The sequence below is a fragment of the Cydia strobilella genome, chromosome 25 (assembly GCF_947568885.1).
Source record: "Cydia strobilella chromosome 25, ilCydStro3.1, whole genome shotgun sequence".
Taxonomy (NCBI): domain Eukaryota; kingdom Metazoa; phylum Arthropoda; class Insecta; order Lepidoptera; family Tortricidae; genus Cydia; species Cydia strobilella.
Genome location: NC_086065.1, coordinates 4,129,825 through 4,408,597, shown reverse-complemented (window position 1 = coordinate 4,408,597; position 278,773 = coordinate 4,129,825). Strand labels below are relative to the sequence as shown.

Here is a 278,773-nt window from a genome sequence, read left to right as displayed (position 1 = left end):
TCTAGGTCTGTAATTAGTTTATGTAGCTTCAGATACAATAGTAATAAAAATACAGCGAATTTAAGTTTTTCATACAAAACTTGTTTTTGCTCTATTTCGTTTGTTTTATATACTGGAGCTATATAAACTAATTACAGAACCTAGATATAGGTACCTCATGTCATTGTATGTGAAGAGTTTCATTATAATCCAACACGTAGTTCTAAACACACGTAGTTCGTATTTTAAGCAAATAAAGAATATTTATTATTATTTACTGTTATTATTAAAATAAAAACGAAACTCGGTATGTATGGAAAGGTGAAATTCGGCCGAGCTTGCCGGGGACTTGAGAATATATCTCAACACCGATGATACTTATATATAATATATTGTGAACGTGAGGTATTCTAATTTAACAATTTGTTATAGTTTTGAGCTGATTTTGATACGACCTCGGTGATTGTCTTGGTGATTGCTGACTTTTGTGAAGTAGTGAATTTTCTGTACGGTAGTACTATTAGTTATTCTGTGGTGATTGGCGTGCATCTCACGCACTTCATTTTGGATACACCAATCAGCGTGAGCTGTCTTCAAGGTCGTATTAAAACCAGTTCAAGACCAAAACAAATTGTTGAATCTGAATCGGGTTCCTGTTAATTGTACATTGTCTAATTTGTAGGATATTTCGCTATCTCACTAAGCACGTTTATCGCTAAATAAGTAGTTTTATATAATATAATTATTATTAATGAGACAGGTTTAATGTCACAAATAAAAATATTTCAAGTATGTAACCACACTAGCTAATAAATTAATTGGCAACATGTAATTAACATATCATTAAGAATGAACCGGAGTTTTGAAGAAATGTAACTACCTTTAAAGCTTTTTAATCTTGCATATCGTCAGGTGACAATCAAAAGTCCCAAATTATAAAAAAATAACCTTGTTTTAGTTACTACTACGATTCACTATGATTCTGAACCAGTGTTAGTAATTAATGAGTTTTGGTTTGTCATTTGGCGATTTTAGTACCTATAAATAGTGTTAGGACTAAATAGAACATCAGTCTCGCATCAGTTGTTGAGAAGATAACCAAAAATTTTCACTAAAGTGGTGAGATCTATTTACCTTTCATATGTGTGTGGAACTCAAAAATGGGTTCAAATTTTGGTTGTGCTGTATAGAGCAGAAACTAATATGACATGACGGCTTCCTAGCCTAGTCGCTAGTGAACCTCCTCCGAAGCAAGACTTTCCGGGTTCGAATCCTGCTATGGGCATTTATTTGTGTTTATCACAAATAATTGTTCCTGAGATATGGATATTTATAATAAATTTAACTATATTTCAAACATATCGCCATCTAGTACCCTTAACACAAACCTTATTGAGGTTACTGTGGGACTAGGCGGACCTGTGTAAAATTGTCCTATAATATTCAATATCTGGGATACCGAGCTTTGCTCGTAAAACATATAAAAACTCAAAAATGCGCGTTTTCCCAGAGATTAGACCTAGCTAGATCGATTTTTCGCACCCGAAAACTCCCATATAGCAAATTTCTTTCATTATAGTTGCTGGTCTGCGCCGTCGCCGCCTTAGCTGCAGGCATCGAGTACCCACCGGGAATCAACCCGATCGTCTGCCCGAACTACCCAAACTGCGACATGGAGCTCCTCGCGCGCTACGCCCCGCAACCTATCACCATCCCTGAGTATTACGAGTTCCCGTACGCTCGGATGGTGTATGCTGTCCCTTATTCTATTCCTGCCCCTGTCGCTGCTCCTATTACTGAAGAGTAAGTAAAAAATATAAATCTTTAAACAAAAACCAACAACTTTTCTTTGCTAATTCGCGAAATAATAACGAGCAAATTAATAATCAATCGCGTTAATCAGTGCTAATCCGTTATACTTACTTGCGTATATTTTGCTAGCGAGTAGTTTAATGATTGAAAATGTTTTCTACGGTAAATACCTACATATATGGTTTAAGAATTTTATTATCTTATTAAGAATTTACAAAATTCACTTACACTTATATAACAACACTTTTACTAGGCTAGTGTGCACTAATTAATTTATATATAAAGATATAAAAACACATATAAAACACATTTACCGATTATCACCAACATTTTACTTTATTTGCAGACTTGCCGCCGCGAGATAAAATATATATATTTTCTATCTATTTAACTAGATTTTAATATAAAATTTAGTGTCATTATCCATATTGCAGAGCCCCCCGGTACCCCGCCGACGTCGACCCCGCTTCGTGCCCCAACTACCCGTACTGCGTGTAATTCTACTGTGACATATTCAGCGCTAACATAACCCGATCGCTGACAATACGTTGCAAGGGTAATTGTAGGCTCAATCAGTCCGCCGGACGATATCGGCCTGTCAGTTGTTCGGAACTGTCAAATTTTTGTTCTAACTGACAGGCCGATATCGTCCGGTGTCAATAAGTGTTACTTTTTTTTGTTAGTTTTTTTTCGTGGTTTTGTCTTCTTCTTCTTCTTTGTCCGTCCCTGCTCCCGTTATCTGGGGTCGGGTCTCCTCACATTTCTGCGCCAGGCCCGTCGGTCCTGGATTGTCGGTTTTGGCAATTGGGTTATCAGGTCTCTCTCGATGTTAATAGACCACCAGGTCAACGGCGGCCGGCCAATACCTTTCTTACGTGCTGGTGTCATGATTTTGTAGTAATTATATCAAAAAGTGCAAGCAAATATGAATTTTACTTGGCAACATTCTTAAAATATCTGAATTTAATATTAGGGTGATGGGTAATGTTTAATGACTTACCTGGCAACTAAGCGGGAGTTAAAGAGACGGTGGTTCAGACCCGTCCACTTGGATTGGGGAAGTCAAGGAGACAACATCTTGATGGTAACGGGTGAGCAAAGTTAAAGAGGTACCTCCATTTTATAACACGAGCAATCAAAGAGATATGTATTATAATACTGGTAAGTTTAGAGCGATTTATACCACATTTTTTTTGTGGTTTTGTATTTACAAAAATGTCATATTGCAGTCGTAGATAAAAAAATGTCTCAACAAATAGGTACTCATATATTAGCTGTTTAGAATGGGAGGTTGATAAGTAACTTGTGTCATTCTATAGAAAAATTATGAAACCACATGAAACTTAAAGGTAATTTGCAGTAAGATACAGAGAAAAAATATTAAACCAAAAAGTCATTTAAAAAGTTGCGGAATGTTGTAATGAAGAAATAAATTGATATAAAATCTATTTTTGTTTCCAATTTATTTACTGTGGTATGGTTCAAGTGGTCATTTTTTTTTTGTAGATTTGCCTCTTTCACATTCAGGAAATGTTTATATACCCACGTCACGTTTTCCCTTATGCACACTGAGTCGAATATCGTTCGAGAAAAGGGTCCCTAGCGTTTGTGGTCAAATCACACATATATATATATATATATATATATATATATATATATATATATATATATATATATATATATATATTTAGAATAACGCTTATCCGCAACATAACGCGAGACTTGACGTATTTACTGGTCAGGCTTTAATTTTAATATGCCTTTTCAGCAAGCTAGAGTTATTTCATGTAGTTATTATAGGATTTTTTGTTGTAATTATTTATAGTGTTTTAACAAACGCGACCGACTGAGATACTCTTAAATCTTAGGTACCTATTCAATGACCTACCTAGAGTAAAGTAATGATTACTTCAGTTAGTTTGAGAGCGATCCTGTTCTTACCGATACGATCAGAACACTAAGAAACAAAACAAAAACAAAAGTAAAAATAAACTTTTTATTTACATTTTTTACACATTTTCTATAAAAACCAAATTCTCTGCTATTTACATTTTTACATCAAAATATGGCAGTGTATTTTCAGTACAATTTTAAAAAACAATCCGAACTGGCTGGTAAGAAAATTAAAAAGTCACTTTAAGAAAAAGTTGACAGTTACGTTCAGGAATGTTTAAGTTTATCTATGGTCCGATTTGGCGCCAAACGTCACAGTAGAATCACCAGCAGTAGGGGTAGTTGGGACAGAGAGCCGGGTTGAAGCTGGCGGGGTAACGGGCACCTCCTTGCCTAAAGGATAAATAAACATATTAATAATAAAATTAACCTTTATATATATGTGTGTGGTGGTCAAAACCGTGGGTTCATACTTCGAGTGTGCGTGTAGAGCAGAAAAAATCGTTCTCGAAAAGAAAAATGCAAAAAGGTGACTAATAAGGAGGTTTTCTTTAAACAAACCTTTTAAGATATTTCATCGTTTTCTTTAATTTATAGTCTAGCAAACCAATTTTGTCAGTAGAAAAAGCCGACAGAATTGAAAAATGTAGACACGAAAGGTTGATAGGGATAGAGAGAGATATGTGTATTTACTGAGCAACTGGCGCCCGAGGAGCAACACGGCAGTGTAAGGGTAGCTCCACTGGGAGATGGGCATGCCTTCCGGGGTGTCCCTGGCTAGCGCATCAGGGCTACTTTTGAGAGAGATACTTACTCAGCAACTGGTGCAGCAGGAGCCACAGGGGGACAGCGTAAGGGTAGCTCCACTGGGGGATGGGAATGTCATACGGGGTGTGCCTGGCTAGCGGGTTATGAGCGCAGTAGGGGTAGTTGGCAGATACTTACTCAGCTACTGGCGCGGCAGGAGCCACAGGGGCGGCAGCGTAAGGGTAACTCCACTGGGGAATGGGCATGCCGTCCGGGGTGTGCCTGGCTAGCGCGTCAGGGGCGCAATAGGGGTAGTTGGGGCAGACTGCTGGGTGGAGGCCGGCCGGGTACTCTCTCGCCTGGGCGAGAGCTGCCGCGACTACAGCGCAGATGATCATCTGGAATGAAATTAGTTAGTGAACATTAATATAAATAAATAAATATTTTGGGACAATTAAACACAGATTGACACACACACACACACACACACACAGTAAGCTCAGTAAGACTTGTGCTGTAGGAACTAGACGATGGTATATTTTTATTAACACCTACATTTACTTTGAAATTAAAAAAAGAATACAAATTGAAAATTCTCTCAAATTAAACAGCTAAAAAAAATTAACTCTATGGTGGCATTTATTCCAGTTGACCTTAGATGGTAAAACAACATTGCTATTTTAGCCAGCGCTTTGTATGCATTCATCAATGTGTACTTATCATTTATATATTTACATAGAAAATATTAATAACTCAAGAATAAATGTTTGTTCCCAATTCCCAACACACAAATAACTGCCCTTTCCAGGATTCTAACCCGGGACATACTGCTTTGTAGGCAGGGTCACTATCGATTGCACGACGAGTTAAAATAATTAAAACAATGTAATCCTTAATACAAAACTACGAAACACTTTTTTACGCAGCTCCATACCCACGTGCAATCTAAACCCATTAAGGATTTCAGCGCTTACCATATTGCGCGCGAGAAATGGTGCGTGAGCTGTTGGGAAACGCCATTTAGGCAGTCGGCGTGTGTCAGTTACAATCGATATGATATTGTGACAGTCTCGTGTCAATCATTGATAACAGCTGCGATTTTGCACTATTGTTTTTATTGTATTGTGTCTGAGTCTAGTACCTATTAAAAGAAGACTGACAACCCCAATGTTGTATATGAGATTAAACATGTAAACTGTAACCCTATTGCTATTTACTTTTAACCCTTAATTGGGCATTAGGAGTATATTTCCCATCCTATTTTGAACTTTATCTTTCTTTGACAGGTTTCAAAATTTACAAAATTGTGATATCCTCATGCCAAATTAAGGGATAAATTTCATTTTATTTGAACGTTTACATTATTAAATAAAACATGCCCACTTACAAATAATTTATTAAATAATTTCATTTACAATTTCTATATTCATTAAAATACCTATAATCACAATATAAAATAAAAATGTATAATTAAAATCCATAGAACACAAAATAATACAATATGTCCAAAATAAATAGCCAATAGTCAATCATGGTTAAAAGTCAAATAATAAAAGTAATTTTTTTCCAACAGGAATAGTTTAAGTTTCGCTTTGAATTTCTTGTGACATGTCATAGATTTAAACTCGATATGCAACTTGTTGAACAACTTCACTGCTTGAACTCTAGCAGTGTGCGACACCACCGCTAATCGCGACGCTGCAGTAAGAGCGAAATTTTTCGTTCTCGACTGTAGTCTTAATTCCATATCAGCCAAATTCCATAGTTGCAAATCGTTTTGACAGTTCGAAAAAAGAAACTGATTTGACTAGTAGTCAAACGGTTTACTAATGTATTGCCAAAATCGTTTCCCAAAGTATTACTTCCCAAACTATTTTACGCAAATTATCATTTGGCAAAATTTCATTTCGCAAATTTTCATAATCCAACCTAACCTAACCCAACCTAGTATGTCATTTTCATTTCGCAATATGGGGTTGGGAAATGAAATGGTTGCGAAGTAAAAAACTTGCTAAAATTTCATTTGGGAAATGAAACTGATGCCATAAGTTTGTTGGGAAGTGAAATTTGGCGAAAAATATTTTGGCTAAACGGCGGTATCCCAGTCAAACACCCTATTTTAATAGGATTTGATAGGTAGGATGTATGTAACTGCGACACTAAAGGGTCACCGGCAAGCTCGGTTCTCCATACAAACGTAGTTCCGCTCTCATTTTAAAACAACTAGTTACATTGCTTTGAAACTTTGTACTTACAATATGAGATAAGGAATATCTATGTCTGTAATTAGTTTATATAGCTTCAAAAACGATAGTAAAATAAATACAGCGAATTTAAGTTATTCATACAAAACTTGTTTTTGCTCTATTTCGTTTGTTTTATAAACTATAGCTATATAAATAAATTTCAGACCTAGATATACCTCATGTCATTGTATGTGCAAAGTTTCATTACAATCCAATACGTAGTTTTAAAATAAGAGCGGAACTCCTTTTGTATGGGAAGGTGCAATTCGGCCGAGCTTGCCGGGGACTCTTAAAGCACTTAACCATTGTGTTACCAAGGATCCACACAATTTATTCATAGTGGGTGCAAGGTTTGACATTGTCAGGTCTGTTATTCTAATCAAATAATCAAATTGAGCATCGCTTAAGTCCACTTGACCTCCAGTCACTCATATTGTTATGGAGCTCAGGGTTAGAGTTAAACTGGTGATAACCGAATGCTTGGTATGCTATTGTGATAGCATGTAGGTGTGACATGAATTGTAATGAGCGTTACATCTTAATTATTAGTGGCGAGGTTTGGTTGCTTTATTTATTGATGCACTTATTGATTTATTATTGATGTGCTGTGGTTTTATTGAAACCTTTTTGTTTGTTTTAGTTAGATTTCGATAAAATTTGGTGGATAGATAGAGTTCCCAATAGGGGATATTACTGCAATGTTCTGCCACCAGAGTGCAGCACTAGCCTTTTTGGTAAACCATAGAGTAACTTATACATACTATATACCTTAAACAGGTTTTTGACAATGTTTTCAGTGATAATAAGATATGACATTGATGCATCAAGGCGGTTTGTTTACAGAGGACCTACCGGGAAACGCGAATCCGAAATTTCGCTATCAGCCAATTTATCTGTATTTGCTATTTCTTTATCGCTCGAATATGCAAGAGTGACTGAGATGTTAGATAACGAAACTTCAATTTTCTTGTTTCGACTTTCGCGATAGACCCTCAGACTGTGGTAGTGGCGCACCCTGCGCAGAGTTTCGCGTAATATTCCCTATTCTGCACAATATAAGTGTAATATTATTGTACGTAGTGTAAGTAAGTACCTAAGGCTTGAATAAACCAGGAACAAACATGTTCCTAGGTAAACCCGAGGGGCTACAGCATTGGGTTCTTCAAAAAAGGAGTGTACAGGTTTTTGAAGGGTCGGCAACGCGCGTGTAATATCTCTTGAGTTGCAGGCGTCCATAGGCTACGGCCACTGCTTACTATCAGGCGGGCCGTATGCTTGTCTACCACAGACGTGGTATAAAAAACAATGATAAACACACAAATACTTAAACCTGTTCACTACCAACTAGGCTAAGAGGCTGAAAACAAATACATTATTAATTATGGGCCCTGGAGGGAAAGTACCTTAAAACCTTAAGTTAGCACATTTTACTTAAGGGAAACATTCATTTATTTTTAAAAAGAAACAAATCTGCATTCAAAGATTTTTATAAATTCGCTTGTCTCGCCCGGGAATCGAACTGACTAAAAATTCCAAAAAATAAACACCATCCATTTTATTCCACTGTATCAAAGATAGATATAACTCTCTATGACTGTATCGACTGATACAGTTAATGTTAATGACAACAAGAAACATAACACCTTACACCCTCCATAAAATCGAATATTTAGTACTCAAGAATATTTTTAGACAAGCAAAATTAAAAAAAAATCCGGACAAGTGCGAGTCGGACTCGCCCACCGAGGGTTTCGTACTTTTTAGTATTTGTTGTTGTAGCGGCAACAGAAATACATCACTGTGAAAATTTCAACTGTCTAGTCTATCACGGTTCATGAGATACAGCCTTGGTGACAGACAGACGGAGAGACTGACAGACGGACGGCGGAGTCTTAGTAATAGGGTCCCGTTTTTACCCTTTGGGTACGGAACCCTAAAAATAATGAAAAATCTGTGAATGCAGTTATGTTTCTTTTTAAAAATAAAAGAATGTTTCCTTTAAGTAAAATGAGCCAACTTAAGGTTTTAAGGCACTTTCCCTCCAGGGCCCATTATTTTTTTCTACCCTGTATATGGTTTTTTTTATCATAGAGATGAATCAAGTCTATGTCAGGTTCTAGATTATAGGTTATAAATGTAGTACTCACAAGTTTGGCGAACATGGTGCTAGCCTCTCGACGGTACTCGTGAGACTGATAGCGCATCCAGTTGCGCGCGCGCATTTATACGCTCCCGCGCATGCGGAAATAGGTCAGCGTGGAACGTTAAACCTGCTGGAATAAGGGCTGAGAATGAGATATTTGTAGATATTTTATTCTATCTACCTGTGTGTTTGTAAGTTATGTGTCTTCGCGGAATTAGGTCAACGCGGAACGTTAAGTCCCCGGCAAGCTCGGCCGAATTTCACCTTCCCATACAAACGGAGTTTATCATTTTAAAACTACGGGTTGGATTGTAATGAATCTTTGCACATACAAAGACATGGGGTATATCTAGTCCTGTAATTAATTTATATGTTCCAGTTTATAAAACAAACGAAATAGAGCAAAAACAAGTTTTGTATGAAAAACTTAAATTCGCTGTATTTTTTTAGCTATATGGTATCTGAAACTACATAAACTAATTACAGACATAGATATACCTTATCCTATTGTAAGTACAAAGTTTCAGAGCAAACTAGCTACTCGTTTTAAAATAAGAGCGTAACTACGTTTGTATGTAGAACCGAGCTTGCCGGAGACCCTTAACCTCGAATAAGGGCTGAGATGGTGTCCGCTTAATTCTTTCACAGAAAATTGTGTCATAGAATGTAATGTTTCGCAGAATTTTCATTTCATAGAAACTTTTTTTCTTCAAAAACCGTTAACTTTTTAGGTACAGCTAAAAGGTCATTAGGCCCATTAGGTCAAACAGAAAAGTAGGTTAGGTTAGGTTGGAACTGCGACCCTTTGTGAAAAAATATATGTATTCTAATGAAATGAAAATTCTGCTAAACATTACATTCTATCAAGCAATTGTCTGCAAAGCAAGGTACAACCGGCTGAGATACATATGAGGCAATCCACAAAAAATATAAGTATGTATTCTAATGAAATGAAAATTCTGCTAAACATAACATTTTATGGAACAATTGTCTGCAAAACAAGGTACAACCGGCTGAGATACATATGGGGCAATCCACAAAAAAAATGTATTCTAATGAAATGAAAATTCTGCTAAACATTACATTTTATGAAACAATTGTCTGCAAAACAAGGTACAACCGGCTGAGATACATATGGGGCAATCCACAAAAAAAAATGTATTCTAATGAAATGAAAATTCTGCTAAACATTACATTCTATGAAACAATTGTCTGCAATCAATGTACAACCGTCTGAGATACATATGGGGCAATCCACAAAAAAATATGTATTCTAATGAAATGAAAATTCTGCTAAACATTACATTTTATGAAACAATTGTCTGCAAAACAAGGTACAACCGGCTGAGATATATATGGGGCAATCCACAAAAAGGTCTACTATGTGGGGGACGTGACGCGTATAGCAGCTTATAGCAGTTGCTTTAATAACCTGCAGGAATCTGTATTACTAAATAAAAATATATATCGTTGAACTTAAAGGGGCCCACTGACTATCAGTCCGCCGGACGATATAGGGGAGTTAGAACAAAAATTTGACAGTTCCGAACAACTGAGGCCGATATCGTCCGGCGGACTGATAGTCAGTGGTCTCCTTAAAGCTAAGTGTCGGGGTCTAAGCTTTATATAAGAAGCGAATGAGCTCGTGATTCTGAGTAGAAATATCATAAAATGTCCAAATTAAGCCGACAATAACGTACATAGTGTCGCGACATATCGCGAATCACCTACTATAAAAAACCTTCCTTCCGTTTCACACTGTCTATGGTAAGACTTCCTTCTGTTATATTATCTATGATAAAGGACGCTTTTTCCTGTTGCGACTGGTGTACAACTACTTGCTGTTATGAAAAAGTATTTCTTTGAGTGTGTCAATAAATATATAGTAAAGTACAAGACGCTACACTGCAAATTGAGAGCTAAGTATAATTAGTAAAAAAGATAATAATATAAGTCACAAGGGAAATAAAACAAATATGATTCCCTATGAAAGATTTGACGTTGATATACAAGTACATTATAGTTTCAATAAAATCGAATGATAAAGCCATGTACTAGCATAAGACGCCTTGTCTGCGGGAAGGCTGTCATGATAATCTTGCTTATATCAAATAAAGGAGTCTGGTTGTGGACAGACTCAAGTCAATATTTTACTGATTTCCTCTGGGTCGGGCGCTGTTGCGGTCGGAGGAAAAGCATGCCGGCCATAAGAACGCTCGACCAGAGATGCTGTTGCTAGCGCTGTCGGGGTCGAAGACATAAAGATTCGGTCGGTCTTGACAGCGTTAGATCAGAGATGCCTTGCGAGGTTTTGTCGGGTAAGGGGCATAGAAGTCCGCCGACTATAAGAAAGTTAATTCAATGGTGGTAACCTGCTCTGAGGAGAGGTTAATGATAATAGTTTCTGTTAGGAGCTAGCGCTACTCCTCATGGCTGACGAGCTATGAACAGACGATGTGTGGAGTCCAGCACAATAAATGGGACATTGTAACAAACAAGTTACTGTGTATATTACAATAATCAAATACATGAATGGGTCACGCACTACTAAGGTGCCTGATTGAGTCATGTACATACATAAACTGTTAATACATGTGCTTTGGTATAATAATAAATTCTGAGACATCTATAAATATAAAATCGTGATGTACTTAGTGACTATTGAGGAGTCAATGTGTACCTTTTACAATACAGGCCCAGCTGTTCTACTAATATGGTCATCACAAAGTACAAAGAGGAGCGCACATGGAGATTGCAGCCGTGGAAGTAAAATTATCAGGTATGAGTCATGTCCTTTTGCTACTGAACTGACACATATCGGAATAATAATAGAAGTAAATAGATTCATTATTAGTGATGTTAAGATAGTTGAGTTACATCAGATGAATCTAGGCAAGATATACATTTTGTGGCTATCGTACTTTCCCCAGCGATGGGCACAAATTGGTGTGAGGATGCAGGGATCTTGGCAGCACTTTGGGGAAGGTGTTGTCAGGATTGCTGGTTGTAAAATTAAACTCAAAAATATAGTTTGATCATACTAAATACCATAATTTACTTAAAACCGTGTTTGAACAAAGGTGTCAGGTTCGGAGTCAGGGAGACGTGATTCATACGGCTGTTTTTATATAAGCTGTTAACTATTATTAACTCTTGTCTGTGCAAATAATAAAAATAAATATTATAGAAATTTTTCATGATTTAATAGGATGGTGGCACCATCTGTTGGCGGTAAGTGGAATCACAGGTGTCAGATCGATACAGTTGTGATCTTTTAATGATATATAGTACTTGTATTTGAAAATCAACTTCATAAAAAACAATATAACTAAAATAAAATTTCTCTGTTATGATTTTAAGTGTTACTTATGACTAAATAAAGTTAATTAAATTAAAAGGAAGCGAAATGGTGAACGGAAATAGGTAAGGAAGTGTTGGTGATCAAATGAAGTCTTGGTCACTCCTATCTGTTATAAAATGTTCTCGAATGTGTTCATGTGATGAATAAATATATAACTTAATATTTTATACTACATGGTAATTGTTTAAAAGCTAATGATCATGTTCAAAACAATTGCAAAAGACACGGAACAAACGTAATGGTCTAAAGTCTCCTCCACACTCGGGAGCGTAGTCTGGAGAGGACTTACGACATTCACAATAAATCGCATACGATTTTGTTGAAATTGTGTCGTGCGTACAACCTTTACATAGAGAATGGACTCGTTCATTTGATCGATTGGTTCGATGGCGGTCGATTATTTGTTACGGCTATAAGAAATCTGACATCTCATACTAGCATTTCGGTGAGAGTAAGACGTTCAAGGAAAGAGTGAGACGACGCTCACAGCGAGCTTTAGCTCCATCCATCCATCGTAATTATATATCTATTGTCGTAAGTCGTCATGTCGTCAAGTTCAAGGAACGGAAAATTAAAATATAAGCAAGCTTCTTTATTAGTAAACGGATTTAATTAATTCTTAAGGAAAATTATGGTGGAAGGCAAGAGTATCCAGAAATAAGTGAATAGCGGTTCTGGTAAGAGATTGTGAAATATATTCAATTGTACATGTGAGTAAAATTCACAAAGATTATTGTTGGAATAATGGCGGATGTTTATTTACGCTTTATAAGAGTTTCCAAGTTACTAACCTAGTAAGTGGGTTGTATTATACCCATTTACACTCTTTATGTATACTTCTAACATTAAAACAAGGAATTTATTTATTCATAATCCTAAAAGGAACTTATACGACAAACTGGACTTGTAGTCGATGGTTTACATAAATATTATGCCGGTATGGGTTTAACATTGAAATCATTAACCAATATCATGCAATTATGAATGAAATTGTACATTAGGGAATTTCTTTGTTGTTTCTTAGGAATCAGCAAGATTGGTCGTTGTATTTCTTAGCAACAAGAAAGCTAACTTTAAAAACGAGGAATTTCATCTTTACATAATTCCAGGTATGTGACGACTAATGTAAATGACTTAATAGTGATGAGTATGCATTTATAAAAAAAAAAGAGAGAAGTAAATAATGCTTAAATAAGTACTTACAATACTTACATACATTTGATAGAAGAGTGATGTTGTAAAGTTCATTTTCTTTCTTTAACGTTTAAATACTGCTATACTTACATAGCACAGTTATGTTGCAGGTATGAGTATCATGAAATAGCATTGAAAGGCTAGTTAAATTTTAAACTTTATGCTATTGATAACAAACGCTTACTAATTCCTATACCTAGAGTAAATTTTGTCATGACTTACTATGAACAATGAACTCATGATAATACCTCATCAAAATTACTTACAATTATGATCAAAATTAAAATATAATGGTTCATTTATGAATGTTGTTAACGTTAACCATGAAACTGTTTTATGAGTACCCTTATTTAAATACTCACAATTCTTGTTAAGTAATAACAACATGTATTGGTAAAATTTTCAGAATAGTCTCTAAAATGGAAGAGATTTTACTTATAAGATTAACCAAATTTGCCAACAATGTTGAAAGGTTGACAAAAAATGCCCAAGCTCTGTGTGAGCAACGTCCATGGACCAGTGTCGAATTAGAAGAAAGTAATGTTGTTGCTTCAAAGTTACAATCCATTATTAATAGATTTAGCTCTGACTTATATCAGTATTTTAACATATCACAAGATCCTAATGCCGATGAAATATCCAATTTGACCACGTCCCAGTTAGAGGGAGAGGAGATCTTAGCAGAAATCAATGCACGCATTGCACAATTTAATAAAGAGAATAAAGGCGGTGAAATAAATATTCCAGCAAAGCGAAGCAAATTGCCCGAACTCAATTTACAAATTTTCAAAGGAGACGTATTGAGCTGGTTCCCATTTTGGGACCAATTTCAATCGACCATAGGTCGTCGTGACTTATGTAATGTGGACAAATTATTATATTTGAAAGCTTCCTTGGAAGGGGAGCCCAAAGTTATGATTGACGGTTTGGAAACAACCAATAATAGTTATCAAATTGCTGTCGACATTCTTAAGGAAAGATATGGTAAACAGGAGCAAATAGTAGACGCTCACTATGCAACACTTAACAAAATTAAGCCAGCGCTTAAATTCGAAGACTGCCGTAAGACTCTAGATGAGATTGAAAGACATCTCAGAGTGCTGCAATCCTTCGGAGAAGATATCAACCATAATCATTTAAGATTTTCAATAATGGAGAAATTTCCAGAAGACATTGTGTATGAAGTTAAATTAAAAGGAGCTACAGAATCCATTCAAGACTTGAGAAGTCAGCTTAAGGTAGTCATATCAGCAAGGGAAGAAGCAAAGGGTTATAAAGAAAAGGATAAAACAGAAGAAAATAAATATACCACAGAAGTTTTACATGTCAGAGATATGAAAAAGAAAAGGACTTTCAATAAACTCAAATTTCAACACAATAAGAACTTTAAGAAATTTAATAAGAACCAATCTAGTACGGTAGCATTTACTGGAAGTACAGGAACGTTTACCCCAAAGAAGAGACCCTATGAGACTAAGAAAGAAGACGATGAAACCCAATCAGATCTAAAGAAAAGAAAGTTACAATGTATCTTTTGTCAAAATAGTCATTATAATGACCAGTGTACTGAATATAAAACTGTTGAAGACAGAAAGAAACGATTAAAGGGTCACTGTTTCTGTTGTTTATGGAAAGGACATAAACAAGCTAATTGTCGAAAAGGAAATCTCATCTGTGTTCACTGTAAAACAAGAGGAAAACATAATAGAGCATTATGCCCCAAGATGTTCTCATCACATACTAACATTAAACCAGTTAACACATTACATGTACATGGAGAAGGTTCAACTGTTTTACAAACAGCAGTCATTGATGCTGTCGGAAGAAACAGAGTTATTAAAAAATGTCGTCTACTATTAGACTGTGGATCACAAAGAAGCTATGTAACAAAGAAAGTTGCCAAGGAATTAGAATTGGCTGTGGAAGAAGAGGATCATCTCTTCGTGTTTACCTTTGGATCAGACAAACCGAAAGAAATAAAAAGCGACCTAGTTAGGATATGTTTAAAAACAAAGGATGACAAATTAAAAATACTCTTTGCAAATGTTGTACCGGTGATTACACAAGGCGTTTCTTATCCAAGAAAAGAATTATTAAAACATGTTAACAGATATGATCAAAATATCGTCTTGGCCGATGACAATTCTTTGTCCGAACGGGTAGACATTTTAATTGGGAATGATTACTATTATTCACTTATGCGTACTGAGAAAATAGAACTCGAAGAAAACTTGTATCTTGTGGACTCTGTATTCGGATGGATCCTCTCTGGCAAACCGAATGAAGGAAAGAATGATGAGCTGACGGTTCTCACATATTTCCAAACTTCCTATGGAAATAAACTGAATAAGCCCGATCCACCTTTAGATATGGGTAGTGTTAAGAATTTATGGGAATTGGAATCTATTGGAATAACAGATTCGCCAAATTCTAATAGGGATGAAGAAGCTATAAAAACATTTAATGAAACGACAGTGGTCGAAGATAATAAGTATGTAGTAAGTTGGCCATGGAATGAATATCCTCCAGACTTACCTTCAAACTTCGGTTTAGCTTACGGTCGTTTGGTAAGTCTATTGAATAGAATGGATAAGGAAACATTAGTGGTTTACGAACAAACACTAAAGGATCAGGTAGATAAAGGTGTGATAGAAATTGTCCCTAACAATGTTGAAGTGGATCATCCAGTACATTTTCTGGCCCATCATGGAATTTCGGCACCCGGGAAAGCTCTTAGGATCGTATACGATGCTTCTGCAAAAGTAAAAGACAATAAAAGCTTAAATGAATGTCTATATAGAGGTCCAATAATGTTAGAAGATCTAACAGGACTTTTAATCAAATTTAGATGTCACAAGATTGGAATGACAGCAGATGTCGAAAAGGCATTTTTACAGGTGGGACTGCATGACAAAGATAGGGATGTTACTCGATTCCTGTGGATTAAGGACATATCTAAACCAGCCACAAAGGAAAATCTAATAATTTATAGGTTCACACGAGTACCTTTTGGCATAATTTCTTCACCGTACTTACTGAATGCGACGATACGACATCATTTAATGAATTCCGATTCAGAACACATGAGAAAATTAGCAAACGACATCTATGTTGACAATTTGCTTACCGGAGCAAATAACATTCAGGAAGCTACACAAATATACGAGGATTGTAAATCAACATTTAAGCAAATCTCAATGAACATTCGTGAATGGAATTCGAACTGCAAGGATCTGAAAAATATCATCACCGACTGTAATAAAGATGATACAGTAAAAACATTAGGATTAGACTGGAATCTGAATAAAGATACACTGCAGATGAAAGTAAAGCTCAAGAATAATGCATTTACCAAAAGAGGATTGTTGAAGACAATAGCGTCAATTTATGACCCATGCGGATTTGCAGCACCCATAGTCTTACCGGCAAAGCTGCTTTTACAATCTTTGTGGAAAGAAAATAAGAAATGGGATTCACCTGTGTCAAATGAAGTAACGGAAAAATGGGAAATTATCTTGAAAGATCTTGACACAGTGAAAGATATATGTCTACCAAGACTTATGTCGAACAACAAAGATTGTGAACTTCATTGTTTCACAGACGCTTCAGTCGTGGCATATTCAGCAGTGGTTTATTTATTACAAGAAAACAATTTAAAGTTTGTAATTGGAAAATCCAGACTAACTCCTATAAAAGATCAAGAAAACTTGAAAATAGCACGATTGGAATTACTAGGAGTTGTCATTGGAAATAGATTACTACAATATGTGGCGAAATATCTCCCAATAAAGGTAACTAAGCAAGTGCTATGGTGTGACAGTCAAATCGTATTAAGCTGGTACAAATCGAATAAGCTGTTAGTACCGTTTGTAGCACGAAGGATAGAAGAAATCAAACGTAATAAAGATTTGGATATGAGGTACATTCCATCTACATTAAATCCAGCGGATGTGGCAACGAGGCCTCTCAAGTCAAAAGAAGAATTAACCAAATGGCTAAACGGTCCAGCATTTTTGTTACAAGATCCAACTACGTGGCCAAGTTCACCCGTAGTAGAGAATACTCTTTTGACGCGGGAGGGTCTCTCGAATCATAACACACAAGCATCTGAAGAGAAGATTACAGAATTAGCAAGTGAAAAGGAAATAGTTACATCAAATAAAGAAGACATAATGACAGAAATATCAGATAAAGATCATCTTGCACAAACGAATATAAATAATAAAATAAAGTCAGAAGTACAAGAGATAATAAAAGTCCAAAAACAATACTTCCCGGAGGAAAGTGGTGGCAAAAGAACACACCTCACTAGAAACTTAGGACTATTTACCGACATAGATGGAGTACTTAGATCTGAAGGACGTTTGACACATTCAGACTTGTCATATGAAACAAAACATCCAATCTTATTACCTAAAAATTGTGAATTTACCAATAAGGTCATAAAAAGAATACATGAAGAAAATTATCATGTAGGAGTACCACATACATTAAGTAAAGTGAGACAACGGTTTTGGATTCCACAAGGTAGAGCACAAGTTCAGAAAATCATAAATAAATGTCCACAATGTGTAAAACACGGAGGAGGAGCTTACACTTTACCCAACACACCTGCTTTACCTCCAGAGAGAGTAAAATATGAGACACCTTTTACTTATGTTGGAATGGATTACTTCGGACCTATGGTAGTCAAATCAGATAAAAGTCAAGAAAAACGTTGGGTCTGTTTATTCACTTGTTTAGTGGTACGTGCCATTCACCTTGAGATAGTAAAAGATATGTCTACGGATGAATGTTCTTTGGCGTTCCGAAGATTTGTTGCAGCTAGAGGAACTCCTTCAATAATAGTGTCGGATAATGCACTTCAATTTAAACTACTGTCGGAAGTAGTGACTGGAATTAATTCATCATCAAAAGGAGTACAATGGAAATTTATTCCTCAATTAGCACCCTGGCATGGGGGAGTGTATGAACGCTTAGTAGCGATAGTGAAACATTGTCTTAAGCGAACCCTTGAAAAACATTTACTAGGAGACAATCAGCTGTTAACAATCATCAAAGAAGTACAGGCCATAGTAAATACTAGACCTTTGACTTATGTAGGAAATGATCAAGGACATATTTTAAAACCGGCGGATTTTCTGACACCTGGAAGGTGTATTAATATTGACAATTTAGAAGAAAGGATCTCATCTTCAAGTACCTCTACTAAGCAACAACTGTTAGAAGGTTGGAAGAGAGGTGAAATGATTATGAATGAATATAAAGACATGTTTATAAATCAATACCTACTGAGTTTAAGAGAACGATATAATCATTCACCAAAACAAGCTAGAGTAAAAGCAAAAATTGCGCCATGCATTGGTGACATTGTACAGATCAAAGGAGAAAGTAAAAACAGGGGAAATTGGAAAGTGGGTCGTATAACAGAGCTACTTAAAGGAATAGACGGATTATGTAGAGTAGCAAAAGTAAAAGTGGGTGAGGCAATATTCACAAGGTCTATTGCACATTTGTATCCCCTAGAAGCAGAAGAGTCTCTGTTATCTGAAGACCTCATGAAAGATCAATCGTGTATCAAACAATCGTTAAACTCACCATATGGTAGCAATAACCTAGATCAAGAATTGTCATTAAAAATAAGAGAACCTATGATTTCATCAGAGAATGAAATAGATAGAGCTATAATTAACGAAATGGATGTAACGAAGCATAAAGAAGTAATGGACGATACAGAGAGGCATGAGGACATAGATATGTTAAATGATGATGAAATAATGGATGGTTCAGATGAGATAAGCCACATGGACATCTCAGATGAAATGATAGAAAGTTCAACAGAAGTAAACGAAGTGATGGAAGACCATGAGCAAAAGGAAATACAGGAAGAGTCGATGACTGGAAAGGGAAACCATAAGAGGGCAGCAGCGGTTCAAGCAATGAAAAGAATAAAAGATTGGACGCGCCACTTAATGCTCACCTTAACTCAACATTAATTTTCCTCGACGGGTGTGTCGCGACATATCGCGAATCACCTACTATAAAAAACCTTCCTTCCGTTTCACACTGTCTATGGTAAGACTTCCTTCTGTTATATTATCTATGATAAAGGACGCTTTTTCCTGTTGCGACTGGTGTACAACTACTTGCTGTTATGAAAAAGTATTTCTTTGAGTGTGTCAATAAATATATAGTAAAGTACAAGACGCTACACTGCAAATTGAGAGCTAAGTATAATTAGTAAAAAAGATAATAATATAAGTCACAAGGGAAATAAAACAAATATGATTCCCTATGAAAGATTTGACGTTGATATACAAGTACATTATAGTTTCAATAAAATCGAATGATAAAGCCATGTACTAGCATAAGACGCCTTGTCTGCGGGAAGGCTGTCATGATAATCTTGCTTATATCAAATAAAGGAGTCTGGTTGTGGACAGACTCAAGTCAATATTTTACTGATTTCCTCTGGGTCGGGCGCTGTTGCGGTCGGAGGAAAAGCATGCCGGCCATAAGAACGCTCGACCAGAGATGCTGTTGCTAGCGCTGTCGGGGTCGAAGACATAAAGATTCGGTCGGTCTTGACAGCGTTAGATCAGAGATGCCTTGCGAGGTTTTGTCGGGTAAGGGGCATAGAAGTCCGCCGACTATAAGAAAGTTAATTCAATGGTGGTAACCTGCTCTGAGGAGAGGTTAATGATAATAGTTTCTGTTAGGAGCTAGCGCTACTCCTCATGGCTGACGAGCTATGAACAGACGATGTGTGGAGTCCAGCACAATAAATGGGACATTGTAACAAACAAGTTACTGTGTATATTACAATAATCAAATACATGAATGGGTCACGCACTACTAAGGTGCCTGATTGAGTCATGTACATACATAAACTGTTAATACATGTGCTTTGGTATAATAATAAATTCTGAGACATCTATAAATATAAAATCGTGATGTACTTAGTGACTATTGAGGAGTCAATGTGTACCTTTTACAATACAGGCCCAGCTGTTCTACTAATATGGTCATCACAAAGTACAAAGAGGAGCGCACATGGAGATTGCAGCCGTGGAAGTAAAATTATCAGGTATGAGTCATGTCCTTTTGCTACTGAACTGACACATATCGGAATAATAATAGAAGTAAATAGATTCATTATTAGTGATGTTAAGATAGTTGAGTTACATCAGATGAATCTAGGCAAGATATACATTTTGTGGCTATCGTACTTTCCCCAGCGATGGGCACACATAGGAAAGTGAATATTTATTTTCTCCCCCTCACTAGCTCGGAAAGTTGTCGTTTATCCTTCAATACAAGCGGGGAAAAACGCGTTTTATCCACTAGTGGGGAAAGTAATTTGACCTTGGATGGAGCGTGTTTAAGTAGCTTGACAGATAACAAAACGTAAAACGCTCATGATAATGGTTCGTTCGATATTAATTATCATTAAATAAATGGTTTGAGAATCTAATAAAAAATACCAAATTTAGCTTTATTTAATGATTTTAAGTCATAAACCTTAAAATTCCATAAGAAACGTTTGTTTTTTTATAATGATGTTAAATACTGAACGCACAAGTTGAGTCGATGCAATTTCAAAACGCATCGTTGACATTTCATACATCAGAAATGTCAACATTGTCAACCTTTTCTCACCGACTCGCGTAAAAATACACAACTTCCAGAGATTTCTGTTATAATATCGTAAAGAAATGAGTGATTCCAGTGATGAAGATGATCCAACGCCTGTGGATGTTGCACTTTCCTCGCTATAGTGAGGTGAAAAGTTTTGTGTTACACACGGGCGCAAATGTATTTTACTTCTCGTGTGTTGAAACACTCGCTACGCTCAGGATTCTATTTTAGAATCACTCGCTTCGCTCGTGGTTCACCTATAGAATCCTTTCGCTTGCTCGTGTTTCAATTCTACACTCGCGGGTAAAATACAACTTTGCACCCTTGTATAACAAATAACTATTTTCAAGCGAGAAGAGAAGTTAAATACAATACAATACAAATCGTTTATTTACCAAATATTTTACAAATTGACATCACAGATTGAACTTAACAAAAAATTAGATTTTACAATAAAGCTAATATCCATAATACGAAACTGAATTGATGGCTGTTTTTTGAATGAGAAATATCAATTATAAAATTAATTTAACTACAAAAAAAACACAATCAAAATAAATCATACAGGAGAGACATAGGTATAGGTATAGAAAGCTATCGCAGTGTCTAGGCCTAGGTATGTCTTTAGTTAGATTTTAATACTAACTTTAGGTATGTGTTAATCCTGCTGGTAATCCTACTTATCTTAATAAAAATGTATATCACTTGACAATGTTTTTGTGTAGGTGAACTCATTTGATCGTCCATTTTAGGAACATGACATTTTCGAGTAGAGCAAATTATTTAGGTTTTATACGAGTACGATAAAAAGTTACTTAACACTAAGCGACTCTTATCGTAGGTATAGATCGAATCATATCAACTGAGCTAATGCACTATACGCGGCGCGTCGTGAACCTTCTCATCTCCCTGCCCACCACCATAGCTATCGCATTCGTCCGTGGACAACGTGGGTCGCAGTGGGGCTTCGCCTGCAACGCGCGCTGTGTATATTGTGTGCATGGGGGGCACTAAGGAGCAGGCCACGCGTGTGTCAGTGACGTCGTTCCGTGCGTAGCGTGTCCGTACACTGCTGTGGAAGTATCTACCTACATTTTTATATGAAGCGTTTTTGTACCTAAAATATATTTATTGTATAAATTTATTGTAAAATTATAGTCAGGTGGGGTAAATATAAGACACGGGTAAAAATAAGGCTAGGTTATTGACACTCAAAAACGTATTCTACTTTATTCCTATTCCATTTAAAAAGAAGCCTTCTTTTAAATGGAATAGGAATGAAATAAAACAAGTTTTTAAGTGTTAAAATATTTACCCCACCTGACCCTACCTTTTTCGGAGTCTAGCTCCCGGTCTACATTTGACTGACTATCAAATGGGGCATTTTCTATGAAAAGGGACCTTCTTGTCGATGGCGCTTACGCCGCACAGCGTCGCGCGGCATTGTACCTATATTTATATCGGAGCATCGTTTATAATAAGTAAGCGCCATCGACAATAAGGTCCCTTTTTATAGAAAATACCACAAATTGTGGCCTACTCCACATCGGTAGTCTTGCAAGTTAAACTGTTTTGTTGCATTGGTATGCAAAAAATGGATATAGATTAGCTTAAATTAAGTATAGGCTAATTAATCCAATTATTGTCTTAGGCAATTTAGTTTGGTGTTAGGTGGTATGATGCCTAGTGATGGGTCGTTACCAGTAACTTACTCAAAAGTGGGAATATTCCCGGTAATGCTACCAGTAACATTACCCAGATCGGTAACATTGAGTAACTTTGAAAAAATTATTAGAATTGTATATGCTTTTTTCGTGTTAAATACTTAAGTAAATAATAATGCTATTATTTACAGTCATAAAACAGTCAAGGAATCTCTGAGAGAGTAAATTCCCAATGTTACCGGTAACATTCCCAATATTACCAGGTATTTTTCCAAAGTTACTGGGAACATTACTATCTGGAAATAATGATTAAAATAATGCTTAACTGTATAAAGTAAAAGAAAATATGTGTATAAATCAGTTTAATTATTAGAATAAACCAATCAACATCTAAATATATAAAAGAAGAAACTGACTGACTGACTGACTGACTGCCTGACTGACATATCAACTGACACAACACAAACCGCTGGTTCTAGAGATTCCAAATTTGGCACGTAGGTTTCTTATAAGGTCTAGGGGTGCACTAAGAAACGATTTTTTCAAAATTCACCCCCCAAGGGGGTTAAATGGGGGTTCAAAGTTTGTATGGGGAAACAAGATTAGTTAGACTATTATATTCGAAACTTCACAGGAGTATTCCTAACGATAAATGAATAAACACGTGTTACAGGTTTTTTTGCAAATTCCCCCCTGATAGGGGGAAATGTGGTGACAAAGTCTGAAAATCAACAAGTGTATTGTTCCTATGGTTTATCGGGTCGCTAATTAGGAAAACAAGAACGATTTTAAAATCCAACGTGACGGACGTGAAAAACCATCTCCCCTGTTGGGGTGCAATGGGGTTGAAATGTCTAAATATCAATATGGGTGTCGTTTTTATGTTTTTTTGGGACGTTAATTACGAAAATCGCATCGATTTTGAAATTGAATAATGTGCTCATGAAAATTCTTGAAAAACGTCAGTCCATACATTGTGTATGACCATTGGCCGACTATTTTCGACCGATTGGAACGCCTGTAAATGATAATGGCTAATCCGTTTGGTTATATCCTACTAGTATAATTCCGTCGCTGAGACGGAATCGGGCTAACTTGTATCATATTCGTAAGGATATTAAATTGATCGAAATATGTATGTTATTCAATAATTCGACACGTGAAACCTAGCTTCAGGGTCTAGTTGGCAAGGAGGTTGTGATATATTTTCATGCACCTCAATTAGAGATTGTATTGACACTGTTCTCATTTAGCCCTTCTACTTGTAGTCACGCGTATATCGTATATCGTCACGCGTATAACGTCAGTCCATACATTGTGTATGACCATTGGCCGACTATTTTCGACCGATTGGAACGCCTGTAAATGATAATGGCTAATCCGTTTGGTTATATCCTACTAGTATAATTCCGTGGCTGAGACGGAATCGGGCTAACTTGTATCATATTCGTAAGGATATTAAATTGATCGAAATATGTATGTTATTCAATAATTCGACACGTGAAACCTAGCTTCAGGGTCTAGTTGGCAAGGAGGTTGTGATATATTTTCATGCACCTCAATTAGAGATTGTATTGACACTGTTCTCATTTAGCCCTTCTACTTGTAGTCACGCGTATATCGTTTATTTAGCATTAGAGGTGCCCAGTAATAGAACTAATGCTGCGTTTCCACCAGTGACGTTTCCACCACTTAATTTGTTTCCCTCGCTCAGCGTGTAGTGATTCTATTGGTTCTTAAAAAACGCATCCCTCGCTACGCCTTCTCACACATCTCTGGTGGTGGTGGTCGTTCTCTGTCTCTGAAGCTCTCCGTTTTTAACTCGGGCATTTTGCTTTCGGATGTACCTATATGTCGCAATTCTTAACCGATTCTCGTAAAATTTTGTGACCATATTCTATGATTAAATAGATTTTTTTGTCGATCCAGATTTTGGATTTTTTTCAAAATGCGGAAATTCGCAAAGCGTCTATGGCACTTATGACTATTGTTGAGTTGACTGTGATAACGACTCAAGGAACTAAGTATTTTTCATTTTTCACTTTTACGTTTTCTAAGCTCCGCTGGCGTCCGCTAGCTGGCGCGGGTGTACGAAACGGGATATTATACAATTATACATACTTTAGTATGTAATTTTTAAATAATCAGATATTTTTCATGCATTGGACATGCAGCCCATTCTACCCGTCCATTCTTCAGATAAGCAAAATGAATGATCGCATTCTTATCACAATAAACTCATTACACGAAACTTACTCCACTTATCTTGTCATCACAATACGCCCTTAAGAGAAATTCATTAAAGTACTTTATTTTTACGACGAAAAAGACCTTACCCGCCTTGTTCGGTACCAACCGTATAGAGTATGTTTAATTGATCTACAGAGCCAAGGGAATATGTGTCTTGTTTCTCAGTTATTAAAGTCGAAATGTTAAAATCGGCGGCATTAATCAATGTAGCAATTTGTCTTGGTCTTGATTAAAACACAGTTAGGTTTAATTTTTTGTTAAAGTCTAGTTTGTGGTTTAGATGTATAGGTCTTAAAGACGAGTGATTGCGGTGACACCAGTAGTTAAAGAATAGTACATTACGATACAAGTGCGAAAAATAGGAAATCCGAAACGAGTGACGATAAATTAAAACACGGCCGAAGGGAGTGTTTTAAAACGAGACAAGTTATGAATTACCTATTCGCACGTGTATCGTACAACGTTTTACAGTACAGTAGTTACGTTGGCCTTCGACATAGTTGCGTAATGTGCAATTTTTCGCACTAGTAAGGTAAAGTAGCCCCATATGTACTGTAAAACTTATTACCAGGGGCATAATTAATAAAACAATAGTGCAATAGTAACAAATTAGTGGGGATCCATTTAAAAAGTATTCGGTATTGTGTTCTGATTAGAAAAAAGTAAAATATTTTTTTTACGCGAGTTTTTTTTCTATGGAGCAGGTCGTATCTAAATCGGCCAACCTTCCATATTTTTAACCCTTATTTTTAATCCTTAAACCAATTTTTTCGCGCCAAAATTTGTTTTCCACTTTTTCCTAATCAAAACAAGATTACGAATATTCCCTTAAACAGATCCCCACTATTTTTGTTACAACCTGTATAATAGACGAAGATCTCAATACATTTTTAACTTCAAAAACAGTCCATATGACTGTTTTTACGTATGTCTGTTATTACTGTTAGAACGTATCACTAATACTAATTCAGCCATCTTGCACTGTTAATTAACCTTAGCTACCTTTTTAGTCGCCAAATGTAATTCTCATTACAATTACAACTGCTCTAGATATAGATAGTTTAGATGCAATTCAAGATATGCTTATACATACAAGACATATTTATTAAGGTTTTAATGTTGATGGTCATCATAAGTATTTAAGTTATTGCCATAGCTTAGGCGCTGGTGGCCTAGCGGTAAGAGCGTGCGACTTGCAATCCGGAGGTCGCGGACTCAAACTCCGGCTCGTACCAATGAGTTTTTCGGTACTTATGTACGAAATATCATTTGATATTTACCAGTCGCTTTTCGGTGAAGGAAAATATCTTGACGAAACCGGACTAATCTCAAAAAGGCCTAGTTTACCCTCTGGGTTGGAAGGTTAGATGGCAGTCGCTTTCGTAATAACTACTGCCTACGCCAGTTCTTGGGATTAGTTGCCAAGCGGACCAGGCTCTCATGAGCCGTGGCAAAATGCCGGGACAACGCGAGGAAGATGATGATGGTATCATAGTTAATAGACAGACAGTTTAGGTATTGTAAAATATGTTAGAGCCAGTTACAATTTTTGCTTTTTTTTAATACTACGTCGGTGGCAAACAAGCATACGGCCCGCCTGATGTTAAGCAGTCTCCGTAGCCTATGTACGCCTGCAACTCCAAAGGAGTTACATGCGCGTTGCCTACCCTAACACTCCTCTCCCTCGTTGAGCTCTGGCAACAGTGGCAACCTTACTCACCGGCAGGAACACAACACTATGAGTAGGGTCTACCTAGTGTTATTTGGCTGCGGTTTTCTGTAAGGTGGAGGTACTTACCCAGTTGGGCTCTGCTCTAGATCTGGAATGACATCCGCTGTCCTATGCGCTACCACACAAAGCGAAAGGTCATTCACAGTGCCCATACCTGTCTTTTGGACGTAGTTTAAGGACATACCCGGGTCCGGACGTAGTTTAATGACATACACGGGTCCGGACGTAGTTTAAGGACATACCCGGGTCCAAAGGACATACCCGGGTCCGGGTGCTTACAAGATCTTAAATTTTATGTTTACTTTTCTAAAGCATGATTGTACATTTATAGTACTTATTTAAGTACCTATTTAAGCGTATTATGATTGTTTTTATTTTTGGATATTTTTTAATGAAATAAATTGACAAACTTGCAGTTTTTTGTTGAACTTGTTCAGTGCGAAAAAATCTTTCGTCCCCTTGCGTGTTAATCCCAAAATCCCGATTTATACATGACATGTACTACATGTAGTTGTATTTTGTGACCTCAACTTTAGTGCCAATACCTGTTTGTACCAGGAGACAACAGACCAAACATATGAACACCTATTGCAGGTGACACATTAGCGGGTAATACAGAACCTCATTTGGAAGCTAGATGCAACCAGTGTTGGCCGAAACGTTAATGCAATTAACCATTAACCAGTATCAATTGAACCGTAAACTGTAACCGTCTGTTACGGTTTACGGTTCAATTTGTACTGGTTAATGGTTAATTGCAATTAACGTTCGGGCAACACTAGATGCAACACGCCCGACATAGGAACGCGGAAGACCACGCCTACAGATTAAGTTTATATGGAGATGATTACATGAATCCATAACTCGTAGAGAAGGCACTTCTCTAATCTGTATTCTATATTTATTTGGTAGAATTTATTTGGAGGACTGTGTCAATGTTGGCTCCGTTAGGCCTCTACTTGACACTTGACATGACACTTTTTTCATTCCTAAACAAGTTAAAACTACATCTTCTCACACATCAAACTTCTTACTTCACTAGTCGCCTGTGTCTATTTATTTGTGGTTTACCTTAGGTTTTGAGTTAGGCTAGGTTTTGAGTTAGGTTAGGTTTTGAGTTAGGTTGGGTTTGTAAAGTTTCTCCCGAGATGGTAAGTGCGACCTAGTGTCCTGGAAGCGCTTCCACTGGGTAGGTCAGGGGAATAAAAAAGGGTATGGATCCTAGGCAGGATAGCCGCTGCGGGGTCGCGGACGCATTGCGTGAGCTTCCCCGTAACCCCGCAACCACAGCGGCGAGAGGACACCATGGGGTTTAGTGGGTAGTGGGGCCTCTATACAGCCCTGAGTCCCACATAACCGTCCAGGCCCGGCGGTATGCGTAAAAGCATTCCCCATGTAATAAAAAAAAAAAAGGTTCGTAAAGTTTACGTTACCGACGTTACCTATTTACATTTACCATTAATCTCTGTTCCTGTTCTTTAATTGTATTTGTTTTTGAAATAATTCAAATTTTGGTTTTTTTATGGCTGTCATTTTTAAGACTATCTACTCCGCATTGTTTTTATTATTTTAAGGTATTGCTTCTTTAATATTTATTTTAATTATAATATTACAAGTTTAAGGTTCCACTGAAAATTAGACCGTTGCATTACGTGCGTACTCATGCTGAGTGGTACCCTATTGTCACTTTTTTTTTTTTTTTTATGTTGTTTTATGTTGACTTCTGTTAACTCTAAGGTCGTGTTTTTTCAAATAAATTAATTTCTTTTTAATTCGTTAAATCACATATTGGTTCTACAGTTGTTCGTAGGTGAAGGTACATTTGTAATGTGAAGAGGAATGCGTGAGATACCTACTTAGATTTAACTTTAAGTGGACTTCTTTAGAAATAGCAATATACCACATCCATTTGAGCACACTCGTATGTTTGCTCCTAACAGTTATTAATTTTTCAAGTAAAAACCTATATTACAGCTATAACCTACAATAATACGTGATTTTATTCACCGATCAATCAGTATTACAATTCTCATTAAAACCGGAATAAATTACGTGACAAAGTGTTGCCACTGTATTATTAGTGAATTAATAAGTAATTAATGAATTTATTAGCAGTTGTTTTCAAGTAAAAACAATGATAATAACATTAGCAGTTAGCCTTTGTATTTATCATAGATCTAGAATGCACTTAAACTGTTCGAATTTCGACCGCATCTGCACTACTTGCGGCAGTATTGCAGCGCGACATTACTGCCGCAAATGTAAAAAATCCGGACAGCGACATCGTTTTTGACATGCGAGGCAGTAATGCAGTCGGCAGTATTGTCGCGCTGCAATCCTGCAGGAATATCGGTTTTAAATACCGGTATTGAGAATTGTCCGATATTTTTTTGTTTATTTTATTAACTCAAGTTAACGGACCGCGATGGTCATATTATTTTAAAAACCGATATTAGACTAATATTATTAGTCCACGAACTGTCAAATCGTATGGGTTGCCATGACAACACACTAGAAATATTAGACTAATATCGTTCGAGAAATGGGCCCCTGTCAAGTCGTATGGGTTACTATGGCAACACACTAATAATATTAGACTAATATTGTCTTCGGTTACCGCGATAGTTACTCATGAAATAAAACTATGAAAACGGATTATATCGCGTATATTGAATTTATAATACATCCCGACGTTTCGAACTCTTTACAGCGTTCGTGGTCAACGGGTGACTGAGGAAAAATTACAAAATGCAAAAATACCCACATACTAAAATAATGAACAATCATAGACTACAAACTTTAAGGCTGGTTGTACATGCAAAATCGGTTCATAAGGCTAGTTATACACTATAATTATTTTTCAAGTAAAGATATATATATATACGCGATAAAAATAAACTATGCCGGCTCCAACCCTACACCACGGACCCGAGAAGATTTAATTCCCTCCTTCTTTCCACTCGGGTGAAGGAACACATAGCTGATGTCAAGCACCGTCGACCTAGGTCTGCTGTCTGTGAGCATGTCATGGATAAAGCCAATCACTCAATCAAGTTTGATAAGCCTCTGGTTCTTGCCAAGGAGAAGCGTTACATACCCAGAATGCTGCGCGAGGCCATTGAGATTAAGAAATATCCAAACTTTAATAGGGAAGATGGCTTTTCTCTACCACCAGCTTGGGATCCTGTAGTCCACCTGATAAAGGAGCAAGCGAGACATAGACTGTGAGACCGTAGTGTTGGATGATGCTGGACATTCTGATGTTTTGAAAAGATGTGTCCCGCCGAGTTTGTTGCCGGTCCCATATTGGGATACCCTCCTACAGTTTAGGAGGGAATTAAATCTTCTCGGGTCCGTGGTGTAGGGTTGGAGCCGGCATAGTTTATTTTTATCGCGTATATATATATATCTTTACTTGAAAAATAATTATAGTGTATAACTAGCCTTATGAACCGATTTTGCATGTACAACCAGCCTTAAAGTTTGTAGTCTATGATTGTTCATTATTTTAGTATGTGGGTATTTTTGCATTTTGTAATTTTTCCTCAGTCACCCGTTGACCACGAACGCTGTAAAGAGTTCGAAACGTCGGGATGTATTATAAATTCAATATACGCGATATAATCCGTTTTCATAGTTTTATTTCAATATTAGACTAAACCTGTTCGAGAAATGAGCCCCTGAAGAAACGAATGTTATTGGTAATCCCTGCCCTAGACCATGTTGAATGTAATGTTTTTTTAAAGGGGTCCCTTTGTTTGACATAATTATTGAAAGTCATAATGTAATGATTGTCATATTATCATTAGTCATAATTCTGAAACCGGTAACTTTTTAGGATTTTCCTCAGGTTATCCTATAGATAGGTTAGGTTAGGTTAGGTTAGGTTAGGTTAGGTTAGGTTTGTTTTATGGCAATCCTGAAAAGTTACGCGTTTCTGAGAAAAACCAAATTATGACTATCGAAAATGTGGACAAACAATACATTATGACTTAAAAGGAAACAATAGAGACCTTTTTAACAGCCTGGGATGTGTTCCAATGCTAACCAAAGACTCTCTTTCACTTCCGGCACTCATTTAGTATTCGTATTTAAATTAATATTTAAATGTTTTAAATAAATAAATTTAGGTGACAAGTACGGTAACTTGTACAGGGGCCCATTTCTCGAACGGTATTAGACTAATATTATTAGTCCACGAACTGTCAAATCATATGGGTTACCATGGCAACACACTAATAATATTAGACTAATATCTTTCGTGAAATGGGCCCCAGTAAGCAATACTATTAGCTTAGCACCTTACAAACTTCTATATAGGAGGGGTAGGTACCTATCTTTTCTCTGCAGCTGACTGTACAACTGTTACTTATGAATTTGTCTTTTTAGATTGTTTATGGTTGTAATATAACATATTATTTACTAGCGACCCGCCCCGGCTTCGCACGGGTAGTTCACTAATTTACACTACTTTACAAATTATACATACAAACCTTCCTCTTGAATTACTCTATCTACTAAAAAAACCGCATCAAAATCCGTTTTTGTTTTATACTATGTAGTGATATAAAAATATAAAGGTGCCACCTTTATGACAATTATATAGTAGCAAGGCAGATTCAGAGAAACCTTTGCATAAAAATGTAGCAATAAGATTTCATTTGGTTTCAATGGGTACGTTTATTTAATAAGCATAAAGAAATCAAGTTTTATTCATGGATAAATACAATTCGGACCAGGAAGATTATGGAAAAGCTAAGAGCTAGGTCGTATTTTTTTAGATTTTTTTCGTTTATAAAAATAATAATTTAACTTTTTTTTTGCGGTGGTCAAAATTCGTAGGTCAAACCTGGGTTTTTCTGTAACTATAGAGCAGAAATAGTGGTTCTTGAAAAATTCTGATAATGCAATCATATGCTAATAAAATGGAGCTGATCTGATGATGCAGTCAGAAGGTAACCAAAGGAACTTATCGATCAGATTGTGATAGTGCCGCCCCCTTCGCAGAGTTTCGCGTAATAATCCCTATTCCATAACGATTATTTAAAATTAACTAGTGTAAGAGTAAAAACACCAGAGCACCATTATAACAAATATTTATTAGAGAATCACAAAATATGGGAGTTTAGTTGTGGATAGTATGTGGCGCGTACGACGCCCAGAAACCGATCTACAAGATGGACGACGCTTCTTAGTGATGTGACATTCCGGCTGTCGTAGTGATGTGACGACCGATAAATGACGATGCCGCCTTTTAGCTCGGCCATCTCCTGACCCGACCTACGCCTCGAAGGTCACTGCTAGCCGTGCCGCCACTGGAGACAGCCGCAGCCAACACAATCGCAGCAAGCTGGGCCTCCACCAGGTGGCGGTAGCCTCCATCTGTTCGTTATTCTGCGAATTGAACAAGCATCTTTTATGCTCAGCCGATACACAAGGCTTGGTCCTTTTAAGTAATTGACTCAAGTTCCGTTGAAACAGTCTATTTCGTTATCGTCAACTTACACCAAGACATTTAGTTCTATTTTAATCGAATTGGGGTAAGGCTAAGGCCAGCTGACTGAACTAAATGTAAGATTGCATGACCAGGCTAGGAACCAAATATTCCGTGGTACCTACAAGAGGTGTTAGCATATGCAAGACTGCTCGGTACTTGCTTGAAATACACAAAAGGTTTAGTATAATTCATGTGCATATGACACCAAGAGGATAGAAATACCAATTAATTATTTATGGAAATAATAAAATATTGCGATGAGCGTGACATCTAGCGGCGGATAGATAAACCACTTTTGCAAATAAATTATTTTCTTGTGAATAACGTCATAACATGGAAGGATTTATTAGATATTTATTTATAAACTTCTTGTGTAATATACCCATGCAGGTAACCCAAACCTTCCATGAGCGGTGCGTTTCATACTGACCGCTAAACGTAACAATGACGTTTTGCGTTGTTTTAAAAGCAAAGACTTGGAACAAACTCACAGTTGGGTCGTCCGTTGTAGAATATAAGACTCCTTCGCACGCACGCACAACAATGCGTACAACTCGCGAGAGGCTAACATGGGACACGTCTCATGCGTGTGCATAGCTGCCCTCCGATGCAGCACATGAAAACAGCATAAACTCTTGTTTACGAAGCTCTGTAACATACGTGTGAAAAGACTAAGTTCCTTAATATAACAAGGCGTGATAATTTACCCTTGGAACTATAGCCATCGACAGGCTTTTAGCATTAGTATAATACCAACGTTGTTCAAATAACCGTGATAAGGTTACGACGATACATTAATGCACAATTGGCACAGTTAGACCCTTTCGATCACAGATCCGGCTTGATAGCCATAAAATCATACCGTAAATAACAATGACAGTCAAATAGTCTATTTCTGTAAAAACATGAGACAGATGCAATTATGTTTGGACAGAACTCATGGGCGCTCTTTAGCAACATTGTTATAAATTACATAATCACCTTTAATGGCGACATAATCAAGTACTTCATGTCACCGCTTGCTAGCATCGTGACTAATGGCAGTTATTCACCGATTTAATTATTAGACAAAAACATTACCGTGTTAAAATACCATATGCAGGCTAGGATACCACTGCCCTTGTAGGCGCAACGACCGTAGAAGTCGGCCCTTCACGATAAGATTGTCACAGAGCGTGTTGCATGCACTCGTTTCAACTGGGCATTCCGAACAGGCACTCCCTCAACTCTACTGGATCCGGAACTTCGTCAGCGATCTCTAGAAGGTATAAGTGCAAACAACCCTTTCAAGGTAATCTTAAGATCATCAGTCTTAAAACATACTTTTGTGAAACAAGGTCTCAAGCCAACCTCTCAACAACAAATAAGCAACCAATAATAACAACTAGCCTCTGAAGGTAGTCTAATAACACATGCAATGGTCCGCCTCTTAAGACCTGCACTGCAGATAGTAATAACAACTAGCCTCTGAAGGTTAGTGACAAGCAACAGGCCGCCTCTTAAAGCCTATGTTGCGATTACCGGCGCCAGGAACTAGCCTCTTAAGGATAGCATCCCTTGCCGAAAGTCTTATATCACATGCAATGGTCCGCCTCTTAAAGCCTGCACTGCAGATACCAGTAACAAACTACCCTCTTAAGGATAGTGACAAGCAACAGACCGCCTCTTAAAGCCTATGTTGCGATTACCGGCGCCAGGAACTAGCCTCTTAAGGATAGCATCCCTTGCCGAAAGTCTTATATCACATGCAATGGTCCGCCTCTTAAAGCCTGCACTGCAGATACCAGTAACAAACTACCCTCTTAAGGATAGTGACAAGCAACAGACCGCCTCTTAAAGCCTATGTTGCGATTACCGGCGCCAGGAACTAGCCTCTTAAGGATAGCATCCATTGCCGAAAGTCTTATATCACATGCAATGGTCCGCCTCTTAAAGCCTGCACTGCAGATACCAGTAACAAACTACCCTCTTAAGGATAGTGACAAGCAACAGACCGCCTCTTAAAGCCTATGTTGCGATTACCGGCGCCAGGAACTAGCCTCTTAAGGATAGCATCCCTTGCCGAGTGTTCGAGTAACAGCTCATAAAAGAACACACAATAATTTAACCTCTATATATAGCTGACATTGAAGCAACCGATAGAATTATGAATCAGCCTTTAAAGTAAAATGGCAAACAGTGGGGCCCCCATAAAACAATATATTGCAAGCATTACCATGGTAGGTAACTACAATAATCAAGCACAATGTGTTTATTATAGTCGGCAAACCTGTTAACAAAACACATTAGTATGACAACAATAACCCAGTTCTAAATCTGGGATAAAACAAAATCACAACTCGGTTCCCAATCCGAGAGCATATAAATAAAATAATAACTCGGTTCTCAATCCGAGTGTCTAATAAAATTACATCTCAGTTCCAAGTCCGAGAATATAAAGGCAAAACACAACTCAAATCTTAATCTGAGAGTGTATACACGAAACACAGTGTAGCAATAGCAGTCAGTTCTTAATCTAAAAATATATGGAGAAAATTACACTGTAGTAGTTGAAATAACAGCATTTGCCTTTAACATCGAAGATATAAAATAATAAGCAGTCGCTACATGCGACCAATTATAAAATAATTATGTGCAACTTGGCTTGCCTCTTCCGTGCCCCTAAATAAAGACAACACTCTTACTATACTACCGTTGAACTACGGTAGAACCAGAACAGAAGTTCATGTTATCGAGGTTACTCTCTTACCCAGGTTCGCCTTATCGAGGTTTCACTAATTGTATTTTGCAACCATCATCAAAGTGTATATTGTGTATCAATCAGCCAGATCAATGGTACATATGCTTAAACCATAAAGCTTGTCAAACAAAGCTTCCCAAGACACAACTTGACTTTCTTCAGCTGTACATGTGCATTTTATGTGTTGGTAACTCAACACATCATCATCCAGGTTAACTCATACCTGCACAAAACTAAATCATTTTGTTAAATACCATGCAAGCACACATTGTAAGGTAAATGAGTTCACAATAGAATACAATTTATAAATCTTGCAAAACAATAGTGAATGCACAAAATTTGTGAAAAATAATTTTTAACTTCTCATTTATGAAAACAAGAAGCAATTAAAATGTACAGTTTTATAATACAAAAAGTATCACAACATACTGCAAGTTCAGAGGAAAAGTGTCAATAACTTCAAACAGTAAGTAGCTCATGACATGACTTGCTTCGGTCAATGTTCATTACAAGTAAATGGGTTAAAATATATGGAAAGCTTTAACCAAGCTATTTACCTTTGTTTATTATGCATCCATTTAATACTTAACTGACCGATATGTTTAGAGTCCAGTGCTCCAATGGCATTTGTATGTAAGACATGTATGTCATGTAGACAGTCAAAGTCCATATCGACTCCTGAAAGTATTCAACTTGCTTACCATTAGCAGCAACCTGCTTTACCAGTATGATACACAGTTTAATAAATGCCTAGTACAATATTTCCATCTCTTTGACAAGATTTAAACCTTGGAAACTCCTGTAATCATACTAAATCGATGCAAGTATTTTAAACTTATGGTCAAAACTTCACCAGCAATTAAGTTTTGTTATAAGGAAAAGCATCTGAAATATAATGTAAGATAAAGACACAAATTATTATCATTGTCAATGCCTCAAGTGGACACTTGACCACGACATGCAAATAAAACTTTCATTTGTTTGGTAAGTCTGTCGAAGTATATGTCTTTGGTTCATTTCATGACATGACATTTTGTGAAAAATATTTGCAATGCAAACTTAAACCAACATCATATGTGGTATGCAACTAATACATAGATTTAAATATATTTTTTCTTTGTAATACTTTTGTATGAAATGTAGTTTACCATGAATGAATGAATTCTACATAGAAGCAATCAATAATATGTAAGTACAGATAGAAATTATCCATGTTAATTTGTACGTCTCCAACTAAATATTAATTGCAAAGATGAGGATGTATGAGGTTATATGCATAAATATGTGATATGGACTGCCCTTTTAAATATTCAGTCCCTGGAGGCTCCGGCAACATGGAGTGAATACAATTTGTCACAGACAATGACAAATAATTGTCAATAATTATTTTTGCTTATAAACAAAGCGCATTTTTCCAACCTACAGTCAATGTAACACATACTTATACTAACCCTTAGTATACATGTAGGTAAATCATGAACAAATATTTTTTTTTTCTAAATAAATACCTCCTTTTCCATGAAACCAGAGATTAGTCACTTATTAACATATTTTTATTATACTACGTTGGTGGCAAACGAGCATACGGCCCGCCTGATGTTAAGCAGTCTCCGTAGGCTATATACACCTGCTACTCCAAAGGAGCTACATACATTTTGCCAACCATAACACTCCGCACCCTCGTTGAGCTCTGGCAACCTTACTCACCGGCAGGAGCACAACAATATCTCCATATAATGAATTACTTGAACATATACCTGGTATCCATAACCATTTAACTTTAAAATATTATTCATGTCCAGTTTGGTTCATTATAGAGGGCCAAGCCGATAGCCACTAGTGCCTTCAACGGTATGGTAATTCAATTCAAGAATCATTGCTGTCAAATTTCTGGAAATTACACAACCCAAAAACATACTAACAAAGCATTAGTTCAGTTGCAATAAGCATGTATAATAACACACATATATGGAACAGCAATTAATTTCTCCATATCGGTGTTGTAACACTTGTAACCGATATTGTCCTCCAGTGTTTTTTGAAAACTTGAAATCTATTTTAATTTGACTGTAAGGATAAAGTATTAAGTAGCCCTCATTGTTAATCATGAAAGCATAATACCAGCATACATAAGGCATCAATCTAGGCTGAATTTACATTACCAAACTTGTTTTGTAAGCCTTTTTACTTGAATGTAAATCTCACTGTAACACAAACTGTAGAAAATGATCATAGCATTGTGTTAATATGTTATGTACACATAATCACATTATATTATGTATCTGAAAGCACATGGATCACAAAACACAACACATAAGTGAGGCAGTGAACATCTATTTACCACCATGGTCCCGGTGCGTTGTTAGGTGTTGGACCGGCCAACAAGACTTCTTACCTGAACTAATTTATTTCTTACTCTGTACTAATTTGTTTCTTGTTCTGTCTTATTTTATTCATACCAATATCAAAAGCAAAATGGTAACATTGGCAACTGTCCGCCCGTGTCCTGTGATATTCTGCTGTGAATATTGTCATACATACACGCCAGCAGCTTTAATACTCTTCAATATTTATTCAGACATTCATGATCATTGATCACTGAGGTACATAATCTGAAAGCAAACACACAACACAAAGCACGCCGACACAGGTTCGTTTTGTAGGTTCTGTGTAGGCATCATTTGACGCCAACCTTAAACCTTGTATGTTCAATACTCAACAGTCCTTAACAGATGAGTGGTGTTGGTGCATTTACTCATTACAATCAGATTAATTCTGTTAATATAACGATAACGTTCACAACAATGAATGACTACGCGCGGTTAATTTCGTAATTTCAATTTCCGACGAATTATATCGTAGTAGGCGAAGATGATCATCTCACTTCTGAAGCTGTAAGAGTAAAAACACCAGAGCACCATTATAACAAATATTTATTAGAGAATCACAAAATATGGGAGTTTAGTTGTGGATAGTATGTGGCGCGTACGACGCCCAGAAACCGATCTACAAGATGGACGACGCTTCTTAGTGATGTGACATTCCGGCTGTCGTAGTGATGTGACGACCGATAAATGACGATGCCGCCTTTTACTAGTGTTAGTTATAAGATAAATATTATTAAGTTTGTTGTTATTATGTCGTACTAGGTAGTGGCCCTGTGAGTAGACCTCGCGTTTCCAAAATCGCCATTTGACTACTTGCTTAAAATACGCCATTTGACTACTTTCTTAAAACTGAATATACAAAAAAGTCTTTATAATTATCGAATTTGCATACGTAAGTAGGTAGTGGTCATATGAGCATAAAATTTCAAAATTCGCAACATCGCCATATTTTTTTTCCACAACTGAATAGGCAAAAAATCATCTAATTATCGAATTACAAAATTTCTACAAAATCGGTTGAGTACCTAATGCTTATCATAGCTGCGTAGAGGAGAAGAAATTATTGCCCAAGCTGAAATGGCGACTCAAACAAAATAATTATGCACAATTATAAGTTCAATGCAAACCAAATTCCGACTTAAATTGATGCTCATTCCTGTTATCTTTAATTTAAAATGTCATCAACGTACAAAAAATGGATAAAAAAGACGAACAAAAACATCATCCGCCTCCTAGACTATCCGATGAGCGAGTTGCATGCCAAAATGTTTCATGCTGCAGGTGCGGTTTAAAGGCGTTATGCAAAATGAACCAGCCAGTATAAGTATGCAGTACCGAGTAAAACCAAACGTTTGGCCGAAAGGATATTAAATTATATTAAGTAAAAGTAATTATATTACTCTATTGTATCTGCCCTTAATATATTATGATCATCATTATTTTTAGGATTCCGTACACAAGGGGTAAAATCGGGACCCTATTACTAAGACTCCGATGTCTGTCTGTCTGTCCGTCTGTCACCAGGCTGTATCTCATGAACCGTTGAAATTTTCACAGATGATGTATTTCTGTTGCCGCTATAACAACAAATACTAAAAACAGAATAAAATTAATACTTAAGTGGGACTCCCATACAACAAACGTGAATTTTTGCCGTTTTTTTGCATAATGGTACGGAACTCTTTGTGCGTGAGTCCGGCTCGCACTTAGCCGTTTTTTTTAATGTTATTATTTGATCTCTCCTGCATACCGCCATCCAACCGGCCGCTCCACATCTTCGCCTCACATACATACATACATACATACATACATACATACATACATACATACACTTAATGTCAAGGCCGTACTTTGTGGGTCACACACTACATTCAATACACAAACGAAGTAACCACCTACCGCGAATCGAAATTTCATTCTGCTTCTTTATCCCTCTTTATTCGAGTGATAGAGAGGTAAGTGGCTAGCAGTCAGCCCTCGGGAATATTTTCGGTATGTGTTTTTATTTTAAAACTTATGGACGTGTTAATAAGGTTGAGAATTGTGTAATTTGGGAGTTGACCGTTAATTACAACTTATTTGACCGAATACCCAACCCTATGTAGAGTATGTAGTTCCAACCAGTTAATGCAAGTGATTCGAACGTTCGAACGATCCGGTGTAAGAGTGCTCTACGCCCCGATTCGAACAATGCTTTATAAGAAGTCACAGCGGTACGATACCGATCTGTCAGTGTCAAAAGTGACATTTATTCAACCATAAAACGTCACTTGGTACTTACAGATCGGTATCGTACCGCTTTATATGTATAGTCTCCATGGTACCGCTGTCTCATAGGCATTGTTCGAATCGGGCAGTTATAGTTAACGCTATCTCTACTGAGCTCGTTCACTTACCTGTACTAACAATGGCATTCTGTTAAACAAAGCCATTATTTCTTTTATGCACGTGGCCTTTGTGATTGGGCGCGTGGCCATTGTGTGTGAGCCTCAGGCACAAAGGCCAGCACTCGCTCACACAAAATAAATAATGGCTTTTGTTTAACAGCCATTGTTAGTATAAGTGAACGAGCTCAGTAGAGATAGCGTTAACTATAGGTATAAACGTTCGACTCACGCGCATTGCAGCGAGATAAGAAGCACATCGGTTGCATTCCATGGAGTGCACTGTCATTTAAGTTGTTATCGTTTTTTGCGGGTTTTTCTTTTGGAATGAAGCCGTTCCGGTAGGGACAATAAAGTCGTTAATCCTCAATAACAAACGATGTTTTGCATACTAATGTGCAGTTAAAATTGTTTGACCTCTCTGTGAGGCAATGGAATAAACCGGGTTTTCTTACACTACCGACTAGCTGGTCCATTTCTCGAACTATATTAGACTAATATTATTAGTCCACGAACTGTCAAATCGTATGGGTTGCCATGACAACACACTAATAATATTAGACTAATATCGTTCGAGAAATGGGCCCCTGGGGTCGAACCGTATTAGTCTAATATTATTAGTGTGTTGCTATGCAACCCATACTATTTGACAGTTCGTGGACCAATAATATTAGTCTAATACCGTCCGAGAAATAGGCCCCAAGGCTGTCATATTAGGTTGGTTTGGGTAAGGTTACTTATGTCGTGAAAAAATGAAAAAAATATTTGTTTACTATTTGACTTTATGAATGTCATTTTAAATAACGTTAGCATTAAGTAATGTTTCAATATGTAAGCATTTGTGGACCATTGAGTATATTACAATCGTTTTTTTTTGTTTCCAATAAATCATCAATTGCATTATAATCAAGGTAAAGGCGTGGCGAGTTGCATCGCTGTCGCAACTGCACTTGCAATATTGTGCGTTAATTCAGCCAGGCACTGAGTAAGATTTCGACTAATAAACTAAAATAGTTGTAATATACGGAAGAAAAAGTGACCAAGTCCTCCAGTTCCCAGGGCTAGAATATAAAATAATAATAATAATAATAATAAACGTTTATTCAAAGATCTTACTTACAACTAAATACATATTTTCTTCTGCCAAACCACACAGTGGTTTGTTGGCAGACGAGGCTCCTTTGCGTTTGTGTTAGCTGTTGATATGCAACTTAACTTTATCTTAAACCTAAACTTACCTACTTAACCCTTTACTGCATGCGCAGCCTTATATGGTTGTTATGTTTTTAGCTATTAAAGTTTACTTTTAACCAAATACTTATTTTATTTTTGACATGAAGTAAGGGGTTAACTTTCCAATCTGAGCGTACAGTTTACAAATGTAATGTATTATAAGGGTTATGTATTGTAATGTATTTGACCCTTTATTTTATTTAATAAAAAGTAATTTAATTTCTTTTTAAATGTTTGTTTTGTCATCCTTGTGGTCTTTAAATCCGTTAACATTAAACTAATTTTTATCAAGTACATAAGTCTGCAAACGATAATATATAAGGGTTATGTATTGTAATGTATTTGACCCTTTATTTTATTTAATAAAAAGTAATTTAATTTCTTTTTAAATGTTTGTTTTGTCATCCTTGTGGTCTTTAAATCCGTTAACATTAAACTAATTTTTATCAAGTACATAAGTCTGCAAACGATACTACATATTTTTATCGATGCTATGCGTGGCTATGCTTATAATTTGCTATTTTTATTGTAAGTTTAGAATTAATTTTGTTATGTTTATGGTTTTAAATAAAATATATTTGCTATGTTTTTTCTATGAGAATAGCTAAAAATCGTGATATTTACCTACCTTTTAAAAAGCAAATAGATATCCCATCAAAGACAACGCAATTCTTTTACTACAAAAAAAGTAAATGTAATGCGAAACCAAGTCTGTTATTTTAGTCAGTGCCACAGGGTGTTAAAACCGTATCAATATTAGATTATATATCTTTATTTTTGATCTTGTACAAATTAAATGTTATTAGGAATATATTTAAATCAGATCATGCCCTATATAAAATTCAGAGTTCTAGCTTTAGCCCGCACAAAATTACAGGACGTTGAAAATTGACTGAATGGCTTCGAGAAAAGAATGGTACGGCCGTGCCTCTTTGTTTTGCTTGACTTGACGCGGGTACTACCGTGCCCCCAGCCGGGCTAGCACATGATTGACGCGAGAGTATCTCGCCGCGACATAGACTACCCGTCCCCCTTTAATTCATACAGTTAGTAAAAGACGGGTAGTCTATCTCGCGGCGAGATACTGTCGCGCCAATCATGTGCTTGGCCTACAGATATATTTTGCTGATAATTTTATGGCCGCCCTCAAGGTGATGGACTGATGACCTGTCCGCTGAGTCCGCGGATGCGGGTGGCGCAAGACCGGTCATTGTGGCACTCTTTGGGGGAGGCATATGTCTAGCAGTGGACGTCCTCTGGCTGATATGATGATGATGATGAATTTTATGGAGCGATGAAGGCACGATTCGTTAACCTTTACTTTAATTATAAATTAAAACAAATAACTACTTTCTGTCGGCGCTAAGCATATCAACGCCCAGAGCATAACTGCAGAGCAAACAATGCAAGGACGGCTCTACCTTAAACGTTCATAGGCTTGGAGCTGGAGTCCGTTTAATCTACTAATCGCTTTGTAAATAAATATAAATATTATAGGGACATTCTTACTAAGCCCCACAGTAAGCTCACGAAGGCTTGTGTTGTGGGTACTCAGACAACGATATATATATTATACAAATACATAAATACATAGAAAACACCCAAGACTCAGGAACAAATATCTGTGCTCATCACACAGACAAATGCCCTTACCGGGATTCGAACCCAGGACGTGCCCAGGACCATCGGCTTCACAGGCAGGGTCACCACCCACTAGGCCAGACCGGTCGTCAAAACCTGTGGCACAGATATAGAATAAATAAATAATAAATAAATATTATAGGACATTCTTACACAGATTGACTAAGTCCCACGGTAAGCCCAAGGAGGCTTGTGTTATGGGTACTCAGACAACGATATACATAATATATAAATACTTAAATACATAGAAAACACCCATGACTCAGGAACAAATATCTGTGCTCATCACACAAATAAATGCCCTTACCGGGATTCGAACCCAGGACCATCGGCTTCACAGGCAGGGTCACTACCCACTAGGCCAGACCGGTCGTCAAAATAATGCGATGAATAGAATGAGCTTATGCTTAAAGATAATTAAAGGGCAAAATGGTTGGGGAGCCCAAAAAGGGATTTTTGTAGTTACTCGAGCGCGTCAGATTAAGATATGAGTGATACCTTGCTACCCCGTGGCGTCTACCTTTACCACTTATAGCCGTCTATGTTGAGCCACAGAATAACTAATATAGTACTGTTGAGCCTTTGTTGGTTGGTGGGGGATTGGTGGGGGGGTTCAATATCCAAATTCCGGGCAGCAACGTCGATTTTGACATTTGCGGCAGTAAACCTTACTTATACTTATTGCCAGAATTCCTCACGCGATTGTAGTACTGTTTGCTTTACGAGTTTATTAATGATAAAAACTAGCACCTTCTCCTGGCCTATAAACAGGAGAACGATTACAATACAATAGCATTATATTGTAGATACTAAATTTAATTACCGATTTAAATTTATGCTCCTTTCCTTACTATTGTTATCATCATCACGATCATCGTCATCTCAGTACGAGCGAAATGCACGATAACTAAATGATATTAGTTAAATGTGGAAAGTTTCCAAAAAGTTGTAAAAGTTTTCGGAAATTTCAGAAAGCTTTCACAGGAAATAAAGCATAACTTTCTTTTTGAAAATTAATAATTTCCATCGTCATACAGTGTAACAATATATAGTTTCTGAAATTTTTACATGTTGATATAAGTATATAACTACAGATTTGTCACCGTAGTTCTTTCTTGAACTTTATATAGCCTCCTAAGTCCCAGAGTAATTTTTTTAGTTTTGAATTTAAAACCTTCTTCTATTCCATTAAAGTTTAAAATTCAATATGAGTTTGTCTCTTTAAAAGGACATTGGGGTTTAGGAGGCCAGTCCTTCTACAACATTTTATGTAGTATTATAAGCTGATTTGAATATATCTGGGCAGGAATGTGGTTCGCATTATCAGTCATTACTAGAATAACATCAACATGCAAAGTAACACCTACGTGATTGACATCTTGACATACATACATACATTATTTAGTTTTTTTCGCAGACTGCCAAAAAAGTACATCAATGCGACCATTTTTTATCCCAGTGAGATAAAAGGAAACACGTCTTTTGGGCCGGGTGGACTAGTTTTTACAAGCTTTTATTTAAATTGCACTGTTATTTTGTTAGTGTGGGTCAAATCTTGGAAGCTTTTGACCCACTTCCCGATTTCCGATTAAGCAGAAATGCATACAATTGAGGAGTGTCTTTTCAAAAGGGTTTATTTCTCTATGAAAACCATACAAAAATAAGCCTTGTGTGTCTTTTCACACGGCTTATTGTATGGTTTTCATTTGAATTGTATGGTTGAATGAATTAGCAGCAGCAGTTATTCTGTCAGTGTTTTTTCTCCCTGCAAGTGTTTCTCTTGGTCCAGTGTTTCTTACTCTCATTACTTGTAACTTTGCCCACCTAAAAATATATAGGTATTTTATTAGACTAACAAACATTACATTACATTCTGGGAAGAGCGAGTTCTCCTGTCACAGGTATATTATACTTACTAGGAGACTAACTTAACTAAAGCGCTGGTGGCCTAGCGGTAAGAGCGTGCGACTTTCAATCCGGAGGTCGCGGGTTCAAACCCCGGCTCGTACCAATGAGTTTTTCGGAACTTATGTACGAAATATCATTTGATATTTACCAGTCGCTTTTCGGTGAAGGAAAACATCGTGAGGAAACCGGACTGATCCTAACAAGGCCTAGTTCCCCCTCTGGGTTGAAAGGTCAGATGGCAGTCGCTTTCGTAAAAACTAGTGCCTACGTCGATTCTTAGGATTAGTTGTCAAGCGGACCCCAGGCTCCCAGGAGCCGTGGTAAAAATGCCGGGATAACGCGAGGAAGAAGAAGAAGAAGGAGACTAACTTAACTGTATTGTCAAAACGAATACCTAAATAACTATTTTTTTAAATATTTTTTTCATAACAAAAATTATATGGTTAAGTTATTGAATATCATTTATACAGTCGACATGTTGTTGACATTTTTATGACAAGTTTTCTACACATCAGTGTTATGGAATTGGGTTTTTAGGCTATATTAATCTAAGAGTATTGGTGTAAAAGGAACATTCATAAATTGTAGTAATCAATATGTTCCCGCAAATGTTGATTTTTAAAGCATTTATCTTATAAACATTAAAATAAAATCAAACAGTACAGTTTTAAATGCACATATAATTCGTTACAATATTTAATATGTAATATAATAATTTATATTTCTTAACACTATTAAAGCTGCCACAGATTGGTATCCCGCAACGATACCCATTTGAAAACATTTTAAATTAATATAAATAATTACTTAAATCTGCAAATAATTACAAGTAATAATCTCAAATATGATTTAGATCATACAACATTTCGCATGTTTTATAATGCATTAGGTACCTAATAATTTCAAACCCTGCCGGCGTGTTATTACATCAGTCAAAAAAACTATTTAAAATATAAAATAGTTATTTAAATTTTCAGCTACATAGGGAGCCAGACAAAGATTAAATATGTACTTATTGTTTTTATTATGGGTAGGTAAGGTAAATGTGGAGAAGAACGTCTACAAGCTTTTTCGTCGCTTTTAACTCTTTATGTGTGTACACATACTTGACATACTTCACTCACAAAAGGGCGGTAGAACATAAGCAATGAAGCTCATTCCTTTCTGATTGTGTCTGAGCGACGTAAATATACAAATACGAGCGGGCTTACTCTATAACGGCCTTGCAATACATTTTATATGCCGGTCTTTCCCACATTGACCTTACGTCTGTTAGTTTATGGGTAAAACATTTTGTGTTGTGTGATCCTTATTACGTAAAAATAATACTTAGTGTGCAAAACCGAGCGGACGCTCGAACAGAGCAGCCAGCGGGGCGTGCGGCGGCAGATGAATAGCCGTGCACGGTGCACGTGCACGTTGTAATATACAGATCCTTAGGGCCATTTGCACCATCCCACTAACCCGGGTTAACCTACCATGGTTACTAGTACAATTTGACACTGGGTTAACGGCTTAACCTCTGCAGCGCCCCAGTTTCACAGTAGAATGTAACTCTATACTAATTACGGACACATGTGTGACCGTAGGGCGCTCCACGGGTTAAACCCGAGTTAGTGGAATGGTGCAAGTGGCGCTTAGACGCTGCGTGCGTGACGTGTGCGTGCAATAAAGCTCCAACATTGCAGCGCACGTGCACGAGCATGTCTACGCACACGCAGCCGGTGTGCTCTGGCCTTAAACAAATGCAAACGTATGCGAGCGACCTTAGTATAGTTAACGCTATCTCTACTTTGTGCCTGAGCGCGTGGCCATTGTGTGTGAGCCTCAGGCACAAAAAGGCCACGCGCTCGCACAAAAGAAATAATGGCTTTTGTTTAACAGAATGCCATTGTTAGTACAGTCAGCTGCAGAGAAGAGGCACCCCCCCCACCTGCATACAAGTAGAGATAGCGTTAACTATACACGCTGCTCAAAACCCTTGGACAGATAAAATGTAAGTTCATCGTACCTACGGTGGCTAAAAACTAAGTGCATTCCCGTTGCCAGGGACCATTTTGGCTGTTTCATACATTTTGGCTGGTCCGTTTTCTATGGGAGGGTAATTTTTTTTCGCGATTTCGTGGTTGGTCCCATAGTAAAAGTTGCTCAGTATAATCCCAAAACCTCCCTGGCAACGGGAATGCACTTATTTTTTAGCCACTGTATATCAGGAAATACGTGCGCCCGAATATGTCACTCAAACTAGATTTCGCTGTATGGCGCCATGTTTTCTGGTAACAGAGGGCCTACCGCGAACATCGAAGTTCGCAAATTGCAATTAAGGCGTAATTAGTGACAGAGAGAGAGATGCCCGTAATTTGCGTAGGAAGAAGAGGTCCCTTAAAAAAGGGATAAGTTCGCCTACATTGTATACTTTTTGTTTAATTGTATCTTAACCTGTCTTACGTACAATAAAGTCTTAACATACATACTTACTTCGGTGACCCTCCGGATTTATAAACATCAGCTTTTGACAATCAGAGTAACATGGGTACAGAGGCGTAGATCGACATCTTAGACTAATCATATAACTTATACAATCAAATAATATTTAGACTAATTGAATAGATATATATACCCAGAGAGAAAAGAGAAAAAAATCTTAATATAATATACCTATTAACATTTTTTTACATAATTATTATGTATTAAACTCTTTCTTTAAATTACCCTGGAATTGATTATGTTACGACCTGGGCCCGTTTATGCTGTATAAACAAAAACTAAAAAAAATTAAGTACCTAAAGAAAACCTTAGGTTACATTTTTTTCGGTTCGGGAGACATTTATGAAAAGGAACGTACTACTATAGGTATTTAATGTGCCAAAAAATTTACGATTGCGTAAAGTTGAACTCACTCCTACAATTGAACTATGCGTAAGCATCATTACTTATATCCAATAGTTAATTCGATAGTTCTTACATTTTCCTACAATTTAATGAAAACATGAAAGCTTTCATCTTTGCCCACCCTTCCTATATTGAAATTAATGCTAGAAGATACTGGCGAAACATGATTCAATTCAAGGCCGCATTATATAAAATTAAAAAATAAAGTCTAATTTACCCTAAGTCCCCACACTTTTGACTGATTATCAAAATTAATAGTAAAAGTGCAAAGATAAAAGATTTCATGGTAACATTGCCCATTTATAACATGTAAAATACAAGTAGATAACGTAACAACATTTATTAAAGTATATAGATTTCGTCACACAGAGTCGTATAATATTTTTTCAATTTAGTTTATTTTCATATTATCATTTTTACATGGGTTATAATTATAAAATTTACACTACATAAAATCACGACAGACATACGGAAAACATTTTAATAAATTAAATTAAGCTCCATTCATTAAAATTAGTGACTATTATTCAAAAAGTCAAATGTCATTATAAATATTCTGTGATAACAAATGTGTAAGTTGAATGAAATGAAAAAAAAAGTGGAGAGTTCTAAGAAATTTCAGGAAATTGAGGAATTTTTCATTTTGAAAACAAATTTCGATCCGCATAATATAATATGATGTGTCCAAAAAAAAAAATGTATATTATACCACTCTGTTAGACAGGTAAATAGGTTTAATAATAATAGTAAGTAGTTACAACTAGAAACAGTCGACAACAAATATTTTTATATCTTTTCAATTTTATTATTCTTGAATTCCACGTCAATAATATATTTTGTTGTTTAACAACCTATTACGAGAATCACATAGTCTTTCAATAATATTTTCACTATTTTTACAAATCATTAATAAAATAAGCATCAACATATTTCAACATTGACGAAAATAAATAACAATACTTCACAGTACACTTACAGTCACTTTTTACTTCCTTTGTTTCAATAAAATTACAAAATATTTCTTAAAATGAATTAAATTATAACGGAAAATTAAAGTTTAATAAATTTGTCCATCTATCAAAATAATATTCGTAATTTTATTAGAACAAAGACCATACGCTTAGATAAAATAAATATTTTCCAATATCTAGGTAAAGAACTATTTCTAAAGGTATTTGTCCTATAAATGGATCATAAAAACCCTATAGAAATTTTATTTACGTGTAGGATTAGTAGGACGTTTCCACGGATTGGCACGTTTATGATATTTTCCTTTAATAATTAAATCGTAGATTTAGTAAATCGAATATTCGATTTTAAAATTTTCTAAAAAGTTGACATTTTGATAATATAGTGACAAAAAAAATTTGGATTAGAAAAACGTTTATTTCGTGTTTTGTTTTGTAGCTTTAAAGGATGTCTATATTTTAAAATTACATTTGAATATATTACTATTATTACCTACAATGTAAAATGAAGAACTATTTAATTATTACTATGTAGATATAATAATATAATACATTTAAAGCTCAAAACTTTGCTCTACAAATTAATGACAAAAATTGTGTGGCATTGTTAAATAACAAATTGTACTTAATTTAAATTCCGTTAAACTCCTATGAGCTTATGACTTTATTGTTAAAATGCTATTTTATAAATTATTTCGTTTAAAGATTGTTCAAAATGGCAGCAAGCTATATTATGCATCAAACTTACTATCCAATTTAAATTAATACGTATAATTAATAGTAATCTATTCTTTCAATGTTATTTATTACATGCGTGTGGCAACTGAATTTAAATTGTGTTTTTTCTTAAAAGTCAAAGTAAAATCCTATTTTAATGGACGCCAAGTTTTTCAGGTGTATAAAGCTTAAATTAGTTTGCTACTTAATGTACAGCAGTTTTAATTAAATGGCTGTAACTTTGGACCACATTTATTTTTCAAATGCATTTTAAAAGTGTAAAGTCAAGAGAAGTAAAGAAATTGATGATTACAGCCACCTTAATTGTTATCGACAAAACAAAAACATATAAGTATTTAAAACAGATGGAAGAAATCAGGCGGATTTATGGTATTGTAAAACCTTTTAACTTTGCCCAGGAGAAAAATTGCCCACTTGACAAAAATCTGATAAGTATTCGTTAAATGGTTAATGGATGGTACAAAGATACCGTCCATGTCTTTAATATTTAAAAAAATAGTACACTGGCGCCCACTTTGCCCAAACCTATAAATCCTCAGCAAACAGGAAATGAAACAACACTCTTAAAAAAAAGAGTAGTTTCCTAAATAGGATATGGCCACTGATGGGCAGAAAATAGTAACAGTATTTCAGTGGGCAAATTAACTCCGGGCAAATTTGGACAATTTTATATATTACTTTTTTATCAATAGGAAAATAATTAAATTGTGGAACACAGACTTAAGAAATTCAAGGTCATAAAACGCTTATTTACCTATATCTATACCTATATATATGTAACTACATTGATAATAAATGAAATTGGAATCAATTAATGTATATAACCCGATACGAGTTTTAAGATCAATTCTAAGTGTCAGTTGCACCATCCGCACTTGACAGACTGGTCAACGTCACCCGGCGCGCCGCGGCGGTTTACTATGAAACTTTCCATACAATAAAATTTTGCGAACTCTAAAGGTGACTGTCCGTTTGTAACTGCCGCTGCACTGCAGTTGCGACGTTACGCGGTGCCGCATTACTGTAGCAGCACGACTGCGGCTGTTGCGGCGTGCAGTCGCGACAGCGTTCGTTGATGGCTTGTCAATGTCAAGTCATATAATGTCAGACGTACAAATAAAATACTAATTTACTTTTGTATTTTTACGTGAAGAAGCGAGTGACGATAATGCTACATGCTACATGAAAAAGAAGACCAGTTTGCCTTTCTACAATAGTCAGAGTCCGACGAAGGCAGCTACGCAATATTAATAAAAAATCTGATATTTAATGGTGATCCTTTATTCAGATAATTCAACATTGAATGAGACTTAATAATTGACGAAATACAATCAAATTACTCAAATAAAATTAATGCAGAGGAAAAATTATTCTTAACATTAAGGTAAGTTCACAATGTGAAATTTTCTTCCCCATCCTCTTGCCTAAATGCGTGACCACCGCACACAGCAATCCGACGGAAACGGGACTCATGGAGTTCGTGATATATACGGGGGGAGTGCGCACTTGATCCACCTGCATCACGTATAGGTACTCGGCCGTCAGAAAAGTGCGGCTGGATTTAGAAGTCTGTAATAAACGTCCCTTCAAAACCATGCCAGGTAGGCTCTTTTAGCAGGCCTTTTATTGATTTCTGCAAAGTGATTCGTGGGTTCTGGAGATGACGATGCGACACGTAAGAATAAAATTATCCAATGGTGGGCAGGCAGTCGTTCGGTGTTAGCAAAATATTACAGATTTATCTTTCTAAGTACCATATTAAGCCAATTTTACTTTCCTTAGGTACCAAACAGTGAAGTATGATGAATAAAATAATTTATAATTTACACTTCATATTGTCCAGTTGCAGGTGTGAATGGGCGACGGCACTCTATGATATGACCGCACCATCCATATAAAACTTGACGGGCGAGACAAGAAATCCTTTATGAAGAAAGATATTTCCCTCGCCTTGGCCGATAGAAAGAACTTTTAATAAATTAATTTGAATAATAAATGGTTTCCTCGTGTTGGTGTGAAGAATTACGTGTTGCACTGTAACACAGTTTGTTTAACCCTCATGCCTTGAGACCTCCGCAACTGTCAATATTCTAAATTTTAAACCATTCGCTTCTCTCGTGGTTCAATTTTGTATCGTTTCGTATGTTTGGATATCAATATGTTACCATGAGGTATTAAATAACATCTTTGCCCCTTGTAATAAAAATAAATGATTGCTTCTTTTATTTAGCTCAGGAATGGCTTTGCAATGACAAAATGAGAAATTGTCACCATAAACGACATTATATAATATGATATATTACAATACAATTACAGTTGCCAGGAATATTCGGCAACTATTCGGTATTTGGCCACTTTGCCGGATATTCGGTATTCTATTTGCCTCTCTATCGCTCGTGCCCTGTCGAGCTTATAGCTATCCTCGCAAAACTACGAAAAAATAAAAGAACAGTTTATTTAATGAATCTATAAATAATATCGTCGTATTATTTGAATCCCTAAATCAATAATCTCAAAATACGCTAAATTTGTGAAAGCTGATTCCACAAATCTGCCTTAAGTTATATACCTTAGTTTTATTGGATGTATATAATGTACAAATTTCTAGAGAAGGCGGAGAATGTAAAGTTATAGCAAGAATAGTGCCTGGGCGTGGGCATAGATTTAATAATAAACTATACAATTATTTTCTGGATCAACAAGAGTAGAACCTAAATCAACTTCAACTGAATGCTACTAAACAAAGCCCTCAAGTACCTGGAAATTAGAAATTATCTTTTCAGTTTCATGTTGTATTTTGAATATAACTATGTATTTTTGTATGTATATGATTTATTGCTTACAAGATGGTTATAAGTTACATATATGTATGTCTGTTTGTTGAATTTAACTTCAAATCAGTAAAACGGAGCTAGTAGCGGACAAGCTGTGTTAAACGGTTTGTCTTTAGATATTCTGGCCACATCATCACAGAAAATAAATAGGTAATAGTGACCCGACCACCAAAATGGACTTTTAAATATTCGTAGTAAAATAATATTAATTTTATACTTACATCGACGTGATCCTCACAGCAATATTGTGTGTAACACTTGAAGTATTCCATTCCACATTTTCATGACAACACTGTCTTTCACGTAGGTCTTCGCGGACTATAATTTTTGTAAATCATTCCCACAAGTGGAAACATGGTTTTTGATATATTAAGCAATCAAAATCTACTGTTTATGTATTAAAAATTATAAATCAAATCGTAAGAAACTAGCGGTTTAACTGAATTTTTATATTATGACAATTGATGACAATGACATCTTTGACAATTACGTGAGTGACGGATTTATTTACTATGGTTCGATAACTTTTACTATACGATGACATTATTATATTCAGCCTCGCGAGAAGGTCAAACTAAGGTCATCAGTATATTTGTTGAAATATCTTCAATCCTCGATTATTATATCGCAGCAAATGTCGGAAACTGTTTAAAAACCTAATATCTCGAAATGGTTTTCGAAATAGAACATTAAAAAAAAAATGAACAATCCTAATTAGAGATTGGATTTTGCAAGTAGTGAGTGAGAAGTGCGACTGTGTGCACGTTTTCCCCCGCAAAAAATGGCAGAACGATTTGTACGGTAAGATATCGCTTGGGCTCCTCCCTTCCGACGTGTCGGAAGCCGGTGTTGCTCGAAGGGTTTGCCAGACTATAGTTAACTTCCGAATTTGACACTCTCTTTTTCGGACCTATCATTCTAGTTTCCTAACTGGCTCTGTGATACTCGTATGGCTCAATATAGATTAGCAAAAAAGTTTACAGTAGTACTACAGTCGCCATCAGATATGTCGGAGCGACCGAGGTGCTAAATATATCTGAACATGCACTCTAGCGCCTTGACAATAAAGGCGTGTTCAGATATTTGTGAGCTCCTTGGCCGCCCCGATATATCTGCGATATATGGCGACGGTACCATCGGGGTTGTTTATCCGTGGGTGTAATAACTCCTTAGAACGTAGTGGTTATATCCTCTTTGCTTAAAACTACTAATATCTGTGATCAAAGACAATTCAGTGCAGGTGACAGATTTGACGTGCGGTCTGTAGCCGCAGTTGCAATAATACACCAAATACGCAAAAATGGCCATGCTACGTGCAGTCGGTCTTGTCATTCATTTTACTATGGAAATTGACAATAACACCGACGTGTCGGAGCAGTAGTGCAGCTGCGGTCGGGAAAACGTTAAAATCACCATATTACGTGCAGTCGATATCGTCATTCATTTTACTATGGAAATTGACAATAACACCGACGCGTTCAGGCCGCTGCAGTAGTGTCGGAGCAGTAACGCAGCTGCGGTTGAAAATGGACAGTCACCTTAACGATGACAAACAGTTTGGTGCAACCGACCCTAAATGATCAAATCCTTGGCATTCAGCTTCAATAAAAAAAAAAGAAGTGCCGTAGCACTGCTAATATAATAAAACAACTAAATATATGTTTATTTTAGTGATGGTTATAGATTCAAGTCTGAGTCCTCTGCTTTACGACTCGACTTATGTAGTTTTTCAGGCTCTAATCATTAAGTCTAACCTGAGTTCCTATCGAGATATGAGTCTTGTAAAAATTTTAGGTCCTTTCATACACATCATTCAATAACGCAGCCTATTTTGCTATTTGTTCATTTAGATAAAACCTATTAATTTTAGACGAAGTCTTTATCCGATGACTTGTCTCTTCAAGTTGTTTTTCAAGACTCAATAAAAGACTCGACTCGAGATTAAAAAGACTTGTACTTACACGTCTAAATCCGAGCAAAATAAACTATGTTAGTCTTACCCCACCTTAACTTTAAGGTGAGGGGCAAGGATGAGGATTATGAGGGTTCCATACAAGTGATAGTCTTAACCCCTGGAAGTTTCACAGTAGAATGGAACTCTATACTAAGTGCGGACACACGTGTGACCGTAGGGTGCTCCTCAGTCTCAAAAGACTTGTGTTATTACCAATACTAGTTCATCTCGTTCTTTTCTACTTAACATGGAATGAGTGAGAGACGGTTAGCAATGGGTGAAGAGCTTGAAGAATCCTCTTCCTTTCTCAGGTGCTGGCCCCATCAGCATTGGTACTTGGTTTTTGTGGGTGATCGTAATCTGAAAAAAATATTTCAAACTAAATAAGGGCCACTTGCACCATCCCACTAACCCGGGATTAAGCGGTTAAACCGTTAACCTAATATCAAATTGTACTGGTAACCATAGTATCTCCAGGTTTAACCGGTTAACCCCGGGTTAGTGGAATAGTGCGCTAAGAGATATCCATAGCTTGTTTTTGCTCAATTTCGTTTGTTTTATATAGTAGAGCTTATCTCATGTCATTGTATGTGCAAAGTTTCATTACAATTCAACATGTAGTTTTAAAATGAGAACGAAACTTCGTTTGTATCGGATGGTGAAATTTGGCCAAGCTTGCCGGGGACTCTTAAACCTTCAAGAATAGAGTGTACCTACTTTTATCCTAAAAGCAAACAACGCACTTGCAAACTTGGTTTTGTAGCTTGGTGTGTCCATGTAATGGGGGATATTACTGCAATGTTCTGCCACCAGAGTGCAGCAAGCACTAACCTTTTTAGTAAACCATAGAGTAACTTATACATACCTTTAACAGGTTTTTGACAAGTGTTCAGAGATAATAAAATATGACATTGATGCATCAAGGCGGTTTGTTTACAGAGGACCTACCGGGAAACGCGAATCCTAAATTTATCGCCCGAATATGCAAAAAGAGATGTTAGATAACGAAATTTCGATTTTCTTGTTTCGCGATAGACCCTCATATTGTGGTAGTGGCGTCCCCTTCGCATAGTTTCGCGTAATATTCCCTATTGATTACCATCAGACGATTCGTCTCCTCGTTCCCAGGTAGCATTTATACGTCATTAAGAAGTCCGTTATGTCATTATGACGTATAAACGACGTCATTATTACGTCTTATTACGTCGCTGACGTCACTTTGCTACCTGGGTTTGTCCGCTATATCATATTCTAACCGTGGTTTGATACCTTGCAAGGCGGTTGCATCCAGGGTTCGCCGTCTATCTGCATAGGGAACGTCTTCTTGGTTGTCATCTCTATGGAGCTGCACTGCGCGAGCCGACGGCCCGAGGCTCGGAGGCCTGTGGAAATAAAATGGGATCAATGGAGTACCCGGGCCTCAGTGTTATATCAGATATTATGACATAAAAGTATGGAAACGGATTATATCGCGTTTTTTTTTGGGGTTCCGTACCCAAAGGATAAAAGCGGAACCCTATTACTAAGACTCCTCTGTCCGTCTGTCTGTCACCAGGCTGTATTTCATCCACCGTGATAGCTATGCAGCTGAAATTTTCACAGATGATGTATTTCTGTTGCTATAACAACAAATACTAAAAAGTACGGAACCCTCGGTGGGCGAGTCCGACTCGCACTTGTCCGGTTTTTTTTATTAGCCTATTTGTGTGTCCTACTGCTGGGCAAAGGCCTCCCCTCTCCCTTTCCAATCCTCCCTGTGCTGAGCAAGATCCCGCCAATCCCGCTGGAACGCATCCAAATCGTCCCGCCATCTCTTTCTCGGTCTGCCTCTGCCACGCGTGGTCTGCTGCGTATTTTGAATTTAAAATACATCCTGATGATTTGAACATTTGAACCCTTTATTTCTTTCTATTTCTTCGAAATCGTTTGGTCCGTAGGTACCGCATATAAAATATACCGAAATAATATATATTGACTACCTACAATATATTAAGGGTTCTTAAGATTCAACGGCTGAAGTTAGTGAAAGGAATCTTACCTGTCCTGACCTGTCCCATGTGCAGGCAGTTTTCTAGGCCGATCACTTCTATCAGCTTATCACCAATATCTGTGAATAATACAAAATATACATAGGTTACTACAGATGTAGTGCATAATTATTTTCCATTGTATTTCCACGGAAACGTATGAACGTGTGTTGCTATTTCCATATTTCAGTCAGTCTCGGTACAGTCAAGTGTAAAAATATGGGTGCATATAACTTACTCAAAAACATGTCCCACAGTTCGTAATTCGCTGACATAAGAGCTATGGGACATATTTTCAAGTATGATGTGTGCACACATTTAGTTGACCGAAGCGTAGCGAAGGTCTACGGTTTGACTCGCGCATTTTGCTTTTGTATGTCCGGATGTTCTCCTCTACAGGTCGCAATTCTCAACCGATTGTCGTGAAATTTTGTGACCAAATTCTATGACTAAATAGAATTTTTTTGTCGATCCGGTTTTTGGAATTTTTTCAAAATGGCGGAGTCGTGATAGCTCACGCCTAAACAAATAATCGTATCGATATCATAATAGTATTTTCTTTTTAAGATATGTTTACAGATTAAATGTCGAAAAATGCAGAAAGTTTGTATTGCTGGCTTTGGCGGTATTTAGATATTTAGTTTTTACTCGAGAATGAGTAGCTGAATTTCGTCAGCTTAGGTAAGCCCTATCATGGCGTGTTTTGCAAACATTCGCTTTTTTCGTTTGCACCGGGTGGTCCCTGGTTCGATCCCCAGTAATTGTATGCTGCTACATAACTTTTTGTATTTTGTGTTTTACGTTTAAAGATAAATTTCGTATTGTTTTTTTATTTTTATTTTATTTTTCTATTTTGATATTAATTGATCAAGCGCGGGCTTAGCGTATTCGTTTAATTTTTACAAGCTTTTATTTAACTAGCCCTAAAAAATATGTTTTATTTTTGTTATTTTAATTTTCTAAAGTGTTTTGAACGGCGGAGGCATACATTTAGTTAGCTTTAAGTGGTCCTCTCCTTTTTCCGAATTTCATACAATTTTAATTACAGTTTTTCTTTTAAATACGTAGATTTCTTGCACCATAAACTTTGAGGTTTATGTAGTATAGATTCGTTTGTCTGAGCGGGTGTATGGAGCCAATTATTCAATAATATTATTGAAAAATTAAATAAAAAATTAGAGAATATTACTCAACGCTTGTTTGTGTAAGTGACCTTTACACTATACATGTCAAACAAGTTGTTTAATAATAACTAACAAAGATGTCACTTTAACACAGGTGGCCTAACTAAGTAGTACCTAATTTGTTCGACAGGTGGTGACATCGTCAGGTCGAAACTGGCCGATTTTTAGGGTTCCGTACCCAAGGGTAGAAACGAGACCATATTACTAAGACTCCTCTGTCCGTCTGTCTGTCACCAGGCTGTATCTAATAAACCGAAATTTTCACAAATGATGTATTTCTTTCGTACGGAACCCTCGGTAGGCGAGTCCGACCCGCACTTGTGCAGTTTTTAGTTTCGTGCGCTTGATTTCGTGTGGCTCCCTTCGACATATCTCCACTACTGAGCATTTCAATACTTTTAGAAATTCAAAAATCAGCCAGGTATACAGGTTGGTTTGGGTCAGTGAGGACAGCTACCAGATGCCGTGCTGCTACGCGAAAATGGTCTTAGAAAACCTTCCCCCATTTCAAATTAATGCATTTTGGGGTTTACAGATTTTGGAAAAAAACATAGGTACCTACAGGATGAGAGAAAAAGGTCATTTTTGACAAACTTTTTTTGACGTGAAACGTAAGGTGCACGTCTTTAAAAACCCATAGAGGGGCTCGGATCGAAAACCGATATTAACGAAAAAGTGTTATAGCGCGGTGGCGGTATATTATGAATAGTTTTGATATCAGTGTATCAACGAAAGTAGCCATTACTCGTAACTGCATGTGCTGCTGACATATATGGCGCTGATTCTGCGCTAGAAACGACGCATTCGGAGCTAAAATGGCCCCTATTTGCAGTGTTTATTTAATAATTACTCATCAGTCCGTTAACCGATTTCGATACAATTGAGTTCATTTGATAGATCTTTTTGAAATATTATAAAAATAAAATACGCGGTATTATAAAAAGCTGGAAAAGAGTTAAAAATGTGGCATTTTTACAGGAATATCACGACCGCGTTTGTTTGAGGCCACCGTGTGCGAAAATTAAGGCATAAAAAGCTCAAATGCGCTCTTACCTACAGGCTTTACAATATAGGGTCGGGTAAAGCCTGATATTCATGCGCGTGAAGCGCGCTTTTTATACATGGCTCCTGGGGCGCCTTTTATATTGTAAAGATTACATTGTAAGGTCGGGATAACCCGACATTCAAGCGTGCGAAGCGCGCTCTTTCACACAGGCTTCACACTGTAGGGTGGGACGAAGTCCGACATTCAAAAGCGCGCCTTACGTAAAGGGCGCCTGCGGCGCCTTTTACACTGTAAAGATTACGTACAGGGCGCCTGCGGCGCCTTTTTCCCTTACCTACAACTTTTTCACTATAGGTTAGGTAAAGCCCAAGACTGTTTAGATTAGCTAGCTACCCAAAATTTTTGTTCCCCAATAGCTTTTGTTCCATTCGCGTTTTTCTCCATTCTGCTTTTTAACCAGGCGTTAATTTTTTCAGTAGTTAATTTAATCACACGCGTATGTCCCAGTCGCTTTTTTCCCCAAAGAGTAATGTTTTCACAATAGTCACATTACGTCGATAGATAGGTAGGTTAGGTTCGTTAGGTAGCTTCAGATGCCCGCAGGGCAAACCGCCCAGAAATAGGAGCCCCGCGTAGCGGGACTCCGTCGGCTTAGGGTAAGAAGGGCTTGTTCTCGGAAATATTACTCTTTGGGGAAAAAAGCGACTGGGATATACGCGTGTGATTAAATTAACTACTGAAAAAATTAACGCCTGGTTAAAAAGCAGAATGGGGAAAAACGCGAATGGAACAAAAGCTATTGGGGAACAACAATTTTGGGTAATTAATCTATACAGTCCTACACATCCATCTTATGCTCGCGAGGTCTACAGCTCACAGAGCCACTAGTATAGTATTTTTACACTTGACTGTACAAAAAGTAGGTTGACTGAAGTAGCATGACAAATACGAACGTTTCCGAGAAAGTACGAAGGAAAACAATTATACCTGCACTACATCTGTAGATAAGTTTTGCTATAGACAAATATGAAACAAAAAATTGGTCTATCACATATATAATTTTTGAAACTATATTTCCATAGACAATGTTTGGCGGGAAAACAGTTACCTTCTTATTAAATTTACTTATAAAAAAATAGAGTTAAACATTGAATGTAAATATTGTATAAAATATTCATAAGTCGTCTCTAACCCACGCCGACATTTTCAAATTAAAATCATTTTTTTTATAAGCAAAATTAAAAAGAACGTAAATGTTTTCAATCTGCTCATTTTAAAGATCCGGATACATTTTTAACAGACTTCCTAAAAGCAGGACAGCATAAATAATGTTTTTTTTTTCATATTAATAATTGCCAGTGGAGCTAGCTCATAATCCAACCTTGTTGTACATTGGGAAAGCGCCCTTTCCGATGCACCCCACTCATCCCACACAGGTTAGAGCACTCGTGCGCGTAGGGGATGTTCAGCAGTGCTACCAGATCTAGTGACGACCTGTCACATTGTAATGTACCCTTACTCGACTCTAGGGATGATTCATCACACTATAATGTACCCTTACTCAACTCTAGTGATGATCCGTCATACTATAATGTACCCTTACTCAACTCTAGTGATGATCCGTTACACTATAATGTACCCTTACTCAACTCTAGTGATGATCCGTCACACTATAATGTACCCTTACTCAACTCTAGTGATGATCCGTCACACTATAATGTACCCTTACGCAACTCTAGTGATGATCCGTCACACTGTAATGTACCATTACTCAACTCTAGTGATGATCTGTCACACTTGAATGTACCCTTACTCAACTCTAGTGATTAACCGTCACACTGTAAACCAACCTTGTTGTGCATTAGGGAAGCGTCCCTTCCGATGCACCCCGCTTGCACCCCATAAGTTGGAGCCCCCATGCGCGTACGGGATGTTCAGCAACGCTACCCCCTGCAGAGCGGGACCTTTGCTTAATTCTAGCGATGACCCGTCACACTGCAATAAACATAAAAAAATACATTTATTTGCTATTTTTAAGTATTCTATTATCCGCCTGAGATTTTGCCCGCGCAGAAGTCGGAGATATTTCAATTTTTTTTTAGTGAAGCTGTACTTTCAAGCAAGGTCTTTTAACGGTTTAAGGATGACTGTCGCTTGAACGGATCGGGCGGGACCGAGCTGAGGCGTCCGACACTTCGTTTTCTATGATGGTTAGCAGGGTATACAAGACGAAGTGTCAGACGCTTTGTCCCGGAACCGGACCGTTCTAGTTTGAGTCATCTTTAAGGGCAGGGCGTTGCCAGTATCTTTGTAAAGCTACTGTTTTATATATTTAAATTAAAATACAATGTAGCAAAGTGACGTCAGCGACGTAATAATGACGCAATTATGGCGTCATAATGACGTCGCCGACGTCATAATGACGTATAAATGCTGTTAGGGAAGCGATGTAATGAGTTCTTGCAGCTGGCCGCGAACTGCTCCGACGTGGCGAACTCGAACACAGCTTGTTCTTCATGCGGGAGCTGAACCTATCCGGGTTGCCTATAGGCTACATAAGAGTGACAGAGACATCACTACTGCTCTCGCTCTAATGGTTATTAATACTGACCACAATATCGATGTGCTCGTGTAAGTTCTTGCAGCTGGCCGCGAACTGCTCCGACGTGGCGACCTCGAACACAGCTTGTTCTTCATGTAGGAGCTGAACCTGTCCGGGTTGCCTATAGGCTACATAAGAGTGGCAGAGACAGCATTACAGCTCGCGTTCTAATGGTTATTAATACTGACCACAATATCGATGTGCTCGTGTAAGTTCTTGCAGCTGGCCGCGAACTGCTCCGACGTGGCGAACTCAAAGTACCACAGCTTGTTCTTCATTCTGGAGCTGAACTTGTCCGGGTTGCGCTCCCGCTCCGTGTGGAACTTCACGCAGATCGCTGCGTCCTGAAATATTGAAAAAATTAATTTAATTATCCTGAAGTATTCAAAGAACTATTGAACAAACTGATCCAGACCGTGATCCCATGGCTGTTGTGTAGAGAGGCAGAATCACGGGCAGAATTGACCTGGATTGATCTTGCGAGTTTTGGGCGAACGAACTAAAACAACTATAGATCAGCCATTCTCAAAGTGTGCTCCGCGGACCCCTAGGGCTCCGCAGGGTCTCTGTGGGGGCTCCGCGAGAAAACGCGAAAACAAATCAATAACCAGGTCTACAATTAAATAGTGACGAACGAAATTTTTTTTTGGGGCTCCGTCAAATATTTCGCTTTTCAAAAGGGTTCCATCGCCAAAGAACAGCTGCTAAAGATAGAAGGCTGAGCAGTCTATAGCAAGAAACTATCGACCCCACGGGAATTATGTCGTCAGCGCTTCAACTGTAGTGATAATGCGTTTTCAGAGAGGAGATACGTAAAACTAGTTTAAACGAGGGAAAACGCGTTTTCACTAAAAACGGGTTTTTACGGTAACATATTGCCAATTGTTACTTCTGTGTATCTTCCTATTTATAGGCAGTGCCGAACAAGCCCTGTTTCTACTTGTTATCAATATCAGTATGCTATAATTAAAAAAAAAAAAAACAATATATTTCGCCGCTTGGTTTGTATAAGTTTAATTTTAAAATGAATGTACCACAAGAAAATGTACTCACTACGCCGATAGAGAAGTAGTTGTTGATGATATTGTAGGGCACAGACGTCGGGTGCGGCGCCGAGCTCGGCATTTCTGGCTGCTCTGATGGCTCTCGTTGCTAGAATATTAAACATACAAGTGACGGTAAGCAACTTGCGGAAAGTTTCAAACAACCGCACAAGTGCGAGCCGGACACGCTCACCGAGGGTTCCGTACAAAACATACATAGGTAGGTATATGTTGCTTGAATGTTCATATCAAATTTGATATGATTATGAATGGCTAAGAACAGGAGAGAGATGGCAAAGGTGGTCGCCGACGTCCGTTAGGGCATGGCAAACAAAGAAGAAGAAGATTCAAGCAACATATATATTGATTGTCGTTCTAATTGCTTTAGAGTCTAAAGCAATTAGAACGACAATCAATTAGGCGACGGTAACGTTCGTGTGACATAGACTAGGCGACAAATGTCCCACGACACGTGTCGCCAGCGACGTCGGGTGATGTGGCGCGACGTTGCCGGACATCGAATGTAAGGCGCGCAATGTCGCCCGACATGTCGAGCGAAGTCCGGCAACGTCGCGCCACATCACCCGACGTCGAATCGACACGTGTCGTGGAACATTTCTCGCCGTCTATATCTGGCTTTAAGCAATTAGAACGATTTACCTCTTCATCGGTGTTTTCAACGTCGATCTGCCATCGGTCCATCATCACGGTGCTGGCGCGCGATATTTTTTCCAATATCTTGTGGATGGACTCGCCCTCATACCTGCCAATAACAATTGTGATCACAAGTCACAAAACATTGCTTTATCGTAGCCGAAAGGCGTGTTGTTGCGTGTTGCAGTTAATGTTGGTATCTTCAATTTAACTTCGTGCGAGATCGTTAGAGGGGTCGTGTCGATAGGCGCGGCATTCAAAGGTATTATATGCAAGTATGCAGCCACTTATAAAGGAAGTACTTTTTATTGCCAGATGTTGTAGAAAAATAGAACTTACCCGCCACCCCACCTCAAGCAGCGTGCCAGATCGTTCCCTGTCCCGAGTGGAATCACCCCCACTGCCGGCTGCGTTTCCATTTGCACTTTATCTGTGAAATAAATAAATTATAACATTATTTTACACAGATCAACATAATCCCACAGTAAGCTCAAGAAGGTTTGTTGTGGGTAGACAACGATATATATTATAATTATGTAAATACTTAAACATATAGGCAGCGCCCATGACGTAGAAACAAATATATCTGTGTTAATCACACAAAGCTTCATAGGATCAAGGAATGACTATGAAATGAAATGAAATATAGGTATTTATTGCTAGAACATAGTGTCCTCACCCATGGTTTCCAGCACCCAGCCGACGGTTCCGTCGCCACCGCAGCATATCACACGGTAGTTCTTCGCGTCTTTGAACATCTGTAGACCTGGAATCATAAGGTCACTATGTTATGGATGCAAGGTGCAATTGACATAGACAGACATTGTTTATTATATATATGTGAATTGACTTTTGTTTTCTTTTTTTGTTTTTTGATATTTATTTCTAATTTCGACCGTGATTTACTTTATTTAATTTTTTGTTTTTGATACACCTAATTGTATATTTATTGTTTAGATATTAATTTTAAGTTTTATCTCGATTTATATTTTAACTGTATTGTAATTATAAGTTTTTGACATGTAAATTGGTTTTATGAATAAAATGATTATAATTATGATTATGATTATCGTACATCGCCAACGCCAATTGAAATGTAATAAGTTTTTAGCAAAAATGTCTTTTTTAGTACAAGCTTTTATCGATGACTGTACTTTTCTTTCCACTGGCAACTAATACTCATCGAGACAATTCTAAACACCCCAAACACAATTTAGTTGCGTTGTTTTTTCTCAGAGTTCCTATGACCACCTCCTGTCTCCATCGTCAGATCAGTTCGACAGTACCGTATTACTGTATTGTCATCAGAACTACATACAGCTGCCAATTTTCATGACGCTACGATCCTTGGAAGATGGTTAAATTAGTTACCTTAGATTCCATTACATAGTTACAGCACACTTATAGGTACTCTTGCGGTAAACGAGACATTAGGGTACTTCATTTTGCAACAGTGATATCGGGGTTTGCCTATAAGCATGGATAAATAAGGTTAGAAGTATGATATAAACTAACCTTGCATCGGTCCGCCCTTCGCAATATCATGCACCTGCCTCGGATTTAGGATATACTGCAGTTTCCTCAGCACCCTGGACCCTTGGCGCCCCCCCGACTTAGGATTGATGAACACCAGGAGGGGACAGCTGCCGTCAGGAGGGGAGATTTGGAAGGAGATGGGGGGAGCGCGGTGTTCCTTCTTTTCCTCCTTTTTGTCCTCTGGTGGGGCTGAGATGGAGATGGGGAGAGATATGGAGGTTGGGAGGGTTTGCTGAAAAAGAAAAACGTTTTAAGATAGCCATATGTACTGTAAAACGTTGTACGATACATGTGCGAATAGGTAATTCGCAACTCGTGTCTATTTAAAAAACTCCCTTCGGTCGTGTTTTAATTTATCGCCACTGATTGTGAATTTCCTATTTTTCGCACATGTATCGTAAATAACGATCGTACGATACATTAATTACTGATCGCACTAATCAGCTGACCTCTTTTATAGTAGGAGAACCTGTTCCACACTTCTCTTACCTAAATGTCCTACCACCACGATGATGTCCATGCGATGTTTATGGACGTATTATAGTGAAGTAATGGAGTTTAACAATTTTCGCTGGTACCCGAGTGGATATGACCCGACTTTCAATCCGGAGGTCGCGGGTTGGATTCAAATCCTGGCTCGCATCAATGAGTTTTTCGGAACGGAATATGATTTAATATTTACCACTAGGTAGCTTTTCGGCGAGGGAAAATATCGTGAGGAAACCTGCATACCTACATCTGCGAATAAATTCAAATGTGTTGTTGTAACCTGGTCATGATGCGAATGGTGAGGCAATGATCGTTGTCGGTCAAACACGAGCGCACGGATGGCAGTCGGGGGCAGGATGTGACAAGCATGGCGGCCTAGAGAATACGTCCCGCTGGCGTTGTTGGCCACGCAGCGGTTGTGATCGAAGCTGTTATAGAGTGAAGAGAGATACCAGGAGCGGTATTCGACATGCGTTAAGTGACGTTACGTGTTGAACTTCAGTTGAATGGAAGAAATCCGATATGACCTTCAAACCTTCAAGAAAAGAGCGTATTCCCATCTTAAAGGCCGGCAACGCACTTACAACCCCTCTGGTGTTGCGGGTGTCCATGGGCGGCGGTAATCGCTTTCCATCAGGTGATCCGTCTGCTCGTTTGCCTCCTATTTCATAAAAAAAAAAAAAAAAAAAAACGTGTGTTGTCGAATAGGTAAATTTGACATTAGCAATCCACAGTTAGGTGACAACGAAACCAAACCGAACCACGACGAGTTCAGAGCCATTTTAAACCGTATAGTAGTAAGAAAACAAAGTTGATTTTTGTTGAATAATTTTTTCAATGAATGAGTTTTGGTTGTACCAAATGATACTTTCCACGGTTGATGAACAAATGATTCATTCCACTGTTGAACTGATGTTGAAGACGAAACTGACAGTTGTGCATCTCGAATAGGGCCCCTGTTTCCATCTCACCTGGTCATTATGCGGACGGTGAGGCAGTGACCTTTGACGGTGGGTTACGAGCGGACGGATGGCAGTCGGAGGCAGGATGTGATAAGCATGGCAGCCTAGAGAACACGTCCCGCTGGCGTTGTTGGCCACGCAGCGGTTATGGCCGAAGCTGTAGAGTGAAGAGACCTGTTTCCATCTCACCTGGTCATTGTGCGGACGGTGAGGTAGTGACCGTTGACGGTCGAGCACGAGCGGACGGATGGCAGTCGGGGGCAGGATGTGACGAGCATGGCGGCCTAGAGAACACGTCCCGCCCGCGTTGTTAGCTACGCAGCGATTGTGAAGCTGTCAGAATATATTTAATTTTTATTTATTTAACCCAAATTAAACGAAACAATGGCGGATATAATGCCATTGATCATAATCAACCATAAATCATGGGATTTAAGACTTGTTGGAACTATCTGCCAACGTCATTGTTTTTAGTTGAAATTTGCTTGTATGGATAATGTTTCACAGTTCTGTATGGGATGACAGTTGCTGCTGCCTTACTATATACCTTATTTATGCTATATTTATTTTATAAAAGTGTAAGCGTAGTTAACCAGTGGGTTAGGGGTTATGCTGCTGCTGGTTCGATTCCAGCCCTGGGCTGGGCACTAAAGACCTTGGTCACTGCTTAGTAGATTTAATGCAGTTTATAAAATATGAGTAGACAGCACTCTCGCGCATGACAGGAGTGTTCAACAGGGGGCTTATTTTATGAATGTAATAAGTAAAGGGAGGTAGATATGGCACCCGACGCTCGATCGTGAGCCATCAAATATAGGTTCCGTAACCTATATTCAGTAAGTCGTACGGCTGACGCCAATGTGTCAAGATTGTCACAATCATCTACTAAATATTACCTGCATTTTAGTTTTGTCAACTATGAACGTCACGCGTCTATTATTAATAAAAGGTCATTGGTTTATTTATGCTGAATTATATTGTTATAACAGTGGCTTAGCTGTAAGCGTACATACCGTGATGTGACACCAGCGGCAGTGGAGGCCGGTTATCCCGTTGTATCCCTTGATCTTCTTTCGACACCGAGCGCACTTGCCGTGGCAGTTTCCTGTTAACATTCAAAGTATCATCTATATTTGTGGCACATTGATTTATGAATTCAAGTGTATTATTTAGTTTGCCAATTCACGGACCATCATGTTTCATTACCGAAAATTGGATGTACTACAAAAGATGGATTTAACTTGCTTTCATCCTTTTTTTTTCTAGTTTTTATAGAGGCTTTGGACACTCTAGGTGAACATGTCAGCCTCATGGGTGCTTTCATAGTTCCCTACTCAAGGGAGAGGTCAATAAAGTGGTAAACACTGATTGCTTTGTCCGATTTGGCTCTGCCAACCAACAATTGATCTGTTCAAGTGTTCATTGTGCATGGTGCCCAGACTACCAAAAATTTCATCCTTAAAAAAAACATTAGTAGTCATACCTTCAACCCAATGATGAGCTAAAGTGGCGGCAGCCCTCCGTGACTTTGAATACGTTGCTATGCAGGACGCAGGAGCGCGTTGCACACAACGCTCATGCACAGTATACTTGCAGACTGCAATAGAAAAAGATTTGTTGTATGGTATACTTAAACACAACCCAAAAAAACACATAAACACCAAGCGTAAGGTCTGACATGCCGAACATGGTTCAAACAGAGCACACGTTCATTATTCCGCGCGGCTGTGTCTAAAGTTCGTATAGCCCTCATGATAGCCGACCTCCGGCTAACGCTGCGGCTAGCACTGGAAGAAGAAGAAGTAAGGCCTGAGAGCTCGAGTTGGGCGTGCACCGTGTAGCGGGGCAGCTCGTGCGGCGTGCATGTTAAACAAATGCAAACGTATAGGAGTGGCCTTAGTGCACGCTGCTCAAATAACTTGAGCCCGACGACTTACGGCACTCCCGATTTATAGATACGAAAACGATACAAAACATGGCCTAGTAGCTTCATTGATGTAGATATCAAGATAAAATTTAGAGCCCCATATAAACCTTCAATAGAGAATATCTCGAAAACTATTCAAGATATCGAAAAACTTGACTGAATAAAACTTGTAACAAATTAAACCACTTTCCATTTGCTATAAGTGGCCATGTCGCTCAGATGCATAGTTTCCGAGATATAATCGAAAAACCGAAAAACTGAACCTTAAAACCCCCCTCTCCCCCGGGCACCAGGGTTATGGCCGGGGACTTTTGATATATTCATCTCCTTACTAGTCCAAACAAAGTTACGAAGTCAAAAATTGTGTTCTAAGCATTTCCCTCTATGACTTTTTTTGAGCATTCATTTCCTGGCCTATCAAGGATTGTACCTATTTAAAATATAATTTTCTTCGAGCGATCTGACTAGGCTCTGTTGACAGACATACCTAGCACTCCTTTATAAGGGCCTCTGGGACTCGGGAGGTTACACTTACAAATGCAGCACAGCCCCTTCTTCCCTAGCCCGACGAGCATGTTGTGACATAGATTGCAGTAGGCAGGTCTGCTGAAGTGTTTTAGTCTCCAAGCATGTTCACCATCCTCCTTCACGTTGGTGTCTAAGCCGAGCAGCACGAGCAGTGGGATGGTTGTCATCCTGAAAATAACAAGCTTTTTAATCTTTTTATACCTTTTCAGGGTGTGGTTTTACGTGAGCGTGAGACATTCTGGGAAAATCTGAGAAATTTTAGTATAGTCCAAAATTTTGCTCAAATGTGAGTTGTGTATGTCGTACGATGACACAGAGAATCTACTATTAGTTGTAAAATTATAAGCGATATGACTGGATGTACAATAGGATAAATATGATAAGTATTCGATTATTATAGTATGATGATGTATTCTACTATTAAGTTGCTAAATTATAGTGTGTATTTTGTAAGTAAAAATTAATTTCCATTATCAATGTTTGCCATATTTCTCGCCTGAAACACAGGGTACCCTAGTTCAGGCCTTCAGGCACATGTAAACCCCTATTTTGTGTTTGTTTTGTATGAATGTAATTATGCCACATGTTTATGTTTATGTTTATGTTTATGTTTATGTTTATGTTTATGTTTATGTTTATGTTTATGTTTATGTTTATGTTTATGTTTATGTTTATGTTTATGTTTATGTTTATGTTTATGTTTATGTTTATGTTTATGTTTATGTTTATGTTTATGTTTATGTTTATGTTTATGTTTATGTTTATGTTCATGTTCATGTTCATGTTCATGTTCATGTTCATGTTCATGTTCATGTTTATGTTTATGTTTATGTTTATGTTTATGTTTATGTTTATGTTTATGTTTATGTTTATGTTTATGTTTATGTTTATGTTTATGTTTATGTTTATTTTTATGTTTATGTTTATGTTATGTTTATATGTTTTATCTTATATCAATAGAATTTTTTAATGCTAGGATTGTTTTCTTACAACTGAATAGATATGTTTGCTTGGCACAATAATTAAGATGCATGAGTGGATGATTGTGCTATTAGGTAATGGAGAAAATATATTCTAAGATATTTTTTTTAACATACCCTCCTCTTTTCCATTCGTCTAGCGACACAGTTCCATCAGCGTCGTAGTCTATTTCCACCATCATATCTTGTAGGATCTGACAATTAAATATAAATGAAATAATTAATAACGGGAAGCTAGTCATATATTACAAGTAAATAGAACAGGGGACCATTCCTCGAACGGTATTAGACTAATATTATTAGTCCACAAACTGTCAAGTCGTATGGGTTACCATGGCCCCAGATATTGACAAGAAAATACCTGTTTTATTTCCAATTCTGAATTAGGTACCTACCTCCACCAATGTGCAAAAAGGAGTCTAGTGTTAAACCAACACGCAGTGCAAGTGTTATTTTAAACGTCAAACTTCTATGAAATTATGACGTATAAATAACACATACATATGCTATCAAAATCGTTGCAGAATTATCTTTTCATTTCTCATGCTCTGAAAGAGGGGCATTGTTGTTCTAAAAGGTGTGCAGAAAATGATACGTGTCTGCACTAGAGCATTTTACGTTCGAAGTACGATTTTTAATTTTTTTTTTTACGATAAGCAATTGAAATTTGAGTTTAAATGGATTTGTTATACAATTTCCATTCTGATATTTGACTCTCCATTCCATTAATTACGACACTTTTGCCTAAATTGTTAACTGAAACTACCTTTCAAAAATACATACTATAAAAAATTATAGGTACTTGGTCATGTTTAAAAAAAAACCACATGCATTTTACTTTCCTCGTATTCCAAATGAAAAGTAGAGTGTTTAACTCGGGTGAAAGGCATCATTTCAGCCTCGGACTATTGGCGCTCTCACTGCGTTCGAGCGCCAAAATACCTCGACAGTAATGAGTGCCTTTCATTCCTTGGTTAACAATCTACTATTACAGTACATATGGTGCTACTTTCTCGCACTAGTGCGTAGTGCACTTTTGTGCATATGTCGAAAGTTTAAAGGGCCATATGTAGTGTAAAACGTTGTTCCAGACACGTGCGAATAGGTAATTCGCAACTCGTGTCGATTTAAAACACTCCCTGCGGTCGTGTTTTAATTTATCGCCACTAGTTTCGAATTTCCTCTTTTCCGCACTTGTATCGAAAATAACTATGGTCTAACTAACTTGTTTTGGTTTGGCTGAAGCATCTGTTACGCCTAATTTGTGTGTTGCTGGCCTGTTACTCGGTTATGATCTTGACTGTGATGTAAAATCAAGGTGCAATTGCACCGAATTGGCAGCGACAAAGTATGATAGTGCCAGTATCAACGTTGTATGTTGGCATCCCACACTGTTCCTTGCCAATTCAGTGCAGTCAACTTGAATGGACTGTAGGTACCACTGGTACCAAATTGAACATGTAAAGCTGACTGGCGCTAATGGTTGATACTGCTACGTTTACTATTACCTATATATGCACATGTGAAAGAAGAATGTACCTACAGCATGCAGTGTGCTTTAACTAATTTAAACTATTGTGAGACAAAAAGGGTTTCCCAAAAAGGACGCAAGATTTCAATTTGCCGCCATTTTTGTATTTTAGTGCTGGCAACCCTAAAAAAAATATTTGACAGCTGAATGTTTAGGGTTTGTAAAAATGGCGGGTTATACGAAAGATCAACGCGTTTTTATTATTGAACAATATTTCAAAAGTAATGAAAGTTTGGCGGGTACAGTTCGAAAATTCCGTGCAAAATATGGTCGGAATATTGACTTGACTTCATCAACTGTGAGCACAGTGGTTGCACGCCTTTAGACTTCTTTTTATGGGGTTATTTAAAGTCTAAAGTCTATGCCAATAAGCCCACAACCACTCATGCTTTAAAAGAGGAAATTCGACGCTGCATCGGAAAAATTCAGCCGCATCTATGCAAAATGGTCATAGAAAATTTTGACAAAAAAGTGGGTATGTGCCAGCAAAGCCTAGGACATTTGCCTGACGCATTATTCCACAAATAACCCTATTTTATGTATTTCAAGATTTTATATACAAATATATTATAACGAAAAAAAAAAAATTGTTTTTCATCAATTTCAAATCTTGCGTCCTTTTTGGGACAACCTTTACTAACATTAAATTATTAACTATTATTAATTAATGGAGAAAGGAGACCTAGGCTCTCCGAAACATGTCGCGCGAGTGACTAAAACAAGTGAGTCTAAACCGTGAAATTATTTAATGTGCTTTACCGGTTTCAGTTCAGACGTCTCCCAGCCCAAATAGTCAGCCACAGTCATCATCTGGTTGACGATGCAGTCCATCTCGTTGGTGTCTAGGACCCCGTTGCCGTCCGTGTCGTATAGGCGGAACATGACTAGAATCAAAGATAGCTCCGTAATAGATGGATACAGTCTAAGGAAAAAACGTGCCTCGAAAATCAAGAAAATTTGATTCTCGTTCAGAGGGCGCTACTAGCTTTGGCCTACTGTCGTATAGATGGCGTTGACGGTTTCGTTTGTTATACATATAACAATTTTAACGCATATCAGTGAAATAACATGGGTCAAAATCATAAAAATAATTAATGCAAATAAAAAAAATCATTTATCCATATTTAAATACATTTTATCGTATTTTTATAAATATTTATTTTTAGTTTTAAAATGTGTCGACAGATGGCAGTGAATTTACTGGGGTTAGAAAATTTACTATGACAGTACCGCTCTAGTATAAGTTACTCTATGCTAGAATAAATTAATATTACCTATATTACTGTGACGTCATGAGATTATATAATAAATGGAATGTCAGTTAGCACTCGCCCGAAAGTGGGTAGGGTTGGAACCAGTCTGGCTCCAACCCTGCAACCGAACGGACGAGTGCATAACTACGCATTTGAAACCAATATAAGATGTGTTATTGTTGTTCCCTAAATACGTAGGTTCCCTAAATAGGAGGCAGGATGTCACAATTACTATATTAACTAATGCAACTAGAGAAAAAATCTAATTATTTTTTTAAATAATTTGATTGGTAAGTCCTAATACCTATTTGTTAGCTTTAGATATTCTATGACCTATAATTAATCATTATATAAAACGAACCGCATGCAGTTGCAGTACGTATAAATCCTCAGGTCTACCGACTTCCAGTAGAGAGAGATGGGGCATGAATGAAAATGAAAATGAAGTCTTGGGTCAGGGTCTTGATTACACATGTATACTTACACTTAAGCTTATCCTCAGCTCTACCGGCTTCCAGTAGAGAGATGGGACATGATGTAAAATGAAAATGAAGTCTTGGGTCAGGGTCTTGATTACACATGTATACTTACACTTAAGCTTACCCTCAGGTCTACCGGCTTCCAGTAGAGAGAGATGGGACATGATGTAAAATGAAAATGAAGTCTTGGGTCAGGGTCTTGATTACACATGTTTACTTACACTCAAGCTTATCCTCAGGTCTACCGGCTTCCAGTAGAGAGAGATGGGACATGATGTAAAATGAAAATGAAGTCTTGGGTCAGGGTCTTGATTACACATGTATACTTACACTCAAGCTTATCCTCAGGTCTACCCGCTTCCAGTAGAGAGAGATAGCATACGATGTCCTTCAACGATACTCTGGCAGTATGGACTTCAAGCGTAGACGATCGTCGCATGAGATGCTTGAAATCTGGAAACATGAAACAAGTAGAATGAATTCCTTCATTTTTAATTCATAAAATTTACTTATTTGGACCCCAAGGCCTCAGTTCAGCCTTTTATAGGTAGGAAGCGATAGAGTTAATCAAGGGGACGAATATATAAACATATCGGTAATAATTCAACGAAAATTAATTAAAAAACAACTATACTATTCAAATACTACATTAATATCCAATGATATGCTAGATTTTAGAATCTAGCCACTGATAGATATCGGGTCGGGAAGGCACACGAGTGACACGCAATGTAGCTGTTAGCGAACTAGTTTATTTAGACCGTTATCGCGGTGCAGAGATGGGCAAAATGTAATCGACTAACGATTAACGATTAAGATTACAATAATTAATTGCGACTGACGATTGAAAACGACGATTGATCAATCTTAGTTGTATAGAGTGCAACTAATTTAGTTGCAACTAAATTAGTTGCCGATTGATTTCGGACAACTAAATTTTGTAATCGACTAATTAGTTAGACTATTTTCTCGCGACTAATGTTAGAAGCAAATTGAATAGAATACCTCGGTATGGCTATGTTGACAGACTGATTAGGACATCTTAACGGATGTTTAAAAATAAAATAGTCATGTATTACTTACGATATTTTGACCGTTTCTAAGGAGTGAGATCTGTTCTCACTATTATTTTGCTACTAAAGTAGTGCATCTCTCTGAAATTGGATTAAATTTCTCTTATCTAAGGGTAAATAAGAACTGGGTACTTTGTGCATTAGTAAAATAACACTTAAAAAAACACAATTATATAAATCAAACTTTGTATCTATACATCTATACATATAATAAAGCGGAAGAGGGTCGAAAGTCTGTACATGGAAGATATTCGAAAAAAAATTGGCTGGGGATACTTAGAATCGATAACAGAACACATTCCAACAGTTTTTAGAATTTTTGTCTGTTTATCTGTTTGTCTGTTTATCTGTTTGTCTGTTTATTTGACCGCGCAACTAATGAAAACGGCTGAACGGATTTTGATGCAAACTTTACTAATCTGTCGAAAAAATCCACGGCCAGGTTATAGGCTATAAAAATTTGAGAAATTTTACCCCTAAGGGGGTTAAAAAGGGGATGAAAATTTGTATGGGGTTCAAGATTTATTTTAAGCTAGCAATTTGAAACTTCGTAAGAAGATATATTATTGAAATACAAGAAAACTAATTTCAGCGTTTTTGAAAATTCATCCCCTAAGGAGGTGAAATAGAGGTTGAAAGTTTGTATGGAGATCAATTTTTTTTTAATGCGTTACTTGAAACTTTGTATAATGGGCATATTATTATAATATAATACAGGAAAAGTGATTTTAGCGTTTTCAAGAATTCGTCCCCTAACAGGGTTAAAAGGGGGTTGAAAGTTTGAATCCATTACAAATGCTTTGAAACTTCTTAGAAAGGTATGATAGACGATTACAAAAAAACTAATTTTGAGGTTTTTGGAAATTTAACCCCTCAGGGGGTTGAAAAGGGGATGAAATTTTGTCTTAGGGTGCAAATTTTATTTTAAGCTAGGAACTTAAAACTGCAAAACGTTATTATATTAAAAAGCAAGAAAATTACTTTCAGCGATTTTAAAAATTCATCCCCCATGGTGGTGAAAAAGGGGTTAAAAACTTTATCTTGATAACTATATCATTTTAGCTACTAGGCCAAGTTGGGTATCGTTTTTGTATAAATCGGGTATGCCGAATTCATTTATGATATCAAAATGACACCATTCCCGAGTGAAAACACAAAAAATATGAAAAAACTTTTTTTAATTTCTCTTTACGCTTAAACCGCTAAACCGATTTAGATAAAATTTGGTATAGAGATAGTTTGAGTCCCGTGGAAGAACATAGGGTAGTTTTTAACCAAAAAAATGGAGACTGCGTTTGCATGGAGAAGCGGCCGTGCCCTTTCCTCTTAATAATGGTCACGAAGATGGGTACTTTAAAAAAAACATTTTTCAGTAAATGTCAAACGATTTGGGACTTAAACGCGTTACCATGCCTTCCCGAAAAAAATCGAATCGTTCGCGAAAGTCTCGCAATGCATTGCGGCCACAAGGGGCAGGGCAGGAGTCTAAGAAAAACCACGGTGAGAGACTCAGTGGCGCTCTAGCCAGGCAGGTCGCTTCGCTTTCGGCTGAAACGGCAAGCCAGCGCGAGTTCTATTGTGATTCCAAATACATCGTACGTAATACATATGTAGGCGCAGATCCTGACGGAGTGTGGCGCCGGAGAAGCCGTGTTCATCCCGCGTATCCCCCTCATTCCGAGCAACTTCCCGTTCCGCTTCAAGCGCCTACAGGTCCCCGTCCCGTGAGCGTCTGCTTCGCTATGACCATCAACAAGTCGTAGGGGCAGATGCATTTCCCCACTCCGAAAAAAAAAGGGGCAGACGCTGCCCGCCGCCGGCGTCATGCTTAGACTGATTTGACTGGAGGACCGATTTGGATGACATGATTTTGATGGGAACACCCAAATATTCCGAAATACGTTTTTCCGATTTTTATAACCACGACTTTCATAATCCCGATTATTTATAAGTCCGAAATATCAAAATTACGATTTTTAAATTGGATGGAATTTACACGATGGAATAAAATCACGAATGTGCTATTTCCGAAAACTTAAAATCCGATTGTCACTTGACAGAAAGCTTAAAGTTCCGATTTTACACTTTTCCGAAAATATATTTTTTTCCGAATTCCTAAATTCCGAAAAATCATTGTCCGATCGGAAATAAAATAATTCGGTATTCAGAAATTTGGTTTTTTACAAGATCGGAAAAATGAAATCCGTGATATTCAAATGAAGACTCACGTTTTAGTAATTATTACGGGTACCTGTCGTGCCGCATCATGTTAAATTCGGCATAAAATATTTTTGGCATAAAAATTCGGCATAAATAAATTAGACAGAACTGCGAACCTGCGAACCCGAACTGTTGCTAGAAGTGGGTTAGGTTAGGTTAGAACTGCGACCCCCAAGAAAACAAACTGTTGCTAGAAGTGGGTTAGGTTAGGTTAGAATTGCGACCCCCAAGAAAACGAACTGTTGCCAGAAAAGTAGGTTAGGTTAGAACTGCGACCCCCAAGAAAACGAACTGTTGCCAGAAAAGTGGAAATTTAAAAATTGGCATATTTAAAATAGGAATCACGTTAATTCGGAATAAGGGCAATTCCGAATTCGTGATTTTGAAAATCGTAAATGTTAAATTCGGTGTTTGCCACCATCGGAATTGTTATAGTCGGAATTATGTAGTTCGGAATTTACAATATTCGGCTTTTTGGGTTTTCGGAAATATAAATCTTCGTGACTTTCATCATTCGTAATTATGACAGTCGGAATTTTGATGGGTCGAGCATTTAAAAATCGGAATCATAAAATTCGACATTCTAAAATTTGGAATAAAAATTTCGGAATTATGTAGTGTACCCGATTTGCATAGGTACAGTCAAGGACGTAAAAATACAAAAATGGTACTGTATCGTTCGATATACACCTACTACTCTATGCCGTTTAAACCACGCCAAAAATTTGAATAAGGGCAAAAAAAATATTCTTTTTGGAGTGTAATTTTATTTAGTGGTAGCAAAGAGGATATAATATTATAGAGCGGTACTGTCATAGTAAATTTTGTAACCACAGTAAATTCACTGCCATCTATCGACACACTTTAAAACTAAAAATGAAGATTTATTAAAATACGATAAAATGTATTTAAATATGGATAAATGATCTTTTTTATTTGCATTAATTATTTTTATTATTTTGACCCATGTTATTTCACTGTTATGCGTTAAAATTGTTAAATAATAACAAACGAAACCGTCAACGCCCTCTATACGAGAGTAGGCAAAAGGTAGTAGCGACATCTGATCGAGAATCAAATTTTCGTGATTTTCGAGGCACGTTTTTTTCCTTAGACTGTATCCATCTATTACGGAGTTATATCTATCTTTGGTGGTAGGTACCTAATTGTAAAATATTTTATCTGGACTACAGTCCTCTAGCGTATCCATCTGTCAACTTTACTTTAAGTTCTGTCTCCAGGGGACAAGGAGATAAATTAGGGGTGAATTAACCGCTTACTGACACAGACCGAATTCCACGCAGGCGAAGCCGCGGGTACAGCTATATTAAATATAAAAGCAACCATGATATGTATTTAGTTAAACTATATGAGGTTAGTCTTGCAATCGTAAAAATAATAATTAAAAGCAAAAATTATCAACAAATCAACGTTGTTTATACAATAACATGTTCATATGTGATAAGATAAAACATTAAAAAACACAGTTATAATAAATCAAACTTTGTAGGTATATGAAACATTCAAAGCAAAAAGTATCAAAAAAATCAACGCTGTTTATACAGTAAGATGTTTATATGTGATAAGATAAAACATTAAAAAACACAGTTATAATAAATCAAACTTTGTATATGAAACAAGCGGCTGATCGACCAATTCGCTACCGGTCCAATATATTGGCAATAGCGGTAATAAATAAAATATGTATGTTGATTGATATATTTGAATGTAGAATGACGCAAGGAAAATGTACCATAGTTAACGCTGAGAGTTCTTTACAAAGTGGTTTAAATATTTTTAATGACCAGTTGACCACACGTTGAAAACAAAATAGACCGCGTAGATAATAAACAACATGCAGATGTGTCATTCAATAGAACGTGTTATTTTTAGAAGATGCGTCGGCACTTGCACCAAAATGCAACAAACAACTTCCAGGCCAGGTAAGTAGGATTATCCCATTGTTTTGTCACCGCGTGACACTAAAAAGAGTTTTACTATTGTCAGAGACAGCAAAATATTGATAGTTTCTATGTCTAAGATTTACTCAGTATCGTATAATTCAAAGTATTAATAATGCACCAACCTACTTTATTGTTTGCGATTTGTAAACAATGCAGTTTTTCGCTATTTGTCGTTATTACCAATATATCGTTCTAATAATATTATGGCATTATTTGCATTGTCATTCAAGCATTTCAAATTAAACGTGTATACATAATTTTAGCTCAATCGGATGAAGATATCTGCTTCAAAATAAGTCGCAAAATTCTACCCAAATTAACATAGTTACAACATACGAGTACCTCCGTATGTTACATACATACGTACTTGTAGTTACATATTGCAAGATAAAAAATGCAAAAACGGGCGACTACGTAGTTTTAATATAGATTTAATCGTGAAATTTAGTCGATTGAAACTAAAACTAATTTAGTTGTTAGTCGAACATTCTCACAACTAATTTAATCGCAACTAAATTAATCGCGATTAAAAAATGACGATTGATATTTTTAATCGATTGATTAGTTAACTAAAAGATTAATCGATTAATGCCCATCTCTGTCGCGGTGGGCGCAGCCACCGAGCGTACTTACATCTATCTATGCATGCATATACAACAAAAACCGGACTAGTGCGAGTCGGACTCGCCCACCAAGGGTTCCGTACAAACAATATTTTTTTTTTAGATTTTTTCCTGTACTTGTAGTGTAAGACGATATTACTTGCCAAATTTCATAGTTCTAGGTCAACGGAAAGTACCTACTCTATAAATTTGGATTCCCTTGAGAGTGTGGAAATATACGTTTTTTGCGACATAACGGCCCTACCTTTTATTTTACGTTAACTTAGAAGTTTGATTTTTTAACCGCGTCAAGGGACCATAGACCTGAGTTTATGGTTTTAATTTCAACTCGATAGGTACCTCCACACATTCCCGAGATAAAGGGCTCGACAGACAGACGGACGGACGGGCAACAAAGTGATCCTTCCGTTTTTCCTTTTGAGGTATGGAACCATGATAACTGAAAATATAAAATTGTTAAATTATAATGCCCGAAATAGCTAGAAGGCATATCTAACGTTCCAATACACTCATTGTTACCTTCGATCTTGGTAGACTGGTTGACCCTCAAGGAGTTACTGCTTTTTCTGCTCGAATTCCTGGACATCTGGCTATGACTGGGGCTGGTCTCCGTACGCCCGAGGCACAGCTCATGCGAGGAGTACGAGGGGTGCGTAGTCACTGTGAACATGGGGTGCACGCTCCCTGAAATTAATGATACATTAAAGTATCAGCGTTGTTTGTCTAGCAATAAAAGGCGTTTTTAAAAGGCTGAGGGTTTGAACCTTAGCTCATTCATAGCTTATTATATGTATATTTATTTATATATTTCGGGGATCTCGGAAACGGCTTTAACGATTTCGATGCAGTTTTCTATATTCGGGGACAAAAAATCGATCTAGCTAGGTCTTATCTCTGGGAAAACCCGCATTTTTGAGTTATTTATATGTTTTCCGAGCAAAGCTCGGTCTCCCAGATATTATTTACTAATTAGTGAAAGAAAACAGTATGAGGAAACCGGACTAGTCCTAATAAGGGCTAGTTTCGCCTATGGGTTGGTAGGTCAGGTGGTTGTCGATTTCGTATAACCTAGGTACTGACAATTTTGGGGATTGCATTGACCAAGGGATCCCAGGCTCTCCGACGTTAGAGAAGACGATGATGAGGTCCGCAGGATATGAATTAAGTAGCACTTAAATAAACTATGCATCTGTTCGCGGCCAAGTTAAATATTGGGTCAATTTTCAGTACTCATTGAAGTCAGATAGCCACAAATATTAATGACATTGATATTTAAAAAAAAACCATTGTATTAAATAAACTAGTCCAAACTTTCGTGAACGTTAGCGTGGAAAAACGACCGCGAGTGATTCCAAAATAACCACTAACGAACCAGAAAATATCATTTGTATATAAATATATTTGAAATAACGTGTTCGTATTTCATAACTCATTGCGGTTATCATTAATTCGCGTTAAATTCATTTCTCAATTTTCAATATTTCATCGAAATTTTTCGGTAACGCGATTATTTTCTCGATCATCGCGAATATGAAACGAGAAAAATCACGATTCGGAATCACTGATGCGATTACGAATAAATATCAAATCAAACCGAACGAGTTCTGTGAAATATTTAAACAGAATATTCAAAGAGTTTGTAATCGGTTAGATATTTGTTTATTTCATTAGCATTTTGCGCCTGATTTTTGCCGCGCGTGAAACCCGTGTCGAAACGTCGGTAAATAAAGGTAACAAAATAAATTCGCGATAGGCCCGGTTGTAAATGTGATTTAATGAAGGTAGCTAAATTTTGGGACTAATAACTAGTTAAATAAAGCATTCTGATTCTATATATTATATTATATTATTATTATATTCACATATTACATTGTGCCTTACTTTTTTTTATGTAATAGGAAGCAAACGAGCAGACGAGCCGCCTGATGGGAAGCAGTCATCGCCGCCCATGGACATAAGCAACACCAGAGGAGCCACTTATGCGTTGCCCACCTTTGAGAACCCTAAATACCTGCTTACTTAATATAATAAAAAAAATGCAGCCAAGCCTTCAACGAGTCTGTATTTCAACTGTAGAGACCAATTTAAATATTACAGCGTAAAAGTCTGAATCAATAAATGCACCTGCAGAAGGGTGGAGGTGCACCAAGGTTTACCTAAGGGGGAAATCTGTGGGGGAAATCGATTTGTGTAGGCTTTAGTGGCACTTATTCTATTTATAGCTCAGACTCGGAACTCATTAGTGGCGTCCTGTACACGACTTAAAAGTGCAATTTGCGGCAAATGATGAGGATGACATTTTCTTTTGCAGAATGAATTCTTTTGATTCACAGATTGATATAGGAAGTGTCAATCAAATTTTTGATGCAAATTTTTGACTGAAAGCCCCCTCAAAATGATGTAAAATTGCTTTATTTATTTTTCTTAATAAATCGGTGGTGGCGAAGCGGTGAATTACTTTTTTTTTCAACTGTTGCTTTTTACCAGGGATGTTGCGGATGCCGATTTTTTGACATTCGGATGCGAATATTTAAAGGCTCACATCCGTGGAAGCGGATGCGGATGCGGATGTTAAGATTAGGCACATAAAAAACGTCAAATATTACATTTTTATTATAAAAAACGTATTGTACAGTATTTGAACAAGAATATATAGGTGCCCTACTATCGCATTACTATACTAAAGTCCAAATAAAACAAACTATTTACTTCTTGTCGCTGTCCATCATAGGCTAAAGTGCTCAATCGACGAATCACAAAAACGAAACGAGATTCCTATTGGCTAAATGACGAAATTACCTAGCACCTACGCTGCCGCTAAGACGTTCCTACACCTACCTGTTCCACATCCGCATCCGCATTAAGCTCCGCGTCGATTTTATGCGGATGCGGATGTTGAAAATAATGCGGAAGTTCCGCGGTTGCGGATGCGGATGCGAATATTCGCAACATCCCTGCTTTTTACTATGACGGGACTTACCAGTGCGACTGCGAGATCCCTTGTCACTGCCGTCCACTGAGTCACCTGAACCCTTGCCGAGCTGCTGAAGCCGTTCTGCTAGCCCATGGATCTTCGAGGCCAGGGTGTGCTTCGTCTGTTAACACGGGAAATTGTCTTTTAGATATTTTTTAAGAAATTTCGAACATCTGAAGATTCACTAAACTTATATTGACCGTGATTACCTTTTGTATTGTTCTTGAGCTCCCGATATGTCGACGCAGTTACATGCATCATGTTCACCGGTAAACTGAAGATAGGGTGGATGTCAAAGTTGTGTTGTTTATATCCCGGTCAATATAAAGTCTAGTGAAACTAACCGTGAATCATTCGAAATTGTCACCTGAAGATTGTATGTAAAAAAAGCGTAACAAAAATGGGAGAAAATCTGCTTAGGGTCACTTGCACCATCCATCTAACCCGGGGTTAACCCGTTAACCCAGTGTCAAATTGTACTGGTAACCATGGTAACTCCAGGTTAAACCGGTTAACCCCAGGTTAGTGGGATGGTGCAAGTGTGGATCACATGTAAAATACGAGACGTATTGCATTAAAGCAATACAAAAGGCATAAATGACAAAGTCTGACAATCGTAATTCATACTCTACGCGCGAAACGCCCCTTACTAAACGATGTCACGATCCAGCTGCAATAGTTCTGAAGTACGGAAAACTAGAAAATTGCAATTTTGACGTAGAAATATTGCGTTTATCGCTCACCTTGTTGTTGTTATCATTGTTATCAAATTTCCATGAGCGACAGAAAATACAAATTCGCTCGGTATTAAAGTTTTAACCTTGACCTGTACCTATTTTGAGTTGAATCTATAAATGTACTAGTATTTAAGTATAAATTGTATATTTACCACTGTATAAAACCAATTAGCATAAGTTTTAAATGAATAAATATTATCTTATTATCTTATCTTATCTTACCTGACCGGCCAGCGTGAGTTGCGTCCATACTCGCGCGAGAACACAATAAGCCCGGTTCACATTTGTCTGCCGTGTCGTGTTGTGTTGTGCTGTGACACATATCGGTTTCATACTTTTAATATGATTGCGTGCACATTTGTCTGACGCAGTGTGCATCGACACGACAACACAACACGACACATTAGACAAATGTGAACTGGGCTTATTGTGTTCTCGCGCGAGTATGGACGCAACTCATGCTATAATAGCAGGTCTGATGGTCACCATGTTCAGTGACAGGTGCGCACGCGGCGGCTGAACTAGCGGCGGCCATTTTCCGGAGACAGAGACAGATGTATAACTCTGTCTCGCTCACTCACCTGATGATCCCCATGTGCATGTGCAGTGACAGCGGCGCACGCGGCGGCTGAGCTGGCGGCGGCCATTTCTCGTAGCGCCGGCCGACGGTCGCGCCGGACGAATGACAGAAATAAATGTCTGTAACAATGCGTTTATTTACTACAGGTTTTACAGGGTATTTTAAGGGTTATTGATTGTACAACACAGAAATCGGCCCTATTTTTCTTCTACCTAGCGTTATCCCGGCCTTTACCAGGGTCCGCTTTCCTACTTGCATTTTTTTTAATAATACGTCGGTGGCAAACAAGCATACGGCCCGCCTGATGTTAAGCAGTCTCCGTAGCCTATGTACGCCTGCAACTCCAAAGGAGTTACATGCGCGTTGCCGACCCTAACACTCCTCTCCCTCGAGCTCTGGCAACCTTACTCACCGGCAGGAACACAACACTATTAGTAGGGTCTAGTGATATTTGGCTGCGGTTTTCTGTAAGGTGGAGGTACCTCCCCAGTTGGGCTCTGCTCTAGATCTAGAATGACATCCGCTGTCCTGTGCCCTACCACACAAAGCGAGATGTCATTCACAGTGCCCATACCTCTCTTTTGGGCGTAGTTTAAGGACATACCCGGGCGCATTTCTCCACTTTGAAACCGTTTACGCTCATATCGGCTTTCACGACATCGAACCATCGCTTTTTTGGTCTGCCCTGGGGTCGGGGGCCGTCAAGGGCTAGGTTAAGGCATATACGTAGTCAGCTGACATCGGCCCTATTGAACTGAAAGTGGAAGTCCTTTTTTGACAGCTTTTGTTAGAAAGGGACTTCCACTTGTATTACAAGATTTACAAGCTACAAATTTTTCTACTTTTTCTGTATTTGAATTCTAAGATTGATATATAGTTTTATTTTTCTTATTATCTATGGATACCTAGACTGCAATAAACATTTAGATTTGATAGACCGAGCGTTAGCGAAGGTCTCCGTTTCAGCTTGGGCAAAAATGTTTTCGTATGTCCGTATATTCTCCTCTACAGGTCGCATTTTCTACTGATTCTTGTGAAATTTTGTAAGCAGGTTTGGTAGTTAGATAGAAATTTTCAGTCCCTTCGTTTTTTGGAAAATTGTGAAAATGGGGGAAATTAACTCCTTACGGACTAACGGACTTAAGCGCCATTATATATGGCACTTTAAGATTATTGCGAGTTCGCTGTGGTGATAATGATTCAAAGTATTTAATTTAATTAAAAAAAAAATTATATCTGAAGGTCTAAAGCTCACAGAGCCACTTGTTTAATTACCTGGAGAGTTCATCTGGAGCCGAGCACTCCAAGAAGTTGTCCAGAAACCAGCGGAACCCTTCGAAGTCGATGTCCTGTAACAATTAGAAAAGTCAATTAGTCACCATAACTATCATTCCTAAAAACGGGCCAAGTGCGAGTCCGACTGTACTTACAATAGGATAAGGCAGGGGTCACCAATTAGTTTCTTCAGGGGTCCGGTTCTTAAAATAAAATGACTAGCGCGGTCCGTTTTTCCTTGAGTTTAATTAAATAAGGAAATAAATAAAATAGGTTGGCTTTCCGGATGCGGACCGCGGTCCGACATTTGGTGACCCCTGGGATAACTAGGTCTGTAATTAGTTTATGTAGATTCAGATACTATAACAAAAAAAATACAGCGAATTTAAGTTTTTCATACAAAACTTGTTTTTGCTCTATTTCGTTTGTTTTATATACTATAGCTATATAAACTAATTACAGATCTAGATATACCTCATGTCATTGTATGTGCAAAGTTTCATTACATCTTAATATAATCCGAAGGTTTTGCGGCGGTAAGAAAGTCTATTCCCCTGTTTTTATTAGTTAGTCAACTCCGACGGTATCGGGTGGAACAGAACGAAGGACTTTTATGCAAACGGGGAATTGTTTAGGCTACATATTTTATTTTTTACTTATCACGTGAGCGATGATATGAAATTAACGCAAATGAATGGTGAGATAATATGACGGACCACAGAGAGTTATGGAAGAAAAAGACTGCGCCTACCCCAAGTGAATGGAAGAGCGAATGATTTGAGTTAGATACGATTTTTCAAAAGCAACAACTCTAATAGCATTCAGTTTAGCACTTGTGATAGATAAAGATAGGAGTATCAGTTTTTTACGGCAATCATGCAATCAATAAAGTAAAACTTTTTATTTTCAACACTATACAAAAAGTACGTTAATCTCACTAACACAGACTGCGCAGGGTTGATTATGATCACGTCTCCTGAATCACTCTGTATATACATAGTTGCCCGTACAAACATTGTGGGTAGGCGTCAAATCAATACGACTCTCTAGAGAGGTTAGTTTCAAGATATAAACTAATTTAAATTCAACTTAGTTTGATTGCTTTCGCAGACCCGTTAGTAAATGTAGTTAAAAATTATTTATCTGAAGTTTTCAGCTTTTATAGTACCTAGAATGTATGTGACTAGTTAGTATTTATTTGTTTAAATTAGGTGAAGTTACATTTCAGTCAAACAAAATCGGTTGACCATGCAATTCTAATTTTGTTATGGTGTGGCATTGTTTTTCCTAAGCAACGATGTAATAACGACAAATAAGTTTTTGGCAATAATAATTATTATTTTCAGTACAAGCTTTTACCGCTGACTGTATTTTTCTTTCCACAGGCATCTAATACTTACTCATCGAGACAATTATAAAAACCCCAAACACAATTAGGTTTCGTTGTGTTATCACAGAGTTCCTATGGCCACCTCCTGTCTCCATCATCAGATCAGCTCGATGGTACCATAATATTGCATTGTCACCCGACTTACATATGTATGCAAATTTTCATCTTCATCGGAAATCAGGAAGTGGGTCAAATTTAAGTTGCAAGATTTGGCCCGTACTAACAGTTACATACATTGCAAGTTAATAAAAAGCTTGTAAAAACGAATATTTTGGATTGTTAATATCTTTACCCGGGATGCACGAGGATTATGGTGGTCCTTATTTCGTCGAAGTTATATTTTTCTGCGGAAAAACAGGTTAATGGAGTCTGCCATTAAAAACAAGGACCACCATAGTGGTCCTTATTTCGTCAAAGTTATATTTTTCTACGGAAAAACCGCTTAATGGAGTCTGCCACTAAAAAACAATATATTAGGTACTAAGGGTGCGACTGTCCAAGTGTTAAAATTGCTTGCAAAGCCTAACCGCAGGTTTTTATATTATTCGACTTGTTGCAGAGATTTCTTACTGATAAGCAGGCTTATTCTGATTATGAATTTGATCTGGATCAGTTTAGGATCTGATCTAATTCATAACATGTTATTAAAATCAGTCATCATTCGCTTGCCCTTGCCCCATTCACTTGGGGTCGGCGCAGCATATCTTATTCTTCCATACCTCTCTGTCACCCGTCATCTCATCATTCACTTGCGTTAGTTTCATATCATCTTTCACATTATGTTCATGTTACTTTCATGTTATTAAAATCAGTCTGGCAATAAAAATTTTTGTATTTTTGTAGAAGACGCCTGAAAGACAATTCATGACAAATTCGGATGCGGAAACTGTTCTAAATAGTAGAATTTCTTACTTTTATAGCCTAACATTTGTAACCCGTAATGACTATCTTTAGAGTAATATATAAGGATAATGTAGCTACTCAATTATTTAGAACGGTTCTGGAACATTCTCAGTCGAGGGCTAAAACAAACTACTATTAGATGACCTATATTTTTGTATTTGTGGAATTTTATAATATTATCAAGGTAAAATGAACAATATAAGTATTATTATAACATAACTATATATGTCGGACATGGATTCCAAACTGTTAAGATCAATTCTTACAGGTAGAATAGATGTTGCTATACACCACCCTTAAGGCGTTGAGGGAAGGGATGGAAAAATTCGCACACCTCTGGTAGGCCTCCGTGGCTCAGTTGGCAGAAGCGATTGGACTGGTGTTCCAATGGTCGCAGGTTCGAGTCATGCCGGAGGTGTAAATTTTTAATTTTTCCTTTAATTTAAAAATTTGTTTTAATTACTTATATTTTGTCTTAAATTGGTAACCAAAAGTCAAAGTTCCCCAACCCCACCTCAAGGTGGAAAGTCTTAAATATAATATTGTCCCGACTTTCACCTTCTGATTCTCGAATTTCTCGATAAATTGTGTTCCAAAGTTATTGTACAATTATATACGCAGTTGTTTGACTTGGCACAAACGCGGTACCTTAATAAACAGTGATCGTACTTTCTAATAGATATTAACGATACAAGTGCGTATTTGCACGTGTATCGTACAACGTTTTACGGTGTTTTTTTTTAGTTTTACCGTTTTACGTTTTACATATGACCCTTTAAATTTTCGACGTAGTTACGTAATGTGCTTATTATAGCACAAGGTGTTGTAATGGAGCACCAGATGTACCATAAAGTTGGTTGTACACTCGACTTCTGTCTGTCAAACTTCTTCAATTTAAGAGCCGGGCTCTTGTCGTTACAGCTTGATGAAGTTGTATCCACCTTGGTCGATCCGAAGCCAGCATTTTTGTGTCCTGGCACGACACTGCCGCTACATGCTCCTTTACTTGGCTCAAATAACTTTGCACATACTTGGCAGTAAGAATCTAAGTATGCATACATATCCATATAACCTCCATAGGTAAACTCGCATTATTTGGTGACATGCCTAACTCGGTGATACAAGTTTTGAAGCATGACACCCAGGAAAGCTAGTGAATTAGAGCCTTTAAATTGGGACCTCACGGCTTCACGGCTTCGGCGGCTTTGCCGTGAGGCCCATTTAAAAGGCCCTAATACACTAGCTTTCCTCGGTGTCATGCTTCAAACTTGTATCACCGAATTAGGCGTGTCACCAAATAATGCGAGTTTACCCTACTTGACGTAGCACTTGGTATGAAAACTTAGCGTGCCAGCGTGATACGACACGGTTTCTCCCTAAGTTGCAAAGGCGGTATTCATATTAGATGCGGATTCGCACGCCGCTCCGTTGTGCAAGCGAGACATCGCTTATAGCGCTATCACACTCACACCGGAGCGACGTGCTAACTCGCAACAGTGTGATAACCGTGCAAAAGGTACTATCATTAAATGATAAAATATATATCGGACGTTTTTTCTAAACTCGCAATACTGGTATTATTTTAACCGTGCCAGTTCCAAGTTCGTCGCATAGCAACGGTCCCCTCGGAGGCAGACGCAGCCATCTTTGAGGTTATAAATACATTCAGTTCTCTTCAAAAGGCATTGGCCGGAGTACTTAGGAGTTTCTACGATTTCTAATTAACAGTGCGAAAACGAAAAAAAAACGTTTATTATGTCCGGATGTTCTCGTCTACAGGTTGCATTTTTCTCGTAAAGGTGGGCAGGTTCGTAAAGTACCGTTATAGATTTCTTGTGTCAATTCAGTTTACGGATTTTTTTCAAAATGGCGGATTCATGAGAGTTTGAGAGGCTTGCAGCTTACACAGCTACTAGTATGTTACTTCTAGCGAAGCGCTGGTGGCCTAGCGGTAAGAGCGTGCGACTTTCAATCCGAAGGTCGCGGGTTCAAATCCCGGCTCGTAGTCTGTTCGGACAGAGAAGAGTCGCGGAATGTATCCCATACATTCCACGACCATTCCACTCCATAAAACCACTGAGGGTTCAAATTTTCATACAAAAAGTACCTGAGAAATAGTAAAAACGACTACAAACGACAAACGTAAAGTATAAAAGATGTAAGATGTGTAGAAATAAGTTAAAAATTGTGATTTAGGGCTTTTGGTATATAGTATCAAATAGTATTTAAAGTTTAAGTAGTATTTTAAATGCGATATTAATCAGTTCTAATTGTTTTAAAATGTAAAATATAGGACATTAGTCAAACGATATTACAGATGGCGCCAGCATAGCTTGCCCTGTCAATCCCTAGAATTGTGTCAAATTATCGTCTTTTTTTAGGAATTTTGGACGCCCTAAGCCAAACCTCATAAAACAAAACTAGAGACAGAGGAAAGCTATGATGGCGCCATCTATGCAAACTTTTGACAGTTGCCAACCCCATTTAGAGATGTGGTTTAAGCGGTTTACACACGGCGTAAGTAATACCTACTTAAATCTGCTTATTCCCTCTGACACGACACCGCGCCCGTAAAGGATTTTCTTTTCACGCAGCCTTCCTCCATATTTATGAAACGTTTTACATTAAATTTATCAGTATACTCGTAACATGTCGAGGGGTAGACTCTGGTTGGAGCAAAAAGCTTTGGAAACTTAGCAAACGGCAACTCCAAATAATAACGGGGGTGTTTACTGGCCATTACGGGGTCAAGGGAATCCTGGCCAAGATGGGGCACGCTGACAACACCGATTGTCGTATGTGTGGCGAAGAGGAAGAGACAATAGAACACCTTATGTGTGAATGTCACGCCCTCGCCAGACAAAGAATGAAGGACTTTGGAACAGGCTACCTGGTACCAAAGGAATTCAAAAAGCTACCCATAAGGTCCATCATCCGGCATATGGAGATGGTGGGGAAGGCTCTTGAGTAGCGGACGGGTCTTTTCTAGGGGGTAACTGCACAAAAGATCCCTATGGGTCGAAGTGTATCCGAAAGGGCCCCCGAAACTATAAGATAAGATAAGATAAGATAACATGTCGAGCAATCATCGGCTTTATAAACGTCAGTGACCCGATTTGACATACTTAGTATACTGGTTCTTGTTATATTTGTAATTCTGGAACCACACGTTCAATGTGGTAGGGAATTGTATCGACCCCACACGTGACTGTGATGAATTAAGCTGATTATGATGCGGTATGTTAAATTAATAATGTATCAAGGTAACGTTCACTTTTAGGCTGGAAATTGCTGTGAAACGATGTCGTAAAAACAGGTAGGTAGCTTACTCTGTATCTTTAGGTATTTAAATAAAAATAAACAAAATTTACCTCAAATGGCTCCTTAAGCCAGTTGAGGGTAGTTGATAACATTACATTTTTTTTATACTACGCCGATGGCAAACAAGCATACGGCCCGCCTGATGTTAAGCAGTCTCCGTAGCCTATGTACGCCTGCAACTCCAGAGGAGTTACATGCGCGTTGCCGACCCTAACACTCCTCTCCCTCGAGCTCTGGCAACCTTACTCACCGGCAGGAACACAACACTATTAGTAGGGTCTAGTGTTATTTGGCTGCGGTTTTCTGTAAGGTGGAGGTACCTCCCCAGCTGGGCTCTGCTCTAGATCTGGAATGACATCCGCTGTCCGGTGCCCTACCACACAAAGCGAGATGTCATTCACAGTGCCCATACCTCTCTTTTGGACGTAGTTTAAGGACATACCCGGGTCCAAATGTACATGATCAAATAATGTAGGTTAAAGTCAGGTCGTTCAGTGACGGATCCTGGGGGTATTGTATTTAGTTGGTTAACCAATAAATGTTATAACTACCCGAAAATGAACAAATTGTTTGTTTACTCTTATTTAAATACCTAAAGATACATATTTTCTTATTAATTACGACCTGTCACGTGTTTAGACACTTTTTTAGGTAATTAAATTAAGTTGTAGGCGTTAAAAATATTGAAGAGCTCCTTTTTGAAGACTTAAACTAATACCCAATAAGTTAAGTGATTTTTAGAGCGTTTTTACATTGTCCGATCCGATATGGGATGTCGGGAGGTAGTAAGATGTAAGAAATACGTGTTTTTGTATGTATTTATTTATTCATTTAATAAATAATTATATAAAATAAATAAAAAAGCCTTTTAGTTTCTCAAACACGATTACAGAGAAGAAAAAAATACACATTTAATAAAATTAACAATAAAAGGATGTATGAGAACCCCTTTTTATAGGGTATAGGCCTCCTCCCTCCTAAAAAACGAAAGATAACGCAAAAAAGGCGGACTTAATGCCATATGGCACTCTCCTGCAGCTGTTTTCTCATAGGCGTCTTCCGACATCCGATATCGGAAAGGCGCTTCCGATAACTTCAGTCATGTCGGAGCCGTCAGCTGTCGGACCGATAATATTTGTTTGCGTGCGTATAGTGTAGGTATAATCTTAGCTGTAGTGTGCGTGGCCGCGGCCTGAAAACGCTCTAATTCACGAATTTTCAGTCACTCGCGACAAGTACATTATAAATAATTGCACTACTATAAAATTAAGTTAAATACATATGTAACTAGAGACTGAACCCCACAGTCAAACTCTTCATTGAGTTTTGCGGGGCTATGATTATTGTAAGAATACTCTGTATTTTATTAAATAAATAAAATAAAATAATAATCAAGGGCCTGACACTTTGATAGAGAAAGATAGTCTTATTGCGATTTCTATAAGAGGTAAGAGAAAATAGTGTCATGCTTTGTCCTTATCACCGACCCGGTGGCATCATAGGTAGGAGGCGATGGCGAAATACCGAAATTGAGTGAAAGAGAAAAAGTCCTATGCTGCCCAAATTTTATATGAATATTCTTTCTCTTACCCCCGGTCGCTCGGTGGCGCGTCTAACTACTTGTATATACTATGTATATGATACAAATAGATAAATATGACGTAACACGACACTTTCAAGCACAAAATATCATTATAGCCCCGATTTACGGCGCCCGAGACCTGATGCTTCAAAATCTAGTATAACCCACTTATTCATAAAACTTAGCAACCTCTACAAACCTCTGTCAAATATTGTCGTCACTTTCTAACAAATAGAAATATCAAAATAACCGATGGAGACAAATGCTTGTGTCAATAGCTTGTTAAGTATATAATTCAACAAACGTTTATGAATAGGTAATGTTAATATTTCCTTACATTTAAGAAAAATATAACAAATAGGTAACACAGTAAATAACACTTAGGCATAATGAACAGCAACAAATGCGTATCCGTGTGTATATAAATTTCTATACGAAGCGACCAGTTTCTAGGTGCAATAAATGGTTTTAGCGTACCGTAAGGTGTATATAAAGCGTTTGAAATACCATCTATTTTATAAAGTATAACTATTTTAAAATCTACTTGAGTCTACGGAATACAATAGGAAGCGTCTAAGAGGATGAAAGTAATTCGATTCAATGTTGTGTGCTCAGAAGCTCTCGGAAAGTTTCATTTGAAAATAGAATACTATTATAAGGTATTGACATTATCTGGACATAATACTTTTGACTCTACCATCTTATCTGTACATAATGTTAAGCAAATAAACGCATTTAATTTCATTTCATTTCATTTCATTTCATTTAGATTTCAATAGCGATTGTCCTTAAAATCTAACTGAAGAAAAATATCTACTTAGAGAAAAGCAATAGTCAGGAATAAAACATTAAAACATCATAAACATTGCGCACTGTCGTTAATCGCATATGCAATAAATATATGAATTATGAATTAAAAGTGAAAAATACTTAGTTCGTTGAGTTATGATCACAGTGAACTCACAATAGTCGTAAGCGCCATAGACCGTATTGATGCGTAAGTCCTATACGCCAATTTCCGCATTTTGAAAAAATTCTAAAAACTGGATCGACAAAAGAAATATATTTAACTCACAACTTTTCACGAGAATCGGTTGAGAATTGCGACCTGTAGAGGAGAACATCCGGGCATAATAGATGAAAGCATTTTGCCCGAGTTAAACGGAGACCTTCGCTAACGCTTCGGTCAATAAAAATAGAAAAAGCACGACATTATGTTACCGAAATAAATTATTTGAATTGAATTGAATTGAAATGTTAATCGAGAAATTTATGAGAAAAAGAGACAGAGAAGAATGAGAGAGGAACTACAATTTAAGAAAGTTATAGAGATCGACAACAGGTATTTATAGCTATAGAGCGGTCTCTTCCAGGCAATTTTATTTAGAAGGCGTGTTTTTTAGCGACATTGAAAACGATTTTCTTTTAGAAAACGGCACACACCAATAAGGAAAGTAAAAAGTTTCGGGTTTGCTTCGGCTGCCAATTACACCTGATCCTAATAGGCTTTCTTATTTGCTGGCCGAGGTGTGTACCTAAACAATTTTTCTGCTCGACGGAGTCGGAAAGCGGAAACTTATTAATTACATGCATTCCCTTTGTTGATTCCTGAGAAATCTCGATTAATTTGTGCCCCAATTTCCTGTTTGTGGTTTAACAAGTTAAACACAACTCACGAGGTTAACAGGGAACGCTAGGCGGTTTTGTGCGATTATGCAAAGGAGTAAGAACTTAGTATAACGCAGCTTACTACGTAGGCGAACAACGCGAACGCGAAGCGAAGCGATGCGGCGCGGAGTGAATCAATCGTTAGATACCTATAGAAGTATCCTACGTGGGCAATCTCGTTGAACCCAAGGTGATTACGAATCGTTTCGGAGAAAAGGCATGGGATTCCAACTCAATACTTATTAAACTTGTAGTTCAGAAGCTCTCAAGTTGCAAGCTCGTGCTTTTTCTATTTTTATTGACCGAAGCCGTTAGCGAAGGTCTCCGTTTAACTCGGGCAAAATGCTTTCGTCTATTATGCCCGGATGTTCTCCTCTACAGGTCACAATTCTCAACCGATTCTCGTGATTCTTTGTGATCAGATGATTAAATATATGTGTTTCTTTTGTCGATCCAGTTTTTGGAATTTTTTTAAAAAGCGGAAATTGGCATATAGGACTGGCGCTTACGACTATTGTAAGTTCACTGTGATCATAACGAACTAAGTATTTTTCATTTTTCATTTCATAATTCATATTATTTAGTGCATCCATGGTAAGTACACAGGTGTTACATAATAGTTGTTTCACATGGCCCTGGTTGGACACGGCCATATTCTTAGGAAATCTAAAGATTGAATTTCGTATACCGTGTTACCTACACCACTAACAATGACTTATTTCATTTTAAATGATTAGACAGTTGTAAATACTATATAATTATTACTAGTCAATAACAAAATATACGTCACTAAAAATAACAAAATTAAATATTCATGCTTAAAAAATTATTACAGTTCCTAATAACCTTACCGCGATGTCTACAGCTCACAAAGCCACTAGTTCTATACCTATTTCATTTTAGCAGTAGATTCGAAAATGATTTTCGGAATTACCTCAGTAACCACTTTAATCCAATTCAGATAACAAAATTGATCCTAAAAACTGTAATAGATGTCATATATTAAAGAAAAAGTGACGAAGCCCTCCAGTGGTGAAGGCCGGATTCGAACCGGCGTCGTTAGCTATCGCGGCTAACCCCATGAACCCCTAGGCCACCCCGCCACGGCGGTGCCCGTCCGAATTTCTCGACTATATGCCATCTTAGTAAGACTAGGCGTCATTGACCAGCTCTAAGGGCAAGCAGTGCGCGCTTGCACCTCCTAAACGAACTCCTTACGGATTTACGTTGTAGCGAGAGAGACTGGTGCTGCCATCTATGAACAAGTTTGGGAACAAATCAAATTATTTTATTAAATATTTTTATTTGTGTTTTTTTAAGTAGTCACACTACTATACATAAATTAAAAACTGTAATAGATGTCATATATTAAAGAAAAAGTGACGAAGCCCTCCAGTGGATTCGAACCGGCGTCTTTAGCTATCGCGGCTAACGCCATGAACCCCTAGGCCACCCCGCCACAACAACAAAAAAAAAACACAAATAAAAATATTTAATAAAATAATAAGATTGATCTTGTTATATTGTCTCGAGCAAGTAATAGTAGTACAGTGAAACACCTTAAGTGTGATAGTACTTATAAGAAAGTATATTCTCTAAATGCCTGCCTATTATAGGTATATACAGGTTAGGTTGCGCTGACACAAGCAATATGCGTTTATGTCGCAGTAAACCATATCGTTACTGCTAAACACGGAAAGTGGACATTTGCCACATTACACAATTCCCTCTGCGAGTTGACAAATTAAACACAACTCACAAGGTTACCAAGTTACCAAGCAAACCGCCCGGAGGCACTGCGCGATTATGCAAACTTCAGGGATCAAGGGAGCTTACAGTTTATATAGTGCAGGGCTGCAGGGTCTTTAAAACTGTGCCGTGTACATATATTATTAGACCGCAGTTTGATCCGATGTTGCCAGGCTGAACAGTGGTCTCATTAATTTAAGTGTATTTGTAAGTTTATAACTTGTAACTAACAAACTATGGATTGAATCGTCCGAAATAAAATAAAAAATACTTTATTTTATTTATTTTTTTATCACCCAGACAAAGTTCATTAAAATTCCCCCCTCACGCCGTCTAGAAAATCACACACACGAATTTGCGGCAATAATGCTGCGCTGCAATACTTTTGATACTGATTTCGTTTTTAGACTCCCTAGCAAAGAAAAATTGATTTTTCAAAAACCATGTTGATTTTTTCACTTTTTTGTTTAAGTACACGGGCATTTATTAGATACATAGCAACTCCAGAGGTGTTACATGCGCGTTGCCGACCCTAACACCCCGCACCCTCGTTGAGCTCTGGCAACCTAACTCACTAGCAGCAACACAACACTATGAGTAATAGGGTCTAGTGTTATTTGGCTGCGGTTTTTAGTAAGGTGGAGGTCCTTCCCCATTTGGGTTGGGTTATATTATTATAAAATCACGCACCAGCTCTTATAAATCTACCTTACAATTTTCCTGTTAAGATAAATTACCTATTTTCGTCTTAAACATCCTCTTATTGTTTCAAGTACACAAGCAGCAAAACTTGTACCTACCTTTAAATAATTAATTTATTTAAGAAACAAACAGTCGTATACAAACAAGTCTACGAAAATATTTCTTAAATTAGGACCTGGCGTTTCCTTATTGTATTGTTTCCTTTAATAATAAACTCCATTTCCAAGGAATCGCTCATATAATATCTACTTATTCAGTTGGGAATCATTTGTGAAACGTATAGATGGTCGAATATTCTGGAAAGTTTGCGTGAGTCGAGTTTAACGGCGAAAGGAGAATAAGTACAGAATTGTGATGATTGTCACGGTAACGTACGGACGTGTCACTACTTCAGCCAGTCTCGGTACAAAAAGTACTGAGGTTGACTGAAGTAGCATGACAAATACGAACGTTTGCGAGATAATCCGATGGAAAACAATTATATGCACTACATTAAGTAGGTATTCAGTGTTCTGCGTTTTACCACAGGGGGCCTACAGCCTAGCCAAGATAGCAAGCGTGTGCAGAAAACGAAACGAAACGCTAAATAAACGCATATAAATTATTTACGTTTATTTTAGCGTTTCGTTTCGTTTTCTGAAAACAAATTGGCATCTTGGCTAGGCCCCCAGGCCGGACACCGGACCGGATCCATAACTCATGAACAAATATTTGTGATAAATACACAATTAAATGCCCTAAGGCCGTTCCCACTATGTCGTAACGACAGATTGGACGACCGGTCTGGCCTAGTGGGTAGTAACCCTGCCTGTGAAGCCGATAGTCCTGGGTTCGAATCCCGGTAAGGGCATTTATTTGTGTGATGAGCACAGATATTTGTTCCTGAGTCATGGATGTTTTCTATGTATTTAAGTATATATTTGTATAAGTATTATACATATTATCACTGTCTGAGTACCCACACCACAAGCCTTCTTGAGACTTCCGGTTCGAACGCCATCTTGATAGTAGCCTCGTGATTAATTCCTTTGTTTTTTGCTCATTAATATTGTTTAAAGTGTAATATCGATAGCTTTATTATACAATAATCTAATGTGGTAGTGTGCAGTGAATGGAGAATTAATCTCAAAGCGTGTTTAACCACCATTTTGGAGTCAACGGCCGGTAGTCCACGTGCTTCTCGTAAAATCCAGCTATCGGTTTTACGAGTCGTAGCCAGGAGCTCATCCAGTCAGTGCTAGAGATGTATCCATTATCTAAATGTCGAATTACTCAAAAAAAAAACTATAATAAAAAATATGCAAACAACAGACGAGCACTCAAATTTTATTGCGGCAGCAAGGCCCATATTACATATACTTTATAGACTAACATACATATAAATTTCATAAAGTTAAAAACTAAACACTATTTTGGCTACAGAACGGCGTGGCTCCGTTGGCGTGTTGCTGGTTCGCTTTACCATTTGATTCGACTCACCCAGGTTCGCGAATGGAACACCCGAGGTCTGAGCGGATCAAATATTTATTCCATTGTGTGCGCCGCTTAGTACACAAATAAACAGGGATCAGAAACAGGTAAATATGTTTTATGCTGTTTGCTTTATATGCTTCGTAAGTATTAATGTTTTATGTAGTTCGAGATAGGTACAGAACTTTTAGAACTATTACTTTCGCATATCAACTGTATGCTATAAAAATACCTAAATTTTATAATATTTGAAGTTTCCTTGCCCTCAGAAACTTATATTATAACTCCTTATTATTTGACCAAAGGACCAACTGGGACTCTATCGTGTACTTTTCTTTCCACAAGCAACTAATACTCATCGAGACAATTCTAAAAACCCCAAACACGATTAGGTTTCGTTGTTTTATCACAGAGTTCCTATGACCACCTGTCTTCATCATCAGATCAGCTCGATGATACCATAATATTGCATTGTCACCCGACTTACATATGTATGCAAATTTTCAGCTTCATCGGAAACCGGAAAGTGGGTCAAATTTAGTTTGGGTTTGGTGTAGTGTGTTTCTCATTAACCGACTTCATTTTAGTTTTAAGTTTATCACTAATAAAACATTTGATTCTTGATTCAAATTTAACTTGCAAGATTTGACCCGTACAAACATAGTTACATATTACCAAAGATAGATATAACTCCGTAATAGATGGATAGTCTAAAGAAAAAACGTGCCTCGAAAATCAAGAAGATTTGATTCTCGATGAGTTGGTGCCACTACCTTTGGCCTACTCTCGTATAGATGGCGTTGACGGTTTCGTTTGTTATTTAACAATTTTAACGCATATCAGTGAAAGAACATGGGTCAAAGTCATATAAAATAATTAATGCAAATAAAAAAAAACATTAATCCATATTTAAATACATTTATCGTATTTTTATAAATCTTCATGTTTAGTTTTAAAGTGTGTCGATAGATAGCAGTGAATTTACTGTGATTACAAAATTTACTATGTCAGTACCGCTCTATCCTATTATATCCTCTTTGATATTACATACATACTTACTTACATAGGTACATTGCAAGTTAATTAAAATCTCGTAAAAAAGAAATCGGTTCATCCATCATAGCAAATCGAATCGAATCAGAAATGAGGAAATCCGCAGAACCAAAGTTGTCGATATAGCTCGAGAATTGCCAGTGAGAATTGGCAGTGGGCGGGCCACATTGCTCGCAGAACCGATGGCTGATGGGGCAGAAAGGTTCTTGAGTAGCGACCGCGAACCGGAAATCGTAATAGGGAAAGACCCACAACAAGATGAAATAATGAAATTTAATCCCGTTAGATTCGTTATAATAACATTAATTATGTGTACAAAACGCTAGAGTATAAAGTGTTATACTAAAAACGTTTTGCTCATGTTATAAAAATGCCAGACCTCTGAAAATACGAGTAGGTATTGTGGATTTCTTAATATCCCCAGCGTTGAATGCTTCAAAGCGAGCTTAAGGCCGTTCCATCGGTTTGCCACTGTCTTTGTCACATTTCGCAAGAAAGAACGGGAAAGAACATACGCACCAAGTGTCAATTTTGATCGAATTTTGTCGGTTTTTATTTATTTTAAAAACGTTACCTTACAATATCGAAATTCTAAAGCTATGAAATTACTATTTATGTTAAGATTGTTTTTTCTTCTTTTTTTTGTTTATAGTATCACATAATAAATAACCGAGTAAAGTAGGATTAAAAGTCCGAGTTAGAGGTTACTTTGGGAATTAATTGTATCGAGCGAAGTGTCATAATTCGTGTATCGGAAGCTATGTTGTTAAAGATAATATAGTCAAGAACTACATATATTTTTCCACGTCTACGAATATCGTCTCTTAGAAGAAAATGATCATATCAGGAGATTTTTCGCCTTCTGGCTCAGGGAACCGCCTTAAGAGTGCTTACGTTATAAGCCACGAGTCTGCAAAGGATTTTATACCACAATCATGGAAAATAAGCATGCGGCCTGCCTGATGTTAAACAACCACCGCATCTTATGGGCTTACCCACAACTCTAGTGAAATTACACGCGCATTGCCGACCCTACTAGCTTACAAGGATTTATCCTTGGGCGCAGTGTTAGTAGCAATTCGACTCATTTTTATGCGACTGCGATAAACCCGTCTTCTAAATCCCGAGTCGAGTCCTTTATTAACAGAAGCGTTAAGCGAAGGTCTCTGTTTTACCTTAAGTCCTCCTTCCCATATAAACGGAGTTTCGTTCTCATTTTAAAACTACGTGTTGGATTGTAATACACATACAATGACATGAGGTATATCTATATCTGTAATTAGTTTATATAAAACAAACGAAATAGAGCTAAAACAAGTTTTGTATGTATGTCGCTGTAACTTTTTAATAATATTGTATCTGAAGCTACATAAACGAATTACAGACCTAGATATACGTTATCCTATTGTAAGTACAACGTTTCAGAGCAATCTAGCTAGTGGTTTTAAAATGACGTTTGTATGGAGAACCGAGCTTGCCGGATGCTTTCGTTATGTCCGGATGTTCTCCTTTACAGGGGCCCATTTCTCGAATGGTATCAGTCTAATATTATCACTGTGTTGCCATGGTAACACATACGACTTGACAGTTCGTGAACTAATAATATTAGTCTTATACCGTTCGAGAAATGAGCCCCTGGTCGCAATTCTCAATCGATTCTCGTGATTTTTTTTGACCAGATTATATGATTAATTTATTTTGCTGATAATTGAAAGTTGAAATTTGCAAAATGCGGAAAGTGACATAAAAGACTTAAGCACCAATAGGGTATATGGCGCTTAAGACCATTGTGAGTTCACTGTGATAATGACTCAATGAACTAAGTATTTTTCAGGTTCACATTTTCTAAGTGAATACTCTATTCAACGAACCGCGTATTAGACGTATAAGCTAACAAATCAAATTTTGATACTCACAAAAACTACGTCAAGACCCCCATTTTAACACATCAGAAAGTTTTGACACATCCAGAAATTAGGCTACAGTATCCTTAACATTCGGGTGCGAAATTTATGTCTGTATAAATATGCCATAAATAAATGTAGGTATATATATTTCTAAATAAATATATGTTTCTCTAAAAATGCAGAAATAATAGAATAAAAAATAGGTACACAAAAACTTGTTATATCTGAGGCACAGTATGAGTAAAAAACTTCAGTGAGCCGATAATAAAGATCTCTTGCATAAAGAACAAGCCACAAAAACCTATTAAAAAGCGCTTTATACACTTCATACTTTATAACTGTATTAAACTGTTATGTTGCCCGCAACATCTCTCATTTTCATCATAAATTCAAAAGCAATCTTTCAGAAAGTAATCTAGCCTTCTCCTCCTCAATGTGTCTATTATACTGTTAGACATATATACATTACTTATCGGCTCCTAGAAACCAGCATAAGTGGACCCTTATTTAAAACTAATACGGGACTTAATCGCGTACAAACTTACGTTTATTTATGGCCTGACGTTTCGAATGTGACGTTACGTTCGCGGTCACAGGCAGAGTGGCGAGGAATGAGGGCTAACGCGTATGAATTCGCCGCTAGGGGCGCTAGTGTAGATGGTGGTCTTTTCCATAGTTCGAAATGTCAAATATCACTTGTCACTTCAATGACTGACAGCTGTTCTATAGTCTTTTGGACCACCATCAACAGAGGCGCCAACTGGTGAGCAAAAAAACGATAGCCCTCATTGTATCAACATCTTCTTGCCGGGCGGGTTTTTCGAACTAAGTGGACTAAAAGTGGACTCTTATTTCTAATTTAAAAGAAATCACTGTAAAGTATATGGAAACGCAGCATAGTTTTTCTTCAATCTAGGACTCGCTTCGCTAAGCTAGGGTCGCTTTTGTAAAAATTTGATAGCCGCTTTCAAAAGCGGATCTTCTGGGAAAGAAGTTGATGGAGCTTCTTTTCCGGATGCATCTTTTAGCCCGAGATCCGCTTTTGGAAGAATTGGCTTTTTATTTTTACAATAGGGACCTGACAGTCCGAGATTGAAGAAAAACTAGGCTACGTTTCCACCAGATGTGCGAGGATGCGTAACGAGGGATGTGTTTGTTAAAAAACAATAGAATCAGTTCATTTGCCTAACCTCGCTCAGCACAGCTTTCGCCAATTTTTAGGGTTCCGTACCCAAAGGGTAAAAACGGGACCCTATTACTAAGACTCCGCTGTCCGTCTGTCCTTCTGTCCGTCTGTCTATCTGCCACCAGGCTGTATCTCATGAACCGTGATAGCTAGACAGTTGAAATTTTCACAGATGATGTATTTAAACAACACCGCCGCTATAACAACAAATACTAAAATGTACGGAACCCTCGGTGCGCGAGTCCGACTCGCACTTGGCTGGTTTTTTGCTATTAGTTAGTTATTGTTTATTGTTATTAGGATTAGTCCGATTTCCTCAAAATGTGATCCTTCACTGAAAAGGAACTGGTTGATTATCGAATCTTTTTTTATTTACCTACAAAGCAACAATCGATATTAGAGGTGCAAACTTACCTTGGTTTGCCAGAGATGTGAAAAGCGGTTGGAATAGCGGCAACGCTCGTGTGATAATTGCGAGAGGCAGTAATTTGTAGTATTTGTACCCCGACCGCGGGGAAGAGATAAATTTAAAGGGCAAGAATAGCCCTTTCGCACACTCTCACACCGAACGGTTTATTAAATGGGTTACAATCTCTACTAATACAATTATGAATGTGAAAGTAACTCTGTCGATCTATCTGTCTATCCATATGTCTGTCTGTCTGTTATCTCTTCACGCTTAAACCACTGAACTGATTTAGATGCAATTTAGCACCTATGGAGACAGTTTTAGGCTCGAGGATATAGGATAGTTTTAATAATCATCATCAATATCATCATCAGTATCATCATCTTCATCATCATTCTATGCAGACGAAGTTAGTGTAGTTCATAAAATCGCCTCTACTTCGACTGTCAAATAATTATATATTATACACATACATGTATAAGGAAACCTACAGGCTGCGCCAATGTGCGCTGTTCATATAATGGGTGTATAAACAAAAGAATTTGCCATTTCTCCACGTTTATTATGTAAAATTAACGGCTAAAAAAACACGCAGCTATAATCCACAGCCTTAAGCTAAAGAGATTTATGAGTATACCATGGGTTTACATTTCTACGTAATTCAGCATGAAATATATAATGACTCATTTTTACCAGAATGTGCATACCGGAGTACTGCTGTCACCTTTGGGCACCTGGATGCCAGCTTGGACCCTTCGACTCAGTCCAAAGGGGCGCTGTACGAATCGTCGATGATCCCGAACTCAAAAGCGGTATTGAACCTTTAAATCAAAGGAGAGACTTTGCCTCCTTGTGTGTGTTCTACCGCTTGCACAATGGGCTGTGCTCTGAAGAATTGTTTGACATGATGCCAACGGCCGCTTTCTATCACCGCACCGCTCGCCATCGGCAGGGTGTTCATCCTCACTCCCTATCACCTAAATGGTCGCGTACTGTGCGGTTTAAGAGGAATTTCCTCCCAAGGACGCTCTGGCTGGGAATGCCGAGGTTTTCTCGAGGAACTACAGTGTGAGGTTCTTAAAACAAAGGAGTGTACCTACAGGTTTTTAAAGGGTCGGCAATGCGCATGTAACACTGGAGTTGCAGGCTTCCATAGGCTACGGTAATGGCTTACCATCAGGCGGGCCGTATGCTTGTTTGCCACCGACGTGGTATAAAGAAACCTACAGATTCGCATCGGTGTGAGCCGCAGCCACCTCTCCTAATGAAGATTGGTGGCGGAGCCCCGATCCGAACTCACATTTATTTCTATTACTTTTAAATGAACTGCTTTACGCAGAAATAGAATAATGCTAAAGCTTTTACGATGTTCTGCGAGAACTATTACTAGTTTGTGAAGTTGGATTCAGAACCCCTTGTGTAAATTTAATTCGATAGGGTGACGAGCGTTCGCGTTTGCGTTATGTCTATTTTTGTATGGGATTTTAAACAGCGCGCCAAGCGGGACGTTTTGGAAACTCAAAATCTCATACATAATGAGTCCTAACTCAAACGCGTACGTCACTTCACGCTATCGAATGAAATTCACATGCCGGCCTAACCAAGGTGACAATCGCTATCGCTACGACAACGAAACGCTTTGTGTCCCTCAATCAACTGTTGCTTCCTAAATGTATTATTGCCAACATATCTGTACACAGTTATTCAATAAATATTATCTTATCTTATCTTATCTTATCTTATCTTATCTTATCTTATCTTATTTTATCTTATCTTATCTTATCTTATCTTATCACTTGTATATTTTTTTTTCATCATCTAGCCGAGATCGGCCACAGCGACTGCGTTTTACATCTTTGAACCGCAAGAACTGGCCGCCTTGCTTGCGCTTTCCATCTTGCAGATCGCAGTAGAAGATGCATTTCGCGACTCGGTCCTGGAACATGCGGGAGACGTGACCGCACCATCGTAGCTGTCGTCTCATTAGGTACGTCTCCATTCCAGCGACATCGGCACGCCTAAGGATCTCCGTATTCCTAACACGGTCGGACCAATGGACGCCCATAATTTTGCAGGCATCTCAGATGGAAGCTGTCCAATGAGCGAATATGCTTACGATACAGGCACCACGTTTTTGAGGCTAACAAAAGATTTGGCAGCCATGTATATACAGCTATTTTACGCACGAGTGATCCTATAAGTTCCCTTTTTTTTCCTTTTGAGGCACGGAACCCTAAAAAAGTAGAATAACCCACAGCTTAAAATAATTTAGCCCATGTATACTAAAATTGTTGCCTGATTTTCCTTAGGGTAAACTTGCATTACTTGGTGACACGCCTAATTCGGTGATACAAGTTTTGAAGCATGACACCGAGGAAAGCTAGTGAATTAAGGCCTTTTATATGGGCCTCACGGCAAAGCCGCCGAAGTCGTGAAGCCGTGAGGTCCCATTTAAAAGGCCCTAATTCACTAGCTTTCCTCGGTGTTATGCTTCAAAACTTGTATCACCGAATTAGGCGTGTCACCAAATAATGCGAGTTTACCCTACTAAATTTTAAGGGTAACCTAAATAAGTTTATTCCTTGGCCTGTACAGCCATGGACATACACCGTCATCTGTATTCATGTCCCATCTATATGCATATTGTTTTGCTCGCTACATGAATATTTGTGAGCATTGTATAATTTCGCGAAATTACTTTAAACAACGACACATGTTTTACGACACACTACGCTAACGTACTACTACGTTAGATATTAACTACGAATTATATGAGTTCCCATATAATTAGAATTTCGCGACTTGATATGCTCCATCGGAATAGTTATTTTCGATACAAGTGCGGAAAAGAGGAAATTCGAAACGAGTGGCGATAAATTAAAACACGACCGCAGGGAGTGTTTTAAATTGACACGAGTTGCGAATTACCTTTTCGCACGTGTATTGAACAACGTTTTACAGTACATATGGCCCTTTAAACTTTCGACATATGCACGAAAAGTGCACTTTACGCACTAGTGCGAGAAAGTAGCACCATATGTACTGTAAAGGTTATTTTTTAATTTTATTTAACTAACAACGCCTGACACATTTTTTTACATTTGGTTACTGATTCGGGTAGATAATAGCATTAAAAGAAAAGTAATTTCTTATTTTTTTTATTATCATCAATAAAAACACCCGGTTGTTTTTATATGCCCACTGCCCGTTACCAATGGTGCTACATGGTGCATATATGCATATATGGCCACTGCCTTGTTAGCCATATGGGTCTCTATTGTTTCATTTGTTTCCCATATAGTTTTTAAGTCATAATGTATTGTTTTCGTTAGTCATAATTTGGTTTTTCTCAAAAATGCGTAACTTTTCAGGATTGCTATAAATAAAACGAACCTAACCTAACCTAACCTATCTATAGGATAACCCGAGGAAAATCCTGAAAAGTTAATGGTTTCAGAATTAATGACTTAATAATTATGTCAAACAAAGATTTCATTGCATGTTTGAGAACAGTCTATTATATTAACAACCAAAACATAAACCGTACCCCGAAATCGCCATTTCAATGGCGATATTAAAGCCTCTCTGATAACAGCCTTACATTATAAAATCAACCGTAAAGCTTCGCATCAAAGTTAAAAATCCAATAACAATAAACGGGAAAACAAAAGAAGCCTCAGTGTTTGATTTTAAGCTATCGACGCTTGGAATGAAGTTTGAATTTAGATTGTGAGAAGTAGATTTGATATAGAGAAGCGGATGCGTTGTTTTAATATCAGCTTTATTTATTATGACGTAGGGTGTGTTTTGGCTTGTAGCGGTAGAAGGATACGCCGACCCAGTGGTATTTACGTGACCTACTTAGGTTTATTATGGACCCTTATTGTAAGCAAAAATAGGCCTTATTACTAGCGATTAAGGATTTAAGCCATTTTGTTTGCAAGTTTTGCACTATGTTGACAGTTTTTTAACAGAATATAGCGATCTTTGGAAATTTATAGATGTTTTGGTTGTGATACGAAAGCAAAAAGAAATCTTTATCGAGAATTCAATCCTGAACCATCTTTCAAAATGTCTAGTCTTTCCTCGATAAAGATAACAGGCTAGATTCAAGTTTCCATTCAAGTAGACACGCTTCGCCACTTACTCGTATCTTGCGAGAAGGAAGATAATACCGGCAAGTCCATTTTACTGTTTTGTATAGTCTTGAGTGTTTCTAGTCCTCATCTTTAGAACTTGACTCAGTTTATAAAACCTGTACTCCTAGTGTAAATTTTATTCGATAGCGTGACGTGACGTCCGCTTTTGCGTTAATTGTCGTTTTGTATGGGATTTTAAGTTTCCAAAACGTCCCGCTTGGCGCGCTGTGCCCCTAGTATAAATTTCATTCGATAGCGTGACGTGACATACGTGTTTGCGTTGTGTCATTTTGAGTTTCCAAAACGTCCCGCTTGGCGCGCTGTTCAAACTCTTATACAAAAAATAACGCAAACTCGAGCGCTCGTTGCGCTATTGAATAAAATTTGAACTACTTGTTCAAAATCCCATACAAAATGAGACTTAAAACAAACACAGTTTTGAATGATTCACGGTTAGTTTCACTAGACTTATATTGACCGGGACAAAACAAAAGGACAACACAAAAGACAATACAAAAGGTATTCACGGTCCATATCCCGGTCAATATAAAGAGCTTAATACACTATCCTAATTTAGTGACTAACAAGAGGGACGCCGCTATACGTGAGAAACGATAGGATGTATCTCTTATCGCGTCTCACGTATAGCGGCGTCCCTCTTGTTAGTCACTAAATTTAGCGAAATGTAATAAGCCTTTTAGTCTAGTGTCTAGTTAAAGCAAACGAGTACGTCACGTCACGTTATCGAATTAAATTTACACTAGAAAGAAGTTCTGGGCTTTATGATAAAACTTGAATTTCCCTAAGTCCGTATCATAAAATTATCACTTAGGAATTCGTACATGGAACACCGCCATCAGTCATCACACTGTTCAGTTATCCATGAACATCGAATTTTTTTTTCAACTGTACATAAGTATAACCCCTATACTTCATCAAATTATCATCTTCATCATTTTCTGAGTGACGTCCTGTCAAATTTCTCTGTACACAAACATTTTGATAGATTTTGACGTATACACAAACACGTATATTTTCGGGCACGTGTTCGATCAGTTCACGCCAGCGTTGATGAATTGTCGTGTATAAGTGTAACATACGTGTTACGCGTAAAAGTGGCAGCTTACGTTTATAACCCCAGCACCAGTGTGCGGCATTGTGCGGTACAAGCATATTCAGTACAAAAATGCTTGTGCCGCACAGTGCCGCACACTGGTGGAATCCCGCCTTAACAGTCAGATAGTGTACCATGCTTATGTATTTTTAATCAATAAATTAAATCAAATTATGTTAAGACAAAAGTGGAGGACCCGCGTCAAATCGCCTATTCATATAAAAGTAGTCCTCATTTTCCTCTCTGGATATTAACATTATTGAAAATATTTTGACACAGTCTGTTATATCAATCGCAGCTATGCCTCTACGTGTGATTTTAATCGAATTTTTAATCATTATAAGAGTTAGGAGGTTGCCGGCTCCGACTTCAAGTACCTCGGTTCGATCGTACAGTGCGATGGCGATATTGACCGTGACGTGAAAAACCGGATTAGCACAGGATGGATGAAATGGCGACAGGTTAAGGGAACCATTTGTGACGCTCGTATGCCCCTTCGGTTGAAGGGTAAAACTTATAAAACAATCATAAGACCTGTCGTCATGTATGGATCAGAGTGTTGGGCCCTAAAGGTGACGGATGAAAAGAGATTGCATGTAGCGGAGATGAGAATGTTAAGGTGGATGTGTGGCGTGACGAGAATGGATAGGATAAGGAATGAGTATATAAGAGGAAGCCTGAAAGTTGCACCCATAACAGAAAAAGTAAGGGCCAATCGCCTAGCATGGTACGGGCATGTGATGCGGAGGGATGAAAGTCATGTGGAGAGAAAGGTATTAAGAATGAATGTGGAGGGAGGTACGAGGAGAGGAAAACCGAGGAAAAGGTGGATGGACTGTGTGAAAGATGATATGAAACTAACGCAAGTGAATGATGAGATGACGGGTGACAGAGAGGTATGAGGAGAGGAAAACCGAGGAAAAGGTGGATGGACTGTGTGAAAGATGATATGAAACTAACGCAAGTGAATGATGAGATGACGGGTGACAGAGAGGTATGGAAGAAAAAGACATGCTGCGCCGACCCCAAGTGAATGGGACAAGGGCAAGCGAATGATGATATAAGAGTTAGGAGCATTTAAAAATTTCAATGAAATCTGTTTTTCGCACCAATTTTATACAAGAATTATGAATGGAAAAAATTATGGTTAATTGTATACATCAAATAATTTAAAAATATTTTCCATAATGTCAATATCTCAAGAGGAAAATGGGGACTACGTCCCCTTTCCTCTTAAAGCGGTGAAGGAAATATATTTTATCTGGCGCGGTCGGTAGGTGGTATACACGACGTGTATACTTGGTATCTATACAGAACTATAAGAGATTTATGTGTGCTTACAAACCATTAGACCAATTTTACAACTAGACCCCATCACTACACGCTGAGCGATGATGGAATTGATAGGTAAATGAAATGATTCTATTGGTTCTTAACAAACACATCCCTCGCACATCTCTGGTGGGACCGCAGCCTCAAATAATAAAAAAAACCCTCATAATATCGAGAAACAAATTTAAATAAATCGGAACAATAAAGGCCACTTTCACCATTCACTAACCCGGGTGATGGTTCCGGACACCATAGGTATCTAGTTTAGTTTTTTTTTTTATAAATGTCTAGCTAAATTTCGTCAATGTTTTTACCAAAACATTGGTTCAAAGCGATAATTCTTATATAAAGATCCATTTTATGAAAGGTGTATAGGGGTGACTTTGAACACGGGGTAAGTTTTGTAAGGCGTACATAGTATTAGATTACTAATGTAGTTATTATATTAAGTAAATTGGTAAATAAAAATAACAAGCTATTGTTAAAATATATTGAATAGGGCCCATGGCAGAGTATTAAATACTAAGTATTAAATTTCAAAGACGTGTGATTTATGATTGATTTTCGATGGATATGTCTAGACAGCTGGGATAATCCACCTATCTTAATAAACTTGAAACTGATATCGCTCTTGAGTGGTCATTCGACCGTGCCTAAAATCTGATTTGAGAGTTAAGTACTGAAGAGCTTGTATATAGGCACTACTTTGAAAAAATCTCGTATCTCGCACTGCTACTCAAAGTTAAAACGCAGTAACTGAATGCATCTCATACATAGATACCACATTTTTCTTTTGACAACAAGATACGAGTTTTTTTTTCAAAGGAATGCCGATATCAATCATCTATATTACCCCCTTAGGGAGATAAGTATCTAATAAAGTAGGTAGGTAGGTAGGTACTAAAATGATGAATCCCAGTCAGCATCAAGACTCGAAGTTTGCTCGTAAAGTAGGTTGACCATGACAGGTCTTACATGTAAGGATTTGCCACACTGGGTGCGTTCTGCGGTCAGCGGTCAGGTCAAACCCGCATTATGTATGAACAACATTGAAGTTGAAGTTTGACCTAACCGCTGCCCGCAGAACGCATCCAGTGTGGCAAATCCTTTAGGACTCCTAACCTAGTAGGTTTCTGAGTTTCCGACCGAATTCTACCTTTCAGATCGCAAGCAATGTACGGAAGTACAAGCTATTGAAAATGGAGAACTGATAACTAAGCGATCACAGTACAGCCACAACAGCTGTGGTGTACCCCAGGGGAGTATTTTAGGGCCCTTATTCTTTATTTTGTATATTAATGACTTGCCACTGCATATATATTACACAAAATTGCATGTTTGCTGATGACACTACTCTAATAGTTAAATCGGATGACATAAATATTTTTAAACAATGACATTAATAAAACTCTTGCAGATATAATTGACAGGCTGACACTACTCTGGACACTACTCTAATAATGAAATCGGATGACATAAATAATTATAACAATTGACATTAATTAAAATCTTGCAGATATAACCAGGAACGTTACAGTTTGGCCAGTTTTACAGGAAGGAGAGCACGAGGGGAGAGGAGGAGGAGGAGGCAGGGAGTTTTCCTAGTAGTTATGTATGTACCTACCTAGCATCTTAGCCTACCCACCTAGGGGGGGGAGGAAAAGGTGGATGGACTGTGTGAAAGATGATATGAAACTAACGCAAGTGAATGATGAGATGACGGGTGACAGAGAGGTATGGAAGAAAAAGACATGCTGCGCCGACCCCAAGTGAATGGGACAAGGGCAAGCGAATGATGATAACCAATAAATTAAAAATAAAATATTAGTAATTTGTTTATTTATCCAAGAGAAAGACAATAACATATTGTACTCAATTCAATTCAATCTTTATTTGCAACCAAGTAGATACAGTTTACACAAATACACATGCAACTTAATGCTAGGTAGGTACATACATAACTACTAGGAAAACTCCCTGCCTCCTCCTCCTCCTCTCCCTTCCTGCTCTCCTTCCTGTAAAACTGGCCAAACTGTAACGTTTGATGGTGATAAGCACAGTCAGCAATACTATTAGCTTAGCATCTTAGCCTACCCACCTAGGGGGGAGGGGGGGTACCATCTCTCTGCAGCTGACTGCACATACCTAGGTTAAGGCCAGTGCACACCGGACACGTATGCAGACAAATCCGTCTACTACTTTGGCTTGGCCATTATCCCGCCACGTGTCCCAGATTCTTAAAATTCATTGTCACCGTCGCTGTGGAACGATAACTTCGGAATCGCGGAGTTATAATCGACACAATAAAGAGACCGCGTCCGTAGAATTTAGATCACTGTGGTTACCCTGGTTACCAAGTGTCAAGGATTCTACGTATACGGGGTGGAAAAATTAATTATAGGTTATAGATAGAGTATACTTGAACCTGAATTTTATAAAAAATACATACTTGTATTGCTTAAAGATAATGCTTAAAGAGTAACTTCTAATTCAATAATAACAATAATTGCATGTACATAAATCCCATCAAAAACCTAAATGTGAAATGAGAGCCAAGTTCAATATTAATAATATGCGTTGTTACTTATTGTTGACTTCGCCGGGAGATCTATATATGGGTGCAAAGTTCATTTCATCATTTGGGATATAAATAAAATAAAGCCACTTTGGGTAATGAAGCCACCAGCAACATGCTGAGATGAGGCCGTTTCGTGGCACTTTAATCTTATTTTATGTTTTCTTTTATATTATGTAATGTCTTGTTTGTTTGTGCTTACGTATGAAATTTTGTTCTATTCTAAATAAGAGGAAAGGGGACGGCCCCAAACGTAGTCCCCATTTTCCTCTCTGGGTTTAACATTATGTAAAATATTTTTATATAATTTAATGTATATTAACCATAGCCCCCTACGTTTGACTTTTTTAGTTTTCATACTAATTTTTAAATGATCCTAACTCTTAATATAATAATTAAAAATGAAAAAAAAACGTAGGGGCATGCATAGCTGTAGTTGATATAAAACAAATTGTGTCAAAATATTTTCAATAATGATAATATCCAGAGAGGAAAAAGAGGACTACATTTGTACGAATAGGCGATTTCACGCGGGTCTCCACTTTCGTCTTAAAGTTCAAGATTTGACTTGGCTACTATATTATATTTGTCTATGTAACTTCTCTGAAATGATATAGTTTGTTGGTATAAAAAAAACCGGACAAGTGCGAGTCGGACTCGCCCAACGAGGGTTCCGTACTTTTTAGTATTTGTTGTTATAGCGGCAACAGAAATACATCATCTGTGAAAATTTCAACTGTCACGCTCATATACCTACCAGCTATCACGGTCCATGAGATACAGCCTGGTGACAGACAGACGGACAGACGGAGAGACGGACAGTGGAATCTTAGTAATACGGTGCCGTTTTTACCCTTACGGTACGGAACCCAAAAAAGGCAGATTCTGAACTTTAATTACATAAATCCCAAGTGAACTAGGACTTGGCACCCATATTTAGTTCTCAATTATTTTGCCGGCGAAGTCAACAACGACGCATATTATTAAGGGGCCCACTGATTACCCGTCCGACGGAAGATATCGGCCTGTCATTTAGAACAAAAACTTGACAGTTCGGAACAACTAACAGCCTGATCTTATTTCACATTTATGTTTTTTGATGGGATATCATTAATTTTTGTAAGTACAGAAATAATTAGGTAGTATTCATCATTAGTATTTGATATAACATTTAAAACTTTTGCGTTTTGAACACATATTAAATCACATTTAACACAATCAATAATCATATTTATTTATTTAATCATATTTAATCACATTTTCACTTTCGTTGGGTAGCCACACAAATCGCTGTTTTGACATTTTGCTGGGACGTCAGTTATCCGCGACCACGACCACGACCAGTGAAACCTGTGTCGAAAAGTCGGTAAATAAAGGTAACATAATAATTTTTAAGAAAAAAAAACCGACCTCAATAGGGGATGCCGCTGAAAGTTCACTTATTGTTGATTGTGCACTCTTAGATTGGTAAAACCACCCACTTTTCTAGTAGCATTTCGTTTCTGTAAGGGTCGCAGTTCTAACCTAACCTAACCTACTTTTCTGATAGCATTTCGTTTCTGTAAGGGTCACAGCTCTAACCTAACCTACTTTTCTGATAGCAGTTCTGTTCTGTGAGAATCGCAGTTCAAAACCCAACCACCCACCTAAGCCACTTTTCTAGTAGCATTTCCGGGTCCGCATCAGAGTCCGGGTCCGTGTCCGGCTGTCCGGGTCCAAGTTTGAGTAAGAGTTCGGTCCGGGTCCGGGTCCGAGTTGGGGTCCATGTTCAGACTCGGGTCCGGGTCCGAGTCCGGGTCCAAGTTTAGGTCTGGGTCCATAAGGAAGAGAACAAATCGCCAAACGTGAACTATGTGTCATTGAAGAGTTCCATTCTGATCATCATCAGCGGTTCCACTTCATCAAATGTCACTTTTTAAAATGGAAGTGCTGGATTTGTTTATAAAAATACAAAAATCACTATATGTATGCCTTTCACATTTAAGAAGTTCCCTCGATTCCTCATGGATCCCATCATCAGAACTCGAGCTTGACAAAAATGTTTCTTGAAAACCTAACTTGCTTAACAAACATAACGAAGAGGACAAATCGCCAAACGTGAACTATGCGTCATTGAAGAGTTCCGTTCTGATCATCATCAGCAGTTCCACTTCATCAAATGTTACTTTTTTAAATGTAAGTGCTTGATTTATTTATGAAAATACTAAAATCACTATATGTAAGCCTTTAACATTTGAGGAGTTCCCTCGATTCCTCATGGATCCCATCATCAGAACTGCTTTTTGCCAAAAACGGGACCAATCTGTATGTATATACTTATAATCAAAAAAATAATTTTCAAAATCGGTCCAGAAATGACGGAGTTATGGAGTAACAAACATTTAAAAAAAAACAACCGAATTGAGAACCTCCTCCTTTGAAATCTTAAAGTCGGTTAAAAATAAATTCGCGATAGACCCGATTATAAATGTGATTTAATATAAGTAGGTAGTTGTTTTCGAAACTAAAATTTATTTTTGCTAAAATTACAAATTACACACACAATGAGGATATCCCTTTAAAATATATCTTCCAGTTAACCTTAATTAAAGTAGTAAACCTTAATAGTGGTCATAGTGGTAGTCATAGTCATTGAGCTCCTCAGTTTCGTATTCGACCGGGGGTTTCCAGGACCCATATTTTTCATACAGGTTCTTTGTGTATTGAGAAAATCTTTTGAAGAGATACAGTTTCTGGCATATGCAATGTAAAATATTCCTAAAACAGAGACAAGGTATACTTAAGAGTCCGCAGCAAGCTCGGCCGAACTTCACCTTCCCATACAAACGGAGTTTCGTTCTTATTTTAAAACTACGTGTTGGATTGTAATGAAACTTTGCACATACAATGACACGAGGTATATCTATGCCTGTAATTAGTCTATATAGCTCCAGCTTATAAAACAAACGAAATAGAGCAAAAACAAATTTTGTATGAAAAGCTTAAATTCGCTGATTTTTTTAAACTATGGTATCTGAAGCTACATAAACTAATTACAGGCATAGATATACATATACCTTATCCTATTATAATTACAAAGTTTCAGAGCAATCTAGCTAGTCTTTTTAAAATGAGAGCGTAACTAACGTTTACAGTACATATGGTGCAACTTTCTCGCCCTAGTGCGTAAAGAGCACTTTTCGTGCATATTTCGAAAGTTTAAAGTGCCATTTAAAACACTCCCTGCAGTCGTGTTTTAATTTATCGCCACTCGTTTCGAATTTCCTCTTTTCCGCACTTGTATCGTAAATAACTATTGTATGTTGATCTGAGCTTGCTGCGGACTCTTAATTCAAAATTAAAAACACGACTGGCGCAGTGAAAAATAAGTAAAAAGTGAGTCAAACGAACCCGCCGCCAAAAAGCCGCTCACATACAATCGAAGCTACCCTCTCATTTAAAAACCATATGATTAATCCTTAAATGCATGATTTTTTATTTTCGGAACGCATTTTTTTTCTGTTGAATCTGTGAGCTGTCCAATGCTTTGTATACATTTGGCAACAATATGCATTTAAGGGTTAAATTACATGAAACTTGGCATGAATATTTACGTTACATATAGTAAGTAAGTAAGTAAGTAAATATTCTTTATTGCACCAAAATTATATATTTTACAAACATGTAACTCAAAGATTTTTTTAAAGAAAAATAGAACCAGGTAACAACAGGCGGTTTTATCGCTAAAAAGCGATTTCTTCAAGACAACCTTTGGGTATCAGGAAATGTAGAACTACAAAAGTCAACAGGTAGTGCAAGGAGCTAAATATGGAGACTATTAAACACAAACACACATACTACAATTACTACTTATATATGTAATTATTAAAACAAAACCTAACACACAAATAAATATTATACAATACATATATATATATATATATATAATATTTATACTTACATATATACAATATATAAAATGGCAACGGCAGAGGTAGAAACTGTAAAAAGTATAGCTTCAGCTGATTACTTGATTGAAATATACTAACTTTCGTTCTTTGTCTTCATTCCATTCCGGCAAATCGTACTTTTTCACAAACTCCGAATATGTCAAATCATTGTACGGTCCAATAACAGCTATCCATTTTAAGACAACATTCTGATTGAGCGCATTCACCCTTTTCAAATTTCCTTTAAATATTTTGAAACGCAATTGTTTCTCTTCCGGCGTATAACTTTTGTTGTAAACTTTTTGAAATTCTTCAAATAATTGCGGTGCTAATCTTAAGTCGTAAGTATATGTTTTTTTATCAAAATCGCCAAAAACGTGGACGCAGAAGGTTGAAAACACTAGTAGAAATACAAAACTCATTGTATTAACTTTGTGTGAAGATGCGAAGAAAATTGAAATGAAAATGGTGAACTTTTAATATGTCATTCATTTTTAAGGTTCTGTATTTGTTGTAAATTTTTTGAAATTTTTCAAATAATTGCGGTGCTAATCTTAAGTCGTAAGTATATGTTTTTTTATCAAAATCGCCAAAAACGTGGACGCAGAAGGTTGAAAACACTAGTAGAAATACAAAACTCATTGTATTAACTTTGTGTTAAGATGCGAAGAAAATTGAAATGAAAATGGTGAACTTTTAATATGTCATTCATTTTTAAGGTTCTGTATTTGTTGTAAATTTTTTGAAATTTTTCAAATAATTGCGGTGCTAATCTTAAGTCGTAAGTATATGTTTTTTTATCCAAATCGCCAAAAACGTGAATGCAGAAGGTTGAAAACACTAGTAGAAATACAAAACTCATTGTATTAACTTTGTGTGAAGATGCGAAGAAAATTGAAATGAAAATGGTGAACTTTTAATATGTCATTCATTTTTAAGGTTCTGTATCTCATAAAATACAAAACCGAATCACTCGTGCGTCTGTCTGTCCATCTGTCACAGCCTATTTGTTCCGAAAATACTGGCCCAATAAGTTGATACAGATATATAAATAAGTCTGTGAGCTAAAGACGGGCATGTAACAATTTTAGACAGATACTCTTGTAAGGTAAATGAGAAAATAGAACAAAAAGTTTTGCAAACTATAAAAATAAAAGGCTCATTCTGAGAACCGTAAAGTACCTACTTATAATTTTTTTAATATAATTTCAAGATTAATGATTTAGAAGTTACGAAAGTATCCTGCAAAAAATTACCATTTCCTCCTTTATCTCCGAAACTACTGGGTCTAAAATTTCAAAAAAGACACAAAATAGTTGAAGGGTACACGGAAAGAAAATGAGATTTTCGTCTCAAAATGTAGAGCGTTTAATGAACTATTACTTGTCTTATATGTTTTATTACCACCGTAATATATTTAACGCAACTTTTTTTACTTTAAAAAAGCCTAGTCCGTGATTAACATACATTTTGACATTGTTCCAAACTTTAAAAACGCGATTACCAAAATGTTACTAAAGTGACTAGACATGTTCTTTCCGTGTACCGTTTAGTTATTTACAGATAGATTACCTGCAGGAAAACCTATTAGAAATCAAGTATGAGTAAAAAAACATCTTTAAAAATGTAATAAGTACGGACCCAAGGGGCACGAGTCCGACTCGCACTTAGCTGGTTTTTTTGTTTGTTTTGTTTAAAGCTGTAAGTGTGAAATTGAAAATTCATATTGATTGGTACAATGATTTAGCAATTGGACACAAACCATTGAGATCATTAATTTTTGACATCATTTGATTGAATCTTTCTTTTTAATTAGGTGCCTATAACTTCTTCTACCGCATAAGTAGGTATAGTAGGTAAACAGAGTACAACATAGTTACCTGTGAAAACTTTTGTAACAACGAAAACTAGCCCCCATTTTCCTCCCTGAATATTGTCATAATGGAAAATATTCTTGATATAGTTCTGTGCCTGACAACTTCTTTAAAAAGGCCCACACAAATTGTATCATTAGATTGAAAATAATAATAGATTTTGTATGCTACAATTTGTGTGGGTATTATTTTAAGAAATTGTCAGGTAAATCTCATTTTAAGTTGTGTGCCTATTCACCCCAGCCATCCTTATTTACCCCGGTTGACGCTGTTACATATCGTTAGTATCGTTACGTCCAATACTTAAACGTCCGTGTCCCATTTTCTTTTTGTAAAAGTATTGTATGGATGACTTGTTGAGAAAAACAAAAATAATTATAACTATGTATGCCTAAAAGATTTAAGGCGTTCCCTGAATTCATCATGGATCTCATCATCAGAACTATACATAAATAAATAAATAATATAAAATAAAAATCATTTATTTCAGGTCTTACAAACCCATATTTTAACACATTACAAAAATTACAAAAAGAAAAATAGAAAATAAAAAATGAAAAATATAAAATAACAATAAAAATTCAAAATTAAAATTATACAATATTAACCCTATCATTATTAACCCTACAAACATGCTTTTTATATATATGTACAATAATTAATTACTTACTAAATAAATTACGAATCGACACTAGGTAAAAATCATCACTTTGTTTGGCCAGTGATGATTTGTACCCAGTGTTTAGTCATGGGGCAGTCCGCGCGTTCAGCGAACGTGCTCAGGATGGTGTTGGAGCTGCCGCGCACTCTGTTCAGCAGAGACGTACAATATACTTACCTTGTAGTAGAGTAGTAGTAGTAAAACTCTTTATTGTACAAAAAGAAACATAAAACAAGAGAAAAACGCATCATCCATACTAATCCATATCCATACTAATATTATAAATGCGAAAGTCTGTCTGTCTGTCTGTGTGTTACCTCTTCACGCTTAAACCGCTAAACCGATTTAGTTGAAATTTGGTATACAGATAGTTTCAGTCCCGGGGAAGGACATATGATACTTTTTATCCCAGAACTCACCCCTCAAGGGGGTGAAAAGGGGGGGGTGGAAATTTGTATAGGGAATCAATAACCGCTGAACCGATTTAGATGAAACTTGGTATGGGGATAGTTTGAGCTGTGGGAAAGGATATAGAATAACTTTTATCTCCGAAATCATCCCTTAAGGGTGTAAAAAATGGGGTGAAAATGTATAGTGTGGACCAATTTGGGGGTGAAAAGAGGATGGATTGAAAAGCAGATTTGTTTAAGAATTAAGGTACCTACCCAAATTACTAATTCCACGCAGACGAAGTCGCGGGCAAAAGCTAGTTTGTCTATAAAAGTAAACCTTAGCAAAGTGTGCTATCTCTTTCTAATCCACAGCTTAGGCCGGTTTAAGAGAGAAATCTGGTAGTGCTACTGGTAATAGGCTGTTTTAATACAAAAACAAATTTTAATATTTTTTAATTTTGAGTTAACTCCGTTTATCTGCCTAATGAAATAAAAAGCCTCGAAGGAAATACTTTTAAAAGATGCTTATAAAACTTTTTAATAGACAGTCTTCTACAACCTAAAAGAATTTTATGACTGTAAACCTAAATGTATATTAAAATTTAGTTTAAGATTACTTAGTTTAAGATAAAATAAATTGTATGCCCGAAAAGGGTAAAACTGTTGATAGGTACTCATAAAAAAATGTACCTAGCTATACTTCTTGTACCTACACAGTTTACACAATAACCATTTCTGATTCTGATTATCACACTTAATTTAAAAATATAAAACGAAAAATACAAATCGGTTCATATTGTTTTATGAACCGATTTGTATTTTTATAAAAAAACATACAATCGAATTGTGAATGTGAACCTTTTGGAATATTGAAGTCGGTTAAGAATAAAACAACAGGTTATAATTTAAAACTAATACGGGACTTAGTCGCGTACAAACTTACGTTTATTTATGGCCTGACGTTTCGAACGTGACGTTACGTTCGTGGTCACAGGCAGACAATGCAATCACAAACAGGACACAATCACAACACACACACACACACACACACACACACACACACACACACACACACATAGAAATCTCTCGAAAGTAATTAGCAAATGTAAGGGGGAAAAAACATCCCGCCACATACCATTGGATGTCGTGAGTGTTGTGTGTAGGCAAAGTGACAACCCTAGCGTACAAGTTAATAATCAAGATCAAGTGCGGGTAGTTCGCAAAACCCGCGCGGCAAGATGTTGATACAATTCCTCGCCAGTCTGCCTGTGACCACGAACGTAACGTCACGTTCGAAACGTCAGGCCATAAATAAACGTAAGTTTGTACGCGACTAAGTCCCGTATTAGTTTTAAATTATGAGTGAAAATAGTGTTAGTTTAAATCAGTATAAAACAACAAATTATATGGCTTGTATATTATAGTCGTATGTTACACATCGCTATGTTCGATCCATAGACGATCTCGTCCCATTCTCGACACCCTCATATTCAATGTCTGCATTCGTCCCATTGTTTACGTCGTATTCGTCACTGTAATATTCGTCGGACGCGTTGCTTTTGGATTCATAGTCATTTCTTACTTTGTCGGAGAATCTTTCAAAAAGGTAGCCGCGACGGTCCGTGCAATTTATTACGTTTCTGCAATTAAATAAACAGTGTGAAAAAAAAACCGGCCAAGTGCGTCGGACTCGCGCACGAAGGGTTCCGTACCATTACGCAAAAAACGGCAAACAACGTTTGTTGTATGGGAGCCCCGCTTAAATATTTATTTCATTATGTTTTCATCATCATCTGTGAAAATTTCCGCTGTCAAACTATCACGGTTCATGAGATACAGCCTGGTGACAGACGGACGGTACGGAGTGAAACAAGTCGAGCGTTTTTCGACTTAAAATACGGGAGTATTAATATATTATGTTACACGTGAATATTAAAATATTATATACACAAACCTGAAATTACTCCCAACATTAGCATAATCTTTCTTTGTAAGTTTATTCATTTTAATAAACTCCATATACGTCAAGTCAGCATACGGCCCAATCACAGCAAACCAGGCCCCAGGAAGATTCTGATTAATCGCATTTATTCTCACTAAATTATCTACAAATATTTTATATTTATTTTTCTTCTCCTCCTCTGTGTAAACCTTTTTGTAATGATTTTGAAATTCCTTGAATAGTTGTGGAGCCATTTTCAAATCATAGATATGTTCCTGTTTTTTGGTGAATTGTAATTGAAAGGTTACAGTGAAATATACAGTGACAAAAAATACGAATGTCAGCTTCATTGTTTCGAAACATAATTCTATCTGCGTTCAATTACGTGTCGAAATCAATTAGTTTCAATTCGGTGTTTTAATTGGAATAAATATTGAACATTGTCATAGATTACCTTACACTTTAAGTAGTACCAAATATTGTATAAATAGTAGATAGGCATATGATTGTAAAGGTTTGTAACCTTAACAGCCGTTTTATCAGTAACTGGCAACAGCCACGTTTTGAATTTAGAATCGTATCGCCCTGTCAAATAGAAAGGGGGTGCGTGTTCTGGATTCCTGAAGAGGCAGCCGTCTAAGCTAGTCATCATGGAGACTATATAAAGGAACCAAATCTCTATGTATGAAAAGTATCCATCAAAAAACAGTAATTAGGCGGCGCCACCATACACCGAAATACTACCAAAAACAGCCTACGTAATTTGGTCGTGTTATTTGTTGCCTTATATGGTTCATGTTATACTCATGTACCAGAGACTAACTAGCGCCACCGGAGAGATTAGGAACTATTATTTAAAGCTGAAAGCTGGTCACTTTTGCAATAGTTCTGCCATAAGAGATTGTCGTCTTTCTATACCGTCCGTACTAGTCATATTTAATTGTTATTTAGCTAACCAGTATGAAAAGAATATATATACAGATTGAAGAAGTGCGTTTAAATATCTACCACATATTCCCTAATAGGCGTATCCCCTTTACAATATCTACTGCTTTATGACGACCGGTCTGGCCTAGTGGGTAGTGACCCTGCCTGTGAAGACGATGGTCCCGGGTTCGAATCCCGGTAAGGGTATTTATTTGTGTGATGTGCACAGATATTTGTTCTTGAGTGATGCAGGGTGGCTAAAAATAAGTGCAAGTTTCGAACGTGACGTTACAGGGGATTTCGTCTTCGTGGAATCCAGTGATTAGCAAATGTAAGAGGGAAAAAACATCCTATCACATACCATCGGATGTCGTGAGTGTTGTGTGTAGGCAAAGTGACAACCCTAGCGTACAAGTCAATAATAGTCAAAGTAATAATCAAGATCAAGTGCGGGTAGTTCGCAAAACCCGCGCAGCAAGAAGATGTTGATACAATTCCTCGCCAGTCTGCCTGTGACCACGAACGTAACGTCACGTTCGAAACGTCAGGCCATAAATAAACGTAAGTTTTTACGCGATTTAGTCCCGTGTCAGTTTAAAATTATGAATCTTATGGATATTTATGTCTGAATTAAATGAAATTGATTTGATAAAGTTACCAATAACGATAACTCAGTCGGCTGTCAATTCGCGGTTAAAATAGTTTGTGTTAAGGTCAGTTTAATAAAACAATCCAATGATCCAACAAGCTTTGTATTCACGTACACTCCGACATAATCAAGTAACTTAACCTCTAATCACAACGTTTGGCTATTACCATAGAGTAACTTATACTAGAGCGGTACTGTCATAGTAAATTTTGTAACCCCAGTAAATTCACTGCCATCTGTCGACACACTTTAAAACTAAAAATAAATATTTATAAAAATACGATAAAATGTATTTAAATATGGATAAATTATTTTTTATTTGCATTAATTATTTTTATATGATTTTGACCCATGTTCTTTTACTGGTATGCATTAAAATTATAAATAACAAACGAAACAGTCAACGCCCTCTATACGAGTGTAGGCCAAAACTAGTGGCGCCATCTGATCGAGAATCAAATTTTCTTGATTTTCGAGGCACGTTTTTTCCTTAGACTGTATCCATCTATTACGGAGTTATATCTATCTTTGCTATTACAATATGACAACTCGATCTGCACTCGTTCGTAGTCTCCCTCGTTCTGCCTCCCAATCGTAGTGCCATTTTCCGCCATCTTGCCTCACCGGAAGCGTTACGATTTAAAATGGTGCGACCAATTGGACCGCGAGCCAGGCGCAAATTTCGTCAGTCATCGCCTCCCGGGCGAAAACTCGTATAGTGGTTAATGGCTGTGTATGATGAACCCTCGTGAACGTCAGCTGCCGCTCCGTTGGTGGGGTCAGGAATGGCAGCTACCGAAACGCGTAACACGGTCTTTCCACCGCGATACGACCGGCTGACGATTTGTTTTATTAACAATAGCATCTAAACTATCATCTGACAAAGTATCAAACGGGAGGCGATGACGCCGATGACTGAAAAGAATTTTCTTTTTTACATGTTCATGTGACCAGCTGACGGTCTTTCCACAGCGATACAATCGGCTGACGATTTTGTTTACTCACAATAGCATCTAAACTATCATCTGACAAAGTATCAAGCGGGAGGCGATGACAAAAAAATTTTTATAGACTTTATTTGCTGCCATTCCTTAACCCACCAACGGAGCGGCAGCTGACGTTCACGAGGGTTCATCATACATAGCCGTTAACCACTATACGAGTTTTCGCCCGGGAGGCGATTGGTCATGGAAATCTGTTCCTGGCCCGCGGTCTAAATCGGGAGCCAGCTCGAAATGTCAAATACTCACATCCGTTATTAATTAAATGAATATATTTTGATAAACAGTCTTAACACTGTTTATCAAAATATACAGAAATTTAAAATAGATATTTTAATAATTAATTGTGACTATAAAATGCTAACATTTGTACCTCTTTGTGGCTATCAAATTACCACTGCAAAAGTCAGCGTGTAAAGGCCCTTATGGATATGCGATGTAGATTAACACGAAATTGAGCCATAAAATTAATTTCATTATTGATTTCGATTGGCTGCCAGCCAAACGACAATTAATTAAATTTCAAATTCACCAGCGACACATTCATTAAGCGAATTAGCGAAGGTTAGGTACAATATAGGTGGGTATGGTTTGTTTGATTTTGCTAATAAACGTAGTAATTGCTAATTAACAATTTTGTGAAGTTAAAATTTTTTTTTATTTAAACTTTATTGCACATAAAATTATAAGGACAAATGGCTGACTTAATGCCATAAGGCATTCTCTACCAGTCAACCACTGGGCTAAAAAGAGATAGTTGTTAGGTGCAGGATTAATACTCGAAAAATTAAAACGATAATCGCCACCTACTATTTACAAAATAAGTATTTACAAAGTAAATACTAATTAATATACTATGAATTCATAAACTTAAACATATACTTTATATGATGTACTTCAAAATATCTACATATATACATACATTATACATGTACCAATTTAGCTGTTTGCGGTGACTTTAAATTATGAGAAAATTAATGGGTTTAATTAGCATTAATATTTCGGGTATTAACGAATCACTACTCACTAAACAGGATATAATAGGATAGAGCGGTACTGTCATAGTACATTGTAGCCACAGTAAATTCACTGCCATCTATCGATACACGATTAAAACAAAAAAAAATGTATAAAAATACGATGAAATGTCATCATTCGCTTGCCCTTGTCCCATTCACTTGGGGTCGGCGCAGCATGTCTTTTTCTTCCATACATCTCTGTCACCCGTCATCTCATCATTCACTTGCGTTAGTTTCATATCATCTTTCACACAGTCCATCCACCTTTTCCTCGGTTTTCCTCTCCTCGTACCTCCCTCCACATTCATTCTTAATACCTTTCTCGTCACATGACTTACCATAAAAATAACATAAAATGTATTTATATACATATGGATAAATGTTTTTTTTTTATTTGCATTAATTATTTTAATATGATTTTCACTGATATGATATGCGTTAAAATTGTTACATACATAACAAACGAAACCGTCAACTCTATTCGAGAGTAGGCCAAAGGTAATGGCGCCATCTGTTCGAGAATCAAATTTTCTTGATTTTAGAGGCCCGTTTTTTCCTCAGACTTCTATAGAAGAACAAATACTAAAAACAGAATAAAATAAATATTTAAGTGGGGCTCCCATACAACAAACGTGATTTTTTTGCCGTTTTTTGCGTAATGGTACGGAACCCTACGTGCGCGAGTCCGACTCGCACTTGGCCGGTTTTTTGTAGTAATCTACAAGTATGAAATAACTAGTCTGTTCATTAAATTAGCCTTGAAAAGACAGATGGGCGTCAAATTCCATCGCCAAGGAATAACCGCCTCGTCAGCGCGTCAAATTGGCCGCCATATTTCATGGCGTGTCTAATCGTTACGCGTAACGAGATACCCGTGGATGTCCTTGTAACTGGGAATCGAATCGGAGAAATTCATTACTAGGCCGATTTTTATTTTGTTGTTTTTAGGGTTCAGTACCCAAAGGGTAGAAACGGGACCCTATTACTAAGACTCCACTGTCCGTCTGTCCGTCTGTCCGTCCGTCTGTCCGTCTGTCCGTCTGTCCGTCTGTCCGTCTGTACGTCTGTCCGTCTGTCTATCTGTCCGTCTGTCCGTCTGTCAGTCTGTCACCAGGCTGTATCTCATGAACCGTGATAGCTAGACAGTTGAAATTTTCACAGAAGACGTATTTCTGTTGCCGCTATAACAACAAATACTAAAACCAATAAAATAAATATTTAAGTGGGGCTCCCATACAACAAACGTGATCTTTTTGCCGTTTTTTTGCGTAATGGAACCCTTCGTGCGCGAGTCCGACTCGCACTTGGCCGGATTTATTGTCAAATTTCAATTAAAGTTGTTTAATAGGTTTGAATAGAAATCTATGACTACTACTAATTTACCAAATGTCCTAAAAGATCTGTCTATACGAAAACGTGTGGAATTTCCGTATTTAAATTCAAAGGGAAATTACATACTTACCTACATTTTGATTTCGATTGAGCAATCTCAAGGACCGTAACAAGTAAAATTTTAATCGGCGTCCAAAATTAGTTTAGTCCCATAGCCGCCAGTCAGGCGCCACAGTCGTACACAAAATGAAAATGCCTTACGTAAGGGTCATTCCCATTCCTACCTAGAAAACTCTTTTATGAGTCGAATAGATATTGAATCAACAGTAATAAAAATAAACCCTTAATGTCCAAAACAGAAGTGCGTCGTTAAGGGAATATTACTGACGTGCTTGGGTAAAATGGCCTATGTCTAAAATAGGAATTTTTTTATTGAAGAAAAAGTAATTTAGTATTATTCTCTCCTATACTTAAAAAAAAACGGAACCCTTGTAGGATCGCTTTGTTGTCCGTCCGTCCGTCTGTCTGTCAAGACGCTTAAAGTGGCTGATGATGTGAACCGTTAAAAATATATGGAAAACAGGTCTGTTGCAAAGACCGGCGTAAAATGGCGTATTATGCGAGAAATCGTATTAAACGTGATCGTATTAACTGTATTACAAGAAGTAGAAAAAAACGAATGTCGCTTACGGACGCTATAAATATGTACTGAACACACTTCTATTGTAAAGAGAGTGAGTATAAAGCGAGGGTTAGACTAGCAAGAACTTGCATCCAATTTTCATTACATTGCGGTATCTTCATAAACATTTTGAATGCAGTTTACTTCAGTTGTCAGCAATGTAACGTAAATTGCATGCAAGTTCTTGCTAGTCTAAACCTCGCTTTAGAGTGCGTGTTCAGATATTTTTGAGCACCTCGGGCACACCGATATATCTGATGGCGACTGTACATCGCTTATAAATCCTTATCAGCTGAATTTTGGTCAGTAAACATTTCTTGCTAAATCAAAGATAGGCCCTTTTAGCGCACGGAATATAATATAAGGCGTGCTATAAGTTTAAGGAGACTATAAATTGCTTTTTATAGTTATATCCTTCGGGTATTGGGCAGTGACGGAATACAGAGTAGCCTTAAGGCAGTAAATAGGGCGAAGACGAGTCAATACTGCTAATGGTGTGATAGATAATCATTTAGAGTACATATGGTGCTCCATTACGACACCCTGTGCTATAATAAGCACATTACGTAACTACGTCGAAAATTTAAACGGCCATATGTACTGTAAAACGTTGCACGATACACATACGAATAGGTATTCGTTGCGAATTTCCGACTTGTATCGTACCTACTTAAATAACTTAAAGCATTGTTAAATTCAAGTTCAGTTCAATTAAGATTTGACAACTCGTTGTGGTTTTAAACTGGTTTTACTTATTTTCTATAAAACCAGTCGTATTATACGTAACATTATAATTATGGTACATGTACCATTTTTCAAGCCCGTGTACCATGTCAAATTTGAGGGGTGTCCAATTGTCCATAACGTACCATAATTTTACGCAGTACATTTTTGGACGTTTGTATGGGGTACCATATTTTTTTCTCGACCTTCTATTGAGTACCATATTTTTTTGCAAAACTGTACCATAAATTTGATGTTGTGATGAGTCAATTCTTGTGGGTTAACATATAATTTCAACTTTTTTTTACATAATAACAAAAATAGTTATTTTCGATACAAGTGCGGAAAAGAGGAAATTCGAAACGAGTGGCGATAAATAAAAAACACGACCGCATGGAGTGTTTTAAATCGACACGAGTTGCGAATTACCTATTCGCACGTGTATCGAACAACGTTTTACACTACATATGGCCCTTTAAACTTTCGACATATGCACAAAAAGTGCACTTTACGCACTAGTGCGAGAAAGTAGCACCATATGTACTGTAAAAGACATGGCATCAGATCGGTTTGTGACGAGTTGGTATTACCACGTCACCATATTGCTGAATTTCGAGGTAGCTTCAAATATACAGCAACGAAATGCTGGAATAATATACCTCCACCCCTCAAAAACTTAAATATAGGTACAATAAGTAGTTTTAAAGTGCGGTTTAAACAATATCTTTTAGCAATACAAAACTCGCTACCTCTTGGTACTAGACCCACGCCGTCATATTTAAAATAATTATATCTATGCACCTTATGTCTTTATTTATTTTTATCTATATTAAGTATTTTTGCACTCATATCTATCTATCATAAGCTTATATACTTCCTTTAATACATATGTAACTATTAAATTCTGCTTACACACTATACCAGCAATTGTTCTGTCCAAATTCTAAAACATAGTTTACACTCATACATACATGTTAACATAATTCTAAGCCATTTAGTTTTCGACTAACAGCGAGTAAGGGATAATGTATCAAGGGTCTGACTGAAAACCAGCGTTGTAGTAAATACACTGCAACATTATGCTGAGGCAAGTTCCTATTTAACACGCATGAATATTTCTCTCTGATGTGCAACTCAATTTCTTAGTTTTGTAAGTCTAAATTTAAGGTTTATCTGTAAAAAATGTACTATGCTATCTGTTAACTCTGCCATTTCATGTGATGTTGAATAAAAATGTTCTATTCTATTCTATTCTATTCTATTAAAAGAGTTTATCTACTCTTTAATAGTATTTAGACCGCATGCGTAGATAAATGAAGATTTGCGCAATTGTTATATGAATTTGAATGTTATTAGATAAAGCTGGAGAGGGCAATATTAAAGCGAGATACGTTATCCGTCCTGATATTGTACGGACCTGATGGCTTTTTGATTCCATGGCACAATTAACAAAATTAGGTCAAATATAATATATCTATGTATGTGTGTTTTCCATATAATATATTTATGTATGTGTATTAGATAGCAAATAATACACCGTGTTATTTTTGATTTCCGTTAATTTTAAGGGGAGATTCTTCAGGTTAAATAAAGGTTAAATAAAGTTAATTTCTCTAAGAAACTCTTACAGTTTTTGAGATATCCAATAAATAAATTTAATTGCTGAGCCTGTGTAAAAGATTCTTCATTGCCTTCAAATTTTATTTATTTTTTAAGTTTCGTCAGTAAAGAGTTATCCATTGGTAGCCACAAGAAGGTTACTGAGGTGAGTTAGTTTGACAATTCCGACATTACCTACTTTTCTTTCATTATGTGTCACACTAACTTTTACGTAACTCTAAAAGACCTTTTACAATGCAATATTCATTTATTTTGTATGAAAAAGGAAAAAAATATTTTTTTTCGAATTTTACAAAAAGCGATATACCAGGTAGCTTCTATTAATGTACCAAGCAACGTGTCGAATTTAACGAAAAAAAAAACACGGTGTATATATAGCTACTTACATAATTATAAACCCCAATATACGTATATTAAATACGTACATTAAAAAAAAATATACCATTATCCAAAATCCGATCGCTCTCTAAAATTGTGTCACATATATTGTAAGTATTGTAACTAGCCCTAGCACAGGCCCCGGTCTTTTTGGGCTGTTACTGCACACTATGTCTTTAAACGCTGGCTTAAATTAAAATGTATAATTAGAAATAGTGAAAAGTTTGTTGTATATATTTAATGAATAAATATGAAGAAAAAAAAAATAAGCTTTTAAATTCAAAAAATTCAAAATTCGTTTATTTGTAACAAGATTTTTCCTGTGTCGAATCCTCCTTCTAAGTTTAACACTTGTGTTAGGAGGTATTCGCTCTTTCATACAAAGGTGATAAAATGAAAAATAAGTTGACAATATTAAAACTAAAACTAAACATTAAAAGTAGTGAGTTCTAATGGAAGTTTTTTTAGTATTTTTCCTCCGCTATTAATATACAAACAAACATTTTATTACCGTCAAATAAACATTGCATAAACCCCGCTTTGATAGTATTTATAATGTAAATGACCATGTTATTAAATCACATTTAGAAACGGGTCTATCGCGAATTTATTTTGTTACCTTTATTTACCGACGTTTCGACACAGGTTTCACTGGTCGTGGTCGCGGCTAACTGACGTCCCAGCAAAATGTCAAAACAGAGATTTGTGTGACCATGTTAGCCTAAAATCGTATATGACCTGAAGAGTCGCATTTATATATTTGGCCCCGTTCAAAATCCATCCGGTATATCAATGATACATTATAATACAAGTGACTTTTTCCCTTAGGAACAGTCACGGAAGCTATTATGATGTCGCAAACATATCCACTCAACAGATGTGGATAAATTAAATTACTCTTCTGAAACACTCGAAAGCGTCGAAACCGGGTTGCTTTGTATGGAAAGAAAATTAGTGTTGTAGGTACTGGTCTTTCTAGCCGGCATTTAAAGAATGACGTTTTTACGAAACTCTGCGCTTATAAACTTCAGTCTTTTAAGTCCTGAGTCGAGTCCTGAAGGAGCTTAAAAAATCATAATTACCTTAATAAATTGAGTCTTTTTTTAAGCGCAACTCAAAAGGACTTGGAGCCTCCGAATAAATACTCCGAATTTTTTTATTGATGTTATGTAAATAACAAAAAATAACCATGAATTTTACATGATGACAATGCATTTCGATTTTTTTGTAAAAAACCTGAAAGTTCTTTGAAAAGGACTCAACTGAAAAACTCGGGTCTCTAACAAGTTTGTCGTTTTATATACAGGTTGGCTAAAAAATAGTGCATTCCCGTTGCCAGGGAGGTTTTGGGATTATACTGAGCAACTCTTACTATGGAACCAACCGCGAAATCGCGAAAAAAATTATACCTTCCCATAGAAAATGGACCAGCCAAAATGTATGAAACAGCCAAATTTTTTTTCGCGCTTTCGGGGTTGGTCCCATAGTAAAAGTTGCTCAGTATAATCCCAAAACTTCCCTGGTAACGGGAATGCACTTATTTTTTAGCCACCTTGTAAAGGGGCCCACTGACTATCAGTCCGCCGGACGATATCGGCCTGTCAGTAAGAACAAAAATTTGACAGTTCCGAACAACTAACAGGCCGATATCGTCCGGCGGACTAATAGTAGTGGGCCCCTCAAGTATAAGTCGAGTCTTGACTTAATTATAAGTCTGAAATACTGAGTCGAGTCACAGGTCACAGGACTCGAATCTTAACCAACACTTAGAGCCACAAGCACCAATACACTACCCGGGGTTAAACGGTTAAACCTGGAGTTACCATGACACTGGGTTAACGGTTTAACCAGTTACGCCCGGATTAGTGGGATAGTGCAAGCGGCGTTAAGTGAGTCGTTTTAATTGTGTTTGAGTGTACGATACTGACGTTGACGTAAAGGCTCAACCTTGTTTATGATAATCCCTTAATTGGGTACGTGTTGAGTTGAGAGCTTATGAACGGTTCCCTAGAAAGGGGTCCGACTCATTCGTGCGTAACTTTCAATATTGCCGCAAACCCTGTAGCCTTACCACGAGCTTTTCACGAACTTTTTATATCGCGCTCGCACTAATAGCTAGCTATTAGCTAGCTAGTACGATCAAATGTATACAAACGGCCCGATTCGAACTTTAACATACGTCAAATATTAGGTCTAGATACGATATGGATCGTAATGTCAGTGTCAAAAGTGACGTTTTTGTTTGAAAAAACGTCACTTTTGACACTGACATATCCGATCCGATCCGGGTCTCTATTGTTTCCCATAAAGCTGTAAGACTTGTAAGTCATAATGTATTGTTTGTCCACATTTTCGTTAGTCATAATTTGTTTTTTCTCAGAAACGCGTAACTTAAGGATTGCCATAAAACAAACCTAACCTAACCTACCTACCTTACGACAATCCTGAAAAGTTAACGGTTTCAGAACTATGACTAATGATAATCTGACAATCATTACATTATGACTTTCAATAATTACGTCAAACAAAGGGGCCCCATGCGATCCATATCGTATCCAGACTTAATTCGACGTATTTTAACGTTCGAATCGGGCCGAAAGTAAGTTATGCACACGCTAGCGAAAATGTCAGTGTTATGTCAGTGACAAGCTCGTGGTACGGGTACTGGAGGCTAATTCGAACGGACATTTTGATATCTAAATGATGTCATGCGGTTATCCTTCGCGCGTGCATTTCTCTCGTAGGTAATTGTCCGTATGTTTTCAATTGACCCTGCTTAGCTGGAGACCCACGAATCCCGATAGGTGAATTTATTTTTATGAGCCAAATAGCGAAAACCGTAGATGACTACAAAAAGTAAAGTAAAAATTTATTTGTTAACAAATGAAATGAATAAACAATTACGAGGTCAACGCCTGTACCGCTGCCGTGAGTTAAAATTGTGACTATTTCACATTTTATGACTATATCCTGTCTACCTATATATCTAATGTACTCGTGTTGAACCCACTGCGCGTTTTCCCGATTCGCGCTTAACTTTTATTCTCCACACGTCCTCAATTTAAGCATAACAAGAATGTAATAAGGTATGCATGGAAGCCCCAGTCCTTGGCAGATGCTTTAATCTGACACGTGTCGTATCAGTCGTCATGTGTCCGGAGCTATTAAAGTAATAAGAATGCAATAAGGTATGCATGGAAAGCTCAGTCCATGACAGATGCTTTGATCTGACACGTGTCGTGTCAGAGTCGACATGTGTCCGGAGCTATTAAAACTATAAGAATGTAATAAGGTTTGCATGGAAAGCTCAGTCTGGCAGATGCTTTAATCTGACACGTGTCGTAGTCGTCATATGTCCGGAGCTATTAAAGTAATAAGAATGTAATAAGGTATGCATGGAAAGCTCAGTCCTTGACAGATGCTTTGATCTGACACGTGTCGTTTCAGAGTCATCATGTGTCCGGAGCTATTAAAACTATAAGAATGTAATAAGGTTTGCATGGAAAGCTCAGTCTGGCAGATGCTTTAATCTGACACGTGTCGTAGTCGTCATATGTCCGGAGCTATTAAAGTAATAAGAATGTAATAAGGTATGCATGGAAAGCTCAGTCCTTGACAGATGCTTTGATCTGACACGTGTCGTTTCAGAGTCATCATGTGTCCGGAGCTATTACAATTATTAAAGTAATAAGAATGTGAAAAGGTATGCATGGAAAGCCCAGTCTTTGGTCGATGCTTTGATCTGACACGTGTCAGCGTCGTCTTGTATCAAGAGCAAACCCCGTTATCACTATTGATTGTAATTCATTGAAAATCAGGGTATATATCTACCGTAGCTGGGAACCATAATTTCACCGTTTGTGCCCAACTTCGCCCAAGTAAATGATGGGTTAAAATTATAATAAATTATGTTACCTATATACGGAGTATACTTTTTAATAATGAAAGTCATTAAAATTTATTTTCTGGTTACACGTAGTCATAAAAAAATATTTTACATAATGTAGACAAGTTTAGTAATTTTTTTCTGTATTTTTTACATTGAATTTAGCTAAATTTAAACAACGCAGACTAGTTAGTTTATATTTAAATATAAACTATAATATATAAATATATATTATAGTTTATATTGAAATATATTCAATTAATCGAATTGTATTTTATTTAAGTGTAAGAGCGTTTTCATATTGTTTTTTAAATTGATTTCGACAATCCAGACTATCAAACTACTCAATCCAGATATAATTTATCTATGACTTACACAACCGCTACGTCACTCAAATTGTCTATGACGTCATATCTCCCATCCTCTTCCCTCATGACGTCATCGCTATCGACATACTTTAACGCCCCACTTGAAATCATACTTAAACTGAATCGCATTAAGGCTCAAAATAGATCAACTGCGCTTTCCCTAACTGACGTCATGGATTGTAACGGTCGAAATGAATAAGTGAATTTCGACTTACAACGTAAGAGATAAGGTTCGTTTTTGTGTGTGTTCTATTTTTAGAAGTAAGCATTTTTGATGTAGTAAGTTCAGGATATATGGGTGGTACACACCGTTTGTACAGTTTTGGTGAAAGGTCAGAATGTGTACTGATTTTGTTGTGAGTTAGGTCGTTTTGGTTCTGAGTGCTTGTGGTTCCTTCTTACACAGTTGGTGATATCGATATAGCTGACATTTTCGCCTATAAGTAGCCTATATGTGACGTTTTCAGACAAAAGGCACCAATAGAGATTGATAACAGTTGATCCTTTTTTGTATGTAGACAAACACTTTTGCCTAAAAACAGGATATACATGGTGTTTTTATTGAATTCCGTTAACTTCCAGGTATGGCTAAGTTAGAATAAGTAATAGTATTATCAATATTATCATACAGAACGGCCACGCACCGCTCGCCCCGACTCGAATTACCTCGCCCCGCGACAGATTGACGGCCGTTTGCCGAACGCTCAGTACTGTTTTTAAGGGGATCCCATGCCCCAATGACCTTCGATTTGAACCCCTTAGTTTTCTAATGTTTTTTGTAGCTTCTCATATTAACAGCAACGGATTTTAGCAATATAGTATCCCATATTTACTTCAAAGTTCATTGTTTTCGAAATATTTGGCATCAAAGTTGAACAATTTTAGGCCAAAAAACTGGTTTTCTGGCCATAACTTTTGTGTTAATTAGTTTAAAATTAAACCTTAGACAAATTTTTAGAGACGTCTAAGACGAACCCAAATATGTAGATTTTGTATAAGTAAGATCTTTCACAGCAATCGAGATACGAAAAAAGTGTTTTTTTAGACAATGTTTAAAACAATCATAAATAAATAAGTGTTCATTTTTTTCACAATCCGGCAGACAAAAATGGAGATAAAAGATTGAAGAACCGATAGCCGCTTGTCTTATAATTCTATATAGTGCAAAAGTAGGAGATACGATTCAAAACTTGTCAAAAATCGATGAAAACCTCAGGTAGCCCCTTAAGCAACTTACACTGTGACGCATGCCGCGTGTACATACGTGCCGTTCACACATAGAAACGCAAGTGATTTTTGATGTATAGCGTGTCCGCCCTGTGGCTAAGTACATAATGTACTTACATTTAAGGAAACTAAATGGCATTAATTGGACAACAACTAGAACCTACCTAATAAATTTCACACTCGTTCACCTGCAATTTTAGCCATATCGCCATTATATCACAATCTAGTTTTATAATTTTTTATATTAAAGAAAAATTGGAAAAAAATTCACCGGCAAGACTCGAACTTGCGACCATTGGAACACCGGTCCAATCGCTACTGCCAACTGAGGTACGGAGGCCTACCAGATGTGTGCGAATCTTTCCATTCCTTCCCTTAATGCTTAAACGCCTTAAGGCGATTGGACCGTTGTTCCAATGGTCGCAAGTTCGAGTCTTGCCGGTGGTATACATTTTTCGATTTTTCCTATATAAAATTGTATACTCGCAGACGTTTCTGGTCGATAAAAAATTAGTCGAATATTATCTCAATAGGTATAGGTACGCAATAAAAGAGATTAAACCTTGTTAAACAGACAAGTAAAACAGCAATACAATGGATCTGCAGTTTACTTCAAATATTTACTGAAAGTTCGACACCATCCAATATGCAGCTGACACAGACCATTTACATGTTAGACAGAACATACCTAATACGCGTCGGGTGCTGCCATCTAGTAGCCGAAACCGAAAAATAACTATAAAAATAGCAATAGATAGGGACAAACACCAGAGAGAAGGAGATCACCATACGCATCCAAAACGCCCTGCGATACAGTGCAGCCCTCCATAAAGTGTTGAACACCAACCAACCGGGCTTCTCAGCAAACATATTAAGTTACGGATATATAAAATCGTTATACGGCCTATCCTTATGTATGGCTGTGAGGCCTGGCCCCTATTTCACCACGGTGACAGGTGCGACAATTGTCGACATCACTGTTACTGACGTCATAGGCCTCCAAAGGCTACGGTAACCGCTTACCATCGGACTGCTGGTTAAAAAAAAACTCCAGTATATCGCCAGTAAATAAGTACTTATATTCCGAAGCTAATGACAATTGTCACGAAATTTCGACACAACTCATTTCCTGTCAAGAATCCAGAGGGGCTGCAAGTGCGTTGTCACCGATGGGAAACCTACGCTCATTTGTCACCGATGGAAGAACCTACGCTCATTTGTTAAAGGTCGTATCGGTCCGGAAATACCGCGTGCGACAGTTCATTCCACAGTTCATGTTGCAGAGTCTATGAGATAGATCTATGTCAGCAGAATAAATGAGTTTCAGAACAAATACAAACAGTGTTTTCCCCCTTTACCCTTTAAAGCACGAACTTTTACCCCTCAAACGCAAGGACGTTTTCCGAATGCGATATTTGAGTTGTGAGTCGTAATACAGGGATGAAAATGCGTCATTTTTTAGGGTTCCGTACCCAAAGAGTAAAAACGGAACCCTATTACTAAGATTTCGCTGTCTGTCCGTCTGTCACCAGGCTGTATCTCATGAACCGTGATAGCTAGACAGTTGAGATTTTCACGGATGATGTATTTCTGTTGCCGCTATAACAACAAATACTACAATAAAAACAGAATAAAATAAATATTTAAATGGGGCTCCCATACAACAAACGTGATTTTTTTTGCCGTTTTTGTACGGAACCCTTCGTACGCGAGTCCGACTCGCAATTGGCCGGTTTTTGCATTATGCGATTCACGCTGACTGGTGCGTACGTAATGAAGTGAGTCGTGTGTTAGATTTCCGCCAAGATGATCGTCAAGGTCATTTCAAAACCAATTTCAAATCATAAAAAATTGTTAAACTGGAATATACTTCCGAAAAATCTCGGGTTGAACTTAGTAACAACACCCAAGATCGAAATTAAACTATCGTGAAACATATTTGAAAATATTTAGATCACTACGGTTACTCACTATTATTTTTAGTCGCTTTTGCATGTTTCGGACTCTTCGGGAGTCCTTCCTCAGGCACGAGTGTCCGCGGCGGCTCTACTCCGTGCACTGCCCGCCCAACACCCAAAATAACAGTTTTAAATTGCCAGCCGTCACAAAATGGAAATGATTACTGAATGGTCTGCCTGTAACCTCCTCATGCTTACCGCTGAACTAATTTTGATGAAATTTGGTACGAAGATAGTTGGAGGGCCGAGGAAAGCCATAGGATTTTAGTTTTTATCAATCATCAATTCATTATCATGATTCCACTTAAACGAAGTTGAGGACAGAAGCTATTAATATTTAAAATAATGTATTGTTTCAAAAATCTATTTAAGACACATTAATCAAATCCCTGTCACCCAATCACTTCCAGCACTTGATTCTAAACATTTTATCTTCGCTGCCAACCCTGTCACGCCACCAAATTGTTAAACTTCGACGATTAAAATTCAAAAGCGACACCCCTATTGTCCCGGACGAAGAATAAAATTTTGAAATTAATTTCTGCTTTATGCGATTTTACCTTGAAACGGGAATTGCTTTTAACTCAGATGTTTGTTTTATATTGAAAGGTCGGGGGTTCTATTTATTTAGGTTTTCGTTTCGTGCCAAAGTTAGAAACCAAGTTTTGGAATCAACTGTCTTTGTCTATGACATGACTGACTTTTTTTACCTATTTTTTACATGATAGGCAAAAAAAAGTTAGTCATGCATAGACAAACACAGTTGATCACTGTTCGATTTTGACAACTCTCAATATCGACCCATGACAACATGGTTTCATAAGTTTATCTGTTTCAGCTACGTTTGGAATGATCTATCGCCCCCTTATTTCACAAGAAAAGAGCGTACCTAGATACTCCTATCTTAAAAGCTGGCGATACACTTGCATTGCAACCCTCGTGATGTTGCAGGTATCCATGGGCGACGATTATTGCTTACCATCAGGAAATGCCATCGCCTGCTCGTTTGCCTTCTATATAAAAAAACTGTTTAATGTTTTTATAACATAATATTGTCTTCGGTTACCGCGATAGTTACTCATGAAATAAAACTATGAAAACGGATTATATCGCGTATATTGAATTTATAATACATCCCGACGTTTCGAACCCTTTACAGCGTTCGTAACACAGCGTTTTTATAACAGTTTTTTTGTTTGTTTTTTTTTTGAAAACCCGTACTTGACTTGTTACTTGGTAATTTAAAAAAAACCGGCCAAGTGCAAGTCGGACTCGCGCACCGAGGGTTCCGTACATTACACAATTTACACAACAGACGGACAGCGGAGTCTTAGTAATAGGGTCCCGTTTTTACCCTTTGGGTACGGAACCCTAAAAATGCTGTTTTGCATTTAGCATTTTATTTTAATTTTTTGATTAAGACATGCTAAATATTTTCAGTAATATCAAAGATAGATATAACTCCGTAATAGATGAATACAGTCTAAGGAAAAAACGTGCCTCGAAAATCACGAAAATTTGATTCTCGATCAGATGGCGCCACTAGTTTTGGCCTACTCTCGTATAGAGGGCGTTGACGGTTTCGTTTGTTATTTATAATTTTAACGCATATCAGTGAAAGAACATGGGTCAAAACCAAATAAAAATAATTAATGCAAATAAAAAAATCATTTATCTATATTTGAATACATTTTATCGTATGTTTAAAATCTTTATTTTTAGTTTTAAAGTGTGTCGACAGATGACACTGAATTTACTGGGGTTACAAAATTTACTATGACAGTAACGCTCTAGTATAAGTTACTCTATGTTAATACCTTCCAAAAAGCATCCGAGATTTTTTCTGCATAAATGCTTTATTTGGATTAAACTGAAAAACTACATCATAATCATAATCTAATCATAAAGTAATATTTATTGTGACTATAGGTATACAAAAAAGGTGTTACATTTCATAGGGACTAAAACCATAGCCTACCATCTTATTGGCGTACAATATTTTTTACTTAAAGCAAAGATAGATATAACTCCGTAATAGATGGATACAGTCTAAGGAAAAAACTTGCCTCAAAAATCACGAAAATTTGATTCTCGATCAGATGACGCCACTACCTTTGGCCTACTCTCGTATAGAGGGCGTTCACGGTTTCGTTGGTTGTTAAACAATTTTGACGCATGTTTGTCAAAATCATATTAAAATAATTAATGCAAATTAAAAAAATCATTTATCCATATTTAAATACATTTTATCGTATTTTTAAATCTTAATTTTTAGTTTTAAAGTGTGTCGATAGATGGCAGTGAATTTACTGTGGTTACAAAATTAACTATGACAGTACCGCTCTATCCTATTATATCCTCATTGCTTAAAGCTAAAAATACTATTTAATGTCAAAAGATAACATAATTAGTACCTATATTAACATAACATAACATAAATCATATTAACACCGATTCACATAACACTTTATTTTGGCTGCGCGTAATTTGAGCGAATCCCGGTTCTTTAACAGGGCCGCGACTCATACATTTTTAATTATAGCCCAATTCGGGAAAGCGTATTTTTGTGACACATTATGGATTACGTCGTATGAACTCCGCAGTTAAAATTGTCCGTGTCTGACCGAAGTTTTGATTTCGATTCCGGCAGACTATTACTTACTTACTGCTTACTGCTAGCCTTTCTCCGCAGACGTCTTGTCTGGTTGCCCTTGGCATAGGCCTCTCCCATATTCCTCCACGAGTCCCTGTCCAGAGCCTGTCTTCTCCAGAAGGCTCCAGCCTATTATATTATACCAATCTAACTTCGGACAGAGTGCTTACTGTATGTATCAGTTGTGTTACCAAAAAGATTATTATTTTCGTAGTCGATATCAGTGATACAGTGATACAGTGATACAGTGATACAGTACTTTATTGGTAAAAGAAACATATACAATTACACGTCATTTCATTACTTAATTACTATTTACATTTTAATATACTAATCTATCTAGCGTCAAGTAGCGGAATTATCAGTAAAGTACATGCTGATTGTAAAAAACTAACTACACTAAATTTATACAACTCCGGACATACAAAAAAACCGGCCAAGTGCGAGTCGGACTCGCGTTCCATGGGTTCCGTACATTACACAATTTAAACAATGTATTTTTTATGTGAATGTCTTTAAAAAACCCGTAGGAGTAGGATCAAAAACTAAGTAATTAAGTCCGACTCACGCTTGACTGCACATTTGTAATAGGTTTTCCGGTGATCTATAGGTAAAGATCTATTTTGTGTATTTTTTTCAAAATTTTTGACCCATTAGTTTCGGAGATAAAGGGGGGAATGGTCATTTTTTGCCTATTTTCTTGAATAACTTCTAAACTGTTTATCTTAAAATTATAAAATAAATAAATTTGAGATTCGCACAATGAGCTCTTTCATTTGATATATAGTTCGATAAACTTTATTTTTTAATTATCTCATTTACCCCCCAAAAGTGGCCCCCCTGTTTAAAATTAATTTGTTTACGTTACATGTCCATCTTTGGGTCACAAACTTACATATGTGTACCAAATTTCACCTTAATTGGTCCAGTAGTTTCGGAGAAAATAGGCTGTGACAGACGGACAGACAGAAAGACAGAAAGACAGACAGACGCACGAGTGATCCTATAAGAGTTCCGTTATTTCCTTTTGAGGTACGGAACCCTAAAAAACCGTAAGTTAAAACGGAGACCTTCACTTCTGCTCGGTCAATTAATACAATTTACCAATGGTTAGCTAAGATTATTTTTGCAGTCCATAAGGGTAGACGCAACTACAGATCAAGCTGCGGAAAGTATTCGAAAAATTGGAAAACTTTTCGGAAATTACAGGAAATTTAACAGAACAATAGACACTTTAATTTTGGAAATGGGAAATTTCGATTCCTACATTAAAATATAAAGTTTTCGAACCTTTTTAAGTGGAAATTACTTATGTACTTTGTTTTACAATATTTTCCAAGACCTACTGATCTGGTAGGTGCAACAAATGAGCTGTTGTGCTCAAATAAATATCACATAAAAAAAAAAAAAATACTCAGTGAGTACGTAGTATGAGACCTCTACGTGTTGACCGGCAGTAGACTTATAGGTTCCATCTAGTACGTAAGTGATCTATGTAAACATGTCATGAGGTTATCTGGGGACAGTGCCCCTACCAAATCGACCGAAAAAATACCACTGGCATAATATTATTTTTAACCGAAAAAAAAGGAAGCCCTGAAGTGCCTGAAACATTTTGCAGTAGGTATATTTACCAGTAACGTTATGAAATTGTATATTATTATTATTACATACAAAGGTCAGTACAGTAAGAAGAGCCTCGGCTTCGCCTCGGCCGACAATTACATGTGATCTGAAGAACTACCGCGAACCACGTTCGACGTGTTGCCTCTGTTGCACTTGTAAATTCGTACGTAAGTGTGACAAGGAGGCAACACGTCGAACGTGGTTCGCGGTAGACCTTCTGAAGCTTTTTTAGTCACTGGCCGAGGTGTGTACTGTGTATACTATTTTTCTGTCCGACGGAGCCGGAAAGTGGCAACTTCGTTTAGCGCAGTGGTCCAAAATTTGACGCTTTCCGGCCGGAGGCCAGAAAAATACTTTAACACATGGTTGACAATTTCCTTTTCAAATCACCTATTCGAAAAAAGGGATTTTTCTTCCCCGCTAAGAGGGATCAAAGTGGCATTTTTCTTCCCTGCTAGGAGGGATCAAAGTGGCATTTTACTGTACAGTCGCCATCAGATATATCGGAGCGGCCGAGGTGCTCACAAATATCTGAACACGCCTCTATTGTCAAGGCGTTAGGTGCGTGTGCAGATATTTTTCAGCACCTCGGCCGCTCCGATATATATGATGGCGACTGTACTAGGACACGATTTTTTTTTCTTTTTTGGCAAACTATATTTTTAGGATAAATAATATTTTGGAACATAATAATTTCTTTACTATGTGTCACATAGTAGCAAAATTATTTCATACCGCGCCGTTCCGCATTCGCGTCTCGTTCACCTACGTAATACCCCTTCCACACACTCGACGAGTGGCATGAGAAGTAGCAGGCAGTAGTGGGCACAGACGTACGTACGTTCGCTACGGACGAGTAATGTGGCCAGTGGCCACACTACCCGGGGTATTAAACACAGCGTGAGGGTTCGTTTTGTGGCTGAGGTGTTTGGTGGTGGATTGGGTTCTGGAGATGAAACAGTTCAAAGTAGATTTAAACTTTATAAAGTACTCACCCCATTAATATTTTGGAACATAATAATTTCTTCACTATGTGTCACATAGTAGCAAAATTATTTCACGCCGCGCCGTTTCGTATTCGCGTCTCGTTCACCTACGTAATAACCCTGCCACACACTCGACGAGTGGCATGGGAAGTAGCAGGCAGTAGTGGGCAGAGAGGTACGTACGTTCGCTACAAACGAGTAATGTGGCCACACTACCCGGGGTATTAAATACAGGTTTTTTTTTTGAACTTGACTTGGGCTCTATTGCACTATGGCAATTAGAGCGGTAGGACTGTGTGGGGGGATGGTATTATAGCCTGGGGAAAATCCAGGACCGTTCCGCATCACACGAGACGGTTTTGCTACACTGGAATACTCCTAAAGAGTTTTCGCTTCAGCGCAGATCGGTTGAGCGGTCTCAACCTGATCTGATGGGAAAAGGGAATCGAGCTAATGGGAGTTTTGTCGCTGGTTCGCTCCAACTTAATTAAACACAGCGTTTTGTGGCTGAGGTGTTTGGTGGTGGATTGGGTTCTGAAGATGAAACAATTCAAAGTAGATTTAAACTTCATGAAGTACTCACCCCATCTGGACTCTGTTTCTTGACCTCGCAGAACTCGTTAAGGACATCTTGCAGTTTCTTTGTTGAATCTGTAACAGACGTTTTCAAATATTAAAAAATAACCAGGACCAAGAAAATATAGGTGCAAAGATGAAGGAAATATTGGAGAAAGATCGAAAGTGAGTTCAATCCCGAAAGCGAAGGATTCTGCCGTTCAATCGACTCGATCGACTCGAACGGATTCGAACGACTCACATACGTTTTAATAATTTCATTCGTTGTAATAATAAATTCAGCGGAAAGTACGGGAGGCTATTGAAATTAGTCGTCATCCGAATTTTAACCGTGATTATGGTTAATCAGTGTCTCTAAATTGGACAACTGTTTTGGGTACTACGTCGGTGGTCAGTGTGGACGAACCTTTAGCGAATGAGGTAGTGAGTGTTGTATGCAACCCATTATTGGACAATTATGCCGAAAACGAGGGTAGTTTCTCCCCTCTCCTGCCGCCGCCGTCGCCCGCACCGGTCGCGGAGAGCTGCAGCAGTCTGCGTCGGTCCGCCAACGCTTGCTCCCAATGCTGCTACTCGGTACCGTGTGAACCATGTCGAGCGATTTTCGACGTAAAATACGTGAGTGACCCGTTCTAATATATTTATTAGTAAGTAAAATACGCATATTTAACTCTGCTGAAAAGCACCCATTCTAACTCGATTTATTGGCGCTTCCACTCCATTCGAGAACGGGTGCCTTTCATCACTTGGTTAATTGATCTACTATTTCACTGATTTAAAGTTTCACGATTTCTACACATTGGACTTAATCGCCCCTAAAATCCTTTCAACGTATCGCCATTTCTACAGTAGAAAAGTACGAGAAGCTATTGAAATCAAAAAACGAGGGTTTTAAAATCTCATCCAAATGGAATCCAGTCATAAGTAAATGTTATCGGAAACGAATATCGACAGTCGATAAATCGAATATCGTAAGGGTTGTGTGTCGAAGTAATATCCCTAGTGCGCAAAACGTTCAAGCTGATAAACAAGACCAAGTGCGGGTAGTTCGAAAAACTCGCGCGTCTAGAAGATTTTGATGTCAACTTTAGCCAGTCTTCTCCGAGACCATGGAGACAACGCCGTCCTCGAAACATAGGAGGTAAATGTTAAAACTTAATTTTACGATTTAATGACCTACTCTGAATCCAATCCACTTAATAAACAAAATGGACTTTACTAAAATGCATTTCAATACATCACATAGGATTACTGCCATATAATACGAACATTAAAGGTAAAAGGTCAAAGGTTCACACACAATATGAACGTTGTTGATCAATATCAATATCATTAGGGGCTATTAGTAAATTGTGTTCGATCACTAATACATTTAGGGATTAGTGGCAAAAATAGAACAGTAGTAGGTACAAATAGAGGTGTGGGAGGATATACAGCTTATGTATATATTTAGCTTAGCAATTTTTTTTATCTGGTTTTTATTGAGGCTTTGGACACTAGGTGAACATGTCAGCCTCATGGGTGCTTTCATAGTTCCCTACTCAAGGGAGAGGTCAATAAAGTGGTAAACTGATGCTTTGTCCGATATAGGCTCTGCCAACCAACAATTGATGTGTCCATTTTGCATGGAGCCCAGAGCAAAATAATTTGTCAGTAGAAAAACGTGAATCATTGTTACTAATATTTCATTATTTTAAATTTACCTATTGCCTTTTAGGGTTTCGTACCCAAAGGGTATAAACGAGACCCTATAACTAAGACTTCGCTGTCTGTCTGTTTGCCTGCCTGTCTGTCTGTCTACCTGTCTGTCTGTCACCAGGCTATCTCATGAACCGTGATAGCTAGACAGTTGCAATGTTCACAGATAATGTATTTCTGTTGCCGCTATAACAACAAATACTAAAAACATAATCAGATAAATATTTAAGGGGCGCTCCCATACAACAAACGTGATATTTTTTGCCGTTTTTATAGATAATGGTACGGAATCCTTTGTGCGCGAGTCCGACTCGCACTTGGCCGGTTTTTTATTACACACTTTTATTTGGCTTCACTGCGTATAATTGTAAATTTATGTGCTTCAAATCTTGTAACTTAAATTTGAACCACTTTCGGTTATCTGATTGAGCTGAAATTTGGTATACTTGCATATTTCAAATTATGTTTTCGACTAAATCATTAATTTGAAATGTCATTGAACACAGCTGTTCGAGTAGAAACCCGTTTAGAACTAAACCTCAATATCGATGTTTTATGTACAGTGAGGTTCGAAATTGCATGGAGAAATTATGAATGGAGTTCATTCATAATTTCTCCATGCAATTTCTTACCTCACTGTACAAGGAAAACCATCTCCGTTACCACCTAATTGCCTCAGAAAACGTTCAACGCAAACGCTTAAGACATTTGATACCGCACTAAGATAAAACAACCAACCGAAGACCGCTTAGTACGACAAGGTTGTAAATCCGAAGACCGTGATTACCTTTTAATATGTCTAGTGAAACTAACCGTGACTCATTCAAAACTGTTATTTATGTGTGTTTTTAAGGTTCCCAGAGGGTAAAAACGGGATCCTATTACTAAGACTCCGCTGTCTGTCTGTCCGTCTGTCACCAGGCTGTATCTCATTAACCGTTATATAGCTAATAAATAGACAGTTGAAATTTTCACAGATGATGTATTTCTGTTGCCGCTATAACAACAAATACTAAAAACAGAATAAAATAAATGTTTATGTAGGGCTCCCATACAACTAACGTGAGTTTGTTGCTGTTTTTTGCGTAATGATACGGAACCCTTCGTGCGCGAGTCCGACTCGCACTTGGCCGGGTTTTTTTATGATACAGGAGACCAACGAGCAGCCAACTCGCCAGATAGTAAGCAATTACCTCCATGGATACCTGCAAAAGCAGAGGGTTGCAAGTACGTTGCCGGCCTTTAAGATGGAAGTACGCTCTTGAAGTTCGTATCGGTCCGGAAATACTTCGGGTGACATTTCATTCCAAGAAGGTTAGAGAAACGCACAGTTGAGGACTGCCAAATATCTAAGTGGTGAAGACGGAAATGTTCTCTTGCTCTTAAAGCTGCTGGTGACAACATGTCCCATTGGTACCCGGGCGCCACCGGAAAGTAATCACCACTAACAAGAAGCAAAGTCTTTGTCTACAACAATATACTCACAAAAAGCGAGCTCTTGAAGCTGCTGGAACTCAGCGGGTGGCAGCTTGTCCCATTGGAACCCGGGTGCCACTGAAGTGTATACAACACTAACAATAAGCAAAGTTTTTGTAGTCTATAATAATCACAAGATGCGAGCTCTTGAAGCTGCTGGAACTCAGCGAGTGACAACTTGTCCCGTTGGAACCCGGGTGCCACTGGACTGGAGTGTATACAACACTAACAACAAGCAAAGTTCTTGTAGTCTATAATACTCACAAGATGCGAGCTCTTGAAGCTGCTGGAACTCTGCGGGTGACAGTTTGTCCCATTGGAACCCGGGCGCCACCGGAGTGTTCGGCATGATCTGAAACAATACAATACGTTAGGTATTGTACATTTTTGTACATCTCAGTCAAATTCAGTAGGTAAATTACATTGATATTAAAAACTATACCAGTTGAATATTTATGAAACATAAATTATTAATACCCCGTTTTTTTCAGATTAGATCGTTTATAACCCTCAAAAGCAGTGGTAATTTTTTTCCTCCAAAATTAAATCTGAGTAACTATTCTCTCAATTTTAGTGCCGTTTACATATTATTGTATTGAAATATTAGAAATCGTAGGAACTAGCATTTCGGAAGAAAAAGTTAATTAACTTATATTATTATAATTTTATGTTCTCATAAAAGAACAATACAGAGTATTACAAAGAATATAATACAATCATCTCTTCTTTATATCCTTTTTATAGGGGCCAATTCGAACTTCGATTCGAAGAAAAGTCATTTTGATAACATTCGCGCGTGTATTCCGCTCGTACTTGCTCGTACATTGGCGCGAGCGAGGTGCATGGGCGAATGATAATAAAACCGGCCAAGTGCGAGTCGAACTTGCGAACGAAGGGTTCCGTACCATTACGCAAAAAACGGCAAAGAAGATCACGTTTGTTGCATGGGAGCCACTTAAATATTTAATTTATTCTGTTTTTAGTATTTGTTGTTATAGCGGCAACATCATCTGTGAAAATTTCAACTGTCTAGCTATCACGGTTCATGAGATACAGCCTGGTGACAGACAGACAGACAGACGGACAGAGGAGTCTTAGTAATAGGGTCCCATTTTTACCCTTTGGGTACGGAAACCTAAAAAGGACATCATTTTGACAATCGGAATATAAGTTCGAATTGGCCTCATAGACGCGCTACCTTTTGCCTGAGCTAAATTAAACTTCTTTGTCGTTAGTTTCATTGTAACAATCCTTTCTCAGCGTCTTTATGAATAGCATAATAAAACTGACTTTTTATAAGCTTTTAGTTAGTTTAAATTGTTGTGGGGAACTTAGCAGCAATTGAATTAACCTCTTGTCTGTATCTGATAAGGCTCCTGACCGAATTTTAGTCATCGTTTTGCTTTTTTCGAGAGAGATTTTTTCTGCTTTATCCGGCACGGCTGAGGGTTGAACCCACGAGTTTTGAACACTACACACATTACTGTCAAAAGGCAAAAGACAGAAATCTTGGTGATTTGTCAATTACTTAGAATATTATTTGAAAAGTTGTGAAGTATCCCCTAAATTAGTGTTGGTTAAGACTATAGAGACTCCGGACTCGACTCAGTTTTTCACTCTTACGCAGCGTACTGCGTAGGCAAACAACACGCGAACGCGAAGCGAAGCGATGCCTGCTATTATTACCTATAGAAGTGTCCTACGTGGGCGATTTCGTTGCGAACGCGAACGCCGTGGGCTCGCCGCGCCGCGCCCCTTCACGTTCGCGAGTTGTTCGCTTACGTAAAACGCTGCATTATAATGAGGGCTAACGCGTATGAATTCGCCGCTAGGGGCGCTAGTGTAGATGGTGGTCTTTTCCATAGTTCGAAATGTCAAATGTCACTTGTCACTTCAATGACTGACAGCTGTTCTTTAGTCTTTTGGACCACCATCAACAGAGGCGCCAACTGGTGAGCAAAAAAACGATAGCCCTCATTAAGTTGAAACTCGAGTGTTTTCCAACTTGCTAAACACACGAGTCTTTTGTAGAAACTGGTGTCCTTTTCCAAAAACTAATTTTTGAACAAAAATATTCACAATCTTCATGTGAAATTTATGGAATAAGTAGGTACACAAATCATACATACACCTAATTTTCTTCCCTATTAGTTAGATTAAACTTACTAAATAGTAGTCTTTATGAAATGGAGTTGGGCGGGACATGTTGCCAGGCAGAGTGATGGCAGGTGGACTAAAATGTTGACAGATTGGTGGCCGCTTTCGGATGAAAGCGCCTGGCGTCCGTTGGCTCGTTGGGTGGATGACGTTCGAAAAATCGCGGGGCACTTTTGGATCTGACTAGCGCTGGACTGGGATAAGTGGCGTACACGCAGAGAGGCCTATGCTCAGCAGTGGGCGATTGAAGGCTAAAATGATGATGATGATGAGTCTTTATTCATTCCTCGAGTCCTTTTTAGTTGCAGTGGTGAGTTGCAACACTACCCAAAATACAAATAACAGACAAATAACGAAATAATATATGTGACAAGAATTTTGAACGTGCTGTCAGCATAATTGCGTTGCCCAATTGAGAGTCCGAAGATAAAAGAAGATATGAGGCGGCAGATTTTTTTACGCGATTTTGGGGTTAGTTCCATAGTTTCACCCCTCAGGGTCAGAGATAACAATTCCACCCTGTATATTTACGCATGACGTCTAAAATTTTGAAAATAATGAACAAAATAGATATTTACCTATAGATTACAGGAAAACCTATTAGAAATCGCAGTCAAGCGTGAGTCGGACTTAATTACTTTGTTTTTGATCCGACCCCTACGGGTTTTTTAAAAACATTTCACTCACGTTTCACATACAAAATACATTGTTTAAATTGTGTAATATACGGAACCCTTGGAACGCGAGTCCGACTCGCACTTGGCCGGTTTTTAACACATTCACTGCCAGTGCGAGCTACGCGCTACGAGCGTATTCAATAATACGAGAAGACCCTTATGTAGTGAAAAGCGCCTGACGATTAGAGAGCCCGCCTAAGGGTATCGCTGGCAGTGAATGTGTTAAAATGTTAAAATCTATTGCGTCCTCTTGATTCTGAGTAAAAAACAAGTAACCCAAAAGTTGTGGAATTTTCGGAAGAAAGTAAATGGTATATTGATTTAAATTTAAAGTAAATGGTACCTACACATTTTTCTGAAAATGTCCATAGATGGATCTTACAGAGAAATCCAGTAATATAAAGAACGTTTTTTCAGAAGCCAGCTGAAAAGATATAACACAGATTATACAGAGTGAATCGATCAATCACTCGGACGTCTGAATGGCGCTTTATCTCACGCCATAATGCAATGCGAGCGGCATCCGATCGTTTAGTAATTGGATATTGATTTGAAGTCGCTCGCACCATAATTAGTAGGTACCTAATGTGCCAAAGAGATTGCAAAATTTCCATGAAATATTCTCGGTATTTCCTTCGGCGCGTTTATTGCCAAACCTTCTTAAAGTTAGTTTCGATTAATGAATACAATCAGGCGTTACTTTGCGGAAATCTCTAAGTACTAACTAATACCAAAATATTAATTTGCTAATCCGCGAAAATATAACGTGCTAGTCAATCAGTGCTAACCCGTTATATTTACTTACTTGCGTATTTTTTACATGCAATTAATGTTCCCACCCTCCCACCTAAATAAATACGCCTACACTCGTCCACTGCTGGACATAGGCCTCTCCTATTGCACGCCATTGAGCACGATTTGCGGCAACTCTGATCCAGCTTTTGCCAGCCACCTTGCGAAGGTCATCGCTCCATCTATTTAGTTTGAGGGCGTCCTACGCTACGTTTGCCGATACGCGGTCTCCACTTGAGAACTCGTCTACCCCAACGGTTAGCGGTTCTACGGCTAATATGACCGGCCCACTGCCACTTCAGCTTGCTAATCCGGTGGGCTATATCGACGACTTTAGTTCTCTGACGGATGACTTCATTACGAATACGATCCCTCAGAGAGACTCCGCATAGCCCTTTCCGTAGCTCGCTGAGCTACTTTGAATTTATGGACCATTCCTACCGTGAGTGTCCACGTTTCGGCTTCGTATGTCATCACGGGTAGGACGTATTGATTGAAGACTTTTGTCTTTAGACTCTGTGGGATTGACGCTCAAACTGCTCATACTGCTCATACTATTTTTCGTTAACCCGCTCCGTGCACCCACGCTAGCTAGCGGACGTCCTGAACGGTATCTGAGTATCTATACGCTTCGCTCAAAAGCCATCGATCACTTGGACATCTGAATGGCGCCCTATCTCCCAAGCATAATGCAATTGCAGATTATACAGGATGGCAGGATCTAAGGCTTAGAACGCACTTGCGGTTTCAGTCTAATTTCTTGCGGTTTCAGTCTTTTACGTGCGTGCGCTTATAAAGCATGCCGTACGTTACATTTTTTGCGGTTGCGGAACCGCTTTTGAAAAAACCGCAGTGCGTTCTAAGCCTAAGGTAGAAGACGGTCTGAAGAATAAAGAGATATTGTATTGTTCGCGTAGAACTTTTACGCTTTCCATCCCGTTTTTAACTATTTAGAAGATGGAGTTTTGAATGATTCACGGTTAGTTTCACTAGACTTATATTGACCGGGATATAGACCCATAAATAATACAAAAGGTAATCACGGTCTATATCCCGGTCAATATAAATTTAGAAGTTGAATTTCAAAACAATATTTTTAGATCATATGAGTATATTATTGTTTAAAATTTTGAGGTTAAGGTACCTTCAACGATTGGGGCTGTGTGTTTTTATTTTTAACCATAATAGATGATTCAAACATTTGTCAGACAGAAGTAGCTAAGCGAAAGAGGTGTTTAAAAATGGTCTTTATTGTTAAGATAATATGATAGTTTTATCGCGGCAATTATTGTTCTACGAAGACAAACTCGCGGGCAGATGCTAGTTATCTAATAAATTATTAATCGTATGGCATAAATGTACGTACATGTCACTGGATTACTTGTAAAACTTGTAAGTGTAAGTGTCGCACTAATTTGGAAGAGTGATAGAGACACAAAGCGTTTCGTTGTCGTATTGACACCTTGGCTAGGCACCCAGGTACGCTACCGCTTAATAAAATAAATTACAGCAATAAAAGTTTGCGTTTCTTTATCAGCGTTTTAATGGTCGGATGAAGCCGCACTATTTCACACCTTAACCCATTTTATTACTTTTTTAGCGATAAAACTAATGGACAGTCAGCAGCGGAGATAGCTAGGTATGCGGGCGAGATATTTAATATGGTCCGCACACCAGAGGTGTGACTAATTGGAAGAATTAAGTTAATATTATAAACTGAACGCTGCCGCATGCGAAATCTATCGCGGCGTCAGTGTGAAGATAGCTTTATGAACACCATCTGTTAAACCCAAGAACGTCATTCACACGCCAATATATATGACGTTTACAACCAAAAGGTACCACATTGTCGCTTGCCGATAAGGTTGATTTCTAATTGAAGCTATATGGAAATAGCGCCTTACTGACAAGCGACAATAAGTACCCTTTTGGTTTAAAATAGCACATATCTAGCTTCAGTCAAATATAAACCGTACTGCAGACGTTGAAGGTTACATTGACAACGTACGCCATAGCACTCAAGTATAAGCGTTCTTGGCGCCACGGGCACAACTTCTTACGACGCCATTAAGGATTCTTCGCGTTCAAAGGGTTTAGTCAGTTCATCATATAAATTAAAATTAATTAAGGGTTATTAAGGGACTCGAGACAAGAGTGGTTCAAAAAAGGAGTGTACAGGTTCTTAAAGGGTCGGCAACGCGCGTGTAATATCTCCGGTGTTGCAAGCGTCCATAGGCTACGGTAACTGCTTACCATCAGGCGGGCCATATGCTTGATTGCCACCGACGTGGTATTAAAAAAAAAAAGAGGACGCAACTATTTGAAGCTAGCTTTCACTTGATATTGGCGGAACCCCTGTCGAAAACTGCAAAATTCGTGTACAGTTTATTTGATATCTAGTAACACTTATTGAAACTCTGTAATGTAGAGGTCCAACGGAGCCGACAAGTCTCATTGATAAAGGCTTCTTTTAAATATGGAGATAAAACAGAAATTAAGGGTTTAGTTAGTGGCCGAACCCAATATCGTCGGCGAAACGAAAGCCCACAGACTTCGCTGGTTCGGTCACCTACTCAGAATGGGAGAGGATCGGGCTGTCAAGAGGACGCCCGTCGTCTTGGGACGACCGACTGGTGGGTCGGCCTAGGTATCGTTGGGAGGTATCTTTTTTCCAACGAAAAAAAAAAAACAAAAAAAAAAAAGGTATCGTTGGGAAGACAGTGTGACGGCGGATCTGCTTCAGCTTCGCGTCAGTAACTGGCAGGAAGTTGCGCAGGATCGGGAAAGGCACGCTCTCGTTTCGGAGGCCAAGATTCTTTTTGGATCACTGAGCCAAAATACCACGACACGACGAATTCATAAAAAATATTGTGGAAGGGAAAGTAGAAGGAAGGCGGAAGAGAGGGAGGCCAAGAAGAACATACATGGACCAACTTAAGGAAAAGACAAACGTCGTGGTATCAGGCGGTCAAACGAAAGGCTCAGGAAAGAGATACATGGAAATTGGTCCACCGACAAGAGCTAGGCTCTTAAATTAATGATGATGAGCCGAAATAGTTTAGTTATCATTTAAATTCAACGTAAATGTAAATATACCTTTGATGATGTCGACTAAACATGATTCCACACACACGATCCTTTCATAAACCTCTCTCTCTCGGGAACCCCAATCGATCATCCTTCGGCAAAACACCGGCACCATGTTGTTTCTACATAAATAGATCAGTTTCTTAGAAAACCGATCCTACGAGTAAATAAAGACCGTTATGCAAAATAAGAGGTTCCGGAACCAATCTTGCACTTTATGGTTCTTTGGTGTTGAATTACGTTATGTGGGAAATCGGGTTAGTTTTACCGGGAAATTTTAATATTATTACTGTTTTGTTTGAGATTCGTTACTGTTTAGATGAGGTATTAAAAGATGAGTCAAAATTGCTTTTTTAAAAGACGATTGAATAAAAAGATATTTTTTTAAACTGACTAAAATATCGGTCTAAAATATTTGATCAGTAACTGCATAGACTTAAATGGTCAAACAAGTGTTTAATTAAATAATACGGCCAATTTCCTTGAGGTGCAATGCGTTGAACCAGCAGAATTTATGAAAATTCGTATACCTATAGCGCTTTTTTAGATCAAAATAACTATCGGTTGACGAATAATATGAAATAAAATATGAATATGACCTTTCTCTAGTAAGTTCATCGATTCGAAACCTGATTAAATCACTTTTGCTCCATAGAAAAAATCCCGAATATAGGTCTAGAACACACTATTAAAAATGTGTAACTATGTTTGTACTAAAGCTATTAACATGCAAATTGCTTCTAAAATGCGTCATATTATTTTTGATCGAATCCGTCAATTACTTTTTTTGTTAAAAATAACAATGAAATCCACGATTTCGGGCACGCACGGCCGTCCGATCAGTGCTTAGAGTTCAGCGAGCTGCCGTCGGAGGACTCGAATACACGGCGACAACAAATTTCAAAGTTAGCTTACGATAGATAAAAAGAAAACAAAATAAAATTACCATTACGGAAAAAAACAGCAAAAAAATCAAGTTTGTTGTATGGGAGCCCCATTTAAATATTTATATTATTCTGTTTTTAGTATTTGTTGTTATAGCGGCAACAGAAATACATCATCTGTGAAAATTTCAACTGTCTAGCTATCACGGTTCATGAGATACAGACACTTGTGACAGACAGACAGACGGACAGACAAACAGACGGACTGACAGACGGACAGCGGAGTCTTAGTAATAGGGTCCGTTTTTAACCTTTGGGTACGGAACCCTAAAAAGTAAATTTATAATAATTTCTCATCAGATGGCCTAAATCTAAATGGCGCTATGAAGATATTTCTTAAAGATTCACTACATGGAAAATATTTTTTTTTTTATTTCGGTACAGTCAGCACAACTGTTTGCTTAGCACCCTTGCATATTGCGTGATAATTACGGAGATGGTTTTCGAAATAAATCAACATTCGAAAAGATACGGAAATAGCTTATTTTACTTTATTTACCTAAAGAGAAAGCAGAAAGCAAACCTCATTTAGCTCACTTTAATATGCATCAGATACCTTTTATATCAAAAACATTGTAACATTGATCAATCATCATTAGACGCACGTGCTGCCTTATTTTTCTTTTTTTTACGCAAGAATTGGATGGATGCATGTGAAAACCATTTGTTAAGTACATATTAACAAAGTTATTACGAGTAGAAGAGGTTAAACTCCAAAAACGTTTGTTGTATGGGAGCCCCACTTAAATATTTATTTTATTCTGTTTTTAGTATTTGTTGTTATAGCGGCAACAGAAATACATCATCTGTGAAAATTTCAACTGTCTAGCTATCGCGGTTCATGAGACACAGCCTGGTGACAGACAGACAGACAGACGGACAGATATGTAGACGGCCAGCGGAGTCTTAGTAATAAGGTCCCATTTTTACCCTTTGGGTACGGAACCCTAAAAGTTATTTCGCGTTATAGATCCAGATTATAGTGTGGGTCATCTCTAATTACCGGATAACTGAGCGTGTCGGATTGACGAGTGCCGGAATACTGAGCGCCCACTGTATTTGTCATTTCAAACTTACCTTGCTTTAGAAATTAATGTATTAGGTACCTCGGCTTTCGAAGGCGATGAATGTTTGTCTGTGTGTGGCGATGAATGATTCACTACACACAAATATCTTAACACACAATACTTAAAATCCATTCACAATTAAATAAAACCGTTATGATATCGCTCTTACTCAATTTAAACAATATAAAACATATAGAAACATCATTTTTTTGCTTTAAATACTCAAAAACGTACCTACACAAATAATATCACCAGCAGCACTCATACAAATATAACTGACATCTTGAATTCTTATGGCAATTTATTTTTTCCTCAAAGTTTCCCCAGTCAATATAAAGGAGGAAAAAGTTAACAAATATATTTCTAGGTATGACAACACAATTCCATCAAGTTGACATTTATGTAGTAAACAACATTAGTCAACATACATACTGTAACATACTTGTAAAAGTTAGGTTCAAGATTCAAATTACAAAAGTCAAGTTAATACGGTTCTACTCGTATAATAGTACATTATGATACAAGTGTGCTAAGTTGGTCATTACACAAGAGGCGATATTGTGCGCGCGAGCTGTAAGCGAGCGCGCAATAAGAAAGCCGATGTGTGTAATGACCAATGCACACGCGTTTCATACGACGTTTTTCAACACACTTGCGAGAAAAAAAAGAAACTCATATTAATCAAATTTTAATAGTTAAAACAGTTAGTATTGTGTTGCATCTGTCATACTGTCAATTTGAAGTTAGAGAATAACTAACTTTTCAACACACTTGCTCAAAACGACGTTTTTATTCCACCGATTTTTGGCTCATAATCCTAATTAAACACGCGTGCTCTTTCAGTGTATTATTCCACTCGTGCTTTTTCATTATATTATCAGACTGAGTTAAGAAGCTAACTGATTGCTAATAATATGTATGGAAAGGGAGCCTTCTTTAATTGGTCGGACTGGCGGGCACGGGCTCGCCCGACCGCCTGCGCGGTGCGCGGCCCGGCCGGCAGTACGAGTATGACAGATGAAACACACAATACTAACTGTTTTAACTATTAAAATTTGATTAATATGAGTTTCTTTTTTTTTCGCAAGTGTGTTGAAAGACGTCGTATGAAACGCGTGTGCATTGGTCATTACACACATCGGCTTTCTTATTGCGCGCTCGCTTACAGCTCGCGCGCACAATATCGCCTCGTGTGTAATGGCCAACTTAGCACACTTGTATCATAATGTACTATTATATACAAACATTTAAGTTCATGAAAGCTCGTAATAAATATCAATTTTATCCAACGCCATTCAACACAGCACTGGAACCGATAATGACAAACGATACCGGTAATACTGCGTTATCCGGTACCGGTATCTGATTTATATCCATATCCAACATGGCGGATAACCGATCGACGTTTTAAATGGCTTTAAGCTGCGTGAATTATGTCATTATTGCGATAAAGTTGTTGGTATTTGGTTTACTTGTAAAGTTTTCAGAGTAGGTATATATAATAAAGGATCTTAAATATTTCTGTTTATATGTCTTATATCCTACATGACGGATATGTATAAGTTTTTTTTGAAAAAACTCATTAATGACTCAAGCGATCATATTCAAAATAATTTTCGACAAAAGTATTTATTAAGCTATTTTTGCACGCTTCATAAGTAAGAGGGACACAATATTTTTGACTTTCGTTACGACTATTTCCAAAAGTACGTTTTACTGAATCAAAAAACGCTCTTAGCAACCTTAAGTGTTATTTTAATAGTTATTTGTTATACAAGGGTGCAAAGTTGGATTTTACCCGCGAGTGTTTCAACACACGAGAAGTAAAATACATTTGCACCCGTGTGTAACACAAAACTTTTCCCCTCACTATAGCGAGGAATATGCAACATCCACAGGCGTTAGATCATCTTCATCAGTGGAATCACTTATTTTTGTACGATATTATAACAGAAAACACTGTAAATTCTGATTTTTACGTGAGTCGGTGAGAAGTGTTTTTAAGTAAAAATTTTGTTGACAATGTTGACATTTCTGTTCTGACGTATGAAATGTCAACGATGCGTTTTGAAATTGCATCGACTCAACGTGCGTTCAGAATTATATTTAACATCACTATAAAAAATCTAACGTTTATTATGGAATTTTAAGATTTATGACTTAAAATTATTAAATAAAGCTAAATTTGGTATTTTTTATTAGATTCTCAAACCATTTATTTAATGATAATTAATATCAAACGAACCATTATTATGAGCTTTTTACGTTTTGTTATCTGTCAAGCTACTTAAACACGCTCCATTCAAGGTCAAATTACTTTCCCCACTAGTGGATAAAGTTTTTCCCAGCTTGTTTTAAAGAATAAAAGACGGCTTTCCGAGCTAGTGAGGGGAAAAAGATTTTTTTTTCGCGTACGAAGTGCCTCCCTAATAATACTTTTCTTTTTATGAAATAAAACTTTTTATTAGTCTCCAGTGCCCGACAGCTCCAATGATCGTCATTTTCAATCATAATGTCATAGCAATAAAGTTGACAGTATGGTGTCGAATATTGGGGTGTTTACGCTAGTTACTCATAAGCTCTATCGTTCGAAACTATACGATCAAACCATATTAATGTGTGTCAGCTAAAACTATACTTTCTATCTCTGCCTTAAGTTGCCATTTTATATATTGTATATATGCTTGTATAAATATATATTATATATATATATATATATATATATATATATATATATATATATATATTGTATTGTATATTTATTTGTGTGTTAGGTTTCGTTTTAATACTTATATGTATAAGTAGTAATTGTAGTATGTGTGTTTGTGTTTAATAGTCTCCATATTTAAGCTCTTTGCACTACCTGTTGACTTTTGTATGAGTTCTACATTTCCTGCTACCCAAAGGTTGTCTGGAAGAGATCGCTTTTTAGCGATAAGACCGCCTGTTGTTACCTGGTTCTATTTTTTCTTTAAATATTTCTTTGTAGTTTTACATGTATGTAAAATGTATAATTTTGGTGCAATAAAGAATATTTACTTACTTACTTACTTAATGTGCCATTTTCAACCAAAAGGGCTCAACTCAGGGTTCAACTTGTCGCTTGTCAGTAAGGCGCAATTTCCATGTAGCTTCAATAAGAAATCAACCTTATCGGCAAGCGACAATGTGGTACCTTTTGATTGAAAACGTCACATTTAAGTAAAACTTCTTTAGGCTCGACTAGAGGGTAACTCAAATTTTCGTCTGACGGAAGTAACGCTCAGTAGTGACACACGCACAATAGGACACATGTCAAAGTACCAACATAGCGATATACGCCATAGTCAAAGAAGTTTTCCTTCAATCGCGCGAAAGATTACACGCACGCACTTTTTTGTATCCTTTCCCTTATAAATCCCTTTTCACAACCATTTTCCTATCGAATGATAAGCCAAATCGGATATCCGGCCAATTAAGCGTTATCCGGAAGATCGGTCCTAACGAAATTAAAGATGGCCGTCGTTTACAGCGCCGATACCCGGACACAGATTACGTAAGGATTGGAGATTCTACACATACAAAGTCAAATAATTTGTTTGCTATAGGTAAGTATCAGTGAACGGGTAAGTATACATGCAAATATACAATAAAATGGTGTGTACATTTGAAGTTTTACATTAAGTTATTACTTACAAAAAAAAACATACTAATACAATAAAATCAGCTAAAACTATACTTTCTGTCTCTGCCTTAAGTTGCCATTTTATATATTGTATATATGATTGTATAAATATATATTATATATATATATTGTATTGTATATTTATTTGTGTGTTAGGTTTTGTTTTAATACTTATATGTATAAGTAGTAATTGTAGTACCTATGTGTGTTTGTGTTTAATAGTCTCCATATTTAGCTCTTTGCACTACCTGTTGACTTTTGTACGAGTTCTACATTTCCTGCTACCCAAAGGTTGTCTGGAAGAGATCGCTTTTTAGCGATAAGACCGCCTGTTGTTACCTGGTTCTATTTTTTCTTTAAATATTTCTCTGTAGTTTTACATGTATGTAAAATGTATAATTTTGGTGCAATAAAGAATATTTACTTACTTACTTACTTACAATACAAATCCTCTTTATTGCACAAGCTCACTTTTGTGACTATGACAAGGTACGAAATGGGTCTGAAATTAAATTATTTGACTGTATTTCTCTAGTAGATTAGCTGCTTTTATTCAATTATTGTTCATTACTATTAAATAGTTTTGTTACTTCCAGTCAATACTAACAAATAATCTTAAATGACACATCGAGAATAGAAACAATCATTAGTTTTTATAGTGATATATCTACATGTGGCGCGACGTATCTGTGGCTTCGATTGGGTGAAATATTGATTTTTCATTAAGTTCATATATCGTTAATATATTATGTTGTGAGTCTTTCGCCAATATAAACAAGTACATCACATCGTCTAATCCAGTTTTCTTAATTAAGGTACGGGAGAATTATAATTAGTATAGGTCATTGGACCATCCTGTATACAGATGCTAGATGCTGATGATAGCTATCTCTATATACAGGGTGGCCCAAAAATATGTTGTTTTTTTTTACTGCGGCAGTGTGGCATATTGTTGATTGAGTTTTTGTGTATCAAATATAAAGGAGAATATTTTGGAGATAATACGTTTTGTTTATATTAGGTACCTTTGTGATTGTAATTTTAATTTTTAATGACATTTTGTAAAATAGTTGTAAAAAAAATATTCCTAAAAATTTACGATTATTTACTCTTTATTTTCCATGATATTTTCACGGAAACTTACGAACGAGTCTTGCTATTTCAGTCAGTCTCGGTACAAAAAGTACTGAGGTTGACTGAAGTAGCATGATAAATACGAACGTTTCCGAGAAAATACGATGGAAAACAATTATGCACTTGATCTGTACACTAAGTATTACGGTTCATGAGACTCAATCCCTGGCAACGGGAATGCACATATATTTTGGCCACCCTGTATTTATGGGCCTTTGTTGCCAGTAGCACACCAGTAGCCTTACTACGACTGCCTTAGCAGTGTGAAACTGACATATTCGTTAACGTCTGCGTAACTTACTTTCTATGCATCTCGCTCGTACTAGACGTTAGCGAATATGTCAGTTTGAGTCGTGGTATGTTTTTTTTTTTTTATAAAGATGGATATTAGCTTAGTATATTTCTATTGTTTAGTTAAGTTCAATCTGTGATGTCAATTTGTAAAATATTTGGTAAATAAACGATAAGTGCACGAAATGCCTTATTACCTACGTACTTACTTAATGTAAAAATAAGTTTACCGAAATAAGTATATCTTTATTTCGGCATGTTTAGTTATCTGGTTGATAGATAGATAAATGATTTATTTGTGCACGTAATGAGCTATAGCTCTTGATTGGAGCAAATTTTCACACGGTCATATGAAAATAAGATTAAAATTAACCATACTATCAAATTATTAAACTAGAATTGACCTATGCTTTGTATTCCAATGCCAAAGCCAATCAGAACCGTTGACACCGACTGTACTTTTGTTCGTAAACTTAAGAATTATTGCACAGTGAACGCCTACTATTCGGTAAATGAGTTTCTGGACGAATGAAGTATGTCCAAATCCCCGTAATAAATGTAATTGTGACCATCATTTTCGTCCATCTAATTCTAATTCTAATGTAATTGTGATTATTTCTATTGTAATTGTAAGTATTTAATTTGAATAATATTTTACTGATTTCCTAATGTAAGTATTAGAATCTCAAAATTGTCGACATTAATTTTTATGTGAATTTAAATAATTTTAATTTATTATGATTTTTGTAATCAATTTTTATTATGTAATTGACAATGTATGATTAATACCGAATAAAAATCTATCTATCTATCTATCTATCTATTTTAATCATGAACCTTGTTTTCGATCTGTTGTTTGAAAATACAGCGTTTAATGATCTGTAACATCATCAACCTATTTGTAACAACTAAATTGCTAATATTAGATTTATTGTAAGTAGTTAAATCACCACATAATGGCTAAAGATATGGGCTAAACTCAGAATATCTAGATTTTAAAGGTGCATTCACACTAGTTAACTTTTGTTCAGCAACACTGTGCAACAGTAAGTACCTAACTATGCAGGTAAGTTACCTGCCTAAAGGATGACTCACGTTAGACCAGGCCGTGTCCGGGCCGGAGCTTCCGGCGCTTCGTTTATGGAAAGAACCACGTGATCACCTGTCATGTCATAGAAAAGTAAGCGCCGGAAGCTCCGGCCCGGACACGGCCCGGTCTAACGTGAGTCATCCTTAATGTTGCAGTGTTGTTCCACAACTTAATGTATTTTTTCTGTGGTGTCTAAAAGTTCCGACCACTGGCAAAATAAATATCTCTTACACCTATTTTTATAGTATAGATAGTCCAATACAACGTCGGGATAGGCAAATTATACCTATCAAATTTATCGTTTTGGATTTTAATGGGATTTCATTATACGAGTCAACAAACACAGTAAACTATTTGTCAGCTAAGTACGCAATAAACCCGCAAAAAAGTTTGTAAAAATACTGTACATTCCCCTTCAAAATGTAAAAGTGTAAACTCTAGCTCGAAATTACATGGATGATTCAATGAAAATGTAAACTCTAGCTCGAAATTACATGGATGATTCAGTTAGAAGGTCGAACCATACTGTTCACCTTAGGGATGGCCAGGGGGCGCCTTAGCCTTCAGTAACAAGTGCATATACTTAAAAAATTTCGATTTATGCCGCTGTGGCCCAGTGGCCGAATGGCACAGGCAGGTTTCCAGCCTGGGGCACTGGAGGCCTTGGTCATTTTTTCTTAGTCTTCTTCTTCTTCTTCTTCGTCGTTCCCTCATGACTGAGGATCGTGACCAAGAACTATATCCCTCCATTTAACGCGATCAAGGGCTATGTGGGCTGCCCTCTGCATACACATGCTTGTCTAATGGAATCCGACCATCTTGTCGGGGCTCTTCCTCTAGCGCGCTTGCCTTCAACTTGCCCCAGTATGATGTCACGTTCGAGGCTGTGGTGCGGCGATCGCATTATGTGCCCAAAGAATCTGAGAGCCCTCTCCTGGCAGATTGTTGAGAGTCGTTTGGTGATTTTTAGTTCTCTCAGAATGGACTCATTTGTTGTTTTTTCTTAGTATATGACATTTATTTCAGTTTAGAAGTAAACTCGTTGCGTTCCTGTAGTATTGTAGGTGCATAAACGTTTCAGCATTGGACCGAGAGAATGTGACACAAATGCACATTGCACCGTTGCTGGCGATCATTCATTCCAAGTGTCTACCATGTGTAGTTGAAGAAATATTATTTACACCGATATTATTGCTAATGACTCTTACAATAGGGAAATAAAATCATTAACACCCGACTTTGCTTAAAGTAGATATACTTGAGCTGAACAATCTTGATCCCTCTCACTTTTTCTACGTTTTAATTTCTAAGTTTTCCTGGTTTACCAATTTTTCTATTTATATTCTGTTCAATAAAATACAATTATTATTATTATTATTCAGAGCCCACTGTGTCCCACTGCTGGGCAAAGGCCTCCCCCCTCTTTTTCCACTCGTCTCTGTTTAATGCTATATCTGGCCAGCCTGTCAAGAAGGAGTCCAAGTTATCCCGCCATCGCCGACGAGGTCTGCCGGATCCCCGGTTAGACTCCGGTTAGACCCGGTTAGATGCCGGATGACTTGTGGGCCAAGTTAACCACGGAGTGGGAGCCCCACGAGTCTAACCGGGGATCCGGTAAAATACAATATTTAATTTAAATAACCACGCGTCAGAATGATCCTGAATGAACGGTTGAATAAAAGTTTCATTACCATAATAACGTGTCTCCAAGACCATCCAGAGAATCCAGACACACAAAGTATCATAACTATTAATATTTTTTTAAATAGTTACTCGTATTTACTGGCCAAGGTGTGCCAAGGTGTGGCAAGGCATACTATTTTAATGTTCGACGGAGCAGGATATATCTGAGAATTCAAATCTCACTAGCATACGATTTCATGTTGCAGCTACAGCAAGTGTACGCCATTATGCAATCTGCATATTTACCTGACTGCAAGAGCGACGGTTATTATTGAAGCGTGCATGCTGATAGCATTGCATATTGCATGCCATTATTGCTATGCTGTGAATGGAGCGATCGATGGCTTAACCCTACGGATGCAATATTTTCTGTGTGTTAGGCAGACTCGTCCGCTTTCGAAATAAAATTTTGAATAAAATGAAAAGAATTAAAAAGGAAAGGAAAAGATTTCGAATAGAAGAAAATATTCACATATTATATATATAATAAGTTTTTGGCAAAAATTTCATTTTCTGTACCTACAAGCTTTTATCACTGACTGTACTTTCCTTTCCACAGGCAACTGTACTCGTGAGAATTCTAAGAACCCCAAACACAATTAGTTTGCGTTGTTTTATCACAGTTAAGATGGCCACCTCCTATCTCCATCAGCTCACCTCCATGTAATCATATTATTTCACTGTCATCCGATTTACATGTAGCCATGCTACATTTCAGCTCAATCGGAAATCGGGAAGTGGGTCAAAGTTAGCTTCAAAGATTTGACACACTATTAACAATACATACCTACATACTAACAGATCAAGTTAAATAAGAGCTCGTAAAATAGTGCCTTTGAGTCGAGTGAGATTTGACTCTGCCTCTCTGGGAGCCCGCCCACTGATTTAGGTACCGTAAAATGGGGTGAGTAGGTTTCGCGGGGAGAGTTGGGTTATGAATGGGGAGAGAAGGTGAAAGGGGGGTAAGATGGGTTTTTAGGGCTACTGCTACAAAAATAATGTATTCCATGTATTCCATGTATTTAGGAGGGAATTAAATCTTCTCGGGTCCGTGGTGTAGGGTTGGAGCCGGCATAGTTTTTAATCGCGTATATATATATATCTTTACTTGAAAAATAATTATAGTGTATAACTAGCCTTATGAACCGATTTTGCATGTACAACCAGCCTTAAAGTTTGTAGTCTATGATTGTTCATTATTTTAGTATGTGGGTATTTTTGCATTTTGTAATTTTTCCTCAGTCACCCGTTGACCACGAACGCTGTAAAGAGTTCGAAACGTCGGGATGTATTATAAATTCAATATACGCGATATAATCCGTTTTCATAGTTTTATTTCATGAGTAACTATCGCGGTAACCGAAGACAATATAATGTATTCCAATTTAAAATGGAGCTATAGCAATACTAAAAAAAAATCGATCCAACAATGTTCCAAAATCACCTTTGTATGAAAACCCATCCCAACCCAATTACGAGGGACAACGGGGTGAGGTTGTTTTTCCTGTTTATCGTCAAAGTTATGAAATGGAACTACCCAAAATAAAATAAAAAACTAAAATACAAACGTCCGGAACACTTATTATATACACCATTCAGTTTGCATATGTAAAAATAAAATGTTGAGGTTTGAATGTCAGTTTTGCTCCTACTCACCCCATTTTACGGTATACCTACTGAGTAACAAATGTCATTCTTTCTAAAACTTTACTTAAGCTTGGGCACTGTAAGTGTCCCAGTTGGGTAAATCATCTCAATTTTTAAAATCAGAATAGATACAGGTTTGTGTTCAAAAGTATCCGCAACTGTCAATTTTTTCTACATAAAAAGAAGTGTTTTCTTTTTGTTAAGCTATTGAGAATGTGTAGATAATAATGAAGCGTAGTCTGATACGCTACTTTTGATCCTGGCTACCCAACTTATTTGCTTTGCACGTCAGTTGATTGGTAGAGAATGTTATACAGCATTAAAGCCACTAATACACTTACGATTATTTCCTTTTATGCAATAAATAATAAATGAATAAACGAACAGACTTAGACATTCTTCGTTCCCCCAATTATGTTGCCAAGCCCTTGACAGTTTCCCTTATACATATTTAAACAACAAGTACTAAATAAACCGCAAAGACACTTAAATGATAACGCCCTTATTTTATTGACCGTAAGTAAGTAAGTAAGTAAATATTCTTTATTGTGCACCATAAAGTTAAAAAAATACACAGAAAGCGAAATACAAGCTTAAGACCGTAGTGTTAGAGAATGTCTCCGTTTTGACTCGGGAAAACTGCTTTTGTATGTCCGGATGTTCTCCTCTACAGGTCGCAATGAGGGCTATCGTTTTTTTGCTCACCAGTTGGCGCCTCTGTTGATGGTGGTCCAAAATACTATAGAAAAGCTGTCAGTCATTGAAGTGACAAGTGACATTTGACATTTCGAACTATGGAAAAGACCACCATCTACACTAGCGCCCCTAGCGGCGAATTCATACGCGTTAGCCCTCATTCTCAACAGATTCTCGTGAAATTTTGTGAGCAGGTTCAGCATTAGTTAAATACTAAAGTAAATTTTTGAAGTAAAACTTCTTTAGGCGCAACTAAAGGGTAACACGGTTTTTTTTCTGACTGAAGTAACGCTCAGTAGTGACACACGCACAATAATAGGACATACGTCGAAGTGCCAACATAGCGATAAACGTCAAATAAGTTTTACTTCCATCACACGTAAATTACTCATGTGTTACTCATACACTTTTTTTCTGTCGCTTCGTTTTTTTGGGAAATGTTCAAAATGGTGGAAATTGGCATAAAGGACTTAATTGGCATAAGCGTCTATGTGACTTAAGACTATGGTGAGTGCTGTGATAATGACTCAAAGAAATAAGTATTTTTGGTTTTTACTGTTTTTAATCTTATGAATCTCAATGCGAAGTCTACAGCTAACAGGGCCACTAGTTTAATTCACTTCAGCTAAATCAGCCCAATGAAGTGGACAGACTTATTTAATTAGACAATGGCAGTAAAAGAAAACTCGGGCGTGGTGTGAGAATTTGGGCTTGTTTAGACGCGGTTCTAGTGATAAGCGGTAGCGATTTTTAATTTAGGATACCCCGGTTTAACCTCTAGCCTATAAAACACCCCCTTATTCATAAAACTTACGGCCCCGATTTAGTAAAATTATCTTTTATCCCTTTCTTACTAATACATAAGTCAAAATAATAGATAAAGATTACAAAAATATGAGAAGTATTCAAATTTTTCCATGTGGAAAACTTTCTGTCGACACATCAGTACGGTTATTCGTAATTCATTCAAACTCCTTAATGGATGTAGAATTGTAGATATACCTACACTATATACATGGCATGACGTTAACTGGAAGAGATCCCTGAAAGGGATAAGTTCGCCTTTGTACTAAGTTCTGTTTTTATCTCGTTTTTGTACAATATATCAAATTATTTTATAATAGGGTCTATCGCGAATTTATTTTGTTACCTTTATTTACCGACGTTTCGACACAGGTTTCACTGGTCGTGGTCGCGGCTAACTGACGTCCCAGCAAAATGTGTGTTCAACAATTTAATATGTGTTACAGAGCAGGTGATACAGCACCCGCTCTCGCCAGCTCCTGTCCCTTGCGTCTCCGACCGAGGAATTTCATATCTCCCGACGCCACCATAAAGCGAATTGCTCGAACTCGGGACCATGAACGGATTCCAGGGCCCATTATTCGTAGGACTACGGGCAAGTGGTATCTGCCTTCTTAAAAATAAATAGTTGTTGTATGTATTTAATGCAAATAGCCTCCTATTAAGCAAATAGCGAAAACAATCCATCTACAAAAAAAAAATTTGAAATTAATTACTTAGGTACATAAACTCACATTACTTGTTTTTTTTTGCCTTGTCTCCACTACCCTAAGGTTGTCTGGAAGAGATCGCTCTTTAGCGATAAGACTGCCTGTTGTCTACCATAGTTTAAGTGCTTAATTTGTATGTCATGTCCTTTTTTATATTGGTGAGCAATAAAGAATATTTGTATTGTATTGTATTGTACGTTTTGACAGAACATTAAAACTTTACAACTTGTACCTAATGAATAGTAGAGGCCGTCTAAGCAAATTTTGCCGATTTCAATAGAATAAAGTGATGGAGTGTTATTAATGTTATTATAATCGTCATATTTTTCATATAAACTTGACATTAATGATGTCATTGCCATACTTTGTCATAGCAAATGCCATGCATGACTGCAGAGTTAGATTGGTCCGACTCTGGCCCAAAAATACGTTGAATTTTTTAATGCATAAAATTGTTGATAATTTTACCATACATTTGCGTTTCTGTAAATATTAAAGAAGAAAGATTTTTCTTAGTTTAACGACAGTGAGTTAGTTTTAATTTTAATGACATTTTAAAAAATACGTGTTATGATTATTATTACTAGTCTATAGTATGGTGATATGTTTTTCGTCGATTCAGTTAATAGCTAAAAAACACTCCCGAGGTCTACTCTTAACTTAGCCATTCGTTTTTAGTTATTTTCTAAAGACGGTTCTCATGTCAATTCGTCGGAATCTAATTTTCGGCTTAGTTTTCACACAAATCTTAAGGATGACTCATGCTAGTCCGGGCCGGGGCCGGGCCGGAGCTTCCGGCGCTTCGTTTTCTATGGAAACACCACGTAATCACCGATCCGCCGTCACGTCATACGGCGCGGGAAATGAATTAGAGATTCACTAAATATGAAATAGTAAAAATATGTGACGTCCCACGGGTAAAGGTAAATTATGGCGGTTGGAGCTTACGCTATTATTAACGCCGCTCCAATTAATATTGTATGGCGCTTACGTCGCATAGCGCCGCAATAATTTGCGAAGTAAGCGCTAGCCGCCATAAAGTACCTTTTGCCGTGAAATGTCACATATCTTTACTATTTCATATTTAGTGAATCTCTTTAATTTCTCAAATCGCGCCGATAGAAAATGACGTGCCGGACGCCTCGGCCCGGGCCCGGCCCGGTCTAGCGTGAGTTATCCTTAACTTGGCCAGTTTTCACAAGTTGGTTAATTAAATAGGCAAAACTAAAATTGATTTTCTATTAACCTGAAGTTCGCCTAAAGTTAGGATTAACGTCTTTCAAATATAACTCTAAAACAATATCTAGGTAATGATTTAGTGCCAGACTTAGACATTTAACAGCCTTCAAGTCGAAATTGAATAGCCCCTCTCTTTCCCACCCACTTGAAACAGAATGTGTGCGTACGAGACGCAATGCCAATATCGTATGATTTAGTGCTGTAAGTTTGACAGCAGCTTTACAGATGATTTATTCGACGCCATTATGTTGATTTACGAGTCTGGAGCTGCGCAGTGACATCGAGGCTAATTTAGACTTACATTTTTATATCAAAATTATATCTATACCCCGTTTTTTTTAAAGATTAGAATTTTTCTAACCTCAAAACCAGTGGTAATTAACTTTTCCCTCCAAAAAAACGGAAGCCCTTAAGAGCGGAATGGCGTAACCTTATACTACCTATAAGATTTTAGGGAATGAGCTGTTTAGAAATGTACGTAAATTGTGTCTGACTAATCAAAAAACATCTCTGGAAACAATTAACGGATCTGTTGAAAACAAATTTCGACATCCGAACTGCAAAAAATTATTACACACAAGTAAGTACTTATTTGTACCACAAGGGGTGAACTCAAACTCTTGACCGGTTTTGTATCTTAGTTCGAATCGGGCCGTGGGTCTCATTTAGCTTGAAACATTAGACCCGAATATTCATACATAACCTACATACATACGAGTACATCGCAAGTTAAATAAAAGCTTGTAAATTCGGTATGATTTGACTTGAAGCCCAGGTACGGGCAATTTAAGAATGGTTTAACTACACATAAAGGTTTGACAGGAATTTTGTAGTTGATTCATCGACAGCTATAAAAGTGATTTATGGTTGCGAGTTGCGAAGTGACACGGCGGAATGCTAAATTTGTTTTATAGCTGTGGAGTCAGGTGAAATATATGGGTTACTAGTTTTTGCCGCGACTTTAGATACTTATTCATAAACGTTTTTTGTAAATTTAAAGTTAATCTTCGTTGTAACTCATTTTATTAAATATGGCTATATTCAAAGTATTCACTCTTAACAATACGTCATGCAGCACTCATCAAGCGTTGTCACCATCCTACCCGCCTTTTGCAACCAACATGGCGCCTAGAACCGGACCGGAAACAAGTCTGATTGGCGTTTTTATACTCTCCCGTGATTGGTTAGTTGGAACCGGACTGTCAGTTTTGGCATTTGTGTTGCTAGACTTAGTAAAAAGATTGTAATATTATTCAAAAATCATAACACTTATTTGTGAAATCTAACAAATCGTTGATATTATTAAATTGTAAAACGGGACTTTACGAACTGAGTTTTAAGATTTAACTCCGACGTTTCGAGGACGGCGTTGTCCCCGTGGTCTCGAAGAAGACTGGCTAAAGTTGACATCAACATCTTCTAGGCAGCAATTTATAGACTATCAATAATCATCATCTTATTTTAAAATCATATCAATTATATCGCAGATGTTTACCGATGCACACACAGACAGCTTTGCAGCTATTTTACATTACAGTAACATTTTATTAATGTAATAATAGTACATTATGATACAAGTGTGCTAAGTTGGTCATTACACACGAGGCGAAATTGTGCGAGCAAGCTGTAAGCGAGCGCGCAATAAGAAAGCCGATGTGTGTAATGACCAATGCACACGCGTTTCATACGACGTTTTTCAACACACTTGCGAGAAAAAAAAGTCATATTAATCAAATTTTAATAGTTAAAACAGTTAGTATTGTGTGTTGCATATTCTGTCATACTGCCGACCGCCCCTCGCCCGGCCGCGGGCGGCGCGGCGGGCGGGCCGGCCGGGCGCGCCGGTGCCCGCCAGTCTGACCAATTAAAGAAGGCTCCCTTTCCATGCATATTATTAGCAATCAGTTACCTTCTTAACTCAGTCGGATAATATAATGAAAAAGCACGAGTGGAATAATACACTGAAAGAGCACGCGTGTTTAATATCTAGGATTATGAGCCAAAAATCGGCGGAATAAAAACGTCGTTTTGAGCAAGTGTGTTGAAAAATATTTTCATTTTCATTCTCATTTCATTTACGCAAGAGTGGCATCCTTAGTGAAGAGGTTGAGGGGCAGCCGAAACAGCATATTTAGTAACCGATGATAATAATCGATGTGAGGGGCGTTTTCAGCACTGGAACCTTTTACATTGCTCACTATTATGTTATGTATGATTGTTTGTGACTGTATGTAATGTATTAATTGTAAGTACTAACAATCTATTTTGACATCTCTCTTTTGCAGCTCAATGGCTGAAAAAGCACTGAATGTTAACATCTGATTTTAGTATTGTTTTATTGTTATTTTAATTGTTTGCCTATATATTATGCTCTCTTTATATATACAATTAATTTAAGCAATCGAATTTATTTGTTAATTATTGGTATTTTATTTGTTATTATTTCTAGATCTCTTTTTGTTTGTTTTTTGTTACTGTTTTTTTAAATGTTTTAATTGTTGACTGAGGAATGATTAGGTATTTATGTGATATTTTATTATTGTATTTGCATGGCTTTGTCTGTATTATTAGCAAATAAAGAACTAAAGTAAACTTTTGTTACTAACAACTATGGACATTATGTTTTAGAAATAAATTAATTATTTATTTTAAACTTTATTGCACATAAAAAGTGTACAACAGGAGGACTTAATGCCATTATAGGCATTTTCTACCAGTCAACCATAGGGCTAAACAGAAAAGCGTCAAGGTGGGTGCACTGAGAGAAAAAAAACAAAAAAGAAACGTAACTTTTGAGCGAAGTAAAACTTCTACATGAATGATATAATAATATGTTTAATTATACCTTATGACTATGAGTACACTATATATATATATTATCTGAATTTGAATTGAATTGAAATATATATCTAAATATATATCTTTAATTGAAAATAATTTTAGTGTATAACTAGCCTTATGAACCGATTTTGCATGTACAACCAGCCTTAAAGTTTATGCACTTTGTAATTTTTCCTCAGTCACCCGTTGACCACGAACGCTGTAAAGGTTTCGACGTCGGAATGTATTATGTGTGTATTATAAATTCAATATACGTGATATAATCCGTTTTCATAGTTTTATTTCATGAGTAACTATCGCGGTAACCGAAGACAATATTATGGACATTATGTTTTAGAAATAAAATTATTTATTTATTTATACTTTATTGCACATAAAAAGTGTACAACAGGCGGACTTAATGCCATTATAGGCATTCTCTACCAGTCAACCATAAAGATGTGTTTTAAAGATTCCATTATTCTCGCACAACGTATCAGCATTGCGATACAGCGGGGAAATGCCGCCAGCATCCTTGGTACAATGCCTCAAGGGCCTATTTTAGATTTAAGCTAGTTATTAATTTCGTTTACGTAGTACCACTGTATATATCTTGTATGTAAATAAATGTTATTGACTATTGAATTGAATAAAAAATTACAGTTATTAGTAGGTAACGGTTGGCAATTTTTTATATGAAATGCGCCTTCATATAAAAAAAATTAAAATGGCCACGGAACCCTAAAATCTGTTTACTACTCATTGCTACAAGTCAACGGCCGATGCAAGCCACAAAAATAGCTTCCTATATTTACTGACTCTGTTCCAAACGCTCAGCAAACGTTCGCCTCTACTCCATGGTATAATAATATACTCAGCCTGGTACTCTCTTCCGAGACTCGCGAACCACGTGACTGACACATGCCTACGTCATCGTGCTGTTAAAAGCATGGAGACTATATAAAGGAGCCAAATCTCTATGTATGAAAAGTGTCCATCAAAAAACAGTAATTAGGCGGCGCCATACACCAAAATACTACCAAAAACATCCTACGTAATTTGGTCGGGTTATTTGTTGCCTTATATGGTTCATGTTATACTCATGTCCCAGAGCCTAACTAGCGCCACTGGAGAGATTAGGAACTATTATTTAAAGCTGAAAGCGATCACTTTTGCAACAATTCTGCCATAAGAGATTGGCATCCTTTCTATACCATCCATAGTTAAAAGGTTCACGATGACGTAGGTCATTGTGCCAGTCACGTGGTTCGCGAGTCTCGGAAGAGAGTACCAGGCGGAGTATATTATTATACCATGCTCTATAGTCTACTCGACAAGTTCAAAATGGTGAAATATAGTCATATTGCTCCTAAAAATATGTGTGATACCCCATTGGATTCGGAATGGTGTATAGAATAATGTATTCTAAGCGTTTATTAGCTCATACCACTGGCACATACAAATTTTCAAAAGATATACAAACAAAAAAATGGTAAGTTCGTATGGTAAGTGATATGGTGTGGTTATTTCGTTTTTGGCCAATACCTCAAAACGACATTTTTTAGAAATCATAATAGAAGATTCCTAAAGCGGAGGAAATTTCCAATAAAACATTCTGAACTCTAGGAAGTCTGTCATTTATAATTTAAATTTAACGCCAATAGCCCTCCGCGCAATTTTTCGCAATGCGCGCGTGACGTCAAAAGCAAGTAACATAACATTCAATATTGTTTTAGGTATTAAATATTAATTACTACATGGTGGTAAACAATCAGCGTATTTTTTGAACGTTTGAAACTACAAGGGTTCCGAAGGCGCGTTTTTTTACTCTTTTAACTTTACACTCATTTGTAGGGTTCCGTACTCAAAGGGTAAAAACGCGACCCTATTACTAAGACTCCGCTGTCCGTCTTTCCGTCCGTCCGTCTGTCTGTCACCAGGCTGTATCTCAAACCGTGATAGCTGGATGAAATTTTCACAGACGATGTATTTCTGTTGCCGCTATAACAAAAAATACTAAAAACGGAATAACAACCGGTTTTTTTACAGTATCGTTCAGACTGCACCAGCATTACTGCAGCAGTATTGCAGCGCGACGGTTGCTGCAAGAAAATTATAAAAAAATACCCGATGAAAATTGAGTGAGTGAAATTTTTTGTCTGGTTTGCCCGTGATCATGCAAGCAATAGGAATAACTCTCCAGGTATGCCCGTTTTGTACTTGAACAGCATAATACGTACAACTAGAAATACAACATACATTCAACCTCCTACCTTACTCCCTCGGCATAAAGTCTAAAAACATATAAACGCTCATGCCTTAATCTACTACGTTTAACGACGATATAGTATCCACAAAATAGTTTAGATTCTTAAACCATTTGCGACTTTATGAATATGAGGATAAGGTTCGAAATAATATGGCAGAAGTGAAGTCATATGGTTAGATGTAAGATCCTATGTCATCGTTTTCATAGGGTTTGTTATCTTCATAAGCATGCTATAATCATTCCAAGCTTAGGCTGAAACTTACACTTTGGAACCTACATACATTTTGTACGCAAGTTTGTCTTAAGGCCCCATAGGTTCGTGTTCTTCTCCGACACACTTAGCGTAAGCGTGAGCGAGATGGATGTGCGTGCTCGGGACCGTTCTTTTTGGGTTCCGTACCCAAAAGGTAAAAACGGGACCCTATTACTAAGACTCCGCTGTCTGTCTGTCACCAGGCTGTATCTCATGAACCGTGATAGCTAGACAATTGAAATTTTCATAGATGATGTATTTCTGTTGCCGCTATAACAACAAATACTAAAAACAGAATAAAACAAATGTTTAAGTGGGTCTCCTATGAAACAAACGTGATTTTTTGCCGTTGGCCGTAGTGTAAGGCCTGAGTGGACGCTCTAAGCGGTGCGTGTAATAGCGTGGCGTCGGGCTCACAAGTGATTTGAGCAGCGTGCACTAAGGCCGCTCCTATACGTTTGCATTTGTTTAACATGCACGCCGCACGCCCCGCCCCGCTGCACGCCCAACTCGAGCGCACTCAGCCCTTACACTAAGTGTAAGGCCTGAGTGGACGCTCAAAGCGGAGCGTTCGGCGGGGCGTGCAGCGTGGCGTCGGGCTCACAAGTGATTTGAGCAGCGTGCACTAAGGCCGCTTCTATACGTTTGCATTTGTTTAACATGCACGCCGCACGCCCCGCCCCGCTGCACGCTCAACTTGAGCGTCCACTCAGGCCTAACACTAACACTCCGCACCCTCATTGAGCTATTTGAGCTCTGGCAACCTTACTCACCGGCATCGGCAGGAACACTCAACACTATGAGTAGGGTCTAGTGTTATTTGGCTGCGGTGGTCTGTAAGGTGGAGGAGCACTTCCCTAAGTACTTCCCCAGTAGGGCTCTGCTCTAGATCTGGAATGACATCCGCTGTGCTGTGCCCTACCACACAAAGCGAGATCACATTCACAGTGTCCATACCTCTCTTTTGGACTTAGTTTAAGGACATACCCGGGTCTATTTTCTTTGTATAAGAATTTGTAGCAACGAAAGCTAGCACCTGAATGATATATGTTAATTGCATGTTCATGTCATGTTAATTTCAGAATGTCGATTTAAAATGAGAGCTTGAGGAAATGAGGCGGCTAACACAGCGTACTACGTAGGCGAACAATACGCAAACGCGAAGCGAACCGATGCGGCGCGGGGTGAATCGATCCTTTGATAAATTGATACCTAATAGAAGTGTCCTACGTGGGCGATCTCGTTGCGAACGCGATCGCCGTGGGCCCACCGCGCCGCACCGCGCCGCTTCGCTTCGCGTTCGCGTGTTGTTCGCTTACATAAGACGCAGCGTATGTTCGTGTTCTTAAAAACTACGCAAAAAGGCGTGACTGGAATGTACGAGTAAGTGTGTATTTGTGTGTATTTGCTTATAAATTGTGGTGTAAGTAATGCAATAACACGGTAACGTAAATAGTTCCGTGACTAACCATAGCATTGACAGATAGTGTACAGCTACGAGTGAAAAGATTAATCTAGTGAAGGTCATCTTAGTAGAATCATATAAACAATACATATCTATGTAAGAAAAGAGCGTACTCCCATCTAAAAGCCGGAAACGCGCTTAAAACCTCCCTGGTGTTGCAGCGTCTTAGGAAAACGGACGGCCGCTTCTCCATAAAACGTTGTCTCCATTTTCCTCTCTGGATATTGACATTATGGAAAATATTTTTACATAATTTGATGTATGTCAACCATTTTATTGAAAAATGAGGCATTTTCTATGAAAAGGGACCTTATTGTCGATGGCGCTTACGCCATTATAAACGATGCTCCGATATAAATACAATGCCGCGCGACACTGTGCGGCGTAAGCGCCATCGACAATAAGGTCCCTTTTCACAGAAAATGCCCCATATTTACCGTAAAATGGTCTTACTTGGCTCCTTGGTGTGTACTATGCTCCAATAAAAAAAGGCCTTTGCTATGTTAGCCATAAAAGTAATCTGTTTTCTGGCGGGGCCTATTAATTTGGCGTACAATGAGGTAGCTTTGCACCCCTAAGTAAACTATAGGTAGGAGCATAAACAATGGATATCTTGTGCTCCTTATTCATAACTTCGTTTTATAAAACAACATTTCATAAAGTTGATTTACCGATAAAATATGTATTGGCCATTTTAAGGTATACTTTACTTTTCTTTATGAAGCATCATTATTCCTTCTGTCTAATCCCATCTCTGGAATGGAGTATAAGCTGTATTTGCCACGCACGTAGAAACTGTCTTATCGATCTCACCCCCACATTAGCATGTAGATGGCCGTGGATGTTTTATAGATCAAACTATGACGTCATACTGTTACTACACGATGATCATTGTCTTTGAGAAACTTCTACTTGAGGACTATGTGACAAAATAATGTATAAGGTACCTGCGCCATAGAAGACCCGGTACCGCGGTACTTAAACGACTACTTTCATTATACCATACTTTTATAAGTGAATGGGTTCAAATTTTGCGTCCTTGTTCGATGTAATAGACAAGACTTACAAATTCATTAAAAAACAATAATATGTTACTCTTCGAAGGCCGCGAAAATATGTGACATGCTCTTTATGGCGCTACAAATAAGATCGTGCCAGATATTTTTGCGGCCTTCGTTGTGTAACATATTATAGGTTATTGCGTAACATACAGTAGGTACAGTCACGGACTTTAATTGTTGAGCCGTTTAGGGTTTACTTTACATTGGACATTTCATACCGTTAGTATTGACAACCAGATTAGCTTGAACCTTAATAGATGGATCAATAATTATAATCTATCCTCCTGAGCCGCGATAAACAAAATACGTTGGCATAAAAGCCGAGAGTCCTTTATAAAGTAAAGAGAAAAAAAAAGAGAAAATAAAGAGAAAAAAATAGAAACCAGCGACCCGCCCCGGCTTCGCACTACCAACTAATATACACAGAACCTTTATAAATTATCAGGATCACGCCACCATCGCCTGATAAGCGCGAAATATTAAAACTTCCTAAAGGACTCGAGTCTCGGCTCTTATGAATATTTTTTTTTTAATTTTCTTTCTTTACACATGCCAATATTAAATCCTTTGTAAAGGCCTCAAGGACTCAGGAGGCTATGACCGTACCTACTGCGCGCGCGCAGCTTGTTAACTCGTTTATTTATAATTCTTTAATTCATTTTTTACCCGCGTAGGTATCTGTTTCCATTAATTCATACTTTCCATTCGACTCTTCTTAAACTGCGAGATCATGTTATGGGAGTCCAGGCAGGAGTGAAGTAGACACCGGTATTGTCAGTTGAATAATGAACACGCAACCTTCTGACTCCAGATCAGACGTGACCCCGACGTGATTCCACATATCGGCGATCGCACCGTTTCGAATATCTGCATATCGATAGCGTGGGACCCCTACGAACATCAAATGATTATCGATAATGTCATGCTTCTCAAGCCTCATTTCCCTTGCAAATGCGGAAGCCCGTGCAATATTAATCATGTTTATGGTTTGCTAAATGTATTTCTTCTATTCTAAAAGTTATATTATGCTTTATGCCACTCCGTTAAGGTACCGTTCGGATTCAAACTACAACAGCCATATTTCAGCACGACATTACTGCACTCGTGCATTGCGGCTGCAAATGTCAAAATTCCGGGCGACATCATCAACCTTGACATTAAGGCAGTAATGCAGTTCGGCAGTAATGTAGCGCTGCAATACTGCTGCAGACGCTATAGCTATGTGTATAAAACCTAAATGTGTTTACCTATGATCACAGCGGTCTCACTTCTATTTTCAAATTTCACACATTAAGATATTCAGTGCTCACATTGTAGAAAAACTGGACAACACATAAGTCATTCTCGATTCTAACTCGGTGTTATTTCAATTAATTTATTTGAGCTACTGCCAATGATCGATCAGTTCCTGTGACGTCATATGCCGTATGACGTCATAACATGCAGTAATGGCGACGTGTACTTCCGATTGTATTTTAGTTTTAGCAACTAACTATTAGAATAAACCATGGAGATAAAATGAAATGTTTCGAGCCAGGAATATTAATGGGTGAATTTCAAAATTGCTTAGATTAGAGGTAAGGTAAGGTAGATTTAACATAGTTCTTAATTCGTCAACATTTTTATTGGTTACGAAAATAAGTCATAGGTACATTTCTATGGATAATATTCGTAACAACCTAGTTTAAAACTCTACTCCACATTCGTTAAAACTAGTGCCTGTGCCAAAATTTGGGATTAGAATTCCGAGCAGACCCCAGGTTTCCCCAGGTGAGCAGTAGTACAAATGCCGAGACAACGTTAACGCTAGGAAAATGTGATTGTGTTGTGATGTAGGTGTAACAATTTGCTAAAATTTTGAATTGGTTTTGACGCGATCTTGAAAATCGTCTTCGTGATTGGCGCGTATCTCACGCACGATTTTAAATTCATTTCGCATGCATTAATCAGCGTGAGCAATCTTCAAGGTCGTATCAAAATAAGATTAAAACCGTAACAAGTTGTTGAATCTGAATCGGCCTCCCCCAAGATAAACTCAAATGTTTCGAGCCAGGAAGATGAGTGAATTTCAAAATTGTGACGTTTTCAACTAAATGTACCACATTGTCGGTTGTTGATAAGGTTGATTTTTATTGAAGCTATATGGAAATAGCGCCTTACTGACAAGCGACAATAAGTACCCTTTTGAATGAAAATGACACAATTGTTTAGATTAGAGTTCAGGCAAGGTAGATTTAAAATAGAGGTCTTTTCATTTTCATTTTCAACTAGGTAAGTTATGTGTCTGTGCCAAATTAGTAAAAAAGTTTACCGTTGTAGTCCCCTACATATAGTTGAGTTCAAAAATACGTTTACAAGCCAACATTCCAAAAATATTAACGGATTTATTATTATTATTATTTATATTTACACGCCTCTGACGCTAACGAAAACGAATAAGTCGTGTAAATGTACCTATTTTTGGAATGTTGGTTGTATACATGTTTGTGAACTTAACCGTACTACGGTGTTGTCAAAATCCTTTAAGCTCCCTGAGTTTTCTTACCTGAAACGAGAAAAATTAATAAATTATTTAATTATTTTTAATAATTATATTATTTGATTCTTATGAGAATAAAAATCTTCACAACATACTGTCCGCGCGCGAATTCCGTGCACGGCTGAGGAATGTTAGGAATGTTGGGCGTCATGACCATCGTCATTCCAGCGTCATTTTGTACGTACGGGCGCGGCGCACACCCCCCCACTTCCTCAACCTCCGAATGCACGCAATTGGCGCGCGGACAGTAGATGGTTGGCAGTCCTCAACTGTGCGTTTCTCCAGAAACTTCCTGCCTCGCACAGCTAAACTGAATGAACTGTCGCCGGAGGTATTTTCGAACTGACACGACAATAAACCTTCAAGAAAAGAGCGTACTCCCATCTTCAAAACGGCAACGCACTTGCAACCCCTCTGGTGTTGAAAAAAAAGTCTACACGCTTGCGAGTAGCCAACCGTAAGAGAGATTTTGACGTATCACCCGTATTTAAGGTTAATAAGGTTTGCTGTCCTTAAATTTTTTTATGAAATTACAAGCAAATATCAGCCTTCGTGAATTTGGTAACGGTAACGGTAACAGTGACGCGAGTCCAATGGATTTTTCCCATATCAAATATTTATTTATTTATTTAAACTTTATTGCACAAGCAAAGAAAAATTTACAAATGGCGGACTTAATGCCAAAAGGCAAACAGGCCTAACGCCTAAAGTTTTCACTTCAAAAAATTTAAAAGCTTAGCCACTTCTGCTTCTTACTATATACTTGTCCATAACAACATCCAGCATCCAGCCTATTGGACCTATTTGGTCATATTTGGCAATACGAAGCATACAAAAAAAAAACAAATAGCTCAACGAAAAAACCGGACTAGTGCGAGTCGGACTCGCGCACGAAGGGTTCCGTACCATTACGCAAAAAACGGCAAAAAATCACGTTTGTTGTATGAGAGCCCCACTTAAATATTTATTTTATTCTGTTTTTAGTATTTGTTGTTATAGCGGCAACAGAAATACATCATCTGTGAAAATTTCAACTGACAACAGACAGACAGACAGCGGAGTCTTAGTAATAGGGCCCTGTTTTTACCCTTTGGGTACGGACTACGGAACCCTAAAAAACTAGCTAACTGAAAACAAACGGTTTATTTATAACCTAAATTGGTTTAAATCCATTTTCGTGAAGCTTCTTATCTTTGCTAATAGTTTTGGCTGCATACAACTATGCAACACATTCACAACGTTTACATTAACCAATATAAGAATGGGCTTTGATTTAATACAGTTCTCAAGGGTCTATAGATCATATATACTGGACATGGAAAGTCTATTGTAAAATGGTACCAGACGCCGCTGGCGATTTGCCAACTGCACTAAAATGTAATATCAGCGGGTCACTTAAATGGGTAATTTCTATACAACGTGAACGGTTTTTATTGCACTTCAGTGTAAAAAACGGGTGTTTGTTTACGGGGCTTGTTAAAGGGATTATCGTAAAAATGCTTTTTATGATGTATTGCGTAAGAACGTAGATGCTGTAATTTTATAGTTGTGATTGTGACGTTTGACGTTTGACGTTTTTTTTATGACACAGGAGGTAAACGAGCAGACGAATCGTCTGATAGTAAGCAATTACCGCCGCCAATAGACACTAGCAGCACCCCAAGGGTTTTAAGTGCGTTGCCAGCCTTTAAGATAGGAGTATACTTCTTTCTTGAAGGTTTGGAGGTCGTATCGGTCCGGAAATATGGGGAAGACAGTTTATTCCACAATTTCCACAATTCGCTTTGCGAGGCATGAAATTTCTGGAGAAATTGGAGAAATGTAGTTGAAGACTGCCAACCATGAAAGTGGTGAAGATGGAAATGTAGATGCATAGAGCGATGGCGGAAAAAAGCGGCAGGGATAGAGGATATTACTGCAATGTTCTGCCACCAGTGCAACACTAGCCTTTTTTGTAAACCATAGAGTAACACACATACTGTACCTTTAACAGGTTTTTGACAAGTTTTCAGAGATAATAAAATATGACATTTCATTTCATTTATTTATTTTTCATTCAATAAGCACTAACAGCTAAACCATGGAGATTATATAAAGGAGCCAAATCTCTATGTATGAAAAGTGTCCATCAAAAAACAGTAATTAGGCGGCGCCACCATACACCGAAATACTACCAAAAACAAACTACGTAATTTGGTCGGGTTATTTGTTGCCTTATATGGTTCATGTTATACTCATGTCCCCGAGCCTAACTAGCGCCACCGGAGAGATTAGGAACTATTATTTAAAGCTGAAAGCGGTCACTTTTGCAACAATTCTGCCATAAGAGATTGGCATCCTTTCTATACCATCCATAAGCTAAGCTTTACGTGCTAATTGGCATTACAATTAATACTTAATGGCTAACATGCATTAATTGCTAAAAACAAAAAGATAGACATACAAATTGCAACTTAACTTAAGTAAATAAGATTTCATTAATTCAAACCGGAATAAATGTCATATACAAAACACACATTACATTTGTTACATAATTATTTTTAAGAAAAAACAATTAAAACGAATTAATAAATTAAATTAAATGTCAACTGTAGAATTTTAAATAATAGCCAATGTCAAATCACTCAATTTCAAATTTAAATGAATCTGCCTTACTAATTACATGAATACTAGCTTTTGCCCGCGACTTCGTCTGCGTAGTTAGTAATTTGGGTAGCTTATTTTTTATCCAATCTGTTTTTTATCGATTTTCCATACAAACTTCCACCCCCCGTTTCACCCCCGTAAAGGCTGATTTCTGGGATAAAAACTACCCTATGTCCTTCTCCGGAACTCAAACTATTTCTATACCAATTTTGAACTAAATCGGTTCAGCGGTTTAAGCGTGAAGAGGTAACAGACATACAGACACACTTTCGCATTTATAATAGTATAAAATATATATAAAATATGGATGTGGTTAATTAGGTAGTTATATTATTTTGTCGACGTTTCTCAAGGTACACATTCCAAAATAAGTTTATTTATTTATTATTTATTTATTTTATTGATTTGGAGATCCAACAGCTGTGACATTAACATAAAAATTATAGTTGATACAGGAAGCCAATTATAGTTTTTTGGAAAATTTAGTTTTTGGGACAAGCTTTTATCGCTGACAATGTTAAAAGTGTTAAGTGGGTCAAATTTATCTAATTAAAGATTTGACTATAAAGATTTAAATTTCAACTCTTTAGCCCATGGTTCATGACATTACAGCCTGATGACAGACGGACAGAGAAATAGGCTCCTGCTTTTAGCTTTATCGATAGCTTGTATAGTTCTCGAAATGTTTAGCGATAGACGGACGGACAGAGTCACACCATAAGGATTACTTTTAACCTTTTTCGGTACGGAACCCTAAAAATCTGATAAAAAATCCGTAAAACAAGAATAGCTCCACGAAGTAAGTCAAATATTGCATTAATAAAATTCCAACGACAGCGATAGATCTCGCCTTTTATCAGAATTCGTCCTACTTTCCCCACTAATAATAATTTGTCCGTCCGTACATTCGGCATCAAACCGAGAAATAATGTATTGGTCTTTGATGTTCCACAAATAAAGTGAAATGAAGACATTACGCCATTTTATTTGGGTCCTGTCGTGTATTTTGAAATATAAATAATCATCAAAAACCTTTGCAATGCAAACATGGATTATTATTGAAATTATGTGTTTTTTGTTGGGTTATTTATAATTTTTATAAGTCACTGAGAATTGTGTTGTTCATGAAACAAACCTGATTTCACATTTTTTCAATAACATTATATTATATTTTGGGTTCCGTAGTCAACTAGGAACCCTTATAACGCCTGTCCCAAAAAGGACGCAAGATTTCAATTTGCCGCCATTTTTGTATTTTAGTGCTGGCAACCCTAAAAAAAACTATTTGACAGCTGAATGTTTAGGATTTGTAAAAATGGCGGGTTATACAAAAGATCAACGCGTTTTTATTATTGAACAGCCCGAGAAACGATGCAATTACTGCATGAAACATTTCCTAGTCGTGTGAGTCGAGAGATCGATTCGGTGATCAGAATTGGCCCCCTAGATCTTGCGATTTAACGCCTTTACACTTCTTTTTAGGGTTATTTAAAGTCTAAAGTCTATGCCAATAAGCCCACAACCACTCATGCTTTAAAAAAGGAAATTCGACGCTGCATCGGAGAAATTCAGCCGCATCTATGCAAAAGGGTCATAAATTTTTTTGACAAAAGAGTGCGTATGTGCCAGCAAAGTCTAGGAGGACATTTGCCTGACGTATTATTCCACAAATAACCCTAATTTATGTATTTTAAGATTTTATATACAAATATATTGTAACGAAAAAAAAAAAGTGTTTTTCATCAATTTCAAATCTTGCGTCCTTTTTGGTACATCCTTTAGTTTCACAATGTCCGTCTGTCTGTCCGTCCGTCAGCAGCTTACCTCACTGACTGCTACTACTAGAAAGCTGTTTTTTGGCATGGGTATATAAACTAATCACGCTGACAAAGTAAAAAATAAGATCTAATGCGAAAGTAAATAAAAGGGTAGGCTACACGTAAAGTATAGATGTTTTTTTTATCCCTTTAACTTTAACTTTTTTTTTGTTTTTTTTTGACGACTGGTCTGGCCTAGTGGGTAGTGACCCTGCCTGTGAAGCCGATGGTCCTGGGTGTGAATCCCGGTAAGGGCATTTATTTGTGTGATGAGCATGGATGGTGTTTTCTATATATTTAAGTATTTATATATTATATATATCGTTGTCTGAGTACCCATAACACAAGCCTCCTTGGGTTGGCCTAAAGCAAAGGGGGTGCAAAAAAAAGACAGAATTTTTTTAGTAGGTACAATAACATGTCTGTTCTGGCGCTCGCCGGCCGCTGCCGCGGCACACTCCTCCTCGCTTCGCTCGTCGTCGCACCTATCTTGTCTCTGTTACTTAAATTTACTGTTCTAAATGATTGATTTTAATTTGTCAAGTAGTGGTTTCAACTTGCGGGTCAAATATCTCGGCCATTTTTGAATTTAGAGAAATTTTTTTCCTACAAAACATGCTTATTTTAGCGTATTCTCTACGATAACATAATAAAAAATAGGTGTCATAATAACATCACTCCGATGAAGTGTCGGCACCCCCTTTGCTTTAGTCCAACCCCTCCTTGGGCTTACCGTGGGTCTTAGTCAATCTGTGTAAGAATGTCCTATAATATTTAATATTTATTTATTTTTTAACCCTGCGGTGTGGGGTGTCGTTTAATGGGGGTTTATAATGATTAGGGATTTTCTTAAAGCACCTTGAAGTAATTCTTGATAAAGTGAATATTGTCTGAAATAATCACATCAAAAACAAAATAAATGTATGTAACAATTTAAGGGTAGAACGGAACATTATTTAATTTAATAAAACAATGGCAAAATAAACAAAAACAAACATAATAAAACTTACTAAAATATAGTTTGTCAAAGGACTGTCTCATTTCAAACATAGACAGAGATAATCATACTATTTTTGTCTTACACTAGTACTAGCACCCAAAAAAAAGGATGTACAGTTTTTTTGGTTCTTATTTACTGCCATTTTGGTTTGACCAACTACTTAACCTATAGGTAAAAAAATTGGCCCAATTCTCCGGCAACGGGCAAGGTGCACAGAAGGCTGGCCGTATTTCCCCGCAGTATAGCGATACTTTTTAGGGTTCCGTACCCAAAGGGCAAAAACGGGACCCTATTACTAAGACTTCGCTGTCCGTCTGTCTGTTCGTCTGTCTGTCGTCAGGCTGTATCTCATGAACCGGGATAGAGGGGATGTATTTCTGTTGCCGCTATAATAACAGATACTAAAAACCGGCCAAGTGCGAGTCGGACTCACACACGAAGGGTTCCGTACCATTAACTATAAAAACGGTCATCCATCCAAGTACTGAACCCGCCCGACGTTGCTTAACTTCGGTCAAAAATCACGTTTGTTGTATGGGAGCCCCACTTAAATCTCTATTTTATTCGGTTTTTAGTATTTGTTGTTATAGCGGCAACCGAAATACATCATCTGTGAAAATTTCAGATGTCTAGCTATCACAGATCACGAGATACAGCCTGGTGACAGACGGACAGACAGACGGACAGCGGAGTCTTAGTAATAGGGTCCCGTTTTTACCCTTTGGGTACGGAACCCTAAAAGTACTGATCCCTCGGTGGGCGAGTCCGACTCGCACTTGTCCGGTTTTTTATTATCTAATTTATTTACGTCCCAAGTTTATAAAAACAAAAACAATAAACAGTTATGTAATTAATAGAGCTCTTAAGATTCTAAGAACCTTTTGTGTTGCCCACGTACATGTTACACTTGGGTAAGTACAAATGAAGGTGCCTTACAACTCACAAAATATATTATGTCATAATACACAGAAAACTCTTTGTTAGCTAGAGGTTACCTTTTTATATGCGTTCATTTACATAAAAGGTACAAATTATTATATTAAATTTGTATTTAGGCCTTTTTGTTAGTTTTTATCGTAACAAAGCAACAAAAACGGCTACTCAAAGTCGAATTGCAAACCTTATTAGGGTTCCGTACCAAAAGGGTAAAAACGGGACCCTATATTACTAAGACTCCGCTGTCCGTCTGTCCGTCTGTTTGTCAGCAAGTTGTATCTCATGAACCGTGATAGCTAGACAGCTGAAACTTTCACAGATGATGTATTTCTGTTGCCGCTATAACAACAAATACTAAAAAGTACGGAACCCTCGGTGGGCGAGTCCGACTCGCACTTGGCCGGTTTTTTTAATTAAGTTCAAAACGACTTCTAAAGTTAAGATAAATCATCATTAAGAACTCCTTAAACAACTGAAAAGTTATCTAACTCCATAAAGTTTGAAGTGACCTTCTAACTACAATTCGTCGACTTTGCCCAGAGGGTCCATTGTATCCCCAATTGGGCCCTTAAGGGCCTCTCGAGTGCTTTTAGGGGTTCATTTACTTTCAAAGTACTAGGAATTTGTTGGAAATAATGCTCTGTTTTGGAGAGGACAAATTGAAATAAAGTTCTTTGCCATCATTTGGGCCGATTTAACATTTTTACCATTTTTATTTCGTTAGAATTGGATGATTTTTTTTTACATTAATCTGCTCCTCATTCTGTACGGAATAAATAGGAAATCCTAGATAGTGTCCTAACAAAATGTAAGTGGATTTCTATTAATTTTTCACCCCAACATCTGGTAAAAGCTCTATTGATTGTTCAAAAACTGATGATCTGTATATTAACGTAATGCCATAAAGGGGCTCCCGCTCCCATACAACAAATGTGATTTTTTTGCCGTTTTTATAGATAATGCTACGGAACCCTTCGTGCGCGAGTCCGACTCTCACTAGGTCAGTTTTTTTTCATATTTAATTACTAACAAAGGAAAAAGTACCTCCTTGAAATTGTGTAACTGTGAAACTCGTTTAGAAATAACTTCTTGTTTCACAATTCTCTGTTAAACAGTTTGTTTTAATTTTGTAGTCAACAGAAAAACTCTCATAATATGTTTTTGACGAAAATTTCATTTTCAGGGTTCCGTACCCAAAGGGTATGAACGGAACCTTATTGCTAAGACTCCGCTGTCCGTTGAAATTTTCACATGATGTATTTCCGTTGCCGCTATAACAACAAATACTAAAAACACAATAAAATAAATATTTAAGTGGGGCTCCCATACAACAAACGTGATTTTTTTGGCGTTTTTTGCGTAATGGTGCGGAACCCTTCGTGCGCGAGTCCGTCTCCCACTTAGCCGGTTTCATTGGTACAAACTTTTATCGCTGACTCTACTTTTCTTACTTACAACCCTTACAACTTACACTCGTCGAGACAATTCTAACAACCCTAAACACAATTAGTGTGCGTTGTTTTATCACAGTAATAAGTACATTTCTACGAAATTATGACGATTGAAATAACACTCGCACTCTGTGTTACAAAACACGGTGCAGAGTTAGCTTAGACGAACTCTAGCTATACCATAGACATAGTATATACCTACAAGTAGTTATAGACGCGCCACCGAGGTAGTAAGAGAAAGAATATTCATATAAAATTTGGGCAGCAAAGGATTTTTTCTCTTTCACTCGGTATTTCGCCATCGCCTCGGTCGGTGATAAGGACAAAGCATGACACTATTTTCTCTTTCCTCTTATAGGAATCGCAATAAGACTATCTTTCTCTATCAAAGAGTGTCAGGCCCTTGAGCTATATACCTAATCAGCGCCATCTTACAGCAAATTAAAATAGTAGTTTATCCTTCGAAATGGATACAATAAAAAACCTTCAGCAACGAAAAGAAAATATTAGTAATACGATTTATACTCGTATCTCACTGGAAATCAATTTGCAGTTGTCCCGTCTTCACCGCTGGAGATGGCAGCCTAAAAAGTGCTGTATTTGAAGGACGTACTTCATTCAACGAGGTCGTCGAACAAAAGGAAAATTCTTAAAATTTGGCGAGATACACAGAAAGAATTTATGAGGTTGAAAGCTGAGGGGAATTCCAAAAACTTCAGAAAATTCAGGATAACTTAGATTACTTATCCTTTTTTGGTAGAAAAAATTTTTGGTGTGATAACATTTAGGTATAATGTGAATAAGTTCTTAAAAGTCCCCGGCAAGCTCGGTTCTCCATACAAACGTAATTACGCTCTCATTTTAAAACGACTAGCTAGATTGCTCTGAAACTTTGTACTTATACAATAGGATAAGGTATAGGTAAGGTATGTAATTAGTTTAATGTAGCTTCAGATACCATAGTAAAAAAAACAGCGAATTTTTTCATACAAAACTTGTTTTCGCTTTATTTTGTTTGTTTTATTTACTAGAGCTATATAAACTAATTACAGACCTAGATATACCTCATGTCATTGTATATGCAAAGTTTCATTTCAATCCAACACGTAGTTTTAAAATGAGAACGAAACTCCGTTTGTTTGGAAAGCGAAATTCGGTCGAGCTTGCCTTCTCTTAAATTTAAAATAATATCACAATTGACTCAGTTTTGTTCAATGATCTTATTAAGTTTTCAACATCCTAACTCTTTGGTATGGACGTACCTAAGGATTAATAAATAATAATTCAGCCTATAAACGTCCCACTGCTGGGCATAGGTCTTCTCTCATGCGCGAGAAGGTTTGGGCTACAGTCCCCACGCTGGCCCAGTGCGGCCCCAACTCAAGCTTCATATACACCTTTGAATATCTTCGCAGATGTATGTACCTATTGATTAGAATCAGAAAAACAATGGAAAAGTAAAAAGCATTAAGTAGTTAGTAAAACTGAAGTCACCAACACTTAGCACCTTTTGCGCAAGTAACTATACTAAGCAGCTACCAACGTTAAGTACCCATTTTGTGACAAAACGTATTACAAAGAATAGGTACACATTTGTATTATAATACGCTACTGATAAATCAAGTTGACGAAAGTTGATAGGTCAGGCAATGAGTGCTTAAAAAAAGTTATAGAGGGAAATGCATGGAACACAATTTTTGAATGACAGTGAGTGAATGTGTTTAATTTTTCCATTTTTAATTTATTCCTAGGTAACGAGGACAATTTTTTGCTTTTGGGAAAAATAGTCTTCGTCAACTAGACTAATCAAACTGAAGATTCAGTGGGATAAACGCAAACTGAACAAATCTACTTTTTATTTTTATTGTTACGTTTATACATGTTTACGTAACAATGTTTGTAATTTTACTAGTTTATTTTGTGCTTTATAATTAAAATTGTTTATTACATGAATTTAAACGTAGATTTTTATTTATTTATTATAAACTGATCGGCGATTGGCCCTAGTCACACCTGATGGAAAGGCAAAACGTTTCGTCCGAACGAATGGAATGTGGACCACGAACGGATGCATTCGCTCCCCGCGCCTGGAAGTCCGATGATGGAAAGGGGAAGGTGGGATCAGGTCGTGCAGTTCCTGTGCGCACTCCCCGAAATGTATCCGATAGAACACCGATAGGCAAGCGACTCGACGGCGATGCTCAAGGCTCTGTATCCTTGACTTGACAGATGGGTCATCGCCAAATAGTCTATGAGCCCGGCGCTCTATTGAGTCCAGGGCCGCCAGCTGATATTTGGCAGAACCGTCCCATAGGTGGGAGCAGTATTCCATGCACGAGCGTACCTGTGCTTGATATAGATACAATATCTTTAAGATATATGGGTTTTATATGTTCTGAAGAGGAAAGGGGAAGGCCGCTTTTCCATACAAACGTGTTCCTCATTTTCCTCTCTGAATATTACCATTGTGGAAAATATTTTTACATAATTTGATGTATATTAACCATAGCTACGTTTGACTTTTTTTTGATTTATTGATTATTGTAAAAATTAGGACCAAAAACAGTTTTGTACACTTTCTTTAACACTATAGTTTGTCAAACCAAATTGGCAGTAAATAAGAACAAACAAAAATATACTCATCCTTTTCTTTTGGGTGCTAGTACTAGTGTAAGAAAAACATAGTATGATTCTCTCTGTCTATGTTTGAACTATATATTAGAAGGCAAGATCGAAACGAGAGGAGGAAAACCACGAGCAAGCTACACACAACAACTGAAAGCAAAAGCAAATGTCGTGTCGTACAGGGACCTAAAGAACGGCCGAGGACCGCAAAAACTGGCACATACTCCACCGACAAGAGCCATCAAGCTCTTAAATTATGATGATGATGGTCGTATCCGACATCCGATTTCGTATCGGATTATGTAAAAGCTCTCTTACGGAGACGACCACAATGCTTTCCATCAGTATTTTCCCTTTTTAGCTACCTTTATCAAAAAAAAATGGGGTTCTATTTATGGAAACCTGACGCGATATAAGTATTTTCGTAAATAATGCCAGTTTTAGGCACTCCGACAAAAACAGCGATACGAATTAAAGACAAGTATTCAATACAGATATTTAAGTTACCCACTTTCAGTGGTCTAAACTACGCTGACAAATAATTTTCACAAACGTGTGCGTTTGTGTATCAAAGCTCTCATTAGGCCTCGTTCGCACGAGCGCTTTTTCAACGCGCGTTGAGAAAGCGTTGGAATTACACAAATGGATACATGTGTATTTATTCACACGATGGCGGTGGCGCTTTTTATAAAGCATTGTTGATTTTCGACTTTAAGCGTTGGTCGTTAAATAAGGCAAGGTTCGATCTTGGGGCCTCTCCTGTTCATTTTGCTTACAAATGACCTAGTTGACTATATAGAGAAAACAGTACCTGATTGCCAATTAACTTTGTTTGCTGATGACACTAGTGGAGTTATATCTGCCGATAGTATGAATGAGCTTAGCGAACTAATACAGGAGGCGTTTACGGTATTCCAGTACTGGTTCAATGTAAATAATTTGAGTCTAAACACTAGAAAAACAAATGTAATGCTTTTCAAAAACAACACAAAAAAAACTGACAAGCTAGAAGTGATCATAGATGGAATACCAATTGATATTGTAGATGTTTTTAAATTTCTTGGTATTCGTATTGATGCTGAACTAAACTGGAAACCAGAGTTAGAGATTGTAGAAAATACAATCCTATCAGCCTGCTACGCGCTTAGAAGCCTAAGGGAGGAACTCTTGATTGAACAGCTAAAAGTAGTGTACTATGCGCTAGTGGAGTCCAGGCTAAGGTACAGCATCAAACTTTGGGGAAACAGCTTCAAATACAATATAAATAGAGCCATGATAGTACAAAAAAGAGCAATCCGAACAATAATGCGCATACCACAATGGGCATCTTGCCGTGATCACTTCTCAAGGCTGGGTATCTTGACAGCTCCTTCGTTATACGTGCTCGTTTTGTTGACTGACTTTGTGAAAAATATTGCTAGTTTTGAGTCTTCTGCGGAGCAGGAGTTGCGCCTTCAAACACGAACAAAAAACATAAAGCACTTCTTCTGTCCTAAACAACAAGTAGCAAGCCATAGTGTAAGATACCAAGCCATTCGAATTTTTAACCAACTACCTGCAAATCTAAAGGATATTACAGATTATAAAATATTTAGTAAGCACTTGAAGATATTTTTATTGAGGGGGTGCTTTTACAGCATCGACGAGATATTTGCAAATTAAACTGTTTTTACAAAATTATCTTATGTAACTTTTACACATGAATGATGACATTTTTATTACCTACTTCATCTGTACTTTTTTTGTTTTTTGTTTGAATTGTATTTTTGGAATTTTATTTCTTGACATGTCCCGCTATTATTTATGTGCTAATACATAGTTTGTAAGATTTTTCTAACACAATATCATATTGTTATAGAAATAAATACATGAAAAAATAAATGAAAATAACTTTCTTTCAATTCAATTCTAGCGCTTTTTAACGCGTGCGAATGAGGCCTTAGAATAAGGTCCGTGAGTACTCGGTGTTAAACGTACACAAAGAGCACCCTTAAACACACCCTTAGATTGTCCCCAAATAGGGCATAAACTTCGACAAGGAGCTCCTATATTGCGCTATCTATATCTATATTATATTTCTCCTCATAGCTTTCGATGACGGTGACCCTAAATAAATATTAATATCTGGGAGACCGAGCTTTGCTCGGCAAACATATAAGAACTCAAAAATGCGCGTTTTCCCAGAGATAAGACCTAGCTAGATCGATTTTTACCCGAACACCATCAGCATCACCATAGCATACAGCATCATCTAAATCATTCGAGCCGTTTCCGAGGTCCCCGAAATATATATATATATATATATATATATATAGGTGTATATATATATATATATATATATATATACAAGAATTGCTCGTTTAAAGGTGTAAGATTGCATGACAACTCATCATAATTATCGTAACATCGCAATTTATTAACCTGGAGTTTGTTCGGTAAATTAATCTCAAGACTTGGAATAGACACTACTTATTTAAGGAAACGACTACCATCTGTATTGTATTGTATTGTAGTTCGGGCGATTTTCCGCAACTCGACGACTGGCGCCTATTTTGCGTGACATGGGGGTGGGCTAGTCCTGCCAGCCCAGCTCCTCGAGGAAACCTGTCAAACCTTTGATGTTGAGTAGGACCTCGGGGAGGTCTCTCGGGGATCCGAGATGTTTTGCCCTGTAGTTTCCCTGTACGTGCCAGCAGCATTGAGCGTACCTTGCTAAACGGTATCGGGAGGATCGGTTCTGGGCCAATCGCTCCCGCACTCGATCCTTGCCTGGCAAGCTCGTCCGCAGCATCGTTACCCCGGGATCCGCTGTGTCCTTTGATCCATTTTAGGGTGATCTGATTGTTATGACATACCTCCATTAGTCGTTCGTGGCATTCGTGTATAAGTTTGGATGTGACTATATGGCTTTTTAGAGCCATCAAGACTGCTCTACTGTCGGAGAGTATGCGAATGGAGGATCCTACTACCTTCCTTGCAGTGATGGCAGCCGCCGCGTTTATGATGCCCATGCACTCAGCTTGGAATACCGAGTTATGGGCTTCTGAGAAGGTTCCAGAGCCCGATCCGCTGTCTGTTTTGGACCCATCAGTGAAGATTCTGAGCTCCCAAAGGATTGAGTCCTTCGTAATTGTCGTCCTCGTATAACTGTATTTTGTACCTTTTGTCGAAGATAGCTTGTTTATGAATCCGATCCGTGCCCGAATTGAGCACTGGAAGTTCTTATCCAGGCAAGTTGTGTGAAGAGCTCCTATGATGTTGGACCATATATTAAGGGCTCGCAGCCTTACCGCTGAGAGACTGGCCTCTTGTTGTATGTGTAGGTGCAGCGGTGGAAGGCTTAACATGACCTCCATGGCTGCAGTCGGTGTGGACCTCGTACAGCTAGTGGTGGCCGCGCATGCGAGCCTTTGGAGTCTTTGTAGCTTGTCTCGTACGTTGCCTAGGTTTGTTCTTGGCCACCAAACCAGAGCACCGTAACAGAGTAAGGGGCGGATTATTGTCTTATAGAGCCAGAGAGTAATTTTTGGGTTGAGCTGCCGTCTGTAACAACGGGGTTGTTAAACATATGTGCCATTTTCAACTAAAAGGGTACTTATTGTCGCTTGGCAGTAAGGCGCTATTTCCATATAGCTTCAATTAGAAATCAATATCGACAAGCGACAATGTGGTACCTTTTGGTTTAAAACGTCACATATGCAGTTAAACATTGCATGACGATTGACAGTCTCTATTCATCTATCGTCTTTGTCATCAACATAACCTTACACCCACGCAAGTAATTTGGCAAATTTAATTTCCTAAATTGGACCTCACAGAGACGGCTTGGCTTCACTTTGTGGGTGATTAATTTCGTGCATACCTACATGTTTGAGTGGATGGCGGCCGTGGATCTGACGTCAAACTTTCAATCCGGAGGCACAGAATTAGTATTATCATACAGAACGGCCACGCACCGCCCCGCCCCGACTCGAATTACCTCGCCCCGCGACAGCAGATTGACGGCCGTTTGCCGGCCGCTCAGTACTATTTTTAAGCAACTTACTCACACTATGACTCATGACGCGTGTACAGACGTGCCGTTCACACACAGAAACGCAAGTGATTTTTAATGTATCTAAGCGTGTCCGCCCTGTGCCAGGGATGTTCAAATCCTCGCTCGTACCAATGAATTTCAAAACTACTACTAGCTTTTCGGTGAAGGAAAACATCGTGAGGAAACCTGCATAATACATCCGCCAAAAAAAATTCGGCCCTTGGATTTTAAGAACCCTTATTATGTACCTGTTGCACAAAATACTATTAACACCCACCCGCTATCTTCAGTTACCCGTGAACAAGATGCATGTAACTGCGTCGAAATATCGAGATACCGATAAATTTTACAAAAGTTAATCACGGTTCATATGCCGGTCAATATAAGTCTAGGAAAACATTATTGTATAGGGAATATTACGCGAAACTTTGCGTAGGGGGCGCCAAAACCTCAATCTGAGGGTCTATCGCGAAACAAGTAAATCGAAATTTCGTTACCTAACATCTCTGTCACTTGCGTATTCGAGCGATAAAGAGGCAGGTAGCGAAATTTCGGATTCGCGTTTCCCGGTAGGTCCTCTATAAATAAACAGCCTTGATGCATCAATGTGATATTTTTTTATCTCTGAAAACTTGTCAAAAAACTGGTATATAAGTTACTCTATGGTTTACTAAACGGGCTAGTGCTGCACTCTGGTGGCAGAACATTGCAATAATACTGTAAATGGGTTACGCCTAGTGGGAGGATGTGGAATGGAAAGACGGTATTTCAGCACTGCTGTTATGGATAATATCTTCTTAATTTTCAGGTTAGCTAATTTACAAATAAATATGACTATCCTAGAGGACTGCTTCTTTACGAATGGCGAATACGCACCCCCGTTCCATTTGACAGGGCGATACGATTCTAAATTCAAACGTGCTGTTGCCAGTTACTGATAAAAAGGATGTAAAGGTATTTTAGCACTTAAAAGACTGAAATGTAGACATAATTAAAAAAATATATGTGTCTTGGATTTTTTAGTTAGTACTTGTGTCGAACGTAAACTAAAAAATCCAAGAGACATATATGTTTTTTATTTCTACATTTCAGTCTTTTAAGTGCTAAAATAGAGCGTCCATCATCTATTAAAACGTACAGGCCAATTCGAGTTTTAGTTATTCGATCTGTTTCTGATATGATACTGATCTGTCAGTGTCTTATCGGAAACATATCCAATAACTAAAACTCGAATTGGCCTATTAGTTTGTAGTATTAATCCATCCACTATCAAACGAGACACGTTCCAAAGGGACTGTTTACTCGATTGCTTCAAACAGTTACGATTCAATCTAGAGAGAATAGATTTTAGTGTTTGTGCCCTAAAATAACGATGCAGCGAGAGGCGATTTTTATGTAACGTTTCTTTAATAACGGTTTTAGCTGTAAAATAACGGTACTGCTTGACGAGGACAGCTGAGCTTAATCATTAAAAAAACTGTTTCCATCAAATTTTGACATGGGTAAAATTTAAACATTATGCCAAATTTACAGTACCTACCATCAAACTAGCTAACTGCCCGCTTTTTTCGAAAAAACACGATTTAAAAAAATCTATGAAAGTAACATTTTTTCTTACCTACTGAGCTCGGCGATTTTTGTGTAACAGTTTCCAAAAGCTGTAACGTTTCTTTTATTCTTTTGGCTTTTTAACCTCATTGAATATGTAACTTTCTTTTATTTATTTAAAAGTTCACAACTCGAATTGAATTTGTACTTATACAAGTAGTAGGGCTTATGAGGTTACAATAACGGTTCTGCTTGACGAGGAGAGCTGAGCTAAGGTAATTAAAAAAAACGGTGTCTATTAAATTTTTGACAAGGTTAAAATGTAGAGACTATGCCAAATTTTGAGCATTTCTAACATTTTACTTATGGGATTATACTGAGCGACTTTTACTATGGGACCAATCCAGAGATCGCTAAAAAAAATTTGACTGTTTCATACATTTTTGCTGGTCCATTTAATTTCTATGGGAGGGTAAATTTTTTTACGCGATTTCGTGGTTGGTCCCATAGTAAAAGTTGCTCAGTATAAACCCAAAACCTCCCTGGCAACGGGAATGCACTTACACTAATACACTTTCGGCACAATACACTAAACTCTTGAGTCGCCTAAAGCTACATTTGTACACGGTTTATCAAACGCTACCTATTTCGAAATTATTAATGATTAAACGAACTTACCTGAAGTGAAGTTCTATCATAATTATACGAAGCGCCTCGTCCGAAGAGATTAGTAACTGAAGATATATATACACTTGTAGTTACGCCGGTAGGTGTCACCACTCTGCACTTAGTTTGGAGTTATTTTTAAATTTTTATTTTTTAACTAGTGGGTATGCCTAGATTCTACCTCCCGGCCGCCATCGCTCCGTCCGTTCATTAAGTTGAGAGAAATATTTTACATATATTATGGTAGTACATTGATTGATGTATTTTGTTTAACATTGTAAGGGGATGAGCGAAGCGATGGGTGGGAGGGAGCTATGTTACTAATCTCTTCGGACGAGGCGCTTCGTATAATTATGATAGAACTTCACTTCAGGTAAGTTCGTTTAATCATTAATTATACTTCGCGCCTCGTCCTCGAGATTAGTAACTGAAGATATATATACACTTGTAGACTTTGAGAGTAATATTTTCTAAAAGATCATCAATCAATGACGATATTCTTATATATTATTAGACAATTTATAGGTACTATATAAATACCTAATCGGCCATGATAAAATATAATTTTATTTATACATATGATACTCAAAAAATCTACTGATATGTAGATATGTTACTATCAGCTAGGATCGGGCACTATAGGCAGGAATGGCAGGATGTCAATCTTAAACACCTTAAATACCATTATATTACAATCATTTATTGCATGAAATAGAAATAAATTACATAAGTAAAAACTGAAGTCGCAATTAGTCATTATACTAATTGGTACAATTTTCTTACAATATCAAGGACTATGTAAAACACATTTATCATAATTAATAAGATCTGTGATGAATGATCTTTAAATATGATTCTTATTTGCTAATCATATTCTTAAAAGCTTAGCAGATTTTAATAATCAACCGATACGGGATGAGTTGGATATCCTTTTCATTAATTATTTATTTAAAACGGATAGCGCCAGAGACAGACAGTCTTCGTTGCTTAAAATTGGCCTTTGGTAAAACTTTGCAAAAGTATTGGACTGTCCGCTCCACCCTGCGGTGTTGCGAATGGCGTCGACGCTGACGCCTCTCGCGTGCGCGTGCGACACGGCGGCGTGCCGCGTGCTGTGCCCGCTGAACGCCGCCGTGTCGACCCCGCACTCGCTCAATGTGCGCTTGATCCATCGGCTGAGCGTCTGTGAGCCTACTGGTTTATGAGGCTTTTTAGTAGCGATGAACAGGCTGTCAGATATTCTTAAGGGCTTTGTTTTATTCAAGTAGCCAGAAAGCGCTTCCGCTGGACATATGGAAGGGTTTTCGCGGAAAAAGGGTAGATATATAATAGGTTGTTTACAGCCAAGTCTCGATGTTTTTAAAATATCTGGAATTTTAATAGATATACATTCGGAAGTTATTTCAATGTTTTTTATATTAATTTTTGATATAGTTTGGACTCTGTGAGCCGTAGTGAGAGCCAGCAATGTAACCGTTTTGTTTGAAAGCCTATCGAGGTTTAATGTATTGTTAGGAAACCAATCGCTCAAATGATTTAATACAAGATTGGTATCCCAAGTTGCATTGTACTTAGGCGTCGGAGGTCGTAGACGAAAAACGCCTTTGAAGAATCTCTGAAGCCTGTCATCATGTGATATAGTTGGACCTAAGACTAAAGATAAGGCCGATCTACAGGCGTTTAATGTACCATATTGACTACCTTCATTAAACAAATTGGTCAAGAAATAGACAACTGTCGGAATAGACGCGTCATATACGTCGACTGAATTATTTTTACAAAAGCGCCACCACTTTTTAAGGCAAACATCATATTGTTTTATCGTGTTTGGTGATAGAGATGCTAACATTATGTCCATTGAGGATGGTGGTAGGCTTCTTCTCGATAGCGCGACCCGCACAATATCCCTGCAACCAGGGTAATCGAGTTGTGTATTCATTGGGAACTGGAATGAGAAATTAAAGCATTGCTGCATGGCTGAAAAGTTATGACTTCGCTAACAAGGAGACTTCGAAAGACAGGGTACCATGGTTGTGTTGGCCACAAAGGTACGACCATGATACCCGTAGCTTTATCTGAAATAATCTTTCGAAGAGCTTTCAGCACAATCGAAAAAGGTGGGAAAGCGTAAAAGAACATGCCTGTCCAGGCTACAGTAAACGAGTCTACCGCATAGGCATCAGGGTCTTTGTGCCAGGAAATGTATTTTGCGCATTTCTTATTTATACGACTTGCGAATAAATCAATTAACGGTAAACCAAATTTGTACACTATCTCATTAAAAGCCCAATCAGCCAATTCCCATTCTATATCCGGATGTGATCTCCTTGATTCGTAATCAGCTATAACATTATCGCGGGATCTTATATAAGATGCAAACACAAACAACTTTCTTTGTTCGCACCATTGCCAGAACTCTCTCGTAACCTGGGTAAGATGAGGGTATTGTATACCACCCATTCTGTTAATGTACGCTATCGCGGTAGTATTATCTAATCGTAGGAGTATCTGGCAATTGTACAAATTGCATGCGTAAATTTTTAAAGCAATAAATGCGGCCAGCAGCTCTAAATAATTTATATGATTTTCTCGTTCAGTACTAGACCATTGGCCGCTGGCCGTATCACCCCCACAGGCTGCCCCCCACCCCGTAGTTGAGGCGTCAGAAAATATCTGAATTTGGTAATTATCCGTGCGAATGCGACTATGGGAGTTATCGATATTCATTAGCCACCAATGTATGTCAGGTAGGATGGACTCGGGTATACTCATTGCACGATTATAATTATCGTGGCCTTGTAGGTTAAGGAACTTGCACCGTTCCAGTTCCTTCGTATAGAGCCATCCGTACTCGATAGCCGGGCACGCTGAGACTAGTAGGCCGGTTAGTTTTGCTAGCTGTCTAATCTTGCATCGCTTAATTTTTAAAAACAGTTCTAACTCAGATTTTATGCGCACTCGTTTTTCAGAAGGTAAACTAAGTCGCAAACGACGTGAATCGATAATCATTCCTAGGAATTTGCATGACGTCATAGGTGTAAGTATACTTTTCTCTTGATTGATAATAAAGCCTAACGAAATTAATAATTCTGTTGTTAATTTTACGTTTTCTAGACATTGTTCGTAACTTTGACCGAAAAGTAACCAATCGTCGAGATACAGGGTAGAGAGGAGGCCTGTGGAACGTAATAGTTTTACAATAGGCTTTGTGATTTTGGTGAAAATATAAGGCGCAGTGTTGAGGCCGAACGGTAAAACGTTGAATTCATACATTTTATTTTCATAAATAAAACGAAGGTATTTTCTTGATTCCTCGTGAATTTTTATTAAAAAATACGCATCTTTCAAATCAAGCGTAGCCATAAAGCAATCCGGAGTTAAAAGCTTAACGGCTGTTCGCAAATCCTCGAGCTTGAAATGATCAGTTTTTATAAATTTATTTAACTGTTTTAAATTGAGTATAAAACGCATTTTTCCGTTCGGCTTCGGCACAAGAAAAATACCGGACACAAATTGTCCGTCGCAAGGATTACACTCGGATATAGCACCTGCTTGCAAAAGGTTGTTAATGGCATCTACAAAATGTGACCTCTCTATATCAGAATATTCTGGCGCTGAGGGCAAAGAATGTTGAACAACAGGGCCAGAGAATTTGATTTTATAGCCAGCTATCCATGAAAGTATGGTGCGGTCACTAGTAATGAGCGCCCACTGTTCATGAAATAGTGATAAACGGCCGGCATACTTAACTGTGTCTAGTAGTAGTGGCCGTAGTGGCGCGGCGGCGGCGGGGGCTGGTGCGTGTACGACGGTCTGTAGTAGCGCGCGGGCGGCGCCGGGGGAGGCGGCGCGCGGGGAGCAGGCGCGCGACCCCTCGGAGTCGGAGCCGGCGGTGGCGGGCCCGGCGGCGGCCTGCGCGGCGCTGGGCCTCGGCGGTTTAAAGGCCGCGATACACTGGATTTCATCCGCCTGTATTGCGCTACGGGCTGCTTAGGAACAGGAGCTTTTATCTCTCCGCCGGATTTAATCATGGCTTTCGCTGATTTAAGCGTTTCCGTCAAGTTTTCGCCAAATAGGCAAGTGTCTATCTTGGTATTCGCCAGATGGTCTTTGAGATCTTTTTTCAATGAGAAAAGTATAAAATTGCGTCTGGTCACGCTGTCTGCGTATTGTAAGTCGCACAAAATACGACCGAGGTCTATAAGTTTTTGTAACAGGTCGTTATTTTTCTCTTTCGAATTTAATTGCGATGTAATTATTTCGCCAAGACATGATATCGCGCTAGCCATTTCCTTTTGCTTGGACTCGATGCCCTTGTCTCGTTTAGCAAAGTTTTCTGAGATGGCAGCTTTGATCTCAGGGTTTAACTTTGGCGCGCCTATTTTCACGCAATTAGCAGGGATTAGATATTTACTAAGGAGGTCTTTACGGATTTCTTTAGTTATACCCTCTATGGCTACATGTGTAAAACGGGTAGCTATTTCTGCACGTACCTCTTTGCCATATATTGTGGCCGACGAGGGGTCATCTCCCAGAATTTGCAATACATCATCGTCCAAATCGATTGTGTCAGCGACTTTATTATCGTCAGCATGCTCAACAGTGGACGTGCTTGTGCCTGGTATGGCAGTGGCGCTTGCGCCGGGCATGGCGCTGGAGCTGATGCCGGCTATGGCGTTGGAGCTCGTGCCGGGTACGGCATTGCCGCTTGTATCTGTCACGGCCTGTGTGTTAGTCCGTGTAGCGCTTTGCTGAGCCTCAGTAGGCTTTATCACATTTTCAACAGAATTCTGAGGTTCCTCGATAGGACAATTATCGGCCTCAATAGGGTCTTCCAGATACTCAGCGCCATTATATTGGTCACTCTGACTGTATGGATCGTAGTTCAGTTCATAATCCGGGTATTCCGGAAACCAATCGTCTGGTCGTAAAACCGGTGATGCTGAGAACAAAAAGCAATACTTAGTTTGCTTTTATATTTATATACTTACTCATTTATTTAAAAAGCAAAATGAATTAAATAAGAAAATCTTCACGACTATATTTAAGGTAAACGTACTGATATATTAATCATATATAAATTACTATTTTTTACTCATAAACTCAAATATATTATTACTGAATAGTGAATAGTAATATTCTAATCATCTGAACTGAACCAGATAACGCATGTTATCCCATCTTAAAGTTAGGTTACAAATCCCAATGAATTGTACGCCAACCGTCATACCATGCGTCGACTTAGCCCCAACGGCTAATCGGAGTGCATTGATGTATGTATGTACAAGTATGAACTCGTACTGTGGTTCTATACAGTCAATAGATACGTATCATTTAGTTAGGTATCAGTTCCCAATGAACTGAACGCCAACCGATACAATTTATGCTTTGATTTATCCCCAATGGCTAAATCTGAATGCACGTATACCTAGGTTTAATAACCTTGGCCAACTTAAAATTTGCACAAGCGAAAATTAAAAAGACTTACCTGTTTCTTGTGGTATAAATTCCTCATTGGAACCACTGTGTGAAGAAGCACTTTCACTATTCCGTATTTTACGTTTTAATTTTCGAACTTTATGCAGTAGATGATCAATGTCATCTTCGTATTTCTTAACACGTTTACGTTTCGGCATTTTGCGAGACTCCACGAACAAGAAACTTAGTTAAATTTCTAAGAAGTGACTTGAGTGGTCGAGCACTAGAAAGCGTATGAACGGACGGAGCGATGGCGGCCGGGAGGTAGAATCTAGGCATACCCACTAGTTAAAAAATAAAAATTTAAAAATAACTCCAAACTAAGTGCAGAGTGGTGACACCTACCGGCGTAACTACAAGTGTATATATATCTTCAGTTACTAATCTCGAGGACGAGGCGCGAAGTATAATTGTTACAATTAAATAACTAATGGTTAATACCCTTGAATACAGACTAAACCTGGATGTCGATTCTGATTTAACAAATTTGTTATGAGTTTGAATTGCCTTGTTGTTGCCTTGGTGATTGGCGCGCATCCCGCCAGCACTACTTTCACTTTATTTCACATGCACCAGCGTGAGCGATGTTCAAGGTCGTGTCATAAGATCATAACCGTAATAAAAATAGCCTTTTATTCCTTGCAATTTTTTTTTACATTGATAGGTGGTTATCTTATAATAAAGTTAATACAGATAATTAATAAAATTAATGGTTTTATGATAAAAGATTTAAAGCAGGCGAAGGCCTCCTCCAAAGGTTTCCTCTCTCTGTATCTGTCTTGTGCTGCTGCTGTTTACATCCAGTAAGATTTGAATACGCTCTCGAGTTGTCTTTATTTTACAATGCAATGTAATACTTAGTTCGAAACCATAATAGAAATGGTTATTAAAAAAAAAAAACGTTTTTTTTCTCACAAAAAACCCTTAACGTCCCATCTCTAAGCGAAGTACATTGAATTTACAGTTCAATCAAACAGCCTTAAATCAAAGTGTACTAAGTCTATTTTCCACTGGCAAATTTAATAATGTTTGGATCAAACTGATTTTATTTTTATAGGATTGTTTGGAAAAATCACTTTTACGACCTTTTTCTGCTTCCGAAAGATTGGTCTGGGGATATAAAAGTGACATATTGAAAAGAAAAGTGAATTGTAAGTCCGGATTTTATAAAGAAAAGTAGAAGCTTATACTTGGCTCACGAAGAAGAGAGGATAACGAATACAGGTCAATACGGATAAGTGCCTGCGGGATAAGTACGAATACTCGTTATACAACCGGTAAAAAGCAAAGTTGGGGACGGGTGGCGAAGTTATGTTATTTTAGAATTTTCATTTTATACTCTAAAACAATTTTTACGTAGTTTTAGTTTTTTACGTAACGTGTAGTTGGTCACCAACCATGAAGTTCGGGTTCCCTGACGTACTATCTAGTTTTGAAGGGACGTTACTATCTAGTTTTGCTAACCCTAATTTAACACTGATAACGTTGTTTGCTAATGTGACCCTGCTAGGAAGCCGATGGTCCTAGGTTCGAATCCCGGTAAGGGCATTTTAACAAATATGTGTGATGAGTACCCAAAACACGAGCCTTCTTGAGCTTACTGTGCAGTGGGGTTTAGTCAATTTGTGTAAGGGTGTCCTATAAAGATAAAAATGAACTAGATTCTAGAATAAAATAGCATGTTTACTACTTATCCTAATAATCCAAAACCCTAACAACAAAGCATTCAACTCAATTTTTAGGTATTTTGAGACTTGAGTCTCGGAAAAAAAAGTTATCGCAAGGCAGTCTCCACTTTAGGACTTTGTTCTACCAAGTTTAGGTATTTATACTCTGCCTATTCTGATCACTGCATGACACTTGACATTTTTCCGATTTTGGTCACACTTTTGATATTTGAAAGGCAATGTTGTACATTGAATTGGATTCGAATTTCAAACGCAAATATAACGAGCAGAACATAGCTGTTTGCGAGTTCGAGCTAAGATATTTATTTACAGGGATCAAGTAGTTGTGGGTGATAGGCGGAGCGGGGAGCGGGTAGCGGAGAGCAAGCGGACAAAATATAACGAGCAGGGCAAAGCTGTTTGCGAGTCCGGGCTAAGTTATTTACAGGGATCAAGTAGTCGTGGATGATAGGCGGAGCGGGGAGCGGGTAGCGGAGAGCAAGCGGACAAAATATAACGAGCAGGGCAAAGCTGTTTACGAGTCCGGGCTAAGTTATTTACAGGGATCACTAGTCGTTGGTGATAGGCGGAGCGGGGAGCGGGTAGCGGAGAGCAAGCGGACACAATATAACGAGCAGAACATAGTTGTTTGCGAGTCCGGGCTAAGTTATTTACAGGGGTGATAATTGGAGCGGGGAGCGGAGATGTACAAGTTGAGGAAAGTGTCCAAAAAACTATAAAAATTCTCGAGAATATAAAGAGACAAAACTTCCGTGAGACATAGACATATTAAACATATTAATAACGGTACGGAGTGAAACATGTCGAGCGTTTTCAACTTAAAATACGTGAGTGACCCGTTATTAATATGTTTAATATAAAGAGAATTTCACAGGAAACAAAGGAAAGTTTAAATTTGGAAATGGAATATTTCCCTTTCAGAAATTTGAGAAGTTTCCGAAAAAAATGAAAATTTATTTCCTAGCTTTCATGCACTCAGCATCTACGTCATATTTATTTTGTTCTTAAGTATTTTTTCATCTGACAGATTATTACGTCGCGTAGCACCGCATTAGTATTGGAGCGTCGTTAATAACAGCATAAGTGCTGATCGCCATAAGGTACCTTAACCCATGGAACATCACATATATTCCATGTGTAATTTAAAAGTAAATTCATCAATAAACTCTTAAATAAAATCCACTGTGACCGCACCCTATAATACCACATTAATTGTTAATTCACCCATTGTTTACGCAACTCGCCAAATAAATCCCAAAACAGTTGACTGTAAGCTCACTTTTCCCGTGCTCGGTGTATTGATATTTTCCGGTGTAATAATTAGATTTGGCCGAAGCTCTTACGGAATTACGTTTTGGACAGCCCTGGGCATTCTGTTGGGTATTTAGTGTATTTACGTTTAATTGCGGATAGGGTTGTCACTTCGCAAGATAAGTAATATCGCATTCTCATATTTGTAAATAGTTCTAGGCTTCTGAATTGAAGCGTACGTAGGTACGGTATAAATGTTACGTAAACGTTTATGTCATTGCCACCCCACTTAATAATTAATAATAATTTTATTTTGTTATCTAATATTTTATTTTATTTTTTACCGTCAACCGGGGTTAATAGGGATATTAGGGATGGCTGGGGTGAATAGGGACAAAACTTTAAATGTGATTTACTTGACAATTTCTTGAAAAATATCCATAAACATTGTATCATTCTATTGAAAACAATATTAGTAGATTTTGTATGATAAAATTTGTGTGGGAATGGGAAGTTATTAAGGAATTGTCAAGTAAACCACATTTTAAGTTTTTCCCCTATTTAACCCAGCCATCCTCATAAATATCATTACATCGATTAGTATGATCTAAATTAAAATTACCCATTAATAGGCCAGAAGTAATTTTTTTATTAATGGTATCAATCGATCAGGCTTGTTTTTGGGATCAAATGTCTATGTGGGACCCATTGCATTAAAGCAACACACAAGTCAGAAATGAAATGATATTCAATGTCCGAAAGGCGTACTTCACTCGCGAAACGCTCCTAACAAAACGATAAGTGATCTGACGTCACGGTCACTGAGAGCCCATCTTGAAGTATGGAAAACAAGAAAATTGCGATTTTGTCGGTGATATATTGCATTTATGTATATAGTTGAAAAATCGGCCGACTTTTTTTGTACAGAAAATTACAGCCAAGGCATCTCCGTTTAGTTATATCCTCTAAGTCGTCAACTGATTAATTACACTTTACAAAGCTAAAGAAAATCGCGTTAAAGTGGGATAGAGTAAGTAGGACGGTAAGTAGGACGGGATCTCAAAGCTGTTTGTTTGTCTTTCACTTTGTACACGCTAAATAGGAGATGGTATTACTATTGCTTTAGCGAGCCACAGTATAAAATTATTTTTATACTCTGGCTCGCTAAAGCAATAGGTTCAAAACGTCGGGATGTATTATAAATTCATTCATTCATTAAATTCATTTCAATTAAATTTTCGGTTGGTTTTTGTACTAGACTGCAAAAGTGCAAACCCCCTCTTGCACTTCTGTTATGGGGCAGTGAGAATTAGGGTTTAAACGATCACAAAAAGCCACCCATAAGAGTCATACGAACCCTCCTCCAAAATCTCTGTCATATTTTTTTTTTCTTTTTATTTGACTTTTGCCCGCGACTTCGTCTGCATGGACTTAGTAACAGCAGCTAAAGTACCTATAGCGCCTGAATAAAGTCTCATGACAATCATCAAAGAGGACATAATATTATAGAGCGGTACTGTCATAGTAAATTTTGTAACCACATTAAATTCACTGCCATCTATCGACACACTTTAAAACTAAAAATGAAGATTTATAAAAATACGATAAAACGTATTTAAATATGAATAAATGATTATTTTTTATTGCGTTAATTATTTTTATTATTTTGACCCATGTTATTTCACTGATATGCGTTAAAATTGTTAAATAACAAACTAAACCGTCAACGCCCTCTATACGAAAGTAGGCCAAAGGTAGTAGCGACATCTGATCGAGAATCAAATTTTCGTGATTTTCGAAGCACGTTTTTTCCTTAGACTGTATCCATCTATTACGGAGTTATATCTATCTTTGATTCAATATACGCGATATAATCCGTTTTCATAGTTTTATTTAATTGCACCCCTAATAATTTAGTAGGTAGATTATCCATCCACACAGTTTTCGGTAGATAGGGGCCTATAAAAAGCCGGAACAGGCCCCGCAATGACGGTGAAACTACCCGCGCGTAATAAACTCATTTTACGCGCATCTGGGGAGGGCCTAAATGGGTCCCGTGATGTTTTTAAGGAGTTCTGCAGAATTTTTTATCAAATAAAAACCAATCATCACATTATTTGTTTTACAAGGGGGCAAAGTTGATGTTTAACCCGAGAGGTCGTGTCGTGTCGTAAATATACATCAAATTATATAAAAATATTTTACATATTTTTTTTTTGTTATCCAGGGAGGAAAATGGGGATTACGTTTGTATGGAGAAGCGGCCGTCCCCTTTCCTCTTAAACAGTGGAGATTTCTCAGCAACATGTATCATGTAGAAAACGGTTCCCTATTGTGTTGCAGAAAGTTTTTTGACATATTTTTGTATTGCATAATGTTACTTGGCAGAAATGTCGTTTGGCAAATTTATCTTTCGCATACTGATTTTCGCATAATATTACTTTGCAGAATTTCTGTTTGCATAATATTATTTGGCAGAAAACCCTTAGTAAATTCTGCCAAATGAATATTATGCGAAATGACTATTATGGCAAGTATATTTATGCGAAACTATCATTCGACTAAAAGTTTTGTGCGATACGTGTTTTGCGACGTGTATTTATGACAAATAATATTCTGCCAGATGAGGGGTACCCCATGTAATTATATTATGAAAATATTTCACAAATCAAAATATTCTCATAAAACAATGATTTGTTATATATCTCTCGCAAAAATTTTACTGTACCCTCATAGCCGTTCTATATAGGGTTCAGTTTTTAAGTTTATGAAATGTATATGTATGTTAGTCTATAAGAGATACCTAAGTATGTAATATGGGCCTTGTAGCCTGAATCCAATTTTAAAATAAATTTAAAATAGAGGCCTCCCTTGAGGCACGGGGAGTGACGTGAGGTGGCTAAATGGTTAAGGCATATCCCACGAATACAGAGGACGCTGGTTCGATCCTAGCCCGTGACACTGAAGGCCTTGGTCACTTTATGTGGTATATGACATCTATTTCAGTTTATAGCATACTAAGCTTTTGCCAGCGACTTCGTCTGCGTCATGGTATAATAATATACTCCGCCTGGTACTCTCTTCCGAGACTCGCGAACCACGTGACTGACACATGCCTACGTCATCGTGCTGTTAAAAGCATGGAGACTATAGAAAGGAGCCAAATCTCTATGTATGAAAAGTGTCCATCAAAAAACAGTAATTAGGCGGCGCCATACACCAAAATACTACCAAAAACATCCTACGTAATTTGGTCGGGTTATTTGTTGCCTTATATGGTTCATGTTATACTCATGTCCCAGAGCCTAACTAGCGCCACTGGAGAGATTAAGAACTATTATTTAAAGCTGAAAGCGATCACTTTTGCAACAATTCTGCCATAAGAGATTGGCATCCTTCTATACCATCCATAGTTAAAAGGTTCACGATGACGTAGGCTTGTGTCAGTCACGTGGTTCGCGAGTCTCGGAAGAGAGTACCTTGTTATTATTATACCATGGTCTGCGTGAAATCAGTCACAGCATCTAGACTAAGTATAGCGCCTGGATAAAGTGTAATAGCAATCAATTTTTTTTTTTTTATACCACGTCGGTGGCAATCAAGCATACGGCCCGCCTGATGGTAAGTAGTTACCGTAGCCTATGAACGCCTGCAACACCAGAGATATTACACGCGCGTTGCCGACCCTTTAAAAACCTGTACACTCCTTTTTTGAAGAACCCCATACTCCCCCCCTCGGGAAAACCCCGGCAGGGAGCTCATTCCACAGCCGAAGCGTACGCGGGAGGAAATTCCTCTTAAACCGCACAGTACGCGACCATTTAGGTGCTAGGGTGTGAGGATGAACACCCTGCCGATGGCGAGCGGTGCGGTGATAGAAAGCGGCTGTTGGCATCATGTCAAACAATTTGAAGCATAAGCTTAATTGCTTGACATCAATTATCAGGCAATTCATTAAATCTCTCAATTTCACCCCCCTTTTCACTCTCTTTAGTAGTAGTAGTAGTAGTAGTAGTAAATCACTTTATTGTACAAAAAAAAATCTTTAGGGATGATTTCCGATATAAAAACTATCCTATGTCCCGGGACTCAAACTATATTTTTGCCAAATTTCAACTAAATCGGTTCCGCAGTTTAAGCGGGAAGAGGTAACACACAGACAGACAGACAGACTTTCGCATTTATAATATTAGTATGGATATAATTATATAAGTATGGACATTACAATACATGTTTCTTCGTAGTAGATCTCTTAGTGAGCGGTTGCAAAAGCGAAAATAAAACATCATCTCATCACTCAATTTTCAGTACTTGCCATAAGCACGCCCTCAGGCTACCCGCCCGTAAAACGCATTTTACGCGCGTCTTGAATGAGGGTCTAAATGGGTCCGTAATGTCTGGACAGGCTTTGTAAAAAGTTAATGAAGTCGCATAGGAGTTGGTAATCCTATGATATCTATCTGTGACTAGCAATATGCAAGTTTCAGAACATTCTCAGACATTTGGCATACGACATAATTTTAAAATAGCGTAGCGCATAATTTAAAAAAAGATAAAACTGACTTTCTTGATATTATGTATATAATTTCATGAATTGCATGAAATTATAAATTATAATCGTATCTTGTAATCGTACATAGTCAATTTAGTTAGTATAAAAACAATATTTGTACGCCAGTCATGGCAAAACAAGGATTGTTCAAAAACCAAAAATGCAACACCTGTATCATCATCATCATCATGTCAGCCGATAGACGTCCACTGCTGGACATAGAGGCCTCCCCCAAGGCTCGCCACTCCGACCGATCCTGTGCCGCTCGCATCCACCGAATTCCCGCGACCTTCACCAGGTCGTCGCTCCATCTCGTTGGAGGCACCTGTATATATATTATATATTACGCTTGTTTGATGCAAATAAAAATTCATTCATTAATTTCCACTTAATCTCTAACCAAAATAACAAATATAAAAAAAAACATTAAAAGTATTAAGTAGTAGTAGTAAACTCTTTATTGTACAAATATACATATTAAAAATTACATGGTACAAATAATAAGATGTACAAAGGCGAACTTATCCCTTTGAGGGATCTCTTCCAGTTAACCTTTGAGTAGATGAGAGGAGAAAGTGAAAAGAGGGTGACAAATGTAGCAAAATGTACAACAAGGTACCAGAAAGATAAAGGATATAAATACATACAAAATTAATAGGATAAACATATAATATATTACACAAAAAGGAATGGGGAAAATACACTAAAAATTGGAAAGAAGTAGAAAAATATAAAGCAACATACGATACAAATATTAAAACTACCTATAAACGAAACAAAATAAAACCAAACTAACATTATAATTATAACGTTAGTCTAACGCGAATTTATTTTGTTACCTTCATTTACCGACGTTTCGACACAGGTTTCACTGGTCGTGGTCGCGGCTAACTGACGTCCCAGCAAAATGCCAAAACAGAGATGTGTGACGTCGATATTTTGTTTATAAAGAGCGTTCAATGTGTTGAATATGCGTATAAAAGTTCACTATCTTTGCTATTTCTGGTCAGATTATTGAGGGCTACCACACCCACCACACCACCACACACCACACCACACCCACCACACCTGTATACCACAGAGACATTGCTTGGTGTAAATAGACTAGAGTTAGACCAATAAGTCTCCAAAGATTTTGATAGCACACGCAGTGCAAGTGTTATTTTAAACATCAAACATGAAATAAAACTATGAAAACGGATTATATCGCGCGGAATACATCAATTACAATTATAGCTTTTATCGCGTATATATAGATATATCTTTACTTGAAAATAATTGTAGTGTATAACTAGCCTTATGAACCGATTTTGCATGTACAACCAGCCTTAAAGTTTATTTTTGCACTTTGTAATTTTTCCTCAGTCACCCGTTGACCACGAACGCTGTAAAGGGTTAGAAACGTCGGAATGTATTATAAATTCAATATATGCGATATAATCCGTGTTCATAGTTTTATTTCATGAGTAACTATCGCGGTAACCGAAGACGTCAAACTTATATGAAATTATGACGTATAAATAACACCTGCACTGCGTATGCTATCAAAATCGTTGCACTTATCTTTGTCTAACTCTAGCGGCATTCGAACTTTAAGTCCCCGGCAAACTCGGCCGAATTGCACCTTCCCATACAAAAGTAGTTCCGCTCTCATTTTAAAACTACGTGTTGGATTGTAATGAAACTTTGCACATATAATGACATGAGGTATATCTAGGTCTGAAATTAGTTTATATAGCTCCAGTTTATAAAACAAAGGAAATATAGCAAAAACAAGGTTTGTATGAAAAACTTAAATTCGCTTTTTTTTACTGGTATCTGAAGCTACGAGTACATAAACTAATTACAGACATAGATATACCTTATCCTATTGTAAGTACAAAGTTCAAGCAATCTAGCTAGTTGTTTTAAAATGAGAGCGAAATCTACGTTTTTATGGAGAACCGAGCTTGCCGGAGACCCTTAAGATACGTCAATAAATTTGGTCTCCCAGATAATATTAAACATTCTTTGCTGAAGGCTCGATAAGGGTAAAATAAATAAGCTCCCAATTGAACAGGGAATGCGTAAATATTTAAAAAGGTCCCTGTGACCCTACAAAAGGGTCCTGCTGCCCTATTATTGGACACCTAACGCCCATTTTAACCCTTTTGAACTTGCAACGGTATTTAATGTGAAACACCTTTATTGATCCATCGAATGTAGGGTAGGGTAGGAAACAGTGGCTCGGAAAAAAACCGGGTACAGTGGCTCACTCAACCTAATTCCAATATTAAGGCGATATTGGGGCGACTGAGCCACGACTCGAGCTGAGCCACTGTTTCCTACCCTACTACGTGAGGAACATTTATTAAATGTCAGTTCAGTGGGGTCCGGATTTCGAAAAAATTGTACAATATCGTACAGTCGGGGCCCTAACATTAGTACCTGCCTAAGTAGGTGACGAGGACTAGTAAATAGGTTTTTATATTGTTTATATTTTTTATACCTTTTGTCTATGTCTGTCACTGTATTATATTGTTTTATATTTTGTTTTAGTTGTCAGTAAAATCTTGTTCATGGAAGTCAGCTTTTCGTTTAATACGCCTCTCCTTAAGCTATCTTATTTAAATGCCCACAATTCCCGGACAGTAGGGATCCAATTTTCTATACAAATAGACTTTTTGTGATGATTTTAAATGATAAATATTTAATAACGTTCATTCGCATTTTATTTGTAATAGTCAGTCATCAGTTAGTATTTTCCTTTGCGTTTCTGTGGTGAAAAATGTTGTGTATCGCTCGATAGCAGTTTAACCCTCATGCCTTGCAACCCTCGCAACGTTCAACATTCCAATTTTCACACTCGCTATGGCTGGGATTCAATTTTGGAATCTTTCATTTGCTCGGATATAAATATTATTTAATCACGAGCTTAGGTAAATTGTTCGTAACCACAAATAACTATTTACCTAAGCTTTTCTTTAATGAATATTTTCATATTTTTTGGACCCATCGTTTAAAAGTTAAAGGAGACGAGGAATTTTTTTGAACTTTGTTATAAAAAAATGTTTTTAAGAGCATAATTTGTTTAAAGTAGCCTGTCCAATAACATCCCACAAATGTATAATAAACCATTATAGTCAAGATAAACTAAACCTTAAAAAAAGTGTGTGTGTGTAATTTTTACGCGCGATTGAAGTAAAACTTCTTTGACGATGACGTTTATCACTATGTTGGCACTTTGACGTGTTTCCTATTTAATTGTGCGTGTGTCACTACTGAGCGTTACTTCCGTCAGATTAAAAACTGAGTTACCCTCTAGTCGCGCCTAAAGAAGTTTTACTTCAATAATAAAGATGTGGTTATCTGATTGACTAATGTGCCTATATTTGTATTGTATGTTGCTTTATATTTTTCTACTTCTTTCCAATTTTTAGTGTATTTTCCCCATTCCTTTTTGTGTAATATATTATATGTTTATCCTATTAATTTTGTATGTATTTATATCCTTTATCTTTCTGGTACCTTGTTGTACATTTTGCTACATTTGTCACCCTCTTTTCACTTTCTCCTCTCATCTACTCAAAGGTTAACTGGAAGAGATCCCTCATAGGGATAAGTTCGCCTTTGTACATCTTATTATTTGTACCATGTAATTTTTAATGTGTATATTTGTACAATAAAGAGTTTACTATTACTACTACTAAAGAGTGTGTACCTAATTTGCCCTTAGAAATACAAAAAGAGCCTTAAAGAGGGAATAAAAGAACGTAAATCCATCACAGAGCCGAAGGCTACTTAAGACTGATACCCATATCCAAAGATAGATATAACTCCGTAATAGATGGATACAGTCTAAGGAAAAAACGTGCCTCGAAAATCAAGAAAATTTGATTCTTGTTCAGAGGGCGCTACTAGTTTTGGCCTACAGTCGTATAGATGGCGTTGACGGTTTCGTTTGTTATTTAACAATTTTAACGCATATCAGTGAAAGAACATGGGTCAAAATCATCAAAATAATTAATGCAAATAAAAAAAAACATTTATCTGTATTTAAATACATTTTATCGTATTTTTACAAATCTTCAATTTTAGTTTTAAAGTGTGTCGACAGATGGCAGTGAATTTACTGGGGTTACAAAATTTACTATGACAGTACCGCTCTAGTATAAGTTACTCTATGCCATATCTCAGGAGGGATGCAAAGTGAAATGGCCTCCGGCGAAGGTAATCCATTTGACGGTAAGAGTTTGTAGGCTTTGTAGCACCCGGATTATATTATCTGCTTTCCTGAAAATAATGTAATATAAACTTAAGGTGTCACAAGGATGGATCGCATCCGAAACACTACACTGCGCTCCAGAACAGGCATAGCTGACGTAGGGGAGAAGACCGCTAGGCTGAAGTGGGACTGGGCAGGTCACGCCTGCCGCATGCATCCGGATAGGTGGGCTAGTATAGCCACCAAGTGGATGCCGCAAAAGAAGGACGTGGCAGGCCCAGGCGGAGATGGCGGGACGACTTGGACTCCTTCACTAATAACTGGCCGGAAACAGCTCAACAACGGGAGTCATGGAAATCTAAGGGAGAGGCCTTTGCCCAGCAGTGGGATACTACAGGTTATTAAAAAAAAAAACTTAAGGTATTACAATAGAAGTTACGCTATCATTTTCAAACTTGTCAATCTTGTCATAAACATTTTATAATAATATGCATATATATGGAAATGTGCCAAAGGTTTAGTATATTAGTAACTTATACTAGAGCGGTACTGTCATAGTAAATTTTGTAACCCCAGTAAATTCACTGCCATCTGTCGACACACTTTAAAACTAAAATGAAGATTTATAAAAATACGATAGAATGTATTTAAATATAGATAAATGATTTTTTTTATTCGCATTAATTATTTTTATGATTTTGACCCATGTTCTTTCACTGATATGCGTTAAAATTGTTAAATAACAAACGAAACCGTCAACGCCATCTATACGACTGTAGGCCAAAACTAGTAGCGCCCTCTGAACGAGAATCAAATTTTCTTGATTTTCGAGGCACGTTTTTTCCTTAGACTGTATCCATCTATTACGGAGTTATATCTATCTTTGGTATAAGGTACAACTTGATAATGTCTAGACCATAAAAATGACATATTTGTGTTTCAAGTTTCAAGTCCAGCATATTTCTAGTAGCCCAACGTCATATGAAACTAACTGGTACGAGGTATGAGCCAGGATTTTAACCCGCGATCTTCGATTTGAAAATCGGACGTCAGATCAACTTGGCCACCACTGCTGTGAACATTAATATACCCTAGATATTTCCACTTCCACTCATAAGATATTACTCATGGAATTATGTATATTAATACCATAACGTCGTGACGTCAGAATAAATGCTCTTGACGATAAGGTGGCGATATAGACGGGTGAGCATTAGGTGATCTATCACTAATAGCTATTACCCGATACAATTGTACAAAGTCAAGTGTAATGCAGCGATTTTAAATTAATAAGGTTTTAAAATAATTAATACACCACATCTACTAAGTAAGGTTAACTTTAATAATATTAATTTTAATTTAGTTAAAAAATATACGGTCAAATGCTTGCCTTTTTGTAATAAAAAAAATTGTATAGGTAATGTATGTTTCTAAATCGTTTAATTGTATTTTATATTGTAATTAGTTTTAATCTTATATGGAGATGTTTTACTGGCATATTAATTTCATTCTTTCTTTCATTTAGGTTAGGAAGCTATTGAGGAATGTAAAATCGATATTAAATTATTAATAATAATTACAGTCAAAGTGGCTAAATACGATTCGAGTATATCAAAACCTCTGTTACCATATTAAATATCTACACATCCTTATGAGCTAACTTAAGGTTTTAAGGCACTTTCCCTCCAGGGGCGTGTTTCTCAAAAGCTTGTAACTTGTAATACAAGTGGAAGTCCCTTTCTGACATCCGCTTGTATTACTACAAGTTACAAGCTTTTGAGAAACAGGCACAGGCAGGGGGCTTAATGTACTATTATTGTGCACCATAAAGTTAAAAAATACACAGAAAATGCAATACAAGTTTAAGACTAGATAAAATAAAAGGTGGTCTTACGCTAAAAATCGATCTCTTCCAGACAACCTTTGGGTTGCAGGAAGATTAAATAGGTTTTAAACTCAGTGTTTTGTATAAACGCGCGGTAGCGCGATTAAATTTCATAATTTTACCTTTTTTCCGAAATTTCAGCCAGGTTGCACTAGCTCCGTCTTCCGTGACCACAGCTAGTGCAGCCTGGCTGAAACGTCGAAAAAAAGGTAAAATATTTAATGTTTAATCGCGATAGACTACTAATGACAATACTTACTCAAGATAAAAATAATCATCAATATCATCATCATCATCTCCTAGCCGATTTCGGCCACAGCGACTGCGTTTTACCGCTGAGAGCGTCGCTGGTGCGCTCTCAGGCGACTGATATAGCCAATTTTTGCAACGAATGTGTGACCACACTCGCTGCAGGTCAGGTCAACACCCAATTGTAAAGTATGGCCACAGGTGGCCTTTAGCTCGTCGCGCTTAGCGTCGAGTTCTGTGCGCCGCCTAGCTTCAAACTGACGCACCTGCGTCTGCACAATATGCCTTCAACGTGGACGGTAAAAATAATAATTATGGCACAAAAACCCCGCAGCATAAGCCTTTAAACAGAGCAAGATTTAAACCTCACGCGGCAAAATTATCTGCTGTGTAAACACTTCAAGCTCAAACAAAGATTACTCGGGCACGTGTAAAAAGTAGGCTATATATATATAGATATTGTATATGTACATGGTGTACATTGACGAATGTTTTTTATCTTAAATATGTAGTTAGATTGTAGATACCTAAATATTTACGGCCTAAATACTACGAGGCCTAATCGCGACAATATTTCCATCTTTACCACCTAAATGGTTGGCAGTACTCAACTGTGCGTTTCTCCAGAAACTTCCTGCCTCGCTTGTTTATCACCAATAATTATTTATTTTCAGATGACAAGTAAGAAAAGAACATTTTTGATCACTACTCAATGTGACGTCTCGTCGTTTTCCATACAGCGTATGTCAAAAGTCATAGGGTGACCAAGTGACCATGATTACTAATTATAAGATTTATTTTATTTGAAAAATGAGAAAAACTAATATTTTAATTTAATCAAATACAAATATGATAATGTGGATCATTTACAGAGTCAGAAAAAGTGGTTCTGGATCACGACCCTGAAATCACCTGTATTTTACAGTACACTATCTACAAATGATGCGTTTTTCTCTTGTTCTATGTTTCTTTTTGTACAATAAACCGTCCGTTATCCGTTAAATTTTATAGAAATCTGTCAAAAAACGAAACAAAATAAAAACAGACTAACTGGTTATTTCTTTAATAATTAATCCAAATTCACACAAAATTAGGACAATCTTATTTAAATCCCCTTTTTCGTAAACTAACTTAGTACATATACCTATACAACAGATAATGTACCTAAAAGTATTATTCCACATAGAGTCAGGACGTAATCGGAAGCAGGAAAGTTGGTATAATTGCTAGAGATGCCACAAATATTCGGCAACTATTCGGTATTCGGCCTATTCGGCCACTAGTTCGGTCGAATACCGAATATCTGACAGCACCTACCTAAAAAGAATAATCACACAATAAAAAAACCTAGGTATATATTTAATACCTACTTAAAATGTATTCTTGGAAAGTTATTAAATACGAAGACCCCTTTTTGAGCACTTGTTGACTACAAAATATAATATTTTAATCATGGGTCTGATTTGATTGACTAACTACATTCATTAATTCTGTTCAACAAAAAATATATCTTAGCAAACGTTGTGTTTTGTTGGCGAACAGTTTTCATAATATTTGTGACTCAAAATGTTCTCATCGCATGTCATATCCATATATTCGGTCGCCAAATATTCGGCGCTTCAGCCGAGAGAGGGGCCGAATATTCGGTATTCGGCCAAAACCACTATTCGGGGCATCTCTAATAATTGCCCTATAATAATATTTTGCCGGGACAAGTTTCGGGAAACTTCGCTGTAATGTCGCTTGTGGACAATCCTTGTATACTATTAGAAATATATTACTATCCCGAATGTTTTTCTGAAGTGTGTTGTGGATTTAAGGGGCTACCTGAGGTTTTCATCGATTTTTGACAAGTTTTGAATCGTATCTCCTACTTTTGCACTACATATAGAATTATAAGACAAGCGGCTATCGGTTCTTCAATCTTTTATCTCCATTTTTGTCTACCGGATTGTGAAAAAAATTAATACTTATTTATTTATGATTGTTTTAAACATTGTCTAAAAAAACACTTTTTTCGTATCTCGATTGCTGTGAAAGATCTTACTTATACGAAATCTACATATTTGGGTTCGTCTTAGACGTCTCTAAAAATTTGTCTAAGGTTTTAATTTTAAACTAAATAACACAAAAGTTATGGCCAGAAAACCAGTTTTTTGGCCTAAAATTGTTCAACTTTGATGCCAAATATTTCGAAAACAGTGAACTTTGAAGTAAATATGGGATACTAGGTATATTGCTAAAATCCGTTGCTGTTAATATGATAAGCTACAAAAAACATTAGAAAACTAAGGGATTCAAATCGAAGGTCATTGGGGCATAGGATCCCCTTAAGAAAGTTACGAAATGACTTAGAGGTATGAAAAATGCCGTTCAAAATGTAAACTTATTACCAATTAAATAAGGATGTATTTTGAAAGTATTGAATAACCAGCGTAAAATTCACACTGGGTTGTGGTATCTTAGTAACCTAAGATCAGGGTGCAGTCGGAAAACTATTAATGATAGGGTTAGGTTGGTAATTTTCCCGCCGTCTCCATACTCTACTTTAGTTAGTTATTGTCTGGACAGTTTCCTTGTACTGTAGTTTTTGCGAATATCGCGAGGACAGAGGTGAAAATTTTTGTATGAAAGCTTGCAACTTTAAATGCATTTTTTATCGAAACTACTGCAAGTAAAATTAAGTCAAAATCAGTCCATCGACTCAATTTTTTGTAAGCTTTCTAATGGTACCCCACACGATTTTTACAAATGATAATAAAATTCAGCCTACCCCTCTCAACCCCCTAAATTTCCCCCTAAAATCAGAAATAAGCGGTTTTGTCTTATTCCCAGTGTTAGTGATGGTACTTGCTGTAACCGTTCCAAACTTTAGGTACCTACATCAAACGGTCTTTGAGAAAAACGCATTTAACCGATTTGCAAGACCGAAGTGATCTCATAAGAGCTACGCAAACAGTATTGTGCATAGCTCTAAAAATTTAAAAAAATTAAAACAACTAGCTAGATTGCTCTAAAACTATGTACTTACAATAGGATAAGGTATATCTATGTCTGTAATTAGTTTATGTAGTTTCAGATACTATAGTTAAAAAAATACAGCGAATTAAATTTTTTTATACAAAACTTGTTTTTGATCTATTTCGTTTGTTTTATAAACTGGAGCTATATAAACTAATTTCAGACCTACTTCATGTCATTGTATGTGCAAAGTTTCATTACAATCCAACACGTAGTTTTAAAATGAGAGCGGAACTACGTTTGCATGGGAAGGTGGAATTCGGCTGAGCTTGCCGGGGACTCTTAACTTCGATTGTACGTCGGTGGCGGTGGTGGTGGGGTGGAAGTTCCTGTGACTCTTAAGTAGGTATAAAACCAATATTCCTTAGTTTTTAGGGTCCCGTAGCTAAATGGCAAAAAACGGAACCCTTATAGATTCGTTATGTCTGTCTGTCTGTCTGTCCGTATGTCACAGCCACTTTTCTCTGAAACTATAAGAACTATATTGTTGAAACTTGGTAAGTAGATGTATTCTGTGAACCGCATTAAGATTTTCACACAAAAATAGAAAAAAAAACAATACATTTTGGGGGTTCCCCATACTTGGAACTGAAACTCAAAAAAAATTTTTTTCATCAAACCCATACGGGCCTGTGTCATCTATGGATAGGTCTTCAAAAATGACATTGAGGTTTCTAATATAATTTTTTCTACACTGAATTGTTTGCGCGAGAGAAACTTCCAGTCGTAAAATGTGTGCCCCCCCCCCCTCCTGTAACTTCTAAAATAAGAGAATGATAAAACTAAAAAAAAAATATGATGCACATTACCATGCAAACTTACACCGAAAATTGGTTTGAACGAGATCTAGTAAGTAGTTTTTTTTTAGTACGTCATAAATCGTAAACCGCAATTTACCTTTCACTCACGTTTCACATAAAAAAACACATTGTTAAAATTATGTAATGTACGGAACCCTCGGTGCGCGAGTCCGACTCGCACTTGGCCGGTTTTTTCTTAAATAAACTCTAAAAACAATCTATCTCTCTGTCGAAGGACGATTGTCCTAATTGGCATTCCAACCGGCGTCCCTAATAATGTACATTCTGATATACAATTAGTGAAACGGACATTATTCTTGCCTTGTCTCTCTTTTGGACGTGCAACCAGTAATTAAAATAGTAATAGCAATGAGGATATAATAAGATATATAGAGCGGTACTGTCATAGTAAATTTTGTAACCACTTTAAATTCACTGCCATCTATCGACATACTTTAAAACTAAAAATGAAGATTTATAAAAATACGTTAAAATGTATTTAAATACGGATAAATGATTTTTTTATTTGCATTAATTATTTTTATATGATTTTGACCCATGTTCTTTCACTGGTATGCGTTAAAATTATAAATAACAAACGAAACAGTCAGCGCCGCTATACGAGAGTTGGCCAAAACTAGTGGCGCCATCTGATCGAGAATCAAATTTTCATGATTTTCGAGGCACGTTTTTTCCTTAGACTGTATCCATCTATTACGGAGTTATATCTATCTTTGGTAATAGGTACGTACTCGTAATTACTTATAGTTTGTGAAAGGACTGTCTCATTTCAAACATAGACAGAGAGAATCATACTATCCTTGTCATACACTAGTACTAGCACCCAAAAGAAACTATTTTATAGTTAGGAGCAAAAAATAAACTCCATGCAAATTTTTAAAAGCTAAATTTGTATAATAACAAAAAAAAACAAGTGAAAACCATACGGTTAATGTACCTACATTAAATTGTGTGAACTTATTTTCCATGTGCCAATGTCCAGAGAGGAAAATGGGGCCTACGTTTCTATGGAGAAACGGTCGTCCATTATCCTCTTTTCATAAAAAAAATTACGTCAAATTGCAAAACTCACACATTCTTACGTTTATGATCTTCGTGCCCCGTAAAAGCACAAACCCATACGATTCCTTGTCACGCGACCTTAATACCCTCTCTATCTATTAAGTTTAGTATGAAAGAGACAGACTATGTCGGCCAGTAGTGTTTTAAAGTACGACCGGTCTGGTCTATAGTGACCCTGCCTGTGAAGCCGATGGTCCTGGGTTCGAATCCCGGTAAGGGCATTTATTTGTGAGATGAACACAAATATTTGTTCCTGAGTCATGAATGTTTTCTATGTATATGTATAAGCATAGAGTAACTTATACTAGAGCGGTACTGTCATAGTAAATTTTGTAACCACAGTAAATTAATTGCCATCTTTTAAACTAAAAATGAAGATTTATAAAAATACTATAAAATGTATTTAAATATGGATAAATGATTTTTTTTATTTGAATTAATTATTTTTATGATTTTGACCCATGTTCTTTCACATGCGTTATGCGTTAAAATTGTTAAATAACAAACGAAACCGTCAACGCCATCTATACGACAGTAGGCCAAAGCTAGTAGCGCCCTCTGATCGAGAATCAAATTTTCTTGATTTTCGAGGCACGTTTTTTCCTTAGACTGTATCCATCTATTACGGAGTTATATCTATCTTTGATATAAGTAATACACCCATAGTACAAGCTTTGCTTTGGAGCTAGGTTGATCTGTGTAAAATGTCTAATATTAAAAAAAAAATAGTACCTATTCCTAAGACGGTCATAACTTGACCTCTCTCACCCTCTCTCTCTCTCTCTCTCTCTCTCTCTTGGTCTCTCTGTCTTGGCAAACGTAGGCCAAGTTTGATGATACTAGTATTATTTAACTCTATAGAACAAAGCAAAAAAATAAAATTGGGCTATTGTTGGTATTTTAACTCGTAAAATTTGATGTTTGGTTTATTTGTTTATCTATGTGCTTCTGTAGTCTTTTGTAAACCTAGGTATATTTTACTTACATAAAAGTAAGTGGTAGAAAAATTTAAAACATTATAGACCCTTTCAGAAAGGGTTCAAAGGGATCCTTTTTAAGGCAACCCTTACCAAAGTATCCCGAAACACGAGTAAAGAATGTAAAGATATTTTGTGTTACTTTTTAGGGCTCCGTACCTCAAAAGGAAGAAACGGAACCTTTATAGGATCACTCGAGCGTCTGTCTGTCTATCCGTCTGTCACGGCCCATTTTCTCCAAAACTTCTGGACCAATTAAGTTGATAGTACACATATGTAAAGTGACCCAAAAACGGACATGTAACGTAAACAAATTAATTTTAAACATGGGGGCCACTTTTAGGGGGTAAATAAGAAAATTAAAAAATAAAGTTTATTTAACTATATCGTGTACTAAATAAAGACCTTATTTTATGAAACTCAATCTTTTTGTAATTTTAAAATATATCATCATCATCATCATCATCATCATGATGTAGGACTAGGGTCACCGACATAGCTCGCAGAATTGCAAACCTTAAGTGGCAGTGGGCGGGACACATTGCTCGCAGAACTGATGGCCGGTGGGGCCGGAAGGTTCTGGAGTGGCGTCCGCGTACCGGAAGACGAACTGCCGGTAGGCCTCCAACGAGATGGAGCGACGACCTGGTGAAGGTCGCGGGAATTCGGTGGTTGCGAGCGGCACAGGATCGGTCGGAGTGGCGAGCCTTGGGGGAGGCCTATGTCCAGCAGTGGACGTCTATCGGCTGACATGATGATGATGAATTTTAAAATATATAGTTTGTTATTTAAGAAAATAGCCAAAAAATTACCGTTTCCCCCCCTTTATCTCCGAAACCAATGGGTCTAAAATTTTGAAAAAAATACACAAAATAGTTCTTTATCAATAGATGACAGGAAAATCTATTAGAAATGTGCTGTCAAGCGTGAGTCGGACTTAATTACTTAGTTTTTGATCCGACCCCTACGGGTTTCTGAAGACATTTCACTCACGTTTCACATAAAAAATACATTATTAAAAATTGTCTAATGTACGGAACCCTTGGAACGCGAGTCTGAGTCGCACTTGGCCGGTTTTTTCAGCTTCCTTTACTTCAAATAAAATCTCCCACTTCCAAATATACGCACGTCAAAGTGTTCGGCAGTTTTATTTGATATAGGTGGCAAACGAGTGGACAAACCGCCTGATGGTAAGCAATTAACTGTCGCTCATAAACACCTGCAGAGGAGTTGTAATTGCGTTGCCGGCCTTTAAGATGGATACGCTCTTTTCTTGAAGTGTATGTATGTATGTAAACACTTTATTGTACATAAGACAGATTACAAACACAATAAAAGAACAAAAATATATACAATGTACAAAGGCGGACTTATCCCTATAAGGGATCTCTTCCAGTCAACCTTTGAGCAATTGAGAATAAAACAATAAACAAATCAAGATAGACAAACGAACACTATGAACATGAACAGAAAGTAAATTATGGTTCAATTATTACAAACAAGGTAACAACAAGCAAACAAACAAGCAAACACGGTTGGTGTGTTTGTGTGATTCAAAAGTTTTACCTGAAACTTGAACGTACTTACTTACTTACTGTACAGTCAAGGGCATAAATATATATACAATCCCAAAGTTTCAAAAATATGTGTACGCTCTTACACCTTAGACAATAAAGTCGTGTTCACATATTTTTGAGCCATTTGTCTGGATCGATATTTTTGCCTTCGACTGTACGTCAAAACAATGTTAACGTATACGTAACGTTGACGTTAATGAATCTGTCGAACGCGGAACATTTCCCGTTTTGACAGCTGACAGAATATCGGAGAAATGTTGGATTTGGGTTCCGAGTAAATAGGTAAAAGACCCTTAAGTTTCAAAAGACAGTTAAATGATAAAGATCGTCAATCTCCTATTTAAGATGGTGCGATATTAATATCATAGAGTAACTTATACTAGAGCGGTACTGTCATAGTAAATTTTGTAACCCCAGTAAATTCACTGCCATCTATCGACACACTTTAAAACTAATAATGAAGATTTATAAAAATACAATAAAATGTATTTAAATATGGATAAATGATTTTTTTTATACGCATTAATTTTTTTTATGATTTTGACCCATGTTCTTTCACTGATATTCGTTAAAATTGTTAAATAACAAACGAAACCGTCAACGCCCTCTATACGAGAGTAGGGCAAAGCTACTAGCGCCCTCTGATCGAGAATCAAATTTTCTTGATTTTCGAGGCACGTTTTTTCCTTAGACTGTATCCATCTATTACGGAGTTATATCTATCTTTGTTAATATACAGGATGGCAAAAAAATAAGTGCATTCCCGTTGCCATAGATTTTGGGATTATACTGAGCAACTTTTACTATGGGACCAACCACGAAATCGCACACAATTTTTTTTTCGCTATCTGACTATATCACTTTTGCGTTCGAGCGGTAGAGAGGCAACTAAAATTTCGATTTTCGCGTTAAGGGGCCCACTAACTATCAGTCCGCCGGACGATATAGGCCGGTCAGTTAGAACAAAAATTTTACAGTTCCGAACAACTGACAGGCCGATATCGTCCGGCGGACTGATAGTCAGTGGGCCCCTTTAGACGTTTTGATATCGGAATGGACAATGTGAAAACGTTCATGTATCTCAAAAGACGAACATAGCCAGAAGTCTGAGTCATTTCACCGTACCTACATCGGTAGGTATATTTGCACCACAATATGTGACATGTCGGTAAAAGGTTATCTTATAATGTCTGTTATGTATGTACACTTACTTTACATGTTATTCAACTATTTATATGACAGATGTCCTTGATATCAAATGGTAAACAAACTATTTTATCTACTATCTAGTCATCAAGTGTTACTACGCGTAGTGTTACTCGTAGGTACATTAGTTTCATAATTATAACTAACTAACCCACCCCGGCTTCGCACGGATGCAATACTGATGTATTATTGTATTGGGAGAGCGAAATAAAGCATGGCAACCTGCGCTCCTGGTCTCCGAGTGGCCACGTCTAACCAAATACCTAGCTTTTAGTTTTTAGAGATAAATATTTTCAGTTGTACTATTATTAATTAATTTAGTACTTAATGCAGATCTGAAATAAACGATTTTTATTTTATTTTGTTATACATATAAACCAGCCTCTTGAATCACTCTATTATTCAAAAAAACCCGCATCAAAATCCGTTGCGTAGTTTTAAAGATCAAAGCAAACATAGGGACAGACAGACAGCAGGAAGCGACTTTGTTTTATACTATGTAGTGATTATTGGGAATATATGACAATTGAAGTCCAAAGACTAGCCTCTGGACCGAAAGAATTAGTCATAAAACCAGTGCGGTAAGAAGGTTACATTAGACGATATACATATTTGGGTGTTAGTTATTTCGTGGAAGTTAAAATATTCGACGTCTCACCCGCCTTGGTGTCTTCCAAATCTTCCAATTAAGAAGATATAAACCCTAGAAAGTAAGTTTATGGCCAAAAACCAGTGCCGGTAGGCGGTGTATGTCGTAGATCTCACGGTTACTAGGGCGGAAAGATTCTTGAGTGCTCACGCAAAGCGTGGGGCCCAATACAAGTGCTAGCATGACTATCTAGTGCATTAAAACAAATACTTCTGCAAATTGGCGCCAATTTGCAGAAGTATTTGTTTTACTGCAAATTTCTGCGCAACACGTATAATTTAAATCACATTTAGAAACGGGTCTATCGCGAATTTATTTTGTTACCTTTATTTACCGACGTTTCGACACAGGTTTCACTGGTCGTGGTCGCGGCTAACTGACGTCCCAGCAAAATGTCAAAACAGAGATTTGTGTGACTACCCCACGAAAAGTGCATTTAAAGTTCGAGGTAGACATCACATTTTCAAACCACCCACTACACATAAAAGTTAATTATTGTCAATAGTCCGACACACAACACTCACAACATCCGCGCACACATCCGAAGATAGATCCCTCGGCTTTAACTTCTGGATCACTGGTCCCCAAGTTGCCGATAAGTTAAAACCATCTTCCCTATTAAAATTTCTGGGGTGCTTCTTGATTTCAATCGCTACTCGCACAACTCGAGGATAATAATGGCGTTCACGTATAATTTGTTAAGCACTTCACTAAATTTAACATAAAACACCAAAAAAAATCAACACATGGAATTTAAAGATTATTATAACCAAAACAAATTATTTTTCTGACGGTCCGCTTTCCGTGCGTGCGTTGCGTGCTGTTTCGTGCGTTGGAGGCCAAGACTCATTTTAATTTTTAGGGTTCCGTACCCAAAGGGTAAAAACGGGACCTTATTACTAAGACTCCGCTGTCCGTCTGCTCTGTCCGTCTGTCTGTCACCAGGCTGTATCACATGAACCGTGATAGCTAGACAGTTGAAATTTTCACAGATGATGTATTTCTGTTGCCGCTATAACAACAAATACTAAAAACAGAATAATATAAATATTTAAATGGGGCTCCCATACAACAAACTTGATTTTTTGCTGTTTTTTTTCCGTAGTACGGAACCCTTCGTGCGCGAGTCCGACTCGCACTTGGCCGGTTTTTTTTATTTTTGGGTCATCGCGCTAAGTAAGTTACATTAGTAAGTCAGATTAGAAGTCAAAGGGCTATGAGTCCCAATAAGTATTTATACATATGTCCTATGCCTGGGACCCGACTAAATGGCGCCGGGTGATATGGGTCTCGCAAAATGACACAAGAACGCGATTTCAAGTGGATTTTATTTTTGCAGGTTACTGTAACTGTACTTACAGGGTAAGAAGTGAAGTGGCCTAGTCATCGTTGATAGGAAACGCCAATTGACAACTTAAATGGAAATAGTCACGTGACTTTTCGATTTGTCATCCCGATATTTTTTTTGATTTTCGGTTGGTTTTTGTACTAGACTGCAAAAGTGCAAACCCCCTCTTGCACTTCTGTTATGGGGCAATGAGAATTAGGGTTTAAACGATCACAAAAAGCCACCCATGAGAGTTATACGAACCCTCCTCCAAAATCTCTGACATATATTTTTTTCTTTTTATTTGACACTAGCTTTTGCCGCGACTTCGTCTGCGTGGACTTAGTAACAGCAGCTAAAGTACCTATAGCGCCTGAATAAAGTTTCATGACAATCATCAAAGAGGATATAATAGGATAGAGCGGTACTGTCATAGTAAATTTTGTAACCACAGTAAATTCACTGCCGTCTATCGACACACTTTAGAACTAAAAAAGAAGATTTTAAAAATACGATAAAATGTATTGAAATATGGATAACTGATTTGTTTTTATTTGCATTAATTATTTTCATATGAACCTTCCGGCCCCACCGGCCATCAGTTCTGCGAGCAATGTGCCCCGCCCACTGCCACTTAAGGTTTGCAATTCTGCGAGCTACGTCGGTGACCCTAGTTCTACTGCGGATATGCTCATTTCTGACTCTTTCTGGAGTGGCGTCCGCGTACCGGAAGACGAACTGCTGGTAGGCCTCCAACGAGATGGAGCGACGACCTGGTGAAGGTCGCGGGAATTCGGTGGTTGCGAGCGGCACAGGATCGGTCGGAGTCTCGAGCCTTGGGGGAGTCCTATGTCCAGCAGTGGACGTCTATCGGCTGACATGATGATGATGATGATGATGATGATTTTCATATGAATTTGACCCATGTTCTTTCAATGATATGCGTTAAAATTGTTAAATAACAAACGAAACCGTCAACGCCCTCTATATGAGAGTAGGCCAAAGGTAGTGGCGCCAGCTGATCTAGAATCAAATTGTCGTAATTTTCGAGGCACGTTTTTTCCTTAGACTGTATCCATCTATTACGGAGTTATATCTATCTTTGCAATCATTCAATTTGAGCATACGCACACAAATTATCAGGCAATTCATTAATTATCTCAATTCCACCCCGCTTTTCACCCTCGGGATGATTTTCGGGATAAAAACTATCCTATGTCCTTCTCCGGGACTCAAACTATCTCTATGCCAATTTTTAACTAAATCGGTTCAGCGGTTTAAGCTTGAAGAGGTAACACACGGACAGACAGACAGACTTTCGCATTTATAATATTAGGTACTAGCTTTTGCCCGCGACTTCGTCTGCGTGGACTTAGTAACAGCAGCTAAAGTAAGCAAAGCGCCTGGAAAAATTCTCATAGCAAATTCAATTTGAGCATATTATGCACACAAATTAGCAGGCACTTCATTAATTATCTCAATTCCACCCCGCTTTTTACTTTCTTAAGGGATGATTTTCGGGATAAAAACCCCGAAATGTCCTTCTCAGGGACTCAACCTATCTCTATGCCAAAGTTCATCTAAATCGATTCAGCGGTTTAAGCGTGAAGAGGGAACACACAGACACAGACAGACAGACAGACAGACTTTCGCATTAATAATATTAGTATGGATGGATTTATCGATTTTCATCTTGGATAGGCCCTGGGAACCAATTTGTTGACCGTAGAACGAAGGTAATGTAGGTATTAACCTTATCAATGCCAAGAACTCTAAATAGGAAATATTACGCGAAACTACGTAGGGGGCGCCACTACCACAATTTCTATTGTTTACTAAAAAGGCTAGTGCTGCACTCTGGTGGCAGAACATTGCAGTAATACATTGTCATGGGATAAAGTAAGCTGTCGTCAAAGTAACGTAATTACTTTTTATCAAAAACGCATGAAGACTTTACTTTATTGATATGGACAATTAGTAATTACTCATTAGTATCCATCCCTGATACCAGTCTCTTAGTCTTAAGTAGATATGATTTAATAAATCATGGTATGGGCACTAATTTATGCCATGTTCAGATACGTAAGCAGACAAAAGTCTAAAAAAGCCATTGGCATGGATTGTTTGCTGAAGTTTATTAAAATTACAAGCAGAATATTCTCGTAAGTAGTTATATTAATAAAATACCATGTCAGCTTAAATAACAGAAGATTAAACGAATGAATAAAATAAGTAAGTGTAAATATTCTAATTTCATAATCAAAATAAATATCGAACACCTCACGCTGGAGCAGATGTGAGCACACGTTATCTCCACCAAACAATGAAAATAACGTTAACGTTAAACAAACTAAAAATATCCACTTGAATGCGCACAGCACTATTTATCTTAAAAAAAAAACAAACAGTCAAAAGTATACGTACCGATTCGGAAAACTTCCAAATTCAAATTCACGAAACTGTCACTCACATTGCACTTTTTTTTCTTAATTTTTCTCACAGCAAAGCAAAGGAAATGTAACGATGCCGCTGAGAAAACGCAAACACGCACGAATCGTACAAATCAAGCGTTCGGCAGATTTAATGCTTTATTATTAGGAAGTCACCAACACACATATTTACACAAAAACTCTTAAATTTAAAAATGTACTTAATTAAAAAACTATTGTGCCTTTAGAAGGGCATTAGAATATTATTAAGGGCAATCGCATGAGGAGATTGCGGAAAATTTCAGCCAACGGGAAAATTCGACATCCTCTCTCGACGACTGACCAACCGGCACTGAAATACAGATCCCTATCGTAACGCTTTCAGCAAATCTATAAAAGAAAGTACACAATATCCCTGTCCTTCTCTTACTTATGCATCGTTAATACATCGATCCCGCTCAGATTCATTATCCTTCGTACTTACAAAAGTAGACGAAGGAATTTGCCGAAAAATTAGGATCGCGTGAATTGGAACGCGCGTTATTTGAAACTTTTTTTTTATTGTTAGCGATTGACATTAATTCGAACGGGAGACGAAGGCCGGTTTTCAACGTTTATTAGAAATCATTTTTACACGCTTTTAATTAATTTAACTTCGTATATTTTTTGTTGTTGATTATTGATGTGTACCTACTACTGTGTGCAAATAGGGAAGTTTCCTATACTTAAAATAAATTATTTCACAACGTGCACGAAGTGGTACGTGTCCGAAATTGGCGTTTTGAATACATAGCTACCTGAGTTTAGTGACAAATTAATGAAGGAACTCGCAATAAAATAATCAATGTGTATAGGGTGGATCGCTTTTGATTGAGATAAAAAAAGCGATTTTCAAAATGGCGGGCCTTGGAAATGTTGCTTTTATGGATGGTATAGAAAGGATCGCAATCTCTTATGGCAGAATTGTTGTAAAAGTGACCGCGTTAAGCTTTAAATAATAGTTCCTAATCTCTCCGGTGGCGCTAGTTAGGCTCTGGGACATGAGTATAACATGAACCATATAAGGCAACAAATAAGCCGACCAAATTACGTAGGTTGTTTTTGGTAGTATTTCGGTGTATGGTGGCGCCGCCTAATTACTGTTTTTTGATGGACACTTTTCATACATAGAGATTTGGCTCCTTTATACAGTCTCCATGGTTGCTTTGTTATGAAAGCACTAGACATGCAGAATATAATGATAATTAGTATTTTTCAGCGAAATGGATATTTTTGATATTGCCAGAATATTTTGATATTTATGTTATCTGACGACGCACTCCACGTAAGAGCATTGGCTTTAAGAAGAATGATCAAATCCAGGGGTTTTCTCTTTAAATTCTGAGTTTATAATTACCGAAGTTTAATTTCAATGCTTATGTCTATTAAGACTTGATTAAATTTATTAAATACTTCAGTTATACGTAAATAAACTTTAAAAATACTTTAGTTATTCAATGGTACGTATTTTTATTAGTGAAAATTTGCTATTTCCAAAAATTTTCAGTGCGCTTGCAGTGCTTCGGCTGAAATTTTTAAAAAGTTTGATTACAATGTTTTAATTGTTGTCCTCTAACTCTAATAATAATAATAATAATAATATTGTTTATTTCAAGTTTTAAACTCATACAGTAAAATAAAATAAGGTAACATAAAACTTACTTAATACAATACAATACAATGATGCGGAAGCTATAAATAGATCCTTTGTTAAATTATACCTTAAATAAGTACATAATTATTATTTACCATTTTGGTTCAGGCTAATGCATCTTTCTGCAGTACCACCGTTTCCGAAATATAACAATAGAAATTTCGATCCACCCTAATATGTAAACAGGCCCCAATATAAAGGCCAGCTATACTAAAGGGGCCCACTGACTATCAGTTCGCCGGACGATATCGGCCTGTCAGTTAGAACAAAAATTTGACAATTAGAGTTTTGAATGATTCACGGTTAGTTTCACTAGACTTATATTGACCGGGATATAGACCGTGATTACCTTTTGTATCTTTTGTAACTTTGACACCCACCCGCTATCTTCAGTCACCCGTGAACATGATGCATGTAACTGCGTCGAAATATCGGGAGCTCACAAATAATACAAAAGGTAATCACGGTCTATATCCCGGTCAATATAAGCCTAGAAAAATTTGACAGTTCCGAACAACTGACAGGCCTATATCATCCGGCGAACTGATAGTCAGTGGGCCCCTTAACGTTACCGTTCCGTTCGGACCATAGACATAGTATAATTATACAAGTAGTTATAGATGCGCCACCAAGCGACCGGGTGTAAGAGAAATAATTTATTCCACGAATTAATAAACTAGTGGATGTGAAATGACTCCTATTTAGTATGAAAACCAGTGTCGCTAAACTCACACATTCATAGCCACGTTAAAATACGTCACACACTTACAAAATTGCTCTGATTCGTAGCAACTTTCCATACCAAAAAGTTATTACCGGTGGACATTTCTCGAACGAATATCAACTGTAGGCTACATGAGTGACGGTTTAAATTATAATGTCAAAGCTATATGACATACGACTCTTTCATTATCTCATTCATCTCACAAAAGCTCGCTCAACGTTCACCTAATACAACTACTCAACACCAGATGGCGTTATTTTATAGTTTTAAAATCACTTACTTATTACAGGCGAGAAAAGGGCTAAAAAACCAGTATAAGTAAGGTCTAATTACGCATGGTTTGTTACGGATCTCACGGTCACGTTACACTGGTGTTTTCGAGATCTCTACACGCCTGCGAGTAGCTAACCGTTGGAACATCGTTCCATTCGATATAGGTAGGGGACAGTGTAATCGGAGTGTTTTATCGATATTTGTGTGTTCAGTTAGGTATTGATATTTCATTACCGTATGTACACATACACATATACACATTTAGATGATACTTTATTTATGATTATAATATAGGTAGTGATAATCGTGATTGTATGAAAAATAATATGTAGTACAGTACAACAAATATCTAACTAGAAATTTGTTTCTTATTAATTGACCAACTAGGTTGTTAATGTGAACATTAAATATATCTTAAAGTCAAACAGATAAAATCATAGTTCTTTAAAGGTCTATTAACTCGGTATTGCTGTTATTTTGTGATCACAAATCTGCAATTACTTACATAGGTAAGTATTCGTCTTTAACAATATATTTACTTGTAGCAGCATTTAAGGCCAATCTAGACGGGACAACCTGATTAAATTGTCAAATTAATTGTATGGTGTGAAAGCATACATGAAACTGGCTCATCGATCCCACTTGATTTGATTGTAAGATTGTGACCTATCAAATCAGGAAGGGGGGCGGCAAAATTCCAATATTTCACGCTAGTTTGCGTGGTACGGAACACTTTTTATTAATTAAGTGAGCCCGAATGTCACTAATAATTACTAAATTAGTAACTAAGTTTTAGGCGTGTGGACGCTAGATGAGATGTATGGCAATTTTATCCCCAGAAATCTTTCTCTAAGAAATGCTCCTAGCAAATGGTGCTATATTTTAGCGGAAACTAATTTTCTTGCTCAGTAGCATTGACCCATTTATTTTTAATATCGGCATCTTGTGGTAACCTACAATAATTAATAATAAAGAAATAGAAAATATAAAACGTTTATTCATGGCACATTGCATGCATTGTACGCATAAGTGCATTAAGTACCTAGTCTAATTATATTAACGATGAAAATATGATAGGTGTAAAAAACAAAAACTTATATAAAGGAATACGAAGGTTTGAAAGGTTGCCATGAAATGACCCCGACTTAACTTAGTGCTTGATGACCAGAGCTGCCATATTTACTAAGACATTGATTATCCCAAATAATAATTAGAAACGTGTCCAAAATAATAATTTATTACCGAACTACCAAACATCAAACTTGAAATATCGTAACTTTAACTTTATCGATATAAATATCGACATTGCGCAGCATCTGAGTAGCGAAGTTATTTGACATTTAGGATAGCGAATATTCCAGATAAACGTAAAGAATAGTGACAAAGGATTGTGAACTCTAAGTTCTAACTGATAAAATATAGATTTACTTAACGAACATTCGTAAATAATGCAATAGAAACAGATTTTTCGTATTTATCGGATTATATTTAAATAAATAACCACCGGTGATAGGAAATACCTCCACGTGAAAGATTTTTTAAACCGCTGTGATTTCTGCAGCTTAATACTGCACAATACGGCATTTTAAATTTAATTATCAATTTTTGTTAGACGAGCGTACGTACGACGTGAATGTCATTCGAGCATGAAGTTTACACAACAACTGAGCATAGTCTGTGCATAAAGTGAGTCGGTCGCTACTAACTGTCGGATAGACGGGAACGCCCACTTGCCATCTCCATGCTACTCCGTGATTTATTCATATAAAATTTGGGCAGCATAGGATTTTATCTCTTTCACTCTTATCAATTTCGGTATTTCGCCATCGCCTCCTACCTATGATGCCACCCGCGGTCGGTGATAAGATAAGGATAAAGCATGGCACTATTTTCTCTTTCCTTTATAGGAATCGCAATAAGACTATCTTTCTCTATCAAAGAGTGTCAGGCCCTTGGTTCGGACAAAGACCTATGTAGGTTCGGATTTAGACTACACCAGCATTACTGCAGCCGTATGAGCCGTACCGTAATGTCGCGCTGCAATACTGTTGCAGTGATATAGCCGACAGGGCCGAATCCAGGGTAGAGCTAGTGGAGCGGCCGCTCTAGGCGCCGGATGGCAAGGGGGGCGCCAAAATGGCAAAGGAGAAAAAAAAATCGTTTTAAAAGACGCGAGTGTGACGCGGGCCCAAAATACGGTTCGTTTTGCTTTTGGATTAAAAGCTTCAACGAAGGGCGCCAAAACCCGATTTCGCTCTACCCTGATCAAGGACTCGGGCCGGCACTGACAGCCGATCGGCTGTATCCCTGCAACAGTATTGCACTGCTTTGCTGCTGCAAACGTCGAAAAGGTCATTTGATCGAACTGTACCTTTATCCCACAGCCACATAACTATATTGACATTTGTAGTTTATTGTTCTTTGGATTATGCATATCAATAACATGTTTTTTATACCTAAACGATCGCAACGCCATCTGCGTTCCTTAATATTTTATTAGAAACATCTCGAGCAATAAGATATCAGCGCGCGCAGCATGGTTTCCATTTTTATCGCCTGTCACTATACCCGTCACTTACATACTTGTTAGAACGTGACAGGCATGGTGACGCCGCTGCAGAAGATGGTACAGTCGACAATAAAAGTATGTATAAGGGTGTTATACAACCAAAATCGACGATCTTCTTTGAATGTCATTAGGTATTAAATTGAAAAGGACGTTATTATTATGCAATAATATTTTAATAATAATAAGAGATTTGTTCTAACAACAGTTTATCTTTATGATGACCGTATTGCACGCATCATAGAGGGTTTATGATTATGTGTGTAGATAAAATGTCATTCTGACAGATTGTTTCGTTCAGTATCAATCATTTTTTAACTGCTTCGTTTGTTCTCGGTTTATTTTAATAAGTTGTTTGTCGGTTTTATATTAGGGGCCATATGGTTGTTTTTGGGTTAATGGCAAATTTGTGGCAAATTAAACATGGACGGCGTTTGCGGCAGTTTCGATTTATGAATATTTATAAACATTGTTAGGAATCTACTGAATACTAGGTAAAGTCTAAAATTAGCCAGTGAAGTTTGAACCTATAATGTAGGAAATATAGTTTATTTTATCTTGAAATAAGACTAAGTATGAAAAACGGATTATATCGCGTATATTGAATCTGGGGGCACGGCCGTGCCCCCGCCAAGACAAGACAAAGGGCAAAAGGCAGTGCATATCTTTTCTCGGCACGTTTCGCCGTATTTTCGAACTCTCGTAGCTTCATCTTGGACAATGCTAGAGAGCTGTAATTTTTTGTATACCATGTACTCAGTAGACTTATCAAAAACACCAAGTTTTATTAATCTACCTATTATACTTTAAATTTTATAGTACCTTAATTTTCACTGTCCGAAACACATGAAATTCGCGTCATAGAAAATACAGACTACTTCCTGAAGTCTTAGAAGGCTGAAATTTGGCATGTAGGGATGCAGACACATATGGTGACCAGAAATCTGTAACTTTCGCCCTGCAACCCCTTCAAATAGGGGTACCTAAAAATACCTCTAATCCTGAAAACATTGGTTCCTGAAGTCCTAGAATCGTGAAATTTTGTGTGGTAGCAGTGATCGGAATGCTAATACAAAAACAACAGTAAAAAAAAAAAGTTTTCGAAGTACCGATTTGAACCAGGTTCACGTAAACCAGCCAAATAGCGCCCTCTATATTGGCACTGTTTCTTGTCGTAAACTTTTCAAAACCTTACTTCAAACACAAGCGCTGGTGGCCTAGCGGTAAGAGCGTGCGACTTTCAATCCGGAGGTCGCGGGTTCAAACCCCGGCCCGGCTTAATGTTAACAGAAGGCTGGTTGAAAAAAGTGATCGTATCTACATACATGTAGAAGCTTATATAGCTAAGTGCAGTGCCAGACTATGACACTACGGATTGGTAATGAACTATTACATATAATGACATAGCTAAACTAAGCTCATAGAGTACTTCTGCAAGTACACAAGAGTTTCGGTAGATGTCACCTTAATTAGATTAGTTATTATATCATAGAATTGAGAAACTTAATCTATCTAGATTAGGTAAGTATTAGGTATTTGCTTTGGTATTTGTATGGACTAATACCTACTTATTGTACCTTGTTAAGATAGGTTTAACAGTCGCTTTTCCGGAAAGGAAAACATCGCGAGGAAACGGAACTAATCCTTATAATGGCAGTCGCTTTCGTAAAAAATTGTACCTTGTAGTTGCCAAGCGGACCCCAGGCTCCCATGAGCCGTGGCGTGGCTAAAAATGTCGGGATAACGCGAGGAAGATGATGAACTTTAAGCACAAGGGAGGTTCTGTGAGCTGTACAACCTCGCGAACAAAGCCTAAATAAGTGTAGCCTATTAGAAAAAAAAAACTGTATTGATACAAAAATTATTTTACCGAACTTGATTAGCAGTTAAATTGTCTGAACGCGAAGGCCGATGGCGAGCACTTCGCAAGTAGGTGTTTGTGGAAGTCGCAAGAACCATGCATGCATACACTTGCAGGTACTAAAGTTTTGTGTTTGAACACTACAGAAGCGCGTCTCTCTTGGTCACTTCTGACCTTAATATCTTCGCGGAGCTCGACCTTCGGCCAAACCGTTCGCCATGAAGATTCTTAGAGACGTTGCGGGTAGCGTGTACCTGTCATACGCCCCGGGCATACGGCCTTCAGTAGCCAAAATGGCAAAAACGGAATCCTTACAGTTTTGTTTAGTCCGTCTGTCCGTCCGGTCTTGCGTCTATCTGTCCATATGTGACAGCCATTTTGGAACATTATGTGTATTTTGTGAGCAGACTATGATCAGTTGTTTTATAAACTACATTACATACTCGACTGACGACGTTCATGTGACTCGTATTCTCACGTAACAAAATATTGTTAATTAAATTAAATTTTCCGTATTGTGCTGCACAATTTATTTGTGCAGTATTCAGCGAAAGGTGAATATATGTAGTCATATCATAATAGGAAGTTTGCAGGCACATACGACTTTTTGTTTTCGGATGTCACAGTACCATCAAACAGTTCCAACGGTTTAGAAACTCGCATGCGTGTAGAGATCTCGAAACACCAGAGTAACGCGACCGTAAGATCCGTAACAATGTATGCATATTCGGAGAGCTCATTTATATACCGGTTTCTTTACCTCTTGACTCGCGTGTGATAAGTGAGCTATTTTAATATTTCTTAAATAAATTCTGCTCACAAAATTTCCCGAAAATAAGTTGAGTAATACGTACGACTTACACAGAAGAAAAGTCGGAGACTAGAAAATATTTTTGCCCAACTGTAACGAATACCTACGCTTAGCTCGCACTTCGCACTCGCTAAATTCAAATTTTAATTTAAAAAATACATGTCTGGGGATCAAACTCGAATCGTCGCACTACAAAGCCGCGGTTTTCCAACAGCACTGCGATAGCACGTACGTACCCACACAAAATTCACAAAAATCGGTTGAGTGAGCTGAATCGGAGACCTTAACTAACGCTTGGGTCATTAAAAACCATTCCGATTATGATAATAATGCTTTAAAATTTCTAGAAACTTACAATTTATAATACATAAAATTCCTGACTTATAATTTATATAGGCTCTACATAGATGGCGCTAGCAATACGTAACTTTTATAAAATCTAATGTTAAAATATTTTAGAATTATGCCTGCTTATATATGATCCTGTATTATCGTAGATTCTATAAACGAATAAGTCATTTCTAGCTGGTATATCAACTCTTACAAAAATGAATGAAATCCTACCAAAAACATTTCATGTAAACTGTTGCCAAGACTGGGCGCATAAAGCTTTTACACTCAAAAGCTATCAGATCCCGTAGTAGGTACCAAGAGTTTTCTCTGTAAGTCCTAACTTTATTAGCTCTAACTGTATAAAGCCAACATCTTGGTCAAACGTACAGTACGGCTTGGCCGCTTCGTTGCTGTCAAATGTACAAATTGGACAATCCCTTAATGACACTCAGAATTTGAAAGACTTGTGTAACTACTTTGTACAACAAGTCCACCGAGTGAGTGTTTATGTGACTGCAACGAATCGGCCAAGCCGTACTGTACGTTTGACCAAGATGTTGGCTTTATACAGTTAGAGCTAATAAAGTTAGGACTTACAGAATAAAAGTCTTTATGCGCCCAGTCTTGGCAACACTTTACATGAAATGTTTTTGGTAGGATTTATAATACATCCCGACGTTTCGAACCCTTTACAGCGTTCGTGGTCAACGGGTGACTGAGAAAAAGCTACAAAGTGCAAAATACCCACATACAAAAATAATGAACCATCATAAACTATAAACTTTAATATTGTCTTCGGTTACCGCGATAGTTACTCATGAAATAAAACTATGAAAACGCCGGTCCCATATTGGGATTAAATTGGGATATTGGGTATTAAATCTTCTCGGGTCCGTGTGGTGTAGGGTTGGAGCCGGCGTAGTTTTTATCGCGTATATATATCTTTACTTGAAAATAATTGTAGTGTATAACTAGCCTTATGAACCGATTTTGCATGTACAACCCAGCCTTAAAGTTTATAGTCTATGATTGTTCATTATTTTAGTATGTGGGTATTTTTGCACTTTGTAATTTTTCCTCAGTCACCCGTTGACCACGAACGCTGTAAAGGGTTCGAAACGTCGTGATGTATTATAAATTCAATATACGCGATATAATCCGTTTCCATAGTTTTATTTTATAAACTTTAAGGCTGGTTGGCAAAATCGGTTCATAAGGCTAGTTATACAATACAACTATTTTCAAGTAAAGATATATATATATATACGCGATAAAGCTACGCCGGCTCTAACCCTACACCTCAGACCCGAGAAGATTTAATTCCCTCCTAAATTGTAGGCGGGTATTGCGAGGGTGCCTACCGTAGGTTCAACGCCGATTAATCGGTCATAGACCACAGAGCAACATAGACCTACTTGCATATACATAAAGTTCAATTTCACTTTTGACACTTCGGTGACGTGGCGTCTAGATGACTGCTTTTGTGTTTGACACGGCGTCGAAAAGGTTAATACTAGAAACAAAAGTATGACCATTGGGCATAGACATAGTATATACAACCCATTGGGCGAGGTTTTTGACAGAGGCTTAGAGGATATAACCAAACGGAGTAGCCATTAACAGGCGTTCCGCTCTGTCGAAAATAGGCGGCCAATTGTCAAACACAATGTATGGACGTTTATCTGACATGGCTATTTTGACGTTACGTATACATTTGACGTGCCCCTCCCCCACAAAAATCGGCACTGTTTTGTACAGAAAATTACAGACAAGGCGTCTCCGTTTGGTTATATCCTCTAAGGACAGAGGGGTAATAAAAGCTCGTAAAGGCGACTCCGGTTGTTAAATTCTCTAAGGTATTGCTGACTGTACATTAACAGAAATGCTAATGTATCTGAGAAAGAAGGACCACCAAAAAATATTAACTTAAGGTTTTTTTTATGAGCAAAAGTATCGGAAATAATAAAACGAAATGCAAATGGAACAGCTTTAAGTTAACTTTGTTTTGCGAAAATTGACAATCTTTTGTCAATACACTTATGCTTTATACGTTTGAGTTAAGGTTGAAATTTGTATGGATATCATTTCATCAAGTGCAGAATACAGCAGGATCTCATTAATACCGTATTGGGACTTCCGACTTGGGTCTGGCAGTGTTATTACCATTGGTTCTGCGAAAGAGGGCAGTTTTCAAAACGTTTCAGACTCACACAACGCAAACCTAGCCGCCGCCATCCAATCTAAATATGCTCAGACAGTGGGGGGACACTCCTCCTTTCGGGCAAACTCGGCTCCGTTCGGCTCGGCATCGCTCCGAGCATTTATTAAGGGCTCTCCACACTCATGCGCGAATCGCGGCGCGAAGCCGCGAACGCGAGTGTGGAGCCTAGTTCGCTGATTAACGAAAAAAAATTGGCTATTTCATACATTTTGGCTGGTTCATTTTCTATGGGAGGGTAACTTTTTTTTTGCGATTTCGTGGTTGGTCCCATAGTAAAAGTTGCTCAGTATAATCCCAAAATCTCTCTGGCAACGGGAATGCAAATATTTTTTGGCCACCCTGTATAGGTAGGTACAAAATTTGTACCTAGTACCATAGAGTAACTTATACTAGAGCGGTACTGTCATAGTAAATTTTGTAACCCCAGTAAATTCACTGCCATCTGTCGACACACTTTAAAACTAAAAATGTAGATTTATAAAAATACGATAGAATGTATTTAAATATAGATAAATGTTTTTTTTTTATTTGCATTAATTATTTTTATGATTTTGACACATGTTCTTTCACTGATATGCGTTAAAATTGTTAAATAACAAACGAAACCGTCAACGCCATCTATTCGACTGTAGGCCAAAACTAGTAGCGCCCTCTGAACGAGAATCAAATTTTCTTGATTTTCGAGGCACGTTTTTTCCTTAGACTGTATATAGCTATTACGGAGTTTTATCTATCTTTGCTAGTACAAAACAAGCGGGGCGGTAGGATTACCAGAAATCCGAAAATGTTTTTTTATTTGTTGTTCTTTTTTTATAATATAACTAATGAAATTATATGTACGTATGTAAATGTATGTATTATGAAGCTTCTTAGTATAAAGGATGACTCACGTTAGACCCGGCCGGGCCCGGGCCGAGGCGTCCGACACGTCTCACACGTCATTTTCTATGACGGTTGATCGGTGATCACGTGGTGCTTTCCATAGAAAACGAAGCGCCGGTAGCTCCGGCCCGGCCCCGGTCCGGTCTAGCTTGAGTTCAATAAAGGTAATACACAAAAAAAAACTTCGCCCGCACTCGCCGAGAGACACAAACGACTCCCTTGAGAGCCAATTATCTAGCCATTTGATGGAGTATATCTTTGCATATCAAATTTAAAATCCGGACTTTATTTCACAGCTTGAAAAAAATTTCGTTGAAAATAAATACTTACCTAATAGACGGATGGAAAATAAAACAGTGCACATAGCATAGCAGTAACCAGCTAATCACTACATAGTATAAAACAAAGTCGCTTCCTGCTGTCTGTCTGTCCCTATGTATGCTTAGATCTTTAAAACTACGCAACGGATTTTAATGCGGTTTTTTAAATAGAATGATTCAAGAGGAAGGTTTATATGTAGTACATCAGCATTACACCCGTGCGAAGCCGGGGCGGGTCGCTACTGTCGCTAGTTATAATATAAACAAATTGTCGCATTTCTGAATGCAGAAGGCGGTTTATAAAACTGCATATAAGCCTTCAACAATCTCCTTCAATACGCTTTTCCCTTCCCCTTCTTGAGAATCCAGTACAGTATTGTCAAATTTACATACCAATTCGACCATAGAAATACTTATATAGTATATAGGTTTGATAACACCCCAAGATAAAGAGCTCTCCTCTTTTAAATGAATTAAAAACGAGAGCCGGGAGTAATAATATTATCAGAATTAAAACATAATTTACAGTATTTTAATTCCTTAGAATTTCAGGTAAGCTTTAGACGTTACAGGTACAAACAAAACTTTGTTGCAACTGCCTCATTATATTTCCGAAAGTTAAGGTGGCTACAACGTATTTGATTTCTGGTTTTGACGTAAATGGCCTATACTATTAGATACTCTTAACTTTTGGGTAGAAAAGTTATACAGAAAAGACAAATAGGAACTTGAATATCTGTATTACCTATACAAACTTGACGACCATAGGTATAGTCTACATCTTCTAAAATGATTTTTTCCCCTCACTAGGTCGGAAAGCCGTCTTTTATCCTTTAAAACAAGCGGGTAAAAACGCATTTTATCCACTAGTGGGGAAAGTAATTTGACCTTGAATGGAGCATGTTTAAGTAGCTTGACAGATAATATTGTCTTCGGTTACCGCGATAGTTACTCATGAAATAAAACTATGAAAACGGATTATATCGCGTATATTGAATTTATAATACATCCCATTTATGTATTATAAATTCAATATACGCGATATAATCCGTTTTCATAGTTTTATACCTTGACAGATAACAAAACGTAAAACGCTCATAATAATGGTTCGTTCGATATTAATTATCATTAAATAAATGGTTTGAGAATCTAATAAAAAATACCAAATTTACCTTTATTTAATAATTTTAAGTCATAAACCTTAAAATTCCATAAAAAACGTTACATTTTTTTATAATGATGTTAAAGATAATTCTGAACGCACAAGTTGAGTCGATGCAATTTAAAAACGCATCGTTGACATTTCATACGTCAGAACTGAAATGTCAACATTGTCAACAAAATTTTTACTTAAAAGCACTTCTCCTTCTCACCGACTCACGTAAAAACAGAATTTCCAGTGTTTTCTGTTATAATATCGTACAAAAATAAGTGATTCCAGTGATGAAGATGATCTAACGCCTGTGGATGTTGCACTTTCCTCGCTATAGTGAGGTGAAAAGTTTTGTGTTACACACGGGTGCAAATGTATTTTACTTCTTGTGTGTTGAAACACTCGCGGGTAAAATACAACTTTGCACCCTTGTATAACAAATAACTATTACGCTTAAGACGGTAATCTGTTAAACAAAAGCCATTGATCCTTTTGTGGGAGCGTTCGGCGGTTATTTAACAGATGACCGTCTTAAGCGTAAACATCATTTGAGAAGATGCAGACTATATATACATACTAAGACCCGATGAGACGGGGTCGTTAAGAGGCAAGAGTCGGACTGTTTTGCCTTGTTTGATATTTTTTTAGAGCGATAGAGCACTTCAAACATCCCAATAACGGCCTAATTGACTAGGCCGCAAAGAAAAGCATGGTATTCAAAACACCAATTAGCCCAAAAAGCAAAACAGTCATTTCATTTCATTTCATGTGCTAGGCCTACTGGTGGGGTATCAAATGAAATAAGGGACTAAGTTTCACGTTCTGAATAATTTTTTTCACTTTTGCACTTGACTCTCTTGCAGATGATTTTGATTCAGGACAGTTCTTATACTCGAAATTTAACTATCGTCAGACATATTTCAAAATACTCCCGACGAGTCCGAAGCATGTCGCCAAAAGCGACTATACTAGTGAGTGGAACCGTAGTGATCTAAATAGTTCTTATACTGTTCCGAATAAATATATTGTGCAATTATACGGGCAGGGTAATGTTAATGCTGAACGAATGAGAAGCGGAAGTGAATGGGAAGTGAGTGAATGGAAATAATGGACGATAATCGACGAAGACGGCAGATAATTTTTGTGAGTATAATGGCAAGAACTTAAAAATACTCGTGAGCATTAAAAAAGGTCACAGAGCAAGGAATGTTTTATTACTTAAATGTTACATTGCTAAATAAATTAACGCACTAAACTTTAAAAAAAACTACAAAAATATAACTAACTGCTACTCTATACACAGTGGCTAAAAATAAGTGCATTCCCGTTGCCAGGGAGGTTTTGGGATTATACTAAGCAACTTTTATTATGGGACCAACCACGAAATGGCGAAAAAAAAATGACTGTTACTGTAATAATAACTGTACCTAATAATCTATCTTATTTCAATCAAATTGTGACGTATAATATGTAATAATATTATAAATAAATGAGTAGGTATATAGGTAAGTATAATGCGGAGTCTGTTTAGTAGTCATACGCTACATAGTTATATTGTATGCAAGGGGTTATGTGTTAGATCCGCCTGCAGCAAAGATAAACAAGGTTAAATGGTTAAACGTAGAATTTTGTATGCAAACTGGGTTAACTAGTTTACCTTACTATGTTGTTCACGAAGCTTACGTAGTGTCTTACCACAGAATAAGTAATAGTATTATCATACAGAAGGGCTACGCCCTGCCCCGCCCCGACTCGAATTACCTCGCCCCGCGACACCAGATTGACGGACGTTTGCCGGCCGCTCAGTACTATTTTTAAGCAACTTACTCACACAATAACGCATGACGCGTGTACAGACGTGCCGTTCACACATAGAAACGCAAGTGATTTTTGATGTATAGCGTGTCCGCCCTGCGTGTGAGCGTGTACGTAAGCGAGCAACTCACGAACGCAAAGCGTAGCGGCGCGGCGGGCTCACGGCGTTCGTGTTCGCAACGAGATCGCCCACGTAGGGCACTTACTGTCAAAGGATTGATTCACCCCGCGCCGCATCGCTTCGCTTCGCATTCGCGTGTTGTTCGCCTACGTAGTACGCTGCGTTAGAGAGCATCAGCTTAAGTCACACGAACCTAGCCGACTTTCGGGCATTCTCGGCTCCTTTCGGCTCAGCATTGCTACGAGAAATTATTAGGGTTGGCACAACTTGACGCCCCTTTGCGTGCACAACCACAAAAAAATGACTTGAATTAAACAACCCTACATTGCCGAAAGGGATAGTGCGAATAGTGCGATACATTTGAAAGGGACATCATGATTCGTCCGTGAATCGCTGTCAAACTTCGGTTTTGTAGGAAGCATGTAGGAAGTTTATTTTCTGTACGGTAGTATTATAGACCTACTTGTAATATTATTACTTATTCTGTGGTTACGCACTCATTATAAATCGATTTGCTTGAAATTGTAATACAAATACAATGGAGAGAGTAGAAGTTTTGCATGTAAAATGTTTACTCGCTCAATATTTTAGGGTTCCGTACCCAAAGGGTAAAAACGGGACCCTATTACTAAGACTCCCCTGTCCGTCTGTCTGTCTGTCACCAGGCTGTATCTCATGAAACGTGATCGCTTGACAGTTAAAATTTTCACAGATGATGTATTTCTGTTGCCGCTATAACAACAAATACTAAAAAGTACGGAACCCTCGGTGGGCGAATCCGACTCGCACTTGTCCGGTTTTTTGTATTACCTACAATTCCTGCAACGAAAACTAAAACAGTCGACTAGTCGAGATAATTATGGATGGTATAGAAAGGATCGCAATCTCTTATGGCAGAATTGTTGTAAAAGTGACCGCGTTAAGCTTTAAATTTAGTTCCTAATCTCTCCGGTGGCGCTAGTTAGGCTCTGGGACATGAATATATGGTATAACATGAACCATATAAGGCAACAAATAACCCGACCAAATTACGTAGGTTGTTTTTGGTAGTATTTCGGTGTATGGTGGCGCCGCCTAATTACTGTTTTTTGATGGACACTTTTCATACATAGAGATTTGGCTCCTTTATACAGTGTCCATGGAGATAATATCACCTTATTACTCTATACTCTATGGTACTCTCTGTGAACAATATTCTTCGCATACCGTTATTTTAGGAGATTGGCCGTCCCTCCGCTCCGTCCCCCTGGAAATCAGCAGAAGCGAACGTTGCAAAACCAATCGATCTGAGCTGCACCGCACGCTTCGACTACGACACTACGACTCAGGTAGCATTTATAAAATACGTCATTATGACGTCCGTTACGTCATAATGACATCATAAAGACCTCATTATGACGTCGCTGCTACCTGGGGACCCTTTACGACCGATTCCATATAATCCTGCAAATTACTCTTTTTTTTTTATCCTCGAGTAAATTGTCTTTTCGAGCTCAGACCGGATACGGATCGAATCTGCAGACATTAGCGACACGTTTGAGTAGTAAATACCGCAGGTCTGTCACATCCATAGACATAGTATATATATATATACAAGTATAGTTGGTCAAGCAAATCTTGTCAGTAAATAGGAACAAAGAAAACTATACTCATCCTTTTCTTTTGGGTGCTAGTACTAGTGTAAGACAAAGATAGTATGATTCTCTCTGTCTATGTTTTAAAATGAGACAGTCCCTTGACAAACTATAGTTATAGACGCGCCACCGAGCGACCGGGGGTAAGAGACAGAATATTCATATAAAATTTGAACAGCATAGGATTTTTTCTCTTTCACTCTTATCACCCGTGATAGCTAGACAGTTGAAATTTTCACAGATGATGTATTTCTGTTGCCGCTATAACAACAAATACTAAAAACAGAATAAAATAAATAAGTATTTAAGTGGGGCTCCCATACAACAAAAGTGATTTTTTTGACGTTTTTTGCGTACGGAACACTTCGTGCGCGAGTCCGACTCGCACTTGGCCGGTTTATTTGTGTAAGTATTTTTAGTTCATTTGTGTTTACACCAAATCAAATATTTATATTACCTATATTCTCTTATAAACCATCGTCTTCTCCCTCATAGTGCCAACATTTCGTACCTTCCATGCCATTGGGAGGTCGGTTGTCCTAACTCGTGATGGTAAATAAGACTAACAATAATTTATTTCGTCGTCGTCCATTAAAGTATTTGATGATTCCCATTTATAATTAATATGTAAATAAATAATGATTAATAAATTAAATACAGTTTGTCAAAGGACTGCCTCATTTCAAACATAGACAGAGAGAATCATACTATATTTGTCTTACTTGACTAGCCTAAGTCATTACATTTCTTATTTATTGACAATTTGGTTTGACCAACTATAGTGTGTCAAAGGACTGTCTCATTTCAAACATACACAGAGAGACTTATACTATCTTTGACTTACACTAGTACTGGTGCCACCCCTGTATAGAAGTTTGTATGCAGCTTGGCGCCTTTTCTCTGCAGCTGTCCGTACTAGCACCCAAAAGAAAAGGATGAGTATAGTTTTTTTTTGTTTTTATTTACTACCAATTTGATTTGACCAACTATATATATTAAAAGTTTTACACATATTACATAAAATGATTAATTGATAACTTGGTTTAACTTTCGATGACTACGTAAAAAGAAACGTATACGTCACTTTGACATATGACACATATTTTTTGTGTTACCAGTACTACAAAACATTTTGTATGTTTTAAGGTTTTATTTATCAGTAAATTAATATTATTCAGCTGGAAAACATAGTTGTATTGTATCCAATTAATCAGCAATGTTACATAATAATGCGGCCACATATTGTCAGGTGATAACCACAACTCACTAATTACTAAAAAAATATTAAACAAAAATGAACGTTATTTAGATATTTATACGGTTCACTATGGCTTGTGGCACTTGTGGTGGCAATTAGTTAGTGTTGGTTGTCACCTGACAATATATTTACTTTTATGTTTATTATATATTTATATTTACTTTTATTTAACTACCTACCTACTAGTGCTTGCTTTAGAAAGGCGTCGTAAAATGTTCTAATAAACTAATTAAGACAACAAAACAATTTTGTTTCTTAACAAAATAGTTTTTTTTATAATAATTAATAAAAATAAACTAGTAGTAGTTGATCGAAGCGTATTTCATCGCAAATTTTTCGAGGGATTTTATGGTTTTTGTTATAGTAACATTAACTGAAATGTCACTGTCAGTCGACTGAAGGACTTGTATCCATGGTCATGAAATAAATTAAAAAAAAAATGTCACTGTCAGTGGTAATGTCATTGTCATTGTCATGTCATGTCAATGTCACATTTTGGCGCTAACTTGTGTCGCCGGGAGGCGGTAACATTGCACGTTATATTGATTAAAGTTATAAAATTACCATTTCACGAAATACTCGAATGTGTTCAGATAGTTAAAAGCAAGTTCGGCTTGCTACATTCATTAAAGTCAATATTATTATACTTCAGGCCAATCTCGACCAATAACATTCCAAACTTACGGTTCAAGATTTTGTTTCGGGACCTTTATCACTTTCTCAATAATGTCTAAAGTAAAACTTAACCTGATCGCTGCGGCGTGCGAAAATATGGGTATTGGAGCAAACGGAACCCTGCCTTGGAGATTGAAGTAAGTAGAAAGTTTATAAACATGAACTTTTATTTTTATCGCACGACCCACCAACCCTGTGGTTCGCAGAAATGAAATGACATACTTAGTGTGACAACTATACATACCAAATAAAAAAATTACGAATTTTAGAAAAAAAAAAATACTTTCTTTTCATATTAGAATCTAGGTAGGTAGTTGTAATAACATTAAGTGCACCCATAAGGCTGCAATTCGACCAGAAACGTGCATGGTTGCGTTGCAAGGGATGAGTTTGTTAAGAACCAATAAAATCACTTCATTCGTTTTCCTCGCTCAGCGTGCAGAGATTTTTATTGGTTCTTAACAAATGCATCCTCTTACATCTGGTCGAAACGCAGCCTAAGTCTCATAAATGTTCCATGAAACGAAACATGAAGTTTAATACGAAATACAAAAAAGTTCTTAATGTTTTAAGATTTGGGAGTGCATTCATTCGCTTTCTAAATTATTCCCATTTATCCCTGCCTCTTGTATGGCAGCGGTCAAGTGGGGTGGGGACAAATGGAGAATACACTGGGGCTATGGTGAAGTAAAGTAGATGTTTAATTTTTATTCACACTTAATACTGCACACAGGAAAGAAATGGCCTACTTCACAACAATGACAACCAAAGTCTCATCTCCCGACCGGATGAATGCAGTAATAATGGGTAGAATCACTTGGGACTGTATACCGGACAAATATAGACCGTTGTCCAAAAGGGTGAACATAGTCATGACACGGCAGGTTGACAATCTGAAGAATAAGGTATAGTGATTTATTTTATATATTCTATTTGAAGGAAATTCATAATAAGGAGTAATAAAGGATAAATGGAAAAATATGCAACTAGATATTAGTTCCTAAACCTTGTTTTTAATTTCCAAATACTACAATTACAGTTTGAGTTGTATTTTCTTATTTTTTTCTTTAACTGGCATGTCTAATAAAGATCTATAAATTAAGTAATAAAATGTTACAAGACTAACTTAGATTTTGCAAGCTATGTGGGTCTGTCTGTGACATCATAGCTCTTAAATATTCAATTCAAATGGGTGTTTTTAAGTAGGTTTTCTGGCACTGGTTCTTAAATTAGTTTTAACCGTTTCATTGTGTTGGGTTTTTCTACATATTTAATTCATTTGAAGGTATAATTGACGATTGATTGAGTTGTATTTGGTTTGACGACCGGTCTGGCTGGCCTAGTGGGTAGTGACCCTGCCTGTGAAGCCGATGGTCCTGGGTTCGAACCCCGGTAAGGGCATTTATTTGTGTGATGAGCACAGATGACGGGTGACAGAGATGTATGGAAGAAAAAGACATGCTGCGCCGACCCCAAGTGAATGGGACAAGGGCGAGCGAATGATGATGAGCACAGATATTTGTTCCTGAGCCATGGATGTTTTCTGTGTATTTAAGTATTTATATAAATATTTTATATATCGTTGTCTGAGTACCCACAACACGAGCCTTCTTGATCTTCCCGTTTTTCCCATTCCTTCCTATCCTGTGCTGTTCTCCACCAGTATCTGTCGAAGTTCACTAACTCGTCTCTCCATCTTTTATTTGGTCTAATATTTATTTATTTATAATTCTATGTTTTAGGTCCCTGAAGGTGTAATAGTAGTTCCAAGCTTGGATGAGGCCATTAAGTACGTTGACAGCCGGCCAGACATTGAGAGCACATGGGTCATAGGAGGATCATCCATATACCAGGTAATTTATAGGTCTTAAATGATTTCGATTATTTAAACTTTGAGACCTCCTCTTGTTCAAACGTGTGCGATGAAATCGCGTAAAATAAGTTTTAAATTTACCTCATAAAGGCTCCTCGTAGCCCATGGCCCAATGGCCCAGCGTAGGCTACATAGAAAAGGGACAGCATGATTCGTCCCTGAATCGCTTTCAAACTTCGGGTTTGCAGGAAGTGTCCTTTCTGTACGGTAGTACTATTACTTAATCATAATAATCATAATCATAAATTTTATTTGCAAGAACACGGTTACAATAAAAGGTCTTAAAAATATGAAGATAAAGCTGATTTAAACTCAAGATTTTTACTCATTATTATTCACAACGACGGGACTTCGCGTAAAATAAGTTTTAAATTTACCTCGTAAAGGCTCCTCGTATCGCATGGCCCAATGGCCCAGCGTAGGCTACATAGGAAAGGGACAGCATGATTCGTTTCTGAATCGCTGTCAAACTTCGGGTTTGTAGGAAGCTAGGAAGTGTCCTTTCTGTACGGTCATAGACATAGTATAGTAGTTATAGACATGAAACCGAGCGACCAGGGGTACGAGAAAGACATATTCATGTATTGACAGGTTAATCTATGGCAGCATAATCCTTTTTCTCTTTCACTTATAAATTTCGGTATTTCGCCATCGCCTACCTATGCTGCCATAACCCGACCATGAAAAAAAACCCGGTCGGTGATACGGACAAAGCATGGCACTATTTTTTCTTTACTCTTATAGGAATCGCAATAAGACTATCTTTCTCTATCAAAGAGTGTCAGGCCCTTGTGTACGGTAGTACTATTACTTAATCATAAATTTTATTTGCAAGAACACGGTTACAATAAATATGAATAAATTAAATTAAATTCAACTCTGAATGAACATTATTCATGCTAATTAGTGGTAAGCGGTGTGGGCCACACATATTGTAGACATTGTAGTAATTAGTATATGTATTACTTGTAGTGGCCGTTTGTTTACCTAAATAAGTTGAAAAAAAAAAAATTTTTTTTTTCAGGCAGCCATGGCGCACCCAAACTGCGGCAAGATCTACCTGACAGAGATACAAAAGCCCTTCGACTGTGACACCTTCTTCCCGAACATTGACAAGCAGCAGTTCCACCTGGTGAATGAGGAGGAGATCCCTGAGGAGCGGCAGGTGGAGGGAGACATCAGTTACTTCTTTAGGGTTTATAAGAGACTTTAAACAAAAACCGTCAAGAAACAAATCAAATACTCCCTCGCTTACTCGCTCGCCCCCTTCACCTTAGCCTTTGGATGTTTATATAATGTTAAAATGATTTACCAGAATGTTTTTATGTGATAAGGTGTTATATTTTGTATATTAGCAATAAAGTAAGTACCTAATTTTTGCACTGCCCTCCACTCGTTTCAATATTCCTTTGCAAATCATTCTATTCTGCACAAATAACTGACAAGAGTTAGATTCAGAGTTTATTTGTCAAATGTCAATTATTAGAGTCATCAGTATTTTAACCGCCTTACTGCTTTGGACACATTCATACTTAACCTTTTCGACGCCAACGACGGATATATCCGAAGCGCAGGACCAAAGCCAATCACAGACCACAGAGCAACATAGACTTACGTGCATATGCATAATGTTCAATTTCAGTTTTGACACTTCGGTGATGGTGGCCTTGGCGTCTGAGTGACAGCTTTTGTGTTTGACACAGGTTAAAAATCCTCACATTTTGATCATATTTATGCTTATTTTATAGCAGTACGAAGACGGGTATTTGACTACTAGTCAAATCAGTTTCTTTTTTCGAACTGTCAAAACGATTTTGCTACTATGGAATTTATATGAAACACTAGCATGTGACGTCACAATCACATTACCTACTCTTTATAGTTTTATACTGGTTATAAAATAGAAATTGTGTCTAAAAAAACTGCTGTCTACGTTTCTCTATTAATCTTCTGGTGCTTTATTATATGCATGGTATACAATTATTTATTTTAAATACAGTCAAATACCTATTAGCCAAAAATGTATCCAAACTCCCAAAGCAAATTACTTCAATACAAAAAGGTTCAAACCAATAGTTGTAATTGTTTTGGTTAGGAATAAAAGTTCAACAAAGTGTAAAAATAAAACACAGCATTAATTAAGATTTACTTTAATCGTTTATCAAGTAATTAATACATTTAAAGTTACCATTATTCTACATACAGCGTGTCCTATTCACTTTTAACAAAGAAGAAAGATCGAATAATACTTTTAGTGAAAAATACTGAAATGAAGACGCTGTGAAATTATAATCTACACCTTACCCCTGAGCATAATCAATTTTACACAAATAATGAAGAAATACTCATGGTATGCCCATACAAAATTATGTTTGTTGGCTTGTATACATAATTATGCTCAAAACGGCGAGAAATAATCGTAATACTAAATACGGGAATTAACATAAAACCACTTACCTGCTATGTACTTTATATATTATGTAACCACTAAATAGCAAAAGTTAATTTTAGTAAATAAATTTTGCTAGTTCGCAGCATAGGAAAAAAATGTGATTTTATATAATAAAGAAAAAAATATTTCGGACTGCTGATGTTTAGGTGTGAACAGAATTGTGTACAAAAATTCCGTGAGGAGTTCGAAATATTTTTACAAACATTTTTTTGGGTTTTTAACCTTTTTTAAGTTTTTTTTTATCATTTTTGTTGTTTTTTTTCGCACTATCCCGGATAGGGTGAATATTAATAATACACGACGACATACATACTTGTTATTACAATAATAATGAATAAAGAAATTATTGAAATTTCTACTCCTTCAGATTTAATATTAATGATTTCAAGTGAGCATATATCTGAAGCTGAATTTGTAGAAATTAAATACAATTTTACTCGTTTGCTTGTCAAATACAATACTGTTTTTAATTCGGTTCAAATTAATAAAAAAAAATAGGCCAAACACTATCAGGAATAATCCAAATCGATAAAATAGTATGAAATTGATTGCCAATGTTAATATCTGCCCTAAAGTTTCTATAATACTTCAAAACCAAGCAATCGAGTAATATCAATATATACTTAATATCTAAATACTAATATAAGACTTGTTGCCGCTTTTACTCTAAGCAAGCCGTGACAAAGTGTTTGAAATGTGCTGATCGAGAAAATTCTACCTCAATGTCTTCTAGATAACTGTTAACTTATTACCCCAACAGCTAAAACACAAATAAGTATAATTTAAGTTATACTTTTAAAATTAACTTAAAAACCTTGTTAGCGTTGTAGATTATATTTTTTCATGAAACCGGCCTCCAGGAGATTTTGACCGGACAGTCAAATGCTCTTTTTTGAGCACCGGTAAGACATTTTTAACTATTATCATTCACAACGACGGGGCTTATCGCGTAAACTAAGTTTTAAATTTACCCCCAACGTTTCGAGGACGGCGTTGTCCCCGTGGTCTCGGTGGACGGATTTAAAACTTAGTTTACGCGATTAAGTCCCATCGTTGTGAATAATAATGAGTAAAAATCGTGAAAGTTTAAATCAGTATTTTTAACGATGACAAATAAATTGGAATTGGTGTTAATAACCGTCGGGGTAAAGTTTATTAAGATCGCAACACAACTGTGAGGCCAACTATTACTAATCGCACTACTGCCGAAACCTGATTACATTCGAGTTGCCTTGAGCAATGCCATCTTAAACTTTTTGAGCAAAATTGAATTATATGGATGGTCGTCTGGTGGCACAACTCGCATGTTTAAGTATAGCATTACTTCAATATATTAGGTATGATTCTGTCGTTCAGTCTTTTTTGGAGGACTACAGATTTTTTTATGATTGTTTGAGTTTGTTGTTTGTTGTGTAGTTTGAGTGAAGTTGTAAAATGCCTCACTTTCATATAGCTAGTCGCAAGAAACTGAGTTTTTTTCTACATATTTAGACAATCGATGTTGTGTGAGTAATGTGATTTGCAAGATTTCCAATGATGTTGTCGTGTGAGAGATGTGATTTGCAAGATTTACTGTGGAAAACGGTTCGCAGCCTACAGACGCCTGCAACCTCAATCACATTGGCATTCTTGCCTGCTATAGAAATCACAATCAAATTTTCAACTCCAAAAAGCCCTCATTTCACACTGGACACAGAATCATACCGGGGCTTACTGCATGTTGTAATGCAGGAACATATAGTCGGGGTTGGCGACGTCGGGGGGGAGCAGCGGCGCGGTGGGGGGGAGGGGGGAGAAGCCCATGAACATGAAGGTGCGCAGGAGTGTGGCGCGGTCACCGCGGGACTTCAGCACGCAGATTATGCAGCTGGAAGGTAAAAATACAATGAGTCAGTGTTAGTAGTAAGAAGGTTAAACGAGCAAAACTCAACGCAAATCAGGATGCGATAGAAATGATATAAATCATCAACGTCAGATACGTAAGTCCCGGCCGAAACCCTCCTATAATTACACTTACAATGATTCTGGTCAGCTTTACTGCCCTACCTGCGATAGAGTTTTTAAAAATAAGTTCGGCTTTGCCAGCCATGTCAGAGCCCACGCTCGTAATAAGCTAGGGTCGCCGTTGCCGATTACGGCATGGAGCTATATATATAGTAGCTTCTTCGGCAATGTGGTGGATAAATCATAATTCAATTTTAACTTTACACTGCTAACAATCTGTTACATAAATTCACATAGGCCAACACTTGGCTTTTATACTACAGAAGGCCTTCGGTTTTCCGGTTTCCTTTTCGCTAACCGGAAAAAGACTAGCTAGCCGTAATTAAGAGACCATTTTTTGCCATAAGTTGCCTTATAGCATAAATAAATGTTATTTTGTTTCTGTCACGCTTCTAATTTTGTCTTTTATCAAGTAAAGTTGAGTGCTATTGCATGTCTTTCTAGCTGTAGATTATAATTCTCTTGAGAAAAATTAAAAACTAAATTTCACCCCGTACAAAAACCTTCACTCCGTCACATTATTTGGAGACAAGAAACAAGACAACGAAAAGAATGTTGACCCTTACACTAACAACATGAAGCTCTCCTTGCTGCCGGCTCGACTACCCTAAAACCATGTACCTAGTCGGCTCATAAGTTCTGTCATATACATAGTATCAAATAAAATCAAAAGTTTAAGTTTATTCCGTATAATTTGTACAGCGTTTGAAAGCTTATAAACTAGAGAATCTAAATGTATAACATTTATTCAAAATGACCGCCATAATTATCTACACAGGCTTGAAGTCTTCGTGGCCAGTCGTCAATGGATTCACGCACCACTTTCATGTCGATATTGGCCACTGCCGTAGCAAGAGATTTTTTCAGCGAGTCTAGATTTGCATGAGGTTTTGAGCACACCTTTTCCTCTAAATACTGCCATATTTTATAGTCTAAAGGATTAAGATCTGGGCTAGAGGAGGGCCAATCTTCATGCCGTATAAAGTCGATTTTATTGCAGGCGAGCCAGGCTTGTGTAGACTTTGCCTTATGGGCTGGAGCAGAGTCCTGCTGGAAAACCCAATGCTGGTTTAGAAACATCGTATGGGATAATGGTTTCACAATATTAGTCAACACCGTGTCTTGGTACACTTTGGCACTAGTTTTTACTCCTTTCTCACAAAAATGCATACTAGTGACGCCCGCATAAGAAACTCCCAGCCAAACCATCACAGATGAAGGGTGATGACCTCTTTAAATACGGGGAATGCTATTAGACGCTTCTTTACTATTGCGAGCGTACACTCTATCATTTTGTTTATTACAGTTTTCTTCTATGTCAAAAATTTTCTCGTCCGAAAACAGTATACAACGGTGCTTATTTTTAGCGTACTTCTTCAATAAAGCTTTAGATCTTTTAAGCCTTAAAGCTTTAAGCCGACCATTGAGAAGATGGCCAGTTTTTCGTTTATAAGCACGAAGTCTCAGGTCTTGATTAAGCACTCTTTTCACCGTGTTTTTGCTCAAACCCATCTGGAGGGCCATAACTTTTTGTTTCCTAGCGGGATTTCTGGCAATGCGTGCCCTAATTGCTTGTACAACCGCTGGAGTCCTAGCTGTACGCGGACGACCGCTTCTTTTCTTGTCATTTAAACTAGAGACCTCACTGTATCTTTCTATGGTACGATACACAAATCTTAGAGAGAATTTTAAATTTTCAAGTAGCTTAAAAATTTTAGTCGGCGAGTGACCACAACGATATAGTGCAATTATTGCGGTACGGCTATCTTTAAGCGTCCACTCCATGTTGAAGAAAACAGAAAATTGCAAAATTATACTACTCAAATATTTAATAAAGATTCGAAATTCAAATGCAGAACGGTTTTTGTTTTAGGAGTTCCAAATTTAAATTTTAAAGGCCAGTGACAGAACTTATGAGCCGACTAGGTATAATGGAGACTTTGCATGACTGTACTTACTGAGACATGAAGGCGCTCTTAAGAGGCCGGTGTCGATTTTGGAGCAAAAATGTAAAATTGACAGATTTAGTCGTTGAAATTATACACGTTTTGTTACGTAATATCTAAATAACAAGTATTGGTTTCTATTAGCACGTCTTCTCATCTTGCCTTTTAATAATGAGGTCGCGAGCGGGCGTCGCCGGTGATTTATGTAGAGAAGGGGCAGTTTTCAAAAATTAATCAAAAAAAGATGGTGGTAAATTATACTAATTGATGTATAAGAATAGTTTCAGCATATGTTGTAGATTGGTTAAGTATCAAAATTACGTCGAAAATATGTAGATTTTCGGAGAAATTGTCACTTGTTTTGAGGTTATTTCTGGAGAAAATTGAATTCGTTTAACTTTCATTTCCTCGAACTCTAAGTCATATACAAAAATATAATCTGATAAAGGTCAAGTACAGAATATGTGTAATACAAATTTACCATTGTTAGCAGTGCAAACTTTACGAAATTTACAAATAAGAGCGACAAACTTAGTGCTTTACGCGCGTTTACCTAAACATCCATCAGAAAAAAAAATCATTACTAATTTTGTGTCTGTTTTCAATAAATTGATCTGATAAAAGGCAAGATAAGAAGAGGTGCTAATAGAAACCAGTACTTGTTATTTCAATTAGGTAACAAAAGGTGTACAATTTCACAGACTAAATCTATCAATTTTACATTTTAGCGATTAAAATCGACACCAGCCTCTTAAGCGAAGTCTAGCAGTATCATCATGAAGCTCAGCTCTTGCTGCCGGCTTGAAGCACTCCTGTATAACGGAGACGTGGCATGTCTGCATAGGCCATAATATCATCACATTTCTGAATGTTTCTCAAACCCTATCTAACCTTATTTAAATACTTACTGAGCGACATGCAGACGCTCTTCGGCGAAGTCAAGCAGTAGCATGAAGCTCTCCTTGCTGCCGGCTTGAAGCACTCCGGGCAGACGCAGGAACATGGTGTTGCCTTGCACCACCTGCAATTGTTATTGAATATATGTGACGTTTTCAACCAAAAGGTACCACATTGTCGCTTGTTAATAAGGTTGATTTCTAATTGAAGCTATATGGAAATAGCGCCTTACTGACAAGCGACAATAAGTACCCTTTTGGTTGAAAATGGCACTTTGTTACAATTATATTGGCAGTAGACAATACGTTGTTTTGTTAAACAGTTTCGTAGTCGCAGTTTTTAGCAGCAGTGTGGCAGTGCCACTATATATCGTAGAACGTTTATGGTGGCTAAGTCTGTTCAGAATTAGCATGTGGTGCCTCTAGCACAGAAATATAAGTACCCACCAAAAACATTTTCGTGTAAAATGTTGCCAAGACGAAGCCATAAGGCTCGCACTTTCATAAAGTTATCTCTTGTAGAGCCAAGCTTCTAACTCTACAAGCCCTAACTTCACAAACTCTACACCTTAGTCAAAATATGTGGCTTGGCCGTTTCGCTACCGTCACATGGGCGTAAGGTGAGAAATTAATTTCACTATTCATTATTTTTTATTATGCAATAGTTCTTGTAGTAACGAAACGGCCAAGCCACATATTGTAGATATTATATTCTATAATAATTAGGGCCTGTTTCACAATGTCCAAGTAAAGTATTGGATAGCTAATTAACATATAAATTAACTGTCAGATAAAATTTCCTTAAAAAAAGCACTTTATCTAGCAGATAAGCTTATTTGGAGATTGTGAAACGCCAACGATGACTTTATTCTTCAGATAAGTGGCAAGTAGCTTATTCAGGACTTTACTTGGTCATTGTGAACCGGCCCTTAGTCTTGTCTCTAATTATATATAACCTACATAGTATACATACAACTGCATTGCTGAGTGGACTTTTTCAGCCTCACATCTTTATCTGTGTTTTGTATTCATCTTCTTTAACATTTTTGTAATGTAATGATGTGTTATCTGAATAAATATTATTCCATTCTATTCTATATTATATTATAGTATATTTCATGGATTGCGGTGGAATACTCACAGCTTCCCAACGGGTGACGGTGTTCTCGGTGAGGAAGATTTTGAAGTCGATCTTCACGGGCTGGCGATCCTTACGCTCCAAGATCTTGTTAACCACCTAGAAGTTACAATGTCATTATTAATATTTCAAAATGAGAGCTAAAATGGCGGCTTAGAGAAAAGAGTTATGACCCCCGTTCTGGGTCATGGCTTGTCCAACAGGTCTCCATCGCTACGCATCGCGTCGCTATCGCAGTGGGGCAACGATACTAGTGTGATAGGGACCTTTGCGCAGAACGGGTTTTAGGGTAGTCTTAGGTTAGCTCATTTTGACATATTTCTGTTAACTTTGTGATTGTTTAGACATAAAATTTGAATATAGATATAGACAAAAAAAACTTTTTTTTTTATCTAGTTTTTATAGAGGCTTTGGACACTAGGTGAACATGTCAGCCTCATGGGTGCTTTCATAGTTCCCTACTCAAGGGAGAGGTCAATAAAGTGGTAAACACTGATTGCTTTGTCCGATATAGGCTCTGCCAACCAACAATTGATCTGTAATACGTGTTTAGTGGTGTAAAATATTGACGCCGGAAAATTTCAATTAACGTTAACGCTAACAAGATTTATTTTTAGGCCTTATTTTATCTTGATAGCAATGGCCGTGGTTTGTTATTTGATTGCGCTAGTGCATCTCTTACCTCAATATGCCAAACAAAAGGAACGCAGTGACGCAACTAAACCACAAAGTTAGTTTAGTGGCGAGTCTATTGCCGAAAATAAAAAGCTTTACGCAACTATTTAATCTGCCGCTTGTCTTCAGATAATGCATGTCTAAATGGGCTTACAGATTGTTAAGGAAGTAATACAAACCGCTTGCTGATGCTGCGTCTGCAGCGCGGGATGCTCGGAGCACAGGCTCTCGGCGCTGCCGCTGAGCGAGGACGCGCTGCCCCATAGTAGCGCGCTCAACAAGTCTCCTGAAATATTACAAATTTTTATGGTGATCTGTGGTAACGTGGTAGTTTTCTGGTTGTCCCCAAGAATTGCTACTCCAAAACAGGTTATGTTGCCGAGACTTCCCAGCTTAGAACGGACCAATCTCACTTCCAACCAGATGGGCACTTTGGAAAAACCACTATACCCTGCTACCCAAAACTTTCCTGTTACCCAAAGGTTGTCTGGAAGATATCGCTTTTTAGCAATAAGACCGCCTGTTGTTACCTAGTCTTAAGCTTGTATTTCGCTCTCTGCGTATTTTTTTTAACTTTATGGTGCAAAATAAAGAATATTTACTTACTTACTACATAGGCAAAATCGTTAAAAAAAGCCGTACTTACCCTGGTCCAAAAATGCAAGACATAGTAGACCAGCCTATTAAGCTATGGAAAAAATTGGAGGCGTATATCTAAAAACGAAGAAGAAGAAAACTTACGATTGTTGTCGTCGTGGGTGGGGGTGGATGGGATAGCGGGGCTCGAAGCCCCGCTGTTCACCCCTCCGGGCGGTGCCGAGTCGTTCGCTGGGACATCAGGACCACCTGGAAAAATCACAATCAATTATATTTTCGGTTTAAGGTGCTCAACATACACGGTATCTTTTCTATTTTTCGTAGAAAAGTAAATCTTTCAATGGATATTTTATTAAATCTACACATGAGACCTACACACTATAATGAGGCTCATTTACCACAGATGCCAGGTGCCTGAGCACAGTAAGTTTTCGTGTCCGGATATTTTGTGACTGCTAAAGCATTCGACTTGCGTTGATCATGGAATGCTCAATTTAAATTCGATTATTTTAACTAGTCTGCTGTCTAAACTCTTATTGCATCATATCCAGCGATGAAATAAAAACTATTGTTGTATTTTATGCACATTTTTTATGTATCTGTGTAGTAAAATTTGTGGAGTACCCCAAGGTCTTATATTTGGTCCATCTATATTTATGGTTAATATAAACGACATTACACAATTTAAGCGCTTGCTGCCTTCGTAGCTCTGTTGCCTTTTTAGGATTTCGTTAAGGAACTGTAACCCTAAGCTACTATAGGTATACCTTAAAGGTAAAGGTCCACTTACCACAGAGGCCCGGCGCCCAGGCACAGCGAGAAGCACTCGGCGTCCGAAGCCGAGACGGCGGAGCGCTTGCTGCCGGCGGTGCTCAGGGACGCGCCATCGCCGCTGTAACAAAGAAACAAATATTATAGTATGTATAATGCATTATAACGACCCTATTGTGTCCTACTGCTGGGCCAAGGCATCCTATTCTTTCATTTTAAGGGTTGGGTGTATCAGTTTTGTGCTACGTCTGGTCAGTCTCTCAAAAAAGAGTAAGTCATCGCCGACGATCCCGAGTTTTGACTCATGGGGCTACATAAACATAAACCATGTGCGCAGAAATAAATGATGAATTGTACATAACAATAAAATTAGCCCAATGTAATAATGGTACTAACTACTAACATTAACTTAAAAAAATAAAACCCTTTCTAATTACGCAGTTTTTTAAGGCCAAGAGTCATTAAGTTAGTTGATACGGCTGAAGGACTATTTTCTAAGTTTTTACTTAGAAATAGGTCTTGTAGAAGTAGTAATCACTTTATTGTACACAACACAGGTTTCAGATCTTGTCATTGTATTGATTTGCTGGCTGTTCACACATCAACGATTAATATATTTTATATTTATTTATTTAGGCCTTTTATTTCTTTAATAATACTTTATATACATATTACAATACATTTGAATTATACAATTCATTTTTCATTCTACATTTTATTTTTATCTGCTATTGGCACCGTGCGAAGTGCATGGTGGGGGTAAGTAAAGCGATCGCAGGGCATAAGGTGGTAAAAATAGGCACTAACGGGAGTTAGCGTCTTTAACATTTCATACAAGATATGTAAAAGGCGTGAGTCTAAGACTTTCTTTTTTAGCCTTACAGGCAGATTAGATTTTAAAACTTCTTTGCGGCCCCAGAATTTATTCCACAAATAATAAATATTTTATATATACCTATACACGTGCATTTATTCTTTCCCAAGAAAAATGGTCTGATGGAATTCAATGGAAGCTAATTCAACATTTAAATTTCAAATCGAGTCTCAACTTTCCAGCATTTCCAGAAAAAAAGCTTTAGTAGGAATTCTTCTTTATTGTAAAAGTTTAGTTATTCCGTCGAAGAAGCCCTAGAAGTGAATAATAAAACCGACCTACGTACACGTGCCGTCCTTGTGTTAAACTCGTTTTCTAGAACACGTGAGGGTTTGTATAAATAGAAGAGGGTGAAATAGTGAATTTAAATTTCAATGACACATTTCAACTAGACTAGTCGAGATCGAGACTAATGCGGTACAGAAACTATCAGTAGGTACAGTCGCGTTCATAAATATATACACATTTCTTAACAATAACAAACCATTAGCAATATTAATTTAAGGTACGGTTGCCTCTCGGTCGCCAAAAGAAAATTAAAAATCCCGGTCGACGTCCGTATAGTTATGGCAAAGATATATAAGTCGGTACAATCAGTATGAAATACTTTAGTGGCAGCCAAAATGGTCAACATTTATATATCGCAACACACCCTTATTGCCATAAACTTGCTTGCTAAATAAATAAAAGTACAAATGGCGGACTTAACGCCAAGGCATTCTCTACCAGTCAACCATTGGGTTAAACAGAAACGGTTTGGTGCAGGATTGTAAGGTGGATATTAGAGTATACACAAGTCAATACTATAACATTATACTTACACAAATATACATTACACATAAATTTAAAAGCGAAAAAATACTGCCTTGGGTGAGACTTGAACTCACGGCAGCTAAGGCAGTATTTTTCCAATCTTAAATTTATTCTAAGCTTAATAGCATCGTTCGCAGACGTTTCAGCTTGTTAAAATGAATACATTACACATTATGATATTTAACGAGAATCTTTTGTATACCTTTGTAAGTATGAGTATTCATCTTACTCCTACGCATTATTCTATTTCAAGTGCTGATAAGAGAGAGCAACAAACCAGTCGGAGTCGACTGATAACGACGTACTGTAATCTATTGAGGCGACATTAAATATTACGATATGTACACCGATATAATGCATCTAATAGTACATTATTGTCGAGGCTCGGAAGTAGCTACTTGCTGGCTGAGGATTCGTTTTAAACGGACGACCTTGGGAGTCCGTTTAATTGAATCCGAAGCCAGCAAGTAGCCTTCCAGCCGAGTCATATATAGTACTTTTCTCAAAAATGGCGCAATAAATGCAAATATAATAGAAATATTTTACAGAAGCAACATTCTTAATTATACATTTTCACAGAAAAAAGTAAAAAGATTTGCTTTGCCGCCGTTTTATTTTTTTAATTAAAAATGGAAGTGTATTTTTCTGCTGAAAATACGCCAACTTATTTGAGACACCTAAATAGTCGCGGTACCAACATTATAATAATAAGTACTGCTCATCTGTTTGGCTGTTTAATGGACCTATGCCTTCATTTGATATGGCCACTTCCACTTTTAAAAAGTTTGGAACTCGACAAATAATGGAATTTGTATGCAACATTACAGTCCCGAAATCGAGACTGCAATGTTTTTAACTTTTTAATTTTTTGACTGACCATAAACTACGCACTTTGCGACCTACTTTTTAACCGGCAACGTCGACTTTGCCGTCCATTTTTGAGAAAAATAACATTTTATATTTTTTAGCTTATCGGTAAAGGAAACCAGCACACAGAATTTCTAAATGTATGTGAAGTAGACACTATCCTCCCGCCCAAACCCTCGCGCGCGCCAACGCCGAAACGGCCAAGCCCATAATTTGACTAAGGTGTAGAGTAGAGTTTGTGAAGTTAGGGCTTGTAGAGTTTCTACAAGAGTTCTGATAACTTTTTGACAGTGCGAGCCTTTATGTTTCGTCTTGGCAACATTTTACATGAAAATGTTTTGGTGGGATTTTACTTCTTTTTGTAAGTTGCTTCATCTTCCATCCCCTAATTTAAAGGGTTGGGGGTAATTTACTATTAAAAATCCTGAATTACGTATCTGGAAGCATCCTTTACACAATCTGCTTTTTAATAATTCCCCATACAAACTTCAACCCCATTTTTCCCCCTAACTCTCTTTTCCACCCCCTTACGGGGTGATTTTGGGGTTAAAAACTATTCTATATCCAAATCGGTTCGGCGGTTATTAATTCCCCATACAAATTTCCCCATCAAAATTTTTTTCTGATGTTTGTGTACTAAGCCTATCTTACATACCAAATTTCAGCTTCTTAGGATTTCAGAAAGTACCCTAAGGTTTTGATGATCATCAGTTAGTGAGTGACGAAATCGGTGTTTTTTAGATATGAACAAAAAAGTATAAGAGCTATGAAATTGAAATTTTTTATGCTTAGTAAGTCCACTAATGACATCATGTCCCGAGAATTTTGTTTATCTGATATAATCCAAACCCAAGTTATGAGGGCTTAAAATAACGACGAAGCACTTTGAGAAAAGGTAGGTAGTGCCCTTGTGCTTCGCCTTACTCGTCATGGCGGGGGAACAGATGTAAATACTTATCTAAATTCACTTTCACAAGCGTATCTCTACAAGTCTACATGTTTTGGCACGCAATAAACTCATTAACACAATAATAATTCTGCTATGTGACCAGCTGTATCCCAGTGCCCACTGTTGGGCACAGACCTCTCATGCGTGAGAAGGCTTAGGCTATAGTCCCCACGCTGGCCCAATGCGGGTTGCGTACTTCACATACCTACGCAATAAACTAATTAAAAATCAAACAAACATAAAAATACTCACCAGTACTTCATGATCATGACCATTCTTCATAAAAAAATATACCTACTCAGTACACAACAACAAAATACAATTCGTAGAAACTAAACAACAAATACAAATATATCAACCAACGGAATGTTTTAGCTAAATGATTTTTTTAACGGCAATTTTATAAAATATATTTTTATGCTGTAATTTATATACAGCATATTATGTTTTAATTTTTTTCCTTTTTTTAATTTCTCTTGGGGGTATTTCGACGTCCGAATTATTTGATTTCCTAGTGGCTACTGATAAATAGAATAGGATAAATAAAGCTGGACCCAAATAAGAGTGCCAAATCTAAAAATAGATTGAAAGCGGCGTAAAAGACGGTTTTAGTGCGAGACCCGTTTGTTATTATATACAAAAACAGCAGCGGCCGGTGTCTGTCCGCATGAGGACAGAACACATGTGTTTCTGAATTAGTAAAAAAAAATTTCGTTTTAGCGCACTAAAACGAAATTTTTTTTTGTCCGCCCGCCCGTCTGTCACATAGTCACATCGCTAAATATCTAGAGAACTACTAACGCTATCGATTTCAAATTTGGAATAGTTATGGCCAAGGATAACCCAGACGCATTAAAGGTGTTATTTTTTATTTACCATGGAAAATTCCCAATATGATAGGGGCTAAATTTCAAAGGCTAGTTACTATTTCAAATGTATTTTGTGTGATCTGACTCGCACTTGGCCAGACTGGACTAAGGGTTCAACTTACAAGCGTTATAGGACTTCGAAAGGAATTTCTGCACATTACATTTCAACGGTAGACATCCTGCCGCCGCGTCCGCGGAAGCCGTGGTGTAGTTTAAACTTTCTTTGTTTTGCTTTTTAATGTTCCGTACCCAAAGGGTAATATCGGGAACCTATTACTAAGACTCCGCTGTCCGTCTGTCTGTCACCAGGCTGTATCTCATGAACCGTGCTAGCCAGACAGTCAAAATTTTCACGGATGATGTATTTCTGTTGCCGCTATAAAAACAAATATTAAAAAGTACGGAACCCTCGGTGGGCGAGTCCGACGCGCACTTGTCCGGTTTTTTACAATTAACATAATCTATCTATCTATTATAGAGTATCGACACAGGATGATGCTACATTCCTATCATATCTCGTACGTAACATAAAGCAATATTTAGTAACTTAGGTATAATATTCAGTTTTGAAATCTTGCCAAAACAATGACGTAATACCAACATAACTATGTACTTTCTCCTTACATACCAATGCCTATACACAAACACATACAGAAATGTTGTTTTCGCCGAGTGTCACATTTTATTAATTTATATGGCCAAGAAATGGTGCCAAAACGAAAGTTTTGGCACCATTTCTTGGCCATACTTTTGATTTAATAAATGTTTTGTTTACTTATGATTTTAAATACTTAAGTTTTTGCATAATTAATTGTGTTTACGACTTTACCTCCGTAATATTGCAAAATATAAAGTAGTAATTAGGTTTTGTAAGTGCTAAATTACAACAATGCGGTTCAGTCGGGAAAAAGGTGACGGACAGAATTACTCACGGTCACGCGTTTTATCGTAAACACACTATTTAGGAGTTAATATATTGCATTTATGATTACTTGAAAAGATTAAAGCCTTTTGCCGAATACCAGCAAAAAAGTACCTACGCATTTAGATACCGATATGTATTGTATCGGAAACTCAACACACAATTAATTGTTTTTTTTCTAAATATAGACAGTATTTGCGTCAGTGGTTTGATGCGATGTGAAATTTGATGCGATGCCATGCCAGTGAGCAATAATACTCATATTAAATAGTGTAGCGTTGTAGGGTTATCTATTAAAGAAGCGGAATACATAACACCCCACATTTATTATATTGGATTGTTAACAAATCCTGACAAAATTCTATCTGGCCCTGAGATAGTGTCGCTACAAGTAGTTCACATACCTATGGCAAAAATGTACAATTGTACATACGTGTATAGTCAAATAAAATGTCAGTGCCGGTTATGACAACAAATAATTTCACAAAGAACATTGTTTATTGGAACGTTACGCAATCCTTCGTCTTGTTATTTAGAAAATGTTTCATTGTATTCAAAATAATTTGTTTTAAATTTTTGACAATCTTTTTTTTTACATTTTTGTGGTATAATCGCTTTTTATTGCGAAATCTTTTCTTCTTGTTTACAACGGTGACATTCTATTACTTTCAAGGTTTGTTGTCAAAGACTCGCCTTGCCAGTAATAATTATTTGTGTTACAAGGGGGCAAAGTTGTTGTTTAACCGCTCGTGCTAAAGATTGATATCTACCCGAACAATTTGCAACAAATTACTTTGACACTCTTGTGGATAAAATGCAACTTTTTATCAGTTTTTGAACAAGCAAGAGAGCCTTTACGAGCTGTTGTGGTAAAAAATAAATTTGGACCCTGAAAATTCGCAATATGGCAAAGGCCAAATAAAATCTTGTCAGGATATAACCGCGACTTTGTCCGCATAAAAGTCGTCCAACCGACCCCCTACTCCCTGTAAATAGAAGACCCCTCCCCATATTAAACTTGATTTTACTATCATTACTGCTTGACAGCATGTTGACAGCCCTCATCATCATTCAGTTGACAACACTAGGGGCACCCAAATAAACAAAGATGGCGTGTTCCATTGGCGCGCGAATTGTTTACATTATTTTTAAAGACGGAACTGTCCGATCTATTTTTGATCGCTGATTCGGTGACTAGTGACAGAAATATTTTAGGAAAAATTTCGGACTTTTCTGTAATTGATTCTGAATTGATTCATATCTATATTTGGGAAGTTCAATGCGAAAAAATATTTAAAATAAGTATTGACGTCGACTGAATACTGTATGCATGTATGTACCTACATATCAAGAAATGCACGTTTGAAATCAAATAAAAATCATTCCTTAAACGTCAGACGAGCACATCGAGTGCTTTCAAGGTCACGGCAAATGAATGTAAATTGAAAGAACATTTAAAATAGGGTGAGCGAACAGTTGTTAGAAACTCCACTTTCTGTTTAACCAAATAGAGATGAAAATAGCACAACAAAAAGGTGTTAATATGTCTAGATTCTTTACAAGCTGATTGGGACTTTAAGAATCAGTACACAAGGTTTATATTTAGGTATGTGATATGTTTGTGCGGTATGTCAGCTGTTGTATTATTGGCATTAATTGAAGACTACTATTGAATAGGGAAGAAATGCCTTAAGTGACTGAACAGTATATGTAGTTAGGCCGTTTTGAATTTAGCAGGTTATTATTGTCATATTTGTAGGTATTGAATCAGATTTTGTAATTTACATCAATAGATCTGTTTGGTACAATTTGAATAAGTTCTATGGTATCGAGCACCATTCTAGCAGGCAACTTATGGGCTAACGCACTTTTATATTGAATTTTTACGCTTTAATCAGGGGCAAATGAAACAAATTATACGCAGTCTAAAACTAAGAGTAAAACGATCACTAATTGTACATAATCTTGATCAAGGATCTGTGTAAAGAGTGTATGAAGTTCTGTGAGAGGATGGATAAACGTGAATCTTCTGTTTTGTATTAATTTTTCATTTTTGCATTTGTACAGTCACGTCCCACGTCCATACTAATTTACAGAACTTTGTATGCAGGGGGGGTGCCTTTTCTCTGCAGCTGACTACTGTACCTACTGTTTGTCCTCTACTTAAGACCGTATAATGTACCTAGTCTGTATAATACTGTTTTAAATTTTACAGTGTATTAGTTCGCTGTAATGCTGTGTAATTTTTTGCATTATTAAAAAAAATGTTTAATTTACTGTTGTTCGTTCTTTATATTTTTAGCCTAATGTATTATCTTAAAGTTAAATTAAAATAATTGATGCTTGCAATTTTAACTCCTGTACCTTATACTTTTTTATTTGTAATATGATAATTCATTATTAACGATGTATAAATTTGCATGCTGTTTAAACAGCTGAAGAAGGTGAAACGATTGTATGTAATGTACATTTAACCTAAGACAATTATTGTACCCTTTTTCTGCAAATAAAATTATGACAGTGGCTTAGACAGAGGTGTATCTTGGCATTAAAACTGCTGGCTGTTACGTTACTTTACGACCTACGAGTATGTGCACTACATTACCTACCTATGATACGGCATCCATAGAAATGCAACTGCAACTTGCACTTGTGCATGCATGTGACGTTGGAGACATGAAAGATGAGACTCCAATTTGTAATTTTGTCTATACAAGTTACACCTAGGTATATCATAACTTGATCATAACATCATACAAAGTTAGCTTGGTAGGAAATCGAAAATACAGACGAATGTATCCCTATATTCCTATATGCTATATATTATAAATGCGAAAGTAACTGTCTGTCTGTCTGGTTTAGATGAAATTGGTATGGCGATAGTTTTAGGCCCGGGGAAGGACATAGGATAGTTATTATCAATCATCAACTCCACGCAGTTTACTGCTGAATTCTGTATGACCCTTTACCTAATACCTAAGGCTCCTTCAAGACCTTAAGTCTAGACTTCATAATCATAATGCTGAGCTTATTTAAATACAGCATTCCTTGAAGTGATGGTGCAATACAGTTGCATGTTGTCATTGGAGTTTTATTATAAAATTAAACTAAATAAACCTTCAACCAATATTAAGCCTTGTGTCAATGTCATAAGGACTGAGTGGACTGACAAGTATAAAATATTATTTTATCTGTAATTATTAAACTGTATGAAATGTTTTTATTATGGCTTGGTAGTGAGAACGCTATCGTTAAATTCAGAGTATTGTTTAAAAACAGCCGTATCAGATGAAACTAAGGTGTGTTTGGGGATAAACATAATGACATCCCCATGTAGCTCATGAACCGTGATAGTTATACACTTGAAATTTTTACAGATGATGTATTTCTGTTGCCGCTATAACAACAAATACTAAAAACAGAATAAAATAAATATTTAAGTGGGCCTCCCATACAACAAAAGTAATTTTTTGCCGTTTTTTGCGTAATCCCTTCGTGCGCGAGTCCGACTCGCACTTGGCCGGTTTTTTATGATATAGGAGGCAAATGAGTAGACGAATCGCCTACTGGTAAGCAATCACCGTCGCCCATAGACAGCAGTAGGGTTTCAAGTGCGTTGCCAGTCTTTAAGATGGTAGTATGCTCTTTTCTTGAGTTAGAAGGTTGTATCGGTCCGGAAATACCGCGGGCGACAGTTCGTTCCACAGTTTAAGGGGCCCACTGACTATCAGTCCGCCAGAAGATATCGGCCTGTCAGTTAGGACGAAAATTTGACAGTTCCGAACAACTGACAGGCCGATATCGTCCGGCGGACTGATAGTCAGTGGGTCCCTTTAACTGTACGAGGTAGGAAGGTTCTAGACTATTCTAGAGAAACGCACAGTTGACGACTACCAACCATCTAAGTATTCTAAGGTGTGAATCCCATACCTGTATTCCTTAAAATTTGATTGTAGTGTAATAAAATGTGCCATTTTCAACCAAAAGGGTACTTATTAGATTATTTTAAACCGGGTCACTCACACATTATTAATAATACGTGAGTGACCCGGTTTAAAATAATCTAATATGTTTGAGTCACGGAAGTTTTATAGTCAAAAGGGTACTTATTGTCGGTTGTCAATAAGGCGCTATTTCCATATAGCTTCAATTTGAAATCAACCTTATCAACTAGTTCAACTACCGACAATGTGGTACCTCTTGGTTGACAACGTCACAAATTAAGAACTAAGTAATCAGCTAATGATAGCGCTGAGAATATAAAAAGAAATCATACTTAATAACAAAAAGCTGGCTAATATGTACCTAAGGGTATATGCTTTGTAAATAGTGAAAATACATATTATCTTATTATATCTGTTCATAGTTTATTTGCTATGCAAGAAAAGATTTGTTCTTATCAAGAGGAGATAATGTTTTTACAACATTTTCAAGGTATGAGATATATCGTGCCATTTTCAACAAAAAGAGTACTAAACTTGTCGCGTCTATAAAGCACTTTTGCTATTGAGATTCATAAAGAAAACAACCTTATTAACAACCAACAATGTACCTTTTCTTCAGAATGACACACATTGTAGGTGTAAATTCTAGAATGGAGCATAACAGTATTATTCCATTAAATACTTTGTTTTGAACGAGAGATAATTTTAAGTCTTAGTGAAATATGACTCATCTTTAATCTTAAGTGTCTTGTCTCGTCTCATACTCTTAGGTATATAGAAAATTATTATTACACATTATTTAATATGTGTATTGTAAAGTTTTGTGCCTGAAAATGAATAAGCCATGTAGCTAATGACTCTGCCTATGAAGCATATGTGTGTGTTTATCATTATCACAAATATTTGTTCCAGAGTTGTGAATGTTATCTATGTATGTATAAGTGTGTATATCGTCGCCTAGTACCACATTACCCATAGTATAAGCTTTGCTTAGTTTGGGGCTATATAGGTTGATTTCTGTAAGATTGGTCTCAAATATAAAAATATATATGAATATAATTGTCACAGCCAAGTTGGTGCTAACTTGGTACCTAGCTGTCACTCACTGTCAAGTTGGTACTTTGCAGGACTTTAAAATGCATACACAGAGTTATAAGGGCATTTTATAAATATGGCAGACAATTAACCTTAAAATAGTCTGTAGTAGTCCAGAGCAAAAAAACAAATTCAATAAAAAAAAAGCTCCAACTTCTGTAATAATTAAAATTAGTAAAAATATTTCCTATAATTGTAAACTGAAATAGATAAGATTTTTTAGTTTAATTATAATTCAATTTGTTACTTTCTGTACCTACATAATTAACTATTATTGTATTGGTTGTACCCTTAACTTGCTGCTGGAAGAGCGGGGTCTCCTGTCACAAGTATTGCAATACTTACTAGGAGGTCCCAACCCTTTCTCAAATTGTAACACAATGATTGTGACCAATAAACGATTTTTCATTGTGACCAATAAACGATTTTTCATAAGATACGCCAAGGAAAAATCCATTGGTGACCGGCCACAAAAAAAAGTCTAGTAGAATATTTCCTATAATGTTAATATCTAGAGAAAAGATGCGGTTAGTGACTCCATTCCCTTTCGTGTTAATTCTCATGTTTTGAACACATATAATTATGATTATATGCATTGTGTTTACTTGTCACTACAGTTTATTGCATTTGATAATGCTATCTATGTAGCTCGTGTTTACCTGTTTACACATTGTAATTGTATGAGGATAACTGTTATATACTAACTACATGAGTAGATATACAGGGTGGCCAAAAAATATGTGCATTCCCGTTGCCAGGGAGGTTTTGGGATTATACTGAGCAACTTTTACTATGGGACCAACCACAAAATCGCAAAAAAAAAATTACCCTCCCATAGAAAATGGGTTTCGTTTGTTATTTATAATTTTAACGCATACCAGTGAAAGAACATGGCTCAAAATCATATAAAAAGAATAAATGCAAATAAAAAAAACATTTATCCATATTTAAATATATTTTAACGTATTTTTATAAATCTTCATTTTTAGTTTTAAAGTATGTCAATAGATGGCAGTGAATTTACAGTGGTTACAAAATTTACTATGACAATACCACTCTATCTTATTATATCCTCTTTGCTGGTTAGGAACCACTGGGTAAGAGAAAAAAATCTGGCCAAGTGCGAGTCAGACTCGCGCACGAAGGGTTCCGTACCGTTACGCAAAAAACGCCAAACAAATCACGTTTGTTGTATGGGAGCCCCACTTAAATATTTATTTTATTATGTTTTTAATATTTGTTGTTATAGCGGCAACAGATATACATCATCTGTGAAAATTTCAACTCTCTAGCTATCACGGTTTATGAGATTGACAGACAGACGGACAGACATACAGACAGACGGCCAAACATATAGACAGACGGACAGTGGAGTCTTAGTAATGTAATGTAAATGTAAATAGCCTTTATTATTGAAGTTTTGGGTGCATAGCATATATTAATTTGGTTTCACGTTCACGACTTTAACTTCAACTCGTCCTTTCACGTAGGCCTCCTCCATTGCTTTCCACTTGTTTCTTTCTTTTGCTGTTTGCATCCATTTACCTCCATCTATTTTTCTTATATCATTCGACCATCTAAACTTTTGTGGACCACTCTTTCTTTTGTTATATCTAGGACACCACTCTACAAGGTCCTTTGTCCACTTATCCAGTGTTTCTCTCATCAATAGTGAACTACTAAATAGAAACCAATCTTGAAACATGTGTTGCTAATAAAATAAAATAAAACAGCCTTTGAACCTTCAGAAGCAAACCCCAATATTTCAAATTAAATAACCTGTAACTGCTACTCCGACCTACCTCACTATAAAATGGTTTCAAATTTTTTATATTCTACCCTACCAAATAAAAAAAATACAATTATACTTTTACATAGCAGACATATGGGCAAAGCTATTATGTACCTGGTTAAAAATAGTCGATAAACTAAAATTTAACTCATATTCATACTCATACTCACTCGTTTAATTAGTCCCGTAATACTTTTATCCCTTTATCAGGCTGACAGATCGAAAATGTCAATTGAAAGATAATCTTACTTAATGTAATTAAAATGATTTTTTGTAGTATGATGTGTGTTATGACGCTAGCTATGCCCTTATCAATATTTTTCAAGTCATAAGTGGATTTTAAACCAATATATAACCTGTTTTAATCCAGAAAATATGGAAGTTGCCATTACATACTCATTTTACGATTGTAATTTTGAAATAGACAATACACACGCCATACCTTGGCAGAAACCACTCAATCCTGTATTTACATGCCCTATGTATATTACATTACAGTGTGGTAGTTAATTTTTTTAATTAAAATATAATTTAATTCAATTCAAAGTATTTATTTCATTAGAATTTACTTTCGGTTTTAATTGAATGAGTATGAAAATGAATATGAGTTAAATTTTAGTTTTAATATCGACTCCATAGTTTTCCTCCATCTTACCATGCGGTAAAAAATCAGGGGCTTTATTATGACGCCCAATAATACTAAATACAATTTAAAATAAGAAATACAGGTAGTTAGTTAAAAATTGAAGAACGACTACTAAAATTAAACAAAGGACATTAGTGTAAAATCAATGTAAAAACATAATGGTAGTAATATAGACCGTTCTTAATTTGTGTTATACTATTTGCCGTTGCATAAGAAGGGTCGATCATCTTAGCTGCCTTTAAATAGCCACAGAAAAGTGCGTATATAATTGAAATCACTTACAAGTAGTTTTTCTGTTTCTCCTTCGCTGGGGTTGGTTCCGTCGAAGACCCGTAAATACTACTACTAAACGATAACTGTTGTATTAACTTCGTCATCTTGGCAAATCGTAGTTAAGCCGTGCAAGCACTTGGGTGAAAAACGGACGGTCAAAACCGTAAAGACTTGAAAAAGTTACTGCGCAGCGAAAACGTGCAAACGATTTCACAACAGGGTAATCTGTGATGACGAATGAACAAATTCAATTCAAGTGATTTGGATAAGACGCGAATTATAAAGACGGTTGTTTACATACAAGATACACGTGGCAAGGCGCTGTCTGAAATTGGCAGCATAATACAATTTTCCATAATGGCGACCGGATACGTGACGTTTTGCTCGTAAGCTTTGCGTTCCGTTTCATAAACAATATTTCGGTACTTAAAGTATTTTTAATGTAAACGGGCATGGCAAAAATAATTATTTGTGTTGTTTAATCCATATATCTACTTCTCATTAATTTTATTAAGTAGAAAGGCCGAACTGATCAAATTTTATAACGCGATAAGAATGAACCTAAAATACTAAAATCACGTGTTCATTTAACATGACAGCTGTGAGTAAATTTTATATTTTATTACATATCAATGTAATTTTTTTACTTGTACATAAATATAGTTGGTCAAACCAAATTGTCAGTAAATAAGAACAAAAAAAACATACATCCTTTTAATTTTATATAATATAGTTTGTCAAAGGACTGTCTCATTTCAAACATAGATAGAGAGAATCATACTATCTTTGTCTTACACTAGTACTAGCACCCAAAAGAAATGGATGAGTATTATAGTTTTTTTTTATCTTATTTAATGACAATTTGGTTTGAACAACTATATTATCTAAGCAAAATTAGCTAAGTTAGTATATATCACGATAGTTGAAATTTTATTATATTATAAAACTACTATAACTCGTTCTTCGTTATCAAGAGCAACAAAAGCTATCCGTTAAACGTGGAACGAAACGTCTCGTTACGTCACACACAAAAACAGCTGTAGCACAGTGAAGTTAGTCGCGAGGCGCGATCGATTTAAAAATATTGATTACTTTAATACGCAAATAATAATAAGTACAATAAGGATTAATTTACTTACCGATTACGAAATATTAATGAAGGCATACTTGTTTCAGAATCAATACTTTTAAACCTCTGTTCCTGTATCATATAACTGGATGCCGGTAAGGCATACAACGTCATACTTCACTTTCCGATATCACTTCACTTAAGAAAAACACTTATTAGCGTTTTATTTTCTCACTTTGGCGTACATTAAGCTTTTTTTGACTGTTTCGGTATCTTCTAGCAGTAGTTAGGTGCTTAGTTAACGACATTCAGGCACAAAGTTCGGTTTTGGACTGAACAGTCCGCAAAGCGATAAATGTAGGTATAGATATAAATTTATATAACCAAAACCTCCCTCTCCCTTTAAAACGGTCCGGGCTGATACACAGGGGTGGATTTTGACCAAACCCAAACGCATAACTGACCGAAGACAATCTAAACCAAACAACGTATATCTATGTAAACTGAAATACATGGGGATACTTATAGGAATAATTTCGCCTTTGTACATTGTTAGTATATATTTTTGTTTTTTATTAAAAAATAAAATAAATAAAATAAAATATCTTTATTTCAGAACATTTAAAATTCCATACAATATTGTTAGTACCATCGTTATACCTATGTGTTAGTAAATACATTAAAAATAAAAACAAAACTTTTAACAATAAAATCAAAATCCAATAAATCCAATAAATTTATTGTGTTTGTAATCTGTCTTATGTACAATAAAGTGTTTACATACCTAGTCGGCTCATAAGTTCTGTCATATACATAGTATCAAATAAAATCAAAAGTTTAAGTTTATTCCGTATAATTTGTACAGCGTTTGAAAGCTTATAAACTAGAGAATCTAAATGTATAACATTTATTCAAAATGACCGCCATAATTATCTACACAGGCTTGAAGTCTTCGTGGCCAGTCGTCAATGGATTCACGCACCACTTTCATGTCGATATTGGCCACTGCCGTAGCAAGAGATTTTTTCAGCGAGTCTAGATTTGCATGAGGTTTTGAGCACACCTTTTCCTCTAAATACTGCCATATTTTATAGTCTAAAGGATTACGATCTGGGCTAGAGGAGGGCCAATCTTCATGCCGTATAAAGTCGATTTTATTGGAGGCGAGCCAGGCTTGTGTAGACTTTGCCTTATGGGCTGGAGCAGAGTCCTGCTGGAAAACCCAATGCTGGTTTAGAAACATCGTATGGGATAGTGGTTTCACAATATTAGTCAACACCGTGTCTTGGTACACTTTGGCACTAGTTTTTACTCCTTTCTCACAAAAATGCATACTAGTGACGCCCGCATAAGAAACTCCCAGCCAAACCATCACAGATGAAGGGTGATGACCTCTTTGAATACGGGGAATGCTATTAGACGCTTCTTTACTATTGCGAGCGTACACTCTATCATTTTGTTTATTACAGTTTTCTTCTATGTCAAAAATTTTCTCGTCCGAAAACAGTATACAACGGTGCTTATTTTTAGCGTACTTCTTCAATAAAGCTTTAGATCTTTTAAGCCTTAAAGCTTTAAGCCGACCATTGAGAAGATGGCCAGTTTTTCGTTTATAAGCACGAAGTCTCAGGTCTTGATTAAGCACTCTTTTCACCGTGTTTTTGCTCAAACCCATCTGGAGGGCCATAACTTTTTGTTTCCTAGCGGGATTTCTGGCAATGCGTGCCCTAATTGCTTGTACAACCGCTGGAGTCCTAGCTGTACGCGGACGACCGCTTCTTTTCTTGTCATTTAAACTAGAGACCTCACTGATGGTACGATACACAAATCTTAGAGAGAATTTTAAATTTTCAAGTAGCTTAAAAATTTTAGTCGGCGAGTGACCACAACGATATAGTGCAATTATTGCGGTACGGCTATCTTTAAGCGTCCACTCCATGTTGAAGAAAACAGAAAATTGCAAAATTATACTACTCAAATATTTAATAAAGATTCGAATTTCAAATGCAGAACGGTTTTTGTTTTAGGAGTTCCAAATTTAAATTTTAAAGGCCAGTGACAGAACTTATGAGCCGACTAGGTACATACATACATGATACATGTCATATACTGCCACCCGCACTTAACGTCTAAATCTAACGCAACATCTATTTAACCTTTTAGAGGCCAATGACGGATATATCGGCACCGCAGGTCCAACGCCAAAGACCGATTAATCGGTCGAAGACCACAGAGCAACATAGACCTACGTGCATGTGCATAAAGTTCAATTTCAGTTTTGACACCTCGGTTACGTGGCGTCCGAGTGACAGCTTTTGTGTTTGACATGGCGTCGAAAAGGCTTATGCCGGCTTTACGAGAGACACAGAGACAAGCCGAGTCCCTTTCGCCCCTATGGCCTCTATACCTAGCATTACATAGATGTTACGCTTGCGCCCGTGAGGGATAGAACATACGCAATGCGACAATATGAATGGTCGAGTACAGGGCCTGATTTACCCACAGGCTAATAAGGCTAAAGCCTAGGGCGCAAGGACTAAGGGGGCGCGCAAGGGGGCGCGGCGGCGGCTCTGAGTTGAGTTGAGACAAGCGGGGGGCGGATATACATAGTCAGCCTAGGGCGGTCAGAACAGAACTCTAAGGTCAGGTCGAGTAGATTTGTAGCCCACCATAAACCATACTAAATTTACGGTGGGGAATAAAAAAAATGTGAGACTGTGACAAGGACTCCTACTCCTACTGAGAGATACATAAGACTATCCCGTTCGGTCATTTCCCCCCACCCCTCATGACCGATCCAGTTATACTAGATTCATGCTTTCGCCTCGCATATGACACGCCTAGTACTTACATAATAATGTTTAGTCACGACATGATTCTTAATAAATTTTGCTCGTTTATTTCGATGAGGCGCTTACATATAACATTACCTCTACATATTTCTTATTACCTCTTCACCAACTTCTTCCTAGTGTTGCATTGATGCGACTGGCAATGGGAGCTTCCCTGTCTACCTAATTCCAAGAATTGGCGTAGGCACTACTTTTCATAAAGAGTAAAGCCGCGTAACGGACCGTGTTACGCGACTACGTCCAGTTCAGTATGTGGCTCTGGCTACCGACATGTTCATGAGATAAGGTCATATAGGTACAGATAGAGATTCAGGTTTTGAAAAATTTTCAAAATGGCGCAATACTGGGGGTTCACTAGGTCTACATCGCACATAACCACTAGATTAAAAAATATTTCTTTATTTAAATTCACCCCGTGTGTATCGACTCTCAGTACGCATGCGCGCTGGCTGTGCCCGTGACGTCACCTATTTACCCGAATTTCCATCACTAAAACACTCTTTGGTAGAGAAAGATAGTCTTATTGCGATTCCTATAAGAGGAAAGAGAAAATAGTGCCATGCTTTGTCCTTATCACCGACCGGGTGGCATCATAGGTAGGAGGCGATGGCAAAATACCGAAATTTATAAGAGTGAAAGAAAATTTCAACTGTCTATAGCTATCACGGTTCGTGAGATACAGACAGCCTGGTGACAGACGGACAGACAGACAGACAGTGGAGTCTTAGTAATAAGGGTCCCGTTTTTACCATTTGGGTACGGAACCCTAAAAATAGATTTCGGTAGGAATAGGTAATGGGTAAAATAAAATAAAAACACCCGTAGAGAGGCAGTTTGTAATGTTTGTATAACAATAAATTATTAAATATTACAATAATATAGGCCCGATTCGACTGAGGCAAGTAACAGAAGGTGACGTGACTTACTAAATTGTATGCTAGGTACGTCCTATGTTACTATACTTATGTTTTTGTGATGGGCGCTAATTTTTCGTGTCGAGATTGATTGTCAAATTTTGAAAGACGATAAAACCATAATATATGTAATTAGGTAGGTAGGTACCCTATAGCAATTTATAGAATTTCAAAATTTGACAGATCGTTAGATAATCGCCACTTGTGACTTTCTCGAGTCAAATTGGGCCTCTGTACAGTTAAAAACTAAACTCAAATAAGGCTTATTTGAGTTTTTAATTAATTAACGATATTTTGTTCGTTTCCGTCAAGCAACTATTTTTGTCATAGTATATGGCACTAAAACAGTAGTCTTCAATTGTTTCATTAAATTACCGAAACAATCCATCAAAGGTGCTTCGCTTTGCAGAACTGATACAGCCTGTTTTGCTTGACAATCACAATTGCCTAAACCGCATTTTGGACAACCTAACATCGAGTTCGCATATGGGCAACCACCTAAAATCATATTCGTCTTCGGGCAACCACAACCAAGGCCCATTCCAGGCGCGACGCTTGCTAATTTCGGACAGCCAGACAATAATGAACTTGCTATTTTAGGACAACTACCCATTCCAGCCAATACTTGACTTGGGTAACCATTCAAAATTGGTGCAGTAAGTTTCGGGCAACCACCCATAAGTGGACTTGCCATTCTATGGCACAAATTGCAAATTACTCCGGAACCTAAAGCTACCGGTTTTCTGTCAGTTGAAGGAAGACTCTGTAGCGAACAGCCAGTTGGTTGCAAGGTTAGTTTTTGAGACGCTATTCCCTTGGCCATTGCGTTCAAATTACCACCAATAATCGGTACAGGACTCAAATTCTGCGGCGCTTTCGTACATGTACAAGCACAAGTTGAATTAGACTTAACTTTGACTATAGGAATAGCGTTGTTATTTCTTCTTCTATAAGGTACCCTAGGTCTCCAAATCGGACACAAATTTGAAATGTCAATATTATCATAAAAATCTACAGGCATCGCTTTTATTTTAGGCTTATTAGCTAACGCTGTTTCTATATCGTTTAGAATCTTGCTGTTATCTTTAAAAATCTTCCCCTCTGGGCGCCGTACTTGTATAATAGGTCCGCTCATAGCGTCTATGCAAGTTAGTTCTTCTTTGATTAGGATGAACTTTATAAGATTAATAAAAGATGCGAACGTTGATCTTTCTGGATCTGGCTCTGAGAAATCTGTCAAGATTTTAAGCGACATGTCCACGTCTTCCCATTCTGAGGCGTGTTGGCAGAACTGGGGCAATGAGAAATTTTGTTCGGTTAAGTAGAGTACGGGTAATTTTGGTGGGTTTTGAGGATATAGTTTTAGCTCCGGAATGAATACTTGAGGCACTATTAGGTCACAGCGAACTGTCTGGAAATAGAAATGTAGGTAAATTAATGTAATGTAGGTTGACCTAAACTATGAATGATGAGTAGGTACTAGGTAGACTTGAGAAATTGCACAATAATAGTCATAATTATTTTTGAATCTGCTAACGCAGCGTACTACGTAGGCGAACAACACGCGGCGATGCAAAGCGATGCGGCGCGGGGTGAATCAATCCTTTGATACCTATAGAAGTGTCCTACGTGGCGATTCGCTTCGCGTTCGCGAGTTAAGGATGACTCACGTTAGACCGGGCCGTGACCGGGCCGGAGCTTCTGGCGCTTACTTTTCTATGACATGACAGGTGATTACGTGATGATTTCCATAGAAAACGAAGCGCCGGAAGCTCCGGCCCGGTCACGGCCCGGTCTAACGTGAGTCATCCTTTATTCGTTACGTAAGACGCTGCGTAATATTTAAATCACAAAATATGGTAAAGCCAATGTGGTTCAGTGAAGAATTATTCATTCATTTATTTCGTTGAGTCATTTCATTCATTCGTTTACAGCTTAATTATGCCAACAAAGTTATATGCGACTTAAATATCGAAAACACTTCCCATTTGCTTGCCTCATATTTAGAGGCAAACAAACAAACAGACAACGACAAGGTTTTATTATGGTATCAGTGGATTCGGTTTGTTTTGAGGATCAAATGTCTGTATGGGATTGCCTTAAACTAGTAAAGCAATACAAAAGTCACAAATGACGGTCAAAGTCTGGCACCCGCACTTACTGACGAAACGCTTCTAACAAAATATAACTTCGCTATTGCTTAGTACAGTGGTGGGCAAACTTTCTGCATGGGGGGCCAGAAACTTTAAGTAATTTCAGAGGAGGGCCAGAATTGCAGCAAAAATGCATTTTTATTATTACGTTACGATAATTTCACAATTAACCTAAATACTTTATCTACACAAACTTACATTAGAACTCGCAAAATACAGACACAGTCCAAAAACTTTTAACATTATTTATAAATATAAAAACACACTTTTATCAACATCAATTAAACAAATGAATCTAGGAGACACTAGCGACAAGTTTTTATGCAATTTTTCTAGATTACGTAAAATTATCGTAATAATCGATTGCGAATTGTAACGTCACATCACTATCAAAGTCCTAGTTATTTGTAGCAAAGATAGATATAACTCCGTAATAGATGGATACAGTCTAAGGAAAAAACGAGCCTCGAAAATCACGAAAATTTGATTCTCGATTAGATGGCGCCACTAGTTTTGGCCTACACTCGTATAGAGGGCGTTGACTGTTTCGTTTGTTATTTATAATTTTAACGCATACCAGTGAAAGAACATGGGTCAAAATCATATAAAAATAATTAATGCAAATAAAAAAATAATTTATCCATATTTAAATACATTTTATCGTATTTTTATAAATATTTATTTTTAGTTTTAAAGTGTGTCGACAGATGGCAGTGAATTTACTGGGGTTACAAAATTGACTATGACAGTACCGCTCTAGTATAAGTTACTCTATGTTTGTAGTTACGATGAAAAAATTGACATCTAGGTCGCATGTTGAATCAGCATTACTCTAAATTAGACTTTAAATAGTAAAGGATAAGGTTGTTAATTTAACCTTAATTTATGCTTGATACGCGCTGGTGAAAAATATTTATCGCACAGCGATAAGTATGTAAGCATTATGGCGTAATATCGATAATATTATCGATAAATACTGTGTTATGAGAATATGTTTGCGGTTATTTAATTCACTTTTTTCGGTTGTCAAGCAAAATTGACAACCCAAAAAAGCATAGGCTATTTCATACAAAGGATGACGCCTATTGTCCATGTATTAATTACAATAATTACAATGACTTAATTCCATTCTTATATAGAGGCTAGAGCTGAGCTCCAAAGGGCTAAAGCGAAAAAAAAAATATCCCCACGGGAAAGGGTCGGATCCTCAGGTCCAATCTATGCTATATTTCTTCCTGCTCTTAGCAACTAGGGCAAGTTATACTTGCGACCGCAGGGAGTGTTTTAAATTGACACGAGTCACACGAGTTTCGAATTACCTATTCGCACATGTATCGAACAACGTTTTACAGTACATATGGCCCTTTAAACTTTCGACATATGCACAAAAAGTGCACTTTACGCACTAGTGCGAGAAAGTAGCAGCATATGTACTGTAATAATATTTTACCACAATATCCAGAGAGGAAAATGGGGATTACGTTTGTATATAACAAAGCAATCGTTGGCTGTTTGTTCTACCAAAATAGGAACACTAATCGACTAAAAAACCTTTAATCTGACCTTACCTAGTTTCAAATTATCTCTTAGTCTCTTACCCACTGAACTAGACGATTTCCTAATAAAACACCTGCATTTTAGAGAGATACACACATCCACTGATAAATACCATATGCCTATATTGTGACATATATAATATAAATACTAGGGGTTTTCGAGAGTCTATACGTTCATTTTTTTTGAAGTTTAACAATGAATACCTACGTGGTTTTGGTTGCCGTGGTTGCTGTGCTTGCTAAGGTAAGTTGATTTCTATTATTTTTAATTTTTAATTTGAATTTGTAATTTTTTTAAGCAGTGTATAAAAGGTCGGGAAGTCTTAGCAGTAAATTAAACTATATTTTGAATTTCTAAAGTGCGCTAATAACAATGATATAGGTACGAGTAGTCAACTAAATTTAAATATTAAAACAGTTCTTAAGCATCTAAATACCGTATCATCGTAACACATACATTTTAATTACGAAACAGTTCAATTCATGTATCTTGGACGGCCCTGCGGTATTTTAAACGCTGTGAGTCACAGTCACCCAAAGGGCCACCCTACACAAGCGTCTTTTAAGAGTCGGCGTCTAAACAGCGCTATGGAAAATGGCGTCGCTGCGAAGTTTCGCCAACGTTGCAACCGTTGCGTCGAGCAGCCATAGGTAGAGTTGTTGCACCCACACTAGCGTCTAAGTAAGGGCTTTTTCGAGTGAACCCTTTAATAAAATAAAAAAAAGGTAGAGTTGTTGACTAGACGCCGACGCTCGGTAGACGCTAGTGTGGGTGCTCAAAAACCAAAAACCCTCTGACGGCAACCTCGGGTAACCTGAGTAGCGGCAGGAGCATGAGAAGCAAGACTTACATGACCTGTTTTCTGCCTAGCAGAAAAATGTATACGGCGTAATAACAGGGCCAGATTTCTGCCTAGGCCCACTAGACCCGGGTCTAGGGGTACAGGCAACCTAGCAATGGTTTTGAGATTAGAATTTAGGCCATCGCTTCCACACAATAGCCTAGTTTATTTTAGATTCCATCAACTCTCAATAGTTCTTACTGGCGGGTGATGCCTCTGCGTGCGTCCCGGGCAAGGGCAGCATCCGCTCGGGCCATTAAAGTGTCAAAAGGTCTACGTGTTAGCTTCGTTTCGTGATAGGAAAGACATTAATTATTTATACTTATTTGCAGGGTACTTCAGGAGCATGCATCGGCGCCCCGCTTCTCGTGCCAGCTCCCATCATCTCCCCGTGCGTGACCGCCCCACTTCTCCCCGCCCCTATTTTCCCCACCACCACCATAGTGCAGACCAACAGCGTGACGGAACAGCTGTGTAACGTACTGCAGATGCTGCCGATTACCAACCTGATGAACAACCAGCTGGCGTGCCGAAACGTAATCACGCCTATCCTGCCCTGCGGATGCGGACCTATCATCTTTTAAATGACACTGAATTTTAGACAATTTGTATGTATAATGAAATAAAACTATGAAACCGGATTATAACGCGTATATTGAATTTATAATACATCCCGACGTTTCGAACCCTTTACAGCGTTCGCGGTCAACGGGTGACTGTGGAAAAACCTCCTCACCTGTCCTTCCTCAGCCACCCGTTGACTACGAATAAAGTAAAGTGTTCGAAACGTCGGGATGTATTGTGGTTGCCCAAAAACTAAAACCCCTCTGACGGCAACGAATTCAATGTACGATATAATCCGTTTTCATAGTTTTATTTCATGAGTAACTATCGCG

The 278,773-nt window shown here is 37.4% G+C and overlaps 7 protein-coding genes, 1 long non-coding RNA gene and 1 other non-coding gene across 12 annotated transcripts; 2 read left to right on the top strand and 7 right to left on the bottom strand.

Annotated features, from left to right (window-relative positions):
* Positions 1 to 3,772: 3,772 nt before the first annotated feature.
* LOC134752779 (cuticle protein 1-like) lies at positions 3,773 to 8,928 on the bottom strand. Its single transcript, XM_063688481.1, has 3 exons — positions 8,825 to 8,928; positions 4,630 to 4,829; positions 3,773 to 4,077 (listed from the first exon to the last, which is right to left on the bottom strand). Exons 1-3 carry the CDS (start codon positions 8,897 to 8,899, stop codon positions 4,008 to 4,010), a joined length of 345 nt encoding a protein of 114 aa, XP_063544551.1. The 5' UTR covers positions 8,900 to 8,928; the 3' UTR covers positions 3,773 to 4,007.
* A 44,965-nt stretch (positions 8,929 to 53,893) lies between these two features.
* On the bottom strand, positions 53,894 to 225,407 carry LOC134752804 (diacylglycerol kinase 1). 4 transcript variants are annotated; one of them, XM_063688538.1, is made up of 24 exons: positions 224,751 to 225,407; positions 143,830 to 143,917; positions 140,399 to 140,466; positions 83,483 to 83,556; positions 82,209 to 82,326; positions 80,897 to 81,011; positions 78,436 to 78,600; positions 72,367 to 72,489; positions 71,064 to 71,188; positions 68,891 to 68,967; positions 67,801 to 67,961; positions 66,822 to 66,935; positions 66,352 to 66,443; positions 65,528 to 65,671; positions 63,867 to 64,119; positions 63,031 to 63,117; positions 62,691 to 62,781; positions 62,358 to 62,460; positions 61,708 to 61,806; positions 60,843 to 60,998; positions 59,903 to 60,047; positions 55,874 to 55,942; positions 55,105 to 55,217; positions 53,894 to 54,195 (listed from the first exon to the last, which is right to left on the bottom strand). In XM_063688538.1, exons 2-24 carry the CDS (start codon positions 143,912 to 143,914, stop codon positions 54,103 to 54,105), a joined length of 2,670 nt encoding a protein of 889 aa, XP_063544608.1. In that variant the 5' UTR covers positions 143,915 to 143,917; positions 224,751 to 225,407; the 3' UTR covers positions 53,894 to 54,102. The 4 variants fall into 4 exon arrangements, with proteins under 4 accessions (XP_063544608.1, XP_063544606.1, XP_063544604.1 ...); XM_063688534.1 differs by lacking the exons at positions 80,897 to 81,011; positions 82,209 to 82,326; positions 83,483 to 83,556 and adding an exon at positions 65,348 to 65,378 and having other exon boundaries at positions 53,905 to 54,195; positions 65,559 to 65,671; XM_063688535.1 differs by lacking the exons at positions 80,897 to 81,011; positions 82,209 to 82,326; positions 83,483 to 83,556; positions 224,751 to 225,407 and adding an exon at positions 65,348 to 65,378 and having other exon boundaries at positions 53,905 to 54,195; positions 65,559 to 65,671; positions 143,830 to 143,936.
* Trnat-ggu (transfer RNA threonine (anticodon GGU)) lies at positions 86,119 to 86,193 on the top strand. The gene has a single exon. It is a non-coding gene; the product is annotated as a tRNA-Thr (tRNA).
* On the bottom strand, positions 112,583 to 114,311 carry LOC134752736 (uncharacterized). The gene is made up of 2 exons (XR_010128764.1): positions 114,011 to 114,311; positions 112,583 to 112,739 (listed from the first exon to the last, which is right to left on the bottom strand). It is a non-coding gene; the product is annotated as an uncharacterized LOC134752736 (long non-coding RNA).
* Positions 118,252 to 119,140, bottom strand: LOC134752742 (uncharacterized). The gene is made up of 2 exons (XM_063688430.1): positions 118,793 to 119,140; positions 118,252 to 118,478 (listed from the first exon to the last, which is right to left on the bottom strand). The coding sequence occupies exons 1-2, from the start codon at positions 119,128 to 119,130 to the stop codon at positions 118,280 to 118,282; spliced, it is 537 nt and encodes a 178-aa protein (XP_063544500.1). The 5' UTR covers positions 119,131 to 119,140; the 3' UTR covers positions 118,252 to 118,279.
* LOC134752571 (uncharacterized) lies at positions 196,135 to 198,150 on the bottom strand. The gene is made up of 2 exons (XM_063688239.1): positions 197,856 to 198,150; positions 196,135 to 197,321 (listed from the first exon to the last, which is right to left on the bottom strand). The coding sequence occupies exons 1-2, from the start codon at positions 198,013 to 198,015 to the stop codon at positions 196,135 to 196,137; spliced, it is 1,347 nt and encodes a 448-aa protein (XP_063544309.1). The 5' UTR covers positions 198,016 to 198,150.
* Positions 225,408 to 242,903: 17,496 nt separating the features above from the next.
* LOC134752647 (dihydrofolate reductase) lies at positions 242,904 to 246,355 on the top strand. Its single transcript, XM_063688318.1, has 4 exons — positions 242,904 to 243,232; positions 243,829 to 244,000; positions 244,838 to 244,948; positions 245,993 to 246,355. Exons 1-4 carry the CDS (start codon positions 243,147 to 243,149, stop codon positions 246,179 to 246,181), a joined length of 558 nt encoding a protein of 185 aa, XP_063544388.1. The 5' UTR covers positions 242,904 to 243,146; the 3' UTR covers positions 246,182 to 246,355.
* A 747-nt stretch (positions 246,356 to 247,102) lies between these two features.
* Positions 247,103 to 259,572, bottom strand: LOC134752871 (ornithine decarboxylase antizyme). The gene is given in 8 exon segments (XM_063688639.1): positions 247,103 to 249,287; positions 252,279 to 252,391; positions 253,408 to 253,503; positions 254,259 to 254,365; positions 254,821 to 254,917; positions 254,919 to 254,925; positions 255,467 to 255,568; positions 259,203 to 259,572. Coding segments are annotated over 8 exon segments (702 nt in total). The 5' UTR covers positions 259,226 to 259,572; the 3' UTR covers positions 247,103 to 249,130.
* A 13,672-nt stretch (positions 259,573 to 273,244) lies between these two features.
* On the bottom strand, positions 273,245 to 275,764 carry LOC134752846 (uncharacterized). Its single transcript, XM_063688606.1, has 2 exons — positions 275,668 to 275,764; positions 273,245 to 274,733 (listed from the first exon to the last, which is right to left on the bottom strand). Exons 1-2 carry the CDS (start codon positions 275,720 to 275,722, stop codon positions 273,634 to 273,636), a joined length of 1,155 nt encoding a protein of 384 aa, XP_063544676.1. The 5' UTR covers positions 275,723 to 275,764; the 3' UTR covers positions 273,245 to 273,633.
* Between the last annotated feature and the right edge of the window lie 3,009 nt (positions 275,765 to 278,773).

Coding starts and splice junctions, on each gene's coding strand:
- LOC134752779 (XM_063688481.1), bottom strand. CDS start 8,899: ATGCGCGCGCGCAACTGGATGCGCTATCAGTCTCACGAGTACCGTCGA. Junction 4,830..8,824: donor GCACCATGTTCGCCAAACTT/GTGAGTACTACA, acceptor ATTTCATTCCAG/ATGATCATCTGCGCTGTAGT. Junction 4,078..4,629: donor CCTGCCGCGCCAGTAGCTGA/GTAAGTATCTGC, acceptor TTTATCCTTTAG/GCAAGGAGGTGCCCGTTACC.
- LOC134752742 (XM_063688430.1), bottom strand. CDS start 119,130: ATGAAGCTGACATTCGTATTTTTTGTCACTGTATATTTCACTGTAACC. Junction 118,479..118,792: donor AATGTTGGGAGTAATTTCAG/GTTTGTGTATAT, acceptor ATTTAATTGCAG/AAACGTAATAAATTGCACGG.
- LOC134752804 (XM_063688538.1), bottom strand. CDS start 143,914: ATGCCGAACACTCCGGTGGCGCCCGGGTTCCAATGGGACAAACTGTCA. Junction 72,490..78,435: donor CCAGTCTACCAAGATCGAAG/GTAACAATGAGT, acceptor TCATGTTTCCAG/ATTTCAAGCATCTCATGCGA. Junction 67,962..68,890: donor GACGAATGGAAAAGAGGAGG/GTATGTTAAAAA, acceptor TGTTATTTTCAG/GATGACAACCATCCCACTGC.
- LOC134752571 (XM_063688239.1), bottom strand. CDS start 198,015: ATGCCGAAACGTAAACGTGTTAAGAAATACGAAGATGACATTGATCAT. Junction 197,322..197,855: donor AGAAACAGGTAAGTCTTTTT/AATTTTCGCTTG, acceptor TTTTGTTCTCAG/CATCACCGGTTTTACGACCA.
- LOC134752647 (XM_063688318.1), top strand. CDS start 243,147: ATGTCTAAAGTAAAACTTAACCTGATCGCTGCGGCGTGCGAAAATATG. Junction 243,233..243,828: donor ACCCTGCCTTGGAGATTGAA/GTAAGTAGAAAG, acceptor TACTGCACACAG/GAAAGAAATGGCCTACTTCA. Junction 244,001..244,837: donor TTGACAATCTGAAGAATAAG/GTATAGTGATTT, acceptor TCTATGTTTTAG/GTCCCTGAAGGTGTAATAGT.
- LOC134752846 (XM_063688606.1), bottom strand. CDS start 275,722: ATGTTAAAAGTTTTTGGACTGTGTCTGTATTTTGCGAGTTCTAATGTA. Junction 274,734..275,667: donor GAGTTCTAATGTAAGTTTGT/GTAGATAAAGTA, acceptor ATTTCCAGACAG/TTCGCTGTGACCTAATAGTG.